The sequence below is a fragment of the Papio anubis genome, chromosome 5, assembly GCF_008728515.1.
Source record: "Papio anubis isolate 15944 chromosome 5, Panubis1.0, whole genome shotgun sequence".
NCBI lineage: Eukaryota > Metazoa > Chordata > Mammalia > Primates > Cercopithecidae > Papio > Papio anubis.
The window spans coordinates 142,461,875-142,737,148 of NC_044980.1; the positions used below are offsets into that span (position 1 = coordinate 142,461,875).

Below are 275,274 nucleotides of genomic sequence, written 5' to 3' on the forward strand. Positions count from 1 at the left end.
ACGTTTGAGGGTGTTTGTTGGATGCTGGGCTGTATGACTCTCTCCTTCATGGCCCACAAAGTCTTCAGTAAAATATACAGTGGCTGGCAGTGTTTTTGGAATTGCATGTGTGTTTTAGGGGGTGAAATGAAATACAGAAGACTGGCCTCAATTGGAGAATACCATGGGCATCCAGTCACATCTGAGTATGATAATGTAGAAGAAAGTTTAATGACGTGGAAAGATGCTCACAATATATTGTTAAAGAAAATAATTGGGTACAGAAGGGGATGTGTAATTGCATCCCATTTTGGTTAAAATAGAAAAACATCTGCTCATGTCTGGATGGTGAGATGAAGAAATATTTTTTCCTTTTTGTGTATTCGTGCTTTATACTTTTCTTTAATCAATATGTACCGCTTGTGAACTTGAAAATAATGTGAACTGTTGAATGAGCTTGAGCTGTCCTTATTGCATTTGACTGGTTGGTAAATAAATTGAGCTAGAGGTCAAGTGGCATTGTCAAGGTCAAGCCAAGACTGAGTGGCCCATCAATGTATGGCCAGTTCAGTGACCTTTCTACTTGATTAGAAGGAAACAAGTAGTGTTTTCAGTGCCTTGGACCCCCAGCATCTCAAAGATCTGAAAAACTGGACCATTCCTTCTTCCGCTGCCTCCCTTTTGCTAGATTCCAGAGGACGATCGTTGTCCAGGAGACTATCAATGGTTATAAGTATATTTCCTCTTCTCCATTTCAAAGGACACTCACTAGGTTTTCTTTTGTACGTCAGGTCAGTAACATGACCCTTGGGATCCTCTGGGCAGAGGATCATGTTAGCAGGATGGGCTGTGAAGCCTCCTGCAAATTAAACCAGTTATAATCTGTGACTCATATCTGCAGATAGTAATTTTCTTAAAGGTGTTTGTTGAGTGATGGGAACACACAGAGAGACAAGAGACAGAGGGGCAGCCCAAGTAACATACTGAAAAGCATAAATGTATAACGTGGATCTGAAAGAGACCTTTGACATCACCTAACTTGTGACTGGATGATTTGGGAAACAGGCTTGGGATGTACAGCCAGGGCCAGAATGAGATGGTTTTACTTCCTAAACATCTCTCCATTTCATCCTTTCCCACTCCTTCTCCCCACTCTGGCCTGCAGGGATGCCACAGCACTTCCCTAGCTGGTCTCCTTTCAATCCAGAGCTATGTCACTAAAGGTTCTTTCAGCTATGTTGAGGAATCTGGACTTAAATCTGGGGCAGTGAGACACCATGGAAGAATTTTTAGGCAGGAAGGCAATGGGGTCATATCTGGATTTCATGTGGCCACTGAAACCCTCTGGTTTCTGTGTATAGAATGCACCCAAGGCAGTTAAGTAGACTCAGGGAGAGCAGTGAGAAGGCTGCTGTAACTGTCCAGGTGAGAGGAGGCGACAGCCTGGACCAAGACTGTGGCAGTGGAAGTAAGTGGGTGGTCTCCCTGACTCCTCAAGCCTCTCATTGACCTCCTCTTTTGGTGCTTATAGTCAGTATCCCCCAATTTAATACCTAGTTCTGGGCTTGTATTGGTTAGGATTTTTTTAGATGTGATTGCACAGAAACCCATCTCGGCTGGGCGCGGTGGCTCAAGCCTGTAATCTCAGCACTTTGGGAGGCCAAGACGGGCGGATCACGAGGTCAGGAGATCGAGACCATCCTGGCTAACACAGTGAAACCCCTTCTCTACTAAAAAATACAAAAAAAAAAAAAAAAAAAAAACCAGCCAGGCAAGGTGGCAGGCGCCTGTAGTCCCAGCTACTTGGGAGGCTGAGGCAGGAGAATGGCGTGAACCCAGGAGGCAGAGCTTGCAGTGAGCCGAGATCGCGCCACTGCACTCCAGCCTGGGTGACAGAGCAAGACTCCGTCTCAAAAAAAAAAAAAAAAAAGAAAAGAAAAAAGAAACCCATCTCAAACCAACTTAACTCAACATCATTGAGCCATGTCAGGCACATGATAGGTGTTTAGTAAACAATGAACAAGTAAATGAATGAATAACCGTTGACTCCAGGACCATTGTTCTTTCTACTGTGCATAATACTGATTTTAAGCCTAAATTCCAAAACTCTAAATTCCATAACCTCTAAAGGCCATCTATTCTGGGCTTGTGCCCAACTCAGGAATGCCCTCTACAACATGCTTGACAGAAACCCGTTCAGCTTGTCTTCGGAATTCTCCAGGGACAGAATATTCACTACCTCAAAAAGTCATTTAAACAAAAGAGTAAACATATATTTTTAAAATCAGCTTTATTGAAGTATAACTTACATACACCCATTTAACTATAAAGTTCAATGAGTTTGACAAACATATACAGTCCTATAACTACCACCACTATGCCATTTTAGCGTATTTCCATCATAGAGCTGAGCATGATAGTTTGCACTGTAATCTCAGCTACTCAGGAAGCTGAGGACTGCTTGGACCCAGGAGTCAGAGGCTGCAGTGAGCTGTGATTGTGTCACTGCACTCCAGCCTGGGCAACAGAGCAAGACCCTGTCTAACATTTCCATTGTGCCACAAAGTTTGTTTGTATTCCCTTGCAGTTTGTCTCTTCTCCCCACTCCTGGTCTCTACTTTCCGTCCTTGTAATTTTGCATTTTCTAAAACTTCATTTGAATGGAATCATGTACTATGTGGTCTTGAATTGAGAATAGTTTACTTAGTATAATGTATTTGAGATTCATCTACACTGTTGTGTCAGTAGTTTGTTCCTTTTTATTGCTGAGCAGTATTCCAATAAATGGACATATCACAATTTGCTTATTCATTCACCAGTTGAAGGACATTTGTGTGGTTTCCAGTTTTGGCTATTGTTAACTGAGCTACTGTGAAAATTCACATATACATCCTTGAGTGGACATTTTTTTTTCATTTATCTTATATAAATACCTAGGATGAGATTTCTGGGTAATACGGAAGATACATGTTTAATTTTATTAGGAAAAAACTGTCAAACTATTTTCCAAAGTGGTTATACCAGTTTGCATTCCTGGCAATATGGTATGAGAGTTCCAGTTGTTCCACAACATCGCAAACACTTGGTATTGTCAGTTTTAACATTTTAGTCACCATAGGGAATGTGTAGTGCTTTCATATTGTGATTTTCTCATATATTCCCTCAACGACTAATGATATAGAGCATTTTCCATGTGCTTATTTGCTATTCCTATAAAATAGGTGTAACTTCAAGGCCGTACTCTCTGCTATTAGAAATCTCCAAACTCTGTCTATTGATTCAATTCAGTTTAACAAATATTTACAGATGACTTACTCTATGTTATTTACTATGAGGTCTGATGAGCCCAAGACGATTAAGATCCATCCTTGATCTTGATTTGTTTAGAGTCTCATGGGGGGAAACATACTTAAAAGAGAAACATTTCTCTTTAAAGGTTTTAGTGTATTCATAGAGGTAAGCCCAGGATACAGGGAAAAAATGAGGAAGAGTACTCTACCTAGCCAACGGTGCTGGCAGGTGGTAGGGTGTGAGGAATGTTTATGGGAACGTCCACCCTGGCTCTGAACTGTGGCATCACAGAGGTACGGACATGTTGTCATTCATTCATCACATACTCAGTGAGCACCTAACATGGACCAGATGCTGTGCTGGCCTGGGGAGGATGGCTATAAACCAGACAGACATTGTCCCTGTCTCAAGGATCTTACAAAGTGAGAACAAAAGTTCATTTCCTTTCCTTGTGGAAACTTATATTTAAAAAAAACTACTTATCTAACTCTCTCTCTCTCTTTCTCTCTCTCTCTCTCTCTATATATATATATACACACACACTACCTATCAAAGATTGCTAAGTGATTAGAAAACACAAAAACAGCCGGGCGCGGTGGCTCAAGCCTGTAATCCCAGCACTTTGGGAGGCCGAGACGGGCGGATCACGAGGTCAGGAGATCGAGACCATCCTGGCTAACACGGTGAAACTCCGTCTCTACTAAAAATACAAAAAACTAGCTGGGCGAGGTGGCGGGCGCCTGTAGTCCCAGCTACTCGGGAGGCTGAGGCAGGAGAATGGCATAAACCCAGGAGGCGGAGCTTGCAGTGAGCTGAGATCCGGCCACTGCACTCCAGCCTGGGCGACAGAGCGAGACTCCGTCTCAAAAAAAAAAAAAAAAAGAAAACACAAAAACAGATTTATGGTAATTGTATGTTGTATAATTTTACAGGGATGATTCATTATAATGTCTTTTATTTAAGACATAGGTATTTATTGGGTGCTCAGCTCCTTCACGTGGGTTATCTCACTGGGTCTACATGATCAGTGAGAGAGGTTAGGATTGCTACTGTCTGAAACTGAGAGTCAGAGAGCTAAAAATACTGGCCCAAAGTCACTCAAAAGTAGAACCCGTCTTTGAAGTGAAATCTTGGGACTTTAAGTTCAAATGCTACTTTGAATAATATCTGTACCGTTGGCATATTTTTAGTACAATTTGAGGACTCAAGTACTAACTGTAAAATTACTAATTAAAATTAAGGTCCAAGGGATTATGGTTTGTGTTATTTTCCAAATATCTATCCAAATCCCCCATTTAGCCTATGAGGATACGGGGGTCCAGTGGGAATAGCCACATAGAGAGTCACAATCCAAGTCCAGGCCTCCTGACTCCATGCTGTTGCCTTGTGAGAGTGCTACCTCTCAGTGCTAACTTGCATGATCACTCCTGTTTATTTAGTCCACAGGCATTTGGAGCAGATGTGCTGCTGTAGGCAAAAAAGTGAGGAACGGTGGGAAGAGAGACTACATAGACCCGGGTTCAAATCTCAGCTCTGCTGGTCTCAAGCTGAATGATTGGGCAAATAGCTTAACCTTTTTTTTCTTTTCTTTCTTTCTCTCTTTCTCTCTTTTCCTTCCTTCCTTCCTTCCTTCCTCTCTTTCTTTTTTTTTTCACCAGGTCTCTCTGCGTTGCCCAGGCTGGAGTGCAGTGGTGCAATCTCAGCTCACTGCAACCTCCACCTTCGAGGCTGAAGCAATCCTCCCATCTCAGCCTCCCAAATAGCTGGTACCACAGGCACATGCCACCACACCGGGCTAATTTTTGTATTTTTTTGTAGAGATGGGGTTTTGCCATATTGCCCAGGATGGTGGTCTCGAACTCCTGGGTTCAAGTATCTGTCCGCTTCAGCCTCCCAAAGTGCTAGGATTACAGGCATGAGCCACCACATCCAGCCTCAGCTTAACTTTTCTGAATCTCAGCTTCCTGGCCTGTGAAATGGGACTAATAACAGCACTGACATCTTAAAGCTGCTGGAAGGTATCAAAGAAGAAATGTGTAGGAAGCCCTCCCCTTGAGCTCTGGATTTTGAACAGGTAAAGGAATGCAAACACTTAGCTCCCTGCTGGGCCTATAATAGCACTTGATAAATTACACAATGACCAGCTTTTCTATTTAATAATTGCACTAAAATTATTTTTTATGAAGATCAAATTAAAGAAAATTTGAATAGAGAACATTTTTACTCAAATCTAAATTCAAAGACACTGTTTTTTTTTTGTTTTTTTTTTTTTTTTTTTTTTTTGTTTTTTTTTTTTGAGACGGAGTCTCGCTCTGTCGCCCAGGCTGGAGTGCAGTGGCCGGATCTCAGCTCACTGCAAGCTCCGCCTCCCAGGTTCATGCCATTCTCCTGCCTCAGCCTCCCGAGTAGCTGGGACTACAGGCGCCCGCCACCTCGCCCGGCTAGTTTTTTGTATTTTTTTTAGTAGAGACGGGGTTTCACCGTGTCAGCCAGGATGGTCTCGATCTCCTGACCTCGTGATCCGCCCGTCTCGGCCTCCCAAAGTGCTGGGATTACAGGCTTGAGCCACCGCGCCCGGCCAAAGACACTGTTTTTATCTCTCCAGATTTTTTCAAAACTTTATCCCCATTTGGGAATTGAACTAAAATGATTTATTATTAAGAATCTGACACCAACATTAAGGATAGCCCAAGAGCAAATTTTTATATTAAGTCCACCACTCAAATGTACTAACAGTTTTAATTGTCCACATTTCTTTCCAACATTTATCCAGAGATTTTTTTATATTGTTGGAATCAGAATGGTTCTCTTTGTGTCATTCTTTTAAAAAATTTTTTTCTTTATTTAATTTTATTTCAGATTATTTAATGAATTAAGTTCATATGTAAACCCTATGCTTAGGATTTCTTATGGTTCCTTAGAATTCTACTCAGTAGAATCTAGCCAGTAACATGGAAACTCAACTCCTGCAGGAAATTATGTTATATTATCATGTCATCTTATATATTCCACAAAATCACTAAATGTTTACTATGTAGCCTTTGAGCATCGTCACAATCCTGTAAGCACTAACCAATTCCATTGTATAGATTAGGAAACTGAGGCTCAGGTTATTTTAATAAGTTGCCAAAATTCAAGCAGCTAATGTCTAGTGTTCCTATAACAAATTGCCTCAAGATGTAGTGGCTTAAAGCAACAACATCCATTTATTTGTTCTTAATTCTGCAATTTGGGCAGGGCTTGGTGGGGCTGGTTCATCTTTGGTCCACGTGGTACTGACGAGATTGGTTTCAATGGAACTGGAGGATCCAAGATGAGTTCATTCAGGTGCCTGGTGTCTCAGCTGAGGAGGCTGAAATGGCTGGAGGCTGGTTGGGTTTCTCTCCCTTTGTGGTCTCTCATCTTCCAGGGGCTCTTTCTTTCTCTCCACGTGGTCTGTCCAGCAGATTAGTTGAGCTTCTTTCCATGATGGCTGGCTTCCTAGAGGGCAAAAACAGAAGCTCCCAGGTGTCTTAAGAACTAGCCCCAGAAATGGCACAGTGTCATTTCTGTTACATTCTCTTAGTCAAAATAAGTCACAAGGCCAGCCCAAAGTCAAGGAGAGGGAAACAGACCCTACCCTTCATGCTTGGAGGAATAGTGTGCATGGGGATGGGCTGGACTGTTAGCCATCATCTTTACAGTGACAGAGCAGGGCTTCAAACACAGGCCTGTCTTCCTCCAGGCTCCAAACTCAGCTCCCGCCCCCATACCCCTTCAGCGAATGTTTTTATCCGGCTAGCTTTTTCTCTTCCTTTCACTCATTTTTAGGGTAAATTCCCAAGGACAGGGAGATTTGGTCAAAGGGCAGACAATGTTGAGCTCTATGCTGAGATAAATCAACTTTTGCGTAACAAAGTCATCTCATGAGCTTCTCATTAAGTATGTGACTAAAAAGTTTTGTTCCCCCACCTCCTTTTTCTTCACAAAGGAGATCCAGGTTTAATTTTGTTCATTCTATTGTTTCACCTACTTTGACGGAGGAAATCTTGTTTCCTGCTATGGAGAAGCTCCTCAGGACTTCCAGGCAACAACAAAGTCAGCAAAGAGCCATGACATTCACCTGCTGCTGAGCCATGCAGGATGGTGTTCCCTGTGGATCAGGGCATGCGGGAAACTCACTGGCTGACCTTGACTTTTCACAGAACTTGGGATGTCATGAAAAGAACATGGCTTAGACTTGCCCGAGTTTAGCTCTCCTTCTGAAGAGTAACCGTGTGCGTCTTTGTTTACTGTCTCAGTTTATGCCTGTTTTCACGTGTCCTGTCCATTTCAGTATTTGTTCAGGGCAAAAGTTTTCCAATTTGGACAATAGATTATAGGATCACCCTACCTGCCGCAGGAGCTAGGGCAAGACATTGCTCCTCCCGGAGTCTCAGTTTCCTCATCTGTACAGTGGGCCTGGCTACCTATTTCATAGAAATGTGGACCACTTTTCACTTAATAGCATCCTTCCATGTGGCAGAAACTGTCTTGGACTCTGGAGGATCCAGGGGATAACAAAATGAGGTTCCTGCTCTCCTAGTAAATAAGCAAGATAATTTTAGAAATTTGATTTATATCAGGAAGTCAGGAAGGGCCTTTCTGAGGAGGTGGAATTTAAGATAAGGGATGAGGAATGAGAGCAGGCCACAAAGGGAGCTGAGGGAAGAACATGCCAGGTTAAGGGAAGAGCAGTGCAAAGGCCATGGGGAAAGAGATAACTGGCAAAGGGAACAGAATGGAGCTCAGGTGCAGGTCGTGTTCTATAAACTGCAAAGAGCCCCAGCAGTTATTTTCCTCCTAGAGGGTTTTAAAATACTCTCCCATCCTTTATCTGAAATGATCCTCAAAATAACTCCAAAAAGGCAGGGCAGAGTTTTTTTTTTTTTCTTTTAATTTTAATTTTTTTTTTTTTTTTTTTTAGACGGAGTCTTGCTTTGTCGCCCAGGCTGGAGTGCAGTGGCACAATCTCTGCTCACTGCAACCTCCGCCTCCCAGGTTCAAGCAATTCTTGAGCCTCAGCCTCCTGAGTTGCTGGCATCACAGGTGTGCGCCACCACACCCGACTAATTTTTTTGTTGTTGTTTGAGATGGAGCCTCACTCTGTCACCAGGCTGGAGTGCAGTGGCGCAATCTCAGCTCACTGCAACCTCTGCCTCCTGAGTTCAAGCGATTCTCCTGCCTCAGCCTCCCTAGTAGCTGGGATTACAGGCACCTGCCACCATGCCCAGCTAATTTTTTGTATTTTTAGTGGAGATGGGATTTCCCTATGTTGGCCAGGCTGGTCTTGAACTCCTGACCTCAGGTGATCCACCCACCTCAGCCTCCCAAAGTGCTGAGATTACAGGCTTGAGCCACGACACCCGGCCATGCCTGGCTAATTTTTGTATTCTTAGTAGAGACGGGGTTCCACCATGTTGGCCAGACTGGTCTAGAACTCCTGACCTCAGGTGATCCACCTGCCTCGGCCTCCCAAAGTGTTGGGATTACAGGTGTGAGCCACTGCACCCAGCCTAATTTGAATTTTAAAACTCTAATTAGAGATGAGGTTTTGCTGTGTTGCCCAGGCTAGTCTTGAATTCCCAAGCTCAAGCTATTGTCTTTCCTCAGCCTCCCTAAGTGCTGGAATTACATGCATGAGCCACAGTGCCTGACCCAAAGATGTATTATTATTATTATTGTTATTATTGTTTTTTGAGAATGAGTCTCACTCTGTCTCCCAGGCTGGAGTGCAGTGGCGAGATCTCACACTGCAACCTCCACCTCCCGGGTTCAAGCGATTCTCCTGCCTCAGCCTCCCGAGTAGCTGGGGTTACAGGTGCATGCCACCATGCCCAGCTAATTTTCATATTTTTAGTAGAGACAAGGATTCACCATGTTGGTTAGGCTGGTCTCGAACTCCTGACCTAGTGATCTGCCTGCCTCAGCCTCCCAAAGTGCTGGGATTACAGGCGTGAGCCACTGCGCCTGGCCAAAGATGTATTATTAATCCTGCTTTACAGAACAAAAAATCCTTATAAGTTATCTTTGCGTATTTTTCCAAAATGGACCCACTATATTTCTATGCTTAAATTTAATCTGATGTATCTCCATGATTTTTTATTGCTTTTGATGTTAGGAATCTTTCAGAAATCAGAGACATCTTTAGGCACATCTTCCCATTGTAATATTTAATTCGGTAGTTAAGAAATCATGTGTACTGCTTTTGCATCTATATTCATAAAAGATATTGATCTGTAGTTTTCTTGTGATGACTTTGTCTGGTTTTAGTATCAAAGTAGTGCTGGCCTCACAGACTGAGGTGGGAAGTGTTCCCTCCTCTTCTGTTTTTTTGGAAGATGTTGTAAGAATTGTGTTAGTCCTTCTTCAAATATTTGATAGAATTTGCCAGTGGAGACATCTGAGTCTGGTCTTTTCTTTGTGGATAATTTTTTATTTCTAATCGATCTCTTTACTTCTATTTCTTCTTGAATCAGTTTTAATAGTTTGCACCTTTCTAGGAGTTTGTTCGTTTTATTTGCGTTTTCTAATTTATTGCCGTTCAGTTGTTCATAGTTTCTCTCACAATCCCTTTTATTTCTGTAAGTGACCCCTCTTTTATTTATTTTTCTTTTTTTCTTTTTTGGAGGTGTAGTCTTGCTCTGTCACCCAGGCTGGAGTGCAGTGGCACAATCTCAGTTCACTGCAACCTCTGCCTCCTGGGTTCAAGCAATTCTCCTGCCCCAGCCTCCTGAGTAGCTGGGACTACAGGCGTCCACCACCACACCTAGCTAATTTTTGTATTTTTGGTAGAGACGGGGTTTCACCATGTTGGTCAGGCTGGTCTCAAACTCCTGACCTCAGGTGATCGGCCTGCATCAGCCTCCCAAAGTGTTAGGATTACAGGCATGAGCCACCACGCCCAGTGTTATTTCTTATTTTAGTAATATGAATCATCTCTCGTTTTTTCTTGGTCAATCTAACTAAAGTTCTCTTAATTTATTTTGTTGATCTTTCAAAGGACCGATTATTGGTTTTGTTGATTTTTCTCTATTGTTTTTCTAGTCTCTATTTTGTTGGTTTCTGTTCAAATTTTTATTATTTCTTCTTTTCTGCTTGCTTTTTCCAGTGTCTGGGTAGAGGGTTAGATTACTGATTCTAGATCTTTCTTCTTTTTTAATATAGGCATTTAACATTCTAAATTTCCCTCTGTCATGTATACCAATGTTTAACTTTTGGACTATAGGGTCTCATTGTACCCTCCCCACTCACCCTGAAGAGGCTGGAGTAAAATAATCAGGCCTAGAGTCAGAGAGCCTTGGCCTGGTCCTGACACTGCCACTCAGTAAGTGACCTCTGGTGAGTCCCTGCCGCTCCTGAGTCTTAGTTGTTGTCTGTCTGTAAAATGAAGAGGCTGACCACAGCATCTCCAGGGGTCTCCTAGTCAAACTAGTTTGGGGGACAGGCTCATGTCAGACTCATCTCTGTGTGCCTTTGGATTGGACATCTGTTGTTTCTGCCTGCTCAGCACTCTCCTTTCCCTTTGGTAAGGCACCTGCTTTCCCTTTGGGGAGACATCCATTCCTCACCTTCTATTCAAACTTTTTTTGTGCCAGGGACCCCTCTGGCAGCCCATAGAAGACCATGGATCCCTCCTCAGATTGATATCTTATTTTTATTTTATTTTATTTTATTTTTTTTGAGACAGGGTCTCACTCTGTCACCTAGGCTGGAGTGCAGTGGTGTGATCTTGGCTCACTGCAGTCTCCATCTCCCAGGTTCAAGTGATTCTCCTGCCTCAGCCTCCCAAGTAGCTGGGACTACAGGCATGTGCTACCATGCCCAGCTAAGTTTTGTATTTTTAGTAGAGACAGGGTTTCACCATGTTGCTCAGGCTGGTCTTGAGTTACTGACCTCAGGTGATCTGCCTGCCTCGGCCTCCCAAAGTGCTGGGATTACAGGTGTGAGCCACCATGCCCGGCTTCATTGATTTTTTTAAATGGTATGACATATACTACATATGGTCTAAAGGAAGCCAATTATATTGAAATAGTTATGAAATTATTAGGAAAACAGATTTTTCACATAGAGATATTTGTACTTCTTGATTAGCACAATAAAAAACAAGCACTACTTGGCCTAATAACTAGAATAATTTCTAACTAGTGCTGAACATAAGTGATATTTTAAGATACCTGTGACAATTGTGATGTGATATGAAATATCTGTGATCTCTATTGGTGACAAAGTTATAGGTAATTATTTTTACACAAACTATTGCTCTATTGCCCAGGCTGGAGTGCAGGTGTGATTGTGGCTCACTGGAGCCTCGACCTCCTGGGCTCAAGCCATTCTCCCACCACAGCCTCCTGAGTAGCTGGGACTTCTATGCCTGGCTAATTTATTTTTTCTGTAGAGATGAAGTCTTACTATGTTGCCAGGCTGGTAATTTTAATACTACCATGATTCGTTGGCTACATTTATAACAGGGGGGGAAAAAAAAAAGCTAAATTTCAGTTAGAGATTAGTGAAAAGAGAGATTTTTTTTTTTCTCTCACCCAAATTAATGGTTCCTTACTAAGAAGCCCTGGTTTGGGGGGTTGATATCAAACTGCTTGACTCCCGGATTCCGAGGCAGCCATATAACCCAATACTGGTCAATCAGAGCAGGAACTGGATAAGAGTTTTGAATCAAACGGATGAAATCAGAATTGGGCCTGGCATGGTAGCTCATGCCTGTAATCCCAGCACTTTGGGAGGCCCAGGCAGGCGAATCATGAGGTCAAGAGATTGAGACCATCCTGGCCAACATGGTAAAATCCTGTCTCTACTAAAAACACATAAATTAGCTGGGCATAGTAACATGCGCCTGTAGTCCCAGCTACTTTGTAGGCTGAGGCAGGAGAATCGCTTGAACACAGGAGGCAGAGGTTGCAGTGAGCCAAGATCGTGCCACTGCACTCCAGCCTGGCGACAGAGCAAGACTCCATCTCAAAAAAAAAAAAAAAAAAGAAAGAAAGAAAGAAAAAGAAAACAGAATTAATCCAGGACTTTTGCTGGACAACTGGGAGAATTTCTTCTGCGGGGCTTGCTAAGAGGTTTGGGTTTAGCCTGCAACATGTCACCTCGCTGTCACCAGGAAAGAACCTGACTCAGAATCAAGCCAACACAGAGGAAAGCAGAGCTGAGAAATGAACATCCACATCTTTCTGACAACATCCCTCCCTTTAGTGTGTTAATTATGTAAGCCCATATATTATCTGTTAAAGCCGGTTTGCGTAGGGTTTTCTGTTCATTGCAACCAAAGGAGTCACAACTAGTATAGTCCCAGGAAGCTTGGCAGAATGCCTGCCCCAAAGTAGGTTGCCCATGAAGGAATGATGAATGAATTTCAAACAATGTAGCAACATGATTAATGTTATTCACTGAACTCATGTAGGTAGATCTGGCTCAATTGTGTATTAAAAGATGAAGACTCAAAGTAAGCATTCCATAGGCTTTTATTGTTTAAATGAATGAAAGAACTCACCCATTGTCATCATTTTATTAACAAATTATCCCCAGCTTTGCATATTCTTTAGTGATCCAATCAGGACCACACAACCAAATGGAGAATGCAAGTCTAGAATCATGATGGACTAATAGTTACAAATGAAGTTTGTGGCACACTCACACGGGGAAAACCATGCAGCAATGTAAAGGAAGAAGGTAGATCTATATGTACTGATATGGGAAGACTTCCAAGACACTCTAAGAAGGAAATTACAAAATAGTAATCACATTAAGATGCCGTTCTCACTCATGAAACGCTCATAGTGGGTACCTCTAGCAAGGGAATGGTCACAGAGCCTTGTCCTTTCTCTGTTGTTTCCAATTTTTATACAAGGATAAAATAGTTGTGTTATTTGTGTAATTTAAAATAATTTCTAATTTTAAAATGAAATAATAAAACAACTCTGACAGAAGGGAGAACATTCTTTTTATGTTTTTCCCCCTCGGATGTCTGTCAGGATTCTTGGCGAAGCTGAGGAAACCAGGGCTGTGACTGTGATATTCTGCTATACCTAAGATCTGTGCCCATGATGCTCTGCTGCATCCATGATGCTGTGCCCATGATGCGATGTCATGCTCTCTGTACCTTTCCATGCCTGTGACACCATGCCCGCTCCCTGGGATTCTGCAGTCCTCCTGGCTGCTCTAGAAGCCAAGGAGATTCTACCCCATGTAAAATGCTCCTGGGGTGGCGTACTGACCTGGATTCTCCTCTCAACATCCTGACCCCAACCACCTCTGCTGCCAAACTACACATGGCCCAGGTGACTTCTCCCACAAATGGGAGAGGGAATCAGAGCATTTCATAGTCAGAGCAGAGGCCCTGGGGAGATGCCCATCTGCAACAGATTTGGGACAAATGATCCAGTTCAAGTCCATCACTGTGCAGAGTGGGATTGTGAGCCTCAGAGTGGACAGAAGATTCATCCAACTGTGGGTTCAGTGCCAGCCAGAGTGGAACTCCACCCTGACTCCCAGTTCAGAGCTCATTTTGGTGCGGAGTCCTGAAGTTCCACCATCGTAGTTACCCCTTGCTTGGGTCTCCAAAATGTCCCTGTTCCAATATATATCTGTTACTTAAATAACACATTTGCAACATAGCTATCAGAGGGGTTGGTTTTTATTTAGAAAGAAGCTAGTAAGTTATATTTTATTTATTATAAAGACAAAATTGTAACAGCACAAATGAAAATCTTATTAATAAAAGAAATTCTTTCTGCCACCCTAATCATGTCTCATTTGTTCACATTGCTTAATGTCATTCTAACATACACACTTTATGTGTACATTTATGCATACTGTTGTAACCTTTTTATATACATTTTATCATCTTTTTTCACTCAATGTTATTTTTTCTATTTTTAAGGAGCTGAATTCAGAAGACAATGTTACACATTTCTTTTATATAGCTTTCTACCTTCTGCAGAGTATTTCATCAAGTAAGTAAACCACTACACCTTCATAGTTTTTGTATCATGAAATATTTTAATCATACAGAAAATCTCAAGGAACAATATACCACACATATTTAACAAATATTGATATTTCTAAGCTTGGCATAGTGGTGTGTGCCTATAGTTTCAGCTACTCACTTGGGAGGCTGAGGCAGGAGGATCGCTTGAGCCCAGGAATTTTAGGCTGTGGTGTGCTATGCTGGTTAGGTATCTGCACTAAGTTTGGGATCAATATGATGACCTCCTGGGAGCAGGGGACCACCAGGTTGCCTAATGTGGGGTGAACCAGCCCAGGCTGGAAATGGAGCAGGTCAAAATTCCCGTGCTGATTAGTTGAGGAATGGCATCTGTGAATAGCTATGACTTTCCATTCTGGGCAACATAGCGAGACCCTGTCTCTTAAAAAAATAAAGATATATTTACAGGTACAGTTGGAGCTTTCTTCTGCATGATGTACTCAAGTCCACCCCAGGATGGACTATATAATTTTCAGGGCCCAGTGCAAAATGAAAATGCATTATTCAAAAATCATTATGAATTTAAAGACAGCAACAGCAGAGCATTAAACCAAGCATAGAGCCCTTCTGAGTACAGATCTCAATGCTACTGTACAGGTGACACACCCGGGCAGCCAGCCCTAGTTCCCTATCTCCTCTCACTTTCCTAACATTGATCTGTGTCTTCATTGTCCCATGTTTATGCTTTTACTTTGTATACACGCATTGACCAATATTATGGAGTATTGTTACATGTTTTAAAATATTGCATAAATGGCATCATGCTGTATGTATCCCTAGGCTGCTTGTTAGTCTTACTCACTCTTTTTGAGAGGTATCTGTGTGGAATCATGGAGATGTTATTTATTTTCACTATCATCTAATATTCCATTGTGAGATCTCACCGCAGTTCATTTTTCCGGTACCCTATATTTTTATCATAATTAACAGTACTGAGGTGAATGGTTCTCCGTGCATGTATGTGAGTTTCTGTCTGTCTGTCGCTAGGTGTGGAATTGAACTGTTCTGCCTTGCTGGATGTTGAAGTTATTTCCAAGTTTTTGGCACCAATGTGCTCCCCCGGAGTGTTTTCCTTTGGATGTTCCTAAGTCACCTGAAAAGCTTCCCTTGGGAGACTTTCCTCTGAGCTACCTTTCTTCTAAGATCACCATCCACACAGTCAGAAACTGTGTGTCCTGACCCTTTCCTTTTATTCCCTCACCACTTCTAACCTATTGCCAAAGCCAATGGATTCCCACTCTAAAATAAGGCTTTAACCCATCCTTCCTCCATTTCCTTCCTGCTACTTCTGTTATCTTGGTTCGGGAACCCCCGCTCCCCTAGACTCCTTTTCCAACTCCTAACTTGTCCCTCAACCCCTCCAGTCTCCAGTCCCCAACTTTCTTCACTGAAGGACTCATTACACACTACCAAGTTGCATGGTGACATGCAGTGCTCCCATGCAGATTGTAGAGATCAGAGCTGTGAGTTACATGACAGTAAGATTGCATCGTAGTCACCATTTGTGGACCTGTAGCATGGTACCTGGTACCCAATAGAATCTAAAAATATCTGTTGATCAAAGGATGAATAAACGTCATGCTGTCATTTTCCTATCTTTTGGATCACTCAGGATAAATTCGCCAAAGGAGCATTATTGATGACTTAGGATTGAATGTAAAGTTCACAGTCCTGTGTAAACTGAATTTGATCCACACAAAACTTTAGGTCAGTTGAGACCAGCCTGGGCAACAGAAGGAGACCCTGTCTCTACAAAAACATAAATAAGTTAGCTGGACAAGGTGGTATGTCTACTGTCCTTACTACTTGGGAGGCTAAGTAGGGAGGATCACTTAAGCACAGGAACTTGAAGCTGCGGTGAGCTATGATCACATCAGCACACTTCAGTCTGTGTGACAGAACGAAACCTTGTCTCTAAATAAAAATACATAAATAAAATATAAAATTTATATATAATATATATAATAAAAATATATAATTGAAAAAACTCTAGGTCAGGTACAACAGATAGGATGACCCTTACCAAGAAGTGGTTTTCCCAAGATCCCAAAGCCGGTAAGAGACAAAGTATAAAGAACAACAGGTACTCAGGTATTCTTTCCATCTGCTTGTCTTATTTCATAGGTGCCCTACATTTAGTTTAGAAATAACTTAATATAAACTATGTTGCCCTTTAATGTCAGGTGACTGTCTCTTTAAATGTTGCTGTTCTGACACAAATATACATCATTCTAATGTGTGTGTGTGTATATACGTAAAATGTATATATATATTTTTAAATAATAACCTGATAGAACTTGTATCTCTCTAGAAAAGAAAGAACTCTCATCTCTGGGCCTTTGTTTATCCGTCTATTAAATGGGCATAAGGAGGGTCCTGTCTAGGATCTTTTGCTCCGTGAGTAGATAAGGAAAAAGCACACTTTTCTATCCCTATCTAATTTTGTTGCTCCCATGCTCTGTGCAGTCATTTATGAGGCTGAGGAGGATGAAGGAGGAGGATTTTTGGGGCTCTTGCAAAACTGGGAAACAGTAATAACTGACATTATAGCTGCTAATGCCCCTTACCTGCTGATTTGAAAGCGCTTTAATCACTTGTAGCCTATGAAACAGAAAGTGATCTGCTAGCTATTTCCCCCAAATGCATTGGTGAGTTCATAGGTTAACCCTACAGGAAGAAGAGAGCATTGCTAAACACAAAGAAGAGCCTTGCTTCATGGGCTTTCAAGTGTCAAAGGCCCCAATCATTGACTCTGAGACCCTCAAATGCTACCATCTAGCTGATGTTGTTCTAAAGGATCAGCCCTGAGGAGAAGTTCATCCCATGGAAGCCACCTGAGCACTCCACACACCATCTGAAGCCCTGGCTTCCAGTTCTGGCTCTGCCACTAAAGGGCCGTGTGACCTCAGCCACATTCCTCTACCTATACAGTGAAGCTGGTGGAAAACACCTTTCCACTGCCCCTCCACAGTTCTAAAGTTCTATCATTCAATGGGAGGTGGAGATGGTTTTCAGCATCAACAATACAAAGCAGGCAGCTTTTTAGTTCCTCTTGGCCTGAGTCCCTGCCTCCCGGACAGAAGCTGGGAAATAGATGAGCATCTGGCTCCCTGGCCTGGGTCACAGAATCACAGAATCGTGGGTGGCTGGCAGGAAGCCTCTGCGTTTATCAAGACCCACGTTCTACCTCCCTCCCTCATTCAACACAAATTTACTAAGCAGTTGCGTTGAACAGAATGTGGGCAGAGATGGCGGCTGTTGTGTTCACCAATTTATCCATGGCATCTAGTGCAGTGGGTGGTACATAGTAGCTGCTCACTACATATCTGCTGAATAGTGTCTCATCTCCTACAGTAGAGTCACCTAAGGGAGCCTATTAAGCACAGATTCCTGGGCCCACCCCAGACCTCCTGATTTGGAATCTCTGGCGATAGAGCCCAAGTGACTGTCACGCCCTCCAGAGTTTGAGAACCACAGTTGTATGTAGTGTCTGAATAAAGCATTATCTTGCTATCGGAAAGGAGAAAATGCTGATGTTTCAACTTTTGAGCATTTGTCGGTAGTGACTAAAGTATTCAAGTCAAATAGGTTCATTTTGCTGTAGCCATTTCCATGGAACCTGGCGATCTCTGCGCTTTGCACTAGGTATGCACAAGGCTCACTTTCACTAATCTTGAGGGAGACGAGGCTGATGAAAAAAGGCAGAGAAGATAGGAGTCAAGCCACACAATGTCCAAGCTTGGCATTATTATTGCCCTTCACTTGGAAGTTACCAAACAGGAAATGTGCTGCCCTTCTAGCTTTCATGGGGAGGTTAGATGCTATGAGATTTTTCACCCTCCCTTTCCAGTGTCTGTAGCTTGGACTGTGTACACACCTGGGTTCATATCTGAGCTGTTGACTCTATGTAGTCCGGGGCCAATCACTTTAACCCCCTTTAAACTTTTGTTTCTTCAGTCATAAAATGGACACCATGATTTACCCTATGGAGGGTTGCTGGAAGGATGACAGATGCTATAAACTCAGGCGCTGGGCACATGCTCAGAACAGAAAAGCTCTAAGTTTTGGTTGATGTCTATAAACTGCCATAACATTGGGGATGCAGGACTCTGTAGAGGTTCATCTAGGCTAGCTCCTTCTTTTTTCTTTTTTTTGAGACAGAGTCTTGCTCTGTTGCCCAGGCTAGAGTGCAATGGCACAGTCTTAGCTCACTGCAACCTCTGCCTCCTGGGTTCAAGCAATTCTCCTGCCTCAGCCTCCCTAGTAGCTGGGATTATAGGCAGGTACCACCACACCCAGCTAATTTTTTTTAATTTTTAGTAGAGACGGGGTTTCACCCTGTTAGTCAGGATGGTCTAGATCTCCTGACTTCGTGATCAGCCTGCCTCAGCCTCCCAAAGTGCTGGGATTACAGCTGTGAGCCACTGTGCTTGGTCTGCTCCTTCTTTTTTTTTTTTTTTTCTTTTGAGAAGAAGGCTCGCTCTTGTCCCCAGGCTAGAGTGCACCCAACCGACCACTCCTTCATTTTTTTTTTTTTTTTTTTTGAGACGAAGTTTCGCTCTTGTCCTCAGGCTCACTGCAACCTCTGCCTCCCGGGTTCAAGCGATTCTCCTGCCTCAGCCTCCTGAGAAGCTGGGATTACAGGCACCTGCCACCATGCCTAGCTAATTTGTGTATTTTTAGTAGAGATGGGGTTTCACTATGTTGGCCAGGCTGCTCTCGAACTCCTGACCTCAGGTGATCCACCTGCCTCGGCCTCCCAAAGTGCTGGGATTACAGGCGTGAGCCACCAGGCCAGGCTGCTCCTTCAGTTTATAGATAAGAAAATAGCCTCAGAGAAGAGAAGCAAATGGCACAAGATCATCTAGCACCTCAGGCTTTTTGAGGGCTTTTTTTTTTTTTTTTTTTTTTTTTGAGATGGGGTCTCAGGCTGGAGGGCAGTGATGATCACAGCTCACTACAGCCTCAACCTCCTGGGCTCAAGTGATGCTCCCATCTTAGCCTCCAACGTAGCTGGGACCATGAGTGTGCACCATAACCCCTGGCTAATTTTTTTTTTTTTTTTTTTTTTGGTATTTTTTGTAAAGATGGGATCTCCCTATGTTGCCCAGGCTGTTCTCAAACTCCTAGACTCAAGTGATCCTCTGGCCTCAGCCTTCTACTGCTGGGATTACAGGCATGAGCCACCACACCCAGGCCAGGACTTTTAATCTCAGTTAAGAACTCACATTTTTCCACTGGCCAGAGGAACTTCAAATTCCTCCATGAGGCTGAGACTCTGTGAGTGACCTGTGATGAAGGAATTTCTGGGACAATATGCTTTTGAAAAGGAGGCTAGATATCTCAAGTGAGGCCCTTTCTCGCCTAAGTTTCTTGCCAGCCAGAAGACTGTTGTGAGGATACAGTGATTGGCGAGAAAGTCCTTGACATTGGGCAATGTGTGGCTTTTCTACCAACATGGGAGTTTTAAAAACAAAAAAGCCTCTGAGAAAGTGCTGTCGGGCCTTCCCTGGCAAGGCAATGAATGGCAGTTCTGCAAGGAGCAAGGCTAGAGATGGCTGGCTTTGGGAACACTTCAAAGTTTGGTTATCCAAAGTTTGGCCTCTGGGCTGTAAAGGACACACCACCAGTCAGGGGCCAGGCTGGGCCTGGAAGGGACATCTCCGGAAACCATCCCACAGGACTCTGACTCTGGTGCCCAGGAGAGTAGCAAAAAGATGGGGTCTTGGGAGAGTTCAAGTCCTTAGCGCTAATGGCGATGACATTGGTGATGTTGGTGATGACTATAGTGATGATGGGCATCTCCTGCCTGCAAGATTCAGGGCCAGGCAACTGACTTTACATAAATTGCATTGTTTCATTCAATCCATCCTCATAAGATCCCTATGTGGAGCAAGCAGTACCATTGCTATCCCCACTTTACAGATGAGGAAACTGAGGCTCAAAGAGGTTAAGTAAATGACCAAGGGCACATAGCTAGTTTGCACCAGGATTCAAATCTGAATGTATTGGAGTCCAAAGTAAGTCAGCAGCCTGTAAGTGCTGGAAAAAAGGCAAGTAACATTGGCTAGTGCCTTCAAGGGATATATATTTCTTATTCCCATTTTAACAGAAGGGAAACAGAACAGAGCGCTTAGCATATTCTCCATGAGGTCAGGCACTGGGCCAAGCACTTTACATATATTATCTCCTCAATCATCAAAACATCCCTATGAAGTAGGTGGTTTTTTGGTCCCCATTTGTGTAGATGAGGAAACCGAGGCCTGAGACTAAATGACTTGCTATGGTTCCAAATCAAGCAGTGTGACTCCAGGGCCCATGCTCTTCACCCCCTGAACAAACCAGATGTTCCAGTATCCAGATGCAGGGTTTAAACAGAACCCAGGACTCCTGACTCCTAGTCTAGGGCTCTGAGGCTAGAGGCAGGCTCTCTGTTGGAATGCATTGTTCCTTAAAAGCACACTGGCCTTAAGCCCAAAGAGTGAAATCACGCCCTGCGGTTCTGGGAACCTCAGACTGGAGAAGGAAGCTTTTGCCCTGGTGTTCAAGTCTCAGCAGGTGTGCTGGGGACTCTCCCTCTGTTTCCTTCTCCTGCTGGAAGGGAGCCCTTGCTAGGTGGGCAGGGTGGGGCAGCCCTTATGAGTGTAGGGTGGGAGGAGGGCAGGAGGCAGGTGTGCCCAATAAAACAGACCTAAAGCTTCCCGCCTTCTTGCCTTCATCCAGGCAGTGCCCTCATCTCCTGTCTGGCAAACAACAGGGCATGATGATGAGAGTTCAAGTTTGGAGTCAGGAGGTTTGAGTTCTGGTTCTGGCTCAGGCAGTCACTCCATGTACACACTGACAGTCAGTTTCCTTATCTGTATAATGCGTGGTGGTGGTGGCAGAGAATCAAAATTCTCCAGCCTTTTCAGTTAACACATCATCTATTAAGTGCCTACTATGTGCCAGGAACTGCGGATACAGCAAGTGCAAAAGCAGATTTAGGCCTTGCTTTCATGATGTTAGCATCTTGTAAGACAGATACAAAGATTAAGTCTTCACTGCAACAAATGTAAAATGGCAACTGTGACCAGCTTTTAGAGAAAAAAGGCCTGCTGATGGAGCTAAGGGAGCCCATGATGGTGGGGGTGGAAGGAGAGGAAATGGCTTGACAGTCCGAGGGGTAATAGGGAAAGATGCCCTGAAGAGATTACTAGGTGAATGGCTGCTGGGTGTACAAGCCCGTTGTGAGTGGGCCTGCGGAGGCTGGCAGGAGCCCAGCCCCTTCATGCATTGTGGGCATTGGTAAGAGAACTCATTGGAGTTTTTTGGGGGAAGGGTGTTGGGGGACGATGAGAGAGAGACATATATGATCAGGTTTAGCACAGAATGTAGGCAAACGCACCCTTCAAGTAAAAGATAAAAATGCCTCCTCCTCCAAGGAGACTTTCTTGATTTCTTTTCTTTTGATCTATGGTATTTCTCCCTCCTTCTCTGGCCTTGTAGCCTGGGTAGAGAAACTCAATCCTCCAGGGGAGTAAGACCTGAGCTTTCCCTTCCTGCAACTGATGTGCGCTGTAGCTTCAAACGAGGTCCTATGCCTTCTTGAGCCTCAGTTTCCCCAGCTGTGCAGAAGCAGGTTGTCTCGCAGGGTCCGCCCAGCGCTAACGCAACGTGATTCGTTCTGGCAGGAGCCGGGGCTGCCCGCATTGCTGCGCAGGCATCGGGCTGCTGGCTGGGGCACCGCCACCCGGCTGCCTGTGCTTTACCCCCTGCTGAGGGCTGCGGGAGCCGGTCGCGGCGCCAGACGCGGCGCAGGAAAGTGGGTGAGCGACCCCCGGCTCCCGCGGGCGCCGCGCGGCCCCGCCCCCGCAGCCAGCGGCCCTGCGGCAGCCGGGGGCTCGAGCTCCGCCCTCCGCCTCCCGCCGGCCTCACTCCCTCCTCCCTCCTCGCTTGCTCGCTCGCTGGCTCCCTCCCCTCGGGCCGGCTCGGCGTTGACTCCGCCGCACGCTGCAGCCGCGGCTGGAAGATGGCGGGGAACGACTGCGGCGCGCTGCTGGACGAAGAGCTCTCCTCCTTCTTCCTCAACTATCTCGCTGACACGCAGGTACGGCCGGCCGGGGCTGCGGGCCCAGGGCCAGGGGTGCTGAGCTGCGGGGGCCGCAGCCGCAGCCGCGGAGGCCGGGAGGCAGCGGTGGGCGCCCTGAGGTAACTGGGGGTTCCAGGCTGCAGAGCCCCCCTTCCAGGCGCCCTGCGATGCGCTTCGTTACCGGGGCAGGGAGCCGGAGGTTTCCCGGCGCGTGCTGGAGCGCTGGGGGCGCTGCTGCCGCTGGGGAGGGTCTAGCTTTGGCCGCTTGGAGTCTGCCCCCCCGCGGGCAGACCTGGGGGGTACCGCGCTTCCTTTGGGAGGTGTAGGCGCGCCACGGTGTGAGGTACCCTCAGGCTGGCGCTGGGTGCTGGAGGCGCGCCGTCAGCTCCCGGCACTTGCTGCCGTACTTTCACGTGGACTTGTGGCCCCGGCACGGGTGCTTGCTCCGGTCTCCGGAGTACCCTAGTCCTCCAGGCTCTAGTCACCCGAGTGCTGTTGCTGGCCCCCCTAGGTTTTCTACCCGCGCCCGCAGCGCGGAGTTTCCTGCCAGTTGCCGGCTAAAGGCATAGGGGTCTGCGGGGCACGTGGACACGCGGGCGGAGACAGCGTCTTCCTGGTTTCGCTATCGGGCGGAGCCCCCTGGGGGGAAAAGCCAGGCTGGATGGGGGCGGAAGGACTGTCTGGGGGCGCCTGGGTCCCCCTGCGGTGCGCGGCCCCGGTGCGCGCTCCACGATGCTGGGGGAAGGGAAGGCGAGGCGGAGTCCCAGGCTCTGGCTGAGCCCGGGAGCCCCACTGGCGACACGCGCGTGACAGGAGAGGGTGCTCTGGTGTGCCAGGGCGCGGGGGAGCGAGGAAGCTGGTGGCTTGGAGACTGGGAGAGGGGTGCTGCTGGGACAAGCAGCCACCAAAAATGTCAGCACGAGGCGTGCGCGCCCCCCACCGCTTCCCCCATTTTCCCCACCCAATGCCTGTTGCAAGCATAAAGTTTGGCTCCAGAGTTAGGGCTTTTTTTCTCTGGGCGCCCGGCTGCGGGTCATTGGGAAGCTGGAGATGCGGCGGAACCTCGGAGGAGTCCCCGGGTGCTGGCACACGCCTGGGCACGGAGAGGGGCAGCCGGGCGGAACCGGGCGCGGCTCGCGGGGGCTGATTTGATACCTGGAGTGGGAGCGCGGGTGCCGGCCCGTTTTGCATAACAGTGGAAGGGAGGGGGAAGGCGGAGATGGGGGGAGGGAGGTGGGAGGAGAGAGAGGGAAACTTTGCTTCTTGTTATAATCTGCCTGTCTTTGGGCGGCAGCAGCTGTCATGGGACCGGGTGGGCGGGGAGAGGCTTGCAAGCTGACTCCTTGCGGTGAAACGCGACTTGGAGGGGACGCCGCAGCCGAGACGTTCAGCTCCGGGCGGACTCCGGATGGCGACTTCGGGCTGGCGGCTGGGACGGCGTGGCGTGGCAGGGTGTCGCCAAGAGGAAGCCCGCCACGCGGGAGGCAGGCCGGCCCTGGCCCGCTGCAGACGCCGCTGCGTAGGGGAGCCGCTGGGCCGCGTGGTCGGTGGCGGGCGCGCTCGGGTGGGTTCGCGGCTGAGGCCGGAGGGGCTAGTGGCGTGTGATTGCGCTTCTCGAGGTCGGGGGTAATGTGTGCTGAGTAGGTTGCGCGCGCGTGTGCGTGTGTGTGTGTGTGTGTGTGCACACGCCGCGCGCGCCGGGCGCGTACCTTTACCTCTGACGAAACTGCGGTGGAGCTCCCGCCGTCGTCGCCGGGCTCCGTCACACGCCCCGCGCCGGTGTCTGCGCCGAAGGCGGGTCCCAGCCTCAGTACCCCCAGAGCCGACAGCTTGGGGCTAGCGGGCACTGAGTGCGGGAGGAGGGGCAGAGTCGCTCTTGGGAAGATTCTGTCCCCAGATCTCGAAATTGCCCGGGGTCGTCTCCGAATCTCTTGGCTGAAATGCGGATGAGGGAGGCCTGAAATAGCCGGAGACTTGTTCAGGGACCCATGTCAAGAACTGTCCGCTTTGGACCATACCCCGGATTTTAACTGGATCTTCAGTGTTTGGCTCAGCAATAATTAATTATTTTGCCCTTTAGCCGCCCAGCGAGCCTAGCTAGCAGAAATATTTCACCCAAGGAAACTAGAAAATTGAATAATCAGGTGTTAGCAGGAGCAGTGCAGTGAAAGTTAATCTGGGACGTTTGCCTTTTTTTTTATTTAACCACGTGACAGGCGGAGGATCTTCTGGTGATCTTTGCCGGCCCAACTTGGGAAATGTAATTGATAGGATGAGCTTTGAGCCGCCCCTAGAAGGCTCGGAGAGCCCAGCCGGAACAGGACCTGGGCGGGCCCAGTGTGCGCCTCCTCATTTTACAGTTGGAGAAAGAGGCTGCGAGGGGTGAGCGGCTTGTATGGGACCATGCAGCCAGAGGGTGACAGAGCCACCCAGGGCTCCTGACTCCAGGTCCTGTGTGTTACCTCGAAATAGCACTGGACTTGGAGTCAGAAGGCCTGAGTGGAGTCACCTTCCCCACTCTCTGGCTGGGTGACCCCGGAGCAAGCCATTTGAACTCTCCGAGCCTCATTTCCTCCATCTGTCAAATGGGGCTGGTGGTGCCGCAAGAGAATCCAATGGCCCAGTGGTGGGGGTGAGCATTGTTTTGCATGTGAGATGTTCTGGTTGTTCCTGCAACCCCCTCTCCTCCCCCAAACTTTCCCTGATCCTCCCCTCCTCCATCTCCCTTTGGGAGCTTTGGGGAAAGTGGATTAAATGGTAATTCATTGTCTTTGTCCCAAAAGATTGTTGTTGTCTTTGGTGGCTAATCCAGGGTTAGATTAGAGGGAGGACTTCTGTTTAGAAGACTTAACTTTTACCCATTGGGGCCAAAGTACGGAAATTTAGCAGAACAAGGATTGCGAAAGTTTCTTGGAAAGCTTTGAGGCATGAATCCCAAAGGACTGTGGGTGGCTTCACCTTTGTTCAGGCTGTGCCCCTGGCCCAGAGTGCCCTCACCCACCCGTCCTGCATGGCCTTCTCCTCTAGTAGGCTCTCCCAGCCCAGCTCGTCATGCTTTCTGTCCTCTGGTTTTTTGCATCTGTGTTATACAACCAAGCGCTTTGTGTAAGTCTGGTGTCCAGTAAGATTCTGGCACTAGGGTTGTGCCTTTTATCATTGTGCCCGCAAGGCACCTGTCAATATGCTGAGCCGTGTTCCTTTGCTTAGCTCTTGGCTAGGCACATGGATTACAGACAGGGTCGCAGCTGGGTCCTGCCAAGCAGAAGCTCCCAGGCTGGCAGGGGAGACAGCTGGGCAGTGAGTGTGGGAGAGAGGAATGCAGAGGGCTACAGCTGTGGGCAAAGGCTTTGGCCCCAAAGGCCACAGAGCAAGCCCACACTAAATATGGACTATTTGGAGTTGCTTAGGGCATCAGTCATAGATGCACAAAATGTCAGAGTTGGCGGCGGGAATTTTAGAAATCATCTGTTCTAACATCTTATTTAAAAATATTTAATTATAGAATTGTTAGAAAATACTGCCAAGCATAAAGAAAAAAATGAGAAATATGTAACATGACCCGAAGATAACCACTGTTAATTGTCATGTATATTTCCAGACTGTTTCTTTCCTGTTCAGATAGATCACATCTTATTTTTAAAAAATGGAGTCGCCGGGCACGGTGGCTCACGCCTGTAATCCTAGCACTTTGGGAGGCCAAGGCGGGTGAATCACCTGAGGTCAGGAGTTTGGGTCCAGCCTGGCCAACATGGTGAAATCCCGTGTCTAGTAAAAATACAAAAATTAGCTGGGCATGGTGGCACACGCCTGTAATCCCAGCTACTTGGGAGGCTGAGGCAGGAGAATCGCTTGAACCCGGGAGGCAGAGGTTGCAGTGAGCCGAGATCACGCCACTTCACTCCAGCCTGGGCAAAAGAGCGAAACTCAGTCTCAAAAAAAAAAAAAAAGGAGTTATCCTGAATATACTGATTTGTAACTTGGAATCGCACTGTTTTGTAACTTGTTTTTTTTCTCCTCCAAACAATATGCTGTGAACATCTTTCCACATCAGTAAATATTCTACTTAGTATCTTAATGATTATATAATGTTTCATTGAAGATTGAACTGAAATGTATTTAATTAATCCTTTATCGTTACTCATTTAAGTTGTTTAATTTTATTTTGCTATTGTAAGCAATGCTAAAACGAATATCTTTTTGTGTATGTCTTTGTTCCTTCCTTTACATTCCTAGAAGTGAAATTACTCCATCAAACCCATTCCTGGATTCTCTTCTAGAAAGATTGTACTTATTTGCGTACCAGCATAGTCTGGGAACACCTTGTTTCCTATACCCAGATAACTGTTGATATTTTCATTGTTTTTCATTTTTACCGGTCTGTTCATCAATAAATTCTGTTACCCTTATTGTTTGAATGTGCATTTATTTGATTACTTGTGATGCTGAACTTCTTCCGCATATGATCATGGGTGATTTGTGGTTCTGAGTTTCTGAACTTGGCCCATTTTGTAATTGGTATCTTGTCTCCTCGTTGTTCTAAAGCTGGGACTGAGCACCCAGAAGGGGCCCCTGCCACATGGAGAACTGGGAAAATGGCTCCACACACCCCTTGAAGCCAAGGCCAACTTCTTTTTCAAATCAGTTTGTGAGTTTGGACAAGTGTATAGTGTGTGGGAGAAGGTTGAAGCGTAGCCTTCACTGGGTGCATTTGCCCATTCTTCATCTGTATAAGACTTAGGGAGAGTAACTTCTTCACCTGAGCCAGAAGGGGTCATGTTCACCAGAGACCTGGGCTCCACTTTCGTTGGGATTCCCTGGCTGGTGCTAATGATCAGGATGCCTGTGAAACCCAGGAACGGCAACGGCCCAGCAGCTGGGCCATAGGGGCTCATATTTCCTCTTTACTTTGGGGCCCTGGTCTTAGCAGCTAGTGCAGGCCAGGCAGAAGTTCCACTATGCCACGTGAGTCACCCTCTTCCTTCTTCCTTTGAAATAGAAGAAAGACTGGCTCGAGTGAGAAGCAGCCTTGCAAAGGGGGCTCAGGCTTGAAATGCATTACAAGAACATTGCAGTGTTGATCCTTGCCTTCTCCTTCATCATTGTCATCATCAGTGATGTTTACTCAGTATCCCCTAGACCCCATGCAGTTTACTGAGCCTTCTGTTTGCACTACTACATTTCATGCTCATAGAGATTGTGCAAAATGTAGGTGCTGTTGCACAGTTGTACAGATCTTACAGTTTCAGAGAACTCACTGACTTGTGGAAGACTAATTACCTTTGAGTAAGTAGAAGAGCCAGCATTAGTGGGCAGTGTTCCCAGACTACTTGACTCCAAGCTCCTTGAAGACAGGGACTACTCTCGGTTTTTGTTCATCGTTGTTTTTCTAGCACCTTGAGCAAATGAAGCCACATTGATTGTATAGAGAGAATGCAGAGGCCGGGAGCGGTGGCTCATGCCTGTAATCCCAGCACTTTGAGAGGCTGAGGCGGGCTGATCATGAGGTCAGGAGTTTGAGACCAGCCTCAGCAACATGGTGAAACCCCGTCTCTACTAAAAATACAAAAATGAGCCGGGCGTGGTGGTGTGTGCCTGTAATCCCAGCTACTCAGGAGGCTGAGGCAGGAGAATCGCTTGAACCTGGGAGGCAGAGGTTGCAGTGAGCTGAGATTACGCCACTGCACTCCAGCTTAGGCGACAAAGTGAGACTCTTTCTCAAAAAAAAAAAAAAAAGAGAGAATGCAGAACAAGTCTCTCTGCTTCTCTAGGCCTGTTTCTCAATCCTTGAAATGGGGATAATAGGCCCTAACTCTCAGGGTTGGGAGTGAAATAATACAGTGTAACTAAAATGAGCATTCATCTGCTGCTCATAAAACTTGGAATAATTCTCTCTTTGAAACACTTTAGAAGGACAGGATAAAATATGGAGCTAATTTTCATACATGCAATCTTATTTTGCATAAAAAAGAGAAGCGTAATTCTTATTAGAGAGTCAAGGGTACCCAAATAAAGTCATTTGGAAGAAAATGATCAGGGTCAATTTCTATCTGTCTTCCTACAAGGTAGTCAGAGTGCCTCATATCCATCCCATTGATACTCAGCTGATGCAGAATTGATTGGATTGATCTTTCTGTTCTTCTCCCCTTCTGATCTAGGTTTTTGTCTGTAACTAGATTCCTGCAGTTACTACCAAACAGATCTTTGCCGCACCAGACTTTGTCTTCTTCCATTTGTCCTTAGCCCTGATGGCAGATCAATCCTCTTAGAGTGCATATCTGACATCACTCTCTTGCTCACACATCTCCCATGGCTCCCGAGTACATTTTTTTCTTTTAAGACTTTATTTTTTTAGAGCGATTTCAGGTTCACAGCAACATTGAAAAGAAGGTACGGAGATTTGCCATATACCCTTGCCCCCAACATGCATAGCCTCCTCCATTATTAACATTCCCTACCAGAGTTATAGATTTGTTCTAAATGATGAACCTACATTGACACATCGTTGTCACCCCAGAGTCTGTAGTTTACATAAGGGTTCACTCTGTGGGTTTGGACAAATGTATAGTGACAGGTATCCACCATGGTTACATAACATCACACAGAATAGTTTCACTGCCCTAGAAATCTGCTCTACCTTTTCATTTCTTCTGTCCCCCAACTCCTGACAACCACTGATCTTTTTACTGTTTCTACAGTTTTGCCTTTTCCAGAATGTCATATAGTTGGAATCATGCAGTATGCAGTGTTTTCAGATTGGCTTTTTTGTCACTTGCTGATGGGAATTTAAGGTTCCTCCATGACTTTCATAGCTTGATAGCTCAGCTCTCCAATATTTTAAAATTAAAGTCTAAACTTAAACCTGATTTCCAAGGGCCTTCAGGTACTTAAGTTGGAGAGTTAGGCCCTTGACTTTGTCTTGAGCTGTCTGCTTTTACTTTGGGATCCTGTACTTCCCCAGGAAAACCCTGAATTTTCCTCCTGGAGGCTTAGACTCGGGCTGCCCTTTTCTGTGTCCTCCGTCTCCATTTCCATGATTCATCCTGCGAGCCGCCGCTCACCAGCCATTGTTTTGGCAATGCCTTCTCCCTCACCTCCAAGCCAGCTGTTCCATCTTCTGTGTGGCAGTATGCAGGGCCAGCAGAGCACTGATCTTGGAATCCCCTTATTGGGTTTGAGTCTTGGTTCTGCGATTTGCCAGCTTTGAGGCCTTTGGCAGGTCACATAACCTCTCTGAGCTTCTGTTTCCTCAAGTGGGAAGATATGATGATTATGATTGTTGTGAAGAGGCCAGGCATGGTGGCTTACACCTGTAATCCCAGCACTTTGGGAGGCTGAGGTGGGTGGATCGCCTGAGGTCAGAAGTTCGAGACCAGCGTGGCCAACATGATGAAACCCCGTCTCTACTAAAAATACAAAAGTTAACTGGGCATGGTGGCGCATGCCTGTATTCTCATCTACTTGGGAGGCTGGGGCAGGAGAATCACTTGAACCGGGGAGGTGAAGATTAGGAAATCACTCCTGGACGTTAAGCTCCACAAAGGCAGGGATTTTCGTTCATTTCATCCACCTTTTTTTTCACCACAGTGAATAGATCAGTGCCTGGAACATAACAGATACTTAATCAGTCCTCATTGAGTGAATGAATATGCTAGACTATGAGCCTCTTCAGGGCAGACGCTGCTTCTTGTTTTGTATCTTCAGTCCGAGTGTTCCTGAGAAGGGATGGACTAATCCAAGTCTGGTGGAATGAACTAGAATGTCCTCTCCCCACCACCATCTCTGCCATTTTAATGTATTCATAGCCTACCTGAACTTTAAGCCCCTCTCGAAAGCCTGCACTCTCTGGAAAGCTTTTTTTTTTGAGATGGCATCTCACTTTGTCACCCAGGTTGGAGTGCAGTGGTGTGATCTCGGCTCACTGCAACCTCCATCTCCCAGGTTCAAGCAATTCTTCTGCCTCAGCCTCCCGAGTAGCTGGGACTACAGGCGTGTGCCACCACGCCCGGCTAATTTTTATATTTTTAATAGAGACGGGGTTTCACCATATTGGCCAAGCTGGTCTTGAACTCCTGACCTCGTGATCCGCTTGCCTTGGCCTCCCAAAATGCTGGGATTGCAGGCGTGAACCACCGCGTCCAGCCTCTGGAAAGCCTTTGAAGCTAACTTCTGCTTCCACCACCCACGTGGCTTGTGCCACTTACTATCCCATGGTATCTGTGTTTGCTTTTATTCCTACAACTGGATTGAAAGCTCTGGGAGGACAAGAAATTATTTTTATCCTGGACTAGCACTGTGGTTGCCTAGAAGAGTGTTTTATATGTTTCAATGTCAGGTTCTCTGAAAAGAACTTTGTATTTTAAATACTTGACTATGGAAAATGTCAACTCATACAGAAGTAGACAGTAGAGAGAACAGTATGGTGACTCCCCATTCCTCCATCACCCAGCGTCCACTGTTGAAGACTTGCAGCCACTCTTATGCCGTCTCTATGTACAAGCCGTCACTCCATCTGTGACTATTTCACTTTGTATCTGTGAAGAGACTTCTGAGTGCTATTGCATGGATTTCTCCCAATAACTGAGACTGGCTTTTCCCATTTTGTAGGTGATGAAACTGAGGTGCAGGGAGGTTACGTCAGTTGCTCAGGGTCTTGAAGCTAGTGAGCGGCTTACCTGGGATTTGAACCTTCACCGTGAGCAGCTCCCTCTCCTTCCAGGCTTGGGGCAGGGGGCCCTTGGAGATATCAGGTACACCTTGCCGTTTCCAGAAGAGAGGACACTGAGGCCCAGCTGCTTGGCTGGAGGAGGCCCAGGCCCCTGACTGCCTGGCAAGTTCATTTCCAGTGTCAGGTTTTGCGAGGTGCGGTGGGCCTTAGCTCTTGGGGAGGGCCAGGGTGGGTAGTCCTCTGAGAGACACCATTGCCCTGAGTGGCTGGACTTTGGGTGGCTGTGGTACTGTGGGGCAAGGTCTACCACCACCCTGGTCAGACTGCATTTTCTTCCTACTCTTGTCATTCCTAAATCCCAAAGGTCCCCCTTGCAGTTGACCACGAGTTCTCTCATGAGATGCTTAGGACTACCCAGTGAGGGAGCGGGAGCCAAGGGGTCAGCAGCTGGGATCACAGAGCTCAGAGAGGAGGGGCCTGGCCTGAGGTCACCCAGCTGGGCACAGGGTTGACAGGCTCTTGGTGGCATCTGGATCTGTGGGCTCCCACCCTGTTCTTTCCTCAGGACAGAGACCGAATTGCCACCCAGGTCTAGAGTAGGAGACCAGAGACGAGACCTGAGAGACTTTCACAAATGGTGGGATAAAGTCATTGATTAACTGTCTCCAAAGGCCTGTGATGACTGTTTGGTGTTTTAGGTAAGAAAACAAACATTTGCCCTAATTGTTTGTTTTAGTGGCTGTGAATGCTAGGATTGGGTTCTGCTTGGGGCAAAGCCCTGGGAGCTTGGCAGAGAATTTCTTTGGGCCTTCTTTTTCTATCTAGGAAATGGGACTGATAGTAGCATGTATACTCTGAAGGCTTTTAGTGAAGAATAGTTGAGGCAATGTCTATAAAGTGTTCAAAAATGCTCAATGAGTAGTAACCCTTGTTATTATGAAAAAGAGACACATATAATGCAGACTCTGCCATTTGTCTTCCCCCTGAGCTCCAGGTCCTTGATTTAGTCAAGGCCCTGAGGTTCCTCTTGTAGTGTTTTTTCCTGTCTACTTCTGGGGCAGGTGACGAGGGATCCCATCCAGCCCTAGCAAGTGTTGCAGTACTGACTTAGGAAACCCATCTAGTGAGATGCCACTTGAAGGGAGAAGAAATATCCAGTAGTGGTTAAGAGCTCTAGGCTTTGGAGTTTTAACTGCCTGTGGTTTAAATCAGTGCTCTACCACTTACTAGCTATGTGACCTTGGGCAAGTATCTTAACTTCTCTGACCTCAGTTTCTTCATATATGATCCCTCAAATTGGGGGTAATAATAGTGTGCTCTTTGTAGGATAACTTAAGATAGCTGCAGATAATTAAGGCTTGCAGCTTCACCTGACATATAGTAAGCGCTCAATAAATGGTAGTTGCTAGGATGATGACAACGATAATTATGTAAAAATAGGAAACACCCAGATGTCAATTTGAGCTTTCTGGGAGTTGGGAGTGCCTTAGAGATGATCTTGCTTAATGCCCTTACCTTGAAGGAAGGAAACAGACTAGAAACAGATCAGAGGATGCCTTCAGGTCACTCAGCAGAGGCAAGACAGGGCCCTCGGCTGCTGTCTGCTTGGTCAGGGCTGGCTCTGAGTAGCTGGGACTCAACTGTCTGGGACCCACTGTCTGGGAACTCAGCCGGGCGAGCCCTGCTTGGCTGAGAGATGGATGCTCCCCGACAGCTCTGCAGCCGTATTTTTTCCCTGTGATTGCCTGGCAGAACATAGTCATTTAGCAGAGGGAAAGTGAGGAGATGTTAGAAACCAACCAGGCTCTGAGCAGTTGCAGCAGCCGGCCCACGAGTCGCTCCCTGATGTTGCCATGGCAAACAGCCTTGGCAACGTGGCTGCTCACGCCTTTATTTCTGGTCTCAGGCTCTTTGCAAGGAAGTATGGTACCCAGAACACTGGGGAGGGCCCTGCCTTGGATCCTTGGCACTGAGGGCAACCCGGCCTTTATGCTGCTGGCAGTCCCAGGCCATAGCAGCCCCTGCTCAAAACACCTGCAGACCTACCCTGCATTTGCAGAAGCAGACTACTGGGTATGGGATTTGAAGCCTCAAATGCCCATTTATCTGACTATCCATCTATTTGTCAAATACTGCGTTTGGCAATGCCATACTGTTCCCACCACTGCAAGAGCACAGCCACATAATATTCTTTTTTTTTTTTTTTTTTTTTGTTTTGGTGAGACGGAGTCTTGCCCTGTTGCCCAGGCTGGAGTGCAGTGGTGTGATCTCGGCTCACTGCAACACCCTCCTGGGTTCAAGTGATTCTCCTGCCTCACCCTCACGAGTAGCTGGGATTACAGGCATCTGCCACCATGCCTGGCTAAATTTTTTGTATTTTTCGTAGAGATGGGATTTCACTATGTTGGCCAGGCTGGTCTTGAACTCCTGACCTCAGGTAATTCAACCCTCTCGGCCTGCCAAAGTGCTGGGATTATAAGCATGAGCCACCATGCCTGGCATAGCCACATAATATTCTTAACATGAACCCTGGTGTTAAGAGTTCCTAGGTAGGCATCATCTTCAACCATGTCCTTCAAGATGATGATGATGATGATGGTGGTGGTGATAACAGTTAACAGCTACTATATCCCCTTCAAGAGATCAGGTCCTATGTCACATCCTTCACACGTGTAATCACGTTTAATCTCAGAGGAACCCCATGAAGCAGTCCCACTGCTATCCCCATTTTACAGCTGGGTAGACCTAGGTCAACCCAGAGTTTGTGGTGCTGGTGCTGCTCTGCAGCTCCTCCCCTATACCAGGCAACCATGGGGGCCCCACCATGAAGTGTCTGTCCCCTCTCCGTGCCCCTCTCCCACCTGCACCTGCACACTGCAAGGCTCAGCTCAAGAGATGCCTCCTGTAATTCCCCCTGTCAGAACTGGCCGTTTTTGCTCTGTGATCCCCACAGTCTGCTACAAACACTTTGTGTTCCCTGCCTTCCCTTAATACTCTGCCACTCTGGTGAGTTTATTTCTGCCCTCCAGCCATCCCAAAACAAAACAGAAGGGCAAACTGCCTAAGGAGGAGAGCTTTGACTGTGCTGAGGAGTTTGGACTTGGCAGGCAGTGGGGAGTTGGCAAAGAGTTTTATTATTATTATTATTCATAACAGTAATAATATAAAAGAGCCAACACTTAGAGACTTGTTGATATGTGCCAGGTACTAAGCTAGGGCTGTTAGGTGCTTTATCTTGTTTAATCAACTACCGGTGAGGTTGGCAGTATGGCACATGAGAAAACTGAGACTTGGAGAAGGTCAGTGACTTTCCCCAAATCACCTAGCTAGCAAGTAGCAAGGCTGGGATTTGAATCTAGGTTTGTCTGACTTCGGAGCACATGGTCCTAACCATTGCAGTGTGGCTAATTTGGCTGAGCACATAGAAAGGACTGGAATGGGGTAACAGGAGGCATCTGTGGTATGGCTGGGGTGGGTGGTAGGGCCTGTACCCTGCCTCAGCTGTGGGGCTCAGTGGAAATCACTAGATATAGGTAAGAGGGCAGAGGGCTCAGAGTGGTGCCCTCATAGCCGAGATGGGGCTACAGAAGAGGATTTATATGGGGAGAACATCCATCTATTCAAGGCCCACTGTGTGCCAGGTGTGTTCCCTACTCTGGCCTTCCCTGGAGCCTGGTTAAATGTAAACTGTAGCCTCATCCCTTTATAACCTTTGTTTATGTGTTTCTTCTTTTTTTTTTTTTTTTTTTTTTTTGAGGCAGATTCTCGCTCTGTCGCCCAGGCTGGAATGTGCGGTGGTACAATCTCGGCTCACTGCAACCTCTGCCTCCCGGGTTCAAATGGTTCTCCTGCCTCAGCCTTCTGAGTAGCTGGGATTACAGGTGCCCACCACCACGCCGGGCTAATTTTTGTATTTTTAGTAGAGATGGGATTTCTCATGTTGGCCAGACTGGTCTCGAACTTGCGACCTCAGGTGATCTGCCTGCTTTGGCCTCCCAAAGTGCTGAGATTCCAGGGCTGAGCCACCGTGCCCGGCCATATTTATTCTTTACTGTTCCCTCTTCTCTATTCAGTTGGGACTGGAGCTCATCGAGCTGGTTTTCCATCAAATCCCCCAGTGACTTAACAGTCCCTGGCACACTGTAGGCCCCCAATAAATAGTTGTTGGATGACTGAATGATGAACAAATGCTGTTCGATCTTTCACGACATTTGCCTGACGTTTGCCTGACCCCAGAGGTCCTTCTTTGTGCCTGGAGACGTGCTAGGATATGTAGGTGAGGTGAATGTGGCAGCATTGTACCAGTCCCCACAAGGAGTCACCTGCCCTTGTCACCAAGATAAGCCTTGCACACAAAAGATCAAAGGCAAACACTTCGTGGAGCCTCCGGAATCCACTATCAGAATACACCTGCAGCGCACAGATCTTTGTGGAATGATAAACCACTGCTAGGAATCCAGTCTGTTCCAGGGCATGGCTCTGCCTCCACTGCGGAGGGGCTCAGAGTTTCAAGAGTCTTGGTATCTGCAGGGAGGTATCTGGTCAAATGTTCCCACATCTTCCCAGGGTATTGAAACCAGCACTTTACACTAGGCCTCATGCCCATGACCCACCTACTTACTCCAGAGTGACTAGGCAGGCTGCCTGCACTCATGAGGAAGGAAGAGAAATCCAGGGAGGTGAAGGGGCAAGAGAGGACTTGGGGACCAGTGACCATAGTGCCCAGCCCAAGAAGATGAACTCCATGCTGCGTGGATCTTCCCTTGCTTAGAATCTCCTCATATGTTGCACCCGGCACCTTTCCTGCTTAGGGCCAATTTGCTCTTAGTTTGCACACAGTTCTTACAAGCTTGGCAGTCATGTCGGGCAAGGCCTCATGACATGAGAAGCAGCACATTGGTTCTGTTAGCGTGTGCCTATGTAGGCATGGGGTGAGAGGTAAGGATCTACCAGAGGCAGACACGTGGACTGCAGCACCAAAGCCAACCTGGGGCCAATTAGTGAGGGGGCTCAGGGCTCCTGCACACCTGTCTTGTTCCTGAATACATTACTGTGTGAAAGCGCAAAGCTCATTGGTGATGAAGACAGTGTATCGTCTCTGAGAAAAGGTACATTCTGTTCAGTGTTCTCTGAGAAAGCAAGAAAGTGTGAAGTACATTTTGGTATTACCATCAAAAATAGGAAGTCTATCAAAAGCAGGCAAAAGTTTTGGCATTCCAAGTTATTTATAAACTTTGCATATTGTGAGCATACATAATTCCTTGATGATGCCAGATGAATGAGTTAGTCTAGCCTTAAAGCTTTCTTTGAAAGTTAATGCAATCTCTGAAAATAAGGTATTGTCTTTTATGTTTCTAAGGCTGCTTAGGGTAGTACAAAGAGTATATAGCTCGGCATTAGATAAATGCTGATTGGCCTCAAGAAACAGTGGCACTGCGCTTAGTGATTCGTCAGAGCTTGGGCTTTAGAGTCTGGTTCAAATTTTAGCTTTGTGACTTTTTTTTTTTTTTTTTGAGACAGAGTCTTGCTCTGTTGCCCAAGCTGGTGTGATCAAGGCTCACTGCAGTCTCGACCTCTTGGGCTCAAGGGATCCTCCTACCTCAGCCTCCCCAGTAGCTAGGAGTAAAGGCATGTGCCTCCACACCTGGGTAATTTTCTACTTTTTGTAGAGATAGAGTCTTGCTATATTGCCCAGGCTGGTCTTGAACTCCTAGGCTCAAGCGATTCTATTGCCTCAGCCTCCCAAAGTGCTAGGATTACAGGCGGGAGCCACTGTGCCTGGCCAGCTTTGTGATTTTTTAGTTGTGTGATCTAAGGAGTTAGATAGCTGCTCTGTGCTCTAGTTAGCCAGCTCCCAAATGGGAATGATAATAGGACTTACCTGCCAGGCTTGGTAGAACTAATCAGTGGTTCTCAGCCATGAGTGCACATCAGAATCAACTCTGTAGTTAAAAAAAATCATAATTACACATCTGGGGCTGTCCTAGAACTATTGAGTGAGAATCTTTGAGAGCAGACCCTTAAGCTTCTCTGTCTTTAAAAAGCTCCCTCTGATGACACCCCTGCTTTGGTACTAAAAATCAGGTACTATTCATAGAGTGTCATGAACTCTGCCAGTTCCCTCCCCTCCCTCTTTCCTGCCTCAGTGTGGGGCACAGGCTAGCATTTAGGATGTGAATGACCAGGGAACAGATCGAAAGCCGCTTTATAATAATGCCTGTGTAGATCAGGGCAACTTCTTTATCAGGCATTTCCATTTGATCTTCACATCAATCTTATATCATAGGCAAAAGGAGTATTCCCGTTTTACAGATGGGGAAATAGAGGTCCAGAGAGTGACTTGGTAGGATCTTGATGGTAATCAGTTTTCAAATATTTGTCTTGGTCCCTGTGTTTGTCCTCCTTGATCCTCAATCCCACACCCATGTATGGGACAGCTCATAGGAGGTAGGGGGATTAGGATTACTTTATGAGGTGAGTGGGTTGGAAGAGGGGAGGAAGAAGGCAGCCTGAGAGAACACAAGTCATCTGCACGCCCCCAGACCAGTGACAGTTTGATTTATCAGGCCCCTTAAAGATCAGAGGGGTGCTGGTCTTGGTCCCAGACCATGTAGTCGCTTAGGGGTAGCAGCAGGACTAGAATCTATTTCTGATGCCTGATTCACTGCCATCCCAGCTCTATGTGCGGCTTCCACAGTGTGGTCAGGGTATGGCTCCACTGATAGTAGAATTAGTCTTCTAACTAGTGTAGTGAGGCCTTTGCACTTGCTGTTCCCTCTGCCAGGAATGTTCTTCCCAGGCATTGCCATGGCTTGCCGCTTCCTCACCTCCTTCCAGTCCTGTCAGGTGTCATCTCCTCAAATGACCACCATTCTACTTTCTGTCTCTATGATTTTGGTTGTGACATGGTTTCTTATACAAGTGGAATCACAGTATTTGTCTTTTTATGGCTGGCTTATTTCACTTAGCATAAGCATAGTATCATCAAGGCTCATCCCTATTGAGGCAAATGTCAGAATTTCCTTTTTCAGGTAGAATAATATTTCACTGAATATGCCACATTTTGCTTATCCATTCATTTGTTGATGAACACCTGGATTGCTTTCCCATTTTAGCTGTTGTGAGTGATGGTGCTATGAACATGGGTGCACAAATATCTCTTGGAGACCTGGTTTCAACCCGTTTGGGTATGTGCCCAGAGGTGGAATTGCTGGATTATGTGGTAGTTCTACTGTGAATTCTTTTGAGGAACCACCATGCTGTTTTCCATGGTGGCTGTGCCATCTAACATTCCTGCCAATAGACCACAAGGGTCCCAGTTTCTCCATATTCTCTCTAACACTTCCTGTTTTCTGTTTGTTTTTTTAAATAGTAGCCATCCTAATGGGTGTGAGGTGGTTAGTTTAGATTTGCATTTCCCTAATGGTTGAGCATTTTTTAATGTGTTTATTGGCCATTTGCATATCTTCTTTAGATAAATGTCTTTTCAAGTCATTTGCCTGTATTTTAAAATCGGGTTGTTTATTTGTTGTTGTTGTTGTTGTTGACATTTAGTTCTTTTTATATTTGAGATACTAGTCTCATCAGATATGATTTGCAAATATTTTCTCCCATTCTATGAGTTGCCTTTTTATTCTATTGATAGTGTCTTTTATTTCACAAAATTAAATAATTTTCATGTAGTCTAATTTATCTATTTTTTTGTTGCCTCTGCCTTTGGTGTCATACCTAAGAAATCATTGCCAAATCCAATGTCAGGAAGCCTTTGCCTGCCTTGTTTTCTTCTAAGAGTTTTAGAGTTTGAGCTTTTTCATTTATATCTTTGATCCATTTGGAGTTAGTGTTTATATATGGTGTAAGGTAAGAGTCCAACTTTATTCCTTTGCATCACTGAATGTGTCTTGAATGAGTGAGTAATTGGCTAAGTCCTTAAGCTGTACAGGCTGCTGAGCTCACCTAACCCTCCCAACAGTGTCAGAAGAAAAATACTTTTAGTGCCATTCTTCACGTGAGCCTGATGCTCAGAGGGTGAGTGTGGGGCCTGGGGACATAGCTCCTTTGCTGACCAAGCCACACAGAGGTCCCCAGGGCCCAGCAGGCAGGCATGACTAGGGCCCCACCCCAAAATGTCATGCCCCAGTGCCCCAGTGACCTCATGCCACTTTCTCCTTGGGGTTGGGCAACAGCTCCTCCCTGCCCTGTGGGTGTGGACACCAGGTACCTGCCCAGCAGCGCCTGGGGCCTCCAGCCTACTGTAGCACTGCTCTTTGTCCCAGTGGCTGAAGGAGTGGCAGCCCGGCTTGTACTTTTTGGTCCAGCCCCAACAGGAATGTGGCAATCTCCTCCCTCTGTGCCTGCATCCACACCTCCCTGATGGGGTGGGGGTGGACCATGGGCAGGCACCATAGCCGGCAAAACCAGAGGACAGTGATGGTGTCTTGGGTGGAAGCTGCTTTGCCAGAGGCCCATCTCCTGAGAGGCTAGAGCAGGCCCAGGTTGGTGGATCAGGTCCCAGGGAGAGCAGGGTGGGGTTGAGGAGTGGGTGAGGAGCCAAGTGGGAGAGGGAGGTGGAGGTTTAGAATCCACCCTAGAAGGAGAAGAGAGCCCTCCTTTGCTCAGCTGGCCTGCCAGAAGATTTTCAATGATCTGGTTGCAAAACAACCAGAGGAGGGGCCATACCAGCCAGTTCCAGGTGATGAGCACAGCCCAGGGTCTGAGGGCCAGCGGGAGGCACCCGAGAACAGTGAAGAACAGAGTTCTGTGTCAGGGCCTGAGTCCAGAGTCTGTCAGTTGGCTGCTGACTTAGGGCATGCTACTTATTGTGCCTGGGCCTTAGTTTCCTCACCTGTGAAATGGGGTGAAGATATATATATATAAAATCTCAGTGGGTAGTTGAGTTGAAAAGATGAGAAGGTACAATGTCTGAAGAGCTTCGTGCAGGGTCTGGGTGTTATGATCAATAATAATGACAATTACCAGTGACCAGATGGTTTGGTGACAGCTTAGTGGAGGAAGGCATGCAGCAGTCACTCCCTGTGCACAGGAAACCGGTTGCAGATTTGAGCAAGCCTTGCTCCCTGCCCTGGATGAACAGATCTGCAGATGGCCATGGAGGGTGCCCAGGGCAGAGTGTCAAGACAACTTTTGTAGCAGAAAGGGTATTGAAGGATGAGCAGGAGCTGGCCAATTTGATGGGAGGGGCCTCCTAGCCAGCGACCAGGCTGTCATGAAGGCTGGCATATCATGTGGCTGATGACTGAGCAATGCGTGGCTAGGTGGGAGGCTTGTGGGGAGGCTCTGAGCTAACTGGAGGACACCCCGTGGAGGCAAGGAACAGACAGCATGAACGAAATGTCTGGAAGAATCAAAAGAAGGGACACCAAGATTCCTGTCCGAGAAACTAGCTGGAGGCTGCTCCGGAGAAGGGGAAAGGCCTTGGGAAGGTTTCAGAAGGAGAGTGACTTTGAGAGTGACGAATTCTTCCCCGGGCTTCACAGGCAGCATGAAATGAGTGGTATCACCCTGTGGCCTGCACCACTCATCCCCAGGCCCTAGGAGTGAGTGGGGGACATGCAGGGATTTGTGCAAGGATTGACACAAAGGCTGGAGCACAACTTCTCAACTGTAGTCCTGACTCAAGTCCCTGGCCCAATACAGCAGGAATCGGTGGGGCCAGGCACCGTAGAACCACCAGGTACAGCCCTCAATAAATGTAATGATGCAGATGATACTTAGTGCCATCATAATGATTATTACTCCTATTTACTGTTATACCTGTTAGCATGTCACTGCGAAATTCAACACAGCATTTTCACATCCACAGTTCACATCTTTGTAAGGATTTTCATTTCTGTTTTGCCGACGAAGAACCCAAAGCCCAGGGATGTGAAGTGACTTACCCACTGAGGTCACTGTTGTAGGAACTGGATGGGAATGTGAGACTTGTGGCCCTTCAGATCCGTCTGGTTGAGAAGAGAGATGTTTTTTGAAAGGAGCCCCTTAGCTACTCCTGTCTGAGTTTCCTGCCTTATCTTGAATTCTTTTTGGAGCAATGATCCCCAGTCTTTTCGGAGTTGCCACATCCCGCCATTGTATGATTTTGCAACAGTTGCAACTGTGAAACGCCCCCAGAAAACTGTAATCTCCATTGATCTCTATGTAATTTAGTTAGGGAAGAGAAAAATATTGTTTCTAGAATTTTGCATCTGTGCTGGAAAGAAGAGTGCCACGATGAGAATATTGTACCTGGAGTCTGGAGGGAGGCCTGGGTGTTCCTCTTTGCTGTGTGACCTTGCACAGGTCTTGCCCCCACTCTGGCCCTGAGTTTCTTAATCTCTGCCATCCTGTGACTCATTATCTTTCTAAACGTGAGCTGTTTTAAAGTGTCACAAGTCTGGGATTGTGAATCGTGGGGGCTGTTTTGCTTTGGTAAATTCTGCTTGGAGCTGAACCACCAGGTACTGGATAGAGAGGGAGACTAGTTCCTGGAGACAGATGGACAGATGGAGCTAGGAAACAGTCTCATCGCAGATGGATAATGTACTTTCCCTGCACCCAGTGGGTAATGTCAGTGTAGGTTCTTAACTCCCCAGGTTATGTGGCCCCTTTCCTGGTGACAGGTGCAATGCTGACTTCTCTTTGAACTGTAAGTTGGAAGAAATTTGTCATGGGATCATGTGCCTTAAACGAGTGGGTTTGGAAGGAGGAGAAGGCGGAGGAGGAACTCCAGGCAAGAGAATCCCTGATTTCCAACCTCCCCAGTGAATCACGGAACATTGGATAAGTCATTCATGGGGGTGGAAAGATTGGGCGAGAATTGGGAACTTCAGACCAGATTTTTTTTTTTTTAAAGGAGCAAGTCATTCAAAATCCTCTACTGACAGATGATATCTACAATAATTTCTTCCCCTTTCCTACAGCATTATTTTATCCACCTTAAATCATCTTTTAAAATCTGCAAAACAAACTTCCTTTTAGCTCTGTTCTCTGTTTTAGTGAAAAAAATATATATGTTAATAGGGGAAGGAAGGTGTCAGTGAATATCAGATACCCCAGGGGTCTGCAGACTTGGCTGTGGATGTTCTTTGAGGCTCAGAATGGCCATTCTTGGGCCCCAGCCCCTGGTGTCTTTCACACAGAGCTGCTTACAGAGCTGCTGCTGGTTCAACCATGAGGTCTGGAATTATTTAAAGAAAGCTCACATCAAGTGGAAAAAGAGTGAACCACACTTAATGTACCATGTGGCCAATGGGCAATTCAATACCAAAGCCATCCGATTACCTCTGGCCCACACCAGCTGCTGGATTTTGCAGCCGGGTGCATTAGGTAACCATGGGACTGACCAGCAGGTCCAAGTACGCACGATGGGTGCCCGTGCAGGCAGCCTGGCCAGGCTTCAGCCTGGAAGACAGGATCTGTGTACATCCAGGGAAAGCTGTGCTCTGAGCTTTACAGAACAAGTTAATGTAAAAGCAATTTTGTAGAGTAAAAAAGAAGCTAATAATTATGAAATTTAAAACTTAAATGTTTTATATTGCTATAACACAGACATTTGTTTAATTGCACTGTAATTTATCATTAATACTAAAGTGTTTTGAAGAAATAACCTTAGATTCCTTTTACTTTTATATTTTGGTTGTTTTGTTTAACAAATGTAATATGGATTTTTTGGAAATTAATATTTAAAAATTTTCAGTATTAAGGACTAATTTGTCAGAGAAAGTAAGGTTATCCCCACCCTGCCACTCTTAGCAGTTTAGCGGGTTTAAATGCCTTTCAACTGAATATGGTATTATCTCTTTTCTTTTATTTCTTATTTTTTTTTTTTACCTTTTCTATGGTGCTGATCTTTTATGTTTATATAAATTATATTTTTTTCTTGTTACAAAAATGATATGCATTAATTTATTGAAACAAGAGAGTACAAATAGGTAAAAGAAAGTAAAGAAAACTAATCCCGGCTGGGCGCGGTGGCTCACACCTGTAATCCTAGCACTTTGGGAGGCTGAGGCAGGTGGATCACCTGAGGTCAGGAGTTCAAGACCAGCCTGGCCGATATGGTGAAACCCCGTCTCTACCAAAAATACAAAAATTAGCCAGGCGTGGTGGCACATGCCTGTAATCCCAGCTACTTGGGAGGCTGAGGCAGGAGAATTGCCTGAACCTGGGAGGTGGAGGTTGCAGTGAGCCAAGATTGAGCCACTGCACTCCTGCCTGGGCGACAGAGCAAGACTCTGTCCAAAAAAAAAAAGTAAATAAAAGAAAACTAATCCCAGCACCCAGAAATAACCAGTCATAGGCAGTGCTTAAGAAAATAAAGGTAACATTTATTGAGAAAATAAAGGTAGGTTTCACTTCTCCCCAAGCTTCTCTCCTTGGCCACACTTTTCTCACCTCTCAGCCACCTTTTATGGGCAGATTCCTACCCATGACCTTGAGAGGGGAAGAACCTAGACGGTAGTCATAGTTTAACTATCTCCTCCTTTATAAAATGGGAACAGCAATCCCTGCATTGCTGTGAGAATGCATGTATAATGAATGTGAAAGCAAATTGCAAGTTGTAGAGTCATAAACAGATGTAAGGCTGTGTTGCTACTTCCCTGTGCCTGTGCCTACCACAGCTACTGATATTGCTGCCTGTTTTAAAACTCAGATAATACCAGGTTTGGACAATATCTGATCACCTCCAAGTACTTCTCAGGCTTTAATCACTCCCGAGGTTTGGCTTTTAGTCTACATACTATGTATCGCATCCCTCTATATGTCCGTTAATATGTATAGAACAAGATAAATACCCTTGCTGGTGGGGAAGGCATTTAAACTCAGGCTTCCTGATTTAGAATCTATTACTCAGTCGGGCTGTTTGAAGTGTTAACTGATCCACCTTGTGATTCAGACTGCAATTGGAGCAGAACCAAGGGGAAGAGATTGGTGGGGCTCACGCAGAGCAGGCCCCAGGAAGACCCAGCTGCCTGGCAAGCTCATTTTCCTACTAGTTTCAGCATACACCGTGGTTCAATGTGAAAGAGACAATGAACTTGCTTTAGTATTTATTTTGCAAATGTAACACAGACCCTGGTTTAAAAAATTATGTTACAGGCCGGGCGTGGCAGCTCACTCCTGTAATCCCAGCACTTTGGGAGGCCGAGGCAGGTGGGTCACCTGAAGTCAGGAGTTCGAGACTAGCCTGGCTAACATGGTGAAACCCTGTCTCCACTAAAAATACAAAAATTAGCCGGACGTGGTGGCAGGTGCCTGTAATCCCAGCTACTCGGGTGGCTGAGGCAGGAGAATCACTTGAACCCGGGAGGCGGAGGTTACAGTGAGCTGAGGTTGTACCATTGGACTCCAGCCTGGGTGACAGAGCGAGACTCCATCTTGATCACTTGAAGTCAGGAGTCAAGATGAAACATAAACAAACAAACAAAAACATTATGCATGTTATAAGTGGCAGTCATTCCCTACACTCACATTCGTGTGTTTCCATCCCCAGAGCAATGCTCTACTAATTTCTAATGTGTTCTTCCTGAGGTAAACTATACAAACATCGCATATATGGGGTCTAACTTGCTGCCTCCTGTGTTTTTATTTTTTATTTTATTTATTTTTTATTTTTGCACAAATAGTAGCAAACTAAGGACATTGTTGTGCAACTTTTTTTTTTTTCCCACTTAGTATTTCTTAAAGATCATTTCATATCAATATGCAGAGATCTACTTCACTGTTTGGATTGATCATAGTTTGTTTAACTAGTTGGGCATTTAGGTGATTGCTATTTTATTTTATTTCGTTGAGACAGAGTCTCGCTCTGTTGCCCAGGCTGGAGTGCAGTGGCGTGATCTCGGCTCACAGCAACCTCTGCCTCCCGGGTTCAAGCGATTCTCCTGCCTCAGCCTCCTGAGTAGCTGTGATTACAGGCATGTGCCACCACACCCAGCTAATTTTTTATGTTTTTGGTAGAGACAGGGTTTCACCACGTTGGCCAGGTTGGTCTCAAACTCCTGACCTCAAGTGATCCTCCCACATCGGCCTCCCAAAATGCTGGAATTAGAGGCGTAAGCCACTGTACCTGGCCTATTTATTTATTTTTAATTAAAAAAATATTTTTTTAACCTACCTCTTACACAGAAGTAGGTTATTTCTAATTGACTGCTACTGCTAGTCTGCAGTAAGTGTCATTTTGCACACATGTGACCATATGCATAGGATAAATACCTCAGAGGGGAATTGCTTAGTTAAAAGGTGTGTGTATTTATTTACTTTTTTTGTTTCTTTTTTTTTGAGACGGAGTCTTGCTCTGTTGCCCAGGCTGGAGTGCAGTGGTGTGATCTCGGCTCACTCCAACCTTTGCCTCCCAAAAACAAGCAATTCTTCTGCCTCAGCCTCCTGAGTAGCTGGGATTACAGGTGCCTGCCACCATGCCCAGGTAATTTTTGTATTTTTGGTAGAGACGGGATTTCGCCATGTTGGCCAGGCTGGTCTTGAACTCCTGACCTCAGGTGATCCACCCACCTTGGCCTCCCAAAGTGCTGGGATTACAGGCGTGAGCCACCACACTCGGCCGGTGTGTGTATTTAACATTTTGATGTATATTGTCACATTTCTCTCTATGTGTTTATGTTTCTGTAGAAATGAATAAGAAGTGTTTGTTTCTTCACACCTTCACCCACACAGCATGTTATTAGACTTCATTGATCTTTGCCAATCTGGAGTCTCTGAAGTTTTAATTCATAGTCCTTTTTGGATGGTAAGACTCACCTGTGTTTCCTTTCCTGTGAACTCCTATCAGTTGTCAGTTTTCTTCTTTCTGATTTGTGCGTTGAGCTTGTTTTATCCCCATTCCCTCACATGGCCCCGGGTCCTTTTTGCTTGCCCCCCTCCCCTGGCAGCTCGGTTTGGAGGAGGATCCCTCCTGGGCTCGGGTCGGGGTTCAGATCTGACTGCCTCCCCTCTGGGTGAGCTTGACTAAGTCACTTAAACTCTCTGAGCCTCTGGGTGAGCTTGACTAAGTCACCTAAACTCTCTGAGTCACTGTTTTCTGCTCTGTGAAGTGAGGATATTAGTTCAATAGCAGGGCTGTTGGATAGATCAGATAATAAGTAGAAAAGTGTTTTAAAAACTGTAGAAAGCTGTCAAAATATAATATCACATTAATATTTACTTGGTTTCAAATGAGTGATAAAATTTTACTTACCTAAAACTTTACAGTCAAGTCATCTGGTTAAACATGTAGGCAGAGTGAGGCTCTGAGAAGAATGGGCCTATCAGAGTCAGGTGTCAGAGGCTGGGTCTGACAGGTAACCAGGTCCTGATTTGTCTTGCTATATATAGTAGGAGCCATGGGCAATGTGCAGTTTCTTCCAGAGCATCCTGATTTTTTTTTTTTTTTTTAAGACAGAGTCTTGCTCTGTCACCCAGGCTAGAGTGCAGTGGTGCGATCTCAGCTCACTGAAACCTCTGTCTCCCGGGTTCAAGCAACTCTCCTGTTTCAGCCTCCAAAGTAACTGGGACTACAGGCACACGCCACCACACCTGACTAATTTTTGCGTATATATATACACACACACACTATATATGCACATATACACTACATATATATGCATATATACTACTATATATATATACATATATACTACATATATATATTTTTTCTTTTAGTAGAGAAACGGTTTCATTATGTTGGGCAGGCTGGTCTCAAGCTCCTAACCTGAAGTGGTCCGTCCACCTTGGCCTCCCAAAGCGCTGGGATTATAGGTGTGACCCACTGTGCCTGGCCTAGAGCATTCTGATTTTTTTTAAAAAGTTTTTTTTTAAGAGACAGAGCTTTACTTTGTTGCCCAGGATGGAGTGCAGTGGTGCAAACAGCTCACTGCAGCCTTGAACCCCTGGGCTCAATCATTTCTCTCACCTTCACCTCTGGTGTAGCTGGGATTACAGGCATGCACCATCACACCTGTCTTTGATTTTTTAAGTGCCAGCTCTTTCATGGGTGAACCCCTAAGAGCCAATACTTCAGAGCTGAAAGATGTCTGTGTTGGAATCTCAGTTTTACTAGCTGTTAGATGTAGACCCTAGACTGGGGTCTTAACCTTTTTGGGCCATGGTTGCAGAAGATGGCTGAAACAGTGCTGGAGTCCTGCTTGTCTGGTGGTGGTGGTGTTGTTATTATTATTATTTGAGATGGAATTTCGCTCTTCTTGCCCAGACTGGAGTGCAATGGCGTGATCTCGGCTCACTGCAACCTCTGCCTTCCGGGTTCAAGCGATTCTCCTGCCTCAGCCTCCAAAGTTGCTGGGATTATCGGTGCCCACCACCATGCCCGGCTAATTTTTGTATTTTTAGTAGAGACAGGGTTTCACCATGTTGGGCAGGCTGGTTTTGAACTGCTGACCTCAGGTGATCCACCTGCCTTGGCCTCCCGAAGTGCTGGGAATTACAGGCGTGAGCCTCCGCGCCTGGCCGCTGGCGTCATTGTTGCTGCTTGGCTTTGCAGGAGGCACAGCAGCAGCACTCAGGGTTCAAGACCTTGCTCTGCCCTCGTTTGCTGGTTGTGTGACCTTGGGCATATGACTTCACCCCTCTGAGGTAATGCACTCTAGCCTGGGCAATAGGGCAAGACTCTATCTCAAAAAGAAAAACAAAAAACAAAAAAAAAACAACAAGCAAACAAACAAAATTCTTACTGACGTGCCTGTTATGTCCCAGCACTGGTCCAGATGTTGGGGCTTTAGCAGAAAGGAAGCAACATCCTTGGCCTTGGGGACCAGCATCAGGTCCAAATGTCAATTCTGTTGTCCTCTTCTAGAAGCTATGGGACATAGAGCTTCCCTTAGGAAATGCGAGGGTTTTTCCTGCCCCTGTAGACTCTGCAGATCACTTTCAAAGTGAGATTCTCTTTTTGAGTAACCCTAGGACACTGGACTCCACATGTCTCTCCTCCCCCAACAAGGGGTAGGGCCTTACCTGACTGGCCCTCGAGCACCGATGATCTGACGTTCCTTGACTAGGAGTGTGGTATGTGTCTTGTTCACTGTCCCCCTGAGATGGAATCTGGTCCTGGACCCCTAGGACTGAATCTCCTTGGCTCATTAATTGTTTTTGCTAAGGGAAGTTTCCTTCTCATCCAAACCCTGTTCAATAACCACCGTGCTTGGTCCTGGGGATACAGCAGTGAGCCTCAACCCAGCATGGTCCTCCAGGAGCTCACACAGAGAGGCAGAAAATACACAAGAGGATTTCAGCTAGTGATAAGCCCTTTGAAGACGATAAAACAAGGACATGTGATGGGGGTAGGCGGGTTACACTAGAAAGTGTGGTCCAGACGCCTCTCTGAGATGGTATTCATGCTGAAGCTGGAGAATCAAAAAGGAAGCAACCTTCTGAGGAAAAAGTATTCCAGGCAGTGAGAAAAGCCAAGAGCAGAGGCCTTGAGCGGCTGAGCTTGTCATTCGTCATAAAATACACAAACGACTTGTGAAAATGGGATCCAACAGGAACTACATAAAGAAACCTGGTGTGTTTGAGCTTTTTTTTTTTTTTTTTCCAGAGCAGGTGATATGCTAGTTATAAATCAGTGTGCGCCCTGCCTGAGGGGATGGCCAAGTCAGCCTGGGTGAGGTGAGTGGATAAGTGCATTTGAGGCCATCACTTGAGCTACAGTATTTATTTGAAATGAGTAAAATCCACAAGGCCTCGATAAGTGGCAGAACCAAGGCCTTCCTGAATTCAGCCCTGCCAGGCTGTCCTGACGGATGAGGGCTTCCTCGTTGGCTCTCCAACTAATAGTGTCAGCGTCCGCAGCCACCATCGACACAAGTCAATTTCCACTCTTGGATCTGCGATTTAACACCCAGCTGCTCAGAGAGCTGCAGAGAGTGGAGATCAGTGGGGCTAACTGGTTTGCTTAATAAAAGGGGGAGGTTTCCAGAATTGGAAAGGCTGGGCCCCCGGCAGGGTCATGGTGCAGATAAACTAGGATGGCTAGCTCACGGGGCTCAGCTGGGAGGAGGAAGGGGGCCACTATCACAGGGCTGGAGCCACGCAGACCCATGTGGAGACCTTGGACTCCTGTGGACCCCATTCCCCTGGAGGCAGTTCTTGTAGCTCTAGGAGTTTGAGTTCTAGAAAAAGGCCAGGTGGGCAGCTTAGGGCATTCTTTGGCTTGGATTAATCTCTCCTAGTAACAGTGTGAGTAATGGCTACCTTTTCTCCCTCTCGCCCTTATTCCATAACCCCTGCCCCCCTCCAAACCCACACAAAGCACCGTCTGTGGTTAGCACCAGCTGGAACTGGGGCTGGGTCTGGCCATGTGAGGGCACAGCTCATGGTGGTAAGGCTAAATTAAAGGTCATTTGGCCAACTCGTCGGTGTACTCTGTCTGCTGGGTAACCCTGCCCTTTGGGCAAGTCCCACCACTCCCCTTGTTCTAGACAAGAAGTCATTCATTTATTCATTCACTCACTTGTTTTTTATTCACCTAATCAATCATACATCCTCTTGTCTGTTCATTTATTTAACAAATGCTTACTGAGTCGTCATCATGCTAGGCTCTGTTGGATGCTAGGAGCAGATCATCTCCATTCTCTTAGAGTCGACGGGGAAGAGAAGAGGCAGACCTGTGCATTGTACACTTGTTACTGTGATTGTGTGTTTCACTGGCGCTGTACATAGCAGTTCCTGTTTGAGACATACCTTAGTGAACAAGTACGGGACCTGGCTGGGGGATCAGAATCCACACAGAATCTCCTATGTGGTCACGTGCCCCAGCAGGTGCCATCTTTTGGGAGCAGGGTGTGGATAGTTACAACACATGCCCCCAGGAACTCATGACCATGGGGATTCCAAGAGGGCTGAGGCCAGCCCCGCCTGTGGTCTTCAGCCTTCCTTCCAGGCTCCATGGTGTCTTGTATCTCTACTGGGGGTTGTATTCTTTTTGTTTGTTTTTTGTTTTTAATTCAACAAACATTTAATAATTGTAAAATTTTAATATTTTGCTTCTAGTTGTAAAGAAGATGTAATTAAAGACTTGGCCATTAGTTTCATACATTCCCATTAACTGTGGTTCATATAATCATATCTTTTCCTGCTTTGTTTTTTAACTATAAAATGAAAGGCTAGTTTTAGAACTTTATTATAAAAGAATTCAGTCTTTGTTGAAGAAAATTAAAGATGCAGATATACCCTTTCAAAGGAAATAAAAACCACCCATAATTATTTAAAAGTGACTATTATTTCTTTTTTCACATATTTATTTTTCCTTTAAAAAAGTCAGATCATATTGTCTTTATGACTTTTTCATTTAGCATTATATTGAAGAATCTATCTTTATTAAGGCCTTCTAGGTCTTCATTAAGGTTTAAAGAGGTCTTTTCTGTGGCCTTAAATTTGTTTACCTCCTCATTTGTTGACAGTAGGACTTCTCATGGATGTAGCTTGAGATTCTGTTTTGTGGTTTGCACTTCTCTGTCTTCTTGAGAGCCAGTTATGTTTTACTCATGACCTCAGGCAAGTAATTGACTTGTTTGCCTCTTTATTTATTTGTACAGGAGGAAAATAACTGCACTTCTCTTAGAGTGGATGTGAGGGGTGAACAAGCAGAGGGGCCCAGCACTGGTGAAAGCTGTAGCAATAGTGGCCACCATGGAGCAGGAGGGGCAGGAGGGGTACTACGGTTTCCCATTTGGTGCCCAGAAGCCAGAGACTGAGGGTTAAGTCACCTGTCTTCAGCAGCTGTTGACTCAAGTTGGACTTGGACAGCATACAAATGAGAGTTAACCTGAGCCCTGGGCTGGGGTGGGTTGGTTCATTGCAAAGATGGAGCTCCTCCGGCTCCTTCCCTCATCCTCACAAACCAGAGGAAATGCATTTGGTTGAGAATGACCCACATCCTTCATTGGGCGTGCTGCCAGCAGCAGCATGGGGCAGCTGCAAGACTGCTGCTTGGGAGTTTGTGAGGGGCCTGGCTGCCAAGAGCCCCCTGGGCCAGGGGCCACCCACACCCGCCCTAGATATTGAGGCTCAGAGAGGCAGTGCTGTTTGCCTAAGTCAGGTAGCTTGTAAGTGGCAGAGCTGGGATTTGAACCCAAGGCTTTTCCACTGCATCTTCTGTGTTAGACTCATTCACCTGTGAGTTGGAATACCCATTATGTGCAAGGAACTCCAGAGCGCCCACAGGGTGCTCCAGACATGAAGAAGGTGTGGTCCCTGCTGAAATGGCACACACGTAATACAGGAGATGCTACAAGAGCCAAGGATGCCCTAGGGACACTTACCTGGTTCATTCCTTATGCATACACTGTGCTAGGCTGTGTGCTCAACACCGTGGACACAGCTGTGAACAAGCAGACCACAGAGGGCCAGCAGACAGCAAACTGCCAGCAGATCGAGGCAGGCAGAGAGCACTGTGGGCAGCAGAGGGCTCTGGGCAGCAGTTCCTGGGAAGAATTGTTGGCGGTGGGACTTAAGGTTGGGCTACCCTAGCTGCAGTGCTCCTGAAACCAGGGGCACAGTCTTGGCATTGAATGGTAGGTATGGGAAGGGCTTTTGACCAACTCGACTAGATCTGAGGATTCTGCTACGTAACATGCTGTGTGACCTTGGGCACATTGCTTGGTTTTTCTGAGCCTTTTCCTTGTTTAAAGGGGATACTATTTTTCTGCCTCACAGAATGAGTATGAGAATTAAATGAGAGTAAAGGGACTTGAATGTATTTCCAGCAGCCATGTGATTATTGTCATGAGGGGGTGGCAGCAAGTGTAGAGAAGCCAGGGACACGCTTGGGGTTGACATTGTACGTTATAGAATGAAACATAAGTGAAGCCCAAATGCTATGCTTATGTGACACACATTGTCCTAGTAATGATCTCATGTGCCTGCTGCACAAATAAGAAAGGAATTGTAGCCTGCTGTGCATGGCTGCCCCTTGAGAGAGGAGGAGAGGAGTTATTTCTGGAATTTGCCCCAAGGTGTAGCAGGTCCCTTTTGACTTAGTCCCACAGTGTACACCCAGTCCTGTTGGGCATTTAAGGAGAGCTTGCTTATCTTGAAAAAAGGCTCCTGATGCCCTGAACTGGGGGATGGGGATTAACGGGGAGATTTCTGGAATCTAGGCATATTTCCTGCTGCTCTAGTTATTAAAGCAGCGCAGGGCATCTGGGCGGATTTGTTCAGTGATGCTGGCAGGCGTCCGGCCCCTTCCCACACTCCACAGTGCAGGCTGCTTGGGGTCTAATCCTGCTGCTGTGGCTTTTTTCTTTTCTTTTTCTAGCTTTATTGAGGTATACTTGACGAATAAAAACTGTGTGTTATTTAACGTACATAATGTGATGATTTGATGTATGTATATATTGTGAAAAGATGACCACAATCAAGGTAATTAACATATCCAACACCTCACACAGTTATCTTTGTGTGTGTGTGTGTGTGTGTGTGCATATGCATGTGTGTGTGTGCATATGCATATGTGTGTGTGGTGAGAACATTTAGGATCTACTCTCTTAGTCAATTTCAAGTATACGATATAGTGTTTAGTCACATTGCTGTAGATCTCCAGAGTTTATTCATCCTGCATGACTGAAACTTTGTATTCTCTGACAAACACCTCCCCATTTCCTCTGTCCCTCAGCCCCTGGTCACCAGCATTCTACCTTCTGCTTTTCCCACTTCTGGGTATGTATCCAAAGGAAATGAAATCAGGATCTCAGAGAGATCTACACTCTCACGTTCATTGCAGCATTATTTACAACAGCCAAGATACGGAAACAACCTAAGTGTTTGTTGACAGATGAATGGATAAAGAAAATGTGGTATGTACATATAATAGAATATTATGCAACCTTAAAAAAGGAAGGGAATTCTGTCATTTGTGTAGCATGGATGAACCTGGAGGACATTATGCCAAGTGAAATGAGCCAGATGCAGAAAGACAAATGCTGCATGATGTTACTCCTGTAGAATGTAGAGAAGACCGGGACTTATTAACTTGACAGGTGATAGGTTCTGCTCTCATCAGCCTCCTCATCCATAGCAGGGGAGTGCTGTGTTATCCTGTGGATATGTGCATAACAGTATTGCCAACCTGACTGTGGTATTGTGAGGGTAAAATAAGATAATATGTGTTTAAAGAGCTGACACAGTGCCTGTCACCATGAGCGCTCAAGTTTTTGCTCTTGGGATTTGGATATCTGCCTATCCTTTGCTGTTCCCTCCTCAAGGAAACTGTCATCCTCTTCTCTGGCCAGATCCTGGTTCTTCTTGGGTTCTCCTGGGGACCTATGTGAGATGATGGGATAAATGCAAGGGCAGTGACAAGCAGGGGGGCAGGTGGGTAACTTGGGTCAGGAATCCCACAGAATTTTTTTTTTTTTTTTTTTTTTTGAGACGGAGTCTCTGTCACCCGTGCTGGAGTGCAGGGGTGCAATCTCACCACAACCTCCGCCTCCTGGGCTCAAGCGATCCTCCTCCCTCAGCCTCCCAAGTAGCTGGGATTACAGGCGCTACCATGCCCGGCTAAGTTTTTTGTATTTTTAGTAGAAATGAAGTTTTACCATGTAGGCTAGGCTGGTCTTGAACTGACCTCAAGTGATCCTCCTGACCTTGGTCTCCCAAAGTGCTGGGATTACAGGCATGAACCACTGTGCCAGGCCCCGCAGATCTTTTCCTGTCTGCCTGCAGAGCCCTCAGGTACCTCTCTGCTGATTCTGGCAGCCTGACCCACCCATGAGGCCTCTCAGTGAATCTATCTTGTCCTGAGGGAGAATTCCAAGGCTCTCAAGAATGGAAGGGATTTTAGAGGGCAAGTTATCTAAATAGCCCCCCGGGGTAGGGCTTGGACTGTTTCTGCCTAACGCTTGCATGTGTGGAAGGACAAGGTGTTCACTGTTCTGGAGGCAGCCTATTTCATTTGGGGACAGTCTTGGCAATTTGGGTATTGAGCTGAATCTCACTTCCATCCTCTAGATCTCCCTCATGGCGCCAAGGTTCTCCCTCACCCCTTTTTTTAAAGAGATGGGGTCTTGCTCTGTCGCCCAGTCTGTAGTGCAATGGTGCGATCAGGGCTCACTGCAGCCTCAACTTCCTGGGCTCAAGTGATTTTCCCACCTGAGCCTCCCAAGTAGCTGGAACTATAGATGTGCACCACTACACCTGGCACATTTTAAATTTTTTTGTAGAGATGGGGGTCTCACCATGTTGCCCAGACTGTTCTCTAACTCCTGGGCTCCAGCAATCCTCCTGCCTCAGCTTCCCAAAGTATTAGCATTACAGGCATGAGCCACTGTGCCTGGCTCACCAGGGCCCCTTGAGCACCTTCAGGTGCCTTGAGAGAGGTGACCTGCCATCCCCTGCAACTTCCCTCCCCACTCTAGCGCTGCAGCCTTGCTTGCTCCCTCTGGCCTTTGGCCCTGGTCCTGCAGGTCCCATTCTGGATTCCTCAGGGGAGCTTCACCGTGGCCCTTGGGTGACTTGTTCTTGGGTGACTCTTAAGGCTTTCTTTATTCTTCCTATTAAAGTTACAGCCAACGTTGGATATGAAGTGGAATGAAAGACGTTAAATGCTTGGTGTGTTTTTCTTTTCTTGTCGTCAGGGGCTGTTGGTCATGGTGGAGTTCAGGGGCAGGGGGAGGTGTTTGGAGTCTCTCTCGTTGAGGCCCCTGTGAGCTCTGTCCTGGCTGTGGCTGAGTGGAATGTGTAGGTCCTGAGGGTTCAGAGCATGAGAGCCAGAAGGACCTTCAGAGGCCATTGACTCCTGGGGCTTTTTTTTTTTTTTTTTTTTTTTTCCAGAGAAGTTCTCACTCTGTCACCCAGGCTAGAGTGCAGTGGTGTGATCACAGCTCACTGCAACCTCTGCCTTCCGGGCTCAAGCAATTCTCCCATCTCAGCCTCCTGAGTAGCTGGGGCTATAGGTGCGTGCCACTGCACTTGACTGACTTTTAAATTTGTCATTGAGATAAGGTCTCACTATGTTGCTTAGGCTGGTCTCAAACTCTTGGGCTCAAGCCATTTTTCTGCCTTTTTTTTTTTTTTTTTTTTTGAGACAGAGTCTCTGTCCCGGGCTGGAGTGCAGGGCTGCAATCTCAGCTGACCGCCACTTCTGCCTCCTGGGCTCAAGCGATCCTCCCACCTCAGCCTCCCAGGTAGCTGGAATTACAGGCGCAGCACTTCCAAAGTGCTGGGATTACAGGTGTGAGCCACCCGGCCCAGCCACTTCTGGAGCAGAACCATCTCTGGATCAGAACCATCCCTAACCTGAAGTCCAAAGATGTGAGATGGGTCAAATCTAGGTTTACTCCTAGTTGAGAAAATGGGAAGGACAATGTCATATCTCCTCTGGTCTGTGAGGTCGATGGCTGTAAAAGTTGCCCAGGGCCTATCAAGTAGTGCACTCAGTTAGGTCTCATCTGTTGCACATTATGTCACTCCACCCATCTGAGACTTCAGTTCCTTATTCTAAAAATGGAGATAATAAAGCCCCAATCTGTGGGATTGTTTTTTAGGATTAGATAGTGTATTTAAAGTACTCGACAATACCTGGCACATAGTAATTGCTCAGTTTTTTTAAGGCTGTTATTTTAATAAGGAGTTTTTTTTTTTTTTTAAATGAATGCCTATAGAAATGTTGTGATTACTGTCTGTGAAACAGTAGCAGAGCTATCACCTCTGAACCCTCAGGCAAAGCTTGGACCTTACAAATGATGTTGCCATCAAAAATCTGCCACCTTGTGGCAGCCTACTCAAATTGCAGGTTTAGTGTTTTTATTTTAAGTCTTGTTTTTAAATTTATGATTATGATTATGACTTTTTTTTTGCTAGATTGGGGTGGTCTGAAAGAAGGGTAACAATAAAAAAATCTAAAGTTATGTGGTTACAAGGTAATCAGGAAGAGCAGGCTAAAATAAAATATCTTCACTGGGTTAAAAACAGTACCAGACCCAGCAGAGCCTTAATAATTAATCTATATATTTAAAGTCATTGTTTATTAAGGTCTTTTTCTAGGGCAGACAGTTTGACTAGCGCTTTGCATCCATCTGTTGTAGTCCATCCTACTTAGCAAGATCAATATTACTGGTGTCATATATTTCAAAAAGGGAAACTGAGGCTCAGAAGTAACTGAGTAACTTGCCTGACAACAGAGCTTGCATGTGGCAGAGCTGGAATGTGAACCAGGCAAGATGATGATTAAACCTCCTAATAAGTAACCTCTCAACCAAAAAATCTGTCCTATTCCTGGATTCTAGAGGGTGTCACGGGCTGTGTTCTTGTTTTCTGCCATGGGGCCTGGGTTTATACTCTGCAGTCCTGCCCGTGTCCTTTACAGAACACAGTAGCACCCATCATTGGATTCTACTAAAGGCAAATATAGGGTGATTATTAAATTATCTGTCCCCTCATCCTCACTGCTCCCTGTCCCCCTACAAAGGCAGTTAGGTGGCCTCTTTGGGGAAAGTAGGTTTTCTCTGAATGGCTCTGAGAGAAGCAGGTTTCCTGCTTGCACTTTGAGAACCTGCATCTGGAACCAGCCCAGAGGGGTGGTAGCAGGGCTGTAAGGAGGAAACAGAACCAGCATGTTCCTTTCCAAGTTGGTTCAGCTGACGAGGCTGTCAGAGATGAGGACCAGGCCCCTGCATTGAATGGGTACAGAGCTGTCCAGGAAACTCCTTGGCCCATAGTAAGGATATCCCTCATGCCAGGGGAGGAAGTTTTCCCTGCACTAGAAAACAACAGTCCTCTTTCTGTAAAGTTGGGCATCTCAGCCCATTTCCCTTGCTGGCTTTGCTGGGAGAGGAAGGTGCGGGTTGGGGTGTCAGATTCACAGTGGTAAGCCTTGGGACCTATGTGGGTGTTCATGCAGGGAAGTCCTAGAACCCACACATACATGCTTGTGCCTCCAGCCTTTTTCCCCACTCTACGGGATATGGTCTGGGAGAGGCAGACTAGAAAGATTCCTTGATAATAAATAATTGTTTAGAACTGATGGCTTATTCAGGGCTCCCAGGGAAAGAGCCTTCTTCCTGATTTTTTCTTTGAGTTCATGGAGACATCAGGAAGCTTTGAAAGGCTGCGTGGAGAGATGGCATTAGGATGTGCTCACAGACATGGGGTCTCAGAGTAAGCAGAGGCAGATCTTAGAAGATGAGGCTGGAGCATCATTCCCAATGTAGGTAACAACTCTAGAAATCTAGAACCCTCTCAGTTCCTTCCCAAGTAAGAAAGCCTGTCTTAACATGCCTGGAAAATATAGTATCTATTCAACTCCAGGGACTGAACATTCTCACTGGGGTATCCCATTCCCTTTGGACATCTGGCAGGATCACTGAGCTGAACTCTGCTCCTCTGGAACTCTCCTGCATTTATCTACACCAGTGGACTCCAACCTTTTTGGCACCAGGGACCGGTTTCATGGAAGACAGTTTTTCCACAGATGGGGCTGGGGGTGGGGGCGGCGGGTGCAGGGAAGATGGTTTCAGGATGATTCAAGTGCATTACATTATTGTGCACTTTATTTCTGTTATTATTACATTGTGATGTGTAGTGAAATAATTAAACAACTCACCATGATGTAGAATCAGTGGGAGCCCTGAGCTTGTTTTCCTGCAACTAGATGGTCCCATCTGGGGTTGATGGGAGATAGTGACCCCCAAAGTGGGTTGCTTATGTCCAGTCTCCTCCGTAATCTTGTTTTGGTTGCTGTCGCTGCAGAAAACCCTGCTGCACAAGGATAGGATGTTGGAAATGGAAGCAGGCTTTTCAGTGTTTTGTGAAGGTCTCTGGATATTCTGCCTTGACTTTAATCCAGAACGTATGGAGATTTGAAGTTGTCCCAAACATATTTTTAGGGCCACCAGATGCAGCTTAATTGGCACTTGCCACTCAGCAATAGGGTTTTTCTTTAGACAAGGTCTGGCTCTGTCACCCAGGCTGGAGTGTCGTGGTGTGATCCTGGCTCACTGCAGCTTGCACCTCCCAGGCTCAAGCAATCATCCCATTTCAGCCTCCTGAGTAGCTGGAACTGCAGGCACGTGCCACCAGGCCTGGCTAATTTTTTTTTTTTTTTTTTTTTTTTTTAAATGAGATGGAGTCTTGCTCTTTCGCCCAGACTGGAGTGCAGTGGTGCCATCTCGGATCCCTGTAACCTCCGCCTCTCAGGTTCAGGTGATTCTGCCACCTCACCCTCCTGAGTAGCTGAGACTACAGGCACCCACCACCATGCCTGGCTAATTTTTATATTTTCAGTAGAGATGGGGTTTCACCACGTTGGCCAGGCTGGTCTCAAGCTCCTGACCTCAGGTTATCCACCCACCTTGGCCTCCCAAAGTGCTTGCTAGGATTACAGGCGTGAACCACCACGCCTGACATAATTTTCATAATTTTTTATAGAGATGGGATTTCACTTTGCTGCCCAGACTGGTCTTGAACTCCTGAGCTCAAGCAATCTGCCCACTTCAACCTCCCAAAGTGCTGGGATTACAGGCGTGAGCCACCGCTCCTGGCCGCTGATAGAGTTTTGATGAGTCTGCAAGCAATTGATTTATTACAGTCTCTGTGCAGTCAGACCTCTCTGCTAATGTTAATCTATATTTGCAGCCACTCCCCAGCACTAGCATCACTGCCTTAGCTCTACCTCAGATCATCAGGCATTAGATTCTCATAAGGAGTAAACAATCTAGATCTCTTGCATGTGCAGTTCACGATAGGGGTTGCACTCCTATGAGAATCTGATGCCACTGCTGATCTTACAGGAGGTGGAGCTCAAGCAGTAATGCGAGCAATGGGGAGCAGCTGTAAATACTGATGAAGCTTTGCTTGCTTGTCCACCACTCACCTCCTGCTGTAAGGCTGGGGACCCCGGTCTACACTGCATAACGTCTTATACTTTTCCCCCTTACAAATGACGATGGCGAAGTGATAAGCTGCCGGAGCCAGGCCTCAGGAGGCACGTTCCCACTGATTTGGGAAGCTCATCCAGGTGGGGAAGTGCTTCTCCTTTGGTCTTTCCCCAAGGTTGAGAGACCGCCACCCTGCCCCCCTCTCCACCCCACCATGCCCTCCTCCTCTCTGGGCTTCAGGTTTCTCACTTATACTTCGAACGGGGCTGCAGTGATTTCCTGTTGCTGCTGTAACCAACTACCATACACGTAGTGCCTTAACACAGATCTTGCCGTTTCAGAGGTCAGCAGCCAAACATGAGCCTTACAGGGCTGAAGTGAGGGTGTGACTGGGCTGCATTCCTTCCCAGGTGCTCCAGGAGAGAAGCCATTTTCTGGCCCTTTCTAGTTTCTGGAGACTGCCTGCATTCCTTGGCTTGTGGCCCCTTCACTTTGTGCTCATATCTCCTTCTCTGGCCCTGACCCTGACCCTTCTGCCTCCCTCTTATAAAGACCCTCTGATCACACCAGGCCCGCCCAGGACATCCGGGGTTATGTCCCATCTCCAGATTCTGAATCACATTGGCAGAGTCCTTTTTTGCCCTGTAAGGTAGTATCTTCTCAGGTTTGGGGGATCAGGACGTGGACATCTGTGGGAGACCTTATTCTGCCTGCTGTAGTGGTGCATTCATCATCTTCAGAGCCCCCTCACCTCTGCAGCAGCCCGGCACTCCCCACTCAGCTGCCCCTCAGCCTCTGTCCTCCCTCAGGGTTGTGGCAGCCCCTGCCTTCCTGCCAGATCTGGCCTTCTCAGGGGCAGAAGTGCAGGAGATGACCACTTCAGTCTGGAAGCCTTCCTCTCTGGCTGTCAAATTCTATTTAACTTCTTAGGATTCACGTTTAAAAAAATAAGAGAACACCCTAATTGTTTCCTTCCTAGAGTCATGTGTCTTTTGCCTCGTAGCCCCTCAAAGTATAAAGACATACAGGATATCATTGCTTCCTCCAAAAAGTTGAAGATCCAGATAGGGGAAGATGTGGGTGCCCACACAAAGTCAAGACTGTTTACTTCAAGGCAGTTATCAGCTGTGTCATCCTGGGCAAGTAACTTAACCTCTCAGGCTCAATTTCTTTACCTGTTAAGTGGAGATAGTAGGACCTTCCTTTTCTCTCAAGAGTTGTGTTAAGAATAAAAATCAGGAAGCCAAGGCATGAGGATTGCTTAAGGCCAGCCTGGGCTGCAGAGTGAGACCCTGTCTCTACCAAAAAAAAAAAAAAAATTAGCTGAGTGTGGTGGCACATGGCCTGTAGTGTAGTCTTAGCTACTTAAGACTTAAGGAGGCTGAGGTGGGAGATCTCTTGAGCCTAGGAGTTCGAGGCTTCAGTGAACTATGATCACTGCACTCCAGCCTAGGCAACAGAGCAAGACTCTTAAAAAAAAAAAAAAAAAAAAAAGGAATAAAAATTCGAGAATATAGTTGAAACACAAGGGTTGTCTGGAATAGCATGAGACACCTTGAGTAACACCAAAGCCATCATAGGACTTGATTAAATGTGACACAAAATTATTACAGGGTCAGGGCTTTCTGTCGTTTGTGTGGATGTGGCTACTCTGCAGTGAGGACCTCAGGCTTTGAAGGCCCCTCATCATTACTGTCTCCAAACTTCATTTCTAGAACTTTGAAGGAATTGAATGGCTGGTTTGTTGAGAGCAGGGTGAGAGTACAAGTGGAGGCTCCCCGCCTGCACGTGGGGGTCCTTGTGCACATGCATGCGGATGCTGCACCTGCATTTCTAAGCACCAGCCACCATTTTCTCTGCAGGCAACCACTGCCTGGTCATGCCTTGGGTCTAGGAATGTGTAACCCCCACTGCACAGTCATCCTGAGGATGATGGGCCCAAGAAGAGACCCGCAGAGGCCCCTGGAAGCGGGCTTAGGGCCAATCAGGTGGGGAAATTGGGGTCCCAAATGCATCTGCAGCCCAGGTAGGCAGGTTTCCTTACACAAGTGGACTCCCTGCTCTGTGGGGAGGGAACAGCTGGAGGAGGGCCAGAGCGTTGCCCCTAAAGTGCAAAGCCGAGGGCAGGGCCCTGATTGCCCAGGTCTGAAGGGCTATGGAGATATTCTAGTCAGGTGTGACAGCAGAGGTGGGCAGAGGATGGGGAACTAGCTGGGTGTCGTCTTGGACCTGTGAGGCCAGATGTAAGGCATAGAGTAACAGCAGCCATCTATTACTGTGTCCTACATAAATTATAGCAAGAGGAGCATTTTCTTTTCCTCTGCCAGTTTTCATAGAAAGACAGAGCAAGCCGTATTCCGTTTTCCTTGTTGTTTCTGTTTGCCTATCAAGCAGCACTCCACTTGCTCTGCCTTACATTCAGTGGTGTGCTGGTAAATGCATAACAACTGATTCTGGGGGCAGGAGCCTCTGAGGTGGGAGGCTCTGATTTGTAGCATTTTCAAGTGTCCAGGAAGTAAATATTCCCACCATGGCCAATTTCATCCTGTTTAAGTGATGTCACTGAACATTGTCCCCAAGCTTTAGCATTCTGCTTTACATTCTCATTTTAATCCTTAAGCAACTCTGAATTAGTTGCTGTTATTCCAGACTTACAGGCAGGAAACAGGCTCAGAGAAGTGAAGGTTTCCAACTCAGACATGCCAGGCTGGGCAAAGGTGGGGACCTCTGAGGGGCCTGCTCTTATCTGGGTTGGGGCTGCCCCAGGACCCTTGGAGGAGCCGCCACCAGAGCAATGCTAGGTGTTGGGCCAGAGGTTGTTTTGGTAGCTTTGAGGGTTGTGACGTGCTGCTGGAAGGGTGTTGGGCAGACACATGGTTGTGATGTGGCGATGGTGGGTTAGGGTACAGTAGTGTGTGTGATGTGCTGGCTGTCTCAGGACGCGGTGTTTGTGCTGGTGATGCAGCCAGTCTCCAGTCATGGTGCGTGGCACTATGGATTTATTTGGCTGAGGAGGCTGCACGGTGTTGCTGTGGTGTTTGCTGTTGTATTGCTTTGCTAGGGCTGCTGTAATAAAGTACCATAGACTGGGTGACTTACACCAGAGAAATGCGTTTTCTCACAATTCTGAAGGCCAGAAGTCCAAAAGCAAGGGGTGGGCAGAGTCAGCTTCTTCCGAGGCCTCTCTCCTTGGCTTGTGGACGGGCATCTTTCCCCTGTGAGTTCACGTGGTCTTCGGTTTGTGTGTGCCTGTGTCCTGATCTCCTCTTATAAGGACACCAGTCATATTGAATTAGGGCCCATTATAGTGACCTAATTTTAACTTAGTTACCTCTTTAAAGAGTCTGTCTCCAAATACAGTCACATTTTGAGGTAGTGGGGTTTAGGGCTTCACCATATGAATTGTAGGGCAATGCAACTCAGCCTCTAACAATTGTGTTTTCTGTAACTGCTGATTGGGTGGTGGTGGTGGTGAATCCGTGGGGGGGGGGGGGGGGTGGTGTGACAGTGTTTGTGACCTTGTGAAGATATTTGTGTGTGTGTTTAGTATGATGGTGGTTGTACTGTGAACATACCTGGTGCTTAAGGTAAAGGCGCTAGCTATGGTGGTGTTGCAGGAGGGTGTTTGGGGAAATGGTCTGTGTTGCAGATGTTTTCTAGTAGGGTATGATGGTTGGTGTTTGTGAGACATTGTTCTCCCATGTACCAGCTTTGCCCATACTTAGTGTTTTTGGTTAACAGTGTTGGCTGGGCTGGTGCTTTCAGTCTGTACTTTCTTGGTGTGTGGGGCAACCCCACAGGCTGTGATTCGGGTTGTGAGGCAAGGACTGTTGTGGTGGTGGTGTCTTGTGCAGCCAGATGAGAGCTGCATGTCTCTTATTAATCCAGCCTCCAGAGGAAACACAGCTGTGCCTCCCGAAGCTTGATGGAAGCTGCCACACGTCCCCGGCCTCCTGCTGGCCTGTCTGCCATGTTTTGTGCAGCTGGTGCATGGGGTGATCCTGGCAGCTGACCCTCCTCAGCCAGTGCTCCACCCCGTGGGCAGGAGTGGGGCAAGGCAGCCTCTACTCTTAGGTGTGTCTCAGCCTGGCCCCTGCCTGGCTGGCTGCTCTGTTCTGGCCTGGTCCCTCCTCACAAAAGGCAGCTCCACCTTCATAGACAGGGGTCAGGAGGAGGACAGGCAGATGGAAGTCACATATCCAAATCAGTGTGTAGTTACGCACTGAGAATGTGAGGAGGCTAATAGACACCATGATGGGAGGCAGAGCGGCCGCGGGAGGGACTGAGATGGGGCCGGCAGGGTAGCCACGTGCTGGAAATGGATGCGTGAGGTGAAGCACTTGGAGGCGTGGTGGAGGCTCAGCTCCCATCCCTCTCAAATGGGAACTGAGCCTGAGCTTCAGGAGGGACCTGGCTGCCCAGCGTGATGGTGACTCTCATGAGGACTGGGGACTGTGGGCGGGGCTCAGCCTGCCCCACCTCTGCTGCCAGGCACCCCACTGCCGTTTCTCTGGAATGTTGGTGCTCTGTCCCCAGGTGCATGGCAGATTGTATACCTGCCAGTCAGAAAGTAGGTGTCCAGCAGTGAGCCTCAGGGCTCCAGCCTGAGCCCTCCTGCTTTGGCCACTGTAGCACCGGTTAAGATAGCAAAGAAGGTGCTTGTCCTGGGTTCCCCTTTCAGCTCTGATCTGAATTCCGTTTGGGGAGAGGCCGTGGTGACAAGGGCATCGGAGCCCCAGCGGGAAGTTCAGGGGTGGCACCTTGCAGCAGCCATGAGGCAGAGAGCTTGTGGAGTCCCCTGTTCCCCCCTAGTAAGGGGACACCGCCATAGAGAAGTTCACAGAATGGATGTAGGGGCCTGAGTTAAAGTTAGTGTTGCTGCTACTGACTGTGTGCACTGGGCTCCGGTTTCCTCACCTGCATAGCAGGGCTAAAAATCTGGCATAGCCCTGGGTGCTGTGAGGTTGCCATGAGATGGTGCAGGTAAGGCACTTAGCAGTGAGCCGGGTACGTAGCGGCAGATCAGTAGAGGTCTGCCGCGCCGGTAATCCTTCTGGCTTCTGGTCCCATGATGACCTGACCACAGTAATCACATCCGAACATTGGCGGGGATTGGGATGATCTCTAAGACTCCCAGCTTTGACATTCATTCATTTGTTCATTCATTCATTTAGCATGCAGGCCACACCCCTTAGGAGTTTGTCTCTGTTTATGGTGCCAGGACTTTAGGGACCTGTAATGACTAGGTCCCTGCCCCATGTGTGACCTGGCAGCTGGGCAGACCCGAACCTCACCCCCTCTCCCTCCCGCCTCTGGCCCTGTACTGACTTGTAGAACTCCGTTTGTAGCTAGATCCTGTAGGCCTTCTCAGAAGATGACAGATTCTCCAGGACCCACTCATGGGAGTCATGGAGACCAGGCTGCTGCTTTGGGAGTTGAGAGCATTTTTGTCCAGTGGTTGGGTTCTATCCCTACTTACACTTCCCAGGGTCTAGATGTGCTCACTGGGACTCAGTGGAGCAGCATGTCCCCACAGCCAGAGAGCAGGGCGAGCTGCTGCCAGAGCAGGCGGGGAAACTGGTTCCACAGTTCCACCTAGAATTGCTCCCCACTTCTCCCTTTGGTGGGCTGTGTTCACTGGCAGCTGAGGGTTGTATAGGGGTGGAGTACGGCCACTCCCTACTGTGGAGGCCTCCTGCCAGCCCCACATGGCTGAACTATCACCCCCTACTCTGGGTGTTACTGTATAAGCCATAACTACAGCCTGTTGGGAGCAGAGGCAGTTGAGAATGCACTTTTTTTCTGTAGATCGGGAGGGGGCAGGGCGTAGTGGTAATAAGAGGTGAGATGGAGTCCTAGGTTCTTGTCCCCACTATCATCGTGGCCCTGTGTAACTCTGGACAGTTTTCATGGCCCTGCAGGTCTTCAACTTCTTTCCCTTCACAGAGGCTCAGTGATTCTTGCCCTGCCTGCTGCCCAGGTTGCTTGGAGGGTACAGTAGGGTGAGGCATGTGGCCACAGGGATAAAGGTCGTGACTGAGATGGCACAGGAGCTGAAATGTGCCTTTCAGCACCCATGGCAGACAGAACAAATTCAGTGTCCACACTCTTACTCCTGAACTCCAACAGGCCTCAGAATCCACTGCAAAACAAAGCTTCAGGTAGTCCTCCCAATTAATTGAAGCTGACACTTGAGATAAACATTTCCTGAAAGACCTAGAGAGGCATGCTGAGTCTGCAGCTAGGCATGCCTAGTGGTAAGGTCTTCCGCAAGTGATGCCCACACCTCTTCCCTGTCCTAGGATGGGAGCCAGGAAGCACTTGGATCTGAGCTCTGGATTTTCTGATCAGGTTCTGTCTTTGGATCTCCTTCTCCAATTCACCTGCTACCCCCTTCTCTTTCTCCACAGGCAACAATGAAGGGAGTTGTGGTATTAGGTGCACTGGACTGTCTATACAGAAAGTAAATCAGATTGGATAGAAATAAGTCGTTCCATTTTCCTCTCCCTGACCACTTAACAAATTCTTATGACACAGCCAAGCTGTCCAAAGCCAGCATTGCCCCCTAGTGGTTAGCATCAAGAATACATAGACTACCCAACCGTCTTCACCTCCACCTCCTTCTCTGCCATACCAAGATACTACCTCTTTTCCTCTGTCTTTGTTACTAACTTTCTCCTCATACAAGTATGTTTCTTTTTGAACCCTTCTACATTCTATTCTAACTCTAATAGGTATCATAGAAAAGGCAGCAGAGTGTAGGTGATGAAAGAACATTGGACTGGGAGTAGTAGGGGCTGAATCATAGCCTTATTTCTGTTGCTGGCTTGCAGTGAGACCATGGGCAAATTCCTTTCCCTCTCTGGACCTTGGTTTTCCTGTCTGCACTGCAAAAATTTTGCCTTGTGCAGCGTTTCCCAAAAGGGGTCCCAAAAGATTTTTAAAGTTTAATTTATGTTTATTTTTTTCAACTTCCAGCAGCACCCCAATGCTCTTTTTTTTTTTTTTTTTTTTTTTTGAGACGGAGTCTCACTCTGTCACCCAGGCTGGAGTGCAGTGGTGCAATCTCTGCTCACTGCAAGCTCCACTTCCCGGGTTCATGCCATTCTCCTGCCTCAGCCTCCCAAGTAGCTGGGACTACAGGCGCCCACCACCACGCCCGGCTAATTTTTTTGTATTTTTAGCAGAGACGTGGTTTCACCGTGTTAGCCAGGATGGTCTCTATCTCCTGATCTGGTGATCTGCTCGCCTCCCACAGTGCTGGGATTACAGGGGTGAGCCACCACGCCCGGCTGAGCACCCCAGAGCTTTTTGGGTGGGACAGTTTTGCATTGTGTAGGACTGCCGCAGGCACTCAGTTCAGTTTGCATCCCAGATCTCCAAGTCAAATCATTGTGCTAAGGTGGAACACCCAAATGCTCCCAGGCAGTGATGCTGCTGTGGTTGGCATTCATTGAATCGGGGGATCTTGAGAGCATGTGTAGGTGGGTGCTGGTTTGATGAGAGTTGGGTGGGTCGTTGGTGTCAGCTGCAGCTAGGATGCAATGAAGACATCTGGGGCCCTGGGAATGACCCACCCAGAGGCCACCATTGTAGTGTAATGGAGGCACTGTGGCCTCAGCAGTTAGCCCCACATTCAGATCCCCTCTCTGCCACTTGCTATCTCTGGAGCTTCAGACAAGTTTGAGCAGGATTGTGTGTGTTCTCAGTTGACAATGGAAATGGCCCTGTAACCTTTTCCCGTTGGCAGCGGACAGGGAGAGGCTCTCCTGGCTTCCTGCACTCTGCACGCACATGTGTGTACACACCCTTGCTCTTGCCCAGTTCCTGGTCCCGAGTCCTTCCCCACCCTCAGCCTAGCTCTTCCATGATGGTTGGCGATCATGGGCCTATGGGGAGCCCTTTCAATTTGCAAGGAGGTTATTCCCAATGTGCAGGTGCTGGGCCTGAGCCTCCGAAGGATGGTATGGCTTCCCTTAAGCAGCAAGGCCAGGGCTAGAATTCAGTCTGAATCTGTTCTTCTTCTTGTTTTTGCTGAGGCAGTTTTGTGGTTTTTTTTCATCTACAATTCACAGAAAGCACTTAGTATATGCCCTGGCTTTAGAGTCATTTTCTCAATTTTCCCAAACACACACAGACCCACACAGACCCCTGCTGCCCACACATGCTCTGCCCACTTTACAGATGTGGAAACTTTAGAGGGAAGTCCAGAAAACACATGCCACGGTTGCTGAGCTCTCTGTCTGCAGAACCTGTTCCCTTCCTCCTCCCGCCACCCAGACTCTCCTGCCTCCTTCCAAAAGCCACCACCCCCTGGGCCATTGGCAGCCCCTGCCCAGCCTGAGCGGTGCTGACAGTCAGGAGTGGGAGGGGGCCCGCCTGGCTCTGAGCTCAGGAGAATGTGTTGGGAAATTCCGCCACCCTCCTACGCAGGGAGGGAAGAGTTAAGTGGCTGCCTTGTCCCTCATGGGTCCCAGAGGCCTCTTCACTCCTTTTACAGACTGGGTCTCCTACGGAAACTGCCGGGCAGCTGGCCCCCTCCCCCAGCATCCTCACTTCTTGCCTTCTTTGGTCCTCTCTCCCCATGAGAACCACACCACCCAGAGCCTCTAGCTTCCCAAGATGGGGACGCTTAGAAGTAGGGATTTAAAAACTGTCTTTGTAACATACACACACACGCGCACACACACACGTTACCCAGCTGCTCATATCCATGTAGCAGCAACACGCACGCCCGCGCGCGCACACACACACACACACACACACACAGTGCCTGGCTGCTCATATCCATGTAGCAGCAACACACACACACACACACACACACACACACACACACACACACAGAGTACCCGGCTGCTTGTATCCATGTAGCAGCATCACACACACACACACAGAGTACCCGGCTGCTCGTATCCAGGTAGCAGCACCACATACACACAAACACACACACAGACACACACAGTACCCAGCTGCTCACATTCCATGGAGCAGCATCACACACACACACACATACACACACACACACACAGACACAAACACACACAGAGCACCTGGCTGCTCACATCCGTGGAGCAGCATCAGCTGTGTTTCAGCAGGTACTTTGTCTTAGAGGGGATGGCAGAAGGGAAGCAGCCCCTGACCCAGGAGTGGTGAGGAGTCCTGGATTCCTGGAAAGGCTTTAGTCTGTCTCTTACCCATCAGTCTGCAACTCCGTGATGGGAGAAGAGGTCTGTGAGCTTCCCTGACTTAGCTTAGCACTCCAGTGGCCAGGGAGACTCCAGAGGCAGGGAGAGGAGGCTCCAAGCAGAAGCGGGGCTCTTGAGCTCCCTGGGTCGAGGACCTTCAAGACCGCCTCATGGAGAGTACCAGCATCCCTGCCATCCCACCAGGTAGTGGCCATACAGTTCTCATGACCTCCCACAGCTGCTGGCAGCCGTCACTGGGCAGCTCTGGTCACAAGGGCATCCTTAGAATAAATGAGCTGCAGTCTCAGCTCCCACCATGGCCTGGGCTTGGTGTCGTGGGCCCTCATACAGCAAGGTTCACCCCTCCTGCAAGTCACAGCCCTTCACGCCCCCTCCTGCCCAAGCTCCCCCACCAGCACCCCAGGCCACAGGATCTATCACTGCTTGGCTGTGGCTGGGTGACCACAGATAAAACCTGGCACTCATGGCCTCAGTTTCATTGTTTGAAAAAAGGGAAGTTTGATGGAGTGTGTGGTCATAAAACCATCCTCTTTTTTCCAGGATTCCAGGAAAAGAGATTATCCAGAAACTTTTAGAACCATCTCACAGGGGAGATGACCCGTGCCCAGCATCTGTGTTTGAGAGGCAGTTTCGTCACAGACCAGTGTGGAGGAAGCCCTAGAAAGCTGTTACTCCCAGTAAGGCCTAGTTTTTGAATGTCACAAAAACTAGACTCCTCAGAAGGAGGAGATTCCTTGAGACAAAGTCCAGACTCCTTGGGACACCAAAGGCCCATTGTGATCTGACCCCAGCCAGGCTCCGAATCTGAGTGCAGCCCACGGAAAGGAGTCCTGAATTTGGAGTCTGGTCTCTGCTACAGCCTGGCTGCACTGTCTCAGATGGTCAGGCCTCTCTGGCTCTGTCTCCCCAATGATAAGATGGGGATGAGGCTTGCTAGAGTTCAGTGGGGTGAGTGCATACACCATGCCTGGCACGATCTCAGTGCTGCTCAGTAACAAAAACAACGGGCACTCCTGCATCTGGGGAAGGGGCTGTCTCTTCTGCCCTCAAGGCCAAGTTTTGAAACCCCCATCTTCACAAAGCGTTGCCGGACCACTTCAGGCACCACTGCAGCATCCATACCTTCAGGATTTTATTGAGCATCTACTGTATGCCACACACTGAGGATACAACAGTGAAAAGAACAACAGGCCACTGCATCCCCGGAGCTCTCTAGAGAGTCAGAAACAAGGAGACAAATCAGATAAAAATCAACATGCTCTAGGAAGTCCAGGGAGGGAGGAAATAATGGGGTTCAGTTGCAGGGGGCCAGGAGTGACTTTTGAGACTACCTCGCAAAAAAGAGAATTTGAAAAGGTCTGGAGGGGTTCCAAGAGGAGGCCACAGGTGTGCTGGGGAGGAAGATGTGAGAGGCTTCTGGAGGTGGCAAGGTTAGGGCATGCCTGTGCCTTCCCACGGTGCTGTGTGCTGGGCTTGGCCCAGGGTATATCTGGGATGCAGGGAGGGGCTCGGTGCTCCATGATTGATAAAGGAGTGGATGGAACCCCTTCCCAGCCCCTTCCCATGGCCTTGGTCTACACGAGATCTCTCCTGTTTCCTGGTGTCATTTTTATTTCCTAACACCCTCTGGCTGGCAGCAAGTGATTGACTCTCCTCAGCCCAAGAAGCTGAGAGGAGGTCTGAGTGAAAGGGCTTTCCATCCTAGGGGAGTGGGAGGAGAGAAAGCTGGGATGAATGCCTAGGCCCACAGGTGCAAAGCCTGTTTCTGCCGCAGGGTCTGGGAGCTGGGTGACAGAGGGGAGCAGAGCCGTGTGCGATTGGAACATCGAAAACCCACACACCCAGAGCACAGGTTCCAGCTCGGAATGAGCAGTCAGAGCCCAGTGTGGCTGCCTGGCCCCAAGTCTGGCCGGTTCAGATTCTCATCCTTACTGGTCACCAGCTCTCAGTGTGTGACCCACGTTGGCTCTCCCGACCTTGAATTGGGTGCAGGATTTCAAGTCAAGTCTTAACTGATGTTTAGTGGGCACAGTCCCAGGCTGGGAGGAAGATGTCCAGCCCTCCACTGTCTCAGCATTGAACCTGAGACAAGGTCCCTCTCCCTCTCCAGGCCTCCGATTCCCCATGTGTACAGTGAGAGGCTTGAACTAAGGGTCTCTAAGGCCCTTGTTGATTTGATGATCTGTTATTCCTGTTGTTCTAGTTTTGCAGATCCTTGGCAGCAGAGGGGTAGTCGTGTATCAGCGGTTAGATAATGTGAAGCATAGTTAATCTCAAAAAGTTATTGATAATTTTAAACATTAAGTGCATTAATAGAAAGCTGGGACCTAGAACTAGGGAGGAGATGGTTCTGTCACCAAAGTAGGCAAACAGATCGGCTCTCAGAGAAAACAGAATCAAAAGCAGGATGACTGTAAAGCAGGTGTTCTTCCACATGGGCGGAGGCAGTAGAGGTGTGCAGCTCAGAAGAAACAGGCCACCTGCAAACATCGGCATGGGAGAGGCGTGGCACTGGTAAGTGGAGACCAGAAGGGCAAGTTCTGGCTTGAGCTAAGAAAGGGCTTTCCGGCAGGGTGCAGTGGCTCATGCCTGTAATCCTAGCACTTTGGGAGGCTGAGGCGGGGGATTGCCTGTGGTCAGGAGTTTGAGACCAGCCTCGCCAACATGGTTAAACCCCATCTCTACTAAACATACAAAAATTAGCCAGGCATGGTGGCGGGCACCTGTCATCCCAGCTACTTGGGAGACTGAGGCAGGAGAATTGCTTGAACCCAGGAGGCGGAGGTTGCAGTGAGCCGAGATTGTGCCATTGCACTACAGCCTGAGTGACACAGTGAGACTTCATCTCAAAAAAAAAAAAAAAAAAAAAAAAAAAAGGAAGCGGCTTTCTGAATGAAAAATGGCATGAGCTGGCCTGCCTTGGGCAGTAGGGAGCTTCCTGTCATGGGAGATATGAGAGGGCAGGTGCATGGTCACCTCACAGGTTGGCTGTCCTTAGTCCTATGGTTCTGCATAGCTGCCATTCTGTGACCTGGGATCAGGCCCAGGCTTGCCAAATGACCTTGGTTTAGTCACTTAGCCTCCCCATGCCTCAGTTTCCTCCTGTGAAAAGGAGAGAGACTACCTGTCTGCCTCTCAGTCTTCTTGTCCAGATTAGTTGAGGTGCTGGCTATGGAGTTCTTTGTGTGAACACCACTGAAGTGCGTAAGGGACGTTTCTTGTTTTTCCCTCTAAGTTGTCTGCTTGCCATCATGCTGCCATTTGAGTGGTCGGCAAGGTGGGGGATCCCTTACAGCTCAAGCTGACTGATCTGCTGAGCTAAATTTCTGCTTCACGGAGTTTAGTCTTGGGAGCAACAGAATGATGGGGGTAAATTCTAAAGCAGGAAAACAAAATCTGGCACTAGTGCTGAGGGATGCGCTGGCCAAGGCAGACATCGCTAATCAATCACCATACTCTTTCCTGCTGATCTTGGATATATGGTCTCATAACCTATACCCATATAATGACAGCTACTAATAACCCTGATGGGACTTGTCCTGTGAGGTAAACTCTGTTTGCCATTCCTCAGTAAAGAAAAACAATCATTAATGCCATTCCTGGTCAGTGCCAAGCAAGTGACTCAGTAAATGCATTAAGGGGAATTTGTGTGTTGGTGGGAAGTGGGGGTTGGGACAGCTGTGAGCTAAATTAATTTAGATGGGGATGGCTTCTTGGTGGAGGTGGTAATGGGCTAAGCCAAGAAGAAGAGAGGGGAGATTAAGAGAAGAAAAGAGAAGTAAGAAGGGCACACTGGGCTGTTAGCCTGGCATAAGCAAAGGCCCAAGTGGTGGGCTGGGAGAAGGCTCCTGATCAGCTTGGGGTTGGGTGGGCGTGGCTTGGGAGTCTGATTCCTGTCATTCATTTACTGTGTGACCTTGGGTGTGGCCATTCCTCTTGTATAAGGTATAAAGAAGCTCTTAAAAATTTTTTTTCTTCAAAGACGAATATCTGCAGCATACACATGTACAACCTTCCTTCTCCCCAAGCAGTGGGTTCCTAATGAATGCCTTGTTGGTGGCAGCATATTAAAGTGAGATCCAAATGACTCAGAAATCTGGGGGCTGGAAGCAGTAGCTACACCAGGATTGTTATCAGGGAAGAAGCAAGGACGTGGGCCGAGTGGGCCTGGACAGCTGACAGATCCCTGGATTTCTAGAGAATGGAGTATTTTCCCTGAGGTCAGCAGAAGGTTTGGGCCCAGAGCAGCTGAGCTGGATATCTGGGCCTCTGTACCATTTCAAGGCGCCCTTTTATTTTCAGCCAAGAGGGAAGGGAGGCTGGGTAGGGGCAGGGGGGCTGAAGGGTTCTCATCTATTAATAGCTGGGATTTGGGGTCACGAGGCCCCGGGTGCTGGGATGGCCTGATGCCTGGCCTTGCCAGCCAATCACAGGGCCGCTGCCCTAGGGTCCTGCACATTAGCAGGTTCCCTATAGTGAACCCACAGGGCTGGCCTGGGCTCTGGTCAGATGCTTGACATTCACTCCTGACCCCCAGTGGGCCTCTGAGGGGCTGCCAAGTGTCTGCTGGGACAGAGGTAGGGAGCAGGAAGGAAGAAGGGAAAAAAGGGCTTATGTGAATACAGCCTGTGGGTCCAAGCTTGCAGATTAGATAGAAATGCAGGGTGCTTAAGGTAGAGGTTCCTGAAGTGGGCAGTGGAACTCCTGGGTCCTGGTATTGATGTCACACTGGAATGAGAGATAGAGACAGAGATAGAGATAGAGAGAGAGAGAGAGACTGTTGGCCCACTCAGGCCTTCCTCACCCCTGGGGCACATTTGTTCCCCTCCTGCCATACTCAACACCCCAGAGGCCAATTAGTTAATTTCCTCTAAGATGTGCAGCCATCAGTGGAATTATAGAACTCCATTTGCCCATTTTGCCCTGTTGGGAGCTCAGAATGGGCTGCACAGTTTTTCATAAAGAGAGTAGCATGTCAGAGTAAAGGGGATCAAGTGACCTTAACGATGACTGCATAGGACCTGAGAGACAAATCATGGACTGAAGTTGTGACCTTGGGGGATTCTTTTGACCTTTTTGGGTCCTTAGTTCCTCATCTGTGAAATGGGGGAAACACCAGCCTCACCGGGATGTTTTGAGTACCAGATAAGAGAGTGTGTGAAAGACAGAGTTTGCACCATCCAGTCAGATGGGGGAGACCCCAGGCCAGTGCCCAGGAGATTGTAACCCAAGGAGAAGGAATGGAGAGAAACTCAGTATGGTAGGAGAGCCCCAGGCTGGGAGGAAGATACCCAGATTCTGGTTCAGCTCTCCACTGTCTCATCACCGAACTTGAGACAGGGTCCCTCTCCCTCTCCAGGTCTCAAATTCCCCCTCTGTACATTGAGAGGTTCAAGATGAGTATCGCTAAGGCCTTTGTTGATTTGATGGTCTGTTATTCCTGTTGTTCTCGTTTTGCAGATCCTGGGCAGAAGAGGGGTAGTTGTGTGTGAGGCATTATATAAACAGGAGCATGGCAATAGCCATGTTTATACCCCCGCTACCCTTCACCCGTCTCCGCATGCACATGTGTGCAGGCATGGGTGTATATACATGCCTGCCCCAGCCTGGGCAAGGTGGGCGTGGGAGACCTCCTGACTTGCCTGCCTGGGGCTGACCGCACTGTTCCCTTGCTTGTAGGCACCTCACACTCAGCTTATTCAAAGCGGAGGTCTTTGTTGCATCACCCCAGACCCCAGCCCTGTTTCCCTTCTTTCTTCCACGTGGGTTGCTGTAGTCCTCAGTCAGGGAGGCTACCTTAATTTCTCCTTCTACCTTGCTGCATATAGCCAGGAGTCACTGAGTCTTGTCAGTCCTACCCGTGAATATAGATCACAAATAGGTCCAATCCCTCCTTTCCTTCATTTTACTTCCTCCCACTCAGAGGCCACCCTCTCACATCGGCCTGTGAAGCAGCCACCTCATTGGGCTTCCTGCTGCCATTTTTGGCTGCATCTCCATGTCAGCCAGAGTGCAAATCTATCATGTCACTGTCTTGTAGAAAGCCCCCTAGTGGCCTCCTCGTCTTGGGGCAGAGGCCACCCTTACTGTGGCCTAGAAGTCCTTTCAAGATCTGGCCCTGCATACCTCACCCTTGTCCTTCCCGGGTGTCCTGAGCCTCACTCCAGGCAACTGAGTTTCTCTCAGTTCCTTCTTGAGTCCTAATCTCCTGGGCACTGGCCTGAGGTCTCCCTCTGACTGGATGGTGGGGACTCTCTTTATCACTGCTGTCTCTCCAGCACAAGATAGGTGCCTGGTGCAGGTTAGCAGTTCAGGAAGGAGGAATCTGTTTATATACTCTCTCAGGGTGACCTTGACCCTTAATTACAAGGGGTTCTCTATACTAATAGAGTTCAGGAGATCTGGAGAGAACCCTCACCCAGGGTAACAGGAACGCGCGATCCCAGGGAGGCCCCTTCCCATGTGGCCAGCCCCTCCTGGGCCTCAGTCTCCAGTCCGCACAGCAAGAGATTGGACCAGATGCCCTCGTTTAAGGGCCCTTCTGGTTGTAAAGGTAGGATAGGAAAGAGGCTAGCAGCATGGCCTTTGCAGCCAGGCAGACCCAGGTTAGAATCTTGCTTTCATTCCCCCTTTGGCCGGGTGATTTTGGGCCTCTGTGAACCTTGGTTTTTGTCATCTGTAAAGAGGGATGCTTCTTGCAGGGCTGGGAGAATCAAATGAGAGAGCCTAGTGCCTGACATTTAGCAAGCACACAGTAAAAGACACCACCCTCCTTTCCAGTTTATGATCTTTTGGTGGAACTTGGCAGCTCGAATGTCTCATAAATCTTTATCATTCAGAAAGATTCTTTTTTCCCCTTTACCTTTTGGTGCCAGGTAATTATAGAGAGCCTGCTGCGCACTTGGCCTTGGCCTCTACTGTGCCTCTCCTGAGAGCCCAGTCGCGGCTCTTCATGAACAAAGACAAAGACCCTCTGTTTTGGTTCCTGACGGTGCCACACGAGTTGTTCAGGTGTGCCTGGAGCCTGCTGTGGGTTAGCGTTGTGACTGTCAGAGGCTGGTGGCACTCTAACCTAGGTTGGCACTAAATGAGGCCAGAGAACAGAATGGTTTGCTGAGCCTCCCCGACACCTATGAGGTAAGCTGCCCAAGGGTCCAGGACAAGGCTGGGCTCAGAGTGAAGGCAAGTTGAGGGCTGAACCCCTGACACTCATTCTTCTTTCTTTTTTTTTTTTCTTTTTTTTTGAGACAGGGTCTCCCTCTGTTGCCCAGGGTAGAGTACAGTGGTATGATTGCGCACTGTAGCCTTGACCTCCCGGGCTCAAGGGATATTCCTGCCTCTGCCCGCATCCCCAGTAGCTGAGATTACAGGCATTTGCTACCATGCCAGGCGGATTTTTGTTTTGTTTTGTTTTTGAGATGGAGTCTTGCTCTGTTTCCCAGGCTGGAGTGCAGTAGCTCAATCTTTGCTCACTGCAGCCTTCTTCTCCTGGGTTCAAGCGATTCTCCTGCCTCAGCCTCCTGAGTAGCTGGGATTACAAGTGTGTATCATCACTCCCGGCTAATTTTTGTATTTTTTTTAGTAGAGACAGTGTTTCGCCCTGTTGGCCAGACTGGTCTTGAACTCCGAACCTCAGGTGAGGTCTTGAACTCCGAACCTCTGCCTCCCTTGGCCTCCCAAAGTGCTGGGATTACAGATGTGAGCTACTGCGTCCAGCCAGATTTTTGTATTTTTTATAGAGACAGAGTTTTGTTTTGCCATGTTGCCCAGGCTGGTCTCAAACTTCTAAGCTCAAGTGAGCCTCCCATCTTGGCCTCCCAAAGTGCTGGGATTACAGGCATGAGCCACTGTGCCCAGCCCTGTGGCACTTATTTTTGATGGGAAGATGCCCCAGGAGCAGGAGCCAAGATCCAGAGACAGGCGTGTGTGTAGATGCCTTCCCAGAAACTCTTGTCACAGGGTGGGCTGTCTAACCCCCACTGCACATGTGCTGCAGATGGAGAAACTGAAAGTTGAGAAGATCAAGGGGAGGAATATCTTTGGTAGTAGAAAAGACAGAGACTTCAGAGGGTCCTAGTGGAGATCAGCAAACAGCAGGAAATGTGGGTAAAATGAGTAAGTGAATGAATAATAGTCTTCTCCTTCCAATAGAAGTAGAATCCTGTCCTAGGCCTCAGAAGTAGAATATTAATGCACTTGGCTCAGGCCTTATCAATTTTATTAGGTGCCCAGAGTCCATAGTTTAAAAAAAAAAAAAAGTCATCAAAAGAAAACCACAGAATCAAGCTTAGTGAGTCTCGAAACTTTTTTAACTGCCACAACATGCATGTTAGAGCACACAGGCTCACTCTCCTGTGCATGCCCAGATTACCACCAGCTGTGGCACGGATAAGAGAAGCTGCAGGTATCAGGTGCCTGCTGCATTTCTTTCCTCCAGCATCAGAATGTGAGTGTTTGACTCTTAGGGCTGTTTTGGCAGTGTTACAGAAAGCTGATTCAAAGTCACCCCCGCAAAAAGAAGTTGATTGGTTCCCTTAACTGAAAATGTGGGATTCAGGTTTAGTTAGATCCAGGAGTTCCATCTCTCAGCTCTGCTTTCCTCTGTGAGAGCTCCATTTCCACACAGGCTCTTTCCAGCCAATGGGAGAAACGGCCTTAGGGTTTCCCATGGATCAGCTTAGCAACCACAGCAAGAGAGCATTTCTTTTCCAGTAGCACCAGCCAGTGTCCTAAGGCAGACTCTCATTGTCTGGATTGGGGGCACATGTTCAGTCCTGAGCCAGTCATGATGGCTGCAACCACAGCAAGAGAGCATTTCTTTTCCAGTAGCACCAGCCAGTGTCCTAAGGCAGACTCTCATTGTCTGGATTGGGGGCACATGTTCAGTCCTGAGCCAGTCAGATGGCCCTCTGGTTGCCCAGGATTAGGTCACGGGCCCACCCCTGGGCAAGAGTGTGTATGTGAGCTTGGCTTCACTGACCCACGACAGCTGGGCCAGGAGGCATTGCTGTCCAGTGAGATGATGGGAAGGATAAAAGCCCCTTGTGCCCACTGAACCTCTCCACTTTTACATTAAACACCAAATTGGCCCCAGGTTGGCATTTTAAAATGTGATTAGTAACAAATTACCTACCATACCTTTTGCTGGTGTCTGTTGTCACACAGAGGTGACCTGCTGATGTAGAATTAGCTGAGAACATCTGCTCATAAAATTTGGTAGTCATAAAAGTGAGCTTGTGGGCCGGCTCTAAGCAGTGTGTCTGTTGAGCAGTTTCTTGGATGTAGGGAAAGATGGGTACCGCTTGATCACGTTCTATCTGCAGGGACACTATAATCTACCAGTGAGATCTGCAGGGAGGTTGACACATGTAGGGACATGGACTGGGCTATGAGCACCCTGTCGACCAATCATAACTAAATTTAGAAATAACTCAAGTTTGGATAGAAGATTTTGTCTATACAATGGAAGGGTTAGGTTTGGTCACCTACCATATGCGATCAATTGGTAATGACTGTCAAAACTGGATCCTTTCCTTACACCTTATACAAAAAGATGGCTTAAAGACTTAAATGTTAGACCTAAAACCATAAAAACCCTAGAAGAAAACCTAGGCAATACCATTCAGGACATAGACATGGGCAAGCACTTCATGACTAAAACATCAAAAGCAATGGCAACAAAAGCCAAAATTGAGAAATGGGATCTAATTAAACTAAAGAACTTCTGCACAGCAAAAGAAACTACCATCAGAGTGAACAGGTAACCTACAGAATGGGAGAAAATGTTCGCAATCTACTCATCTGACAAAGGGCTAATATCCAGAATCTACAAAGAACTTAAACAAATTTACAAGAAAAAAATCAAACAACCCCATCAAAAAGTGGGCGAAGGATATGAACAGACACTTCTCAAAATAAGACATTTATACAGCCAACAGACACATGAAAAAATGCTCATCATCACTGGCCATCAGAAAAATGCAAATCAAAACCACAATGAGATACCGTCTCACACCAGTTAGAATGGTGATCATTAAAAAGTCAGGCAACAACAGGTGCTAGAGAGGATGTGGAGAAATAGGAACACTTTTACACTGTTGGTGGAACTGTAAACTAGTTCAACCATTGTGAAAGACAGTGTGGCGATTCCTCAAGGATCTAGAACTAGAAATACCATTTGACCCAGCCATCCCATTACTGGGTATATACCCAAAGGATTATAAATTATGCTCCTGTAAAAACACATGCACATGTATGTTTATTGCGGCACTATTCACAATAGCAAAGACTTGGAACCAACCCAAATGTCCATCAGTGATAGACTGGATTAAGAAAATGTGGCATGGGGAGGGGGGAGGGATAGCATTAGGAGATATACCTAATGTAAATGACGAGTTAATGGGTGCAGCACACCAACATGGCACATGTATACATATGTAACAAACCTGCACATTATGCACATGTACCCTAGAACTTAAAGTATAATAATAATAATCATCATCATCATAAATCATCACTAATTAAACTGGTCAAGCCTTGACTATTGTGGCCCGGCAAGAAACTCAGATAAGAAATGCTGTCTATCAAAATAGATTGGTTCTTGACTACTTGCTAGCAGCTGAGAGGTCTATAAGAAATTTAACCTTACTCATTATTGTCTACACATAGATAATCAAAGGCAAGTAGTTAAAGACATAGTTAAAAATATGACAAAACTGACACATGTGCCTGTACAAGTGTAGCACAAATTCAACCCTGAAGCCATGTTTAAAAATTAGTTCCCAGCACTAGGAGGATTTAAAACTCTTATAATAAAAGTTATAATAGTAAAAAGAACCTGCTTACTGCTCCCTTGTTTGCTACCTGTACTTCTTCAAATGATAAAAAAGCTTCATTGCTACCTTAGTTTACCAAAATGCTTCAGCACAAGTGTACAATATGAATCACTATCAATCTATTGCACAAAAAGACATAAGTAGCAAAAATAAGAGAACTCCTACTAATAAAAAGTGAGAGTCTCAAAGGGGGGAAATGAGGAAAGAGAGAGACCCTTTCATATTGTTTTATACTCAGTACCTGTTTTAAGAAAAAACAAGGAAGCAAAACTAAAGACAGGCAGCCTGGCGCCAGGCCTGAAACCAGGCCTGGGCCTGCCTGGCCTAAACCCAGTAGTTAAAAATCAACTCATAACTTAGAAACCGATGTTATTCATAGATTCCAGACATTGTATAGAAGAACATTGTGAAACTCCCTGTCCTATTCTGTTTCTCTCTGACCACTGGTGCATGCAGCCCCTGTCACGTTCCACCTGCTTGCTCAAATCAATCACGACCCTTTCATGTAAAATCTTTAGTATTGTGAGCCCTTAAAAGGGACAGAAATTGTGCACTCAGGGAGCTCGGATTTTAAGGCAGTAGCTTGCCGATGCTCCCAGCTGAATAAAGCCCTTCGTTTTACAAAAGAAAAAAAAAAGAAAATGTGGCACATATGCACCATGGAATACTATGCATCCATAAAAAAGGATGAGTTCATGTCCTTTGTAGGGACATGGATGAAATGAAACCATCATTCTGAGCAAACTGTCTCAGGACGAAAACCAAACACCACATGTTCTCACTCATGGGGTGGGAATTGAACAATAAGAACACTTGGACACAGGGTGGGAACATCACCTGGGGCCTGTTGTGAGGTGGGGGCGGGGAGGGATAGCATCAGGAGATATGCCCAATGTAAATGACAAGTTGATGGAATTTACAGCACACCAACGGGAACATGTATACATATGTAACAAACCTGCACATTGTGCACGTAGCCCTAGAACTTAAAAGAGTATGCAAAAAAAAAAAAAATTATTCTGGGTTGGAGAGTCCAAAGTTATGCTCTGGCTGAGCAGGAAAGAGGCCTGTGATCGCCTAGTAATGTCTGCCATAGGCAGATATTAGGACATTGAAAGCAGGAGTGTGTTTGTCAGTGTAGTAGCCATTCCTGTACTTTTTTCAGCTCTCTTTAGACGTGAATCAGCTGAACAAATGGGGGCAATATCAGGGCTCAAAGGAAAGACAGATGCAAGGTGGGGGCTTGCCTGGGAAGTGATCTGAGAATGCAGACTTATGTACACAGGTTGTGTCCTTGTGGAAGTCATTTTCCTTGCTGAAGCTGACTTTCCTCATCTGCAGAGTAGGACAAATGATCCAGTACTGTGAACCAAGTGGAGTTGCTAGGAGGATCAAAAGAAGTAATAAATGTGAAATCATTTTGGCATACTTACAATAGCAGAAGCCATTAAATGACACTTTTTGTGTGTTAGGCACTGTTCTGAGTGCTTTGTTTATATCCTCATTTAATCCTCAAAACAATTCTATGAAGTAGTTACTATTGTTATCCTCATCTTATAGAAAACGACACTTGAACACAAATGTCAAGTCACATACCCAAGATCACACAGCTGCAGTAGAGCAGGCGGCCGGGCTCTGGGCTCACGGTTCTGAATCCCTTCTTGATGGTGCTTCTCACTGTAGACTGTAAAGTATCATGCACCTGAAAGGGATTCCCCGAAGCTGCACTTCTAGATCCATTGTTGTTCAGGAACTGCCTTATTATCCCAGTCCCTCATGAACATGGAGGTGAAATTGGTCTGCTGTGGTCTGTCAGTCTTTCAGGGCTTGATGACACATTTCCAAGAATTTGTGGGAAGGAGGGAAGGAGAAGCAGTGTGTAGACCTAAGGATCTGCCCTTGATCTCCAGTCAAACTGCCTGGGTTTGTTTCCTGCCTCTACCACTTCTAGCTGGGTGACCTTGGGCAAGTTGCCTAACCTCTCTGAACCTTAGTTTCCTTGTCTATAAATAGGGATGATAATCATGCCTACTGTGTAGGATTGTTGCGGGGAATAAGTGGGATAACCTAAGGGATATGCTTGGTAATGTACTAAATACTCAGTACGGGGGAGTGCTGGTGGTGATGATAGTGCAGAGGTCAAAAGGACCAGAATGATAGGCACAGTCTGCCCTTCCCAGGACCAGAGCCTTTTGGCAGCATCATTTATAATGATGCCCTGGTTAGTTCTGAGCACATTACCCCCTCCTAGCTGTGTGGAAGCCTAGTGGCTTCCTCTACGGAACATCAGGCTCACTTAATCTCTCTGGGGTGTGCCTCGGCTCTCACCCCTGCACACCCTCCCTGTGCAGACAGCTCTGCAGTCATTGGCTAGAGCTGCTTTCCCTGTCCAGGCTGCTGTAGCCCCAAACCAGTCCAATCCAGAGTGAGCTGGTCAGTAGCCTGCACTTCCTGGAGGCCTTTGAGGCTTAAAATGTAATACTAGGAGCACAATTGAGAGAGATTCTGATTCTAGGGTGAGGCATCTGGTAGTGTACAAGTGCCCTTGTTTTGGGACCTGATGAAATTAGCAAATAAATGAATGACAACAGTCATTGCTTATTTGCTTTCCTGTCACTCAGTGCTTTTCCTTCTGTTGGGTGGGTCCCAGTGACTCCACCTGTGAGATGAGACCAGGAAATCCATTCGGGAGTGTGTGAAACATGCAGATTCCTGGGCCTCAGGAATCTGGACATGGATAATAATGGTTACTTTGTTACTTGGGAACTTGGTTAAAATGTAGGTTCCTGGGTCCCTGCCAGAGATGGATTCAGGCTCTCTGGGGTAGGGCCCAGGACACTGCATTTTTACAAGCTTCCCTGGGAGATTCTGCAGCAGTTGGTAAGAGAACCAAACTGGGTGTCTTCTTATGAGTATTCTATGGGCCAGGTGTGGTGGCTCACTCCTGTAATCCCAGCACTTTGGGAGGCCAAGGCAGACAGATTACTTGAGGTCAGGAGTTCAAGACCAGCCTGGCCAACATCATGAAACCCTTTCTCTACTAAAAATATGAAAATTAGCTGGGCGTGGTGGTGCCTCCCTGTAATTCCAGCTACTCAGGAGACTGAGACACGAGAATTGCTTGGGGCAGGGGGCGGGGTGGGGGCTGACGTTAGTGAGCCGAGATCCCATTACTACACTCCAGCCTGGGTGACAGAGACTCCATTTCAACATTTCAAAAAAAAAAAATTCTATTAAAAAAAAAAAACCTGATTCTATTAGGTTTCTCCTTGTCTTCCCTCTGTAAAAAACCTCACTCCCAACTCTTGCGGCAGCCAAAAGACTGTACAGACTGAGTGCTCATTGGACGAATGAGCACCCAGAGCTCCTGCTTGAGTTTCTAGAGATGAGTTCCTGCCTCTTCATGAGCTCCCCATCCCTGCAGGTGTGCAAGGAGCTCCAGAGCATACCCACTCCAGATTGGGACTGGGAGAGCTGACCTATGGGAAAAGTGTTTGTGATGTGATCTTATGGTCTGGAGAGGCCGGTCTTTCACAGCAAATGTCAATTTCTGCAGAATGGGTAGTAGAGGATATTGGTGCTGGGAGGGATTTTTTTTTTTTTTGCTGTAGGACTCCTTGTCTTCCCTCTGCAAATAATCTTGCACAAAAGCTCCTTGAATAAAGGAGACAGTCGAGCTGCTCTGATTGGCCTGGTGTCCAGCAGTACCCTTCTCTCACTTTAACAACTTTTTTTTTTTTTTTTTTTTTTTTGAGACAGAGTCTTGCTCTGTCGCCCAGGCTGGAGTGCAGTAGCGCGATCTCAGCTCACTGCAAGCTCCACCTCCTGGGTTCACGCCATTTTCCTGCCTCAGCCTCCCAAAGTGCTGGGATTACAGGCGTGAGCAACCGCACCCAGCCACCTTTAACAACTTTTGACAGATTAAGATAATGAGGGCGGTATCTCAGTGCCTTGCAGTTTTCCGTTTAAATATAAAAGGATTCGTCTATAAAAGTTTCATTTATTCAACAAACATTGGATGAATGCGCACCTACTGGGCCCGGGGGACCCCAGGACACACATTCTAAGTCCTTGGCCTTGGCTTCCCTCTGGGTAAGTGATGCTGAGTCATGGGAGGGGTGTCAGTGGGACAGAGAGTATCCCCTAGGCAAGGTTTGAAAGGGCAGGGTGTTGAAGAGAACAGTGGCCTGGGAGGGAAGGTAGGGAGTGGTTGGAGTGGTAGAAAGGGGAACATGGTGTTCAGAGGTGCTGAGATGGGACTGGTCAGGATGTTTGGAATCAAGGGTGGGAGAAGCAGGACATGAGGCTGTAAAATGGAAATTGGCAAACAGAGCTTGCATTGATAGTCCCTCAGGAGCCAGCAGGGCTCCTCCAGTGTCCCAGGGGAGACTTCGGAATTTTCTAGTCAGCATGGAGCATGGCAGAAATTTTCCTCCTTGGAGCCTCTGAGATGTGGGGTGCCACTCCCTCATTCTTCACAGCAGCTCCCCAGAGGCAAGAAGGGTCATAGAAAGGCCAAGACCTTCTCCCAGAGTGAATCATCTCCACTTTTGGGAGTAGTGGGACAGGGTTGGGGATGAGAGGATTGGAATGGAATTGGAATGGAATTCTTGATTTCATTTAAGGAATGCGATTTTAGAGACGTCGGCACTAGACACTGGGATTCTAATTCTGGCTGGCTGCACACTTTTGCTTCTCTTTTAAATCTTTTTGTGCCCGAGTTTTCCCATCTGCAAAGTGGTATCATATTCATTTCTACCTTGAGGATTATTGTGACACTTAAAGAATGTGCTGATGAAGGATAAGAGCCTGAACAGGATGCAGCCTTGTTCCGTAGTTGCATTCATTCATTCAGTCAGTGTTCATGCTTGGATGCTTAAGACCCCCTTGCAGTTTGCACTGCTGGCCTTGGTATAAATCCCCACAAAGAAGAAATCACTGACTTCATTTTGACATATTCTTCCTTGTATGGAAAAAATGCAACTTCTACCCACTGGTGTCTTGTATCTGCCCTGGGGGTCCCACAAAAGAAGTTTGTGCCACTTCTGCTTGAAGACCTTCAGAGATATGTGGATAAAATGATGGCAGCCAAAGCCTTGTGGCCACATACCCTCAGCTACTTCATCCAGGTGGAGGAGAGGTGGGCGCGGTCTTTGGATGAGGTAGAGAGTGTGGTCTCCATCGTCTGGGCCTCCCTGTGGTTCCCTGCTTTCCTCACCCTCGGGTGGCTGGTCTGGTAGACTTTCCCTCACACAGTCTGTGGGGGCAGCTGCTCTTGCTTGCTCCTTCCTTTTTGCCTTCCTGAGAAGTGGGTGGAGGCCGTGGGGCAGCTCTTCTTGGTCAAAGGAGTGATTTCTGCTTACTGGGAGGAGCCCCTGACTCATAGGAGATGTTCTCCTGCAGGAAGGGAGAGGTGATTCTGTCATCAAGTCCCAGGAGAAAAACAGAAAGAAGTTGGTTCCCCAGGGCATCCTCTGTCTTCTGGAAAATCCCAGTGTGCTGTTTAAAAGAAGGCCCTTACACTGCCTCCCTTGGCACTCGTGCAGCAAATGTTTTTGGGGAGGGCATATCACACCCCAGTTTCCTCATGCCTTCAGACACATCTCCTCCAGCAGCCCCTGCCTTCTGGAATCCAGTGCAGAACCCCGCGGTAGCCAAAACCATCATCACAAAAACCAGGCACTGTGGTTCCACAAACCATTCTCCTTCAGACCCCAGTGCCACTTGTCTCAGATACAGCCTTACGCTTGGAGAGCTGTGTGACCAGTCCACTGCAGATCAGAAACAGGACCCAAGCAGAGGGGAATGGAACTTCCTGAAGACAGCAGACTTGTAGGAGGAAGATGTGTAAGCTGAGACCCTAAAAACCAAGGAGGAGAAAACAGAGGGAAAGACACTCAGACGGACCAGCCTGGCAGAGACAAGCAGCTCTGAGGATCCCTGTTCTCTGGGTGCAGCACTGTGTCAGGGCAAAGGATCCCAGGGATGTGTGTGTTACGATGATTCCAGGGTCAGCAAGCTACGTATGGTCCTGTGTGCCAAATCCAATCAGCTGCCGGTTTTTGTAAAGTTTTATTGGAACCTAGCCACGCCCATTTATTTATGTGTTGTCTGTGGCTGCTTTTGCACTACGGAGTTGAGAAGTTGTAGCAGAAATCTATCTTATGGCTCAAAAGTCTAAAATATTTACCAGTTGGCTCTTTACAGAAAAAGTTGCCAACTCCCAATGATTTGAGCTATCAAGGAAGGGTTAAAATTCAGCTTCTGTTAGAGAAAAACTGGGAGGTGTGAACCTCTTGGGGAAGGCCTTCCAAGCAGACCAGCTGATGATGTTGTCACCCCATGTGTTGGTGCTTTTAATGAATGGTAAGGTTTCAGATTGTCTGGATTTCATAAAATTAGCAAGTGTTAAGGCCAAGACAAATGTTAGATAGTGTCTAGTTTAACTCTTGAATATCCACATGAGAGGAAACTGAGGCCCATGTAGGCAGGGGGGCTGGCTTGGGAGCCTATGGCGGCACAGCACACTCTCAGAGAACCCAGGCCAGAGCACTTTGTTCTGATTTGCTGTTTATTGCACACACACATGTGCATACGTTCATGTATGTGAGCGTGCACACGCACACACGCACACACACACATACATTCAAGCAAAATTCTCTAAGCAGTAAAATGGCAAAGATGTGTTTGCCTCTAAAGGGCAGTTGCTTATTTTGTCTTTTCTGTGCCCGTTGCCTTTGAGGCAGGAGAAGGGTGGGCAAGGATTCCTGCTTTGCCCTATATAAGGAGGCTGTTGTCCCAGCCAGGCCCATCCCCTGGCAACAGGACTAAAATGGTAACAGGGAGTTCTGTTTAAGGCCAGCTCTGCACAGCAGCTGCCTCTCAGCCCGCTGCTGATGAAGCGTTGTCTGCCCAACACCTGCCCTTCCTGCTGTAACCAGATTGGAATGCAGTCACCAGGGTCTTCCTAACTCTCCACTGGGGCCTGCGATCCTGGGGTGGGTCCTGTGTGGGGGCCATTGCCCCACTGATGTGTGCCCTTAGTGCCACCCTGCCTTGGGTCCAAGGCCATGGGGACACATGAGACATCATGACGTCAAAGGGTCAGCTAGATTCTCCATAAGAGACTTCCCACTCTGGGCCTCAGTTTCCTTTCCTGTACAATAGAATTAGAGCCAGCTATGGCTAAGGCTCCCTTTCACTCTGCTGTTCTGTAATTCTGGCACCTATGCCTTCCTTGCAGCAGCTCTGAAACGGAAAGGTTTTTGTTCTGATTCTAGCATAGAAATTAGATGTCATAGCTTAGGGTGTGAGATTTCCTGAGTTCCAGTCTCTGGACAACTACCTACTTAGCTGGGTGTCTCCAAGGGCGTCAAGTTTCCTCACCTGTAAAATAGAGATAAAAAGGGGAAGTACCTCATGAGGTACCTGCACCTACTGTAGTTAAAGCATAAGGTGGGGCATTGGACTAAGTGGCTGTCAAGGTCTTTTTCCACCTGGGGCTGTATTGTTCTAAATCCCAGATGTCTAGCCTCAAGCTGGAGAATTACCTAAGAGAGGACATTTCACAGCTCTGGAAACCTGATCTGGAGATTAGAGGCCTGGAAAAGGCAACTGAGGAGAAAGAAGCAGTGAGGAGTTTCCAGGGCACTACATGCAAATCTGAGTACAGGTGTGGATGCCACGTCTCTGCCAGCCAGCTCCTCGGGGCGGAGGACGCAGGAAGGCGGCAGCTTCTGAGCGGGATGAAGTCACAGCGTCTTGAGACCTGGGATACCATCACCTCAGCCCCATTCATCTGCAGTTTTCTATAGAACCATCCTTCCCATGTCTCCTGTTTGGAGATGATTGTGGAGGCAGGGGGGATGATTTTTTTTCCCCCCACAGTATAACAGTGATTAAGAACCCTGTTTTGGAGTCAGACTTCCCTTAACCCAGCTGGGGAACCTCATTAGGCCTCCTCAGTTTCCTCCTCTGTAAATTGGGAATAATACCAGTCATGAGGATTGAATGATATGGTGCATGTCAAGAGCTCAGCCCATTTTCCCACATAAGAGAAGTCTCACTAAAATCTGAAGAGTGCCTACTGTGTGCCGAGGTGCAGCAGGAAGCATTGAGAGGCTTCCATTCTGGTGGGGGTGGACCAGTAACACACATCTGGACAGAACCAACAAGGCCATTTCAGACAGTGATGTAGATCTTGAAGAAAATAAAACACAGCCATGCGATGGAGAGTGTGATGGAGTCGGGAGGGTGGTGGCCACTTCAGAGTGAGCAGGCGGGGCGGTGGGGTGGGCTCTTGGAGGAAGTGACATTTGATTTAAACATCAGAAAGTAACCAGCCATGCAACAATGGCTTGTGGATAGACACTGGGGCAGTGACCAGCTATTGAGCTCCAATGTAAAGGATGCCAAGATGGCTGTGGCATGGTCAGTGAGGCAGAAAGTGGCAGAAGAGGATGCTGGCAAGGTAGGCAAGGGCCTTATAAGCCACAGGTGTTTGGATTTCATTGTGAGTGCAATAGGAACATCTTTGGAGAATTTTGAGCAGTGGGTGGGTAACATAACCCTAATTTACATATTTTAAAGATAATTTTGGCTACTGTGGGAGAGACCAACTTGGGGTGGGGTGAGGAAGTGTGGGAGTGGGAGGCCAGCTGAGCGTCTGCTGAAAGTCTAGTAAGAGATGATTGTATGCACCAGTGTGGTGGCAGCAGAGAGGGAGAGATGAGAATGGTATTTTGGAGAGAGTGCAGACAGGACTGGCTGATGGTCGGCATGTGAGGGTGAGGGAAGAGAGGAATACTTAAGTTTTGCACCTCAGCAGCTGGGTAAAGGGTTTGCCATTTACTGACCTGGGGAAGACTGAAGGAGAAACTAGTTTGGGTGGAAATAGAATTCCATTTGGATCTAAGGAGGAGATGCTGATAAACCACTCAGGTGGAGACATCAGGGAGGAAGGATTTGAAAGGGCTCCTTTGCAGACATAGCCGAGGACAGAGTTAATGCATGGAAGGACACGGTTTGTTTTGCTCTGAGACAGCCTGTGTGCATTTCTAACTGCAGCTTATCCCTCTTCCAGCCCTAAGCTTCTGGATTAGCTTGAAGGGCCTCCCTCCCTCGCCCAACAGCTTCGAGTGACCCACATCCCTCCTTGAGCCCTGGACGGGCTCAGGGCTGCTCAAAATGCTCCTCTACAGGACTCCTATTGGCGCATAGGCGGAGCCTCCAGCCCTGGTGTGTCTGAGATCAGAGCCTGGCATAACCTAGACCAGCCAGCCTTAAAGAACATTCACAGTGTGCCAGGCACTGTGTTACAATGCTTTAAACCTCACGTTTAAGGGGTCTGTGAACTTGGATGGAAAAATATTACATCTTTGTTTTCATGAATCTCTAGCTGAAATTTAGCATTTCCTTTATGAATGTAGGGGACGAAAAAAGTTTTAGTGGTAACGGTGACTTTGTTGTCAACGGAAATCACAGATATTTGTATATCACTTGTTCGAGATATCTACAAATATTTGGGCTCATTGCTACTTCCAAATTATAAGTAATTATTAGGCTCGCCACTAGCTCTTGTTATTTGTTAATAAGGAAACACTACTATAACAGATTGACTTTTTTATTATTTTATAAATATATTTTGATAATAAGTATTGATTTTCTTTATAATTCTATGTTTCATTTGGTGCATTTAAAAATATTTTGGCTGGGCGCGGTGGCTCACACCTGTAATCCCAGCACTTTGGGAAGCCAAGGTGGGTGAATCACTTGAGGTGAGGAGTTTGAGACCAGCCTGGCCAACATGGTGAAACCCTGTCTCTACTAAAATAAAAATTAGCTGGGCGTGGTGGCGTGTGCCTGTAATCCCAGCTATTAGGAAGGCTGAGGCAGGAGAATCGCTTGAACCCTTGAGGCAGAGGTTACAGTGAGCCGAGATGGCACCATTACACCTAGCCTGGGCGACAGAGCAAAACTCCATCCCTGCCCCCCACCAAAAAAAATTCATTTATTTTTTATTTTATGCATTCATAAACGTTGTGAGAAGTTTATAGGATTCACCAGATCTCAGAGGGACCCATGGTTCAAAAGAGGTTAAGGATCCTTACTTTACAAGTATGATCTTGTTATTCCCATTTTACAGATAAAAGAGCTAAGGCTCAGAGAGGTTGAGTATCTTGGCCAGGGCCACACAGCTGGTTAAGGGACCAAGCCCAAATTAATGCAACTCTTTCTCATTCCAAAGTCAGTGTTCAGAACAGTCCACCATTGCCTCCAAAGTAGCCCCATCAGCTAAACCTACAACTGATTTGAATAGTCCACACCACAAAAAAATCGTATTTTATCTGGAAAAATTAATCCAGCATTTGCATTCTAGTCCCTAACATGCCTTTGTTTTTTTGTTTTGTTTAGTTTTGTTTTTATAATAGAAGAATGTTCCCCTTTCCAGTTAAATGACTTGACTTTATTATGGCAAATCTTGGGGGTAAAATGGAGTTCTGAAAAGAGGCACCATACCTCCTGTGTGTGCCTCTGAGTATGTCTTGCCACTCCAGGTGTGTGATCAGAGATAGAGAAGCATGGCCTCAGGTTAGCTGATTCCGATGCTGCCTGTGCACAGCCAGTCCACTGAGCAAACGAGAAGGCTGAGGCCTAGGGCCGTGGGGTGCCCTGACTATAATCACATAGCTGCAGCCAATGGAGTTCTAGGTCATGTTCTTCCCCTGTTGCAACCTTGGTATGGCTCGGATGACCAGCAGACTTTGGTCCAATTCTGACAACCCCTAACTTAGCTGAGTGATTCTGAGCACATTGCTTACCATCCCTGGGACTCAGTTTCCTCATCTGTAGAGTGGGCTGGACAGTCTGTCTTCCTGCCTTTATGTGGTTGTTGGACAGTATAAACGAGATGTCCATAATGTGCTTGGCACAAACGAGAGGCTCAGCAAAGGGCAGTGATTATTACGGCCAAATATTACCAAGCTCTCAGAGGTCCCCAGCCCCCACGCAGGGGCTGGGTGCTGAGGAGGGCAGAGACCCTCTTGCTGCCTGAGAGGTGAGATAGGACATTTGCTAAGCTCCCACCAAGAGCCAAGTGTGACCTGGTGGTCCAACCTCAGCCACAGTGGAGAACTCACTAGATGGACTGTGAATGGTGGAGAATGGGGGACAGATTCCTCACCTCTCATCCCTGTCTGTCTGTTCCTTCCTCAGAATCCCAGAACGAGAAGTGGTGGCTTTATTTCACACACCTCTATATTTAATAAGCAGGACCATGACGAGGTTTGGTGACCTCAGGGCCCAAATGGACTGTCTGCTGGCATAAGTGGTGCTTGAGTCATTTCCCAGGGATGAGCACTGGGCAGGCTTCCAGGAGCTGAATTTACCCTCTGATTCTCTGCTCTCCTCTTCTCCTCCCCACCCCCAAGCTCCATTTTAGAGTTTCCAGCTTCTTTGGCTTCAGGAGGCATGGACCAAGATAGAAAGTAAAATAGTTATTCATTCACAAGGGCTCTCACGCCCCTCCCTGAGCAAAGGCTCAGGCTCAGATTGAAGGGAGACCCTGGAGGCCCGAGACTCTGACCTAGGCCTTGAGGCTTCTGCTGATATGTACGTGCACTGGGGACACAGTCTCAGTGACCTAAATGCCCAGAGAGAGACTGGAGGAAGGAGAAGCTGAGGCAATCAGGGCAGGCTCCATCAGGGAGGTAGCATATGAATGTTTTTTTGTTTGTTTGTTTGCTTTTTTTTTGTTTTTTGAGACAAAGTCTTGCTCTTTTGGTCCAGGCTGGAGTGCAGTAGCACGATCTCGGCTCACTGCAGCCTCCGCCTCCCGGGTTCAAGTGATTCTCCTGCCTCAGTCTCCTGAGTAGCTGGGACTACAGGTGTACACCACCACACCTGGCTAATTTTTGCATTTTTTAAAGTAGAGATGGTTTCACCATGTTGGCCAGGTTGGTCTCGAACTCCTGACCTTAGGTAATTCACCCATCTCAGCCTCCCAAAGTGCTGGGATTACAGGTTTGAGCCACTGCTCTTGGCCCGAATTGGGTTTTGAGGAATGAGTTGCAGCATGTGTATGATGAAAATAAAAACCTTCAAAGAGTAAAGAAGGATGTAAAATAGAAAGTAAATATTCTCTGACCTCCCCCATGCCCAACCAACTCCTTATTCCTATTCCCTCCAACTCCTACTATTCTTGTGTGTCCTTCTAGCACTAATCTATGGATATATGAAGTACCTCTCTATGTATCATAAAAAAAGTGTAAACAGGATCATATAACGTTAACATCCCCTTCCACCTAACAAGCCCATCTTGACAGTCTTCCATAGCAGTTCATGTGGGGAGGGGTGGCTTTTGGCCAGCGGTGCGAAAACATTGGTGGTCCTTGCAGGTGACCGGAAAGATATCACCGAGAACTCAGAGATGAGAAAACCCGCAGTGTGTATGGGGAGCTTTGACAGGAGTGAGGCAGGCAGTATTGCCAAGCGATTTCTTTTTTTTTTTTTTTTTGAGACGGAGTCTTTGCTCTGTCGCCCAGGCTGGAGTGCAGTGGCGCGAACTCGGCTCACTACAAGCTCCGCCTCCTGGGTTTACGCCATTCTCCTGCCTCAGCCTCCCGAGTAGCTGGGACTACAGGTGCCCGCCACCTCGCCCGGCTAGTTTTTTGTACTTTTAGTAGAGACGGGGTTTCACCGTGTTAGCCAGGATGGTCTCGATCTCCTGACCTTGTGATCCGCCCGTCTCGGCCTCCCAAAGTGCTGGGATTACAGGCGTGAGCCACCATGCCCGGCCTGCCAAGCGATTTCGAGCCTGGTCTTTGGATTCGGAAGATCTGGGGTTGAATCCGTTTCAGCACTCTCTAGCTGTGTGACCCTGGGCAAATTTCTTCGCTTATTTGAGTTTCAATTTCCCCATGTCTTAAATGGAGCTAACAATACCTCCCTTTGGGACCGTTAGGGACTTTTGGTGAGAGCACTTACAACTCACAGAGGCACCTGGTAAACAGCCTCTGCTGTTTTTGCTGCTGTTGTCATGTGACAGATGGGGCAGGGGGAGCTGAGTCCCAACAGATGGGGCCAGGTGAATGTTGGGTGTTTTAGGAGTGATATTTGGAGGGAAGAGGGCCAACCGATTGATCTGAAGCTCAAAATAGCCTGGAAGTGCAAGAACAACAATAAATAAATGGGTTCCGGATGCTTTTAAATCTTGGCATTTCCTGATCTCAGCTCAGCTGGTCCAGACAGCTTCATCAGCATTTACTGCTGAGGCGGCGGCACACGCCTCCCTTGGCCATGACCCAAAGCTGCTTTCAAGAAAATCAGATCTAGAAACGCTTGGATCTCTGGCGCCGGGCCTATGGGTCATGGACATATGGCGTGGATCAGGTAGTGTCGGGGTTTGTCCCGTGTGTATGGAGAATGAAGACATAGGGGATGAGGAGAGAGAGAGCAAGACCTTGTAGGACGAGTGGGTGATATGGGCGCAAGGGAATGGCGAGGCTCCTAATCCCCTTTCCAAGTGTTTATTGAACACTTACTATGTGCCAGGTGCCAGGGATAGAGTAGTGAGCATTAATAAACTACTCATGCAAATATATGTTGAATAATAAATGCTTAATTTCCCAGTGTGCTCAGCTCCAGAAGCCTCTGGAATCCAGAAGGCTGTGAGAAGGTGCAGTAAGGCTCCTTATATGATCTGCAAGCTCAGAAAAAGCTTCCTCAAGGAAGTGGAGTGAAGGGTGAATAGGAGATAAGTAGGCAAAGCCTTTATAGGTGGGAAGTGTGTTCCAGGGAGAGGGAACAGCATGTGCAGAGGCTCTGTTGGGGGACAGATCCTGTATAGTGCCAGGGGTGGAAAGAAGCCAGCAGGGCTCAGAGTGGCAGTAGCGAGTAAGTGCCAGTATGAAATGATGTGGGACAGGGAGGCAGGAGACGCACCGTGCAGGACCTTGCAGGCCACAGGAAGGGTTTCAGTCTTTACCTGGGAGGAATCAGAGGGAGTCAGTGGGTCAGGTCTGTGTCTTAAGAAGATAGCTGTGGCTGCTCTGTGTCCAATAGCCTGGTGGGGGCTGGAGTAGAGGCAGGAGGCTGTGGCTGCCATTGAAGTGTGAGTTGGTGGTGTGAACTGGGTCCATCTCAGAGCATGCAGGGTTAACTCAGTGACTGGGTGTGAGGAAGCTGCAGGGAGGTCTGGGCTGCAGCTGTAGTTGCTTAAGGACTCTTGTGTAGTAATCTCACTGATGGCCATTGTCTTTTGAGTATCTACTTTGCACTAGACACTATGTGAAGCCCTTCTCGTTAATCCTCGTAAGAACCCTAAGCAGGTGGGTGTCCCCTATTTTACTGAGGCCCGGAGAAGTTAAATCATTTGGCCAAGATTACACAGCTCAGCCCCGCCCCACCCCCGATCCCCAAGCTTGTTTGGTTGACGGTCCTCTGGATAAGTGTTCTCTAGTTCACTCGGATCCTTCTCAGGGCTTGGCCCAAGGCCCCAGCTTCTGTCTGGCTGCTCCAGTGACCCTCAGTGTAGCGTCTGCCCTGACCTCAGGAATCGGTTCAGAGCTGGTCTGGAAAAGCATTGTCCCACACGGTCTGAAAGGACACAGCCATGTGGCCCTCGCTGCTCCGTCCCTCCTGGCTTGCTGGCTTCTGGCAGCACTCAGTTTGCGACGTGAGCTGAACCGGCTGTGTCTCTGGGCTTTGCATGTTGCCTGCCTCCCGGGATTCAGATGGTCTCTGCTGCTTGTTTTTATTTTTCTTCTTGACTTCCTCTCCTCTCCTCCTTTCCCTCTGCTCCCACCCTGTCTCCATGTGTTGTGGCCCCATGGGGGTCTTTCCCTCGCCTCCCGGATGTGCAGGCAGGACTTGGGTTGGAGGCAGAAGCCTCCTGCCTTCTGACCTCTCGAGAAGGAAGGAAGCTAGCAGTTTGGACAGCTGTTACCTGCCGGGCTTTGGGCTAGGCTCTTGGCATACGTGATCACACAGAGCCCTCATAACGCTTCCGTGAGGCATACACAGCTTTATCTCTACAGATGGGGCAGCTGGGGCTAGGAGGACTCAGGTGCTGCATCCATGGTCACATGATAAGGATCTGACTCTTGATTTTAAAATGTTTGCTTCCCAAACTTAAATGTGCCTATGAATCACCTGAGTATTTTGTTAAAACGCAGATTCTGATTCAGGAGGTCTGGGATGAGTGTGAAGGGCTGCGGTATTTAATAAGCTCCAGGAGAGGCTGATGCTGCTAGTTCATGGACCACACCGTGAGTAGCATAGGGAGGAGCCAGCAGAGCTCCTGCTTGCCACTTCAAGGATTCTCCGAGTTGAGGATTCACCAGCCCTCAGTACACACCACCTCCACCCCCGCTGTCTCTCCTCCTTTTTAGGAATTGCTAATGGGGCACCTGACGCTTTCCCACCCTGCCCATGTGCTGACCCTGCCTGTCTCAGGGCCCTGGTTGACTGCTGTCTGAGGCTGACCAGTGCTGGAATACGGGGGACTGAGGCTCAGAGAAGTAGAGGGACTCGTCCCAAATCTCATACTATTAGCACAGAGGATTCAGCTTGTGACTTCCCATCCAGTGTTCTGTACTGTTGCGTCCACTAGGACTCAGAGATCTTGAGATTCTAGTCCTGGTCCTCTCTTTGACTTGCTCTGTGACTTTAGGCAGCTCACTTTCCCTCTCTGAACCTCAGCTTTCCTGTTGGAAAAATGGCTTAACCTCTGCCCTGTTGTGACTATCAGATGGGAGAATATCTAATTTACAGCATAAAGGATTTTTATGAGCCCCAAGACCCCGCAGTCCTAGTAGAGTGGGAGAAACTTAGTAGGGCAGGGAAGTGAGTTCTCATGGTACTTACATGTGTGTGTGGCAGGGGCTTCATTTGACAGGAGACCTCGTTGTTCTGTCATAGAGAGAGCTCCTCTCCTCCTGCCTGTTTCTCTTAGTCCTGGGTGGCAATCGAGCATCTGATTTTCCCCCTTTCCTAGTTCAGGTGCCTGTTCTGTCATGAGCACACAGTAAGGAGGCCCAGGAGTGGGGAGCCTGCTGCATTGCCACCCCCACCCCAGGACACATCCCTATTACTTGAGAAGAAGGGAGTGTGGAAACGTGTGATTCAGTTGACACAGATTCACTGTACCGCCCAATTCTTCGCTCTGGAACGCACTTCTACATAAGGCAGGCTCAGCTGTGGCTTAGAAGGCCAGCCAGGGCCTCGCGTCTGCAGGACTTGAGCGAGTGGGGGTCTGCTCAGCAGGCCTCCTTGGCTTCCCTTGGCCTCTGGCCCTCACTGGCCACATGACCAAGGAGAGCCTGCTGGGGCCAAAGAGAACCTCTTTCCCACCGGCTTTATCTGGGAGCCTGTGGGTCTGCGTTTCTCATCATCTGACCCACTGGAAAAGGAAAGGCAGGAGTTTCCATAAGGGAATAAATGGATGCGGAAGGAAACCACCCCCCAACCCCCAGTAAAGGGGGGTGAGTGTGAGAGAGACTGTAAGCTTCACAATAGTGTGAGGCAGAGATGCCAAAACTGACCTGGGAAATGGTGCCCCTGCCCCTCCACCCCACACCCTCCCATCCTGCAAAGGTTTAGTAAGCACCTACTCACTGCTTGGCACCTTTCCAGGTGCTGGGACTCAGCAAAGGACAAGGCCAGGTGCTTGGACAGTTTATATTCTGGAGAGGAGATGGATGGTCCCTGGGTCCATGCTGTGCTTAAAACACAGTGATGTGGCCCAGTGCAGTGGCTCACGCCTATAATCCCAGCACTTTGGGAGGCTGAGGTGGGTAGATCGCTTGAGGTCAGGAGCTTGAAACCAGCCTGGCCAACATGGCAAAACCTCATCTCTACCAAAAATACAAAAATGGTGGTGGAGCATGCCTGTAGTCCCAGCTACTCAGGAGGCTGAAGCGGGAGAATCGCTTGAACCCAGGAGACAGAGATTGCAGTGAGCTGATCTCATACCACTGCACTCTAGCCGGGCGGACAGAGTGAGATTCTGTCTCAAAAAACCAAAAACCCACAGTGATGTAATCCCCGTAAGTGGATGGATTGCAGTGTTGGGGAAGGCCTCTGTCACTGAGACTGAACAGTGGGAAGGTGGCCCCAGGACCTGGGGGAGGTGTCCCAGGTGGACAGCCCCAGACAGAGCGTTGTGTTCCAGGGGAAGGAAGAAGGCCACCATGCCTACTGTATGGGGAGGGTGGGAGAGTCCAGGAGGTGGTGAGAAAGCAGGCAGGCTGCAGCGGCATTCGGCCCCTGAGGATTCTGGGTTTTAGTCAAGGGCAGTGAGAAGTCAGGAGAGGGTTTTCAGCAGGAGAGTGAGTGACGAGCCCTGGTGTCCGCTCTGCCTGCAGCTCGCTGGGCATGGTGGGCAAGCCCTGCCCCTCTTCATGGGAGCTTCCTCCTTCATGATGTTGCCTGGGCTTCTGGAACCCAGGAAGACTGTCAAAGGTACTAACAGGCGTGGAGAACTTTCCCCTCCCCATTCTTTCAAAGTCAAATAGAGAAAATGGGGAATACCCACTTTGCTGGATTCTTACAGGCTGCTCAGACACCCTGAGTGGTAAATACCGTGGACTTGGGGAGTGGTTTCTTAGTTTGGGGTTTGGGTCAAATAAACTATCATAGAGTCCTTAAATAGACTACAAAGTAGTGTATATGGAAAATAGGTACGTGTGTATGAGTGTATGCAAATATAGAATTCATATGCAAGATACATCACCCTACTTCTAATGTGTAAGAAAGAAACAGAAATGTGGCTTTTTATTTATTTATTTATTTATTTTGAGACGGAGTCTCGCTCTGTCTCCCAGGCTGGAGTGCAGTGGCACGATCTCGGCTCACTGCAACCTCTGCTTCCTGGGTTCAAGAAATTCACCTGACTCTGCCTCCCAAATAGCTGGGATTACAGGTGTGCACCACCATGCCTTTTAGTAGAGATGGGGTTTTGCCATCTTGGCCAGGCTGGTCTTAAACTCCTGACCTCAGGTGATCTGACCCCCACTTGGTGCTGGGATTACAGGTGTGAGCCACCGCGCCTGGCCTATTTTTTTTTTGCCAATCACATAATGTTCAATTCACTCTGGTTAAATAGGAATATGATGGGTTGTCACTGTATGACTTTTGGTTAATAACCATGGAAAACCTAATTAACTCTTTCGTAATCCCTCCCATTTCAAAGCCCAGGGCCATGGTAGAGCTGTCGGGGTTCCCCAGGGAGCCTGGTGTGGGAACCACAGGACCAGATGGGCTGTGAGGCCCCTCCAGCTCCCACGCTGTGCAGCAGCAGGGGCAGCTGTGGGCCGAGCACTGCTGAGTCATTGCTCCCTCGGCCTGGTCATGTGTTGGCTGACAACCCAGGCTGGTGTGGAGTCCTGGCCTGGGTTATTGGGGAACTGACTTCAGCTCTGGCCTTCCAAGGCCCCCAGCCTACTGGGAAGTGGGAATCGCCAGCTACCTACTGCCTGTCCACGCACCTGAGGGTCCCCTGTCTGTTCATAAACCACAGGAGCTGGACACCTAAGAGGGCTGCATATCCTGGGTGTGAGTGCTGCCCGGGGGCTCTGGCATGACAGCAAAGCGGCAGTCAGCCCCAGGCAGCACTGGGCTGAAGGTGTGCGCTGGCATCTTGCTGCCCTGTTGAGCGTGACATTTCCTTAAATGCCATGAAGGGGCTGCCTGACCTTCACTCTCTTGCCAGGACCCCCTTTCTGCCTCTTTCTGGGTTATTTATAACAGTGTTTACAGGAAAAAGGGCTTCTCAGCCGAGCCTAGCCCTGCTCATGATTATAGCTGCCAGCCAGGGCAGGAGATGCAGAAATAGAACCAGAGCGTGAATGCCTGGGACCCCGAGAACATGCCAGATGGGTCGCCATGGGACCTTTGCTGGGTCTCTGGGACTTTTTTTTTTTTTTTTTTTTTTGAGACAGGTTTGGCTCTTGTTGCCCAGCCTGGAGTGCGTGGTGTGATCTCGGCTCACGCAGCCTCTGCCTCCTGGGTCCACATAAACTCCCAAGTAGCTGGGGATTACAGGTGCCTGCCTGCAGCCCAACTAATTTTTGTATTTTTTAGTAGAGGCGGGATTTTCCCACGCCTTGGTCAGGCTGCTCTCGAACTTCTGTCCTCAGGCCGTTTACCCACCTCAACCTCCCAAAGTGCTGGAATTATAGGCGTGAGCCACTGTGCCTGGCAGACTTTCTAAAAAAAATTGTGGTAAAGTGTACCTAACATAAAATTTACCTTTTTTTTTTCTTTTTGAGACAGGGTCTGACTCATCATCGGGCTAAGTGAATGCAGTGGCGGCACCATCACAGCTCACTGCAGCCTCAACTTCCTGGGATCAGGTGATCCTTCCACTTCAGACTGCAGAGTAGTTGGGATGACAGACACACGCTACCGTGCCTGGCCGATATTTTTGTATTTTTTTTTGTAGAGACAGGGTTTTGCCATGTTGCTCAGGCTAAAATTTGCCATTTATAAATGTACAAAACAGTGGCATTAAGTACATTCACCATGCCATAAAACTATCATCAGTCCAGCAATTTTCTATCCTCCCCAAAGTCAGGTACTTTGTCATCCTCCTGACACAGGAGGATGGCTGTCATGTCCCTAGGCACACCCGAATTTTGAGGAAATCCCACACAACATGGCAAGGAAAGGAAGCACCTGCCAGCTTCCTGAGCAGGGTGTCAGTGGTCATCCCTTCAGCTGTGTGTTGTGAGCTAGCAGTCACCCTTTGCTTTCCTTCCGACTCAGGACCAGGGTCAGAATTCCAGCAAGTGGACCGCCAGAGGACATCCTGATTGCAGGAAGAACCAGGAATCTACTCCAGTCTCTTTCTTTTCTTAAGCAAAATCGATGCATTTCACGAACTTCACCCCTGTCATTAGAAATAAGGCACGTGTTTTGTAACTCACCTCAAAGCTGAATGCCACCCCCCATCCTGGCAGGCCATTCACCATCTTTGAGAAGAATTTAATAACAAATAAATAATAACAAATTTAAGAAACCAGAGAGTTTCTTATAAGCCCTTTACAGTTTTCCTAAATCCCCTTCCAAAATACCTCATGAGGGCTCAACAATTCCACAGTAGCTAGGAGGTTATGGGCCCCATTGCAAAGATGTTGAAACTGAGGCCCCATTAAATGGTGTGACCTGAGACATGGTCCCATTTTAGTCACCTGCACGAACAGTAACTTTCCCCATCTAATCCCACCAAGATGAGGGCTAAGGTAAGGCAAAGGAGGCACTTGGCTCTGGCACAAAATTTAAGGAGATGCCAAAAAACTCAGTCATCAAGATCAATCCTATTTATATCAGTGTTTAAAAAATAATTGATGTGAAAATATCTATGCTGAACAAAATATCCAATTTTAAAACAAAGGCAGAAACAGTGATGTGGCCATGCGTAGCCCTACAGGAACCTGAGGCAAGAGGGAAAAACTCGGCACCACTGACCTCACCTTTACTTGGAATTTTGGTATTTTGTTAATCTTGGGTGGATATTTTGCATTAATTTTAAAATTGCATTAAAATATGATCTACCTTGATGACTGAGTATTTTGATGTCTAAGGCACCCTAATTCCAGCCCTGACTCCACCTTCTAATTTCTGTGAACTGCTGGAACAGCTGACCCCTGCCTTCAGGTCCCCAGGCCCTGGGGTCCTCGGATGCCAGGGCCTTTCACTCCTGAGAGTCAAGAGAGCAGCTGAGGATGGCATTTGATCCCTGCAGTCTATTTTTGTGCCTGCCCTTCAGCAACTGATAAAATGTTGCTCTCGGTAGAGCTGATGTGTTGAAATGGTGAGTGTTGATGTCAGGTGGTTTGTGTGATCATGTATCTTCATTCTTGACCTCGTAAAGGGGCCTGGAACCAGGAAAGAAATGGAGCTCTCAGCGGTTTTGCCCCCACAGACTTTGACAAAACCTGAAGTTGTTGTCTGGTGACTGAGGCTGCCAGGAAGCTTGGTCTTGTCTTGGGACTGTATGGAAAAAAAGGCACATGTTGCGCTCTCTTGTTTTTGTGCAGAGCCCCATACCCTCTACAAGACACTCATGTTGTTTTTTGAACACATGTTTGTTGAGTACCTACTATGTGCCAGGCATTGTGCTGGGCATTTGAGATACAGTGGGCAGGAAGACAGACCCAGACACAGCCCCTGCTCACATGGAGCTGCCAGTTGTGGGAGGCAGCAGTAAACAAGTAGACAAATTAGTAATGGGGTTAGTTCTGGAGATGGATGGTGGTGATGGCTGCATAGCAATGTGGGTGTACTTAATGCCACTGAACTGCACACTTAAAAATGTTTAAAATGGGCCAGGCATGTCAGCTCATACCCATAATCCTAGCACTTTGGGAGAACAAGGCAGGAGGACTGCTTGAGCCCAGGAGTTTGAGACCAACCTGGAGCAAGCTGGGAGTGGTTGTGTGCGCCTGCAGTCCTAGCTACTAAGGAGGCTGAGGCAGGAGGATTGCTTGAGCCCGGGGAAGACAAAGCTGCAATGAGCCATGATCATGTTACTGCATTCCAGCTTGGGCGACAGCGTGAGATCCTGTCTAGAAAAAAAAAAAAAAAAAAAAGTTACACTGATACATTTCGTGTTATTTATGTTTTACTGTAATATAAAAACATACTGATAAAAGGGGGCAGGGGATAGCAGAGAATGATAACTGCTAATTGAGAGAATTCCAGCAGGGTGCTGGGTAGGCCAGAGATGGAGGGGGGGCATTTAGGGTGCAGTGGTCAGGGAGGCCCATCTCGGGAGGGACGTTCAACCTGGGATGAGGATAGAAAGAAGGAAGCTGCTATGGGAGATGAAGGAGAGAGAAGGTGTTCCAGGCTGAGGAAGGCTCCAGCGCAGAGGCCCCGGGGTGGACACTTAAGCCGCACAACTGTTCCAGGAGGGAGGCTGGTCTCGAAAGATGCGGAGAAGGCAAGCAACTCCCTGTAACTAGCAAGTTATGAGCCAGGGCCAGCCCTGCCTCAGCAAAGCCTAACAACATGTACCTGTACATCATTTTACAGTTTAGCAAGTGCTTTCCTGCCACTCTCCTTTGAATTCAAGAGGCCCTTGAGTTCAAGTGCATAAAATTGGCTGTGAGTGCAGGCAGACACAATGTGTATATTACCCTGTCCTAAAACACCTTGTGCAGAATATACTTCAACCTTATTGTTTACAAACAAAATGAAACACTGCCTTCCTGGGCTGGGGCAGGCTTGTACCTGCTGATAGGCCACCTTCCTGACAGGTGCCAGGATCCATCCTGCCAAAGGTGGGGAGGGGGGCCTAGCTGACCTAGGTGCTGAAGGAGGGGAGTCTGGGCTCTGCACAGCCACATGCCAGGCCATCCAGGAGCTGCCCCACCCCAGGTCATCTCACCCCGACACAGCAACTAGAGACTTTGCAGATCTTCAGTGGATAAGGGGCTGCTTGCAGGCAATAGGAGTGGGTAAGGAGATGACTGTAAGATAGCACCTGCCCAGGAGACTGCCTGTTCTCTCTTTCCCTTGTCATTTAAAGAGAGATGAATCTAATGTGGAACTTTTGGTGGATGGGCCACAGATGTTGAGGAAGTGGCCTGTTATTCTGGAAACTGGTCTGGACAGGCCACACGGGAGATCCCGGTTTGTGTTCCGGCCCTGTCAGGAGCTGGCTGTGTGGATCTTGGGTGACTCCCTGTTCCCTCTTTCTCAGCCTCAATGCCCTCATTTGCAAATTGAGAGATTCATTCACAAAAAGTGTTACTCCAGACCCTTCCGGTGTACAAAACCCTGGTTCTGTATTACAGTAGTCCATCATAAGGCTTTATTTCCTGTGCTGTGTGGGCCAGAGCCTGTGTGCAATAGTCACCTTCTTATCAAATGAGAGTGGGAACTATACCTGGGAGGTGCCCGGAGGTTGCAGAGGGCAATTCCTAGGAAAAAGTCAGATAAAGCTCAAAATTGTGAAACACATGCCTACATTTTCTTTTAGCGAAGCCATATGACATGTACATTCATTTTTGCCAGTCTTTTGCTATAGGACTGTTTGTGGTGCCAGCACTGAAACTCTAAGTCATCTGATTCCCTCCATAGTCCACACCCACGGTGCCAGGGTTCCAATTTCCAGTTTCAGGACGCATTCAGGTGGATCAAGAACTTTGACTCTTGTCAAGCAGTCTGAGTGCTGAATCTTTCTTGATTCTTGCAAATTTCTCCTAATCTTTTACCATGATCTCATTCACATGAAATTTGATGACAGTGTTGTTTGTTTGCTTTTTTAGCAAGTCAACTTCCTTCAATCCTTCCACAGCCTTCAACTTAGTTTTCATTGAAATCTCTTCTTTTGTACTCATATTTTCTGTTTATGGACCAGTTACTGACATTTTGTAATTACACTATCCAGTGGGTTTGGGACGAAATAACCGAATCTTAGTAAATAAACAACTCAGCTGGTGGGAGCAGACCAGCTGAGGCTCTGGGGCGCCTTGGGCATTAGTAAAGGGTGTTATTACAGGAGAGGGTGGGGAGTGTTGGTTAACCTGGTTGGTTGGTCGAATAGAGGCTGGTTAGGAGAGCCCCTGTTATACCAAAGGCCTGAGATGGCCTGGATGGGATTAGCTTTGGCTGCAAGTAGCAGAAAACTGCCTCCAAATGACAGGAAGTTTGATGAGCTCTGAGTTGAGTCTTCTTTCAGATCCCGAGATAGGTGTCCCAGGGCAGTGTCAGGGATCCCAGCTTTCTCCATCCTGTTGCCCTGCCTACCAGGCAGAGCTGCCTTCCAAGGTCCCTGGAAACTGGGCTTCTTCCTGGTTGGCTGGGTCTGGCCCAGCCTTGGAGCTCACTTCTGAGCACTGGACCCCATCTTCTTCTCTGGGCTGGAAGATCCACTCTCGCCAGACCTGGTGACCTCCTGTCGGGTCGCCTTACGCCAAGCCCTGACCAGGCACCACCTACTTGGCTAAGGCTTAAAGCCCGGCTGTAAAAGGCTGAGAATCACCAAGGTTGAGCTCTGCCAGCCTGAACCTGGATGCTTCCGCACAGAAAGGGCCTTGGATGCTGGGTTGAGATCTTTTGCCTTAAATGTTTTGGTGGGAGGCCCTTCCAATGGTCTGGTTTATCTCTGAGTTTAAGATGTTCTGTTCTTCTAGGCTGGGCTCAGAGCCCCTCTCTTCTGTCCACTTATTTTGTCTGAAGTTTAACTTTGTGTTTGTGACTTTGAGTCTTATTTCAGATGATGCTATAGGTATTTCTGTGGGGACTAAGATAAACTACTCTCCCCACTGTTCTCCTGGAAGCTTCTTTAGGTGATTTGCATTAATTTGGAAGACATGGGAAGATTGGGTTTCTTTTTCCATAATGTAAGAGAAATGAATAACTTATCACTTTTTCATTGATGGGTAGTAGAAACTCCAACTGGCATATAATCTAGAGAGGGAATGTATTCACTCACGGAACTGTGGAGCACAGGGAATGCCTGCCTTCAGGCACAGCTGAATCCAAGTGCTTCAGTTATTTTATTGGGAATCTATCTCTGTCTGTTTCTTCACTCTGCCCTCCCTGCTCTGGCTTCTTTCCCAGGCAGGCCCTTTGCAGGTAGTGGCAAAGAGGGCTGCCAGCCTATTCAGAACAGAATCCAACCAGCGCAGCCCCCTTGTCCAAATGCTGTTGCAGTTTCCTGGTATTTGCTCTGACCCACCCAATGCAACCAGTTGTTGTGGCCATAGGATATTTTAATTGGCCTGGATGTGCTTCCCTGGATTGCTTGCTTGGGGGTAAGGGAAGGGCAGCTTCCCAGAGGAAACTCAGTGGGCTTCCACCCATTGGGAAGGGAATGGGTGAGAGGCAGGCCAAATAACAGAGGTGAGAGAAGGAACAAAACATTTATAAAGTGAAATAGCTATGTGGGACTTCATAGGTATTTCCCACACTTCCTTCCTAGAAGGTAAGTAGAGGCACAGGGTCATAATGTAGACTAGGCCCCTTCTAATCAATTAGTAACAGCTGCTGAGGCTCCGTGTTAAGAAGGCTTGGGGCTCAGCAGGATGTCAGGCTGGGATCAGTTAGTGGTATCGCCATGGAAAGAGGGAATGGTGAGCCCAGTGTCGTGTGCTTGCCACCCTAGCAGATCTCATTGCAGGTCTTCATTCCTGACAGCAGTTTAAGAAGAATAACTTATCTCAGATCATCAAATACAACTTCTTGTCAGTGAAGGAGGCACCAGGCTGGCAGTCGGGCAGGACTTAGGGTATCCAAGATGGCAGTCACAGGAGGTCAGTGCAGCTGGGTAGGGGCCGACTCCCCACCATCGCAGGCCGGCCTGAAGAGAGTCAGCATGGTCTGGCTGGCAGGGCAAGATCATTCCCCCAACAGAAACCACGAGCCATGATGACACTGGGATTAGGCGGCTGGTCAAAGTTGACAGAAAAGAATTGGGTGAGCCGGCAGGTTTAGAACTGAGGATGTGGATCAGGGGATGAGTTCACGAAGCATTGACCCTCCTGGAGCCCCAGTGTTCCCATCAGTCAGATGCAAACGCTAACCACTGGCCATCCCCTGCATCTTTGGAAGGTACTGATGAGAGCACAGCTGTGAATGTCACTTGGGAACTAGAAAGTGCCATATCTGTGTCTCAGTCTGTTTCTGCTTCTGTAACAACATACCATAAACTGGGTGGCTTATAAACAACAGAACTTTGTTTCTCACAGTTCTGGAGGCTGGGAAGCCTAAGATCGAGGCGCCGGCAGATTTCGTATCTGGTGAGGACCCATTTCCTGGTTTATAGATTGCAGCTTCTCGTATTCTTACAGGGTGGCAGGAGCAACCGAGCTTACTTGGGTCTGTTTTATAAGGGTATGCCTCCCATTCGTGACCTCATCACCTCCCAGAGGCCTCGCCTCCTCATGGCCTCACCATGGGGGTAAGGATTTTGACATAAATTTGGGGGATCACAAACATTCAGACCATAGTAATCCATGATCACCACTCATGGGTGTCTGATCCATGCCATGTTCCCAACCTGTGGTACTTTATCTTTATAAGAACTTGGGAGGCAGGATTGTTTTTATTATCCGCATTTTGTCAATAGAAACCGAGGTCGCAAAAAACATAAATGTCCTGATCTGAAAGGGTCAGTGTTAACCACAAAGCCAGGGCCTTTTTGCCCTCCTCATCTAGGCTACCTTCCATTTCAAGACAGTCCTTCTTCTGCATTTTGTCTCCCCTCTGGAAAGTCATTCACACATACATTCCTTTATTTGTTCATTAAATGCTGAGTTCTGCCTGTTTCCCCAAAGCCTATATGGATCTCAGAAATTTGATAAGTACAGAATTATATCAAATGCTTGAGCAGGGGGTGTCCAGAAGGCCTATCTGGTTTTATGTTCTCTTTTCCAGAGAGGGCAGTGAGGACCAGAGAGGGGGAGGTGACCCAATGAAGGATGCAGAGTGAGTCCTCACAGACCCAGAACCCAGGCTGTCACTGCAGCCACCCCTCCGCCCCACCTCCTCGAGCTTCCTTCCCACTCAGTAGTTCTGAAAATCTGCTCTGGACCAGGCACTGTGCTAGGCGATTTGCTGATTATAGCCAGGAACGTAGAACCACCAATTTTTCCTGAAGATGCATTCTTTCTTAAGCAGGGAATCAATTTCCGGCAAGATTCACAAGCTTCCAATGAAGCCACTTCTGTGAGTCTGGATGAAACCCCATTAATCCATGGCCAGGGTCATTTATCTCCGTGGCTCGGGGCAGCCACAGTCCTTTCAGATAAGCGGTGTGGTGTTGCTGGAGAAGGGGGGCCCATGGCAGGGGGTGAGCAGGCACAGAGAGGGGCCAGAGAGGCCGCACACACGAGCCTCCTGTTCAGTGTGTTCGGTCCCAGGTCTGTCCTGGCTCAGCCACAAACTTGCCGTATGACTTGGGCCATCCCCAACCCTTGCCTGAAGCTCCATTTCCCCATCTGTAGATGGGAATGAATGGTCTTGAATATTCCTTCTCACTTTCAGAAGCAGGGTGATGGATGAGGGTCCTGGCTTCATAGGGAGAGAAGAGACTTGGGTTTGAATCCCAGCTTCACCCCTTTGGGACCCTGGGAGTTGCGGTTGAATTGTTTCCTCCCAAAAAAGGTGTGCTGAAGCCCTAAACCCGCAGTGCCTCAGAATGTGACCTCCTTGGAGCTAGGGTCTTCACAGAGATAAGTTAAAATGAGGTCATTAGGGTGGGCCCCCATCCAGTATGGCTAGTGTCCTTATCAAAAGGGGGAATTTAGGCACAGAGACAGACACGCATAGAGGGAAGAAAGCATGGAAAAACAAGGAGAAAATGGTCATCTACAAGCCAAGGAGAAAGGCCTGGAACAGACTCTCAGAAGGAACCATTCCTGCAGACACCTGAATCTCAGACATCTGTTGTTTAAGCTACCACCCCGTTGTGGTCCTTTGTTATGGAAGCCCTAGCAACCTAATTTATTTATTTATTTATTTACTTAACTTACTTACAATTTATTTATTTATTTGAGACTGAGTCTTGCTCTGTCACCCAGGCTGGAGTGCAGTGGCTCGATCTCAGCTCACTGCATCCATTGCCATCCATGCCTCAGCCTCCTGAGTAGCTGGAATTATAGGCAGCTGCCGCCACACCTAGTTAATTTTTGTATTTTTAGTAGAAATCGGTTTTCACCATGTTGGCCAGGCTGATCTCAAACTGCTGACCTCAAGTGATCTGCCCACTTCGGCCTTCCAAAGTGCTGGGATTACAGGCGTGAACCACTGTGCCTGGCCCTAGTAACCTAATTTAAATGACTTGCTGACATGGGGACGGTAGCACCCACCCTGCTAGGTTGATTTAAGACTGGTGAGAGCATGTATAGAAGGCACTAGCGTGGGCCTTGGCATCTAGTAAGGACTCCATGATAGCAGTGGCTGTTAGTTTGTGCTTCGACCTCCCAGCTCCACTGGCAAGGCCTGTAGAAGGCTCCCGGGACAGGACAAGAAGGCCTTAATTCAGACCTTTCAAAAAGAACTGGGCCACTGGAAGCACTCCTTCAAAAGCCTCTCTAAATATGGAGATGGCCAGAGAAATCACTCTTAATGCGTTGCTTAATGGTTTTTAGCTAGAGAGTGGTCTTAGCCTAATTGACAAGGCCGCGAAGCTGAGGTTTCTTTGTTTTTATGTGCTGGGTACACTTTGAGTATGTTGAGCTGCTATGGGCAATCAATAAGTGCAGCCATCACAGCCATTTTGTGGACATTTTGTAAAGAAGGTGGTATGGTTTCGAGGGAAGGACACTCACCGGATGACCCCGAGCAAATCCATTATCCTCTTTGGGTCTCAGTTTCCATATTTGCAAAGTGAAGGAGATAGACCAGCTAGGTCAGGAGATCTTAAGCTAGTTCTATGAAGTTCTAAAAGTTAAGGTACATTTCGTGCGCATACCTGCATCTTGTGGGGAAAAATGTCCATAGCTTTTGTCTGGTTTTTGGAGGGACCTCTGCCTCCCAGGTTGTTCACCATGACTTACCTGGACAACCTCAGAGCTGCGGGTTCCTGGCTAGTCTGGGATTCTGGGACTCTGGTTCTAAAGCTGTTTCTGAGAAGCAAGTCCTACAAAGCTGTCTGCTCTGAGTTACTGGAGAGAGGGAGATCTGGAACATAGAGCTCACCCAAGAACTTATTGCTGCGGGCTTTGCTGGCCTGGGAGGCCCTAGCTGCCTAGCAACCTGTGTCTCTGCTTTTCGCCCTCCCTTCTGTCCCACAGTCCCTAGATGGTGTCTGAGACGTACCTCCCCGACCCACCACCTGTCCCCTCCTGGATAGCTACAACAGCTATTAAACCATCTCCCGGCTTCTATGCCGGTCCTACCCCCATCACACTTGGGGTAAAACCCAAATCCTTTTCCGATCCCTACCTGATCCAGCCTCCACCAGCCTTCCTAGTGTCATCTTTTCCCATTTTCTTCATCCCCCACCCCTAGTCACCAAGCTGTAGCCTCACTGACCTCAGCGCCTTATGCCTTGGGCTCAGTCCCCACTGGGGTCTTTGCCTCTGATGGTCCCTCTGCCTGCAGTCCTCTTCCCACCTCTTCCGCTGCCTGACTTCTCCTTCAATAAGTTTTTCCTAACATTCCATCTGGTTTAGATTCTGGGCTGGGCACAGTGGCTGACACTTGTAATCCCAGCACTTTGTGGGGCTGAGGCAGGATGAGACAAGCCTGGGCAACATAGACCCCTGTCTCTACAAAAAATTAAAAAAGAAAAATTAGCCGGGCGTGGTGGCTCAAGCCTGTAATCCCAGCACTTTGGGAGGCCGAGACGGGCGGATCACGAGGTCAGGAGATCGAGACCATCCTGGCGAACACGGTGAAACCCCGTCTCTACTAAAAAATACAAAAAAATAGCCGGGCGAGGTGGCGGGCCCCTGTAGTCCCAGCTACTCAGGAGGCTGAGGCAGGAGAATGGCGGGAACCCGGGAGGTGGAGCTTGCAGTGAGCTGAGATCCGGCCACTGCACTCCAGCCTGGGTGACAGAGCAAGACTCCGTCTCAAAAAAAAAAAAAAAAAAAAAAAAAGAAAAATTAGCCGGGTGTGGTGGTACACACCTGTGGTCCCAGCTACTTAGGAGGCTGAGGTGGAAGGATCGCTTGAACGTAGGAGGTTGAGGCTGCAGTGAGTCGTGATCAAGCCATGTTGTATTCCAGCTTGGGCAACAGAGCAGGAGCCTGTCTCTAAAAATAAAAAGGGTAAAATGATAGATTTTGCTTCCTGTTATCTTCCATCAGTGCACCTTGTTTGTTTCTCCTTCATAGCACTAACTCAGTCTAGAATGAAATATTTATGTGTTTTCTTCCCTCACTAAGATGTCAACTCAGGGAGGAAGGAGCTGAGTCTTATATAACATAGTGCCTGGCTCATAGTAACACTGGACATGCCCGCTAGAATGGCTAAATAAGTGACTGACAATACCAAGCGTTGGAGAGGGTGCAACACTCGTACAGCTGATGGGAATGTACAAAGTGAGTGTTCTCTCACTGTGGAAAACAATTTTCTGTTTTATAAACTTACACACACTTACCATATGGCCCAACAGTTTCACTCCTAGGTATTTACCCAAGAGAAGTAAAGACATATGTCCAAACAAGACTTGTACGCACGTATTGCGGACTTACTAGAAATGGCCCAAAACAGGAAACAAACCAATTATCTATGTAGAACAGGACCCCGGCTGCATCCCCACAGTCTGCTTGGGCACGAAGGAGAAAGAAGCTCTCAAGAGGCAGCGGAGAGAATCCACCTGAGTTCCCGCAGCAGGGGCAGCCATTGAGTGCTGGTGATTTGTAGTTGGGGGGCATGACAGTTGGGCTTGCGGGCAGGGGGGTACCTGGGGGACCCAGAGACTGAGGAAGAACCTGTGTCCCTCTCACCTTCAGATTCCCAGTCAGGTTCAGAAGCATTCTGCTCTTCTCTGGAGAGTCACGATTTAGAATCACATGTTTTGTTTGTGTGATTATTTGTTTAATGTCATCCTTCCCCACCCACCATCACAGTGCCTGGCTCAGAGTGACTGGGCTCTCAGTAATGAGGATTGTGGAATACATGTGGATTGGAGAAAGAATAGGCAGGGTGGGCAGGGTGGTGGAGCCGTGCTCTCAGAGACAGACTTGCTGGACACCTTGCTGCCTGCTTGAGGGCAGGGGACCGGCCGCTTGAGAGGACCTGGGCCTGGTGCCGCCTGTGTAGGCAGGATTTTTGCAAAACGCCAGTTAAGACATTTGACCCAAATTTGGATAAAAGCCTTTTTCCTGTGTCAAGTTGAGCTAATAATATACATTTATTCATAATTTATGAGGCCTAGTAAGTGGGAACAATTAAGGAAAAGGTCTGGGGAAAACCTGTTTCTCTTAAGTGTCACATATGCCTCTTTTTGTTCTCCGAGACAGTTTCTGCTCCTCTCAGCCTACCATGAAACACCATTGTTTCATCATTATTATTATCATTTTTTATATTACTCTTAGCTGACATTTATTGAGCAGTTACTAGGCCAGGCTATAATGACATTGCCTCTTTTAATCTTAACATAGAAGGCACATATTGTTGTTGTCCACGTTGTACAGATGAAGAGACTTGCCCAAAGTCCACAGCTGGTGAATGGAGATCTCGACTCAGTTCTGCCAGGCCCCAGGGCCAACAGAACATCACCAAGCCCTTCTGCTTCTGTGTCAGCCCCCCAACTCAGGCTCTTTCTGAATCTGTAGGGCAGCTTTTCTATTGATGACCGTTAAACTTGGGAGACCAGGGTGAGAAATTGATTGCCTTCTGATTCAGTAGCTCTGGGAGTAGGCCTGAGAATTTATATTATTTCCAACATACCTGGTTTCCAGGTGATTCTAGTGCTGCCCGTCTGAGACTACACTTTGAGAACCACTGATTCAGGCAATGCTGCTATCCGAGTCACCTGTGGCTCCCTTCTCCCCCACTCACTGCTGTTAGGTGGGTTTATGACCTTCTAGATCTTTTCCGGTGTGTTTGCATACATGCTATGCTACATAGAGAAATATACGGCTTGGTTTCTATTTTTTTTTACACATGTGGGGTTCTATTTTACATGCTGATATTCTACAACTTTGTTTTTTATTTAATGTGTCTTGGAGAACACACAGATCTTCCTCATTCTTTTCAACAGCTCTGTAGTATTTCATGATATGGGTGTTTTGTTTGTTTGTTTTTGTTTTTGTTTTGTTTTGTTTTGTTTGTTTTTGACTTTTTGAGACAGTTTCCATCTGTCACCCAGGCTGGAGTGCAGTGGCATGATCTCAGCTCACTGCAACCTCCACCTCCCGGACTTAAGCGATTCTCATGCCTCAGTCTCCCAAGTAACTGAGATTACAGGCATGCACCACCACACCTGGCTAATTTGTGTATTTTTAGTAAAGACGGGGTTTTGCCATGTTGGCCAGGCTGGTCTTGAACCCCTGGCCTCGAATGATCTGCCCACCTTGGTCTCTCAAAGTGTTGGGATTACAGGCATGAGCCACCATGCTCGGCCCATGATACGGGTGTTTTGTGACTTTATTTACATATTGTCTACTGATTAGTGTTCCATCATATTATATCATATATGTAATTTTATGTTCATCATATATGTTCCATGATATATTCCATCATATATGTAATTTTAGACATTACATATATTCCTATAAAATCCCTGGGAACATGGATGAGTGTTTCTTCAGAACCTAGTAGTCACACATTAGTGTCAGTCATTATCATTGCTGTTTTTGTTTCATTATTAATATAGAGGCATTGTTAGCTTCAAGAAGTCCACTTATAAGTGGGGACATATGTGTAAAGGATTAGCTCCTCATTTACAGTCTCTAATAAAGTTTTCAACAAAACAGTTCTGGTAAGAGGACAGAGATGTATGTGGGTAGGGCCTTGAGGGATGTATAGGAGTGCAGAGGGGAGAGCAGCAGGGGGGTTTGTACTGTTGGGGCCTAGCTTAGCTACCAGAAGATTCTACCAAGGGGTGGAGCTGATCTTCTCATTTCTTGGTCATTTGGCAAAATCGGGCCTTGGCCACGGATCCAGATTGGCTGCATCATTATTGAGAGGTCCCCTGCTTGGGTCTAGCCAGCCTCAGCTCTGATCCACCTCTTTCCTTCCTGTCTCCTCAGGGTGGAGGGTCCGGGGAGGAGCAACTCTATGCTGACTTTCCAGAACTCGACCTCTCCCAGCTGGATGCCAGCGACTTTGACTCGGCCACCTGCTTTGGGGAGCTGCAGTGGTGCCCAGAGAACTCAGAGACTGAACCCAACCAGTACAGCCCCGATGACTCCGAGCTCTTCCAGGTATGCCCTCTCCAGTCTCCCCTCCTCCCACCCTGTCAGGCCTTTCTGTCCTCAAAATCCCGGCTCTGCCTTGCTCTGCCCTCTCCTGCACTTGCTCATGCTGGGAAGTCCCCTCACCCACCAGAGCTGTTGGGCCCCAGTTTCTTGTGCTGGATCGGCCCCTGATCTGGCGCAGCTCACACGCCTCACCTGGCCCTTGCTGTATCACCTCCGGGAAGTAAGGGTGAGATGAACTGCTCTCTAGGCCTCCCAAGCAGAACTAAGCCCCTTTGTGTGCCACAGAGGTCCAGGTCCTCTGTTCCCTACATTATCTCATCCAATCCTCATCCCCACCCTGCAAGACAGGCTCCAGTATTTTCCCATTTTACAGATAAGGAAAATGAGGCTTGGAAAAGTTAAGTCCTGTGCCTAGGGCAATTAACCTAGTCAGTAGCTGAACTGGACTCAAACCTAGTCTTCTTGCCTCCAGAGCCAGGACTTTATGACCATGATGATACCATAATGAGATGACTGGCATTTATTGAGCAGCTGTTCTGTGGGGGGCTGTCCCTGTTTGTGTATATTAATTCATTTAAATTTCTTAACAACTCTCAGTTGTAAATACAATTATCTCCCTTTTTCAGCTGAAGCCTAGAGGTTCTTTAATAAGAGGCAGTGCCAAGAACCACTATGCATGTGCCTCTCCAGCCCTGGTGCTCCAGCGCCGAGCCTCAGGGGCATGTAATGGCTAGCATTTCCTGTAAGAAGGCCTCTTACGGAATAATATGATGTCTGGGGTTTGCTTCAGAAGAAAGCAAGCTCTGCATGGATTTGCATGTGTGGGTGGGAGTGTGCGGCCTAGAAGGTAATAGATGAAATTAGATTGGCCGTATTTAGCTGGGTGATGGACACATTCAGATTCATGATTCTTTTCTTGGAATTTTCTCCCTCGTAAAGATTAGGGGCAGAAGCCATAGCTCCCTGTGCCTATCTGGCAATATAATAACAATAACAACAATAACATCGCGCGTGCTGAACACCAAGGTGGTGTGCTGCAAGCGTCCTTTCCAAGCGTCCTCCTGATGGATTTTATCATCCTTCTAGAAATGTTTACCGAGCCCCCTATGTGTCAGGCACTGTGTTCATCAGAGGACTTTACAGTCTGTAAACATGTGAACAAACAGTAGTCACTTGTGATAAGGGCAAAAAGGAAATAGAGAAGGGACTGTGGACTGAGTGGTCGGGAAAGGCCTCTCTGAGGAAGGGGAGCTATCAGTTGTGTACTCCTAATAATTGGTTTTACAGACAAGGAAAGGGAAGCTCAGGAAGGTTGAGTAACTCGCCCAAGGTCAAACAGCTAGTAAGGATCCAGGCAAAGATTGCAATCTAGGAACCCACATCCCTCACCGCTACACTGAACCCCTTTGCCAACCCAGTGAGGAATTACCAGAACCAAACTGCAGTTTTGGCTCCAACCAGAGACCTCCATTTTCTTGCTTGAACAATGGGGACAACTCCTTTGCCATATTGCACCTTTCCTCTTAGGGGGCCAACTCCAGAAAATGCTTTTAGGTTGCAGAGAACTCATGAGTGAAAGGGGTTTGGATGCTCCCTGAAGACCATCCCCACCAAGACTATATAGGCCCCCCACCTACTCAGAGAATGGCCAGACCCACCGGCAAGCCTCTGATGAGGTCCTACTAGTGCTTTCAGGCACAAGTAAGCTTGGTGCGGCCCCAGCCCTGCAAGGAAAACAGTCCTCACAGCTGGCTGAGCTCTGCCCTTCCAGCCCCTCTCCCTTTCATGGGCTGCACACTCCACCAGCTCTCCTGAGATTAGGCTAGCTCTATCCATTGCTCACCGGTGCACCCTCTGTGCATGTGACTGGGGCCTGTCCCCACCCTCTGCTCCCTGCCCATCGGAAACTCTGAATGTGGGCTGTGTCTGCATTGTTCTTTGTTGTATTCCCAGGGCTCTGCACAGTGCCGGGCACTTTGTCAGGGCTTAACAGTCATGCACTGAATGAATCCTTCGACACCCAGCTCTCATGATGCCTCCTCCTAAGGCAGTTGGTCACTTAGTCCCGCTCATGGGCTCCCATCTCTTGCACGCATGTGTGTCCTTCAGACTGCAAGATCCTTGGGGACAAACAACACTTTATTCATCTCTGGGGCCCTTGCACATTGTAAGGACTCAATTCATAGGTGTTGAATGAAGGAACTGATTAAACTGACCCATTCCAAAAACCTGGAGCTGGGATCTAGGAGCCATAGGTTCTAGTCCCCTTTCTGGCACTAACTTGGACAGTTTCTTTATGGGAACAATGGGAATCATGGAGCCTTGCTGCCCAAGGCTGCCCATGGAGCTTGCTGCCAAGCTCTGTTAACAATTAAATGGCACCATTGTTATGGAAACAAACTGGGAGAGTGGAGAACAAGCTACAGTTGCAAGGGTTGACACCTCCTCCGGGATGGGAACGTTGCTTCCATTTCTCTGCATGTCCCAGAGTCCTTAGGGATGGGACATGACAGGCCCTTAGTAAATATTTCTAGAGTAAGGCAGGTGTTTGGTTGTTGTGCAACAATTTGCTGTGTGTCCGTGGATGAGTAGCTCCCTTTGTTTGGGCCTCCGTTTCCCCATGTGAGGAATGAGGAAGGAACACGGACAAATCAATCTGTTGAGGCTACAGGAAAAGAGTCACTGGGTCTGGACCTACTCCCAGAAAAATGGGAGGGAGGTGGCCAATTTCCTGGGTTTCTTGAACCTCAGTTTAAGCCCCCTGGATAGTAGCGATCTCTGAGTCTTCTTTCTGCCCTGGTGGCCTGCATTCTGTTCCGTGACGTTTCTTCAAGCCACTCTAGGTCCTCAAAATGAAGCCTTTTCCCTCAGATTTCTTGAAGGCTCCTTCTCCTCCTGCTTGAGATCAGCTCAGGAAGACTGGGGGTGGGGCTGAGTCTATTAATATCCCTTCCTCAGCTGATTAACTCTCCATTAATTTGCACTCTGTTTCTATGCTGAGCGGGGAGAGCCGAGCTAATGGGCCTGGGGAAGAGGAGAGGGGTGGCGCAGCTCCCTGGGATGGATGGCTGGAGAAAGCAGTGACCAGCGTGGGCAGGGTTGGCTGCTCCTCCTAGTCGGGCTCAGGGCCTCCAGCCCCACCTGGCTGTTTCAGTGGAGTGGGGTGGGGAGAGGTGGGGAGAAGGGGAGGACTTTTGCTTTTACCCAACTTGATGGGTACTTCTTGAGGTCTTTGCCATTTTGGACTCATTTCAGCACCATGACCGGCACTCACTAAGTCAGTGTTGGCTTTCTAAGTCCTGGGTTCTAGTCCATAGTCCTACCCCTGACTCACTGTGTGACCTTGAAGGATCTCTTTCCTGGGGCTTTCTTCCTCCCCTGCCACCACGCCCCCCAAAAAATAATGGCAGATAGGTTTCCTTGTGAGTGCCAACTGTGATTGATTGGCAGTTGTCACCTGAAGCCCTGCATCAGGAAAAATGCTGGCATGGAAGGAAGAGGCCGTTAGCAATACAGGGCAGCAGTAGCGTGTGTGCCATGCGTTTGAAATCTCTCTTCTCTACATGGTTCCTGAGAGCCCTTCCAGCTCTGACATTTGTAATAATTCACAATATCTCTGGCCGTTGGTACTGTCCCTGGGAAAGAGTGAGAATTCTCAGTTCATGCAGTGCTGATGATGTCATCTCTGAATGACTTCCCTCTAGAATCTGGTCTTTGAGACACTGAACTTAGCCTCCCACCATTGTTCATTGTTTGGTTCATTCATTCTTTCATTCAGTAAATCTGCCGTGGTGCCTCCCATGTCCCAGGCATTGAGCTTAGGGACCTAAGCACTCTACAAAGCACTCTCATTACTGCTTCCAGACTTGGCCTTCTGGGAGCCCAGGGAGGGAGGCTGGCCAGGGATCATGTCTTCCCATTTCACAGGGAAAGGAGCAAGGCATAGAGGAGGGAAACGACTTGCCTAAGATCACCGTTTTGATGGCAGAACCCCAAGAGTGGTCACTGAGCTCCAGGTTCTAGGATCTTAACTCCCCATCAAGCTGGACAGATGGTTCTGAGCTGGACAGGGTTGGGAGTCTGGCCTGAGGGTTGAAGGAGACTTGTGGATAGGGTGGGGAGCAGCCAGTGAGCCCCCCTGCATTCTAAAGCCAGAGTCCTCAGGCCCTGATATACCCTCGGGCCTCCGTCCCCAGGGCTTGGGTCAGGCCCAACCAAAATCTTCTTTTGACCTTTCTTTTATTCTTAGCTCTGTTCTAAAAATTACAAACGTGTTTGTTCTCTCCCCGTGTTCCCCCTTCGAACTTCTCAGCTGCTGCTCCGGCTGTAAGGCCTGGAACAGATTTAGTGCAGCCAAAAGGCCGTCACGAGATGTGTATTTCAGATGAACTTCCTGCAGAAAGGATAAACAGCCTGACCTGGGATGGGAAAGAGTGCCGGAGGAGGCGTCATGTGACAGAATGTGCCTGCTGCCAGAACAGCCCAGGGACCAGGCCTTACTAAATGAGGCACTCGGTGCCTCACCTAGAAACCACATGCTCTCGGCACCAGGCCTCTGGGCATGGGGGCCTGTGGGCTGGGGGTGTGCACGCTGACCCTCCTTATGGTTCATCTGTGCGTGGGGTACTCTTGCTGTCCAAGTCCTGGCTCTGGATGTTATTTGCTACGTGAGCCCTGACAAGTTGCTGAGCCTCCGGGAGCCTCTGTGTCTTCAACTGCAAAAAGGAGATCAGAATCGTGCGCCCCTGGGCGAGGTTGCTGTGAGGCCTCCCTGAGCTTGACAGAGCCTTTCTACTCTCTTCAGCCAAGTGCTGTGCCCCTGGCCTTTGATTGGGGTTTCCCTTTTCCTGGGTCTCCCCTCCTTAACACTTTACCTGGCTCGTGTCTTTCAAGCCTACTTTTAAGTATCAGCTGCTCAGAGAAGGCATCTGGGACCACCCTGAAGAGCCTGTAAGTCCTCGCCACATTCTTTTTCTCCGTCATGGCTTCCTTTTATTTTCTTCCTAGCCTTTCTCACGCTCTGGAATGATCTTGTTTGTTAGTTTCACCCCGTCCTCTACTGGAGGGTAAGCTCCATGGGAGCCGGGCATGTCGGTCTCTGCGTGCTGTTTATCACTATCGTCCAGCATGAAGCCAGTCACAGAGTAGCCACCGGGAAAGGGAGGGAAGGGAGAAAAGAGTGCAGGGGGCAGTTACTACCATCACCACCACCATCATCATCATCGTCCTGGCAGAAATCGTGTAACAGTAGCAGCACTAGCAGTGGTAGTGGTAGCAGTTACAGTCATCACAGTAGCAAGTGCTTATTTTGTGCCAGGCACCATTTTCTAAGCATCTTACCTAAGTTTACTCATCTAGTCCTCAGCTGTAACCTTAGGAAATGTGTGCTGTGTGTTATCCCACTTGATAGATCAGAAAACTAACTTGCCTAAGGGCCCAGAGTTGCTAACTATGGGACCTGGGGTCCAGTCCCAGCTCCAGAGCCTGAGTGTCTAATCACCATACTTACTACTTCCTCAGGAGTGAATGAGGAGAGTAAGCTCTGGGAACCTGCAGAGAAATGATAGCTGCCTCGTCACTGCTATGGTTATTATTGTCATAGTTGAACCCTGAAGCTTCTGGCCTTCACACTGCCTGGACCCCAGGGTCTGAGGGGCTGCAACAGGTTGCTGCTACCAGTGTGGTAGGCCAGCCTCTGTCCTTGGTCGGGGAGGCAGGTGTCGCTCAGGTGGACAACTTTGTGCCCAGGTCACATACTGATAAGCAGCAGAGCCAAAAGTGGGACTCCCAGGCAGGGCCCTTTCCATTATCACCTGCTGTCTGTTCATAAAATTCTGGGATTCTTGGAGTCAATAACACATTTATTGGGCATCTGCTATGCCAGGAATACTGAGCAGCTCTGCTGGGGGTGGGGGGCGGCTGAGGGGAAGGTATGGCAGGAGGGTGATGGTGGGCCAACCGGCTAGGCAGAGCTGGTGTCCACCGTGGAGAGTGAGTCTAAGGTGGTGACTAACCATCTCCCCATCTGCCTTTCTGGTCCTCCCGCCCTCCTCACTCCAGATTGACAGTGAGAACGAGGCCCTCCTGGCAGAGCTCACCAAGACCCTGGATGACATCCCTGAAGATGACGTGGGTCTGGCTGCCTTCCCAGCCCTGGATGGTGGAGACGCTCTATCATGCACCTCAGCTTCGCCTGCCCCCTCATCTGCGCCCCCTAGCCCTGTCCCGGAGAAGCCCTCGGCCCCAGCCCCTGAGGTGGATGAGCTCTCACTGGTGAGAACCTACTTATAGCAGAAGTGATGGTTGCAGCCTGGGATTAGGTTTCTGGTTCAGGGCATGGGTTGCAGAGCAATCCACTCCAGCCCTCTAGGGGACTCTATGCATCACTGGCAATATTGATCACCGCAGAGAGCCTGGGCTGAAGGTGTGAGGCCCCCTGGGCTTAACCTTTCCCACCTAGACAGAGGAACTAACGACAGAGGCGTCACCTGTATTCTCTACGCTCTTTGGTACTTTAGGGATTGACCTAGTTATGTGTTAAATCCTTGAAATTGCTGCAAAACATTTTCCTGAAGATTGCACACACACGGTAAAAATCCAGATAGTAGAAGTGGACAGTTAAAAGCAAAACCTCCTTAGGCCTCTCTCTGTTGCTTGTTCCTGTCCCAGAGGTAACCATGGTTACTGATCTGTTATGTGACTTTCCTCTTCTACCTTTTAAAAGATTTTACTACAAAAGGGAGTCTACATTAGACAGGGCTCTGCACCTTGCTTTCACGGTTAACTGTGTGTCTTGGAAGCTCTTCCAGATGAGCATGTAGAGCTCTGTTGCATTCTTTGTGTTGGCTGTGTTATGTTCCTTGGTAGGGATGGGCTGGTTCCCCTGTTGGGTATTTGTGTTGTTTCAACTTCTTCCTCATTACAAGCAGTGGCGCAGTAACTGTTCCTACACAGGCCTTTGTGACATGTAAGTGGACAGATTCTTAGAAATGAAATTCCTGGGTCTATGGATCTGTGATTTTCCAGTTTAAGCAGATACTTCCAGATTGCCCTCCAAAGAGGTTGGACTGGTTTACACTTCCACTAGCAGAAGTTAAATGCTGTGTGACTATGTGTATGGAATGTGGAAAGGTGCACATGGAATAGCAGCTTTCTAGGGAGAAGATCAGATTTTATCAGATTTTCAAAGGAGTCTGGAACTCAGAAGTTACTGGAAGCAGTTGCTCTTAATCCAGGCTGAGAGCGCCCAAAGCTGAGCTGTCCTAGAGTGTGAAGTCCAGCTTTGCTCAGCCTGTCTTGGTCCCCTCCCTTGATGCTGTAGCTCTTGGAGGCTGGCAGGACTCAGCTAGAAAATCAGAGCCTGTTTGAGCCGGGAGGGTTCTTAGGTTATGGAGAGTTTGAGCTAGAAAGGCCCTTGGTGACCCTCAAGCCCAATTCTGGGAAAATTGTGGCCCAGAGTGGGGAAGGTATCGCCACTGGTCACACAGCAAGTCAGTGTGCCAGCAAAGACTAGAACTCAGATATTCACTCCTAGTCTAGGACCCTTTCCGTTCCTTCCCACTGCCTTCAAGTTCCCCAAAGCAGTGTGAAGCGCCCACCATGCCAGGCACAGAATATGTTCAGTCCCACATTATGGCTCCTGCCGAGAGGGGGTTCTGCTTCCTTTCAGACTGGAATCAAAGTGCCTAGGTTTGAATCCCAGCCCTGCCATTTAGTACTTGTATGTTCCTTAGGCACTTATCCTGAACCTCTCTAAGCCTCAGCTGCCTGATCTATAAAGTGGGGTTAATAATAGTGCCTATGTCAAAGGCTATTAGGAGGATTACAGCAGATAATACACATAAAGCACTTAGAACAGTGCCTGGCACATAGAATTGCTCAGTAAATATGAACTAATACTTCTGGTGCAACCATGAGTGTTAACAAGCATTCTAGTGCCATTTCTGCATGGGGCCTTTGGAGAGGGACCAAACCTTAAAGAGGCAAAGTGCGACCCCTGCTGGTCAAAGGTTGTTTCCCACCCATGCCTTAGATTACCTTCATTCCCTACACGCTTATTGAGTGCCTCTTGTTTCAGCCATCGTGCGAGGCACACAGGAAACAGACTTGCTGTCTAGACTCCCTGCATACCGACAGAGACCTGGAAAGGCCCTGAGGGGTCAGGCACAGTGGCTCATACCTGTAATCCCAACACTTTGGGAGGCTGAGTGGGAGGATCCCTTGAAGCCAGGAGTTTGAGACCAGCCTTGGCAACATAGGAAGATCCAGCTCTATGATTTTTGGGTTTTTTTAATTTAATTAGCCCAGTATGGTGGCATGTGCCTGTAGTCCCAGCTACTCTGGAGGCTGCGGTAGGAGGATTGCCTAAACCCAGGAGTGTGAGGCCGCAGTGAGCTAGGATCATGATACTGCATTCGAGCCTGGGTGACAGAGCAAGACCCCATCTCTTTCAAAGACAAAAAGCAAACAAAACAAAAAGTCCCTGAGAAGTCATCTGGACCTTAGGTTGGGCCATGGATCCCAGAGAGTCCACCAATAGACTTGTAAGGACCCGTGGACCTCTGTGTGTCTGTGTGATTTTCTGAGGTCAGCAACTTCTGTCATATTCTTAGAGTCAAAAAAAGAGGTTTTAATCCAGCCATGTAGTCTCCCTGCCCCTGCTCATTATACCAATGGAGGAATCAAGGCTCTCACAGTGCACTGAGCCTGAGCCAGGCTAGAATGAGGTCTCTTTCCCCCAGTCCTAGGATCCTTTCCCATCGAAAAGTCACAAACATGTGGGTGCTGGTTTGGGGTGTAGGTGAGGTGACCAGGATCCTGTGGCTCCTCAAGAGTGTGCAGTGGCCTTTTCTCTGGCTCCTGGGCCTTTGGCATTCCTTGTTGGAGTGACTTGGGGTGGCATGTCCCTCAGGAAAACTCTCCGTGCGGTACTAAAATCTCATGATCTTTCTCAGTTTGTTCCCAAGCTTGGCTAGGATCTCCGGTGGAAAATCCAAATGTATTCAACTTTCTGCTCTCTCAGCTCAGGCACACTGTGTACCTGCCCTCAGGGTGCAGAAGCACAAGAGCTTTTACAATTTTTATAGAAAAAAAAAAGCCAAACAAGCTTAAGTGTAGTCTTCCACTTGTGTAAAAACAACAGGGTAGGGCCAGGCACAATGGCTCACTCCTGTAATCCCAGCACTTTGGGGGGCCGAGGCGATCGCTTAAAGTCACTAGTTTGAGACCAGCCTGGCCAACATGGTAAAACCCCATCTCTACTGAAAATACAAAAATTAGCTGGGTGTGGTGGCAGGCACCTGTAATCCCAGCTACTTGGGAGGCTGAGGCAGGAGAATCGCTTGAACCCGGGAGGTGGAGGTTGCAGTGAGCTGAGATCCTGCCACTGCACTCCAGCCTGGGTGACAGAGACTGCATCTCAAAAAAAACAAACAAAACAACAGGGTGGGTTGGAGGTAATGACTACATATATATTCTTATATAATGAAAGCCCGCCTCATGATAGGTTCACCGGAAAGTAGTTAGTGGAGTTGCCTCTAGGAGGGAAAAAGGGACTTTGGGCAAGAGAGACTTGCTTTTAATTGTCTGCCCTTTAGTATTTGCAATGTGTCTTTTTTTTTTTTTTTTTTTTTTACCATTTACAAGTATTACCTTACTTAATTTAAGAAATTAATTTTTACAGGTATACGAATAAACAAAAATAACAAAAGGGAAATCAGCTAGAATCCCACACCAGAGACTCATTTTGGTACCTAACCTTCCAGATTGTGTGTGTGCGTGTGTGCACTTAGAATGTCCCAATAAAACTGTATCATAATATTTTAACGGTAGAATAGACAGACATTACCCAAGACCTGCTTGAGTTTTTCAAAGTCATAGCTCTTCCCTGGGGTTATTAACTCTGAAAAGGAATATTAACTCTGAAAAGGAATTGTATGTTACTAGGATACTTATGTGTGTTCGGGATTGTTAGACAATCTGCCATCTGCACCTAGTATCTTGGGATCATCATCTCAGGTCATGGAATGCCCACCCCATGTTCTCCCTGTGGTCCTGTGATGCCCAAGGTCAGTCCTGAGGGGCTGGCCATGCAGTCCATGTCCTCTGGCTCAGCCCCGGCTCCTGTCCTCTCTGTTTTTCCCTCAGCTGCAGAAGCTCCTCCTGGCCACATCCTACCCAACGTCAAGCTCTGACACCCAGAAGGAAGGGAGCGCCTGGCGCCAGGCAGGCCTCAGATCTAAAAGTCAACGGCCTTGTGTCAAGGTATTTCTTCACATGCCCCCAAATCTGCCCCCGGCGTCTGTTGGGGCTGCAGCCTTCAGCTGTGGTGGAGGATAGTGAGTTCAATTAACTTCCAGTATCTCTTCCCGCTCCTCCCACAGCCTTTGTAGCTGGTGTCCTGGGCACTGCCTCTGGAGATCCAGCCTAGGTTAGGGTTCTAGAAGGAGCCCTGGACGTTCTCACACTTCAGTGTTCCGGACACTGGTAGATGTTAACTCAGGTTAGAGAAAGGATGAGGAAAGTGTGGCCAGCCTTCAGAGGACTAAGTGACAGACCAAAACACAAGATTGTGCTGGTTGTGGAGGCCACAGTAAATAGTTTGGATTTTTTTACCCCCCTCAGGGAGCCATTGGAGATTTTAAAGCTCTGTCATAGATATCCAGGGTCAAAGAACATCCCTTTTCCTCCTTGAGCCCCATCTTCCAAGCCTAACAAGGAGAGGTGTAACAGGTGGCTTTCAAGTGGTCCTGTCCTCAAAGGCTACACACAACCCCTCCTCTTCCTGGTCCTGGACCCTCCTTCTGGGAACTGTTGCATACAATCCTTGATCCTCAGAGGCAGAATCAGGTCCCTCTCAGACAGCAGCTCAGTGTAGGAGCCTCTCCCTTGCTGGGGCTTCTCTGGGGAATGAGTCCCTTTGCTCCCTCCCTACTTGTCCTGGCTGGCCCTCCTGAAACAAAGGTCTACCCTCTCTTGCCTCATTCTGTTGAGGGAGCAGTAGCCACACCCCATTGTGAGCCAGCTCTTTGCTCTCTGGGAGCCTAGGAACTTCCCCAGAGAGGTGAGATGCATCTGACAGCCATTGCTAGAAAGTTCCAGCACAACGATGAGTCACACTGGGGGGAATTAAGACTGGAGAGAGGTTGACTGGTGCGAGTGCAGAGGACCTCAGACATCCAGCCATGGAGCCTCCCCTTTATCCTGTGGGCACTAGGAGCTACCGAATTTTTTGTTTTTTTAAACTTTATTGAGGTGTAATTTACATACATAAAAGCCACCTATTATAAAAGTACAATTCTATGACTTTTAGTAAACTTACACCCATGCAGTTATGACCATTATCCAGTTTTAGAACATATCCATCATTCAGGCTGGGCGTGGTGGCTCACTCCTGTAATCCCAGCACTTTGGGAGGCTGAGGCGGGCGGATCACTTGAGCTCAGGAGTTTGAGACCAGCCTGGCCAACATGGTGAAACCTTGTCTCTACTAAAAAATACAAAAAATTACCCGGGTGTGGTGGTTCATGCCTGTAATCCCAGCTACTTGGGAGGCTGAGGCAGGAGAATGGCTTGAACCTGGGAAGCAGAGGTTGCAGTGAGCCAAGATCGATGAATCCCCCAGTGCTAATTTGCAGTGAGTGCTTCCTATACCCAGCCCCAGGCTACCATGAATCTACTGCCCGGCTCTTGGCCGAAGGGTTCGGAGCAGGGGGGTGGAGTGGTCAGTGTGGAGCTTTGTCAGTGAATCTGGAAGGGTCTGCAGGGGCGAAATTCCATGGCTGGGAGAGCTGTTAGGAGGCTGGTCATTCCTTCATTCCTCATCCACTGAGCACGGCCAGGTGCCCGAGTCTGTGTGGGAGGCTGGGGACGGAATGAAGGAAACCTGGCTGTTCCTATAATCCAGGTGAGACACAGTGGGCTGGCCAGTGGCCATGTGGATGAGACACACTGGAGGAGTGTTTGGGCCTCCTTCCTCACTCTGGCCTCTCTCCCTCTCTAGGTGGACAGCACCCAAGACAAGAAGGCTCCCATGACGCAGTCTCAGAGCCGGAGTTGTACAGAACTACATAAGCACCTCACCTCAGCACAGTCCTGCCTGCAGGATAGGGGTCTGCAGTCACCACGCCTCCAGAGCCCCCGGCTCCCTGCCAAGGAGGACGAGGAGCCGGGTGAGGACTGCCCGAGCCCCCAGCCAGCTCCAGCCTCTCCCCGGGACTCCCTAGCTCTGGGCAGGGCAGACCCCGGTGCCCCGGTTTCCCAGGAAGACATGCAGGCGATGGTGCAACTCATTCGCTACATGCACACCTACTGCCTCCCCCAGAGGAAGCTGCCCCCACAGGCCCCTGAGCCACTCCCCAAGGCCTGCAGCAACCCCTCCCAGCAGGTCAGATCCCGGCCCTGGTCCCGGCACCCCTCCAAAGCCTCCTGGGCTGAGTTCTCCATTTTGAGGGAACTTCTGGCTCAAGACGTGCTCTGTGATGTCAGCAAACCCTACCGTCTGGCCACGCCTGTCTATGCCTCCCTCACACCTCGGTCAAGGCCCAGGCCCCCGAAAGACAGCCAGGCCTCCCCTGGTCACCCATCCTCGGTGGAGGAGGTGAGGATCGCAGCTTCACCCAAGAGTACCGGGCCCAGACCAAGCCTGCGCCCACTGCGGCTGGAGGTGAAAGGGGAGGTCCACCAGCCTGCCAGGCTGCAGCAGGAGGAGGAGGAAGACGAGGAAGAAGAGGAGGAGGAAGAGGAAGAAGAAAAAGAGGAGGAGGAGGAGTGGGGCAGGAAAAGGCCAGGCCGAGGCCTGCCATGGACGAAGCTGGGGAGGAAGCTGGAGAGCTCTGTGTGCCCTGTGCGGCGTTCTCGGAGACTGAACCCTGAGCTGGGCCCCTGGCTGACATTTGCAGATGAGCCGCTGGTCCCCTCGGAGCCCCAAGGTGCTCTGCCCTCACTGTGCCTGGCTCCCAAGGCCTATGACATAGAGCGGGAGCTGGGCAGCCCCACGGACGAGGACAGTGGCCAAGACCAGCAGCTCCTACGGGGACCCCAGATCCCTGCCCTGGAGAGCCCCTGTGAGAGTGGGTGTGGGGACACGGATGAGGACCCCAGCTGCCCGCAGCTCCCTCCCAGAGGTAGTCTGAGTTGGTGGTCTGCGAAGAGGGGGCAGGGATGGGGTGCAGCATGCCCCTCTGCACTGGGAGCCAGGAGCCCTGTGTTCAAGTCCCTGTCCCCCAACAAAGTGTTATGTGGGGTTGGACAAGTCCCTTCCCGTCCCTGGCTTTCAGCTTTTCTTTGGGCTAGTTGGAGCAGATCTTCAGAAGAACACCCATGCATCTGAGTTTTTCATCTTGCATGGGCAAGGTGCCACTTAACGAATTAAGCAGGCAGTCAAAAAGTAAACAGAAAAGGAGGATAATTACAAATTGCAATAGGTACTATAAAGAAGACGCACTGGGGATGATGTGACAGAAGCATAAGGCTATACATTCAGCTCCACAATGCAGCTAGAGTCTTAAATGCTGCTAATAACTGTAATGATAACAACAGTTAGCCACTGTGTACTTACCGTGCTGGCACTGGCCTCGGACTAACAGATTGTCCCTGTTGAGTCCTCACAAGAAGCCTCTCTGGTAGGGACTGTCATTGTCTCCATTTTATGATACAGAAACTCAGGCACAGAGCTACTTAATGATGAGCACTGTGCAGGGCTGTCTGTCCAGAGCCCACAGCAGTGGGGCTTGGAGTCAAGTTCTTCCTCACTGTGCTACATGTTTAGCCAGAAGGGGTCACCCTTGCACCTGTTTGTACTTTCTGCAAAATCCAAGTAGATCCCCCAGCTGAGACCTGGGATGAAAGGTGGATTTGAGTTGTTCTGCCCTTCTCTAAAAGTGACAGAGGTATTTGGTCGCCTGCCCAAAGGGCAGCTCTGCTTGGCACCAGTGGAGGCCTGGGGTCTCCTCCAGAGGGGGAACATCTGCTAGCAATACCATGTTGGGGAATCTTATTTTTCTTTGTCTTCTTTTCAGACTCTCCCAGGTGCCTCATGCTGACCTTGTCACAAAGGTAGATTTTTAAAAATTATTGGTGTATTATTCCATGAGATTTTGTCTTGTTAGATATTTGTGTTGGTGGTGATGGGGGCGTTCATCAGCCCCCATGCCTGGTCCTGGCCCCACACCCTGTGCCCTGATTGTCATCTGGGACCCTCAGGAGCTGGGCTCCTTTAGAAGGGAGTTGGTTTTTACAAACTAACCTTTGCAGGCCAGAAGAAAGTCCTCAGGCCATTTCATAACCTGTCCTCTTGGGGACCCTGAAAAGAATTCTTTTCTGACAGTGCCCTGTGGCTTTCAGCAAGTCCCTTCCTCCTTCTGGGCCTCAGTTGCTCCCTCTATAAAATAAGGAGGCTGACAACACTTGTCCTCTATTTACCCTCCAGTGAACCTTGCCTGTGTCTCCTAAAAGAGCTGTGCAGCTTGAATTCCTCTAACAGCCGGGATGGGGGTTTCCCCAGAGCAAATGCACCTCAGGCTCCATTTCCATGGGCAGCAGAGCCAGGGCCTGTCACAGCACTCCCTGTGACCCTTTCGTGGGTGGGGAGGTGGATGCCTGATGCTGACTTGCTGCTTTCCTTTCTGTCCTCCCTGCCTCCACCAGCGACCCAACTTTTGGCAAGAAGAGCTTTGAGCAGACCTTGACAGTGGAGCTCTGTGGCACAGCAGGTGAGCCAGGGGGCTTCCACTGGCAGGTGCCTTCAGGAAAACACCCGTGCATCTCTGAGTTTTTCATCATGCATGGGCAAGGTGCCACTAATGAACAATGCACAAGATGCCTGCCTTCATGGGGCTTATGTTATAGGCAGTCAAAAAACAAACAGAAAAGGAAGATCGTTACAAATTGCAATAGATACCATAAAGAAGACTCACTGAGAATGAACCAGGATTACAGGCGTGAGCCACCGCGCCCAGCCCCGGTGGGCAGTTTTACCTGCGGTGCCTGCCCCCTGTCCGTCATGGGAAACGCCAGAGGCATATGAGAGGTATAGTTGGGAGGGTTTGTTGAATGATTGGATGTAGATCAGGAAGAGGTATTTGGAAGATTGGGAGGTTCCAGCTGCCATTAGTAGGTCACAGAAGGGATGGCAAATGGATTTCATCACATGCCAACTCCAAAGAATTGAAGGATTCTCAGGCTACCTCCAGGCTCAGCCAGCAGTGCAGTGATCAGTTAGTGATGCCTGCCATCCACTGGGTTGGGGGAGTAAGGGCACTTGGCCATTTTATTGCCATCCCAAACTAGGGTCTTTTTAAAATTTTATTTTATTTTATTTTATTTTTTCAAGACATAGTCTCACTATGTTGCCCAGGCTGGAGTGCAGTGGCACAGTCTTGGCTCACTGCAACCTCCTGCTCCTGGGTTCAAGCAATTCTCATGTCTCAGCCTCCAAAGTAGCTGGGATTATAGGCATGTACCAACAAGCCTGGTTAATTTTTTTGTATTTTTAGTAGAGACATGATTTTGCCATGTTGGCCAGGCTGGTCTTGAGCTCCTGGATTCAAGTGATCCACTCACCTCGCCCTCCCAAAATGTTGGGATTATAGGTGTGAGCTACCATGCTTGGCCCCAAACTTAGGGTCTCAGTGTCCCTTGGAGAAGTGATCTGTCTTTATCTTACCTTTCTCCTGTTGCTTGGGCAGGACTCACCCCACCCACGACACCACCGTACAAGCCCACAGAGGAGGATCCCTTCAAGCCGGACATCAAGCACAGCCTGGGCAAAGAAATAGTTCTCAACCTCCCCTCCCCTGAGGGCCTGTCACTCAAGGCCACCTCAGGGGCTGCCCATAAGCTGCCAAAGAAGCACCCGGAGCGGAGTGAGCTCCTGTCCCACCTGCGACATGCCACGGCCCAGCCAGCCTCCCAGGCTGGCCAGAAGCGTCCCTTCTCCTGTTCCTTTGGAGACCATGACTACTGCCAGGTGCTCCGACCAGAGGGCGTCCTGCAACGGAAGGTGCTGAGGTCCTGGGAGCCGTCTGGGGTTCACCTTGAGGACTGGCCCCAGCAGGGTGCCCCTCGGGCTGAGGCGCAGTCTCCTGGCAGGGAGGAAGACAGAAGCTGTGGTGCTGGCGCCCCACCCAAGGACAGCATGCTGCTGAGAGACCATGAGATCCGCGCCAGCCTCACCAAACACTTTGGGCTGCTGGAGACCGCCCTGGAGGAGGAAGAACTGGCCTCCTGCAAGAGCCCAGAGTATGACACTGTCTTTGAAGACAGCAGCAGCAGCAGTGGCGAGAGCAGCTTCCTCCCAGAGGAGGAAGAGGAAGAAGGGGAGGAGGAGGAGGAGGACAATGAAGAAGAGGACTCAGGGGTTAGCCCCACTTGCTCTGACCACTGCCCCTACCAGAGCCCACCAAGCAAGGCCAGCCGGCAGCTCTGTTCCCGCAGCCGCTCAAGCTCTGGCTCCTCATCCTGCCACTCCTGGTCACCAGCCACTCGGAGGAACTTCAGGTATGAACAGGGGGCCGCAGGAGAGGCAGCGGGCAGTGGAGGACCCCAGTTCCCAGGGAACCAGGAGCCCCAGGAGGGAGGATCCCCGGGAAACTTGCCCTGAAGCTGAGGCTGCATCTCCCTGTGTGGCCCATGTCCTGGTCAGAGGCCTTGAAGGTGGTCTTCTGGGGCAGTTGTGGGTGAGTCCTGGAGGCAGGCAAAGCCTGGTGTGTGAAATCGGGAGTGTCCCAAATATCCTGGCTTCCAGAAAGAAAGAAAACCCACTTCCTGGCTGGCTGTGGGCTTATGTCTAAAGGAACTTGTCCCTTACCCATCTGTGTTTTTTGCTTTTATATTTGTAAAATGGATAGGTTTTTGTGCAAACATACATGCCCCAACATTTGAATTCTAGGGATGTTTACATGTAAAAGAAAGATGAGTGTAATTCTAATCTGTGCTCCGGAAAATGCCTGGACATAAAGCATTGATAAGGTTTCTGGGTCCTGCTGAGGTGCGCCGTGGTTTTCACCAGTCGGCTGCCCCTTGAAGGGCTTTGACCTCAGTGGAGGGATGATGCCTCATGAGCCCGCTTGCTCGTATCATCCTCGCTCACTCAACCAGACTGGAGAAGAATCCAGTCCAAAAGTCAGCTGGGGAGCTGGCCAGAAAAAAAATGGAGGTTTGGCGGAGTCGGAGGGTACTGGTCGCTTCTCTCTAGATCGCAGTGGGTCCTGATTCTCCCTGGGGAAGGCTTGAGGAGGGTCAGTGTCGTCATCCCCAGCCCTGTGTTGAGGTGAGGCCAAGTGGCCACTAGATGCTGCTCTTGGGCTAGAGCCCAGCTGCAGAACCCGCTGCAGGATTTGTTGGGCCTCCACTGGCCAGCCCACACGGCCCACACCTGGGTGTCTGATCTGTAGGTCTGGGGTGGGGCAGGGGCAGGGATTGGCGGTTCCAACAAGTCCCCAGGTGATGCTGATTGACATTGCTAGAATATCATACTCTGAGACCAGAATTTAGGTCTTGTGAAGATACTTCTTCTTCCCTTCTAAAGGGACTAGCAAAAAAAAAATTTTTTTTTGTTAAATAAAAATGTAAAAACACTACAGCTTTATACACATCGACAACAAGGGCTTTTAACTGTTTGAAAATCTGATTAAAGCAAAGGCCCATCTTCCCATTAAAATGTGCATACACATCTAACTGGGCATTCAATTTTAGGGGGTTTGTGGGCTCCCCACAAACTATTGTTAAGAAGCCCTAAATTTTTTGTTCCTCAAAGTGAGGTCTGCAGCAATTTCTCCAGCGAGCCCTTACTATAGAAGCCAGGATTCGTCAGTCACAGCTGCCTTCTGCCGACCGCGCTGAGCCTCTCTTTCTGGCTCCGTTCTTTCCCCAGGGGGTAGCTTCTGCCCTACAGTGTTCCAGTGTCAAAGGTTTGGCTTCAACCTTGCTTTGCTGTGAGCTAAAGCACTCCATCTCCACATTAGGCAGTGTCCCAGGTTCTCTTCATGTTGAAATACATCTCCCAAGCTGGAGCTTCCCTGGCCTCCTTTCTCTCCTGCCCAGCTCACAGGTGTTTGGACTGGGCCTGCATTCATAGAATTGCCTGGGAAGAGTCGAGAACTTCTCTAGAAACCCCCATGGATTTTCCTTTTTCTCTTCTCACTTTTGGGCCAGGTTCAGGGCTGACTTTTTCTGCTCACCGCAGAAACTTAAATTGGGTAACCTGGCTCCTGCTCAGCTACCTGGCTGAGCTCAGTACCTGGTAAACCTGGTAAGATACTGATCAGCCTTCTCTAGACCCATACCAAACACACAGCAACAGAAAGCACGTTAAGCTGGGTTAACAACACAAATCTTGAACTCCACAATACCTTCCAGGCACGCTCAGCTCCTCGGGTGGGGAAAGTCTACCAATTCTGTTGCAAAAGGGACGATAATACTATAATTAGGTAACCCTTTAAAGTTGCAAGTCATTTCCCCTCCCATTATCCTACTTGAGCTTCACAGGGGCACCTGGAGGTATCTGCTGCTTATCCCCATTTTATAGATGAGGAAGCTGAGGCTCAAAGAAGTTACATAGAAAAATAGAGCAAATATTTACGGAGCAGTTCCTGGGCTAAGCATTGACATGCATTTTTAAATTTAATCCTCACAAATGGCCAAGGGATGGACACAACTGGTCATCCTTATTTTATAGATGAAGAACTGAAGTTGAGAGGGCTTCTGTAACTGGCCCAAGGTCACCCAACAGGGAGGCGGTGGGGCTAAGATTCAAACTCAAGCTGTCTGACTCACAAGCCTGTGTTCTTGTCCTCTGTGCTGTATTTCTCAGTGACTCAGGCTGGAGGAGTGAGGGCAGCGTGCAGGCAGGCAAGGAAGGCTGCAGGTGGGTGGCACCCGGGAGCCTGCTCGGGCTGTGGGACTAATGAGCCTGATAGCTAGCCTGGAAGCATGGAGCTGCGCTGGCCAGGGGCTGCTGCGTAGCTGAGGCATGAACCCACAGGGAGCAGTGGTTCTGGACTCAGAAGGACCTGCTGCTGGCTTCTCTGCTTTCTGACTTTAAGCAAATCCCATCTCAAACCTGAGCCTCAGATTTTTCATCTGGAAAATGGAGAAACATAAAATCTCATCGGGTTAAAAAAAAAAAAATCAGACCAAACAAGATAATAAAGCAAAAGGACTTTTCTACCCCTAATGGCATAGAGAGGCAAGGCTCAGAAGGGAGTAGGGTTATAATGAGCAACACAGTGGTTCTCAGTGATCCAGTCCGGAAGCTGGCAGTAGGCATGTGTCCAGATGTTCAGGCCCACGCACAGCCCTGGGCTGTCGTTACGGAAGGGGAAGCTGGGTTTCTGCAAGAGGCAGTTGCAGCTCGTGTGCCCTTGTGAACGAGTCCTAAGGAAGCATCCCTTGCCTCCTGGAGCAGATCCGCCCCCACCCCCATGGTCTCTCCTGAGAGTGAGTGCCTCTGCTTTGCTTGTTCACTGACAGATGTGAGAGCAGAGGGCCGTGTTCAGACAGAACGCCAAGCATCCGGCACGCCAGGAAGCGGCGGGAAAAGGCCATTGTAAGTGATCTGGGGGCCCAGAGCCTGGAGTGAATGGGAAGGAGCAGGAAGTGTGTGGGGGCTTCATGGACCAAAGCCTTTGAGGCTGGCTGGTGAGCCCCTCAGTCTTCGGCCTCTGCCTGGGGAAGAAGGGACTATGGCAGCAGAAGGCAATGATATTTCTCTCATTTGAAGAGCATGCGGGTCACTAAAGGGCATCAAAGGTGGCACCATGCAAAGTTCAGCCAAGAGACTGGCCGTGAGTGTGCTGTTGGTGGTGGTTTAGGGCTCAGTGTCAGGGGCCTTGAGAGAGCCAAGTGGGTAAGCTGTGGTAGTGGGGAGCAGAGCCAGGCTGGCCAGGTCACAAGCCAGCCCTGCCGCCACCTTCTGTGTGACTGTGGGCAGGTTCCCCAGCTTCCCCAAGCCTCACTTTCCTCATTTGTACCTAAGGGCCTGTGCTTCCCAAGGGTTCCCCCAACTTGATCAGTGCCAAGGGACCAAGAGAGCCTGCCCCTTCCTCCCCACCCACTTCCCTAATCCCCTCCCAGAGTTAGTCCACAGGCCCTGGCCTTCTGCGTTTGCCTGGTGACCCTACTGCAAAGCTCCCCACAGAGAAAACACATCAGGGGCCTGGAGTGGGGAGCTGGAGCTGGCCAGCTAGGCCATGTCACTAGAAAGGAAGGAGGAAAATAGGATGAAAACACAAGGCAGACTCCTGCTGGGTCTCCCATGTGATGTGGCACTTCAGGGAGGAGGGGCACACAGGAGGTGTGCATACCCTAGAGGTGCACAGCTGTCTGCATGCAGGTCCTTAAAACCATGGACTGTGCATGGAGAATCTTCTTGGAGTCTGTGTCTGGTCATTCAGCAGTTACAGGCCTATCACAGTTCTGGGCGTTGGAGGACAGCAATGAACAAGAGAGATGAGGCCCCCCTCCTGACTGAACAGAAGGGAGAGAGAGATAACAGACTCGTAACAAAGGAATAAGCAATGTAATTGCAGATTGGGATAAGCACTGTGAAATTAGTAATGTGCCATTAGTAACGATCTGGAGTAATCAGGACTGTTGAGGAGGATGTGTTTACGGGGTGGCCAGGGAGGGGCACCTTCAGGGAGCTGGGCCCTGATTGATGAAAAGGAGCGACCAAGCAAAGACTCAGGGGGACAAGTGTCTGGAGCAGTGGCAGAAAAGAGCTTTATGAATTCAAGAAGCTGCAAGGAGAGTGGGAGGAGGGGATTTCTCTGTTGAGCTGAGCTTGGACATCGTATGTTGTGGGATGCACAGTTCCCCTGACTGTTGACGACGGAGTCCTGTTTGTGGACCCGCCTCCTGGGTTTTCTTCCTTGGCACGTGTAGTACGGGGGTGGGATGGCTGGAGAATCACTGGCTGTAACGTGTTTCCAGAGCAAGCCTGTCCAGGACAAGAAACTGTGTTTTTCCTATGGGAACACAGGTGTCCAGGAACAAGGCTGAAGTTTCTCTAGCAGGTCACAGTGACTTTTCCAATAGCAGTGGCTTCAGCCAGATCAAGTCACAGATCTGAGAGGAGGGGAAGGGGAGTTCCAGTCTGGACTTTCTCCCACCTGGTCCCTCTGCTAGGCTGTTCTCGGCACCCACTGGCATAGCACAGAACTCTCCTGAGTGACGCCTTGGTGACAGTGTCTATACTGTGGCTTCAGCCACTTTGCCCAGGCAAAACCAATAGCCCTGATGCCCCCACCTCATTCCCCTTCCTTCCAGCCCACTCTCACACTCACAATCAACCTGCCTCCTGTGCTTGCCCTACCCCAGCACCTCCCCTGCTCAGACTTGAAAGGTAAGTCCAAAAGCTACTGAATATGCAGGCATATAAATGGTGATAAATCCCTCCCCTTTCACAGCCCCAGTCTCTGCTCATTTCCTTCATGTAAGCAGTGGCTTCCTTGGAGGCCCCTTCCCTTCCAACACCCTCCCCCAACAAGGGCAGGTCCTCTGGGGTAGAGATTGGCGTTGACCTCTCTCTGACTCCAGCTGGTATTGCTCACTCAGCCAGGCATCATGGACTAGGACAAGAACTCCACGGGAGTACACCCCCAGAGGGGCCCCAGGAAGCCAGGCAGTGACCGAGTCTCTATCCTCCTTCTTGGGCAGGGTGAAGGCCGTGTGGTGTACATTCGAAATCTCTCCAGCGACATGAGCTCCCGAGAGCTGAAGAGGCGTTTTGAAGTGTTTGGTGAGATTGTGGAGTGTGAGGTGCTGACGCGAAGTAAGAGGTGAGTTGAGCCAAGCCATGGCAGATGAAGGGAGCAGAGAGGGGCACCGGTCCTGATCCAGAGCTGGGTACAAGAAGATGTCCAAGGCTTGTGGAATGAATCTGACGAAATCCATAGCCTAGATGTAGAAAGCCAGGCCCAGGAGAAGGACCAGAAATGGTAATGCAGTCAGTAACAGCAGCAAACACGTGCTGATGCTTTACTAAGTGCCAGGCAGTCTCCGTTCATTCTTCTATCTTAACTTCCCAGCATGCCAGGGACATAAGCACTCCTAGTCTTTCAATTGCTCTCCTTTCTGCAGGAGTTCAGACAAGTTAACTGGGCAGCTAGTTGGTGGCAAAGCCAGAACCGGAGCCCATGTGTCTGCTTCAGAGCGTTTGGCCTGGAGATAGTGCGGGGCAGCAGCCCCTGGCAGCTTGAAGACTGGCACTGGGACCCCACTCTGCCTCAACCCTGTGCTGCTCACACCCCTCCCTTCCTCTGCAGCAGCAAGTCCCAGGCCTTGGTTGGGTATGGCGGCTCACACCTGCAATCCCAGCATTTGGGGAGGCCAAGGCGGGCAGATCACTTGAGGTCAAGAGTTCGAGACCAGCCTGGCCAAAATGGTGAAACCCCGTCTCTACTGAAAATTTAAAAATTAGCTGGATCTGGTGGTGCACTCCTGTATTCCCAGCTACTCAGGAGACGGAGGCAGGAGAATCCCTTGAACCCAGAAGGCAGAGGTTGCAGTGGGCCGAGATCGCGCCACTGCACTCCAGCCTGGGTGATAGAGCAAAAAATAAGACAAGGTCCCAGGCCTTCTGTTCTACTAGGCAGCCCTGGGTTTTCGTCACTCACCTGGAGAAGCAGTGTTTTACCTGTCAGGAGATCTGCAAAAAGAACAGGTTTTATATGAATGCACAATTTAGATGTCAAAACTCAGTTTTGAAATATTTCTAAATTATCTTCTATTATATTGGCAAACACTAAGGCAAACTAAGTTATTAGGGTTTTTACATTCTCATACAATAATAATAATAGAAAGCTTCAGCAAGAAAATAGTTTCTGGTGTAAGAGTTATCATATACTTCTTGCCCATTAGGATGGCTACGATGAAAAAACCAGAAAATAAATACTGGCAAGGATGTGGACAAAATGGAACTCTTGCATAGTGTTGGTGGGAATTTTAGATGATGCAGCTGCTGTGGAAAACAGTATGGCAATTCGTCAAAAAATTAAACCTAGAACCACCATCTGATCCAGCAATTCCACTTACGGGTATATATCCAAAAGAATTGAAAACAGGATCTCCAAGAGATATTTGTTCACCCAAGCTCATAGCGACACTATTTACAATAGCCAAGAGGAGTAAACAATCCAAATGTCCACCAACAGATGAGTAGATAAACAAAATATGGTTTCTATACATATAGTGAATATTATGAAGCCTTAAAAAGGAAGGAAATTCTGACTCATGCCGCCACATGGATGAACCTGACCGCATTGTGCTGAGTGAAATAAGCCAGGCACAGAAAGACAAATACTATATGATTTCACTTATATGCTATGTCTAAAGTAGTCAAATTCATCGAAACAGAAAGAGTGGTGGTTGCCAGGGGCTGCAGAGAGGGAGAATAAGGGAGGTGTTGTTTAATGGGCATAGAGTTTCAGTTTGGCAAGGTGGAAAATTTCTGGAGCTTCGTTACACAGCAGTATGAGTATACTTAATACTGCCAAACTGTATGCTTAAAAATGGCAAAGATGGTAGATGTCCTGTTAAGTGTTTTTACCAAATTTTTTTTAAAAGAACCATTATACAAATAGAACCATTTTAAGTTCTGTGCAGTTTTCAGGCTATCAAATGAAGATAATATGCAAAAATAAAGCAGGCACATTAATCTCTAAAGAGAAAGATCAATCTGTTAAGATTTTAAAAACACACAGAATCTTTAAAAAAGAGTCTTGGACGTACTACCAATATTAGACATTTAAAGAGGAAAAAGGGTCCGGGCATGGTGGCTCATGCCTGTAATCCCAACACTTTGGGAGGCTGAGGCAGACAGATTACTTGAGGACAGGAGTTTGAGACCAACCTGGCCAACATGGTGAAACCCTGTCTCTACTAAAACTACAAAAAAATTACCTGGGCTTGGTGGCACATGCATGTAATTTCAGCTACTCGGGCGGCTGAGGCATGAGAATCGCTTGAACCCAGGAGGCAGAGGTTACAGTGAGCTGGGATTGCGACCACTGCATTCTAGCCTGGGCGACAGAGTGAGACTGTCTCAAAAAACAAATAAATAGAGAAAGAGGCAGAGGGTTCAAACTTGGCGCTGGTTCAGAGAGGTGTCAGGAAACATGATTCACGTAAATGTTTATTAGGCACCTACTATTTGTAAGCCTGTGCTAATAGCTGGTGAATGCCATTTTGCCTCTGCCTTGAGGAGTTTACGTAGCAGATGATATGTCAGTCGGGACTCTTTCTGTTGTTCATGGAAGTGAAAAGTTGGAATAGAACTGACTTTTGGTCCTTCTCAGGCAGACTTTTCTCCTGGTTGCAAAGTGGCTGCCTGTAGCTTTAAGCTACCCCCCAGCAACTTAGAGACCCCTGGGGAGGTAGGAGTCACTACATGACTCCAGCAAAGACCTGAGATGGGTTCTTTGGGGTGCAGCCTTGAGTAAACAGGCTTATCCTTGAACAAACCATGGTATCCGGGAAGGGCCATTGTCATGTGGTTTGCCCTGGCACCCTGAGTCTGGTTGACCACACATGCTGTTGTCTGAGGAAGGGGAGTGGAAGCTGAACAGGCAGGCATCATAGATGTCTACCATGAAGGGCAAGATGTGTGCAGAAGGGGAGGTGAAGCCCAAGATGGCAGCCAAGGAATTGGTGACTGACGCTGGCTTTGAAGGAGGCAGAAAGAGGTGCAGTAGTATAGGGAGATGGGAATAACAGGAGAAACATACAGGGCTGTTACGAGCATCAGCTTTAATGTCAGAGGCCTGGGTTTGAATCCCTGCTCTGCCACTTGCTTTTGGGTACATTACTGAACTCCACAGAAGCTGTTTCCTCATCTGCAAGGTGGAGATAACAACAGTACCCACCTCATAGGCTCATCTGAGGAGCGTCCGAGGCAAGGTGTGGTGGCCAACATCTGGCAGACATTCAATGTATTAGCTACTTTCATTATTACCACATTGCAGAAGTCAGCCTGGTGGTCACGTCATCTCTATCTAGGGGGCCATGATGCCAGTGTCGAATCACTGTGGCAGTCTGTTCCTCATCTAGTCATGGCTGGTCTCACAGCGTCCACCCAGCCAGCCGAATAACAGACTCTCCTTCTCCTCTCCCCGCAGAGGCAAGAAGTACGGCTTCATTACCTACCGGTGTTCTGAGCACGCGGCCCTCTCTCTGAGGAACGGCGCTGCCCTGAGGAAGCGCAACGAGCCCTCCTTCCACCTGAGCTACGGAGGGCTCCGGCACTTCTGCTGGCCCAGATACACTGACTACGGTAAGCCCCCGAGACCCAGCCGTAGTCTAGTAAGACTCAAAGCTTGAGAGGAAGTGCCTTTCTTGAACAAAAGCCAGAGCTAAAGCCCCCTGTGGACATAGCTTCCATCCCCACACCCCAGTGTGCTGCTTGGTGTAACACTGCAGCCCCTTTGCCTGAAGGCTACCATCTTGTTTTTCTTCTGGCCTCTGGTCCACCTTGTCTTGTCCTGTGACTGCTACCAAAGAGAATCCAACCTCCCATGGCCTCTAAGAAGATTCAGTCGTGTGCACAGCCAGCTGGCAGAACCGTGGCTGCGGTCTCCTTGACTTCACAGGGCCAGCTGCTACCCTGTCCCCTTCAAGGGCATTCCGTGGTGACCCCAGACAAGGCAGCAGCCACCTGGGGACAAGATGATGAAGAAGGACAAGGAAGTACAATGTATGAAAGAATTACTTGGCCAGGCTCAGTGGCTCATGCCTGTAATCCCAGCACCTTGGGAGGCTGAGGCAAAAGGATCACTTGAGCCCAGGAGTTGGAGACCAGCTTGGGCAATATAGTGAAATCCCGTCTCTACAAAAAATACAAAAATTAGCCAGGCATGGTGGCTTGTGCCTATAGTCCCAGCTACTCAGGAGGCAGAGGTGGGAGGATCACCTGAACCCAAGAGGTCGAGGCTGTAGTGAGCCATGATGGCACTACTGCATTCCAGCCTGGGTGACAGAGCAAGACCCTATCTCAAAAGGAAAGAAAAAAAAAAAAACACTTATTGGAGAGAACCCAATGCAGCCTTGATGGTACAGGACTGAGTGTCAGTGGCCTGGCTGGGTGCTGGGCCAGGCGGCACTGCAATTGGCTACATATCCATTTATGGGAATTACTTTCCCAATCTATTAAAAAATTCTAGTGTTGGCCGGGCGTGGTCGCTCACGCCTGTAATCCCAGCACTTTGGGAGGCTGAGGCAGGCAGATCATGAGGTCAAGAGATGGAGACCATCATGGCCAACATGGTGAAACCCCATCTCTACTAAAAATACAAAAAGTAGCTGGATGTGGTGACGCGCCGTCTGTAGTCCCAGTGACTTGGGAGGCCGAGGCAGGAGAATTGCTTGAACCTGAGAGGCAGAGGTTGCAGTGAGCTGAGATCACACCCCTGCACTCCAGCCTCAGCAACAGAGCAAGACTGCGTCTCCAAAAAAAAAAAAAGTATTATAGTGTTGTCAGCTCTCCCTTATGTGGCACTGTAGCAGGTTACTAATGGATGAGAAGCTGTTGGGGGAAGTAGAGTTGTAGGGTGTTGGAGCTAGAAAGGCTCCGGAGTGCTCTAGTTTGGACCTCCAGGTCTCTAGATAGGACAGCCAAGGCCCTGAGACACTGATACCATGGCCAAGATGTCCCAGCAGGATGGTGGGCAGTGCCCACAGTCCAGTGCTCATCCCAGCTCCCCAAGGCCTTGGGCTGCAGCCACTCCACGGTGCCCACTCAAAGTGGCAGATTTTTCAACCATCCAGTCTTTGTAAGTTGCTCACTGCCTTCCCCTCTTCCCTGCCTCCTCACCCCCATGCCCAGATTCCAATTCAGAAGAGGCCCTTCCTCCGTCAGGGAAAAGCAAGTACGAAGCCATGGATTTTGACAGCTTACTGAAAGAGGCCCAGCAGAGCCTGCATTGATAACAGCCTTAACCCTCGAGGAATACCTCAATACCTCAGACAAGGCCCTTCCAATATGTTTACGTTTTCAAAGAAATCAAGTATATGAGGAGAGAGCGAGCGAGCGTGAGAGAACACCCGTGAGAGAGACTTGAAACTGCTGTCCTTTAAAAAAAAAAAAAAAAATCAATGTTTACATTGAACAAAGCTGCTTCTGTCCGTGAGTTTCCATGGTGTTGACGTTCCACTGCCACATTAGTGTCCTCACTTCCAATGGGTTGTCCTGGGTGCACCTCGAAATGCGGGTCAGTCACCCATCGCCCCTTCCTTCCCGACTGACTTCCTCTCGTAGACTTGCAGCTGTGTTCACCATAACATTTCTTGTCTGTAGTGTGTGATGATGAAATTGTTACTTGTGAATAGAATCAGGATTATAAACTTCATTTTTAATTGAAAAAAAAAGTATATCCTTAAAATAATGTATTTATGGCTCAGATGTACTGTGCCTGGGATTATTGTATTGCTTCCTTGATTTTTTAACTATGCACTGTCATGAGGTGTTTGCCACTGAGCTGCTCTGCTCCCCTTGCCAGATTGCCCTGGAGGTGCTGGGTGGCCGCTAGGCTGGTCTGCAGGAAAGTGCGGCCTGCCGTTTCCAGGCCGTATCTGCCAAGCCCTGCCTTGTCTCTTACTGAGCAAGTTTGGCTCAAATTATAAGAGCCCCCATCTTGTGCCCAGCTCATGCTTCAAGTGTGTGTCCATCTATTTGTACTCAGACCCTTGAGTATCTTGTAAGGAAGGCAGGGTGAGCTGCATCATTCCTGTTTTCCAGGGGAGGCTGGCAGCTCCCCAAGAGGCGAAATGACTGTGGGAGGTCTGGTTGCCAGTGAGGAGGCAGAGCCGTGACCCAGACCAGACTTTCTGATTCTTGGTCCCATGCGTCCGTAGTAGCTGGGGTGAAGACACAGTTTCAGGGACTGGTAGAGGTGAGTTTGGCTAAATTGGGCACCAGGCTGGAAGCCTAAGGGCTCATTTTAGGGGTTACGTTAGCTGTTGATTCACCAGCATCAGGTGAATTCAAGCTCCGGCATGTGTCTTGGGTGCACCATCAGCTTTGATCCTGAGTGGTCCTGCGGTTTGCCTGCGTCTGTGGACACAGTGTCAGAACTTTGGTGACACCCCTGGCAGCAGTACAGACAGGTGGTCTGGGAGCAATCATCTTTTTTGGGCCAGCCACCAGCCCATCCTACTCCCTCAGGTAGCCCTTCGTCTTTACCTTGTCCTTGTCTGTAAAGTTGTTTTGGTGGCTGGGGCAGGGGAGCCAGGAGGAGGGAGTGAAGGTTGGAAATAGATAGGACAATCTCCTAGCTTCCCTCCAACTGAGAAAACACTCCAGTGGGCTTTGCTTTAAACTTTGTGTTCTTAAGTGATGTCAAAGCCATTTCCAGCTTAATGTTCTGTGGGTACCTTGGGGGCCATTCATGCAGGGAGGATGGCCAGGCAGGGTGTGAGTATATTGTTTCTGATTTCTTTCATACATCAGGGTTCCTTGGGAAATCTTTGTAATTTTTTTTTAAAGTCCTGCTGCTTTAAAAGTTTGAAAGTGGCTCATTAAACTAAACAGGCTAATGTAATTTGTTGCTTATGCAAAGCCTAGTCTGTTGAGAATTTACTTTTTTAAAGATTATCAAATACCTCAGTAGGTAAAATGAGCCCATGATCTTCCACTGGGTGGTGAGCATACTCCCAGCCCATGGATAAGGCTGGAAGAGACAGGCTTTAGTAGGGATAGGGAATTTGAACTGTTGCGTGTCGCAGCAGTTGACCCCTCTGGACTCCAATTTCCTTTCCTGTGAAATGAACTGATTAGACACGTTTCAACATTGTTAGCTTCTGCTGAGGCAGTGTCTAGCCCAAGATGGCAAATACATAGCTCATGTGCCTCTACTCCCACCTCCTTGACTGATACAGACATAACTAATCAATTGCACCACTCAGGTTCCTTGAGCCTGGATGCGCTGTAAGAATCCTGAAATCAGTGCTCTGGTAAGTCATTACTAATTGATTAGGGTTCAGTCTGTTTGACATCTTGGGCTAATCTTTGGAAGGTTTTCAACGATCACACAGAACCATATGCTGGCTGGGTTTCATGCTGGCCTACCCTGTCTGTGATGTTCCGTTCCATGAGAGAAAACTCCCCTAATGCTATTCCGCGGCGCAAAACTCCCAATACTATTTTGACACACACATCCCCTTGCGGAAGGTGCAGGGGGCAGTAGACGAATAACAGACAGGAACATATTTGGGGAAGTCAGGGCTTAGGAAGATGGACCAAAAAAGGGACTTCCCACAGCACAGACCTGATCATTCTGATTTCCTTTTTAGCTATTCACTGCCTAGCACATAGTAGGCACACAATAAATGATTATGGAATGGGATAGAATTTAGATCTTTCTGCTGCCTTCACTAAGTAAGTCCTGATTTGCATCAAGGAGAGAACTGAGATAGGAAAGAACACTAGATTCCAAATCTGGAGAGTTGGGGAAGTGCAGATTCTACCGAGAATTTCCTTTGTAACTTTGATAAGTCCCTTCTGCTCCCTGGCACCCCAGTGTGCTGAAAGGAGTTGGGCTGTGGATGATCTCTAAGCCCCTCCTATTTGCTTCTTCCTTGATTGCATTTGGTCAAAGGGTGGGCCTTGGGCTGGTGATACTTTAGAGTAAAGAAATGGAGAGTTTTAGCAAAGGACGAGTCTGTCCCTCCCTGCTTTGGGGTCAGCTGAAGCTGTCCTTTCATGTCATATTAATCTAGGACACTTGAAGTTAGCTTAGACGTTGGCGCTTGAGCAGAGACCTGAGCGTGGCATTGGGACATGACATGCCTAAAGTCAGAGCTAGGGAACGCCAACTGCCAAGGGCATCAAGTAGTCTCTACTTGCCATCCTGTACATAAAACGCTACAAGTTCTAAAATTTACCAACCCTGCAGACAACCTCTATCCCGAAGGACTCATTCGGTGCTGTGTATTATTTAGGGCAACTCCAAGGTCTATTCAGAAAAACGAGTGAACCTTGGTCTCTTTCCCACCAAACTGAGGAGTAACCCAGAGGGAGCAGCTGCCATTGGCAACCATCTCGTTGTAGCTCTGTCCTAGTGTTTGCTCTTGATGATGTTTACATGTAATCGCCATAAAGCTTGCTGTAGACTGTGTCGATAGCCGCCCGCACAGGGCAGATTGTACTGTCTGTTTCTGTGCCGTGCTGGTGTTTTCCAAAAATGTCTGATCCAACCACTAAGTGGAATTCTTCCATCTCCTTCCTCAGTCTGTACAAGGCTGAATCAGAATCCCCGTTCTCGGGGGCTCTGGTTACCGAAGGAAAATGCATCAAAGAGGTAAAGAATATGAGTGGATGGAGTGCAGCTAAGGCCCTCACCCCCTGCTCCGTCACAACTTGCCCCCTCAACCAAAAAGCTGCTTTGACTCAAAAAGCACCCATAAGGTATCTGCATCTGCCTTGAAATCTTGCAGCATGGAGTGTCATATATACTCAGGAGAGAGGCAGGGCTTTGCGGGCAGGAGAAGGAAGGGAGGAATGCTCTGAGCTGCAAAGACCCAGTACTCAAGTTCTGACACAGGAAGAGATGCGGTGAGACGTCTTTTGTTGCCTAAAGCCTGTTCCTGTTGGTTTTTGAGAGTGATTTCTCCTAGACATGTGCAGTAGGCCCACTGGGGCTGCTGTGCGGTGGTGAGTAGAAGGGCAGGGAAGGCATGGACAGCCTGGGCCTTCTGCATGGACAGCTCAGTCCATGGCCCATCCTAGGTATAGAGTTCAGTTAATCCCAGTTGAGCCTGCAGCTTGAGAGATGGCTCATCCCAACTGTGAAGCACCAGCCCCACAGGATGTATTGATCTGACTCACTGATGTCGAAACTGCAGTATTTTTTTTAGCATTTGAGATTTAGCAGCTGCCTTCAGTTTGGGGTTACCCATATCCCAGCATCAGATATGATTAAGGAAAGAAATTGGATGTACAATAGTAAAGAAAGTGAATGTAATGGCTTCACTGGCCAAAGAAGAGGGACCCTGTCATCCCTTACCGGTGGGGCAGAAGAAAACTAGTGCATGTGCAATATGTCAAAGCTAGTCCCCCAGTCCCTGAGGTGTTTTTACATACAGATGGGCTCCAGGTCTGCTTGTCAAGTTTGGAGGTACAGGGTAAATGAAGGAAGAGCTTCAGAATTGGAAACCCACATGCATGGATGTGTCCTTGGCCCAGAACCACCATGGGATGGGTGAAACCCTGGGAGCCAGCTACAGGATGCCCAGGAAGTAGGCAAATGCTGACTTTGCATTAACCAAATAAAAGCACTTTGAGAAAACCCCAACACTTCAGCCTGGCTCTGTGTTTCTACCTGGAAAATATGAGTCTCCTTTGGCTGTATGAGGTGCTCTTCTAGAGACTGGGACAGGGAATTCAGGAATGGGGCTGCTGTCAGGTAGGAGAGAGCAGCAGGAGAGCCAGTGCTGTCAGCAGCAGGAGCTGTCAGCAGCAGGAGAGCCAGTGCTGGGGCCAACCCTTTGCTGGCCTTTTGTTGGAAGCCCTCGAAACAGGGAGCCATGGATTTAGATCTTGGTACCTACCTTTACAGAAAGATGAAAACAGCCCAGCTGAGTGAAATGGGTTTGTAGAGTAAGTCACTTAACTATAAGCCATCTCAGAATCAGAAACCCCAATGTTTCTTACTTGCTGTGTGACCTTGGGCCCCTGTGTCCTCATCTACCAAACGAGAATGTTGAATATGAGCATTAAAGTCCCTTTCACCTCTGAGAGGCTCAGATCCCCAGCCAGGAGCATTGGGAATCCATCACTCCTCCTTGAAACTGATTCCATTCTCTGACTTGACCCAGCTCCTGTTCAGGGTGAGGTTCTCTACAAGAACCAACCAGCGGTAGGTTCAGTCCCACTGTGTCCTGGCTGAGTTGCCTTATCCAAGGAGACCAGCTCCCCGGGACAGATCTAAGCCATAATTTCTAGTGGGGACAGTAAGGAATTAAACCCCCAACTTGGCTAGGTAATGATGTCAAATCTCATATTAACCTTGTCTTTGTCCCCACTGGACAGCTGTTAATCCGAATGTTGTGACCACTCGGCTGTTTCTGTCTTGTTCTCAGACAATACTAGCAATACACTTGTTTTTTTTTTTGTTTTGTTTTTTTTTTTTAAAGAAAAACAGCTTAGGCACTTTTCACACATTTCTTTCAAATGATTGTAAAACATATGGGGCAACAGGAGGCATTGATCACGCTGCATATGTTTAGGACAGCTTTTGTTTTTTGTTTCTGTAATGGTATAGCAGCAGTGACTGAGGCTTCGTGATTCGTGGGGACAGCTTTTCAGATGCTCCGTTTCATCAGTATGCTTTGCACATCCGAAAGGAGGACAAAAATCCAACTGCCCGAATTTGGGGCTTGGAAAATAGGTTTTATAGGTGGTCGGTCCCTGGGCTGTGCAACCACTCCTCAAAGAGGGGTTTATATAGCTGGAACCCCCCCGTGCTGTATTTTTGGTCAAAGGAGTCTCCAAGGCGGCTTATAAAAGCTTCCTTTTTCACTTGACCACCCTTGCTCATTGGTTCCTTGTGAAGGGGATTGGTCAGTTTCCACCTCAGCACTTTGCCTTATCTACATGTGGTCGCCATCTAGTGGCCAAAGGTTGTCTCCACCAGCTACCCAGATAGAAGGCAAATCCTTTCAGCTGCCCTGCTGTCCATCGTGAACTTTGGGAATGAAATATAATGGCATGAACGAACCACCTTTGTGTTCAGAGATCAGTGCAACACTAGGGTCAGAAGACTCCAGAAGCAGCAGCAGCCACTTAGCAGACTCTCACGCAGAACTGAGAAATGCACTAGCTGTCCTGTGGGCAGAAGAGACAGGAGTGGACCAGGAGAGGTCCAGGTGCCCGGGAGGGGTTTACTGTAACTGCAATACTGGCAGCCCAGCTGCCGACCTTGTTAAGTAAACCTTTGCTGGGTGGTCCGAATTACGCCCTCAAGGCAAGATAAGAAGTTGGGTGTAAGGATTCTTTGGGGGGCCTGGCCATGACCTTTGATATGGTCCACCGAATAGCCAAATAGGTTTTTTTGTTCAATTTTTTGTTTTTGTATTTTGTATTTTTAAAATCTTGTCAAATGTTTTTGTGTTAGGAATAAAAAGTCATAAACTATTCCCAACTTTGTTTCTTGAGGGATGTTCTGATTCTGACGGAAACAGGTTGGAAATCTCGAGGGGAGCTGGGCCAAGGTGGTATATGCAGCAGGGGAGTAGACTGCTTGGATTTCCAAATGGTTTCTGGGGAAGAGGACCATCCAGAAGTCCAGCTTAATGCAGTCTGCTCTGGAATTCACACCCACCCCCTCACCTCCTTGTGCCATGTTGTTAGCATTGGCTTGGAGCATCTGCCTCTTCCAGAGGCAGCTGCTAATGTTGAAACCAACATGAGCCCTCTCCCCAACCCCAGGTTTCTAAAGAAGGCATCTGTAGCCAGCCTTAATCAACTGGGTAAGGTGGTCCCTATGGTCCTTTCCAGCATTTCCAAATCTTGGACTCAAATTCTTTTCTCTTGGTGTGACCACGCAGCCTAGAGAATTCTAAGCAATAGGAGCCAGGGCTTTCCCTGACTCTGCGACAGGGTCAAACCAAGGAATGGCTAAACCTGTGAGGTTTTGTCATCCCCAGGGGTACTACTGTAGGGGGCATTATTTATTAGGAAGCTTAACAAGGTAACTACAGCCTGAGTGCGTGAGTGTGAGGCTGTGTCTGTGGTGGGTATGTGTGTGTATCTGCACACATACACACGTCTGTGCCTGTGTGTGTTTGTGTGTGTGTGTGTGTGTGTGTGTGTGTGTGTGTAATTACATTGATGCATTTATTGAGAAAGGTGCAAGAATTTCACCTACACAGAGGGACACATCTGCTTTGTTATTTATAATAGAAAGCTAAATTTTAATTTTTTAAAGGACACTGCTAATGATTGAGAATCAAGTTTTTAGTTTTGCTATTTTTTTTAATTGGTAGAGGATTTTTATATATTTTTTCCATTTTGTTGGGTTGTGTCCTTATTTATAGAAATCCTTTGTCCATGAGAGGCAAGGAGGAAACCTTCTTGGCTTTTAATTACTGTGGTTGTCATCGTCCCTACTTTCTTTCTGGTGTGATTTCTCTGTCTTACCTTCTAAATGAGAAAATGTTTTCCTGTATTTGTACATTGTCAGATTCTATAGTTTCCTAGATAATTTAACCAAATTGCTCTATGTATTATTATTCTGTGAGTATAAAGTTCTATTTTAATGTCTGTAAATACTTCAGAACTGGCTTCTTTTCTCAAACTCCCACTGTGGGGTTATTGTTTACATCACAGAAACTGTAGAATCTCTATGCTCATGTACTGTAAATAGTGAAGTGATCTGCTTATAAATAAACTTAACAAATACACTATGGAGATTAAAAACAAAATACCACCCACAGCTTTGCCCATGTGTGTCTTTCCTTATTGGTCCTGGGAGCTCATTGAGGGACACTCTGACCACTAAATGGGGAAGAGATTTCAGTTTTCAGCGTCACCTTCTCAGATAAGACCCCGGATGATGTCTGTCCCCCACTTCACCACACTTTTCCTTCACGGCATTTTTCACGGTTCATAATATCCATTCGTGCTGGGCACAGGGGCTGAGGTAGGGGATCACTTGAGCCCAGGAAGGCCAGCCCAGGCAACATAGTGAGACCCCCATCTCTGAAAAAGTAAAGTAAATAAAATATAATAAATAAATAAAATAACCATTCAGACTCATCTCACATAACAGCTGTTCCATGAATGACTTTTTGCCCTGACTTTTATAAAGCTATACCACTTTCTGAACAAAAACTTCCTTGTTTTGGTATATCAACTTTTTCACATAAGCACATTGAATAAATGCACTGTAGGAGATATTTTGGCATTATGGTTCCAGGCAAAACACTCATCAATTTGTAATTACAAAATGGTTTCTGGTCAGAGGATCTCATAGAGAGCAGGCCTGCATTGTGTGCGGTAATTGAGTGAACTCAGAACATTTTCCTTTGTGTACTTCCAGCAAGTAGGATGAGGAAGTGGCATCTTCCAAGACTCTCGGTCGCGTGCCTGTGTGTTACTTCCTCATGTCTCAAAGGGGTTAGCCTGTATTTTGCCATAAAGCTGTTTTTTGTGCTTTAACTTATTTTTAAATGCAAGATACCCATGAGCCCCAAAGGGTTGAAACATTGGCAAAGAGAATTATACATAAATAAGAACAGTCTGGGCGCGGTGGCTCACATCTGTAATCCTAGCACTTGGGAGGCCGAGGCGGGTGGATCACCTGAGGTCAGGAGGTCGAGACCAGCCTGGCCAACGTGGTGAAACCCCATCTCTACTAAAAATACAAAAATTAGCGGGACATGGTGGCGGGCGCCTGTAATCCCAGCTCCTTAGGAGGCTGAGGCAGGAGAATCACTTGAACCCGGGAGGCAGAGGGTGCAGTGAGCCAAGGTTGTGCCACTGCATTCCAGCCTGGGCAACAGCAAGACGCCGTTTCAAAATAAATAAATAAAATAAACAACAGGTGCAATGCATGATTACATTTTATGTTATGTGCAAACTATTTTCCGGTTGCTATTTATTACATAAACTCATACAAACTCATACATATATTCTCCTTGTTCAGGTGATTTATTTTCCCATGCCGTGGAAATTGTTTGGATTTCGTTGATTGCAAGGGAACACATCATGATTTTTTTCCCATTAAAATTAATAGGAATGTTTCCACTTAGGGGCAGAGCTCTCTGGTGTGATGAGAGTATGTGTGTGATTGAGGGCTCAGTACCTGTTGCCCATCTGTTGTAGATGGTAAGCTTCAGGAGAACAGGCCTGCTTTTCCATGCACTGCAGGGCAGCGGCCCCATCAATCAGGAATTCCTGAGTGGATCCTACCCATAGTACAAGGAATAGGATGGCAGATGCAGAGCCTCAAGACCTGCCTTTGGGACCCATCTCTGCCACTTCTGTATTGTGTGAATTGGGTAAACCACCTCTTTGGTCCCTGGTTTTCCCAAATATGAAACAATTTGCTTAGCTGAACTCAAAGGTCCTTTATTTTCTTACGTTCTTTAAAAACAACAATATAGTTGGCTGGGAGCTTGTTTATCCTAGCACTTTTGGGAGGTTTGATTTAGGAACAGATCGAGACCATTCTGGCTGCTAACACGATGGTGAGTCCCCCTGCCTTCTACTAAAAAAATACAAAAATCCAGTTACGCAGGGCGGCGCTGCGGTCCCAGTTACCGGGATATTTGGCGCGAGACGTGGCGAACCTCGAGTGGAGCAGCAATGAGCCGAGATTTCCGCCACTGCACTCCAGTCGGGCAGAGCTGCAGACTCCGCCCAAAAAAAACAAACAACAACAAACAAACAAGAAGAAACCTGATTTGCAGAAGCAAAGTATGGCGCAAGGAAAATGCTTATAAGCTGGGTTCTGTACACCCGGTATGGCACTTTTTTTTTTTTTTTGAGATGGAGTCTCGCTCTTGTTGCCCAGCTGGAAAGTAATGGTGAAATCTCGCTCACTGGAACTCTGCCTCCTGTTCAAGTGATTCTTCCGCCTAGCTCCTAAGTAGCTGGGATTAGGCACCCGCCACCACACTCAGCTAATTTTTGTATTTTGAGTAGAGACGGTTTCACCATGTTGGCCAGACTGGTCTCGAACTCCTGACCTTAGGTGATCCATCCACCTCGGCCTCCCAAAGTGCTGGTATTACAGGCGTGAGCCACCACGCCTGGCCTAAGCTGCTTAACTTTGAATCTTGGCTCCACCATTTACCAGCTGGGTGTCCTTGGGTAGGTTTTCTAACCTCTCTGTCTGCTCCTCACCATGTGATAAATGGAGCTAGTAACAGTTTCTCCCTTGGAGTATTGTTATTAGGATGAAATTAGATCGTGCACAGTACCTAGGACGTGGTAAGTACTTAATCAACGTCAACTGTGATCCTTATTGCGCTCAGTCTCATTTGGTGCTAACCATAGTCCTCTGAGAGGCACCGCAAGGATCTTGACCTTTTTTGACAGATTGGGAAGGCTGGAAGTGGAGCAGAAGGAACCTGCCGGAGGGACTCAGAAACGTGGCAGCAGAGTCAGGACCAGCAACATCAATGCCTACGTGTTCCTGAGTGACACTTATTTCTCCTTGCTACTCTGCCATGTAACCACATGTGACGTTCTTAGGACAGGCCTCTGCTTAAAGACCACTGCTCTCAGAGTGTGCATTGCAGCAGAGCAGAACATCTAGTTTGGGAATTTAAAGATGCAAGTTCCAGACCCAGCTCTCTATTGACATCATGACCTGCAAATAGGAGCAGGGCTTATGCGTCAGGGGCCCAGATTGATCTGCTCTGGAGGCCACCAGGATGTGGATGCCCTGTACACTGTGTTCTCTGTGACCTTGGGCATCTCCTGGAGGGAAGCCAGGGAACTGTACTAGGAACTTGGCCCAGCCCCATCTCTCACTGGCCTTCAATTTCCTTGTGTGTCTAAAAAGAGAGATTACAGTAGATCAGTGGTTTACAGTTTGGGAAAACCATGTGCCTCCCTCTCCTCAAAGCAATTGTTTTAATAGTTTCTGCATAACATTCCGTGTGGAAGGAAGAAAAGTTCTAGAGCTAATGTCCATTTATTAGAATGAGACAGGAATGTGTTACATGCAGCCACAAAGAAACAAACAGATAAATACAGGATGTGGGGAAACTGACTCAATTTCTGCAAGTTGGTGGCAATGGAAAAAAGGAAGGAGCACTTCACAGATTAAAAGAGACTTCAGAAACTTAACCATAGCTATGTGAGGTGATGGATCTATTAATTAGCTTAATTATGGCAGTCATTTCACAATGTACATCAAAACATCGCAGTGTGTACCTTAAATATGTATAAGTTTTATTTGCTAACTATACCTCCGTAAAGCTGATGGGGGAGAACAACAGAGAATTTAAAAAATGAGGATTTGGACAAGCATAACAGAAACTGACTTGCAAATTTTTAGCATGTTATTGTCATTTTCAAATTCTGGTTTATTTGTGCTGTTTTCAACATCAGTTACTATGGTGCGAATGCTGATTAGGCCAGTGGCATTCTGCTAGGTACTGCAGACTTGCCAGAACGTACTTAGATTTGGTTTAAAATAAATAAGTCCTGACCAGGTGCAGTGGCTCACGCCTATAATCCCAACACTTTGGGAGGCTGAGGCAAGAGGATTGCTTGAGGTCAGGAGTTTGAGGCCAACCTGGGCAACAGAATGAGACCCCATGTCGACAAAAATAGGTTTTAAAAAATTAGCAGGGCATGGTGGTACATGCCTGTGGTCGCCACTGCTTGGGAAGCTGAGATGGGAGGATTGCTTGAGCCCAGGCGGTTGGGGCTCCAGTGAGCTATGATCATACCACTGCACTCTAGCTTGGGCGATAGAGTGAGACCTCGTCATGAAAGAAAGAGAGAAAGAGAAATTTAGTTTAGTTTAGTTTAGTTTAGTTTGAGACAGAGTCTTGCTCTTGTCACCCAGGCTGGAGTGCAATGGCGTGATCTCAGCTCACTGCAACCTCTGCCTCCCGGGTGCAAGCGATTCTCCTGCCTCAGCCTCCTGAGTAGCTGGGATTACAGGCTCGCATCACCACACCTAGCTAATTTTTGTATTTTTAGCAGAGATGGGGTTTCACCATGTTGGCCAGGCTAGTCTTGAACTCCTGACTTCAGGTGATCCACCCACCTCGGCCTCCCAAAGTGCTGGAATTACAGGTGTGAGCCACCGCGCCCGGCCCACATATATTTTTTTAAACCAACAGAATGCCTGTTAACTTAAGAAATAGAAGTTCTGAAATTGAGAATAATTTGTCTTAATTTATACTCTGTGAAATCAATGAAAAATCCAAGAATAAAAAGTACATCTTTTTTCTAAAAACCAACAAAAAGAAACAACTAAATTCAATGTGTGAAATTGTTTGGATCAGATTCAGGCAAGCCAGCCACTAAAAACATTCATGAGAATGAAGGAAGGTTGATGAAGGGCTGGCATCACAAGTTGGGTGTCCCAGAAAGCAGACTCTAAAATGGACTTAGTCTGCAGGATGCTTATTAAGCAGTGCCCTGGGAACTGATGCTCAGGGAAGGGAAGGAGATAGGAGTGGGCAGAAGGAGAAGTTGAGTTGTGATGTGAGCCCAGCAACAGCCTTAGTGGACCCCACGAGGAGTCCTGGAGCTGGAACAGCCCTGCACAATTATCCCGTGCTCAGCCAAGATGGCCAGGCCTCTCCACCTGGCATGGGTCAGTCATTGGGTGTAGGCCACCCTGGCAAAGGCTGCAGTAACCCCGGATGGGGCTGATACTGAGGGTGGTCTGCCAACAGCACTCAAAGCTGGTGGGGTCCCAAGTCCTTTGCTGAAGCTTGGGGTCTGTGCAGCCCATCAAAGCATACATCACAGCTGGGTATTAGGCAGGCATCGGTTGCATGGGCCAGTGATGCGGCTATGTTAGAAAACTTCCTTATTTCTTTAAAGATGACTTAGTAGAGGTGTGAAATGATAAGTTTGGGATTTGCCTTTTTTTTTTTTTTTTTTGGGTCAGAGTCTCGCTCAGTCGCCCAAGCTGGAGTGCAGTAGCATGATCGCAGCTCACTGCAACCTCCGCCTTCTGGGCTCAAGGGATCTTCTCACCTCTGCCTCCTGAGTAGCTGAGACTACAAGTGGGCGCCACCACCCCTGGCTAATTTTTGTATTTTTTGTAGAGACAGGGTTTCGCCATTTTACCCAGGCTGGTCTCAAACTCCTGGGCTCACACAATCCGCCCGCCTCAGCCTCCTGAAGTGCTGGGATTACAGGTGCGAGCCACCACGCCTAGCCAGGACTTGCCTTTAAACACTTTAGGTAAGAAAAAAATTTGAAAAGGAAATGTAAAAAGGACAGATGAAATGCATGTAGCAAAATCTTGATACTGGAATCTGGGTGATGGGTATGTGGGGATTCAATGTACAATTCTCTACTTTTGAAAATGGTTGAGAATTTTTACAATACATTAAATGAAAGTATAAGAACAAAAATGATCCTAAGCAAGCCAGTGCTTCTGGCATTAATTAAATGTTTAATTAATGTCTATGAAAGCTGGAATACTGGTTTTAGCTCAATAAGCAGTTCTCAAGACTAAAAGAATGTTTAAAAACCACTGGATAAGGTATAAGCCAAGCTTGTTCAACCCACGGCCCGTGGGCCACATGCGGCCCAGGATGGCTTTCAATGCAGCCCAACACAAATTCATAAACTTTCTTCAAACACTATGAGATTTTTTGTGTGTGTGATTTTTTTTTTTTTAAATTTCAGCAGCTATCATTAGTGTTAGTGTATTTTATGTGCAACCCAAGACAATTCTTCTCCCAATGTGGCCCAGGGAAGCCAAAAGATTGAACACTCCTGGAAGCGAAATTCTCTATCAGTTTTGAAATCCTATGACTCTTTTACTTCTCAGGGTGAGTGGTCTTCCACTGGCTTGGGTCATGTCTTCCCAGGAAAGGGTGGTGCCGTCCGGCCAGCAGATCCTCGGTGGTGTTACTGGATGCAGCAGGACTTGGATGTAGTTGCACCCCCTGGGCCAGGGTTTCCCCCCGGCTGATTTCCTGCGGCTGCTGCAATGAAACAGGAAAAAGAACACACCAGGTGACAAGAGGCTGCCGTGGGCTTCCCCTTTGACCTAATTTGGACCAAGAGTTGCAAACTCAAAAGCTTTCAGCGACCAACAGATGCAGAAGGCAAACCAGGTGTGAGGAGAATCACAGAAACTGAGAACTTTTCTCTTAAGAAAAATAGCAGCACGAGGATGATGACAAGTGAGAACCAGTACTTGGCACGAGTGTCTGGGAGACCTGGGGAGTGGTGAACACTGACAAACTAGAGACAACCTCTGTCTCATCCAAAGGGGGCAGTTGTCACTCAGGTTCAGCCAATTGTTGTCATGTAAAAATGATAGACTGGTGTGGCCAGATCTTACCCTTTTACTCTTTTAGAAAGAAAAGCTGAGCCAGGCACAGTGGCTCATGCCTGTAATCCCAAGATTTCAGGAGGCTAAGGCAGGAGAATCACTTGAGCCCAGGAGTTGGAGGCCAACCTGGGCAACATAGCAAGACCTGGTTTCTACAAAAAAAAAAAAAAAATTGGCCGGGCATGGTTGCATACACCTGAAGTCCCAGCTGCTAGGGAAGCTGAGGTGGGAGGATCGCTTGAGGCCAGGAATTTGAGGCTGCAGTGAGCTATGATCACACCACTGCACTCCAGCCTGGGCAACAAAGCAAGACTCTATCTCCAAAAAGGAAAGAAAGAAAGGCTGTAAATCTGGATTTTTTTAATCTTAAATATTCCAATTTTAAAATGTGGCCAAAAAATTCACATTTAAAAAAATGTTGCTACTGATTCTCTAGCTATAAGAAAAAAAGGAGAAAAAAATGTAAGCCAAATCTGTATTTTTTTATCTGAAGACCACAAATTTGCACTGACCTACTACTTGCCCAAAAGACAATTTGTACAAATTAGAAAAATGCACTTATTTCCCAGGATATCTCACTGCCATTTTTCTGGAAAATCAAAATAGCTATACACATCTGTGATGTACAGGATGCTCCCTGGAGTTGTGCAAAGCATAAACTGCAAAACTCTAAGTGGCCCCTACGTTTGCAGCTGCCCATTTAGAATCAACCCACACTGCTCAGAGCAGAGCTGAGGCCCTGATATTTTCCATGTGTAAGAGCCATGGGTGAAGAGGGATGGGTGTGTGAAGGAGGGCAGTCAGGGTGAGGCAGGGACGAGAGGCCATGTCCTGTGAGGAAACAGATCACACAACCAGTAAAAGAAATGACTTGGGGGAGGGGCAGTGCTGTCAGTAGTAAAGAGTTAGAACAAACAAATCCCATTTGATTCTGAAGGCAGAACCATGACCGCTAAGTGGAAGCTTCAACAAGGAGAACAATTTGAGTTCAAGGTAGACCTTTCTAATAGTGGTACTGAATAAGGATATCATATAAGATAGTGAGGCCTCTGTCACTGGTGGTATGCAAGCATAAGCTCATGATGGTACAGATAGGACTCAAACATCAGACAGAAGGCTGGAAATAGGGCCTCAAATTCCTTCCAAGGCCGGACGCAGTGGCTCATGCCTGTAATCCCATCACTTTGGGAGGGCGAGGCAGGTGGATCACCTGAGGTCAGGAGTTTAAGACCAGCCTGGCCAATATGGTGAAACCCCATCTCTACTAAAAATACAGAAATTAGCCAGGCGTGGTGCTGGGTGCCTGTAATCCCAGCTACTCACGAAGCTGAGGCGGAAAAATTCCTTGAACCTGGGAGGTGGAGGTTGCAGTGAGTGGAGATTGTGCCACTGCTCTCTAGCCTGGGCGACAGAGTGAGACTCCGGCTCAAAAAATAAATAAATAAAAATAAAATTCCTTCCAACCAAGAATTATATATCTTCTCCTTTGCCCCAGGGTAGGGACATAAGTCCACAGCCCAAAAATCAGAGTCTGTGCTATGTTGCTTGAGGGGGCACTTGCTGGGAGGCCTGGAGCTTTCCTCAGCCTCAATCTTGGGGACCAGGCTCTGCCTCTTACTGTGTGACTTGGTCTTTTCCAGCCTCGGTGCTCTCACACACAGAATGGGGACAATACTGGCCATCAGGAGGCCTGAATGAGACTCCGTGTATGAGGCTCTGAGGCCAGAAGCAGACACCGAGTGCCCAGGGAGTGGGTGGTGGGAGTCCCTGCTTCCCGCTTCCACAAACCTGGCTTGGCTGACTGCTGTTTCTGCTTCTCCTCCTCCTGCACCTTCATCTTGGCGTCATACTCGTCAGCAAGCGCCTTCCACTCTTTGCGATTGTTGGTGATCCCGTCCAACATTGGGGTGATCTCCTTGTGGAAACGGGAGAATTCCTGGAAGACAGAGTATGTGCCTCTGGCACAAGAGCCAGGCCCCAGGGTCAGGGCTCAAGCAGGTGGCACAGCTGGAAATGTCCAACACTGGAATGAGCTGCTTCGGGGTAGCAGGCCTCCCGCCACCACGCTGATGCCGCGGGGCCTCCCGTCACTATGCTGATACTGCAGGACCTCCAGTCCATACCAGCCTGTGCTTCTGTGGCACCCCTGTCCTTCAGGATGAAGTGAAAACCCCTAACTCCATGACCCAGTGTCCTCCTGCCCCTGACCATCTTGCATTCTCCAAGCAATCCAAATCTCTTAGTTCCTAGAGTGTGTCCTCCATTCTGTGAGCCTCACACAAGCTGCTCTTTTTTTTTTTTTTCTTTCCAAGATAGGGCCTCACTGTTGTCCAGGCTGGAGTGCAATGACACAATCACAGGTCACTGCAGCCTCAAACTCCTGGGCTCAAGCCATCCTCCCACCCCAGCCTCCCAAGTAGCTGGGACTAGAGGCGCCTGCCACCACACACAGGTAATTTTTTATTTTTGTAGACACAGGGTCTCCTTATGTTGCCCAGGCTGGTCTCAAACTCCTGGCCTCAAGTGATCCTCCTGCCTTGGCTTCTCAAAGTGCTGGGATTACAGGCGTGAGCTACCATGCTCAACCCAAGCTGTTCACTTTGCTGGAACACTCTAACCTCCCCTTTTCTTCCTTGCGGCCTCCAATTACATATCACTTTCTCCAAGAAGCCTCTTCTGGCCCCCTAGGTAAATGGAGTCCCCCATTGGAAGCTCCCAAAGCCCTCTTTTACCACACCTTGCTTCCTTGTCATGACTCCCTTTGCTTGTCTCCCTGAAAGGCTGAGAACCTGGAGAGGGCAGGGACATTGGCTGCCTTGTTGCCTGGGGTGGCCCTGGCCTAGCACAAGGTATGGGACACAAGGGTACTCAGTAAATACTTTCTGAGTGAAATGGGATGTTGAGAAGATAATTCTTCTTTTTTTTTTTTTTTTTTTTTTGAGACTGAGTTTCACTCTGTTGATTAGGCTGTAGTTCAGTGGCGCAATCTTGGCTCACTGCACCCTCTGCCTCCTGGGTTCAAGTGATTCTCCTGCCTCAGCCTCCCAAGTAGCTGGGATTACAGGCATGCGCCACCACACCCAGCTAATTTTTTTTTTTTTTTTTTGTATTTAGTAGAGATGGGGTTTCACCATGTTGGTCAGGCTGGTCTTGAACTCCTGACCTCAAATGATCCCCCTGCCTTGGCCTCCCAAAGTGCTGGGATTATAGGCATGAGCCACCGAGAAGATGATTCTTAAAGGCTCTTACAGCTCTTTGAGCACGGCACATTACAGTTTATGAAGCAATTTATCTCCTCTGGTCCTCAAATTCCTGTGAGGTAGGAAAATAAGATTCATCACTTCTACATCTTCAGGTAAGGAAATTGAGATGCAGATTGATGGAGTGGATTTGCCCAATGTAAGAACAGCAAATCCAGGGCCCACTGCGAAATGCCAGCCAGAGCCAACTGTTCGGAGATGCCTGGGTTCTGGTCCAGGCTCTGCCACAAACTATGTGACCTTGGGTGGGTCACTACCAGAGCTCACCTTCAGCCATGAAATCAGGATAGTAATAATACCTACCCCACAGTGTGATTTTGATAACGTACATAAAGCACTTAGCTCCGTCTCCCTTATTTAATAATATTCGTGATGATTAAAACTCATTCCCTCAGCCGGGCACCATGGCTCACACCTGTAATCCCAGCACTTTGGGAGGCTGAGGTGGGTGGATTGCTTGAGGCCAGGAGTTTGAGACCAGCCTGGCCAACAAGGCAAAACCCCGTCTCTACTAAAAATACAAAAATTAGCCGGGTGTGGTGGCACGTGCCTGTAGTCCCAGCTGCTTGGGAGGCTGAGGCAGGAGAATTGCTTGAACCCAGGAGGTAGAGGTTGCAGTGAGGTAGAGATTGCAGTGAGTGAGACCACTGCACTCCAACCTGGGTGACAGAGTGAGACTCTGTCTCAAAAAAAAAAAAAAAAAAAAAAATTAGCTGGATGTGGTGGTGTGCACCTGTGGTCCCAGCTACTCAGAAGACTGAGGTGGGAGGATCATTTGGGCCTGGGAGGTCAAGGCTGCTGTAAGCCATGATGGTGCCACTGCACTCCAGCCTGGGTGACAGAGGGAGACCCTGTCTCAAAAAAACAAAACAAAACAAAACAAAACAAAACAAACAAAAAAAAAAGAAACACCAGCAAAAAACACATGTCCTCAATGAAAAAAAAGAAATATTACTGATGATGGTGGCAAGCACCAGCCACTGTGCCCTGTGGGTCAGAGCACCCCAGTTATTCTGAGTTATATCTCAGATGCTCTTGTTGCCTTTTAGAAAATTTGACTTCTTCCTAGCAGAAGGGCTGCACTCACACAGCATAAAGAGATCTGGACTAAATCCTGCCTTATGGCTGAGTCCAGTGACACTGGCACTGTCATTTTGCATCTCTGACTTCTGTCTTCTCATGTGTAACATGGCCAAAATAAAAATTAAAAGTGAGAGGTGGATGGTGGCACAGATAACAGAAAGTTGGGAGCAGTGGGTTTCTCAAGGAGACTAACATTGAACAAGAGCTCAAAGAGAAAATCCAGATTATCTTTTCACAATTACTTTTGGCCTATAATGTTTCCACCAGCTAGGGAAGTTAGAAGGACATATGTCTGCTGTGTTTCCCCTTCCTCTCTCTGAATCTATGCTTAGTCATTTGCCCCACAGCTATGTATTAAGCAACTAGGATGTGCCCCACGCTGGAGCCTAGAGCTGCAATCACATAAGATCCACAGAGCTGTCCTGAGAATCAAATGCCCCATTAGAGATGAGAAGCGCTTTGTAAAGTATCACCCACTGGTCACCTGCTAGGGCTTATTATTCCCGATGTTGTCTGGAAATCCCAGGTTTATCAAATACATGTTTTTGAGTGTGAGGAAGCCAAGGGCCTACCTTGTAGACGAAGGTGCAAACAAAGTCAATGAAGCCGACTTGAAGCTTAGGGAGTTCATCTGCTTTGTTTCTGTCCATCATGGGCTGTCATAGGGGAGAAAGAGTTAACTGCACTGGACAGTAAGAGAAACCCACCCTATCTATGAAGCATTCTTACTAAAATCAAACTGTAAACTCATCATGTTTCCCGACCTGATGAGCATTTTGCAGGAGATAGGAGAATAGAGAAACATGTTAAAGAACACCATGAGGGTGCAACCACCGAAATCCAGAATGTGGGAAACTGCACAAAAACAAGACCCACTGTCTTCAGCAAATAAACGGCATAGCAGAAAAAGGCCAGAGGGTGGAAGGGGTGGCAGGGCCTGCTACAGATTAAAAGAGACTTAAGAGACATTAAAACCAGAGGCAGTATGCTCCTTGATTAGATCCTGATCTGAACAAATCAACTGAACTCTGTTTCTTAATCAAGAAAAATGAACAGAAATTGGGGATTAGATGATACTGAGTATATGAATTTTGTGATTGTTAATGGTATTGTGGTTGTGTTTATGGTTTGTCCATATTACACTCCTGTCTCATAGAGATATGTGCCAAAGTATTTATGGAAGAGATTATAGAGCCTGAGATTTACTTTAAAATACTGCAACCGAAAGCAAAAAAATGCACTGGATGGAATAGATACAACAAGAATGGCAGACTGCTACAAATTGTTGGCTGTGGCTGATGGGCACTACAATTCACTGACTATTCTCATTATATTTGAAAATATTACAGAGAGAGAGAGAGAGAGAGAGAGAGAGAGAGAGAGAGAGAGAGAACGACAAAGCCCATGGGGCCCTTCACGTGTTCCTTCATGACAGGACCTGCTCCTCCCAGCCTTCCACTCTCCCTCGGCTCCTGCCTAAGCCTGCCGTGGTGGCCCCTGCATCCTTAGCACACTCTCACAGGTTTAGCCTAACCAGATGTCATTGGTTTGTCCCCAAAATGTCTCTCTCTTTAACCCATCCTTTGCAAACCCTGCTCTGCTTCCCAGCTTTGCCTTCAGGGACTTCAGGGAAACTTTGGTTGCTCTTCCCATCTCCCCATCTCTCCATCTCCATGGAAAGCTGGCTGACTGTCTCAGCCAAGTTAACTTTCAATGTTGATAGGTGCACAGCTTGCTCACTCTGTGCTGTTAGATTAGGGTCAGGGGAGGCGGATGGACTTCTAGACCTGTGGAATTGAAAGGGCAATCTAAGTGTTGGAGTCCGCTTGCCAAGCTCTGCAGTTGAGTGAGCTAAGGACACATTTCCCAAACTTTAGGAGGGCTTACTAGTTAGAGCACTCATTGCAGAGCCCCACCCGCAGAGCTTCTGGTTGGGTACACCTAGGGTGAGGCTTGTGAATATACATCCCTAACATGTTCTCAAGCAATGAGGTTGACAGTGGCCTGGAGACCACATTTTGAGAACCACTGCATTAGGAAAAGGTCATCTTTGTGGTAAAGTCACACATCTCTCCATCATGGCAAGGTCACATCTAGGTCAGGATGGAGCACACACGCCTAACATCAGGCTGACATCCGCTATCTACTCACAATGGGATTCTGTTGCAGTACCGTGCGCTCCAGGTCACCTTGTTCCCAGAATTCGGCAGCCACCAGCAGAGCTACCTGCAACAGACAGACCCTCACACACGCAGAGTCAAAGCCCCAGCCCAATCCCCTACCCCTGCTCCCACCCCACTTGCAATTCCAACTCAACCAAAAGGTTAAACCCTGCCACCCTTGCTTTGCTGTCATCACTGGAGAGACGTAAAGTGATTCCCATGTCTTGGTAAGGGAGGATGGAACACAGGTGAGCTGGTTCTGGAGCTGGGCTGAGAGAGCCCAAGCCTCATGACCTGCTGCTCCCAGTACTGGGATGCCCCTCCTCTCGGGTCAACAGGAGTTCATACCTGGCTCTGCACCTCCCAGGGTTTGGTGATGGCTGAGAGATCACAGGCGGTCATCATCATGGCCCTGGGCACACAAGACACCCTCTATCAGTCCAGGGCCATTTAAGACTTCATGTACTGGTTAATTCCATCTCTCTCACCTTTCTCCACCCCCACTAGTAAGTGACTTTGTCTCGTTGTGAGGAAAGGGCTCACACCCATTGCATCTAGGGATTGGGCTTTGAAATCAGACAGCGTTAGATCCTGCCCCTGTCAGTGATCAGAGATTGGACACTGGGCAACTACCCCCACCTCGCTGAGCCTCCATTTCCCTGTCTGTAATGATAATCGCACTTTACTCACAAAACAGGTGTAAGATTAAATGAGATGGTGGATGGAGAAATCTAAGTATTGTGTCTGAACATGGCATGTGCATAAGGAACATGTACTGGGTTTTCTTATGTATCAAGCACTGTTCCAGGGACTGTCCAAACATCAATTTCATTTAAATCTCATCACATCTTCAGAGTCCCTTCAGTCTTGTCTACTGTAGAGAAGTGTTTCTCAACCTTTTTTCTCATCATTGTTCCCTGCCCCAACTGCCAAAGAGCCTTTTTAGATACTTTTTCAGTAATTGCCCCACCACGAGCTTTTAATACCGCAGATATGCCGTCCATCTGTTTGGAGAACCACAGGCCACTGTAATAGCTAAGATTTGCTCTCCTCCCTCAAGAATCACTTTTTGCTCCATTGGAGGCAATATGCTCCTTTTTTCTATTAGTCAGTTAGCTTTTCTGATTTAGGAGTTTTGTTTAATACTAAGAGATTTCTTTCTCTTCTAGGCCATTTCCTCATCTGGCAGAAACTCTCACAGACAAAATTTAAAAGGTAAAAAAAGAAAAAAGAAAATGTATGGTGTAAAGAGAACTGTGAACAGCTGTAGCAAAGAGGCCTTGCATTAAGGAGTGGAAAGGGCCAGGTGCCATGGCTCACGCCAGTAATCCCAGCCCTTTAGGAGGCTGAGGTGGGCGGATCATTTGTGATCAGGAGTTCGAGACCAGCCTGGCCAACATGGTGAAACCATCTCTACTAAAAATACAAAAATTAGCTGGGCATGGTGGCATGCACCTGTGATCTCAGTTACTTGTGAGGCTGAGGCAGGAGAATCGCTTGAACTCGGGAGGCAGAGGTTGCAGTGAGCTGAGATCATGTCACTGCACTCTAGCCTGGGTGATAGATCGAGACTCAATCTAAAAAAAAAAAAAAAAAAGGAAGGGGTGTGGGTAGGTAGAAAGGGTTCAAAGGTAAACTCTTAAGGGAGTGTCCCACTCATAGAAAGGCAAGGCAGGTATTATTACAAAGGTGGGTACAACAGAAAACAGAAAGGAAGGGGACACAGACAAAGAATTGGAGCAAGAGGAAGGAGCAAGGGGGGTGGATTTGAGAAAACATTTTAGAGCAGGTAATCCTGGTAATCCAGGGCCATATGGCATGGGCCCTAAATTCCACGCCAGGGAGTGCAGACTGTATCCAGTAAGCAGTGGGGAGCAGTTGAAGGTCGAAGGCCCAATTGTGACCTCTTCAGTGCTGTGCTGCAGGAAGGCGGTTGGCAGGACTTGTAGGATGGAGAAGGAAGAAAAGAGCAGGATGGAGGGGGATGGGGTGCTGCAGTAATTCAATAGGAGGGCAGAAGAGCTGGCCTGCAGCAACGGCTGGCTGTGGCAAGGTGAGACCAACGGGCAGAAGCCAGGGAGAGTGAGGGGTGAGAGAAGGCTGGGGCTCTGAACCTAACTTGCTGCTTGGATAATTTTATAATTAATCAGCTGTATGGGGCATATTTTCTCTAAGCCGGTCTGTGAGGCTGTAAGAGTTACTCATGAAATATTAACAAGTTTAAATAAAATCTTTAGTTATGGGCCTGGCACAGTGGCTCACACTTGTAATCCTGGCACTTTCAGAGGCTGAGGAAGGAGGATCACTTGAGGCCAGAAGTTCAAGATTAACCTGTGCAAAATAGTGAGACCCTGTCCCTATGAAAAATACACAAATTAGCCAGGCGTGGTGGCATGTGCCCGTAGTCCCAGCACGTTGGGAGGCTGAGGTGAGGGGATCACTTGAGCCCAGGAGTTTGAGGCCACAGTGAGCTATGATCATGCCACTGCACATTTTTAAACTATGTAAACTCTCAAAAATTCAAATAAGTCTTTAAGTAAGCTTTCAGAAGTGCATACATTTCTTAGAGACACCTTTATGCTTTATAATAACCTCAGAATACATGCCCCATGCTTTAATAAGTGCTGTGGACATGTTACAATGTCAGATAGGTTGAGCAAATACATGCTCAGCTATGCATACAAGAGTCACTGGCTGCCTGGTGGCTTCAGGAGGGCACTGGATGCTTACTTCCCTTAGCTGGAGGGATCATGTGAAAAACACTCCCAGTGGTTGCAGAAACACACCTAAGAATTTTATAGACAGAGATTTGCTGTGTGCATGGGATGAAGGAAGGACACCGAGGTGCCAGAAAAGTCAATTCGAGCCCTGTGCCCTAAAGATGAGGCTTCACATTCACTTCAGCACCTCCCCCTTATATGCACTGGGGTCCCGGGTGCTGTGCTGGGCACGGGGGATCCAGAGGGGCCTTCAGGGAGCTCACAGTCACTCAAGGAACACAGGGCAAAAAAAAACCTGTCATCACAACATGCTAAGTAGAATGGCAGAAAAAGGTCCAAGGTGGGGGAAAAAAAAAAAAAGAAGAAAGGAAGGAAGGAAGGAAGGAAGGAGAAAGAAAGAGAGAAAGAAAGGAAGGAAGGAAGGAGAAAGAAAGAAAGAAAAGAGAATAAAGAAAGAAAAGAAGGAAAGAAGGAAGAAAGAAGAAAGAAAAAGAAAGAAAGAAAAGAAAGAAAGAAAGAAAGAAAGAAAGAAAGAAAGAAAGAAAGAAAGAAAGAAAGAAAGAAAGAAAGAAAGAAAGAAAAGAGAAACAAAAGCAAGCAGACTAGGCCCAGCCCAGGCTCATATAATAGGCAGACAATGGGAGCAGTTGGGTCTTGAGGGGGGTACATAGGAGCCCTCTGTAACGGACAGAATGTTTGTCTCTTCCCAGTCTTATATGTGGAAGCCCTAACCCCTAATATGATGCTATTAGATGACAGGGCCTTTGTGGGGTGATGAGGTTTAGATGAGTTCATAAGGGTGCAGCCCCCATCATGGGGTCATGGCCTTCATCACCATGGAAGAACACACAGGGAAAGTGGCCTCTGCAAGCCAGGAAGAGGCTGGGCTCACATGGTCTGTGCTCTCAGAGATCTTGCAGATGTGCTGGAGAATTGCACAGTTATCCCACACATGCAGGTTAACACGTAAACAAACGACTGCTCTGAAGGAAAGGACTTTCATTCTTGGAGATAATATGAGAAAGAGAAGCTCACCAAGGTCTGGGAGGTCAGGGAGGACTTCCCTGAGAGAGCGCCCCTCCAGCTGATAACTGTAGGATGTGTAACCATTTACTTGCTAAAGAAGGGAGTGGGAGAAACACATTCCAGGCAGAAGGACATCTAGTGTGCAGGCCCTGGTAGAAGGAAGCCTGGCACAAAGAGCTTAAAGGTAGGGGGAGCTCAGGGAGCAGGTGGGAGACCTGGTAAGAGAAGTTCCACAGAGCAGCAGGGGCAGCCCACGCAGAGCCCAGGCACCGTGGCAAGGGGATGGTCTTCATGCTATGAGCAACAGGAAAAGTCACGGGAGTTAGAACAGAAGGGTGACGTGGTCACATTTGTATTTCACAGAAATCACTGTGGCTTCAGTGTAGGAGGGACAGGAGCATACACAGGGAACCCAGTTAGGAAGCCACTGCAGGATCTGGGCAAGAGACGGAGATGGCAATAAAGAGAAGTGTCCAGACAGATATGGCACTTAGGAAGTCAACTCAGCAGCATTTGGGGACAGATTAGACATGCAAAGTGAGGAAGAGAGATGTGTCAGGATGGAATAGAATAAAGGGCAACATGATTATAATGCAGAAAGAAGCAAGAGTACGCCACAAAAATACTGTGTGCTCAGAAATGTGAACCTTATGCTCTCAGTAGACGAATTGTCAAGAGGAGGGGATAGAGTTCAATAGGACAACATTGAACAATTCCATGCAGGGCTTTGGAATCAGACAGAGCTGAATTAGACCTTCCATCTTCTCCTCACTTGCTGTGTCCAGGGCAAGCGACTTCATGTCTTTGAGTCCCGGTCTGTTCATTTGTAAAATGAGATATTCATATTAAGTTGGATCCTATGAAATTCTGATTTTGTTAGTCCAAATCAGTTAAAATTCAGCAGTTTCCTATGGGTCAATGTAATATATCCTTTCTAAGACTTACTGTGATGATCACCTAAGATGCCTTTGTAAATGCACCCAGTGTCGTCATCTTCATTATCAGCACCTGCATTCATCTCATTCCTGTTCTGGGTCACCCTCGTGTGTAGAGCTCTTAAAAGCAAGCTGAGCTCTTATCCACCTGGACCATCCCCAAGGCAAATGTTTCTTCCTGAAACATTTGGCTCCTTGGCTGTGAGTTTCAGTGGCTGTTCTTCCTGACTCCTGGACAACTTTCAGGAAACGCATTCCAGCCTTCCTCTTAGCCAGCCCTTTCAGGACACTTACTCAGACCCTCCCTGGAATTACATCTATCTGGAGGGTACGGCAGGAGATCCTGCCGGGGAAAGTCTTGGAGGAGCCTAAGAAAGTGGTAGGTGTGCAGGCAAGGGCTGGTGTGGCTGAGTCCAAGGCCTTGTTGCACCACAAATGCCCGCGTGACACCAGCTAAGTCGCGTTGTCTCTCTGGGCCTCACTTTCCTCATTGGTAAAACACTAGACCAGGAATTGGCAAACTCTTTCTGTAAAGAGCCAGACAGTAAATATTTGAGGTTTTACAGCCCACATAGTCCCTATTGCAAAGACTGAGCTCTACCACTGCGATGTGAGAGCAGCCGTAGATAATAGCACGGATAAGCAGAGTCAGCTCGTCCATTCAGCAGAGCACTGAGGGCCCATGATATTCTCCAGAGCCCATGAAAATATTTTAATTTCTTTCAAGATCATCAGGAAAAAAAGGACACAATAGGACTGAATATGTAAGAATGAATTCAGCCTGGATTATATTTGTCTTCATACCAACACAATCATAAAATATAATTTGTATTTACTTATTTACTTTTATGGAGGAAGGAGGCACAAAGACAAAAGTGCCTAGGATTCATGAAAGTCAGAATGTGGCCATCTGTAAAAGAATACAGTTTTATTTACAGAGACTGGAATTTGAATGTCTTATGATTTTCATTTGTCATGAGATACTCTTTTTTTTTTTTTCCTTTTTGAGACAAGAGTCTCACTCTGTTCCTCAGGCTGGAGTGCAGTGGCACGATTTAGGCTCACTACAACCTCTACCTCTGGAGTTCAAATGATTCTCCTGCCTCAGCCTCCTGAGTAGCTGAGATTACAGGTGTGTGTCACCACACCCAGCTAATTTTAGTATTTTCACTAGAGACAGGTTTCATCATATTGACTAGGTTGGTCTCAAACTCCTGGCCTCAAGTGATCCGCCTGCCTTGGCCTCCCGAAGTGCTGAGATTACAGATGTGAGCCACCACGCCTGACCATGAAATATTATTCTGTTGATTTTTTCCCCCAACCATTTATAAATATAATAGCCATTCTTAGCTCACAAGCCGTGCACAAACACCGCAGTACTAGAGGATCTGTGAGCCTTTCCAACTCATGGTTTGGTCAGACTGTCAGAAGCAAAATCTGGAGTTAAGCGGAAATGTCAAGAGTTTGATGAAGAAAAGGAAGTCACGCCCTCGCTCTAGAGTTTCTATAACATCTTGGCCCTAGAGTAAAATTACTGAAGTAGTCCTAGCTACTCAGGAGGCTGAGGCAGGAGAATCACTTGAGCCTGGGAGGTTGAGGCTACGGTGCGCTATGATCGTGCCACTGCACTCCAGTCTGAGCAACAGAGAAAGACCCTGTCTCAAAAAAAAAAAAAAAAAAAAAAAGTCAAAGTCAATTGGTGTGGGCCTCCAACCACAGGAAGCCCGTAGACATAAGCACTCCAAGATAATCAAATCACACAAAGGGAGTATTAGGATTTTCCTCACAACAACCAATCCTGACACCAATTGACTGTCTTACAATTCATTTCAACTCTGATACTAAATTCCTATAGTTAGCATCAGACCCGACAGGTTTAAGGGTTCAGCCCCACAAGACTGCCTCACTTCAGAGGCCAGCCACAAGTATGGGGTCCCCAAGTTACCTACCCTTCTGTCTGACCTGGCAACAAAGTTGAAATGTGTCCCTGCGTTGAGGTTCAGTAATTTGCTAGATGAGCTCACAAATCTCAGGGAAACACTTTACTGACTTTTTCTGGTTTATTGTCAAGGATGCATCTCAGAAATAGCCAAATGAATGTGATGGATAGAGGAAGTTATGGGAGGAGGAATGCATGCCAGCCCCCCACCACCTCGAAATATTTACCAAACCAGAAGCTCTCTAAACACTGCTGTTTAGAGGTTTTTATGGCGTTTTTTGTTTTGTTTTGTTTTTGTGTCTGTGTGTGTTTTTTGTTTTTTCTTTTTTTTAATCACAGAAGTATGATTGATTAAATCATTATCCACTGGCAATTAATCTCCAGCCTCTTCCCTTCCTGGAGGTTGGGGATGGGGCTGAAAGTTCCAAGCTTTAAATGAAGGCTTGATCTTTCTGGTGACCAGCCCCCAGCCTGAAGCTGTCTAGGGTCCTGCCAAGAGTCATCCCATCAGAACAAAAGACACTCTTATCACTCAGGAAATTCCAAGGGTTTTAGGATCTCTGTCAGGAACCAGGAACAAAGGCCAAATGTATATGTCTTCTTATACCACAGGAAGCACCGAACACCACTACCTACTGCACTACATTCCACATACTCCAGCTCAGCCCCCATCATGGTCCACAAAGCAGGCACTGCCATGATCCTCCTTAAGCAGATGAGGAAACTGAGGTGAGGGAGTAAGTCACCTGCTCAAGGCCACACCACCAATAAGTGAAAGAGCTGAAACTTGAACCCAGGCTGTCTGATACCAAAGCCCCAAGTGTGCAACAGCTACATGCTACTCAGGTGTAAAGAAGTTCTAATTATATACCTAAGCAATGGGCCCCGAGATGGCTTTATAGCAAACAGCTTGGGCCAATTTTTGCGCAGGGGATATTTGGCAATGTCTGGAGACATTTTTGATTGTCACACCTGGGGAGGGGTGGGGTGCTCCTGATGTCTAGTCCTGTGCATCCCACAAGGTGCAGGATAGTTCCAGAACAGGGTTGCCAGCCCCAAATGTCCACAGGGCTAAGATTGAGAAATGCTGCATTACAGGTCTCCCAACGTTTTTTGTTAAATCCCTACCTAAAGAATTTTGAAAAGTGCTACCTTCTTACACATTTTTAAGTTGACATCTTAAGCTATTACATCATAAGTTTGATATTTTCAAAGGATCTAATTTATGGTACATTACACATACTGACTTTATTTTTTTTTTTTGAGACAGGATCTCACTCTGTTGGCTAGGCTGGAGTACAGTGGCACCATCAGGACTCACCGCAGCCTCAACCTCTCGGGCTCCAGCAATCCTTCCATCTCAGCCTCCCAAGTAGTTGGGACCGCAGGTGCGTGCCATCATACTCAGGGAAATTTTTATTTTTTATAGAGACAAGGTCTCGCTATGTTGCCGAGGCTGGCCTCAAACCCCTGAGCTCAAGCCATCCTCCCGCCTCAGCTTTGCAAAGTGCTGGGATTACACATGTGGCCACTGTGCCCGGCCATATTGACTTTTAAAAATAAATTTGTTACGTCATTTTTTACCCATGATAAAAGCAAATAAGCAAGCTTTTCTTTTAAGAGTCTAGAGTTTTACATCTTTCCTTGTCTCTGTAAACCTCTATTTCCACTTGACTTCTCCATAGAATGTTATCCTAATATTGTGGGTATATGTGTACATGTATATGCATATGTGTTTCTGTATATATGTGTGTGTGTGTATACTACATATATGCTTGAAAGTCTTTCATTGATCAATTTTCATAATTACCTGCAACCAATTATATCCATTTATTTAAATTATATAATTAAAAATTTTTCTTTAATAATAAGCCTCTAAGTGTTGAAAAATTTTCTTTTGGATTAAGTTATTAGTACACAATTAAATAACAAAATATACTACTATTTTTACAAATAATGATTAAACACTCAAAGTATCTTTTTTTTTAATTCATCTATTAACAAGATAGGATGGGATTTTTAAAAAAGTGTTGGTTAATGAATGAATATTTCTTGTTACTAGACTGAAGTAGGATTCAGCATCTATTTTTTTGCACATTTTTCCTCTTTTTTTTTTTTTTTTTTTTTTTTAACCAGAGTCTCTCTCTGTTGCCCAGGCTGAAGGGCAGTGTAGTGGCATGATCATAGCTAGCTGTAGTCTGAAACTCCTGGGCTCAAGTGATCCTCCCACGTCAGCCTCCCAAGTAGCATGCACCACCATACCTGGATAATTTAAATTTTCCAAGACAGAGTCTTACTCTGTCGCCCAGGCTGGAGTGTGGTGGTTGCATATCGGCTCACTGCAACTTCCGCCTCCCAGGTTCAAGTGATTCTCATGCCTCAGCTTCCAGAGTAGCTGGGATTACAGGTGCAAGTCACCATGCCCGGCTAATTGTTTTTTGTAGTTTAATAGAGATGGGGTTTCACCATGTTCCCCAGGCTGGTCTTGAACTTCTGAGCTCAGGCAATCTGCCCGTCTCAGCCTCCCTAACATGCCCAGTTCCTATTTTTAAATTTAAATAAGCATGTTATAATACATCCAACTTATTTTTTATTTTTAATTCTAAGAAAGGTAAAGGTACATGGAGGGTATGTAGGTAGACTAGACAGACAGATAGATAGATGATGATAGATGATAGATAGATAGATAGATAGACAGATAGATAGATGATAGATAGATAGATAGATAGACAGATGATAGATAGATAGATCGATCATATGATTCTGTTGAGAGACTATGACCAAATAAAAAAGAAAGAAAAAAACTTGTAAAGACAGATGATAGAAAGAAGACAGTGGCGTGGATTAAATCAGTTGCTGCCATCTTCAGTACTTATTGCTGATGTGCCTTTGCCCTAGTGTCATGGTCCCTGAACAGTGATACATTCTCTGAAAGAAGTAAGATATTTAAATGAAAAATCCCTCACCTGCTGCCCCCCTGTACAATCCCACCCACTGGCTGGGAATGGGGGTGGGGTTCAGGGGGAGTGCCTGGCAATTAAAGTTGTAAAAACTCTTGAACAAATAGTCTGGGTCCAGTGGTTCATGCCTGTAATTCCAGCACTTTGGGAGGCCGAAGTGTAAGAATGGCTTGAACCTAGGAGTTTAAGATCAGCCTGGGCAACAGAGTGAGACCTTTATTCATCTCTACAAAAATTTACAAAAGAGTCTCGCTCTGTCACCCAGGCTGGAGTGCAGTGGTGCGATCTTAGCTCACTGCAACCTCTGCCTCCCAGGTTCAAGCAATTCTCCTGCCTCAGCCTCCTGAGTAGCTGGGATTACAGGCACACACCACGATGCCTGGCTAATTTTTGTATTTTTAGTAGAAATGGAGACTTGCCATGTTGACTAGGCTGGTCTCGAACTCCTGACCTCAAGTGATCCACCCGCCTTGCCCTCCCAAAGGGCTGGGATTACAGACATGGCCACTGGGCCCGGCCCCTTCCTTAGATTTATAATGCCTTAATTATAAGAGGCTGTGACAACACCAGTATGGGGGATTCTTGAACAACATGGGTTTGAACTACGCAGGTCCACTTACACATGAATTTTTTTCAGCTGAACATGGATTGCAGGATGCAAAACCCATGTATAGGGGGTTCCGACTCTTCACATCCAGGGAGTTTTCAGAGCTACTGCAGGACTTGAGTTTGTACCAATTTTGGTATACTAGGGGGTCCTGGAGCCGATCCCCTGAGTATACCCAGGCATGACTATATTTCAAATAGTCCCTCTGTTTGGCTGCCCAGAGGTTTTTGTCTCTAGGACAACACACTGCAGGAAGAGTCAAGAAAGAACGGAGTTTGCCTTTATTTTGTAAGGTGGGGAAGAATGAGAGAATGCTGTGCCTACTGGTCTGCTTCTTTCTCAGGAAGATTAATACTACGAAAGCAAACACTGATTCCCTTAAGGCTATCCATGCTGATATACATGTTGAAAGGACATGAGTTCCCAGAGGGGTATGTGTGTCGTCAGCTGAAGATACCTACATAAGGTCACCTTGACTTTGACAATGATTGAGATCCTGCTCCTGGCTTTTTTTTCTTTTAAAATTAAACATAATACCTTTCACTTGATGTCATTTCTTTGTAAATCTGTAAGACATTCCATTGTATGAAAGTGTTATCGTTTATTTAACCTGGTTCCCCATTGCTAGGTATTTCGATTGTTTTCAATCTTGTTTGTGTTACAAACAATTCTGCAACAAATAACTCTGTACATACGCTTTGTGCACATGTGGGAGAATATCCGGAGGGGAAATCCTGGAAGTGGGATTGCTGAGTCAAAGGGTACGAGCGCTTACAGCTTTGATAGGTGCCGCCAAATCGCCCTCCGCAAAGACTGAGCCTCTTTGCACTCCCACATGTGGAACGAGGTGGCCCTTTCCCTCACTCTGCCCAACACGGAATGGTAGCAAATGTTTTCATCTTTGACAACAGGAGTTAACAATTATATCTCATTGTAGTTTTATAATCACCGTCTTTTCATAGGTTTATATCGCACTGTAACTTTTCTGGGAACTGTCGGTTTGTGCCTTTTGCCCATTTGCTATTGGATTAGTCTTTTCCTGGAATCGATTTAACACCTTATTTACTGAGGAAATTAGCTCTTTTTCTCTTAGAAGTGATGCAAATATTCCCCCTAGCTTATCACTTACTTTCCTACTTAGACTACGTGTTTTTGTGTGTTGTACAGAAATCCTTAATTTTTCATAATCAGATTTCTCCATCTAATTGTATGACTTTTATGATTGTCATGTCATATTTTATTTATTTTTATTTTATTTTGTTTTATTTATTTATTTATTTATTTATTTATTTATCTTGAGATGGAGTCCCACTCCTCGCTTAGCTGATTTTTGTATTTTTAGTACAGATAACGTTTCACCATGTTGGCCAGGCTGGTCTCCAACTTCAGACCTCAGGTGATCTGCCTGCCTCGGCCTCTCAAAATGGGATTACAGGCATGAGCCACTGTGCCCGGCCTCATGTCACATTTTGAAAAGCTTGCTCTGAAATTATTCTCCTTAATTCTTTTTTTTTTTTTTTTTTTTTGAGACGGAGTCTTGCTCTGTCGCCCAGGCTGGAGTGTAGTGGCGCAATCACGGCTCACTACAAGCTCCGCCTCCTGGGGTCGCGCCATTCTCCTGCCTCAGCCTCCCAAGTAGCTGGGACTACAGGCGCCCGCCACTACGCCCAGCTAGTTTTTGTATTTTTTTTAGTAGAGATGGTGTTTCACCGTGTTAGCCAGAGTGGTCTCGATCTCCTGACCTCATGATGCACCCGCCTCGGCCTCCCAAAGTGCTGGGATTACAGGCGTGAGCCACCGCGCCCGGCCTCTTCTTAATTCTTCCAGGCTTTTTTCATGCTCTCTTTTCTTTCCCTGGTTATTTAAAAATTTTTATTACATCTAGAATTTATTTTGGTATAAGGAATAAGCTAGAGAGCTCACTTTGTGGCCATCCCATTATCCCAACACCGCTGATGAACTTGTACCTTTCTCCACTGGTACAAAACCTACTTTGGGCACAGACATAATCCTTAAGATCATCCCATTGATCTGAACGACTTCTGCCTAGGACAGAACTGCCTTTAGTTCTGCTGGTCACCATTATTACTTTCTATGTCAGAATTTTCTGACTATTCTTTTTTATCTTTTTTCTTTTTCTGTTTATTCTTGCATACTCATTTCTCGTAAGAATTTTTCAATCAGCTTCCTAATTCCCCCAGAATAAAGCAGGGTATTTTTGTTTATTTGTTTGTTTGTTTGTTTTGGAATCACCCATAAATGAATAATTAATTAAGGAGAATAGACAACTTTCTAATATCAAGTCCCCCTATCCAATAGCAGGGTGTTCTTTTCAACTATTTAGTCCTTCTGCTGAGCCATTTTGAAATGTCCAGCTATGGAAGTCAAAAACAGAAAAACGTTAGGAAAAAACAGAAGTCAGCTAGGCGCAGTGGCTCACGCCTCTAATCCCAGCACTTAGGGAGGCCGAGGCGGGCGAATCACGAGGTCAGGAGTTTGAGACCAGCCTGACCAACATGACGAAACCCTGTCTCTACTAAAAACACAAAAATTAGCCAGGCGTGGTGTCGCGTGCCTGTAATCCCAGCTACTCAGGAGGCTGAGGCAGGAGAAGCCCTTGAACTCGGGAAGTGGAAGTTGCAGTGAGCTGAGATTGTGCCATTGCACTCCAGCCTGGGCAACAGAGTGAGACTCCATCTCAAAAAAAGAAAAGAAAAAGCAGAAGTCAATAAACAGATAACCATAATGAGATACCATCTGGCACCAGTCAGAATGGCAATTATTAAAAAGTCAAAAGAAGTCTGAGTACTTTGGAAGGCTGAGGCAGGCAGATCACTTGAGGTCAGGAGTTTGAGACCAACCTAGTCAACATGGTAAAACCCCATTTCTACCAAAAAATACAAAAAATTTAGCTGGGCGTAGTGGCAGGTGTCTGTAGTCCCAACTACTTTGGAGGCTGAGGCACAAGAATAGGTTGAACCAAGGAGGTGGAGGTTGTAGTGAGCCAAGATCGTGCTGCTGTACTTCACCCTGAGTGACAGAGTGAGACGCCATCTCAGAAAAATAAAAGAAAAGAAAAAGTCAAAACATAACAGATGCTGGTAAGGCTGTGAAGAAAAAGGAATGCTTATGCACTGCTGGTGAGAATGTAAACTAGTTCAGCCACCGTGGAAACCAGTTTGGAGATTTCTCAAAGAACTTGAAGTAGAATTACCATTCTACCCATCATCTCATTACTGAGTATGTATCCAAAAGAAAACAAAGAGTTCTACCAAAAAGACACATGCCCTTACATGTTCATCACAGCACTATTCACAATAGCAAAACATGGAATCAATCTAGGTGCTATCAAAGGTGGATTGGATAAAGAAAATGTGTTACATATACACCATAGAATACTACACAGCCATAAAAAAGAACAAAATCATGGCCTTTGCAGCAACATGGATGACGTTGGAGGCCATTATCTTAAGCGAATTAACACAAGAATGGAAAACCAAATACTGCATATTCTTACTTATAGGTGTGAGATAAGCATTAAGTATACATGGACACAAAGATGGCAACAACAGATACTGGGGACTACCAGATGGGAGACAGAGGAGAGTGTGGGCTAAAAAAAAAAACACCTACTGAGTGCTATGCTCACTACCTGGGTGATGGGATCGCTTATACCCCAAACCTCAGTGTCACACAATATACCCATGTAACAAACCTGCCCATGCATCCTTCAATGTGTAATAAAAGTTGAAATTATAAATAAATAAATGTGGCTGGATGTGGTGGCTCACACTTGTAATCCCAGCACTTTGGGAGGCCAAGGTTGGTGGATCGCTTAAGCTCAGGAGTTCAAGACCAGCCTAGGCAACATGGCAAAACCTGTTTCTACCAAAAATACAAAAATCAGCTGGGTGTAGTGGGTGTGCCTATAGTCCCAACTACTAAGGACGTTGAGGTGGGGGGATTGCTTGAGCCTGGAAGGTTGAGGCTGCAGTGAGCCCTGACTGCCATTGCACTCCAGCCTGGGTAATAGAGCAAGACCCTATCCCAAAAATAAATAAATAAATAAATAAATAAATAAATAAATAAATAAATGAAATCTCCAGGGGGGGCAGTTCCTGGTCAGTCTATGAGTAACCGTGGGCTGAGCATGTCCCCTTGTTCAGCGAAAGCAGATTGCACTGCTCCCAGAATCAGGGGACCTTTGTAGGAGGCCTGGTTGGATAACTGCAGGGCTGAAGGAGTGGCAACGGCTGCCGCCCACCTCTTTCCGGAGCCTGTGTCAGTGGTCTCCTCTTCTCTGTTGCAGACACTTGCAATGCTTGTGACTTAATCAAGCCTCATTTCCACAGAAGCATTTGGGGATAAACAAATAACCCAATGCTTCCTAGGCAACTAGTCAGGCATTGTCTCCCCTGCAACTTTTCTTGACCATTGCCTTCAATGCCCAGGACCCATCACAGAGGAGCCAGGGGACCATTTGGCTTGGGCCACATATTCATAAAAGACCTCAAATTTACCCTTCTCACTCCATTGTCAATTGAGGTGAATCATGGAAGCACATTGAGAAAACTGAAAAAAGACGTTCACCAGACAACTTAAATTTGAGTCCCATTATCAACCATGCCAGACGATGCAATATGAATTTCATACCAACCATAACCAATTTGTGACTAGCACAGCTATATTGCAGGGTATTATCCTATGTAAAGGAATATGTTAAAAATTAAGCCTATATGTTTTGAATGACACATTAAGCATCACTCAAACTTTAATTGAGGCAGGGCGTGATGGCTCACACCTATAATCCCAGCACTTTGAGAGACACAGAGGTGGGTGGATCACTTGAGGTCAGGAGTTTGAAACCAGCCTGGGCAACATGGCAAAACCTGGTCTTGACTAAAAATACAAAAATTAGCTGGGCGTGGTGGTGGGTGCCTGTAATCCTAGCTACTAAGGAGGCTGAGGCAGGAGAATCGCTTGAACCTGGGAGGCGGAAGTTGCAGTGAGCTGAGATTGTACCACTACACTCCCGCCTGGGTAACAGAGTGAGACTCCATCTCAAAACAAAAAAACAAAACAAAACAAAAACCCCTTAATTGGTATAGTGCTTTCTGTTGTATCAAAAACTTGAAAGTTATATCAGTTTATCATCCAAATCTTAGATAGTATGATTGAGCTACTTCAAATAACATCTTTTTGTATTCAGATAAATAAAATAATAATATACTGTCTTGCATTTTTAGTGCTAAAATAAAGATTAAACATATAGCTTGTGCAGTTGGAATTTTAAAAACTTCATTTTTTCATATGTTGAAGGCCTCCAAAATGAAATAGTCCCAAGGCTTGTTGAGGGCAACAAGAGCTGTCAGTGTAACGTCTTGCCTCAGGATCCTAAGCCTAAGAGGATCAGGTTTTAACCCCATCCCAACTCACATAACGATTTCCTTCCGTGTCTGCTCCAGCATCATGTACTGCGTCCACTCCTGTTCACTCTCGTATGTCTTAGACTGATCCACGATCTTTTGGAACATCGTCCTCTTCCTATAAAACACATCAGTCTTAGTAAAGGGAGCAAATCTTAGAATAAGGCAACACCTGAGCTGCTAACATTGGCTGATTCAGATGGAGGCTTATTAAATCAACAAAATTCACAAAACAAGGTTGAAAGAACCAAGGCCTGGGAGTGAAGACCTAGGTTTAACCTAAGTCTCTGACACTGATTTGTTATCTAATCTTAGCAAATCTCTTGTCCTGAATCCCGGTGTTCCCATCTGTACAATGGGGGTAATAATATCTAACTCATAGAGTTGTAGCAAGAATCAATGTGTCCATAACACACGTGTTGTGCCTGACACATAGTATATGCTAAATTAATTAGAACTATGATGTTTGTTATTATTATAATCATTGTTGCTGGGTGCAGTGGCTCATGCCTGTAATCCCAATACTTTGGGAGGTTGAGGCAGAAGGATGGCTTGGGCCCAGGAGTTTGAGATCAGCCTGGGTAACATAGTGAGAACCCATCTTTACAGCAAATTAAAAAATTATCCAAGAGTGGTGGTATTCCTGTGGTCCCAGCCACTCAGAAGGCTGAGGTGGGAAGATCCCTTGAACCCAGGAGGCAGTGAGCTGTGATGGTGCCACTGCACTCTAGCCTGGGCAACAGAGTGAGATCCTGTCCCAAAAAAAAAAAAAATTTCTCTCTCTCGCTCTCTCTCTCTCTCTCTATATATATATATATATTCACACACACACACACACATATATATACACACATATAATATATATACACACATATATACACACACACATATAATCATTGTTACTTTTACTATTAGAATGAGAAGAAATACCAACTTGAAATACAGGGCGAGGTCTGTGGCAATGATTGCAATGTCCATCATATGGATGGCATGCTCATGCTGTCGGCGATTGAGGTTTTGAAAGATATTCAGGCTCTAAAGAAAAAAGCAGAGGCAAGATGGGAGAGGATTGATGCTGGCAGTAAAGTCACCCAACTACCAATGGCTATCCCAGATGATGGCAGAGGCACCCCAGGCCAATGGAAAGCATGCTCCTTGGGCACACGCAGGCTCCTTGTGAAATGGAGCCTCTGACCCAGGCCCTGTGGGCAGTGCATCCTTGGCCCTCATCCTACCTCGTCTCTGAGCAGTGTTTTGCCAAACTCCAAGTGGTGTCTTTCCAAGATGGAGGACCCATGGAGCTTGGCCAGTGGGTTCTGGGATCTGAATGAGAAAGAGAGAGAATCAATATGGAGTGGACAATAGAAAATTAGGACTAAACATCAAGTCTCCTGACTCAGTCTTTAGCCTTCTCCACAAGTGATTCCAAGTTCCTTTTGGGTCACGAACTCATTAGAGAATCTACTAAATAGCATGGACCCGTTCCCCCAGAAAAAACCACAAACGCACACAATGCCATAAGGGATTTTAGGGGCATTAGCATTGGGCCATGCTTCAAGATCATCTAGCCCTGATTCTTCAGATCCAAGTCTGAAGGAAACCACTGAATTTCCGCAAGCCATATGTTTATTCATTTCTGTATTCAATAAACACTTGTTGAGCACTTACTATGTGCCACACACTGCGCTAAGTATTTAGATTCTCAAAATGTAAAATGTAAACCCAATATCTGGCCCCAGAGCAGCATGGAAGTATTGAGAAGACTCAGAGCAGCATGAATTCAGAGCTTGTTAATGACTTACAGGCCATGGGCCCTGAACGGAGACTCAGTTTTCTCATCTGTAAGTAGGGATAACATTAGCCCCTGCTCTGCCTAGCCCAGTGAGTGGTTGTGAGGATCCAATGAGATCAGGTCCAAGAACTATGCTTCGTGGGCTGTCTGAAATATAAGCTCTGTGAGGACAGGAGCTGTTTTGCTCATCAGAGCACCTCCTTTGCCTAGCATAGAGCCTACCACATTATATTCAAAGCATTATAAATATGAGATGAGTGAATGAACCATTACTGGTTATTAACGTCTTGGCCCAAATTAGTGCAGCAGGTAGGACAGGGAAGGAGACGAATAAAGGAGTTTAATGCATTTGTTTTCTATAGCTGCTATAACAAACTGCCACAAACTTAATGGCTTAAAACAATAAAATTTATTATTTTACAGCTCTGTATGGAGTCTGAAATGGGTCCTTAGGGCTGCTTTCCTTCTGGAGGTTCCAGAGGACAATCCATTTCCTTGCTCTTTTGAGCTTCTAGAGGCCACATGCATTCCTTGTTTGCAGGCGATGCCTCCATCTTCAAAGCCAGCAGGGTAGCGTCCTCTCTCCTCTCTGACCTCCTGCTTCCCTCTTATAAGGACTCTTGGGACTACACGGGGCCCACTTGAATGAATAATCCCTATATCTCAAGATCCTCGACTTAATCACATCTGCACAGTCCCTTTTGAATGTAAGGCAACATACTCCCCAGCTCAGGGATTTGAGATCTGGACATCTTTGGGGGATCGTTATTCTGGCTGCTACAGGAGGAGACCCAGGTCCCAAGGGCAGAAGGCAATGGGAAGCTGTGGACCACAAGGCTTCCCTGTTGGCCAATGAGTCTGCCTGGGGGCCACACAGAGCTGGCTAATGAATCCAGAGGGCTGGGGGTGAGGAGGGAAGCTGACTCACTTCATCTGGTAGAGGTTGTTGGTGCCTCTGTGGTCAATGTCATGGCAGAAAGCAGCCGTGACCATGGCCAGGGCCTCCAGGTCCGTGAAGTAGCGCTTCAGCTTTCCTGTCTGGAAGGGCAATCAGAGTGCAAATCATTCCTTTTGTGTAGGGGCTGGAAGCAGGGCTGAAAAGGCAGGTGTGAGAAGAAGGGCCCAGAACTAAAAACTCATGGGTCTGATCTTGGCTGTATCCTGGCTCCAGAGGCTGACCGGAGGATTGCCCAGGGCTGAGGGGTTTTTTGGATATGGGACTTTCAGTGCTAGAATGGGGAAAGTTCCAGGTAAATGGGAACAACTGGTCACCCTATTTCTGAGTTGACTTTAGCTCGTCTCAGCTCCCTTTGAACCTCAGTAGCCCAATCTGCATACGGAGGGTCAAGGATTAGATGAGTTTTAAGAAACTTGTAGATGTCAGGTTTTAGGATTTGGAGAATTTCTGAACATGACCAGGCTGGTAAAGCAAATCTTCCAAACGTGGTCTACTGGTTTAAGCACAGCCCGGAGGAACTCTTCCCCGGGATTCTGCCAGACACTTAACTCCTTGTTGATGCTGGGTGTTGAAACAAAATGTGGGAAAGCACTCTGGAGAGCTGATGCTGACTCTAAGAAAGCAATCACTCTAAGTGATGTTCTTGTCACCCTCTATGGTAGCCTGGTCAGAATTCCTGCTTCTGGGCCCTAGCACCTACTCTGGCCTGAGCATTTCAGCCAAGGGAGAAGGGATGAGGATGAGGAAGGGCAGAGATTTGCATCATGATCTGGATGGTGAAATAATTTTAAATAAAACACAAAGGTCTCCAAACCCTCTGAGCCAAAAATATGAACACAAATACACACACACAAAAAAGTCCATCCAAGGATATTGTGACACTGTAATAGTGAAAGATTGAAAAGACTTCCAAGTCCAACAATAGAATACTATGCAGCCTTAAAATTGTATCATGGATAAGCCTTAAAAACATTATGCTAAGTGAAATACGCCAGACACAAAAGGACGAATACTGTATGATTTCACTTATATGAGGTGCATAGAATAGTCAAGATGAAAGAAACAAAAAATAAGATAGGGCCAGGCATGGCAGGTCACACATGGCAGCACTTTGGGAGGCTGAGGTAGGAGGACCATGTGAGCCTAAGAATTCAAGATCAGCCTAGACAGCATAGCCAGACCCTGTCTCTACAAAACTAAAAATTTAGCTGGGCATGGTGGCACGCACCTGTGGTCTCAGCTACTTGGTGTTAGGCCCAACTGCGTCATTTTGTAAGCTCCCCATTATTTTGCAGACCTTGGTCAAAGTGAAACATTTCACGGGGGTTTGGGTCGGGAGAAACATCCTTCCTAACCACCTGACCACAAGGCAGACAAAGGCTCAACTAAAGAAACATTCCTATCATATCTTGCTGGGCAAAAGTCCAAGAAACACCACAATGGCATCCCACCAGGCCAAGGGCAAAACCACCTCATCATGAGAACATCTTATCAATAGCCTGCCAGGCAACAAGCCAAACTGCCCAGACCCCTCCCGCCCATACCTATAAGTACCCCCAGCCTGTAAGCAGCGGTGGGCTCTGGCATTAGGCCGGTTCCCGCTTCTGTAGGTTTTATGCTGGGCGTAAAGCCTGCATTTGCTGTTGAGCCACCCTCTTTCTGTGTGTGTGTGTCTTTCTTTAACCCTCGCCTTCCCTTCAAAACCTAACATTTGGGAGGCTGAGGTGGGAGGATCGCTTGAGCCCAGGAGGCCGAGGCTGCAGTGAGTCGTGTGTTCTCAGCATTGCACTCCAGCCTGTGTGACAGAGCAAGACTATGTCTCAAAAGAAAAAAAATTCTAAGAGGATAGAGATTAAATGTAGACTCCTCTACAATTTCTTATTACCAAGAGACTAAAAATATTTGAGACTGTTACTAAACATGTTCTGTGCCACAGTGACAGATTGTACTATGGGAAAGTACATGCTCCCAGAAATTACTATTCACAGACTATTGATCTACAGATTGCTGGCATGACAGACAGTTCACAATTTTTGCTTGCTTCCTAGTGTTCACTAGAAATTAAGGTCACTAAGGGTTAAGAATTCTAATTAATATAAGGCTATATTAACATATATTAATATCTATTTCTTTATTATTTAGAATTCTTAACACAATATGTTCTTTATAATATAGTAATAACTAATAATATATTATTAATAAAACAATGGAAACAATTCTATAAGCAATTATATAAGAGGGCAAAAAGTACTTTTGGTAAGAAAAAGCTATAAGATATGAGGATGTTTTATTTTGTTAAAGGGAAAAAAATTTTTTTGTCCTAAAGTAGGATAACTGGTTGCTCCAAAATGAGAGGAGGAAAAACTACACGACAAAAGCTGAATGGAGAAGAAAGTTGTAGAAGGCTTGTGGAGGATAAATCTTGTGAAAGTAATTGTATGTGTGATTAAGCTAAGATTGGAAGAAAATTATTTGTAAGTTTTTCTAAAATTTTGAAATTAATGCTGTCTTGAACATTAATGTCAACAGTACACTGATGCAAAACTAGAACTTGGACCTCTCTTTTAAAACAACAAATTTTCTTTGAGTATTGGTCTGCTCTTAATAGGAAATTTATATTTTAGGTAATTGGCCTAGGAAACAAAGATTCTGTGCTTTGCCAAATTGATTTCCTGTACTCCAGGTTGTCGTTATTAGGTTTTTGATCACTTAAGAAAACTGAGTTTTCTTTATTAAAAGAGCTAAGATCTTTCTATAAGTATTTAACTTTCTATATTTTTATTTATTTATTACTTATTTATTTTTATTTTTATTTATTTTTTTTTTTTTGAGACAGAGTCTCGCTCTGTCACCCAGGCTAGAGTGCAGTGGTGCAATCACAACTCACTGCAGTTTGGACCTCCTGGGCTCAAGCGATCCTCCCACCTCAGCCTCCCGAGTAGCTGGGACTACTGGTGCATGCCACCACACTGGGCTAAATGATCTTATTTTGGGCTGGGTGCGGTGGCTGATGCCTGTAATCCCAGCACTCTGGAAGGTTGAGGCAGGTGGATCACTTCAGGTCAGGAGTTCGAGACCAGCCTGGGCAACATGGTGAAATATCGTCTCTATTAAAAGTACAAAAAGTTAGCTTGGCCTGGTGGCATGCACCACCACATCACAGTCACTTGGGAGGCAACCTTACAGGATGCTATGAAGGGACCACAAAAAAGTAAGTGTACCACTGGACCCTGTTCAGGAGCTATGCAGACTTATGAGTGGACAAACTTAACTGAACTCTGTTCAAGCACCACTAGGTGGCCTCTTTTCCAGTCCCCAAGGGCTTATATTGGGTTTGGTTTACTCTGTTCTGTCTCCCTGATGGTTCAGAACTTATTATTTGGCCAGGCTCACTCCTGCTCCCAAATAGCTTTCCCTGAAAGTTCCCATAATAACTCGCGCAATCAGAGGCCAAAGCAATCGATAACCAGAATTACTACCGACCTCAAAATAGATGAAGATAAGTTAGCGTCTATGAGGAAAGTTTCCAGTGGTGCTCCTGGGGGCTCACTCTTGCTGGTAGAGAGGTACCAGTAAGTACCAGTAATAGGGAATTTAAAGCTAATTATACATTAGAGGGAAATCTTCGATTTTATAGTCAATCAGGCCTCCCAGGGTTCAGACAGGTAGAAGCAACTCTCTAAAAAGTGGATGAGAAGATTCATGGAAATACCTAAAGGAACATGATGCAGCTTTAGACCTCCTCTTTGTCCTTGTTGGGGCTTGCATATGGGGCTGAACAAAACCGAATGTTGTACTTATCTTTTCTCTGATTTTAATACTACAGAAAGCTTAATTTAAAAGGTGGCTGATACTGCTGTTTCTCTAAACACTGCCACAATTTAAAGAAATTTCAGAAAATTTCTCTGGGGAAAAGAACACACGTTGTGTTTATGGGAGCAGCTAACAGGTGGTTTGCAGGCATCTTGAATGGTGAATGGCAAACTTTTCTATTCCAAGGTTTTCTAATCTTTATTTTTTTAAGTGGATTTCCAGATTACTATGACTTGCACTGCCAGGCTAACTACAGAAATGGATACCTCTTTATATGAGGCCATTGAAAAATGAAATATGTTCCTAATTGTCATTATGCCCCAAACAAAGACTATAACCAATGACCAATTGAACTGTTGATTTTTTTTTTTTTTTTTTTTTTTTTTTTTTTTTTTGAGACAGAGTCTCACTCTATTGCCAGGCTGGAGTGCAGTGACATGATCTTAGCTCACTGCAACCTCTGCCTCCCGGGTTCAAGTGATTCTCCTGCCTCAGCCTCCCAAGTAGCTGGGATTATAGGCGCCTGCCACCATGCCTGGCTAATTTTTGTATTTTTAGTAGAGATGGAGTTTCACCATCTTGGCCAGGCTGGTCTTGAACTCCTGACCTCGTGATCCACCAGCCTCGGCCTCCCAAAGTGCTGGGATTACAGGCGTGAGCCACCACACCCGGCCCTGTTGAACTATTTTTATACCTGTGACATGGTTACCCCCAAATAAACAGACTGAGGTTGGGGGTAGCTTGCAGCTTTCTTTCACTTTTTGTTTTATATGCATCTCTATTCTTGGAATCCTTTTACACTAAACTTGTACTGCTTTCATGTCATTCTTTTTTTTTTGAGACGGAGTCTCGCTCTGTCGCCTGGGCTGGAGTGCAGTGGCTGGATCTCAGCTCACTGCAAGCTCCGCCTCCCGGGTTCACGCCATTCTCCTGCCTCAGCCTCCCGAGTAGCTGGGACTACAGGTGCCCGCCACCTCGCCCGGCTAGTTTTTTGTATTTTTTAGTAGAGATGGGGTTTCACGGTGTTCGCCAGGATGGTCTCGATCTCCTGACCTCGTGATCCGCCCATCTCGGCCTCCCAAAGTGCTGGGATTACAGGCTTGAGCCACCGCGCCCGGCCTCATGTCATTCTTAAAAGACAACAAATAGAGAAAGAAGAACAATGCTATTGCTACCATGTAAAGTCTGCATGAGATTGTCTAGTGTGATGCAAGCCCACCCTACCAGCCCCACCAGCCCCACCATACCACCAGCAGGGAGAACATGGTCTGTCCCACGTTGAAACCGTGCCGCCAGTTGTGGTAGGTGATCTTGCGGTAGCCCTTACTCAGGGAATACATGAACCGCACCAGGGCCTGTGAACACATGCACATCAGTGAGGCAGGACACACCTGAAATGGTCTCATGAGGGTTGGAATAACAAAAACATGAAGAAAGCATAGCCCATGGCCCTCTCTTTTGAGGCTCAAGGTCCTCCAACCCCATCATTGGACCAGGAGGTGAGAACTTGTAATAAATGCAATTATGCTGTGAAAGTACTTTGCAAACTGCTCAACACTAAGAAGATGTTGTTGTTTTGTTGTTAGGAAACGAGCTGAGCATGCGTCATTCCTCTGACTGAGCTTCATCAGTGATTTCCAAACTGTGCCCTGGAGAGCAACTGTCCTTGGAGAAGCTAACAGGGGCTCTACAGGGGAAAAAAAACAAAAGGACTCTTTTATCCACTGATTCTCAAACTTGCGTGTGCATTAGACTCACTTGGAGGACTTGTTAACACAGCTTCTGATTTATCAGAGCTGGGAGTGTGTGTGTGTGTCTGTGTGTGTGTGAGAGAGAGAGAGAGAGGAGAGGGAAGAGACGGAGAGAGAGAGAAAGAAAGAGAAGACTGTGAATTTCTGGTAAGTTCTTAGGTGATGTGGACGTGGTCTGGGGCAACACTTTGAGAACCACTGCTTTAATCAAAATCATACGAGTTCAGGAAATTCTGCACACCATATCCCACTGCCTTCCATACACACCTTCTCTCTAGTCCCCCATGTCCCTAGACTCACAGCAAAGCTTAGTAAGGAATCCTGCAGGGAATGAGCCCTGTTTAAATTGGTTTAGCCCACATTTTCTGCCCTCATTTAACTATAGGACCCATTTTTTGCAGCACGTCTATTCTCAGCCTTCAGAGCTTAGTATCTCAGAACCCACTGCAAGAAACCAATGCACCCAAAACATCACACTTCACAGGACACAGAGAACAGCACGTCTCTTTTCTTATAAATGACTCATCTGTGCAACATGACTAATTCTATAAATCCTAAATGCTGAGGGTAGATTCTTTTTAAGGTAGTTTACAGATTGAGTTTGTTTTGTTTTGTTTTTTAAAGCAAGCAAGTAAGAAAATAAAAAAGGGAAATCGAAGATGTTTGTTTTGACCTCACCTCTTGTGGAATGTGAAATTTATCCACCACTTTGAGCTCATAATACATCTGTATTCCACATTTCACCAGCTCCAGTTCTGTTAGGGGCAAGTCACTGAAGTGAAATTTATTAATTTCATATTTCTCTGCATCTGGCAGTTCTGCTTGCTGTATAAGGAATAGAGTCAAGCGATGAGGAAACATGAAGTGTTTCTTGGTGCCCACCTCCTGTCCAGCCCTGTCCCTATCCTGGGTCTGCTGGAAGGATCAGAATAGAGTGATGGGGAACAGGCTTTGCAAAGAGACACCCCTGCATGCTCAGGAGCACCTTGCACTTGTTATGCATCAGGTCTTGTGCTGCCCCGGTTCAGCTCACCAGGATCTCAGCCAGCTCCTCTTCCTCACATTCCCATGGCTCCTTCCCATACACCTCTCTGGTTTTCTGCCAGGACCCAAAATCGCAGGGGAAAAAAAATAGGTTACAACATGCCTCCGCGTTTCCATTCCCATTTATCTCCTTCCTCCAAAGTCCTTGCAACAGAACCACCAGCGCAAAGAGGATTCCACTTAACATTCATTGATGCACAAGGTCCTGGACTTTAGAGCCATACAGACGTGCATTCAAATTCGAGCTCTACCTCTTACTAGCAGTGTTATTAATGCTTCTGATCTGCAGTTTCCTCATCTGTAAATTGAGGATAATAAACATACGTAACTGGTGAATTAAAATTCAATTGTGCAAAGTCATTCTTAAGTAACATATGTAAAATTAAATAATCCATATAAAACACTTAGCACAGTGCTTGGTGCATAGTAAGCACTAACATAAATTAATGTTGTTGTTGATAGTTTTATTGTTATTATTACTGACAGGGAGTAAGGAGGCCTTGGCCATAGTCCTGGTTCTTCCTCTCACTTACTGTGTAACTTGAGGCAAGTTCCTTCTCTCTCTGGGCCTATGTCCCCATGTGCCAGAGGAGGGGGAACTGGACCCCCGTTACTTGCTCCTGACTTCTTGACTCAGAGCAAAATCTGTCAATTTGTAACTGGTTCACTGAGGTTGTGCCCAATAGGTTGCACATACCCATTCTTTGGCTGAAACTGCGGACTGAGTCAAGCAAATCATGAGGCAATTTATTCAGACTGGATGTTTTCTCCTCTGAATTTACCAGTTATTGAAATGAAATGATCAAATTTGTTGTGGTATCTTCCCAGCTTAAGAAATGCCCTCTAAAAACATTAGCCTGTCTTTCTTTTTTCTTTTTGTCTTTTTTTTCTGATCTCACTCTGTCAGCCAGGCTGAAGTGCGGTGGGGCAATCACGGCTCACTGCAGCCTTCAACCTCCATGGGCTCAGGTGATCCTCCCACCTCAGCCTCCTGAGTAGCTGGGACTACAGGCACGCACCACCATGCCTGACTAATTTTTGTGGGTTTTTTTTTTTTTGGTAGAGACAGTGTCTCACCATGTTGCCCAGGCTGGTCTCAAACTCCTGGGCTCAAGCAATCTGACCACTTTGGCCTCCCAAAGTGCTGAGATTATAGGTGTAAGCCACTGCACCCAGCTTAATAGGATCTTTTAAGTGAGCTGACCCCACAGGAGGGAGGCTCTGAGAAACTGGTAATTGTCCACTGGTCTTCCAGATAAAGCTTCCTCTCAGAGTAGGGGCTATGGCTGGTTGACTCTGTCTCCAGTACCACCTCATTCCTGAGCACAGTAAAAAAATGGAGTTTCTAGAGCTGTCAAACCAACATCTGACCCCAAGAATGAGGTGTTTCTGCAAGGAATAGCTGTCCCCAGGTCACACAGTGCAGTCATTATGTACCACTCTCAGGCACTCATCTGCTCATGCACTCATCTGCTCATGCACTCATTCATCCATCCATTCATTCATTCATTCATTCATTCATTCATTCATTCATTCATGTATTCATTCATTAAATGTTGAGGGCTGCTGCATCCCTGTGCTAGGCAGGAAGGATACAACCGTGCACAAACCCACGCCCAGGCTATGCTCTGATGGAGTTGCAAGTTTTGCCTTAATCTGGCCACATCTCTGAGACGCAGTCTGTATTAGAGTAGAAACAAGTAAAGAACATTACACACCAAGATTTTCTGAATTTCTTCATTGTCACACTTCACATGGTATTTTACTATGTCCTGGAAAATATCCTTCCTATTTTCAAGTTTATTCATGGACTCATAGGTGTCAGGATTTAAGACAGACCAGCCCAGAAATTGAGCCAAAGACTGAAAAAGAAAGAAAGGAGGAATCAGAGACAGAACACCTAAGTTTAATCTCGCCTCTAAAACTCATAGCAAGAGTCTCTAGGCCTCTGTTTTCTCAGCTATAAAGTGGGTTTGATAAGCTGTGTGCTGCCCACCTTGCAGAGTTCTTATAAGGCTAAGATAAAGGAATGGATGTGACCACAATGTAAGCAAAGCACTAACATACATAAAGCACCATTCTTATGCGTAATAACTTCACAAAGAGAGAATGTGTTTTTGCATATGTGGGGATAGAGGATATACAGGAACTCTGTACTTTTTGCTCAATTTTGGTAAGAACCTAAAACTACTCTAAAAAGTAAAGTTTGTTAATTTTTTTTTTTTTTTTTTTTTTGAGACAGGGTCTTGCTCTGTCACCCAGGATGGAGTGCAATGGCACAATCACGGCTCACTGCAGCTTTAACCTCTTGGGCTCAAGTGATCCTCTTGCTTCAGTCTCCTGCGTAACTAGGACCACAGGTATGCACTACCATGCCTGGCTAATCTTTTTTTAACTTTTTGTAGAAATAGGATATTGCCCTGTTGGCCAGGCTGGTCTTGAATTCCTGGGCTCAAGTGATTCATCTGCCTCAACCTCCCAAAGTGCTGGGATTACAGGCATGAGCCACCATGCCCAGCTTGATTAAATTTTTTAAAAAGGAAATGTGGATTTCTCGGACAGCACATCAGTGCAGTACAGAAGTGAGAGTGAAGAAAGTGGGTGATGAGGCTGAATCAGGATTATAGCAACCATGCTGCCCCATGTGATAGACCAGTGACATCCAGCCCCCTCCAGCCTCCCCCAGCAAGCTGACTCTGAATCCCAGCAGCAAAAGGCCTCCTAGCAAGCCATACCTCCATGAGCGTCTCATCCATTTCATCAAAGGGCTTCCCATCTTTACGATTGTAAAATGTGGCCACTCCAACAATTTCTTCCTTCTTGTTCACAATCGGCATTGAAAGCACATTTTTAATCATCCATCCAGACTCATCCAGAGGCTCTTTCTACAAGAGAAGGGATAGATTAGATTTCCTCATGTTCCAGGCCACAGAGGCAATGATGATAGATTTCACACGACATCATGACCCTGATTGGCTGAGAGGAGGTGGCAAGACGATGGAGTTCGCTGGATTTTGCATGAGTTTAATTACCAACAACTACCACGAGAAATAACCCATCTGGTTGGAATTCCTTAAGTCAAGTAGCCATTTTGTGCTCACCCCTCAGATGTCAGGGCCAGTGTGTATCAGGCAGTATGTTACAGGGACGTACTGATGTGTTCACCCCTCGGATGTCAGGGCCTGTGTGTGTCAGGCAGTATGTTACGGGGACGTACTGATGTGTTCACCCCTCAGATGTCAGGGCCAGTGTGTGTCAGGCAGTATGTTATGGGGATGTACTGATGTGTTCACCCCTCGGATGTCAGGGCCAGTGTGTATCAGGCAGTATGTTACGGGGACGTACTGATGTGTTCACCCCTCAGATGTCAGGGCCAGTGTGTGTCAGGCAGTATGTTACGGGGATGTACTGATGTGTTCACCCCTCAGATGTCAGGGCCAGTGTGTGTCAGGCAGTATGTTACGGGGACGTACTGATGTGCAGAACAGCCCAGAGAGGTAGTGTTTCTCCTTCAGATATGGGAGGTAGTGGCAGGGGACTGGCATAAAAGGGCAATGCTATGATTCTTGTAACTTTGAATTAACAACCTAGATATAACCTGCACATTTTGCCTCTTGCCCTGACTTCCTATGTTACTTTTAGCACTTCATTTTCTCTCCTGGGGCCTCAATTTTCTCATCTATAGAATGGAAAGAATATGTGCCTCACTGAACAAATGAAGTTCTTGATCAATTATAAGATGCCTTTGGTGAGGCCAGGCATGGCGCTCACACCTATAATCCCAGCACTTTGGGAAGTCAAGGCAGGCAGATCACTTAATGTTAGGAGTTTGAGACCAGCCTGGAGAACATGGTAAAACCCTATCTCTACTAAAAATACAAAAATTAGCCAATTAGCCGGATATGGTGGCACGCTCCTCTAATCCCAGCTACTCGGGAGGCTGAGATGGGAGAATCACTTGAACCCAGGAGGCAGAGGTTGCAGTGAGCTGAGATCGTGCCACTGCACTCCGGCCTGGGCAATAAGAGTGAAACTCCGTCTCAAAAAAACAAAAACAAAAACAAGCAAACAAACAAAAGCAAAAAACAACATTATTCAGACTACTTTGTGGAGGATGAGTTGCAGGAGGAAAACCAGAATCTAAAAACAAGATTAAATTTGCTTCACTAGTGTAGTTAAACTGCAATCAAGTGGATGGCTTGAGTAAATACCATGTTCTGCTGTGGTTGTGGTCAGGTTAGCAACTCTCAGCAAGTCTTTGGCTTGTCGCATTGATGTGGTCAAAATCACAACACATGAAGTGCGATTTTAACTTTGGAACTATTTTCTCTCTAAGCTTTTTCATAATGTTCTTGAAGGAGAAAAAAATAATTCTGACTTTTCTGAGTCATTTTTATTTCCTTCTGAATTATTTCCTGATTGATAATGATTTGTTTTTCTTTTATTTGTTTAGCCTAGCATGCTAAACCAAATCAATATTGACAGGGCTCCTAGAGCTGAGGATATCAAGAATAATAAGACCCAATCTTGACTAAAGGAAGTCACATTTCACTAAGAGGAATTAGTCTAACACAGAGGCAAGGATAATAAAAGATGACATAAGGAAAATACATAAGAGACACAAGTTCCTTGGTGTGCCTTTCCAGGTCCTGTGGGATCTGGCCTCTGTCCACCTCTCTAGAATCTTCTCCTGCCAGTCTCCCCCTCAATTTCTCACTCAGATTTGTTGACTTATTCTAGTTCCTTCCAATAAGCCATCTCTTTCCTACAATCTTCTCTCCTCTCTCTACTGCCCAAACATAAGTTTTGGGGACATATGTCTTGATTCCTCCCAGATTAAGTCAGAATCTCCTGCAGTGCCCCTCCTCTCCCCACTGCCCTTCTCCTAATCACCGCTCGGTGTCTCTTTCCCCATGCAATCATGAGCTTCATGGAGACAAAGACTACCCCTGTCTGGCGCACCACTGTAGCAAGTGTTAATATTTTGCCAGTGCCTTCGCAGAAGATATCTTCCATGAAACATTTGTTTACAAAAAAAAAAAAAAAGACAAAATCAAATGGAAGTTCAGGTGCAGTAGCTCATGCCTGTAATCCCAGCACTTTGGGAGGCCGAGGTGGGTGGATCACCTGCGGTCAGGAGTTTGAGACCAATTTGGTCAACATGGTGAGACCCTGTCTCTACGAAAAATACAAAAAATTAGCCGGGCGTGCTGGTGGGCACCTGTAATCTCAGCTACTTGGGAGGCTGAAGCAGGAGAATTGCTTGAACCCAGGAGGTGGAGGTTGCAGTGAACCAAGATGGCGCCATTGAACTGCAGCCTGAGTAACAGAGCGAGACTCTGTCTCAAAAAAAAAACAAAAACAAAAGGAATATTAAACAATATTCCATAAAAATTTCAAGGAGAGAGAAATGATATTCAGCCAGAGGAATCATAATAAAACTTAATAGTTTGAGGTTGTCATTGAAGGGCAGAGAGGATTTCAACAGGAGATGGTAGAACAGGATTTGAGCAGGAGATGATAGGCAACAGCATAAGCAAAGGTGCTGAGGCCAGTCAGGCACAGTGGTGCACACCTGTAGTCTAGCTAATTGGCAGGCTGAGGCAGGAGCTTTGCTTGAGCCCACGAGGTTGAGGCTGCAATGAGCTATGGTTGCACCACTACACTCCAGCCTGGGCAACAGGGTGAGACCCTCTCTAAAAAAACAAAAGAAAACAACAACAACAACAAAACACCTGGCAAAGTAGCATTTTGATTATATTTATTGAAATACAATTTTAATGTCTGAATATGATCCTGAAACTTTGGAGCTTTTGTATATTATATATTGTATATCTTGTATATCTTGTGGGGGGGAAAATAGATCCTGAGGCCAGAAAGCAAAGGGTGCGAATGTTAAAACTGAATAGGACCTTGGAAATTACCCAGTTAACTCTGTCCCCATTTCCACTGGCACAGGACTTTTATCCTGTCATATTTTCACTTTTTTGAGGCTGCTTCCCAGCTGAGTAGGTGGATTCTAATGTATTCTAATGCTCTTTGGGGAGGAAAAAAAAAATCATATGACTAAGACAGCAAATAAAAAATGACTTACCTGAAATGCAAAAAAGTCCTCCGCAGGCGCATTCATGATGTTGCAAATCTGAGAGCCGTGAAGGGGAATAATGAAGGTGTGATTAGGCCTGAGACAGTACCCAGCGAAGCACTGTATACTACCTTCAGGAACACCATGTTCTTGCCCAAGGCATTCACATTCTTTTCATCAGGTAGACATAGTCGAGACGGTTTGGAATTATTAACTGAGGCTACTAGACAGAAAAGTCACCTTATAAACATTACTTTTTATGATTTGCTCCACTCTTGAATCATTTCTAAGCTTTGAAAAAGTTAAGGCTACAACTTGTCATTACTAGTAACTGGAGGGTATCCCATGTTGTTGTTCCCCTTTTCTTGTTTATTTGGGTTGTATCCAAGGTCTTTACGTTAATATAAATACCAGCCTAGCCAATGTGGTGAAACCCTGTCTCTACTAAAAATACAAAAATTAACCAGCAGTGGTGGCGCGCGCCTGTAGTCCCAGCTACTCTGGAGGTTGAGGTGGGAGAATCACTTGAACCTGGGAGGCGGAGGTTGCAGTGAGCCGAGATCATGCCACTGCACTCCAGCCTGGGCTACAGAGTGAGACCCAGTCTCAATAAAATAAAATAATAAAATAAAATATGCTACTCTAAATATATTTGACTCAGCTACATTTGGGTTCTGTTTTGTTTGGGCAGGTAGGGGTTTTTCCCTGGATTATAAATCCCAAAGTAGAATGATAAATGAAAGGTGTTGTAGCTCCGGTTCTATATTGCTAGATTCCTCTCCTGAAAGTCGGACCAGTTTATCCTACTGGTAAGGGATCAGATGACACTTACAGAGCACTGTGAGGCCACTGTGTACGGTTGTGTAATGTGTGAACTGCACACGGGCATCAGGCTGAGGGGCAACTGGGAGCTGAAATCCAGCCTGTGATCTGCTTGCAGCACCATGACCTTGACCTTCCTTTAATCATCCTTTGAGAAATGGTGCCTACTAATTCTCACAAACGTACCACCTTGGCTCGCAGAGACCCTTCCTGACAACACAGGAGTGGGCTGTCTGTGGTCTCAGAGAGCGAGCTGTACCTGCTCCTGTCCAAGGACTGCCCGCTCACTGCATCAGCCTTCTGACCTCTCCTTTGACCAACTCTATCAGTTGCCATCATTGTCTCCTGATGGCAGAGCTCTTGGAGGCCTCTTTCCTCTCCGTCTGTGAGCATGCTGGTGTCTTTCTCATGCTTGAAAATGAAATCCTTCCTGCATCCATCATGGTCCCCATAGCAACCACTCAGGCATTCTCCTCTTTTCTTTTGCATTCTTTACCTTCTCGTTACCCACCCACTACTCAGCAAACCACATGCTGGTTCTGCTTCCACCTCACCACCAAATCCATTTTCATTGGGGCCACCAATAACCTCTTCAGTGCCAAACCCAATGAGGGTTTTCAGTTCTTATCTTACCAGTTCACTCTGCTGCATGTCATCATCTCTCCCTGTTGAAACTTTCCACTTTCTTGGTTTCCATGACACTGCCCTCTCTTGGGTCTCCAAACACCTCTGAACCTTCCGTTTCTCTATCACACGCTCCTCTTTCTCCACCCACTCTGTAGATGCTGACACCCTCCATGATTGCACCCTGGGTCCACTGCCTGTCTCCCTCTCCCTAGGTGTCTTCCTCCACACTCATAATTTCAAACACCATCTGGTCCTGATATCTTCCAAATCTCTGCTTCCAACACTCCTCTCTCTCCACAGCATCAGAATTGTCTCTTCATCTACCTGCTGGACATCTGCTTCTAAAAAATGTCAGTTTTACCTTGTCTGAAACTGATTTCATCATTTTACATCCAGGCGTGATGACAGCACTATTCATCCAGTCTAGAAGCCTGAAATTAGCCTTGACTCCTCTCTTCCCCACTCTCTGCCTACAACCAATCACAAAGCCCTGCCAGCTTCACCCTCTCAATATTGGACCTGATCCCTTGTCCCCTTCTTGTGTTCTTGCCTCTGTCAGTTGTTGTGGGTATTAAATTTAGGTGGTGCCTGACTCACAGTAAGCACCCAGCGGCTGTTAGCAAGAATGATAGTGTTCTTTATTCCACCTGCCTTTGCTGAGATTCTCATCACCTCTTACTTGAATGTGCTCTGGTTACTTTGCCTGCGGTCCTAGTCCTTCAGATCCATTTTCCAGGAAGCTGCTAGAGTCATCTTTCTTTTCTTTCTTTCTTTTTATTTTTTTCTTTTAGAGACAGGGTCTCCCTCTATCGCCCAGGCTGGAATGCAGTGGTGTGATCTCACTGCAGCCTGGAACTCCTGGGATCAAGGGATACTCCTGTCTCAGCCTCTTGAGTAGCTGGGACTGGGGGCGTGCACCACCACGCCTGGCTAATCTTTAAATTTTTTGTAGAGACGGAGTCTTGGTATGTTCCCAAGCTGGTCTCAAACTCCTGGACTCAAGTGATCCTCCTGCCTCGGCCTCCCAAAGTGTTGGGATTACAGACATGAGTCACCATGCCCTGCCAGAGTTATCTTTCTAAAATGAAAATCGACTATGTGAATCTCCTGCTTGTCTACCTGTCGCCTGTAGATTAAAATCCCACCTTTTAAGGATGAGCATGGTGGTTCACTCCTATAATCCCAGCACTTTGGGAGGCTGAGGTGGGTGGATCACTTGAAACCAGGTGTTCAAAACCAGCCTGGCTAACATGGTAAAACCCCTTCTCTGCCAAAAATACAAAAATTAGCTGGGCATGGTGGTACACGCCTGTAATCACAGCTATTCAGGTGGCTGAGGCATGACAATCGCTTGAGCCCAGGAGGCGGAGGTTGCAGTGAACCACTGCATTCCAGCCTGGGCAACAGAGTGAGACACTGTCAAAAAAAAAAAAAACAAGTCCACCTTTTAGACAAGGCATCCAAGGCCTGCTGTAATTTAACCCCTTCCTCCCTCTTGAGCCTCATTTTTTGCTGTCTTCCTGTCTCAAATCTAATACTCCAGCCACACTTAACCACATACAGCACACTGCTCCAGGCCTCCATGCCCATGTTGTTTGCCCGTGTTCTTCCTTCCACCTGGAGCCTCCTTTTATGACCCCACCTGCCTAAGACATATTTATTTCATTTTATTTATTATTATTATTTTTTGAGATGGAGTCTTTCTCTGTTGCCCATAAGGAGTGTAATGGCGCGGGATTCTCGCTCACTGCAAGTCCTCTGCCTCCCCAGGTTCGAGTGATTCTCCTGCCTCAGCCTCCCCGAGGGATTACAGGCTCTCGGGCCACATGCCTCCCAGGCAGCAATTTATATATATATATATATATATGGTATATATATAAATATATATATAAATATATATAAATATATATATAAATATATAAATATATAAATAAATATAAATAAATATATAAATATATAAATAAATATATAAATATATATTTATAGGTAAATATATATAAATATATATATTTTTGACAGTCCGCTTAATGCCCAGGCTGAGAGTGTGGCAAGATCTCGCCCACTGCAAGCTCCCTCCCAGGCTCACGCTTCTATTCTCCTGCCTCAGCCTCTGCCAGCTGGGACTACAAAGCCTGCCACACCAGGCTAATTTTTTGCATTTTTAGTATAATGGGTTTCACCATATTAGCCAGGATGGTCTCACTCCTCCCTGACCTTGTGGTCCACCCAGCACTCGCCTCCCAAAGTGCTGGGATTACAGGCGCAGCACCACGCCTCGCCACTTTTGTTTTTAGTAGAGATGGAGTTTTGTCATGTTGGCCAGGCTGGTCTCGAGCTCCTGACCTCAGGTGATCCACCCGCCTTGGCCCCCCAAAGTTCTGGGATTATAGGCCTGAGTCACTGTGCCTGGCCAAGACTATGCACCTTTCTACCTAAGGATTATTTATCTATGTATTTGATATTTCCTCAAATGTCAATTATCTGTTCATTCATTTAGACCAATTGCCAACTGAATTGAGAGAAACAAGAGAATCAGGCTTTTAGAGATCCACACTTGCCATCATCTTTTCCACTCTCTTCTTGATCTAAAATCCTTCCACTCTTTCTTCCACCTGATCCCAAACTCTCCCCCTTCAAAGTTATATGACTTACCAGGCCATTCTGGGCAACATAAGTGGGAAGACCGCTTACTAAAGCCCAATGGTCAGGAGGTGGATTCCTGTGAAGGCCAAAGACAAATGGTGACTCTCAGTGCAGGGATTGCTGGACTGAAGACTAAAATCTGGGCCTTTGCCCTCCCCCTGCTCTCAGGTGGCTCTCAGCAACTGCTTACATTCACTATACCTGACCAAACCCAAAATGTTGGCCAACCATCTTAATGTCCAAATCTAGACATGGAGAAAAGGGTGGCGAATATAACATTTTACTGACTGCCCACCAAGTTTCACTATCCGAGAAAAGAGACAGCATTCATTCTACAGATTGTTATTTGCTGCTGAGCAGAAACAAATACCATCACTTCCCTCATAAAGTTAGAAGCTACTAAAACTATGTAGGGAATGAAAAAATTCATCTATGGAGAATTCCTACCATGTACTAAGCACTAAGCTAAGTGCTTTATATACTTATCCCTCACAATACTATAATTTTTTGTATTATTATTTTTGCTTGTTTGTTGTGAGAAAAAAACACACACATAAACACGCATTTAAAACCTCAGCAATTGGCCGGGCGCGGTGGCTCAAGCCTGTAATCCCAGCACTTTGGGAGGCCAAGACGGGCGGATCACGAGGTTAGGAGATCGAGACCAGCCTGGCTAACACGGTGAAACCCCGTCTCTACTAAAAAAAACACACACACAAAAAAACTAGCTGGGACCTGTAGTCCCAGCTACTCAGGAGGCTGAGGCAGGAGAATGGCGTAGACCCGGGAGGCGGAGCTTGCAGTGAGCTGAGATCCGGCCACTGCACTCCAGCCTGGGCGACAGAGCGAGACTCCGTCTCAAAAATAAAAAAAAAAAAAAAAAAAAAAACCTCAGCAATCATTAGAAAATGAACATTTATAAAACCACATGGACATCAAGAACAGCATTGTCAGCTCCTTGGAAGCCCTTGACTTTCCCCCACAATCATAACCTTCTCCCTAAACCCAGAGGTAACCATTATTCTGAAATTATGCTAAATTGCATTATTGTTTTTTTGTAGAGTTTTATCTCCTAAGCATGTTTTCCTGTACTTGTTAGTTTAATTTTGCCTGTTTTTCAACTTCATTTAGATGGAACCATACAATGTATATTATTTTGTCTGTCTTCTTTGTCACGTTGCTGTAATTCACTCATTTCATTGACTTACAGTGTTCCCTATACTACTGTAGTACAAGTTATCCATTCAACTGTTGGTGGACATCCCCTATCCTTCCAGTTAGGGGATAATATAAACAGTGCTGATGTCAACATTGGTGTATATGTGCTCTCAGTGCTACATGGTATATTCCTAGGAGTAGAAGTACTGGGTCATAAGATGTTTGTATCTTCAACTTTACTAGATGAGGCCAAACCGTTTTCTAAAATGATTGTACCAATTTATACTCCCATCAGTGGTCCATTAGAGTTTCCTTTGTTCTCCATCTCTGTTAATACTTAGTATTTTCAGACTTTTAAATGATAGTACTTCTGGTGAGGTCTAATGGTATCTCATCATAGTTTTCTTTCATATTTCTCTACAAAATTAATGTTCATGTCTTTTACTTATTTTAAAAAATTACTTTTACCCATTTTTCTATACTGTTTCCTTCTTATTGATTCATAGGAATTCTTTATGTGTTCTCTCTCTCTCTCTCTCTCTTTTTTTTTTTTTTTTTTTTTGAGACAGGGCCTTACTCTGTCACTCAGGCTGGAATGCAGGAGCATGATCCTAGCTCACTATAAACTTGAACTCCTGGGCTCAAGTAATCCTTCCACCTCAGCTGCTCACCTAGCTGGGACTTCAGGCATGAACCACCATGCTCAGCTGATTAAAAATTTGTTCAATAGATGGAACTGTCTGCAAAAATTATAACAGAGAAATCTAACCTCACAAGATTCCATCTTGCTTCTAACTTTACAAGCTAACTGCCCTTACTGATTCCTGGGCATAGACTAAGCCAACTATGGGGAGAATTTAGTTTATAATTTAACATTGAAGCAAAGATGATAATAGTCCCTTCCCAAAATCGACCCCCTCTGGGGACTAAAACTGCCTTTGTAAGGCTAATGAAAGGCCACAAGGTTAGGGTTATGGGAGGGGCCTGAATTCTGCTAAGATGTAAGTGTAGTTAAACAATAACCAGCCATTGTTCCCTAGCTGGTTTTCTATAATTCCTTACTGCTCAGGAGTTATGTGGCTGGGGATCACATGATTTATAACTTCCCCTCCTACAGATAACATCACTATTGTACAACCTAAGATTGGTCTTTGAGATATTTTTTAGACTTTCGCATTCTGGCTACTGACTGACTCTACCTGGACCCATAACTCAGTGGTACAAAGTTTCCTTTGTTCTCCATCTCTGTCAATACTTAGTATTTTCAGACTTTTGCATGATAGTCCTTGTGGTGAGGTCTAATGGTATCTCATCGTACTTTTCTTTCATATTTCTCTACAAAATTAATAAAATGGAGTACCTTCCATAAATGTATTTGTCATTTGCATTTTTTGTAAAGTTCCTCTGTTCATGTCTTTTACTTATTTTTTAAAGTTACTTTTAAATTTACTTTTGCTCATTTTTCAATAGTGTTTCCTTTTTATTGATTTGTAGGAGTTCTTTATATGTTCTTTTTTTTTTTTTTTTTTTTTTTTTTTAAGAGACAGGGCTCACTCTGTCACTCAGGTTGGAACGCAGTAGCCAGATTCAACTGGTCTTGTGACCTCACCTAGGAACTGACTCACTGCAAGAAGACAGTTTCAATCCCCTGTGATTTTATCCTCAGCCCAACCAACCAGTATTTCCCATTCCCTAGCCCCCTGCCCACCAAATTATCCTTGAAAAACCCTGGCCTCCAAATTCTCAGGGAGGTAGATTTGAGAAATATCTCTGGTTCTTTTGCTCAACTGCCTTAAAATAATTAAACTGTTTCTCTGCTGCAACTCTTGCTGTTCTCAGTGTATTGTCTTTTCTGGGCAGCGGGCAAGAAGAACCTGTCAGGCTGTACCATAGAGATGGGGAGTCTTACTATGTTGCCCAGGCTGGTCTCAAATTCCTGGCCTAAAGTGATCCTCCTACCTAGGTCTCCCAAAGCACTGGAATTACAGGCATGAGTCACTGTGCCTGGCCCTATATACATTTTTGATACGAGCCTTTGTCAGTTATTTGTGCTATAAATACATTTTCTTGTATCATGATTTGCCTTTTTACTCTTTATAGTAACCAGCCTCCTAGATGACCCTCAGTGATTCTCACTTCCTTGTATAGTCCCCTCCAACGATGAATCAAAGCTGGTCTCAGTGACCAAAAGAATATGGTGGAGATGAATGTGTTATTTTGAAACTAGATTATGAAAGGCATTGTAGCTTTCACCTGCTTGCTCTGGGGAAGTCAGCCACCATGCCATGAAGTAACTCAAGCAGCCCGTTATAGAGGCCTATGTGAAAAGGAACTGAGGCCTCCTGCCAAAGCCAGCATCAACTTGCCAGCCATCTGAGTAAGTTATTTAGTAAGCAGATCCTCCGATTCCGGGAAAGCCTTCAGATGACTGCAGCCCACACTCATATTTGACTTCAACCTCATGAGCTACCCCAAGCTAAAACTGCCCAGTCGGCCGGCGCAGTGGCTCACGCCTGAAATCCCAGCACTTTGGGGCCAAGGCAGGCAGATCACCTGAGGTCAGGAGTTCGAGACCAGCCTGACCAACATGGAGAAATCCCGTCTCTACTAAAAATACAAAATTAGCTGGGCATGGTGGCGCATGCTTGTAATCCCAGTTACTTGGGAGGCTGAGTCAGGAGAATCTCTTGAACCCAGGTGGCAGAGGTTGCCATGAGCCGAGATCATGCCATTGCACTCCAGCCTGGGTAACTAGAGTGAAACTCCATCTCCAAAAAAAACACAAAAAACAAAAAACTACCCCGTCAAGCCACCCTTGAATTTCTGACCCACAGAATAATAAATAATAAAGAGAAGCCGGGTATAGTGGCTCACAACTGTAATCCCAGCACTTTGGGAGGCTGAGGAAGGCAGGTAACCTAAGGTTGGGAGTTTGAGGCCAGCTTGGCCAACATGGTAAAATCCCATCTCTACTAAAAAAAATTACAAAAATTAACCGGGAATGATGGTGGGTTTCTATATTCCCAGCTACTGGGGAGGCTGAGGCAGGAGAATCACCTGAAACCAGGAGGCAGAGGTTGCAGTGAGCCAAGATCATGCCATTGCACTCCAGCCTGGATGACAAGAGCAAAACTCCATCTCAAAATAATAACAACAATAAAGAGATAATAAATTATTATTGATGTTTTAAGTCACTAACTTTTGGGACAATATGTTATGTAGAAATAGATAAACTAATACACTCCCAAATGGTATATTTTGATATAAATAGAAGTTTTTGTTCTTAATGTGGTCAAATATATCAATATTTTTATTTGTTTCTGAAGTCTTATTTATAAATTTTTTACCCAAAGATCATAAAGCTCTTTTATATTATCTTCTAAAAGTGTTACAGTTTGACCTTTTATATTTGGACCCCTAATTCACCTAGAATTTATATTTGTGTAATTTACTTCTTTGTTGTTTTGTTTTTGAGATAGAGTCTTGCTCTGTTACCCAGGATGGAGTGTAATGGCGCGATCTCATCTCACTGCATGCAACCTCTGCCTCCTGGGTTTAAGCAATTCTCCTGCCTCAGCCTCCCGAGTAGCTGGGATTACAGGTGCCTGCCACAATGCCTGGCTAATTTTTGTATTTTTAGTAGAGATGAAGTTTCACCATGTTGGCCAGGCTGGTCTCAAACTCCTGATCTCAGGTGATCCCCCCGCCTCGGCCTAGTGTTGGGATTATAGGCGTGAGCCACCGTGCCCGGCTGTGTAATTTACTTTTGAGGGAGAAATCACATTTCTTTTTTTCCCATGTTGGTACCCACTTATACAAGCATAATTTATTTGAAAGATCATTCGTTCTTCCATTGCTTTAAAATGGCACCTTTGTCACAAATGAAGTGGCTGTATATGTGTAAGTCTGTTTCCGCTCTTTGTTCTGTTCCATAGATATATTCCCAGGCTGGTCTCAAACTCCTGAGCTCAGGTGATCTACCTGCCTCAGCCTTCCAAAGTGTGAGGCTGGTGTAAGCTATCGCACCTGGCCTAAAATTCTCTTTAGAAGATTAAGAAAATTTTCCTCTATAATGATGATTATGTCATTTTTCTCTTAATGGCAAATTATATAGGTTGATTTTTCTAACATTAAACCAAGTCTGCATTCCTGGAATAAATCCATCTGGGTAACGATGTGCAATCTTTTATATATTGTTACTCATTATTTGCTAGAATTTTATTTAGAATATTTACATCTATGTCTATTATTTGCTAGAATTATATTTAGGATATTTACATCTGTATCCATAAGGGAGCATACTCAGAACTTTCCTTTCTGTTGGGTTTTGGCATATAGCTTATACTAGCCACTTCTTTGCCTGTTATCATACAATAATCGTATGAGATTTTCATTTCTTCCTTAAATATTAATTAGAACTCAGGCAGTGGTATGTGCCTGTAGCCCCAGCTAGTGGGGAGGCTGAAGTGGGAGGATCACTGGAAACCAGGAGTCCAAAGCCAGCCTGGGCAATATAGGGAGACTCCATCTCTAAAAAACATAAATAAATGAATAAAAACCACTAAGTAGAATTCACCTGTGAAAAAAATCTGGGCCTGGGGTATCTTTGCGAGAAGGTTTTTATTTATTTTATTGTAATAAATATTGTATTGTAATAAAACTGTTTTGGTGTTATATTTCTTCTTGATTTTCTAAGTTTCACTTTTAATTTTTTTCCTCTTATTCTTTTTTTCAAGACAGGGTCTTACTATGTTGTCCAGGCTGTTCTTGAATTCCTGGTCTTAAGCAATCCTCCCACTTCAGTCTCCCAAGTAGCTGGGATTACAGGCATGTGCCACCACCTGGCTAGGTTTTTTGTTTTGTTTGAGACAGGGTCTCACTCTGTCACCCAGGCTGAGTGCAGGGGGGCAAACCTGGCTCACTGCAACCTCAACCTCCTGGGCTCAAGCAATTCTCCCACCTCAGCCTCACATGTAGAACTGCAGGCATGTCCCATCACATCCAGCTAATTTTAAAAATATTTTTGTAGAGACAGGACAACCACTGAAAAGGCTGCTTTGAACTGGCTATGTTCCTTGACTGAAGGTCAATGCTTCTCTCAAGGTGGTTTGCTCTACAAGACTCTTTTTCATTCCAGATTATGGAAATTTCCTTTTGGGGCCAGAAGTGGTAGTAGCTCCGCAACTAATAGCACATTCTCTTATGGTTCCCTTCATTCCACCCCCACCTTTGCAATTTGTCCCTCTGTAAATAAACCCTCACTGAATTATCCTGATTTGAATGTGACACCTATTTTCAGTTGAGACCCTGACTGATACGGATGGATACATAGCTTGTTACTTTTTCAGCCTTTTAAAATTTAAATATGTGCATTTAAGGCTGTAAATTTTTACATTAAGCACAATTTCACTGCATCACACAGGTTTTTTATTTTTTATAGAGGCTTTAATATGTTATATTTTCATTATCTTTCAGCTCAGAATATTTTCTAGTTTCCATTAATTGATTCTTTTATCCATAGGTTGTTTGGAAGTATATTCCTTTTACTTTTTCAGAAGGATATTTCTTAGTTCCCAAGCATATGAGAATTTCCTAATTAGCTTATTGTTACTGGCTTAGAGCAGTGTTCTCTTTATATTTATTAGGTTAAATTCATTAATTGGATTATTCAAATATTCTATATTCTGTTTGTTGATTTTAGTTTGCTCCTTAAGTCAATTAGCAAACATAGATTCGTCTATATCTCCTTGTATTTCTGTTAGTTTTTGCTTTATATTTTTTAAGGTCATGTTATGATGTGCTTGCAAATTTAGAATAGTAATATCTTCCTGTAATACTGAGGTAGATCGACCCCTTTATCATTAAGTGACTCTTTATCTCTACTAATGTTCTTTGATATGTCTATTTCTATATGATGTTAACATGGTTATACAAGTTTTCTTTTGATTAGCATTTGCATGGTGTGTCTTTTTTCAATCTTTAATGTTCAACCTCTCTGTATTCTCTTTCAGATTAGTCCCCTGTAAACAGGATATAGGATTTTTCATCATATCTTGGAAGTAATCATTGTTGACTAACTTTTGTATGTGCAGAGAAAGATTAAATGCTGCCAATTAATCTATAATGTAGCCTATAATGCTTATCACTTGTAATTTTTACTTTATTCAGATCAACATTGTTCTTTCAGATACAGATTTTTTTAATCATCTCTCACATTTTTTTCTGTCATTTTGTGCTGGTTAAGACAATTTTTTATTTCAATGCTGAATCATAGCATAATCTCTCTTTAAAATTATTTTGCATGGCAATTGAATTCAATGTGAATAGCAACCAGCAATGGTTGCTCAGCATTAACTATACTTACAACAATATGAATGGTGTGAAATGAAAATTACAGGACACCATTGTTTTTGACTAAACTCCTGTAATAGGGGCCCTAACAGATCAGACTAAAAATTAAAATGAAGTCACCTACATCAAAGTTCCAAGTCACTAAACACACTAAATTATTATCTGACCTTCTGAGAAAACAGGAGAAACAAAAGCCAATTTTCCAAACAAGCCAGTTCAGCCAGTTTCTTTCTTTCTTTCTTTCTTTTTTTTTTTTTTTTTGAGACAGGGTCTCACTCTCTCCCCTGTGTGAAGTGATGCGATCATGGCTCACTGTAGCCTCCACCTCCCCGGCTCAAGTGATCCTCCTGCCTCAGCCTCCTGAGCAGTTGGGACCACAGGTGTGCACCACTATGCCTGACTAATTTTTGTACTTTTTTGTGGAGATGGGGTCTTGCCATATTACCCAGGCTGGTCTCAAAGTGCTGAGCTCAAGGGATCTGCCCACCTCAGCCTCCCAAATTGCTGGGATTATAGGTGTGAGCCACTGTGCCCAGCAACAAGCCAGTTTCAGTTGGCATGACAATGAAGTTTCCTCTGCTTTAGTCCTTACACACACACAAAGGTAGCCTGAAATAGCTTGATTTCTACTTCTCAGTTATTTTTCTATTGTCCCGTTTCCCTGTCCTGCCTTACAAGAAAACTAGCTTTAAAATGACCAATCTGCTTTTTGTTCTTTGTTCCTATGAAACCAACCAACCCCTTCTGCTCAACTCATTAGAACATTTACTCTATTTTATGCAATAAATCATCGCCCAATTCTAGAATCTCAAATAAAACTAATTGAGATTTTTAGACAAAATTGATTGTAACTTTGTCTTTTGACTATGGTTATGATCAAGTTCACACCTAGGCAATAACAACTACATCATGTCTGCCATGGCTAACAACAATTACACAATTCTATTTCAGAAATGTCAAAAAGTAGAAAACCGCATCTTAGAATCAATGAAAGGTAATGTATTTCTTTCTTATCCAGGCTGGCAATCTTTGTCATTTAACTGGAACATCTAGTTGATTTATATTTTTAAAAATTATTGGCCGGGCGCGGTGGCTCAAGCCTGTAATCCCAGCACTTTGGGAGGCCGAGACGGGTGGATCACGAGGTCAGGAGATCGAGACCATCCTGGCTAACCCAGTGAAACCCCATCTCTACTAAAAAATACAAAAAACTAGCCGGGCGAGGTGGTGGGCACCTGTAGTCCCAACTCGGGAGGCTGAGGCAGGAGAATGGCATAAACCCAGGAGGCGGAGCTTGCAGTGAGCTGAGATCCAGCCACCGCACTCCAGCCTGGGTGACAGAGCGAGACTCCGTCTCAAAAAAAAAAAAAAAAAAATTATTGGCCAGTGCATCAGCTCATGCCTATAATCCCAGCACTTTGGGAGGCTAAGGTAGAAGGACTGCTTGAGCTCAGGAGTTTGAAGAGGACAGCCTGGGCAACATGGTGAGACCCTATCTCTATTACGAAAAAAAAAAAAAAAAAAAAATTATTGGCTAGGCATGGTGGCTAATGCCTGTAATCCCAGCACTTTGGGAGGTAGAGGTGAGAGGATCACTTGAACCCAGAAGTTTGAGACCAACCTGGCAACATAGTGAGACCCTGTCTCTATAAAACACTAACACACTAAATTAATTAATTAATTAATTAATTAATTCAAGTAATTGATATATTTGAATTTGAATTTCACCTTGATATGTACATTTTATTTTCCTACCTGCTCTATGCTCTTCTCTCCTTCTTTCTCTCTCTCTTTTTTAGTGAAAGGGTCTCACTATGTTGCCCAGGCTGGAGTACAGTGGCTATTCACAGGTGCAGTCATAGCTCACTGCAGCCTCAAACTCCTAGGCTCAAATAATCCTCCTGCCTCAGCCTCCTGATTAGCTGGGGCTACAGACAGTGCATTCACATCCAGCACCTATGTTCTTCCTGAACTTTTATTTTGCCTTCCTTTGGTTTGATTAGTCATTTATTTACTATTCGATTTTCCCCTCTGTTAGTGTGGATGGCATATACTGTGACAGCCATTCTGGATGTTCACAGACATTCTGGCTGTCTATCCTGGGCACAAGGTCAGACTGCGTTTCCTAACCACTCAAGTAATGTGTGGCCATGTAACTAGCTTTGCCCATAAAATGTGAGTATAAGTGCTATGTGTCACCTCCAGATGGAGATTTTAAGAGCCAGTGTGTATTTTTCTTCTCTTCTTTGTGGCAAGGTTATTCTATCTTGCAAAGTTCAAAATGGCGGCTGCTTTATTAGCCTCGGCTCCTACCTGACTACAATCCACATACCATACCTCCAACCACACTCGCTAGCTGGCAATGCACACATAGTGGGATGGTGAAATAAATTTTAGTTGTTTATAACACTCAGGTCTCAAGGTCTTGTTACGAAAGCAGAGCCTGGCCTATCTTGGCTGAAACAAAGATTTGTGTTAGAAACAGGGTGCTGCCATAATAAAAACCCTAAAATGAGAGACATAGGTTAGGGACTGGGTGGTAGGCAGCAAGATGAGTGTTATCAGAGGCTAGTAGGATGTGATGCTGGTCAAGCAGAGACAAACAGAGAATTGCGACCTGTGACCATTTAAGAGACAGATAGTGAGTTAATAAGATTGCGGCTCTAGAAGCTAGAAAAGGGACTAGGAAACAGACTTGTTGAAGAGTATGTTTTTGATAAGGTGGAAAAAAAAAAGAGAGATGAGCTTTAGGAGAGAATAAGGGTATCAGGCTGGGTGCTGGGGCTCACGCCAGTAATTCCAGCACTTTGGGAGGCCAAGGTGGGTGAATCACTTGAGGTCAGGAGTTTGAGACCAGCCTGACCAGCATGGTGAAACCCCCATCTCTACTAAAAATACACAAATTAGCTGGGCATGGTGGCGCACACCTGTAATCCCAGCTACTTGGGAGGCTGAGGCAGGAGAATCGCTTGAACCCAGGAGGAGGAAGTTGTAGTGAGCCGAGATTGGGCTGCTGCACTCCAGCCTAGAAGACAGAGTGAGACTCCATCTTAAAAAAAAAAAAAAAGGAGAGAATAGAATAAGGTAATCAGTCCTTATGCAGGCAGGAATGAAAGAATAGAGATAATCTAGAAATTGAGGAACTTGAGGCAACTTCTGATCCTCACCAGTAACAAATAACCCTGAGAACTTGTTTATCTGAGTGATGGGATTATTACGGTTTGGTCTGATGACCAAACTGAATCAGCATGGCGTATCACACCCACTCTTTGAGGATTAAGTTGGCATGCAGTAAATCCCTTCGGTGGGACAAAATTGCTGTGGGGGATAAGACTAAAGGTGTGGCTCTCCCACTAACCAAATTACAGCCTCAAGGCCATTGCAATTAAGTTGAGAAAGAGGGCTATGTCTCAAGACAGAACCATGGATGTGGCTTTTAGCACATGGAGAGGATTCAAACAGAGAAGAAGGTAACCAGGTTTTTAAGAAAGGTCTACTAACCAAAAAAGTATAAGCCTATATTTAAAAAGTTTGCAACTGTTCAAATCTTCGAATGGTCATAGAGTCCCAGCTACCTAGACGCAGGACTGAGAGCATTCTTTCCTTTTCTTTTCATTGTCCTCCTCGGTCACACATGAGGGGACATTGAGAATAGGCTTTTCGTGAGGGCTGAGTCAGTTCCTTTGCAGCTTCCTGCTTTTGCTTTGCCTCCTTCATGTACCAGAAGAGTAGCACCGTTGAAAATCCCTGATTTCATCCCAGTCTTATTCTATACATCGGACTCTAAGGTCCAGACAAACCACTTACTGGCACTTGCTGTGAGACTGGGACTCAGAGCACCTGACTCACAATCTGGTCCACCGTAGCCCTCATCACCGCTCTGGTCAAGTCTTCCTCTTTCTTGGGCCTCACTGCTCACCCTCTGAGTCTCTCTACCGTCTTACACTGCCTCCTTCCCACTCTCCCTGCCTCTAATCAACTATGGGGTCTCGTTGGATTTGGTCAGTGTTGATCTTGGAATGAGTATCTTTTGGAAGCTGATAATGTACCTGCAGTTTTCCATGTTTTGAGATGTGTTAAAATAAAAACTATAGGAGGCCCTTGTTTTGGACGAAGCTCTGAACTAAGCTCCAACAAACCAAACTAAAAACCAGCGTGGAGTCACCCATGATAACGTTCCACCTCATCAAACCTAAACTAAGTTGTTTCTGATCCTCTTAGCGATTAGGAGAGAGGTAAAAGCCAATTTCCCAAAAAGACCTGTTCCAGTCTTTAACAGGCACGATAATGAAGTTCCTCTGCTTTAATCCTTACACACACACAAAAAGGCAGCAGTAACCTGATATTAATCAGTTATTTTTCTATTGTTCTATCTCCCTCTCCCACCTTATAAGAAAAGTATCTTAAAAATGGCTAACATGTTCTTTGATGTTTGCTTGGCTTTCTTCAGCCCTTCTCTGTCTATAAAGTCAACCTTATCAGAACACTTATGCATTTTATAGAATGAAGTGTTGCCCAATTCTAGAATCGCCAATAAAGCTAATTGAGATCTTTAAGCTAATTTATTGTAATTTTGTCTTTTGACAGGTGAAACTTACGGGATTACTTTGATGTCTTCTTTGCCATGCAGGATGTAGTCAATGACCTTGTAAAAGTTAATTTCCTGGCAAAAGAGAGAAAAATTATAGTTTTTGTTTGTTTGTTTGTTTTTTGAGACAGAGTTTTGCATTGTCGCCCAGGCTGGAGTGCAATGGCATGATCTCAGCTCACTGCAACCTCCACCTCCTGGGTTCAAGCAATTCTTCTGCCTCAGCCTCCTGAGTAAATAGGACTACAGGCATGCACCACCATGCCTGGATAATTTTTGTATTTTTAGCAGAGACAGGGTTTGAACTCCTGACCGCATGATCTGCCCACCTCAGCCTCCCAAAGTGCTGGGATTACGGGTGTGAGCCACCACGCCCAGCCAAAAAATTATACCTTTAAGAGTCAGTTAGAAGTTCAACAGGAGTATGTCCCTAAAACAGACTTCGTTCTTTACCGTCATATGCCCCGTGGTTTTTGTTGTTGTTTTAATAAATTAATATTTTTATTAATATATAGTAGTTGTACATATTTTTCCCCATGGTTTTCAGGAATCGCCAAGCCTGGCCATAAGCTCCCTCCAAGGATGTGCCTGGGCTGTCTTCTGGTGCTCCCTGTCCTCTGCTGACTCTCAGGATTCAGCATGCTCCACCTTGGAGCCAGCTCACAGTGGCCAGGCAGAGGGCTGGGATCTGAGGCTGGGAAGAGGGATAGGAAATTCTCTAAGAGGATCTGGAGGTTGAGTGGGTGCAAGTTGATCATACAAATTGGGACATTTTTGTCATACCCAATTAAAAGAGAGTTGAGAAGCCAGAGGGCAAAAAAGTACTCAGGACACACAGCATTGTTCCCAGAATGTACTTCTCTGCATGCCTGGCTGCTTACACTACCTGCTGTAACTCGAAAACCAGTTTTATCTGATAGTTGCTGAAACAACCTGCTGCAATCTAAGACTAATTTTACCCACTGCCATTACTCATCAGACAAAACTTGCCAGCTCCCTAGACCCTAACTGGTGTCAATGAACTTTCTCAGAGAGCAACATGTAATATTTCTCTTTTTTCTTTTAGACACAGGGTCTTGCTCTGTCACTCAGGTTGGAGTGCAGTGGTGCAGTCATGGGGGTGCTCACTGTAGCCGCGGATTCCTGGGCTCACGTGATCCTCCTGCCTTGGCTTCCCAAAGCACTGGGAATGACAGGCATGAGCCACCATGCCCGACCTCATTTCTCTTTTTTATAAAACCTTCACTTTCTCTCTGTTCTTTGGACATATCGAAGACTACTTAGTCTGCGTGTATGCCCTACATTGCAAGTCTTCCTTTGCCCGAAAACATTCAATTTAGAGATTCATCTCTGCGTTTTAATTTTGACTTTAATAAGTGCAAGAAGAAAGAGATAAAGACGGCTGCCAGAATCTAGGGAGATGGGAAAGTGGTCAGGAGGTTCCCATCCCATTTAAAATCACAGCCAATCAGCCATCCTTCCTGCAGGGTGCAACTCTATGGTCATGGCCCCATTTCTCCTTCATGCCTACCACTCAGCTGTTCTCTTGGCTGTGTCGTCACTTGAGACCTACCTTCTCAATCATGCTTCACACCTCCAAACTAACTCTCTGCCTCTTCCATTCCTCCTACCTCCTTGCATTGTTAAAATTCCTATTCCCTTAAAGTAGAGCTCTTCAATTGCATTACTCTCTAGCATACAATTGGATGTTGGCATGTGGCTCCATTCCCCTAGCTCTCCAGGGGAAATTCTATTACCTTTTTCTTAGGTCCTCTGTATGCCCAAGTGTGACGAGCAACTATTTCACAAATGAGAAAGCTGAGACACAGACAGAGGAAAGGACTCACTTGTAGCAAGACAGTGAACCAAAATCAGAACCTGGGTCCTTAATTCCCAGCTCAGTGCTTTTCCTCTACATCACCTAAGGTTAACAGCTTAGTGTTTTACTGTCTGCATCACTGTCACCTTGAACAGGGCTGCTCAGGGTGTAATCCGTGGACGGGTGCCAGTCTGCGAACTCTTTACTATTCCAGGAGAAGATAAAAACAGAGACTGAGAGTCATTTAGGAAGTTTTGTAACAATTTGACTGAGTTAGATGAGGTCTGTTTAATTGAACAAAAGGGGAAGGGGCATATATATGTGTGTATATATATATATATAGTGTGTGTGTGTGCGTGTGTGTGTGTGTGTGTGACGGAGTCTTGCTCTGTCACCTAGGCTGGAGCACAAGTGCAAGTGGCATGATCCAAGGTTTATATTTTGTCTGTCTTTACACAATTTTGTTTTTCTAGGAATACATTTTGTCATATTTTTAAAAGTAGCAATCAAAACATATTGGAGGCATGACTCACTCTCTTGAGTATGCCTGCACTCCCCTTTCTTGAGTGTGTTTTTCACACACACACACACACACACACAAAATTGGAAATTTTTTTAAAAAGGAAAACCAAACTGTTACTTTACTACAGGTATTTTGAGAAGTACCTCCGTAGAGATTTCAATGCAGATACCTGGGCTCCACCCCAAGCCTTCTGACTCAGAACCTCCACAAAGAGAAATTCCTGAATCAGTTAAAGATGTCTGAAGGTCTGTTTGGTTGACGGGCAATCGGCAATGGTCACCTTCCAACTCATAAGGGAGAGGCTCTGCTGCTCAAAGCCTAGCATTGGCGGCAGCTGCACTGACTGAATACTTCCAGGAGGCAAGCTCTGGTTAAACAAAAGACAGAAGCTGAAACCGCTCCAATGGCATAGGCTACCCCCGGGGTGGTGAGCTCCCTAAAATAGGAAGCATCCAAGGGGAGACTAGATGAACCCTGAAACACGATAAATAGAATGGAGCTGAGGCTAGACCTAGAGTGAGGATTCCTGTTCTAGTTTCGGTCCTACTATGTGTGTTCTCTGGGCCTCAGTTTCTCTGGCTGTAAAATTAGATAGGTGGTATGTGTTTGTTGCTGCTGTTAAGTAGCAGCTCTCTTTCCCCCAAGCAAAGGATGGAAACTAATCATATAAAACTGTCTTAATGGAATCAGGGCCAGGTATATAGATAGAGGCCCTGCAGCTTTGTTCTCTCTTACTCCCTTTCCTGCCCTCTTCCTTTTCCATTAACCCCTGGTCAAGGCAACTACTATGGAACTCTAAGGTTCTAAGGACAATGGGGGAAAAAGAAAATTGTATTAGATAATCCATACCCTCCCAGCTATGATTTTAAGGTTATGATTAGTTAGCAATATCTCTCAAAGATCAAAACAGACATATTCTTTGACCCACATGTGGTAATGAATCCTAGAGATATACTTCCAAATGTGGGTAAAAGCATTGTTTGCCCCATCCAGGGGTCTTAGCTAGACTGCTTTAAAAAGTCTGGAGATGATGTGAGGTCTCTTATTAGGAGAGTAGTTGTACAGTGGATACCACATGTTTCCAGAGTGAGATTGCTGTGTCTGTGCTGATAGGGAAGATGACAAAATATTCAGTTAAGTAAAAAGAGCAAGGCACAAAATCGAATCATAACTTTAGTGCAGAGTGGTGGTGGTAGAATATGTGTACTTCTCCGTGAATATCTGGATATACATAAACATTCCTGCCAAGAGAGTTTGCTAACAGCAGCTGCTTCACGGAGGCGGACCAGGAGGAAAGGGGTGTTTGATTTCTTACGAAGTGAACTTTTCACTGTGCTCATATATTGTTTTTTCAACATACAAGCAAATTTTCTTTTTTTATATTTTTTACTTTGCTTTATTTTATTTATTACTTTTTTTGAGACAGGATCTCATTCTGTCACCCAGGCTGCAGGGCAGTGGCACAATCTTGGCTCACTGGAGCCTCAGTTTCCCAGGCTTAAGCAATCCTCCTATCTCAGACTCCCAAGTAGCTGGTAATACAGGCACACGTCACCATGCCCGGCTACTTTTTTTTTTTTTTTTACTTAGAGACAAGGTCTCACTTTGTTGTCTAGGCTGGTCTTGGACTCCTGGCCTTAAGTGATCCTTCTGCCTCAGCCTCCCAAAGTTCTGGGATTATAGGCACCTGGCAAAACAAAGTTTCTTAAAAATATTTTTAGGCAGGGCGCGGTGGCTCAAGCCTGTAATCCCAGCACTTTGGGAGGCCGAGGCGGGTAGATCACAAGGTCAGGAGATCGAGACCATCCTGGCTAACATGATGAAACCCCGTCTCTACTAAAAAGTACAAAAAACTAGCCGGGTGAGGTGGCAGGGCGCCTGTAGTCACAGCTACTCGGGAGGCTGAGGCAGGAGAATGGCGTAAATCCGGGAGGCAGAGCTTTCAGTGATCTGAGATCCGGCCACTGCACTCCAGCCTGGGCGACAGAGTGAGACTCTGTCTCAAAAAAAAAAAAAAAAAAAAATATATATATATATATATATATATTTTTTTTTTAAATAGTCAAGTTGCACCTTATAAGCAGTTCTAGAAAGCAAAGGTGGCTGCATTATATCCTAGGAGATAAGTTTCTGCCTGGGAGGGGGAGAAGGCAGAGTTCCAGGACCTTATTGACATCTTTGTCTTCCCCTAGGGCCACCTGTCCTTGGGCCTGTGCTGCCCACTGTGCTCCCAGCAGGCTCAGGGCTTCCTGGGCCTGGCTGCTGTCCTACCCAGGGTTTCCCACGAAAGTCTTTAGAAAGGTTAGAAATGGACATTTTTTAGGCCGGGCACAGTGGCTCATGCCGGTAATCCCAGAACTTTGGGAGGCAGAGGCGGGCAGATCACTTGAGGTCAGGAGTCTGAGACCAGCCTGGCCAACATGGTGAAACCTCATCTCTACTAAAAGTACAAAAATTAGCCAGGCACGATGGTGGGGCGCCTGTAATCCCAGCTACTCGGGAATCTGAGGCAGGAGAGTTGCTTGAGCCCAGGAGGCGGAGGTTGCAGTGAGCTGAGATCATGCCACTGCATTGCAGCCTGGGCAACAGAGTGAGAGTCCATCTCAAAAAAAGAAATGGACATTTTTTTGGAATCCCACAGGAGAATCAATTTTCTTTCCCAAAAGTAACAAAAAGATCAGTGTACTTTGGGTAACTAGGCTTTTTCCACACACTGTAGCTCAGTCAAAGTCTTTAAAGCCATATTCATGTACAAATTCACCAGCCTCTGGAAAGTCAAAACTGAGCCATCAAAAGTACCTTTGTTTCCTTCTACCTGAGCAGCTGACACAAGGGGCTTTGAAAGAGCCACAAATACCCATGGAAATATACCACTTTTTAAAAGACTGCTATTTTTTTTTCCATGAAGTCTATTTAGCCCGTATAACTTTTAAATACTTAAAACATACACACACTATTTTATTTTTAAAAGGAGATGAAGCAAGATGTAGCTGACATTGTGAGGCTTTTGACCTAAGATTTGGGAACATTAATTGGTTGGAATTCAGACAAAAGCTGTATTTCCAAGTGAATGTGGCAGATGAAGTGTGAGAGGGATGTTAGAAGGAAGAGGGAATGTTAAAGGGCCTAATTTAGGCCGGGTGCGGTGGCTCGTGCTTGTAATCCCAGCACTTTGGGAGCCCAAGACAGGAGGATCACTTGAGGCCAGGAGTTCAAGACCAGCCTGGGCAATATAGCAAGACCTCATCTCTATAAAAAATAAAAATAAAAACAAAATAAAATGCTGCAATTGGATGAGACTAGAGATCATAATCTTAAATGCCTAGAGAGGTCTGATTAAAAGAAAAAATGAAAGCAGGGCACAGATGTACATAAAAGAGAGTGGTGGGGGCCGGGCGTGGTGGCTCACACCTATAATCTCAGCACTTTGGGAGGATGAAGTGGGTGATCACTTGAGGTCAGGAGTTCAAGACCAGCCTGGCCAACGGGCAAAACCGTGTCTCTACTAAAAATACAAAAATTAGCCAGGTATGGTGGCAGGTGCCTGTAATCCCAGCTACTCGGGAGGCTGAGGCAGGAGAATCACTTGAACCAGGAGGCGGAGGCTGCAGTGAGCCAAGATCATGCCATTGCACTCCAGCCTGGGTGACAAGAGCAAAACTCTGTCTCAAAAAGAGAGAGTGGTGGGGACTGTGGCAAACTAGAGAGCTCAGGCCACATCCCAAGGAGGTAGCTGCTACTAGCCCCAGTCAAATTTGCCCTATTGGATTGTGGGTCCAGTTTTGATTAGTCATCCACCTTTTCAAAAGAAACTGAGAATTCAGATATTTATGGGAAAGACTTTGATTTTTAAGGGTTAGCCGCCAATTTCCCAGCACTTTGGGGAGCCAAGAAAGGAGGATCACTTGAGCACTAGGAGGTCAAGACCAGACTAGGCAACATACCAAGACCCTATCTGAGAGAAAAAGAGAGAGAGAGAGATAGAGAGAGAGAGAGAGGAAGGAAGGAAGGAAGGAAGGAAGGAAGGAAGGAAGGAAAAAAGAAAGAAAATAGAAAAAATATGTAAAAAACCTATGTAGCCAAGCAAGTATATCTATCAGCTGGATTTGGCTTTCTGGCTACCAATTTGTACATTATAGACTAGAAATGAGGGTTTTCTAAGCTCATATTGTCTATAACTCTAAATTCCTGCAAGGTGAAGCCTTGAGTAGGTTGCTTGACCTTTCTGGGTTTCTTTCCACAGCTGTGGAATGAGTATGTTGGTCCCTGCTTGGTCTACCCCACAAGGTTACTGTGAAACTCCAATAAGATATTAAACACTTTGCTTCTTGTTAGTATAGTGCTTAGAAAGAAAGAAAGAAAAAGGAAGGAAGGAAGGAGGGAAGAAGGAAAGAAGGAGGAAGGAAGGAAGGAGGAAGGAAAGAGGAAGGAATGAAGGGAAGGAAGGAAGAAGGAAGGAAGGAGGAAGGAAGGAAGGAGGAAGGAAGGAGGAAGGAATGAAGGGAAGGAAGGAAGGAAGGAAGGAAGGCCACTTTGCACATGTTAGGGATGTTAGGGCATGACAATTAGGAGGAATTGTTGCTGTTTTTTACTTTTTTTCTCTCAGTTGTTTTATTTTACTTTTAGCACCTGTCTGCTATTGAACATGAGGGATTATTCTAACTTCAAGGGAGACAACCCAACACAAAGACAAATACCTATCTGCTAAAAAAAAATTCTTCAACAGGGTTTACTGTGCCTTGCATTGGAAATATATTAAACATCAGATCATACTGAAAAGGCCAGAGAGAACGTACTCTTCCATCTGGAGTCCTGGGACCAGAGTAAGGTGGAACTTCACCCATCAGAACCGGCCACACATCAAAAAATTCCTAGGAATGAAAAAAACAATAATTACATGTTTTAAAAAGAGATCAAGGAAAGGAGATTAAGAAGTCCCACCTATATGAGTCAGCTAACACTGAAATTTAGAAAGTGAGAAGAACTCAGTGAAACCTAAACTTGGAAAGGCAGTAAGACTCACTACAGTTGGAAAATAGTCACATTTGCCCTTCAAAATATTGATGAACTGGGCCTGCCTAGTCATTAGCCAAATACACAGGAGCTGAACTGGGGCACCGTTAGTGTTATTGGACATGAGAGGGAAAGTAGGGTCTTTATGGCTAAGAAATTTACCTTAAGACCATGCTAATATGTGCTGAAAGGTTTAGCTAAAACAATGTCCCAAGCAGTATCATTTATAGTGGTAAAAAATTAGAGACCATCTAAGTGCCCAACAAGATAAGACTTATTAAATCAATTATGGTACATCTATTAACAATGATGTTACAGATGTGTGTGTACTGATTGAAAAGATGATACATTGATGATGATACACTGATGACTGAAAAATGTGAGAGGCCAAAAAGAATATATAATGTGACCCTAATGTTCAGTTACATATAGAAAATGTTGTGAATACATTTACAACAAATTATTATTATTATTATTATTTTGGAGACAGGATCTCACTCTGTTGCCCAGGCTGGAGTGCAGTGGCTCCATCTCAGCTCACTGCAACCTCCACCTCCCGGGTTCAAGCGATTCTCCTGGTTCAGCCTCCCAAGTAGCTGGGATTACAGGTGTATGCCACCACATCTGGCTAATTTTTGTATTTTTAGTAGAGATGGGGTTTCACCATGTTGGCCAGGATGGTCTCGAACTCCTGACCTCAGGTGATCCGCCTGCCTCAGCCTCCCAAAGTGCTGGGATTACAGCCATCAGCCACCATGCCTGGCCCACAACAAAGTATTAACAAGTGATTTTTCTCTGAGTGATTGGAGTCAGACTATAATTTATTTAGAAATTTTTCATAATAAACTTTATTGCTTTTGTAATCAGGAAAAAATAATTTTTCACAAATAATAAAGAAAAAAATGATGCCAAATATGGGCAATAGACCTATATCTGGGATCCAGTAAGAAAGGCTGACACCTGTAAGATAAGTGGCTGCTAAAGCAAAATACACAGGTGCCTTAGCCTGAGGCTATCTCTGTTTTTCCAGTTTCTCTGTAATAATTTGAGTTCCTACAAAACAACCTGCAACCTCAGTAGACAAACAAACCAAAACCCAACTTAGGAGTATATTATTGTAACAAATGGTGGAGTTTCAACCAATCACAGGCAGCCCAAATGATCAGGCCATGCCTAAAACAGGCAAATGCCCTATTGTTACTGATCATGTTATTTCTATACTTTGCTTCCATGTTCAGCTATGAAAGCTCACTGGCCATGCCATGCAGCAGAGCTCTTTGAACCTCTTCTGGTTTTGAGGGTTGCCCAATTCATGAGTTGTTCTTTGCTCAAATAAACTCTGTTGAATTTTTTTGTCTAAAAGTGTCCAAGGCCAGGCTCGGTGGCTCACACCTATAATCCTAGCACTTTGCGAGGCCGAGGCGGGTGGATCACTTGAGCCCAGGAGCTTGACACCAGCCTGAGCAACACGGCAAAACCCTGTCTCTACCAAAAATACAAAAATTAGCCGGGCGTGGTGGTGTGTGCCTGTAATCCCAGCTTCTCAGGAGGCTGAGGCAGGAGAATCACTTGAACCCGGGACGGGGAGGTTGCAGTGAGCTGAGATTGCGCCACTGCACTCCAGCCTGAATGACAGAGTGAGACCCTGTCTCAAATAAATACATTACATAACGTAACGTAACGTAACGTAACGTAACATAACGTAACATAACATAACATAAATAAAAGTGGCCAAGACACGGGCAGAAGGAAGAGGAAAATGAGCCAGAAAAGGAGCTGCACGGTCATGCAGCCTCATGAGAGGCCAACTGAGAACCACACAGGCTCTTCCCCACTACTTCCTCATGGCTTCCTTTTCACATAGAGCAACAAAGCTTGTGCGGGGTCAAGTCTGGGCCTGACAGAGGAGCTTCTATCCTCCAGTGCCTTTTCTGTTCATTCATCTGTTACTATCCAGGGATAAACCTTGATCTGTTAGCACTGGGTTACTGTGGGTAGGATGCCAAGCCCTCCTCGTTTCTCTCATTTGAACATGTTTGCCATGGTTTGTTTATTCTAATATCATCCAGAGAAGCAGAAGGGAAGCCACATGAAATGCAGAGTCCATGTTTTTGTCCTTCTCCCCAGTTGAGCTCTTTTTCTAGACTACCAACAACAGGAAGAAATTTAATTCTAGGTGAAAATTTAGAAAACAACTTTAATTCTAGGCAAAAATATAACCAGGCCCTACCTGAGCCCCACAACCTGCTGACCGCTAGTTATACACAGGTGAATAAGGCAGAGTTTGTATCCTGGAAGAACTGATTGTCTCATGAAGAAGGTAATGAATAGTGAGGTAAATGAGGCAAGAACCAAAACAGTGCTGGAAGGAGAGGATAAATGCTAGAGGAGCCCAGAAGAAGAATAAATATTGGCCTGACACCTCATGTGGGCCAAACACTGAGTGGATCCAAGGAGAAGATTGTCCCAAGAAGTTGTCAAACAAGGGGTTATACGGCAAGCTGGACGTATCTATGACTTCTCCCTTCTTCCTTCCATCCCTTCCTCCCTCTGCACTTTCTTCCTTTCTTTCTTAACAGGTTAATTGATATATAGTTCCCACATCATCTGATAATTTGTCCATTAAAAGTGCACAAATCAACAGCTTTAATGACTTTTTTCACAATGCCAATAGCTCAAGTAAAATCTTAACTACCTGAGGGGCAGGTTCTTAGAGTGTAGGTGGCCTAGATCACTTATTTTTATTTTTATTCATTCTTGCTATCATCATCTCACACTTTTTCTTTTCTTTTCCTTTTTCTTTTCTTTTTTTTTTTTTTTTGGAGACAGGGTCTTGTTCTGTCCTGTCTGGAGAACAAGCTGGAGGGCAATGGTGCAAGCCTGGTTCACTGTAGCTTCAACCTTCTGGACTCAAGCAATCCTCCTTCCTCAGCCTCCCAAGTAACTACGACTACAGGCATGTGCCACTAGACCCAGCTAATTTTTGAAATTTTGTGTAGAGACAGGGTCTCACTACATTGCCCAGGCTGCTCTTGAATGCCTGGGCTCAATCAATCCTCCTGACTCAGGCTTTCAAAGTGTGGGGAGTACAGGTGTGAAGCACTGTGCCTAGCCTCATAGGCCACTTCTAATTACAAAATCGTTTAATATTTTGAGGATGATGCAGTTCGATACTCTCTTTTTTTTGTTTTGTTTTGAGATGAGATCTCACTACGTTGCCAGGCTGGTCTCGAACTCTTTTTTTTTGAGACGAGTCTCCCTTCTGTCGCCTAGGTTGAGTACAGTGGCGCCATCTCGGCTCACTGCAAGCTCCACCTCCCGGTTCACGCCACTTCTCCTACCAGCCTCCGAAGGGGACTACAGGCTCACACCACGCCTCCGCTAGTTTTTTGTATTAGTAGAGACGGGTTTCACCATGTTGCCAGGGATGGTCTCTCGGGATCTCTCCTGACCTCGTGATCCACCCGCTTCGGCCTCCCAAAGTGCTGGGATTACAGGCTTGAGCCACCGCGCCCGGCCTTGGTCTCGAACTCTTATGCTTAAACAACCTTCTTGCCTCAGACTCCCAAATAGCTGGGACTACAGGTATGTATCACCTCCCCCAGCTCAGAGTATTTTTGCTTAAAAGTAGTTTTCCCGTTTGACAGGCAGGCAGTTTAAAATAAACAGAGAACAGATCACTATAGCACACAGTGGCCTAAGCCTGAGACCAAATCCTGCTGCAAACTGTGAATGGTAACTTCAAAATGGAGTCTTTTGAATTCAATTACACAAAAATCTTTTTTTAAAAACATTTTTAAAATCTTCCTTTTTTTCTGTTTTTTATTTTTTAGGCTAGTCAAGTGAAGCAGTGGGAGTGGAGAAGGAACAAAAAAATCTGTAACGGGTTGTGATTAATTAGGTGCAAACACCACTCAGACCAGCCAGAAATTATTTTAATCAAAAGTAATCATTCATTTGTATGAGTCCATTCATTTGCCACTTCCTGAAGGAGAAACAAAGGGCATGTTGTTGGGCTTAGCAATATTTGGCAAGATATTTATGAATCAAGGGTATGCCAAAATCAGATGAGGCTGGCCATAGTGGCTTATGCCTATAATCCCAACATTTTGGGAGGCCAAGGTGGGAGGATGGCTTGAGCCCAGGAGTTTGAGACCAGTCTGGGCAACATAGTGAGACCCTGTCTCTAGAATTTTTTTTTTAATCAGATAAATGGTTTCACTAGAATCAGAGGTTCCCTAAAACCAATATGTGGCCCAACAGTACAGAATCACTTAAGGAGCTACAGGCTGGGTTTGGTGGCTCACACCTGTAATCTCAGCACTTTGGGAGGCCAAGCCCGGTGGACTACCTGAGATCTGGAGCTCAAGACCAGCCTGGCCAACATGGTGAAACCCTGTCTCTAGCAAAAGTACAAATATTAGCTGGGTGTGGTGGCACGTGCCTGTAGTCCCAGCTACTTGGGAGGCTGAGGCACGATAATGACTTGAACCCAGGAGGCAGAGGTTGCAGTGAGCCGAGATCGCGCCACTACACTCCAGCATGGGTGACAGAGCAAGACTCCATTTCAAAAAAAAAAAAAAAGATCAAGAAGCAAACAAACAAACAAAATCCAAGAAAAGTGGGACCCATGTATATGAACATCTGGTATCTGATGATGCGACTTATCAAAATGATGGTACTTTAAAATAGTATACTTCCTCGGCCAGGCACAGTGGCTCACGCCTGTAATCCCAGCACTTTGGGAGGCCAAGACGAGTGGATCGCTTGAGGTCAGGAGTTCAAGACCAGCCTGGCCAACAAGGTGATATCCTGTGTCTACTGAAAAATACAAAAATTAGTCAGGCATGGTGGCACGTGCCTGTAATCCCAGCTACTTGGGAGGCTGAGGCAGGAGAATCACTTGAACCTGGGAGGCAGAAGTTGCAGTGAGCCGAGATCTCGCCATTGCACTCCAGCCTTGGTGACAAAGCAAGATTCCGTTTTTTGTTTTTTTCTTAAAGTATATATTTTCTCACTCCTTTTTTTTTTTTTTTTTTTTTTAATAGATGGGATCTCACCCTGTCACCCAGCAGGTTGGAGTGCAATGGTATGATCATGGCTCATTGCAGCCTTGAACTCCTGGGCTCAAGCCATCCTCCCACTTCTGCCTCCTGAGTAGCTGGGACAGGTGCATGCCCCTGCACCCGGCCTCTCCCTATTCTTAAGAGCCTGTTTGAATGTTCTAGCAGAAAAGCATGGCTACTCATATACTCTTACTCAAGAACAACCCTCCTTTGTCGGGGAAGGTCACCATCTTTGAGTGCAAAGACAGGAACACGCACGGAGCAGTGAGAAAGGAAAGGGACACCCACCTAGCCAGCCAGATCAGCCAAATCAACACTGGCAATCAATGGTGTCACCGATGTCACAGCTGGATCTCCCTCACAGCCCACACTACTCTTTAAGTGGAAAAATACAGGGAAAAACACAAAAGTTACCCCATCTCACACCATATACATACCTAACTTAAAAATCAATGAAAGATTAAACTATATTAAAACTATAAAAATACTAAGAGTAATAGAGGAGATTATTTCAGATTATCTTTAATGTTGGGGGTAGGAAAATCTTTCCTAAATAAAACTCAAAACTCGAAGCTATAAAGAGAAAATTTAAATTTTCTGTCTGATGAAAGATGTTATAAGCAAAGTTAAAATATAATTCACAGACAGGGAAAAATGTTTGCAGTATATGTGACAGATACATAATCCCTATCATATATAAAGCACTCCTACAAATTAATAAGAAATAGATTATTAAATTTCTTTTCTTTTTTTTTTTTTTTTTTGAGATGGAGTTTCACTCTAGTTGCCCAGGCTGGAATGCAATGGTGCAACCTCAGCTCACCGCAGACTCTGCCTCCCAGGTTCAAGCGATTCTCCTGCCTCAGCCTCCTGAGTAGCTGGGATTACAAGCATGTGCCACCACGCCCAGCCTAATTTTGTATTTTTAGTGGAGACGGGGTTTCTCCATGTTGATCAGGCTGGTTTCGAACTCCCGATCTCAGGTGATCCCACCTGGTTACAAGAGTGAAACTCTGTCTCCAAAAAAAAAAAAAAAGAGAGAGAGAGAGAGAGAATGGAAGCACCGAGTGGGAGAATACAGCCATGCGTCACTTATGACCGGGATATGCTCTGGGAAATGTGTGTGTCGTTGGGCAATTTTGTCATTGTGTGAACATCATAGAGTGCACTTGCATTACCCCAGATTGTATAGCCTACTACACACCTAAACATAGCTAAACATAAAAGATACAGTAAAAATAAGCTATAAAAGTTTAAAAATCATACACCTATACAGGGCACTTAGCATGAATGGAACCTGTGGGACTGGAAGTTGCTCTGGGTGAGTCAGTGAGTGAGTGGTGAGTGAATATGAAGGCCTAGGACATTACTGTGCGCTACTATAGACTTTATAAACACTGTACACTTAGGCTACACTAAATGTGTTTTTAAAATTTCTTTCTTCAATAGTAAATTAACCTTAGCTTACTGTAATTTTTAATTAATTAAGTAATTATTTTAGAGATAAGATCTTGCTCATTATAGCTCACTGCAGATTCGGACTCCAGGCCTCAAGCGATTCTTCTACCTCAGCCTCTTGAGTAGCTGGGATTGCAGGTATGAGCCACCAAGCCTGGCTTGTAACTTTTTTACTTTATAAATTTTTAAATTTTTCTTTACAAAATTTTTTATTTTTAAAAACTTTTTTGACTCTTTTGTAATAACACTTAGCTTAATACACAAACACATTATACAGCTGTGCAAAAATATTTTCTTTTTAAAAAAATTATCTCAAATTCTATTATTCTTTTTTCTTTTTTTATGTCTTTGGTGCTTGAATCAGAACAAAAATATTTGCTTTATATCTTTATTCTACAAGCTTTTTTTCTCTTAAATTTTTTTTTCTTTTACTTTCTAAACTTTTTTGTTAAAAACTAAGACACAAACACACACATTAGCCTAGGCCTACACAGGGTCAGGATTATCAATATCATCATCTTCCACCTCCACACTTTGTCCCCCTGGAAGGTTTTCAGCGGCAAAAACAAGTATGGAGCTCTTATCTCCTGTGATAACAATGCTTTCTTCTGGAATATCTCCTGAAGGACCTGCCTGAGGCTGTTTTACAGTTAACTTTTTTCTTTTTTAATAAGTAGAAGGAGTCACCTCTAAAATAATGGAAAAAAAAGTGTAGTATAGTAAATATGTAATCCAGTAACATAGTTTTCTATTATCAAGCATTATGTACTACAACTTATAATTGTGTGATATATATATATATATATATATATATATATATTTGTGTGTGTGTGTGTGTGATGAAGTCTCACTCTGTCACCCAAACTGGTGTGCAGTGGCACGATCTTGGCTCACTGCAACCTCCGCCTCCCAGGTTCAGGCAATTCTCCTGCCTCAGCCTCCTGAGTAGCTGGGATTACAGGCACCTGCCACCACACCCAGCTAATTTTTGTATTTTTAGTAGAGGCAGGGATTTCTCCATGTTGGTCAGCTGGTCTCGAACTCCTGACCTCGTGATCCTCCCACCTCAGCCTCCCAAAGTGCTGGGTTTACAGGCGTGAGCCACCACGCCCGGCCTATATGTGCTATGCTTTTATGCAACTGGCAGTGCAGTAGGTTTTTTTTATACCAGCATCACCACAAATGTGAAGAATGCATTGCACTATCACTAGACGATAGGAATTTTTCAACTCCATTATAATTCTATGGACCATGGTATATGCCATCATTGATCAAAATGTCGTTATGTGGTGCGTGACTGTATTTGCAATGCATGTATTTGAAAGTGGACTTGTGCGCAGAATTTGCAAAGAACTACAAATCAGTGAGATAAAAAAGACAACGTGATTTTTTTAAATGGGGGAAAACCTTGAACTGTCACGTCACAAAATAATACATCCAAATGGCCAATAAACGTATTTAAAAATATTCATCCAGTCATTAGGGGAATTCATGTTGATAACAAAAGAGATAAAGCCACACGCTCACCAGAATGGCTAAAGTTACTAAGAATAACAATAGCAAGTATTGATGAAGAAACCCTTGATACATTGCTGCTGAGGGTATAAAATGGTACAATCATATCATTTTGAAAATCAGATCGGCAATATCTACTAAAGCTAGTACTCTGAAATTCTACTCCTTGGTAAATACTTAACAGAAAGGGCACAACTGTGTACTAGTAATGTACTAGAAGTTTCATAACAACAATATTCATAATAGACCAGATCTGAAAACTCAAATGTCCACCAACAGTGGAAATGAATAAATACACTGTGGATTATACCTATAATGAAAATTCCACAGGAATAAAAATGAATGAACTCATGCTAAATGAAGCAATAAGGATGAATCAAAAGAAGCCAAACACAAAGGCATGTGTATTGTAGGATTCCATGTATATGAACCTCAAAAAGGCAAAACCAATATGGTATGAAAGGTCAGATGGTGGTAACCTTTCAGGAGGAGGCTGTGGGAGGTACCAAAGAAGGTATGAAGGAGGCTGCTGAGGTGCTGTTTGTCGTGTTCGGTTCCTTAATTTTGGTGGTGGTTTCATGGGAACGTTCACTCATTGAACTATTATATCAGCAGTTATAATTAATGTTCCTTTTCTGTGTCTATGTTATCCTTCTTTTTTTATTTTTATTTTATTTTTTGTAGAGACAGGTCTCACTATGTTGCCCAAGCTGGACTCGAACTTCCTGGCCTCAAGCCATCCTCCCACCTCAACCTCCTAAGGTCCTGGGATTACAGGTGTGAGCCACTGTGCCAGGCCTATGTTTCAATATAAAGGCTTATTAAAAAGAATTCATATGTGCTGACATGGAAAGACGTTTGTAAAACATTAAGTAAAAAATGGCAGACTATCAGAAAATGTTGTCCAGCAATTTTTTTACTCAGCTCATCAGAAGATTCTGATGAATTGTCAAGTTTGGGAGCCTCCGGACTATATCCAAGGTTCTGTGATCCATGTATTCACTCGATCCAATATGTTTGGAGAGTCTGCATTGGCCTGGGCACCTCAGCATGACAAGGTGTACAAAGTAAAACTGACTGAAATCCTTGGGTTTTCAGGATAGGAGATAATAAGCATAGATAACTTGGAAACTCTGTTTCAAGGCAGAAAATGATTAGCCTCATAGGGCAGAAACAACTAAACAAAGAGGAATAAGGAAGTTGTTTGGGGAAATGTATCTAAAAAACATCTCTGGGAGCTGCATTGAACTCTGCCTCCTTAGCTGCTATCTCTGCCACAAATCTGGCCCCTGAGCATGTGAGGGATCAGATGTTGGCATCTGCCTCCACTTAATTGCCTGGATGAGCTCTGTAATAGATAAATTGCAGCAAAGTTTACACGCAACTTTCAGGACATTTTTTGAGAATCCCTGACGTTGGCAACTTTCTCCTTGACTCTCAACCCGCATAGAAACTTCTTTATCACTGACCTTCATCACCTCATCAGTTTCTTTTCATGTACACTTTTTTTTTCTTTCCAAATGACTAAGGAAAATACAGATTGTTTTCGCTCACCTGTGTCCTAGATTGACTTTTCCCCTTTAAAGGCTGACACTCCTCTCCTCAGTAGAGACCTATGTAAAACTTTCTACAACCATCCCAATTCACCCAGCCTCTTCCCTGTGCAATTGAATGTGTGCCAAGACTCTCGCCGTCAGTCAGTGCCTGTTTAATCTTTTCTTGGAAATGTCTGTTGCTGCAGTTTTCTCACCTTCTGCTTGGTCATGTCTAAGAGACCCACAGAGTATCTGTCACAGTTGAGGAAAGCACGGACTGTGTACAGGGCTTTGTGGAACTGTCGTTCGATGTCCGTAAGTTCTTCAAAGACTTTACTCCCAGACCACAGCAGTATCTGAAAAAATACGGAAATATATTCATAGATTTTGAGGTGCAAAGTAGTAGCTCACTTAGCTGGAGAATAACAAAAATTCTGTGAAGTTCTGTAGAGTTTATTTCACTTAATCTTCATAATAATTTGGAGAAATAGACAGGTTATCTTCCATTTTTACTTTTAGATTTTTTTAAAGTTTATTTATTTATTTATTTATTTTTTAGGGACAGTCTTACTCTGTCATCCAGGCTGGAGTATAGTAGTACAATCATAGCTCACTGTAACCTCCAGCTCTCAGGCTCAGGCTCACTGTAACCTCCAACTCTCCCATCTCAGTCTCCCTAGTAGCTGGGACTACAGGTGCACGCAGATAATCTTTAAATTTTTTGTAGAAATGAGTTTTCACTTCTGGCCTCAAGCAATCCTCCTACCTCAGCCTCCCAAAGTTCTGGGATTATAGGCATGAGCCACCTTACCCAGCCCATTATCATGCATTTTTTTAAATTTTTTATTTTAAAAATAGAGATGGGGGTCTCACTATGTTGCTCCAGCTGGTCTCGAACTTCTGGGCTCAAGCAATCTTCCTGCCTTGGCCTCCCAAAGTGCTGGAACTACGGGCATGAGCCACCATGCCCAGTCCAATTATCTTCCATTTGTAGATAAAGAAACTGAGGCTCAGAGAGGTGAAGTAACTGGCTGCTTTACATTGGGTCCAACTGTTTCCCTTTCATTTATCTCATAGGTTTTTAATAAAAATAATAAGGAACTTCAATTGAGCACTATTGTCCTATATGCATTATCTCATTTACTATTGATGGCAACCTTTGAAGGGTGGCACCATAATCATCCCTATTTTTCAAATGAGGAGACTGAAGCATAGAAAGATTAAGTGGGCTGGGCGCGGTGGCTCAAGCCTGTAATCCCAGCACTTTGGGAGGCCGAGACAGGCGGATCACGAGGTCAGGAGATCGAGACCATCCTGGCTAACACGGTGAAACCCCATCTCTACTAAAAATACGAAAAAAAAAAACTAGCCGGGCTCGGTGGTGGGCGCCTGTAGTCCCAGCTACTCAGGAGGCTGAGGCAGGAGAATGGCGTAAACCCGGGAGGCGGAGCTTGCAGTGAGCTGAAATCCAGCCACTGCACTCCAACCTGGGCGACAGAGGGAGACTCCGTCTCAAAAAAAAAAAAAAAAAAAAAAAAAAGAAAGATTAAGTGACTCGTTTAGGGTCTTAGAGCTAGTCAGTGGTTGAGCAGGGATTCAGATCAAAGCCATCTGACTTGAAGCTTGTGCATATAACCACTCTGGTATACAGCTTTACAGACAGCCATTACCTTGTAACACTCGTGATGCTGGCCAGAGATTGTATAATGCTTCCCAGGCACCTTCATTCCCATCTGCCTGCCAGTCCTGACCACATCAATGCTTCAGGGAAAGGATGTGTCAAGTCCATTCCTTTGGCCCAAGCCCCTTACCTGGCCACGTCGAGTTTCACAGTTGTGCAGGTAACTCAGGTGGTATACTTTCATGATTAGATTTGCAAAATTGAGGTACTTGAGAAGAATCTAAAAATCAAACAGCACGTGGGCAGGCAGATGAGAAGAAGAAATCCATCCTCTGGCTACTTTTACCATCAGCAAATATCTGAATATTTTCAAAGCTTCATCAGAGACAATTTGGGCAGATGGATCCTAGAATGCAGACTCATAAGATGTTGCACGAGTGTAAAACTCACCGAATGTAGAATGTTGATGTTGATGGGAGAGTATTCATGAAAAATAGCTACTATTTATTGATAAGTTCCCTATGAGGTTAATACTGAAAAATTATCCACATTTTACAAATAAGAAAACCAAAGTTCCAAGAAGTTAAATAACTTGCACAATGCAAACAGCTAGATATTGGCAGAGCCAGAACAAATACCCCTCTATTCCTGACTCCAAAGCCCAATGTATTAACTATTATTTTATCCTGCCTCCCTCAGAGAATATCAGGTGAATTCCCTGTCTTACAGATGGGAAAACTGAGGCCAGGCCAAACAGCAAATTTCAGGGGACGTCATAGGCTAGGAGAATGTGCTAGTATGGCTATCCTTAGTCTCTAAAGCATTCTTACCTCTTCATCTCTCTTGGTGAAGTGGGATCCATCCACTTTATTCACAGCCATGATTATGGCCACCACATCCTTCCCATTCATTATAGGGGAAGCCAAGATGTTCTTGGTCTTGTACTCTGTGAGGATGTCCACAAAATCACAGAAATGCTCATCCTAAAGGAAGGCAGAGATAAGCACAGACAGGCAAATGAAGAGCAAGAACAATGGAACAGCCCAAAGCCCCTGTTGACAAGGGAATGAAGGTGCTTCCATCTATTCCTCTTCAACAGGGGCAGGGCAATCAGAGATGATATCTGTCATGGAAGCTTCCAAAATCCAGTAGAAGAAGAAAGTCTGAGATGCAATCCACTGAGGGCTACGGAGGAGATGTGTGCAAAGTAGCGTTAGTGCCAGGGACAGGTGTGGGGGACCGACTTTGCCTGGAGAAGGAGGGTTAAAGAAGGCTTTCTTGAGGTGATTACAATTAAACCCAGAATAAAAACCCAGGGGAGAGCTAAGAGGAAGCTGGGGAAAGACTTCAGGAAGTACAATGACAGTTGCTAGCAGGCAGTGTGCATGGCATTTTACCTGCATCATCTTACTTTTATCTTCGCAATAAGCTATGAGATAAGTACCGTTAGTAGCCCATCTTACAGAAGGGGTATCTGTAACTCAAGAAGGTTAATGTCATGTGTGTAGAATGTGTGCGTGTGTGTATGTGTAACTCCAGAACCTGCCCTCAGCCCTGCTGCCTCTTAGAGAAGCCTGGATAGGGTTAGACTTGGGCCCAGGTCATTGAACAAAAGAATTTGTTGTTTTCAGCTTTTTAAACAATCCAGTTCTAGCACCACACAGCCAGTTCAGTGGATATCCCCATTCTACAAGTCTTGGTAGAAGCCCCACTATGTGTCAGGCCTTATGTCAAGCACTGGGGATATGGGTGACTAAGGTTCAGGCCAGCTCACAGAAAAATCAATAATAGTAATATAGGTCACAAGGGATTGGCTTGAAGCTCTGGGTGTATAGAGGAGCACACACCACCATAACCCTCCCCTAATGCAGCCCAGAGAAGCCAGTATACGCTGTGGTGGACCATGTGGTCAGGATGAAAAGACAGAGCTTGAATTGTTCTCTTAAATTTACAAGAATCCGCCTTTCTGTTTATTGGTAGCACTGTGAGGTCTTTGGACTGTCAGCATTGCTTGGGACACAGGCCAGCCCAAACCTGCACAGCTCATGCTGTTCTGAGTGGAAATGTATTTCATAGAGCCAATTCACAGAAGTTCTCTAAAACTAAGTCTGGGCCGGGTGTGGTGGTTTACACCATAATCTCACACTTTGGAAGGCCAAGGTGAGAGTATTGCTTGAGTTCAGTAGTCCAAGACCAGCCGGGCAACATAGCAATGTCTTGTATCTACTAAAACTCAAAAAAATTAGTCAGATGTGGTGACATGCGCCTGTAGTTCCAGCTACTCAGGAAGCTGTGGCAGGAGGATTGCTTGAGCCCAGGAGTTGGAGGCTGCAGTGAGCTATGATTGTACCATTGCACTTTACCCTGGGTGACAGAGCAAGACCCTGTCTCTAAAAAACGAAGGAAGGAAGGAAGGAAGGAAGGAAGGAAGGAAGGAAGGAAGGAATTCAGAGCATAATGCTCTGCATCTGTAGATTTCCTCTAGTTGGAATGGGATTAAATAAATAGTCAACAGCATTATTATTAGTGAAGCTGTTTCAAACCAGGTGAAGGGTAAAGGAATTAAGAGAAGCTTATAGTGCTGCACTTGAATTAACATTTGAGGATTAAGCAAAATCTCTAAAAAGGCATTAGTCAAGAAGTGATGAGTTCCTGAGCACATGTCTAGGTGGGGTATGCTCAGATTCATTTCATGAAGTCATTTTACTTTCCCAACGTTCACTTCTATCAGGAAAAGCAAATACTTGGGGCCTCACCTGCATCCAAGGCAGATGCTACTAAATCCACCAGAAAGCTCATTCCCACTGGGTCCTCAGTCCTGGAACTCCCCTCATGAGTACTTCAACTGCCAATTGACTGGCTTTTACATGATCATTGTCATCCTTATATATTTAGCATATAAGGTGTTCTAAACAACCGTGTCACAGAACCTCAGATTATCAAATGCAGAGGAGACTTAGAAGCCATTTAGCTCAAACTGTTAAAAGTTTGCACCGACCTGTATTTATTTTAAAGCCCAGAATCAGAGGCTGAGCTAGCGAAAGCCCAAAGTGATTCATCTATTCAGTTAGCATGATCAGAGTGCCTTCTATATGCTAGGCACTCTTCCAGACCCTGAAACTACAGCAATGAACAAGAAGAATGAGTTTCTTGCTCTGGTTAAGCTTACATTCAAATGGGGAGACAAAAAAAAAGCAAGTAAACAACTAGGCATTCTTCCTGCAGCTTGAGACAACTGCTTTGAAGGAAATGGACTGGATGGTGCTGTAGAGAGTGATGAAAGGAATAGCAGGCTGGTGGGCAGGGAGACTTCTCTGAAGATGTAATGCTGAGCTAAGAGCTGAAGGATCAAGGGACCCAGTTATATGAAGTGCATTCTAAGCACGGAGCATGCAAAGGCCAGGAGATGGGAATGAGGCCGGCCCTGGTGAGTAACAGAAAGAAAATCAGTGTAACTAAAGCTTAGAGAGGGAGAAGGAAAGCAGAGGGCAAGGAAGTTAGACAGGCAGGCAGGGACCAGATCCAGCAGGGCCTCGGCGGCCATGGGAAAGAGTTTAGATTTCATTTTTATGTATTCACTTATTTGAGACAGAGTCTTGCTCTGCCATCCAGGCTGGAGTGCAGTGGCGCCATCATGGCTCACTGCAGCCTCAACCTCCTGGGCTCAAGTCATCCTCCCACTTCAGCCTCCAGAGAAGCTGAAACTACAGGGGCATGCCACCATGCCCGACTAATTTTTGTAATTTTTGTAATGCTAGGATTTTGCTGTGTTGCCCAGGGTAGTCCTGAACACCTGGGCTCAAGTGATCCTCCCACCTTGGTCTCCCAAAGTGCTGGGGTTACAGGTGTGAGCCTGCACCTGGCTGAGTTTGGATTTTAAGTGCAATGCAACACTACTTCTCATTCTCAGATTCCTCATTTCCCCTTTGCAAACATTCACAGTGCCAAGCTCTGCTGCGTCTCATGAGGAGATCTACTATTTATTAAGTAATAATGATGAGGCTCAGAGCCAGACATCTTACATATATTATCTCATTAACTCTCACATCAGCCCTGCCAAATAGAACTGCCACCTTTCCCATTTTATAGACAACTCCCTTGCTGGTATGTGGCACAGCTGCTCCACTTATTTATTCATTTACTTATTCATTGACTCACTGATTGACAGATTGATTCATTCATATTCATTGAGCACTGACTATGCCAGGCATTGTATGTGCAAAGACCTGTAAGATGAGGTTGTTCTCACTGGGTTCTCATGGTATAGTGGAATGTCATGTAAAACATGAGCCCACGACTCAAAGCGTGTGAAGCAGACCACCCTGGAAGCCCAGATAAGGATAAAATTGTCCTATGAGTGGCTTCAAGGGCCACTCAGCACATTGTCAGTAGTTGAAAACCCTCTGAGCCTCAATTTCCCCTTTGGTGAAGTCAGAGTATTGAATAAGATCCTCTTTGAGGTTTTTTTTCTTTTTCCTGTTCTAGCATGCTGGGGTCCCAGGTCTCATGGGAAATGAAGGAAAGCAGGGGCAGACAACAAATGTGAGAAGGTCTACAAATGACGGTCATCTCAGGTACAGCCTTCAGAAATGGAATTTATCAGCCACAGGAAGTGCTGGCCAAGGGCTGACATTTAGTCATTCACTCACTCAATAAACTATTGTAAGTACGCATTCTGTCCGAGACACTGGACTAGGTGCCAGGGGCCAGTGGTGAATAAGATAGACAGGGACAGGCAGGCCTCATGGGTTTTCCTGCTAGGAGAAAGGGGAAAGGATTGATATACAAGTAAATATTGAATGGCAAGTGGGCCTTCCCAATGAAATTTGAATTTCAGATAAACTACAAATAATTTTTTAGTGTAACTGTGTCCAAAATATTGCACAGGACCTTCTTTAACTAAAATATTATTCTTTGTTTATCTAAAATTCAAACTTTACTGGGCATCTTATATTTTTTCTGGCAGTCCTCTGGCAAGTCTTTCTGAGGCAATTCCCAAGGTAAGTAGGAATTTGCAGGGGGTGGGGAAGTTCATTACAGCCCAAAAGAACTACCTTTGTGATTTCGCGTTTCAACAATGCAGCGATTGCAACCATTTCCCAGGTTTTTGGAGGGTGCTGACGGCTGAGAGTATCACTTTTTGGTGGTTCAGAAAGAATCTAGACCACTGTCTACACCACCTTCCTTTTCCTTCTTCACCCAGCCCCAATCACTGTTTGGTGCCCAAGGCTGCATTCTGCCACTGGGGCCCAAGGCTGCATTCTGCCCAAGGCCGTGAATTGAGTAAGATTTCCCGAAGTAAACACATGCAAATACCGTGTATGCAGGGATGACTGGCCTGGACAGACTTCACCCACAGGCTCAAGTCACTGGCCAGGGAGACTGACTCAGGCCCCAAAAGTTTCCAGGGAAGGTGAGGTGTGGTTTCCTGAGTAAACTCTGAGGGATGAACAGAAAGCAACAGGCCGTCCCTTAGCACAGAGGCTCCACAAACTGTTAAGTCAGGATCTTCTAGAATCAGAAAAACATCCTGAATCCTCAATCCTTTAACACCAGGGTATAGAGAAGCTCTCAGCATCTACGTTCTCTGTTTTCCCACAAACAGAATCTAAACTGAAAGCTCCAGAAGGGCAAGACTGGATTCTTCTCCAAATTCCACCCAAACCTGGTACAACATATCCATCACTTAGAATAGATCCTTAACAACAACAACAGCAGCAGCAAAATAGTCGTAATAGTAACAAGGAACAGGAGCTGCCGATAGGAGCCATTACGGTGTGCCAAGAACACTGCTAATGAGAAATAATCCATTCGTTTAATTTTTACAACAATGCTGTGGGGAAGCTAATATTTCCCCATTTTATAAAATAGGAAATAAACCCAGTCAAGCTAAACGATTTGCCAAGGCCACATTCTTAGAAAGTGACAGAGTCCTGGTTCACATCCAGATCTGACCTCAAAGCATAAGATCTTAACTCTCTGCTACATGATCCAATGACCTTGCTGAAATACCCAGTGCAATGCCCTCATTTTATAGAGGAGGAGGCAGTACAGAATAGCAGAGCAATTAAGAGGAATTAAGGCTCTACGACGACTCCCTGGCTGAACCAAGAGTGTGAGCTCAAGGTCAGAGTGCCTGGGTTCAAATCATTCCCAGTCTGCCACTTTTTTTTTCTTTCCTTTTTTCTTTTTTTAAGCTAGTGGTGTGAAGCAGTAGGAGTGGAGGGGGAACACAGAAATCTATAACTGGCTGTGATCAATTAGTTATAAACACCTGTGTACTTGGACTAGCCAGAGTCGGCCACTTTCTATCTGTATAATCCTGAGCAAGTTACCAAAACTTTCTGGGTTTCTGTTTCATCATCTGTGAAACAGGGATAATGACAGTGATGACATAGATCGTTATGAGGGGAAATGAGTGAGGCAATCCCTGTTGGCTACAATTACAGTCAGAAGAGTTGAAGGGAGAATAGACTCCAGTCCAGTTGGATGAGTCCTCCAGAAAATGTCCTGAGTGGAGAACCATTGCCTGGCCCCTGGATGCCCAAGAGGAGACGATGGGAGCCATGCACCCATTCGGGAGCCCACCGGGTGTTCTTTCCACAGAGGCACAAGTCTGGCCTCACCAAGGAGCCCAAGACCAAAAGATACCTCTTCGAATTCTTTTTTTTTTTTTTTTTTTTTTTGAGACGGAGTTTCACTCTTGTTGCCCTCGAATGCAATGGCGCAGTCTCGGCTCACTGCAACCTCCACCTCCCAGGTTCAAGTGATTCTCCTGCCTCAGCCTCCCAAGTAGCTGGGATTATAGGCATGCATCACCAGGCTCAGCTAATTTTTGTATTTTTAGTAGAGATGGGGTTTCACCATGTTGGCCAGGCTGGTCTCAAACTCCTGACCTCAAGTGATCTGCCTGCCTCGGCCTCCCAAAGCACTGGGATTATAGGTGTGAGCCACCGTGCCAGGCTGACCTGTTTGAATTCTTGCATTCATGCCATGTGGAGCGTCGGCAAGCCTCTGCCATGCTCTCCTGAGTTTAGTTTCTTTGTCTATTAAATAAGGCAGCTGGATAAGACAGTCCCTGAAGCCCCCTTCCTCTCCTATTTTTAACCTTAAGACACTTAATCTGAAGTAACGCCAGAGGTAAAATGAGCACAAAATCACACCATGTCCAAGGGCTGGATTTTGGACATGCTGGAACACAGTTCCTGGTTTGGCCAGTGCAGGGCTGAACGAGACTTGCATGGGCCCGGCCATAATGGGACAAACATTCTTTTGGGTGAGACAGTGTTAAAGAAATTATTGCATAATGACTTGATTGTGAATCTTTTACACCAAGTGCTTACCGAGCACATGCTTTGTGCCAGACACTGTGCTGGGTCCTGGAGTAAATGCCTGCTGGACAAGGCAGACCTGGTCCCTGACCTCCAGGGCTTATTATGAGAAATGGCTTAGGGAGGGGGCTATAACAGGGGGATTAGAAAGGGCCTCCCTGAGGAAATGACTTTTTCTGAAGGATGAGTAGGAGTTGGCCTGGGCAGAGAGCTATGTGGATAACTGCATTACTGCCTTTAAAAGCCAGCGTCCAGAGAGGGGGAGTGATTTGCCCAAGGTGATCACAGAAGTCTTTGCCAGAACTGCCAGTAGAACCTCAGGGAACAGTGGATCCTGGAAGAAAGAGCCAAGTGTTTAACCAAGTAATCAGTGTTTACATTTCCAGTAATGGGACAGACAGCCATTATGCCTCCGCATGTAAAGCACAAAGAAAAACACATCACCTCTGTGGTGCTCCTGCCAGAAATGCGTGACCTGCATCTAATCCCAAAGAAGTATCAGACAAGCCCAAATGAAAGAACAGTTCTGCAAAAGATTTGGTTTGTACCTGTATCCTTCAAAAATGTCAGCGCCGTGGAAACAAAGACAGACTGAGGAACTGTCTGAGATTCAAGGAGACTCAAAAGACAGTGCTACATGGGTGTCTGAGACAACTGACAGAAATTGAATATGAACTGTTTATTAGATCATGGTGTTGCATCTTTTTTCTTTACTTTTTAGCAATTGTTTTCTTTTTTCCTTTTCATCCAGCCGATTGGATGGTAGCTTTCCTTTCTTTGTCTTTCTTTGTCTTTCCTTGCCTTGCCTTTTGCCTTGCCTTGTCTTGCCCTGCCTTTCTTTTCCTTTCCTTTCCTTTTCTTGACAGGGTCACACTCTGTCACCCAGGCTGGAGTGCAGTGGCGCAATCATGGCTCACTGCAGCCTTAACCTCCTGGGATCAAGTGATGCTCCCATCTCAGCCTCCAGAGTAGATGGGACCACAGGTGTGCACCACCACACCCAGCTGGGTTTTTTATTTTTTGTAAAGACAGGGACCTCCCTATGTTGCCCAGGCTGGTCTCAAACTTCTGGGCTCAAGTGATCTTCCCACCTCAGTCTCCCAAAGCGCTGGGATTACAGGTGTGAACCACCACACCCAGCCTTTTTTCATGTTTTTTTCTTCTTTAAGACAGGTTCTTGCTATATTGCCCAGGCTGGAGTGCAGTGTCTATTCACAGGTGCAATCCCATTACTAACCAGCATGGGAGTTTGACCTGCTCCCTTTCTGACCTGGGCTGGTTCACCCCACCTTAGGCAGCCTGGTGGTCCCTCACTCCTGGGAAGTCACCATGTTGAGGCTGACCACAGGTGTGCACCACCACGCCCAGCTAATTTTTTCATTTTTTGTAGAGACAGGAGTCTCTCTATGTTGCACAAACTGGTCTCAAACTCCTGGGCTCAAGTGATTCTCCTGCCTCAGCCCTCCGAGTAGATGGGACTACAGGCACATGCTACTACTCCCAGCAGATAATGGTGTCATATCCACATTACATTTCTATGACTCCATCATTGTACTGTGGATAGGTAAGAAATGTCCTTGTTCTAAAAGTACTGTAGAAGTACTGTGAAAGTACTATGGAGGTACTATGGAAGTACTGTGGAAGTGCTGTGGAGGTACTGTGTGGAAGTACTGCGGGGGTACTGTGGAAGTACTGTGTGGAAGTACTGTGGAAGTACTGAGCAGAAGTACTGTGGAGGTATTGTGGAAGTACTGTGGAGGTACTGTGTGGAAGTACTGTGGAGGTACTGTGTGGAAGTACTGTGGAAGTACTGTGTGGAAGTACTGTGGACATACTGTGTATTTCCAGAACAGAGATATTTCTTACGTATCCACAGTGCAATGATGGGAGCATCGCCAGTACTTACAGACAAAAGGGCATGATGTCTGCAACTTTCCCCCAAATGGGTCAGAGAAAATGGAGAGAGAAAGCAAATGTGGTAAGATGTTAATGAATGATAAATTTGGATGAAAGACATACAGTTCTTTGTAGTATTTCAAATTTTTCTGTTAAGTTTGAAATTTTTTTTCAAAATAAAGAATTATGAGTAAATATGTAAATAAATAAAGAGAATCACCAGCCTTGTCTCGGTGGCCAATAGCCCCTCACCCCACTTGTACCCCAGAACTCCACGGAAATAATGCCCCATGCCCTCTGTCTCATGGGGAAGAGAGTACCTCTTCTGTGTTGGGGATGTTAGCAATCTTCTTAGAGTGTGCGACATGGCCCACGACGCCCATGTCCAAAGGGAAGACGATCTCCTGGTCGGGCATCACCAGGCAGTCTTCAAGGACAGCATCCTTGTGGACATTGAAAAGCCGGGTGGCCAGCTCCGCGATGCCGTTGCGGGTCCTGTACATGAACAGGCTCATGCGGTCTGCCTGCAGGAGGAAGCATAGCTTCTTCAAGACGTTGAAGATGCATTTTTCTGTCTGTAAATTCTCCTGAAAGTCCCGCAGGAGATCAAAGATGATTTCACTCTCCTCCACGCTGCTCGGGGAGTGGTAGTTGCTGAAGTCCACGGCGGCCTCCTTGGCCCCAAGGAGGTCGGAGATGACCTTGGCTCGGTAGTGGAGGTTGTAGTACTGTTTGGCAAAGCCGATATTCGAGTCCAGGAATTTCTCCACCTCCTCTGCTGTCACCTCGCCCATGACTGGGAATCCCACGGGCTACTCTGTAGAAGGACTGGGACGGAGGTCTTCCAAGGGCAGTTTGGCGGTCTACAACAAGTCCAATCTGGACTTCTCTGGGTCTTGTCTGCAAACCTACACAGAAGCGGGAGCAAGCTTGAGAGATTAAGTCATTAATATTTCTCAAGAACAAGGATTATGAGGATCAGTGTGTTCCAGATGCTGCGGGGCCGGATGGGAGAAGGTGAGAGTTTTCTTTCACCTTGGTCTAGTAAGAGCAAAGAAGAGATGTCTGCACAGAGCAGGAGGTGGGCTGGAGCACCGCCAAAGCAGAGGTTGCAAAAAGGCAGCACAGGGACAATCTACTTGCTATAGGTGTGTCTTCTCTGACCTTTGTTAATTTTCTTAAATATCTGACACAGAAGACTGACATTTACTGCTTAGGAGATTTGTTTGGCTTCTCTGTCCACATTTCCCCATGGCAGGAATGACTGAAGCTGAGAGATGACTGCCTATCAGCCTCCGCATCCCCTGACCCCTTGCCTCATCTTTCCACTCCCCTTCCCAAGGGCCTCTCCCATGTGGGCTTTCAATACGCAGGGCCCCTCTGCCTGCTGTCCTCATGTACATTATGGATCTGGTATGTGTAGTCTCCCATGTCACAATCTTTGCACTAAAGTTTTTATCAGCTTTAGATTTTAATGACTATAATTTTAGAGACCTAAGGGCCCTTATAAAACAACACACCTTTCAGTTTTTCCTTTATTCCAAAAGTAATACATATTACATTCACTGTTGAACATACACAAAGAAGATAATTAAAATCACCCATAATCCTGTTACTCAGAGGTAACCTTTAGTTAACATTTTGTTTTTAACCTCTAGTTAACTCTACCCATTTCACAGAGCCTTAACTTTAAAAATCTGTTTTCCTTCAACCCACTCCATCTTTCTCTTGGTGCTTTAATGTGTTTTTGTCTGGTTTCAGCCTGTAATTTCTTGGGTTGTCTGTCAGAAATACATACAATGGGCTGGGTGCAGTGGCTCACGCCGGTAATCCCAGCACTTTGGGAGGCCAAGGTGGGTGGATCACCTGAGGTCAGGAATTTGAGACCAGCCTGGGCAACCGGGTGAAACCCCATCTCTACTAAAAATACAAAAATTAGCAGGGCATGGTGGCACTGCCTGTAATCCCTGCTAAGCAGGAGCTTGAGGCAAGAGAATAGCTTGAACCCAGGAGGCAAATGTTGCAGTGAGCCAAAATCGTGCCGTTGTACTCCAGCCTGGGTGACAGAGCTAGACTCTGTCTCAAAAAGAAAAAAGAAAAAAAGAAAAGGAAGGAAAGAAATACACGCAATGGTCCATGTTCTGTCAACTCCAGCGAATCTTGAAATACCAGAATCCTCATTAATGCCCCTCCTGCCCACTAGGAAGGAGACAGAGCACTTTTCTCTCTGGATGAAACTTACTTTAGCTTCCATGACTATATCCGCTAGAGCCTGGCAGCTCTATGTTGTGAACCGTGTGGAATGCATAATTATAGACAGCTGCTAGCACTTTGAACTTCGTAAATGACCTTTACTGGAAAGCAGATTGCCTCCTTTATTGGAGAGTGTAAAAAATTCTCGGGGCACTGCACTCATCCAGCACTCTGCACAAGTGCCCACCCCCCAATCTGGCAGCCTGTGTAGCAGCCAAACTTTCCAGACACTCCCATAAGAAAGAACTGGAACTCTCTAACCCAATGCACTTTCTCAGCTCTCTGCATGCCTTCTCCTTCTTAACTTCCAGATTTCAGGTCATGCGGGTCATCTCTAGTTATCTTATCCCAAGTAGCCCCCAAATACCCTCTCCCCGGTTTCTGCCGGTCATATCAGCCTACTTATTTTTTCTATTACATTTATTACTATCAGCAATTATCATGTTTGTTTTTGTTTCCTTGTGCTATTGTCTGTCCTTCCATTATACTGTGAGCTTCATGAGGGCAGGGATCTGTCAGGGTTGATTCCCTAGGCCTTGCAAGGACGCCTGACACATCCTTGGTATTCAGTATTGTGATATTGTGATATGTGCATTTGGTCTTTGACACCATTTCCAGATAACACAATTTCTAAAATCCTTAGAATCTCCAAAGTGATGTATTTTTGTATACTAATGATTGACCAGTGCCTGGCAATCCCTAGGTAGCTTCAGGCTGAGGGGCTGGTCACCTGAAAGACTAGGCCCCAATTAGAGGGTGGGACTTTCAGCCCACCCTCCAACCTCTGGGAAGGGGAAAGGGGCCTGAAGCTTTAGTTGATCATCAGTGGCCAATGGTTTAATCAGTCTTGCCTGTGTAATGAAGCCTCCACAAAAACCCAAAAGGACAGGGTTCGGATGAGCTTCAGGAGAGCTCAACACATGGAGGTTCCTAGAGGGTGGCGAGCCCAGGGACCATGCAAGCCCAGAGTCCCTTCCCTGACACCTCGCCCTATGCCTGTCTTCATCTGTATCCTTTGTGATATCCTTTATAATAAGCCAGTAAAGATAAGTAAATTTCCTTGAGTTCTGTGAGCCACTCTGGTAATTAATTGAACCCATAGAGGGTGTCATGGGAACCCCAGCTTGAAACTGGCTGGTCAGAAGTTCTGCAGGCCCAAAGGCGAGGCACAGGGGAACAGTCTTGTGGGACTGAGCTCTCAACCTATGGAATCTGAGGCTATCTCCAGGTGGAAAATGTCAGGATTTAATTGAATTAGAAGATCCACGTGAGTTGGGCTATACCTATAGTATTCAAGAGGCTGAGGCGGGAGAATTACTTGAGCCCAGAAGTTGGAAGTTAGCTAGTGGTCTCCTATCAAATAATAACCAGCCCAATCCTGCTTAGCTACCAAGATTAGGAGACATCAGACACATTCAGGGTGACAGGGCTATGAACTCTATATCATGAAAATCTTTCAAAGGTATTTCCTTTTTTTTTTTTTTTTTTTTTTTAAGACAGGGTCTCACTCTGTCAGTCAGGCTAGAATGCAGTGGTGTGATCTCAGTTCACTGCAACATCCACCTCTGAGACGTAAGTGATCCTCCTACCTCAGCCTCCTGAGTAGCTGGGACTGAAGGTGTGCATTAGCATGCTCAGCTAATTTTTGTATTTTTCCTGGAGATAGGGGTCTCACTATGTTGCCCAAGCTGGTCTTGAACTCCTGGACTGGTCCACCTGCCTCAGACTCCCAAAGTGCTGGGATTACAGGCATGAGCCACTATGCCCAGTCTGTCCCATTCATTTTAATGATTGCAAAGCATTTCACTGCATGGAAGTACCAGAATACCATAGTACTACCCTCCACAGCCAGGTTTCTCAACCTTGACACTGTCAACATTTTGGGTCCAGTAATTCTTTGTTGTGAGAGGCTGTCCTGTATGTTGCAGGATGTTTACTCTCATTTCTATCACTAGATACCAATAATACCGCCTCAAGTTATAACAACCAAAAATATCTCCAGAAATTTCCAAATCACCTCAGTTGAGAACTATTATCCCATAGTTAGATATTTAGGTTGTTTCTAATTTCCTAATATTAGAAACAATGTTGTAATGAACATCCTTATATTTCTTAGTAGAAAATACCTAGAAGTGAAATTCCAGGTCCAAAGAGTATGCAGCTGTCTAAGGAATTTGATAAATTAAAAAAAAAAAAATTATCTCCAAGGCTTTACCAGCGTGAATGACAGTGCCTGTCCCAAACCATTAACCCACCCCTCAACAACATCCTGTTGCCTAGTAGATTAAACACTTTTTCTTAATCCTGGCATTAATAGCTCTCTAGAATTTGTCCCCAACACGTCTTACTTTGTTTTTCACAATTTCTCTACACATACTCCAAGTTTTACCCTAATGTTTTCATTCTTTTTTGCTTTTGCCTCTTCATTCTTGCTGTGCCCTCCACCTGTCCCTTACTACCCTGTCCGAATGTCATTACTTCTGTCAATTCTTCTTTGATGTACCAACCAGACTCTTTTTCTACTTACAACTCCCAAACTATTGGTTTCCTTCCATTCTAAGGGGATTTTCTACATTTCAGGTGGTGTTATTTCGGCACATCTGTACTTTCATCAAGGACAAACTCCTTGAATTATAGGGGTAAAACCTGACCCATTTTAAAATGTCTCCTAGAGCCGGGCATGATGGCTCATGCCGGTAATTCCAACTACTCAGAAAGCTAAGGCTGGAGGATCACTTGAAGCTAGGAGTTTTAGGCTGCAGTGAGCTATGATCATGCCACTGCCTTCCAGCTTGAGCGACAGAGAGACCCTGTCTCTAAAAAGAGATTTCCCAAAGAGCTCAGCACAGGTCCTTTTCCATAGCATGCCCACCAGAACCACCAAGTTCTGGTTAGAAATATAAGCAACAGTTTGCCAAAAAATCTACTTTTATCTCATTTTTCAACATGCCAGAATGAGGAAGGCAAGGCTGTTGAAAAACTTCAGTCTAATTCTTGGGTGGGTACAAATAAGTTGGTATTTGGAGTGAGTCACCTAACACCTAACACTAACCTATGAAATGGACCTGATTTCAGATGTCAGGGAAGAAACTGGAAATCTGAAGCTTCTTTTATTGGCAAAAGGGGATACAAGTAGAGTTAGGGGAGATGTTTTATGTAATCTAGTTTAAAATAGAGCACATACTACTAGAAAGAGGAATATGAGATTTTAGGTCCAGCAATGCCAATGACTCATTCTGTAACTTTGATAAAGTCCCATCCTCTCTCAAGGCTTTGATTTCCCTATCAACAAAACAAAGGAGTTGAACAATTTATCTTTAATACTCCCAGTTCCAGGACCCCATGTCAGTTTTGAGTGAGGGAGGCCACCATAATTGCTGTGTTGTACAGCCATCACCACTAATTCCAGAAAATTCGCATCAACCCCACAAGAAACCTCACACCTATTAGCAATCAGTCCAAGCTTTCTTCTTCCACTCTCCCCTGGTGACCCCTAATCCAGTTTCTCTCTCTATGGGTTTGCCTATTCTGGACATTCATATGAATGGATTTATATAATATGTAGCCTTTTGTGTGATTTATTTCACTTAGCGTAATGTTTTCAAGGTTCATACATGTTGCAGCATGTATCAGTATTTTATTCCTTTGTGTCACCATGCTCTGCTGAAATGTATCATTCCTTTTTGAATGAAAAGTATAATTCCTTTTTATGGCTGAATAATGTTGCATCGCATAGATATACCCTATTTTGTTTAGCCATTCATCACTTGATGGACATTTGGGTTGTTTCCACTTTTTGGCTATTATGAACATTCTTGTACAAGTCTTTGTGTGGACATATGTTTTCATTTCTCTTGGGTATATATCCAGGAGCAGAATTGCTGGGTCCACAGGTGATTTTAAGATTGCAAGTTAGGCCAGGCATGGTGGCTCATACCTGTAATCCCAGCATTTTGGGAGGATGGGGCAGGTGGATCACTTGAGGTCAGGAGTTGCAAACCAGCCTGGTCAACATGGCGAAACCCAGTCTTTATTAAAATTGCAAAAAATAGCCAGGCAAGATTGCGTGTGCCTGTAATCCCAGCTACCCAGGAGGCTGAGATGGGAGAATTGCTTGAACCCTGGAGGCAGAGGCTGCAGTGAGCCGAGATTGAGCCACTGCACTCCAGCCTGGGCGACAGAGCGAGATGTCATCTCAAAACAAACAAACAAACAAACAAAAGAAAAAAAAAAAAAGACTGCAAGTTTGGAGGTAAAGAGGAGGGAATAAAGAAAAGAAACAGGACCAAGTAAGGAATCAAATGGATCAAGGAGAGATGTTTTGCAAGTTCTCTTTTTGGAAAGAATAGCACTCTGAAATTCAGGACCTACTAGAATGTGAACAGGCTGGTCAGCATATGAGCGGCCACCACAAATTCTAGTGTGGAGTGTAAAGATCTCCACAGGCCATTCATCACTACTGCAAATAGCTATGGTAAAGGAACTGGGGGTATTCAATTGGGAGGAAGCTCTGAAAGGCTGTTGGAGGTGAGGGAGAGTGCCAGTTTGTTCAGGAAGGATTCAGAAAGCAGGACTAGCCAGCAGATGAGACATACAGGTTGTTATAAGAAGACAGTACCCAGAGTGCTTATGACGTAGAGCTTGAGAGTTAGACCTGGGGCTGAGTCTGGGCCTGTTATTTGCTATCTGTGTAAATTAGTTAATTTCTCCTGGACCTCACTCTGCTTGTCTGTAAAATTAGAATTATTTGACATGGTTGTTTGGAGATTAAATGAGATAATATAGTAAATATAATGCAAAGCTATGCACCTGATGAATATTAAGTTAAACCATATAAAACTGCCAATGATTATTTTTATTCTACACAAATGACAATTTCATACTGCTCAATTTAATCATAGGTATTCAATCATTACTAGTTATTGTCACTACCAAGGACTAACTGGATTACCTCATAGGTAGTGAGCTCCCTGTCATTGAAGGTATGAGAGCAGAGAACGTGGCAAAGAGGAATCAAATATCGATATTTATATAAGAAGATGAATCTGGGGCTAGCAAGTTAATAAGGAGGTTGTTGCAATATTCCAGGAGTAATGAGGACCTGGCCCAAGATAGGAGGCAAAAGAACGGAGAGAAGTGAGTGGGTTAGAAGCAAGAATTAGAATGTGGAAGCCACGCTGGCTGACTAGGAGAGGGGGCTTGAGAAAGAATGGTGCAAGCTTGTGTGATCTGTGTGTCCTAGAGCCTCTGTAGGACATCCCGGAGGCACTAAGTGTCCCCATTCTGGACATTTCGCTGGACTTAAATGTCAATTTAGCCTGCATTTCCTAATGGAAGCCTTTCTGCTTCTGGCTTTCCAAACCCTACCTTCTCTGGGAAGCCACAGAAGGGAAGACTGTTTCCCTTGTGAACCGGCCCTTAGAACTGCCTGAACAGCCTTGTCGGTCTCCACCCTCATTCTATACTTAACCTTAGCACACTCCCACATCTCATTTGTGCTTACCCTTGATCTAGAGTTGATGTCAATTCCGCATTTTCTGGTCGCCTGTTGATTAAGTGATTTTATTTGGCTACGTGGGACCCATTGGGTCTGTGTCCCTGAAGCTTGGCTAATCTTTGAAGTTCTCTTTGTTTTACCTTAAGGATCTAATCTGGGTCCGCAGATGAGCCATGAAAAAGTTCATCCTTATGTGCATTTTAACCTTATGCCCTTTTTTAAAAGCCAGATTACGAAAGGAATCTATACTCAAAAAGAGTTGGGAACTTTGGGCAGTCCTGAAAAGGTCAGGTAAAATTAGGTCCTGAAAACCTACTGTTTGGCAATAGTCACAGAAAGGCAACAGCTAGGCTGGGCATGATATGGCATGTCTGTAATCCCAGCTACTTAGGAGGCTGAGATGGGAGGATTTCTGGGGCCCAGGAGTTGAGGTTGAGGCCAGCCTTGGCAACACAGCAAGACCTTGTCTCAAAAAAAAAGAAAAGAAAAGAAAAAAAAGGCAACAGGCAGGAAGGTATGCTTAGGCATTGGAATCAGAGACAGCTTTTCCCACAATTTATAATTTTGACGTTAGACACATTATTTACTCTCTGGTCTTCATTTTCTCATTTGCAAATTGTGGGAAACAATGATACTTATTTTATAGAGCTGTTGTGGGAAGAAGAAGCAGTATGTATATTGAACCTGGTTGATGGCCGGCTCTCAATCAATTATGCTATTAATAATGATAATGTAAGCTAAGTATGAGGCAGTGATATTTGGTAAAAAGAAGAAGCGATATAGATATATATATTTGCCTATTATTTTTAAGCCACATCTTTTTATTTTTTGAGACGGCGTCTCGCTCTGTCGCCAGGCTGGAGTCCCGTGGCGCGATCTCGGCTCCCTGCAACCTCTGCCTCTTGGGTTCAAGCGATTCTCCTGCCTCAGCCTCCTGAGTAGCTAGGACTACAGGTGTGCACCACCACGCCCAACAAATTTGTGTACTTTTATTAGAGACGGGGTTTCACCATGTTGGCCAGGATGGTCTTGATCTCCTGACCTCGTGATCCACCCGCCTCGGCCTCCCAAAGTGCTGGGATTACAGGCGTGAGCCACCATGCCTGGCAAGCCAAAAATTTTTTTTAAATAAAGAAATATATCTTTGTGTTGCAGATAATTGAGAAAATACAAGTAAACAAAACAGGAATATAATGGTTACCACCAAGAGAAACATTTTAATATATATCCTTTTTTTCCAATCATGTAATTTAAAAAACACAACTGTGGTTTTGCAACACATATTTTGTTTGTTTAAAAAACACGTAAATAGGCCAGGTGCAGTGGCTCACCTATGTAATCCCAGCACTTTGGGAGGCCGAGGTGGGTGGATCACAAGGTCAGGAGTTTGAGACCAGGCTGATCAATATGGTGAAACCCCATCTCTACTAAAAATACAAAAATTAGCCAGGCATGGTGGTAGGCACCTGTAATCCCAGCAACTCAGGAGACTGAGGCAGGAGAATCGCTTGAACCCAGGAAGCTGAGTTGCAGTGAGTCGAGATTGCGCCACTGCACTTCAGCCTGGGCAACAAGAGCAAAACTTTGTCTCAAAAAAAAAAAAAAAAAAAAATAATAATAATAATAATAAAATATATGTAAACATCTGTGCTATTAAATATTATTTTATCAAGTGATTTTTTTATGGCCTCACAGACTTCCATAGGGAGGCTGTACTGTAATTTATTTAACATATTTTCAACTGTTGGTTATTTTGACTGTTCATTTTTTAAATGAACATTTGTGTAGTTAAATCTTTGCCCACTTGCTTGATTTTTTTTTTTTTTATCTTCTTAATCAAAAACTTGACCAGAAAGACAGAAAAAGGTAATCCTTTAAGATCTTGTCCTGGCTATCCAGAAATCTGAATTTAAATAAGGAAATAATAGGAAAGTCAATATTTTGACGCAAAGATCATGTTTCGTTTTGAATGACCATCTCCCACAGCTCTTAGCCCACGTATCTGAAAGAACAGATCTGAATGATGGGGCTTGTGGTTGCTGTGAAATGTCAAATAACAGATCGCTTTCTGTATCTAAATATTTATAACAAGAGTGATTTGTACTCCCTCACCCTGAGTGTAAGAGTCACATTACTTTTCTTTCTCCAAATCAAATTTTATTTCAATTTTTTATTTTAATTTTATCTTTTTTCAGTCAGGGTTCAACCAGACCAAATCAAATTTTATATGCTCTAAGCCCCTCCCCCACAGTGCTGGTAGGATATTCAATCTCAATTATTATTGTGACCGATGTCCCACTCCAGGGTCATGTGAAGGTTTATTGGCCTTACTCCAGCCTCATAAAAGCCAACTTACCTTTAGTCTGCTTTGCCACCACAAATACACCCCTCATCTAAGCTGACGTGGCCCTGGAAAGGCCAGCAGTTTTCCTGTTAGCCAGGCATTGGGGGTCCTTGCTATGGCTGGGACCTCCCACTTCCAGGCTCCAGCCTCCCGGGGCACTAACAGCCACCCTCATAGGAGGCTGTCCCCACTCTCCAGGGCAGAGAGTGGCCTGGGTTCTTTTCACTCAAGGCTCCTGCAAAGCCCAGACCCTGTCTGCATTTTGGGGAAGGCTCTCAAAAATCTTTCTTTTCGACTATCTGGCCTTCCATTCTCTCTCCCTCTGAAGCAATTCAGCCTAATTTCCCTCCAAAGTCAACAGCAGGAATAGATAGTTGCTTTCTTGAGCCTGGGCATGGTGGCTTTCTGCCCTGCCACAGTGGCTCTGACAGATAAATGGTCATGGAGGGCCAAGCCCCCTCTAGGGATTGGGTGAGAGAGGGCAGAGGAAAACTGTCAACATTCAGAGCACTGTTTGTAATATTAAAAGACTAAAAACAACATGTCTGTCAATGCTTAGATAATTGATGATACACGCAAACAATGGAATACCATGCGGCTGCTGTGGCCAATATTTCCCGTCCCATATCCCTTTCTTATCATGCAACTCGGACACTTTGCCCATTGAGACTTGAGGTCTATTCCCCTCCCCTTAAAATCAGGCAGGCTTTTATGACTTTTAACCAACAGACTGCAATGGAGGCGAAGCTTTGTGGCTTTTGTTTTTGTTGTCGTTTGGCAAGGTCTCCTTCTGTTGCCCAAGTTGGAATGCAATGGCATCTTTATAGCTCACTGCAGCCCCGAACTCTTGGGCTCAAGGGATTCTCCCACTTCAGCCTCCCCAGTAGCTGGAACCACAGATGCACACCAGCACGCCTGGCTAATTTTTTTTTTTTTTTTTTTTTTTAATCTTTTGTAGAGACCAGGTCTTGCTATGTTGTCCACGCTGGTCTTGAATTCCTGGTCTCAAGCTATCCTCCTGCCTCAGCCTCCTAAAGCGCTAGGATTACAAGCGTGAGCCACTGCACTCTCTCTCTCTGTGACTTTTGAGGCTAGATCCTAAAAGGTTATGCAGCATCCTTGTTACTGCTGGGACACTGGCTCTTGAAGCCTTCACCTAGCATTTAATCACAAACTGCCCTGAAACTGTGTGAGAAAGCCTAAACTAGCCCCTGCAGAGAGACATAAGGAGAAGCCCTGCAACTGTACGAAGGAGGAAAGAGCTGTCCAGATGGCAGTCAGCTGCTCTAGCCCTGATTCTGTCCCAACTCTAGCCACTATCTACAGTCACACTGCATCTCTCTGAGAGATCCCAAGCCAGAACCACCCTGCAAGTCTTTGCCAAATTCCTGACCCACAGAAACTGAGAAAAAAATAAAAAGATTATTGTTGCTTTAAGCTTCTACCTTTTGGAGTAATTTATTCAGCAATAGACAGAAAGCAGTTCTGTATGCACTGATATAAAGTAATCTTCAACACATAATTTTTAAAAAGGAACAGAATGGTATGAATTCTATGCCCCTCTTGTTTAAAAAATATATAGAGAGAGTCTTATATATGCATATAATCGTGGTTTGCCAACCCCAGGTGTGCTTAGAATCTCTAGTGGGGCTGGGAGCAGTGGCTCACACCTGTAATCCCAATACTTTGGGAGGACAAGGTGAGAGGATCGCTTGAGATCAGGAGTTCAAGGGCAATCTGGGCAACACAGCAAGACTCCATCTCTATAAAAAATACAAAAATTAGCCAGGTGTGGTGGCACGTGCTTGTAGTCCCAGTTACTTGGGAAGCTGAGGTGAAAAGGTCACCTGAGCCTGGGGCAGTTGAGGCTGCAGTGAGCCATGATTGTACCACTGTACTCCAGCGTGGGCAACAGAGTGAGACCTTGTTTCAAAAAAAAGGAAAAAGAAAAAAAGAATATCCTGGGGAGCTTTTTTAATTTTTTATTTCTAAAATTTATTTTTATTTTAGATTCAGGGTGTACATGTGCTTGTTTGTTACATGGGTATATACATACTGGAGGGAACTGGGTTTCTAGCATACCCAATACTCAAATACCCAAATGGTGAACATTGTATCCAACAGGCAATTTTTCTGTTTCTTTCTCTTTTTTTTGAGACAGAGTTTCGCTCTTTAGCCCAGACTGGCATGAAGTGGCACGATCTGGGCTCACTGTAACCTCCGCCCCTTGGGTTCAAGTGATTTTCCTGCCTCAGCCTCCTGAGTAGCTGGGATTACAGGTGGCTGTCACCATGCCTGGCTAATTTTTGTGTTTTTAGTAGAGTTGAGGTTTCACCATGTTGGCCAGGCTGGTCTCAAACTCTTGACATCAGGTGATCCACCCACCTTGGCCTCCCAAAGTGCTGGGATTACAGGCACGAGCCACTGCACCCGGCCCTGACAGGTAATTTTTCAACCCTCGTGCTCCTCTTTTGGAGTCTCCAGTGTCTGTAATTTCCATCTTTATGACCATGTGTACCCATTGTTTAGTTCCCACTTATAAGTGAGAACATGTGTGTTTTCTGTTTCTGAGTTATTTTGCTTAGGATAATTGCCTTCGGCTCCACCCATATTGCTGCAAAGGACATGATTTTGTTCTTTTTCATGGCTGCATGGCAGGCTTTTAAAAGCTATCAATGTCTGAGTCCATTCAGCACTAATAAAATTAGATCTGGTGGTGGGACCTACACATTACCATTTTTTTAAAAGTTCCCCAAGAGACTCTTTTTTTTTTTTTTGAGACGGAGTTTCACTCTTGTTGCCCAGGCTGAAGTACAATGGTACAGTCTCTGCTCACTGCAACCTCCACCTCCTGGGTTCAAGCGATTCTCCTGCCTCAGCCTCCCGAGTAGCTGAGATTACAGGTACCCACCGCCATGCCTGGCTAATTTTTTGTATTTTTAGTAGAGACAGGGTTTCACCATGTTGGCCAGGTTGGTCACGAACTCCTGACCTTGTACAGAACTGAGAACTGCTGGTATAGAATAAACCTGGAAAGCAACACAGGAAAACGGGTGCTGTGTTTGCCTCTAGAAAGGTACACCGGGGTAAGAATTGGCTATGAGGAAGATTTACTTTTTACTGTAAACCCTTGACCTTTTTAATTTGTTTACTTTGTGTTACCTATTTCCAAGAACAATCGGAGCTAACATTTTACAAAACGTTTTGTAAAAAAGTAAAATGGCCCAGGCATGGTGGCTCATGCCTGTAATCCCAATACTTTGGGAGGCCAAGGCAGGAGGATAACTTGAGGCCAGGAGTTTGAGACCAGGCTGGGCAACATAGGGAGACCCCCATTTCTACAAAAATTAAAAAATTAGCTGGGTGTGGTGGCGTTTGGCTGTGGTTCTAACTACTCAGGAGGCTAAGGTGGGAGGATCACTGAGCCCAGAAGTTCGAGGTTACAGGGATCTATAATTGCGCCACTGCACTCCAGCCTGGGTGACAGAGCAAGACCCTGTCTCAAAAAAAAAAAAAAAAAGACACTTATAGCAGTGAAAATGAAGCCTGAATAGCACACTAGGAATAGCTCATTGAATAGTGGGAGTCCAGTGGGAGTTCAAGGTCCAGTGGGGCCTCAGAGGAAGTGACTTGTCCCACCTGGGAAGAGTAGGTGGTCAGGAAATGCTGAGGAGGTAAATCCTGAAGTGGCCCCAACCTGAAATGACCTCTTTGCTGGCCCACCATGACCCCAGTGCATACCTCATTAGTTACACTTTGGAAAAGCTGTTTGGGAAGGGTAATGGCTATAAAATGTGGCCCTCCAGCTGCCAGTCACCTCTATGAACCATGAGACCAACAGGAGGGAAAAAATGCCCAGGCTAGGGGGAAAGAGATCCAAGTGCTACTGACGTGATGTCATCAAGGAGAAGCTAATTATTGGCCAGCTTTCCAGTAGCAGGGTTTTGGTTATTGCTCCCCCCACCCACCCCTCCACCCCCTGCCTTTGATTCCCGCTGTGGAGCGCTGGAACATCAGTGAAGGGAAGGTAGCATGGCAGACCAAAGTCTGGCTCCATGGAGCCCCTTGGGATGTGTGTGTGGAGGGCAGGGAGGGACCACAACAGTAAACAGCAGCCAGGGATGCTGAACTACGAGGCAGAGAGGCACCAATGGCCAACCTAAAGTTTCTTTACTAGCAGCTTCTCCAGGCCCCAGGCTACAGCTACATGTTCTTGGGTGCTGGCATGTCACAGCTCCCAGGTCAAAAATCCATCTCAAAATCCATCTCCATCGCATCTCAAAATCCACCGCTTGTTAGCTGAATAAACTTGGTAAGTAATAATATTCTGAGCCCCAGTTTCTTCATCTGTAATGCAGATGAATATGTATGAAATAAAATCAAAGAATGATAGGCAGTATTAAATTTGACAGGTCCTTTGTTTGTTTTTGAGATGGGATCTCACTCTGTCACCCAGGCTGGAGTGCAGTGGTACGATCTCGGCTCACTGCAACCTCTGCCTACAGGGCTCAAGCTCCCACCGCAGCCTCCTGAGCAGCTGGGACTACAGGCACATGCTACCACGCCTGGCTACTTTTTTCTATTTTTTGGTAGAAATGGGGTTTCCCCGTGTTGTCCAGGCTGGTCTCTAACTCCTGAGCTCAAGTGGCTTGCAGGCATGAGCCACCACGCCTGGTCAAATTTGGCCAATCTTTATTGGTGTCTGTTATATGCAGGATCCTGGCTTCCAAAAATAGACAAGAAAACAAATACATAAATGAATGAATGAATGAATGAATAAATAAATAAATAAATAAATAAATAAATAAATAAATAAATAAATTTTACCTGCAAGGATGGGAGTGGATTCTTGCATTTGCATAGCACAGGGAGTATAGTGGTTGAGAGTGGGCTTTGCAGTCAGATGTGACTGTGTTAAAATCATGCTACCGTCACTTATTAACTGTGGGACGTTGGGCAGGTCACCTAACATCTCTGAGTCTCATTTCCTCACCAAAAACAGAAGAATCATACTATGGTGCCTCCTCTAAAGCTGTTGTGAGGATTAACTTATATAATGAATGTGAAGAGTTCTGCACAGGCACATGATAAACATCTAGAAACTGTTATTCTGCTTGTTGTGCAATCTATAGGGCTTAAACAAAGGACTTTACACTGATTGCCTTACCTGACCCTCTCCAGGACTCTGGGTGCTAGGGCGTTAACTACCCTTTGAAAGGTGAAAACATCGATGTCCATTGAGGTGAAATGATTTGTCCTCAGCCACAAGGGGCAGCATCAGGAGTAGAACCCAGGTGTTCGTGTTCTGATTCCCGAGACAGCTGATGACTTTTTGGAAACCATGAATCTGATGGGTAACAGAAACCTGGGGATCATCTCTAGATAAGAAATGACTGTGAAGACATTCACCGGAAAGGGAAGAAAAGGAAGTTTATCATGCTTCCTTCACAGGCCCTCCTTCACCCTCATCTGGTGGGCCCGTGCAAGCTACAAACAAGGTGAGGAATAAACAAATTAATACATACTCAACAGTGGCCAGTTCGGGGCTGATCATTAAATCAAGACGACCTGAAAGGATGTGACTGACCGTCTAGTTTACACAGGGTGGTCAGGGACAGCCTCGCTGTGGAGAGGGCTGGTGTTTTGGGTGAGACCTGAGAGACCAGAAGAAATCAGGTAGCGAGAACCAATGTTTAGGTCCCTAAAGAGAACAAGCGTGGCGAGCAAAGGGGGCCAGTATGGGTGGAAATCAGCGAGGGAGGTGGGCACAGATGAGTGCCCGAAGCACACAGTAACTTGAGGGCATAGGGAGGGTTTGATTTTACCTACAAATGCCATGAAACCCACTAAGGATTTTAGCAAAAACTACAATTACATTTTAATTTACATTTTAATTTTTATAGAGACAAGGTTCCGCTATACTGCCCAGGTTGGTCTACCCCTGGGTTCAAGCGATCCTCCCTACTCGGCCCCCCAAAGTGCTGGGATTACAAGCGTGAGCCACTGCGCCTGGCCTTTTAATTTACATTTTAGTCTTCTGGTTACTGAAATCTTTGATGGGAAATGAGTTATAGCGGGACAAGAGCCTCTAACATTCTAGGAGACCTTTTCCCGTTCGGGGACTCAATTTCCCCTTCTACAAAGGCGGGTGGGAGGGAACAGGGTCCCAAGAAGTACTGGATAAAGACGTGGCCGATCGCAAACGCTGAGCCCTTCAAAACTATGGGCAGAGTGCTTCCGCACCTCGTCTGCTATTTCACCCTGGCCACAAGCTAGCCGCCGAGGCCGGTCATTTGCTCTCTCAGCGGAGGAGTCAACGCCACAAAGGCAGGGGCGGAACCTCCCTAAGAATCCGTGCAAGTGTGGGCTCTTCTGTCCAGGGCAGCAAATCGCGAGGAGGAGAGTAGTCAGAGGGCGGCACCCTCCCCGGTCTGGGCCGAGTTATTGGCTGGTGGTAGCGTCGCTCGTTCGGCATAACTACGTGACGGCCTCGGCCGCGGGCGTTTGCACTGGCTCCGCATCCGGCACCTCTTCGCCGGTGCGTCCCCGCCGCGCCCTTAGGTCCCGCCAGCCGGGCCCCGCCTCCTCAGGAGTCCGAACGATGGGCGGGGAAAGGGACGGGCAGGTCTAGCTCTGACGGCGCCGCGGTGTCCACCTCAGTCCTGCAACGGTGGAAGACGCGTGCCGCGGCGCCTGGTAGCGTGGGGCGGCCCGGCCCCGAGAGGTGAGAATAGGGAAGCGGACTAGGGAAGAGGGAGGGAGCGGTGGTGGCCGCCACGCGGTCAGCGGGCCCCTGCCAGAGTCATTCTGCCTGGGTCCCCGCGCGGTAGAATCCTAGATCAGGGGTCGCCGCCGTGGAGCGGGACGTGCGTCTGGTTATTTCCCGGGTGGTCCGGGGCCGGGCGAGTGGCGCTGCACCCCTGTGATCCGGGCCCGCCCCTCTGGCTGGCGGCTGCCCACCCACCCTCCATCCCGCATATCTCGCCGGGTGCCACGCACTCCGCTGCTTTTCCAGTCGTCGTTGATCGTCTCGAACCTAGATATCTGGAATCGGGATCCAGGAGATAGGAGCCACCACCACCTCGGACAGGTGGGGAAACAGGCCGGGACAGGCGAGACGGCTTGGTTATCTTGGTTATTAAAAATCACACACCCACCGGGCGTGGTGGCTCACGCCTGTAATCCCAGCACGTTGGGAGGCCGAGGCGGGCGGATCACCTGAGGTCGGGAGTTCGAGACCAGCCTGACCAACATGGAGAAACCCCCATCTCTACTAAAAATACAAAATTAACCGGACGTGGTGGTGCATGCCTGTAATCCCAGCTACTCAGGAAGCTGAGGCAGGAGAATCGCTTGAACCTGGGGGGCGGAGGTTGCGTTGTGCCATTGCACTACAGCCTAGGCAACAAGAGCGAAACTCCGTCTCAAGAAAAAAAAAAAAATCACACACCCGATTAAGTGCAAAATCAGGACTTGTTCTTTCAGATTCATACACTAAGTTGGAATTATTTCACTGGATGGATGGAAACACTGAGAAGACAGAGAGGGCCCAGAGCCTTGCCTAAAATTACACAGCAAGTCTTTTGCAGAGCTAGGACTTGTACTCAGCTCTCCAAACTCATAGACTATCAGGCTGGGCTCCTTCCCTGCACAGATTGGGGACCACAGTGAGTTAGAAACGTTCAGAACTTAAATTGCCTTCCGGCACCCATTCTAGTTAACCTGTTTTTTCTCCTTATCCCCAACAGTTCTTTATGTGAAATCTACAACTAATATGATATGCAATACTAAATTAAGCAGAACTTTTTGTTTTTGAAAATTGAATCAATAAGAAATGGAGGGCCAAAGCTGTTGGAAAGGAATGAACCCTTTAAAAACAAACAGGAATCTCAAGGCAGGAGATAGCAAGGGACAGAGACTAATAGCTATTGTTTATTGAGTAAATGCTATGTGCCAGGCACTGTGGTAGGTAGTTGTGTTAGCCTTACAAACCAGCAAGTTAGGTAATGTTACCCCATTTTACAGGTCAGAAATTGATGCTGAGTAAAGTGAAGTTTTACCCAGTGCCATATAACTGCTGAACAGTATAGCTGGGATCTGAACAGAGATCTGTTTGACTTCCAGAATATATCCAGTGATTGTCCAAGTGTGGTCCTAAGCTCACTGGTTCAGCATCATCTAGGGTGCGGAGCCCTGGATCTCATCCTGGATTTGCAGGGGTAGTCCTAAGAAGCTAACAGCTCTCTGTATTTGAAAATTATTGTACTGTAATGTGCTGCCTCCTAGGGGAAGATCTAGAGATGAACATACTATGGGCTAGAGGTAATTTTTGAGGGGAAAAAAACATTAATTACACTTTTTATATATTTCTGATTTGACTTTTGTTTTGGAGACCAGGTCTCACTTTGTCATCCAGGCTAAAAGTGCAGGGGCGCGATCTAGGCTCACTGCAGCATTGACTTTGTGGGTTCAAGCAATCCTTCCACCTCAGCCTCCCGAGTAGCTGGGACCACAGGTGCACGCTACCATACCTGGCTAGTTGTTGTAGTTTTTGTACAGATGGTGTTTCACCACATTGCCCAGTCAGGTTTCAAATTCCTAAGCTCAAGCAATCCTCCTGTCTTGGCCTCCTGAAGTGCTGGGATTACAGGCATGAGCCACTGTGCCCTGCCCACACTTTTATTTTTTTATTTTTTCCCCATGATTGACAGAAGGATAATCACGCTTTTAGAGAACATAAACCCCCAGGCAGATGCTTGACAAGCTGTAATTTCTTGACGTAAGTTTGGTTTTGGCATGTGGGGGCAGAAGAGTGGGGTTGGAGAGTTAAGTGAGAATGGGGAAAGTAACTCCTTTTTCCTTATCATGTAGCTGTTAAATTCTAATTCACTCAACAGATACTAGCTAAGCATTTATAAGGTGCAAGACATGTTCAAGACACTGAGAATACAGCTTTGAACAAAACAGAGCAAGTCACTGCCCTCATGAGAAAGACAATTAACAATGTGTAGTATGTAATGGTGAGAAGAGCTATGGAGAAAAATAAAGCAAAGGGCATAGGAGTGCAAGGCAGGGCTGGGCCCAGGAGGAAGACATGGAAATGGCAGTAATGGCAGTGGTGCATATATATATATATATTTATTTATTTATTTATTTATTTATTTATTTACTGAGACAGAGTTTCACTCTTGTTGCCCAGGCTGGAGTGCGGTGGCGCGATCTTGGCTCACTGCAACCTCTGCCTCCTGGGTTCAAGTGATTCTGCTGTGTCAGCCTCCCCAGTAGCTGGGATTACAGGCACACGACACCATGCCTGGCTCATTTTTTGTATTTCTTTTTTGTTGTTGTTGAGACGGAGTCTCGCTGTGTCTCCGGGTTGGAGTGCAGTGGCGCAATCTTGGCTCACTGGAACCTCTGCCTCCCGGGTTCAAGCGATTCTCCTGCCTCAGCCTCCCAAGTAGCTGGGACCACGGGCATGTGCCACCATGTGCAGCTAATTTTTCTATTTTTAGTAGAGATGAGGTTTCACCATGTTGGCCAGGATGATCTCAATCTCTTCACCTTGTGGTCCGCCCACCTCCACCTCTCAAAGTACTGGGATTACAAGCATGAGTCACCGCGCCTGGCCTAATTTTTTGTATTTTTTAGTAGAGACGGGGTTCCACCATGTTGGCCAGGCTGGTCTCTAACTCCTGGCCTCAGATGATCCACCTGCCTTGGCCCCCCAAAGTGCTGGGATTACAGGCATGAGCCCCTGCACCCGGCCTGCTATTTTATATCTTTGTTTAACTTTTTTTTTTCTGGTACAGATGAGGCCTTGCTATGTTGCCCAGGCTGGCCTCAAACTCCTGGCCTCAAAGTGATCTTCCTGCCTTGGCCTCCCAAAGCACTGGGATTACAGACATGAACCACTGTGCCTGGCCTCTCTTTGATATATTGTATCTAGGAAGGGACTAATTTATAAGGTGTCATTTGAGGCTGGGCAACCTGAGCAAAGTCCCTGAGGGCAAAGGCTGCTTAATATTTTCATGGACTGGTGATTGGAACATTAGGGCTGCATAGGAGGAAGCAAGACAGTGGCGGTTTCAGGCTCATTCATAGAAGCTTATACCAATGTTTTTAGACCATATTTGGTAGGAGATAGGGAGCCAGTGCAGGTTTTTGGGGAGCATATCGAAATGGTTGACGTCATCTTGCTAATGAATGCGTCTTTTGAAGAAGAGGCATAGTGCTTTAGAAATGTAGGTTCAGGCTGGGCACCGTGGCTCACGCCTGTAATGCTAGCAATTTGGGAGGCCATGGCAGGCAGATCACTTGAGCTCAGGAGTTCAAGTCAGCCTGGACAACATGGTGAAAACGTGTCTCTACAAAAAATACAAAAAAATAGCTGGGCAAGGTGGCATGCACTTGTGGTCCCTGCTACTCAGGAGGCTGAGGTGGGAGGATTGCTTGAACCTGGGAGATGGAGGTTGCAGTGAGCCAAGATCATGCCACTGCACTCCAGCCTGGGTGACAGAGTGAGATCCCATCTCAAAAAAATAAAAAATAAATGTAGGTTCAATATTAGAGGAAACTGAGTGACCATTATACAGGAACTGTGTACTATTTTTGCAACTTTTCTGTAAGTCTACAGTTATTTCAAAATAAAACTTTAAAAAAATAAAAAAAATGTAATAAAGTGTTTAAGGCTGAACTATGCCTGCAACTTTCAAATAGTTCAGAAACAACAACAAAACCCATGTAAGTATGGAGAGAGAGTGTGTTAACATCTTATGAATTATAAAATTGCTAAATAGGTGAATTGTTAGTGTGTAAGTGTTTCCTGTATCATTTTTTCAATTTTTCTGAAGATTTAAAAACAGCTTCAAAATAAGCAATCAAGTAACAGCATAGGTTCAAGTCATGATTCCCCTGCTTACAAGCTACGTGTGGCCAGGCGCGATGACTCATGCCTGTAGTCCCAGCACTTTGGGAGGCCAAGGTGGGCGGATCACTTGGGATCAGAGTTGAAGACCAGCCTGGCCAACATGGTGAAACCCCGCCTCTACTAAAAATACAAAAAATTAGCCAGGTGTGGTGGTGCGTGCCTGTATTCCCAGCTACTCGGGAGGCTGAGTCAGGAGACTCGCTTGAACCTGGGAGGTGGAGGTTGCAGTGAGCTGAGATCGTACCATGGCACTCCAGGCTGGGGAACAGAGTGGACTCCATCTCAAACAAAAAAAAAAAGAAAAGTTGTGTGAAGTACTGGAAAATTATTTCCAAACTACATATTCTAGTCTAGTTTGTTTATTTTTATTGAAATATATATATATGTGTATATATGTATATTTTTCTTACACTGTAGTTCTTACCAGCCTAGTTTGAGATTTTTCCATATAAGAGAGGAGACTTTGGTTGTTGACTTGTTCACGTTAATGTCAGGTCAATGTTAAGACTTCAGGTTTTCCAGAAACTTGAGATCTTTAAGTTGTTATTAGGTTGACTCTAGTTTTCCTGTAATTATCTGATGTATATACACTTATAGAGACTGGCATAGGCAATCCATTAGAGGAAAAAGGTTAGGAGTCAGGATACTTGGGTTCTGGATCCATCTCTGCCTTGAAGTAGCAAACGATTTCACTAATCTGAACCTTTATTTTATTTTATTTTATTTTTTGAGGCAGAGTCATGTCTGTCGCCTAGGCTAGAGTGCAGTGGCGCAATCTCACCTCACTGCACCTCACCCTCTGTCTCCTGGGTTCAAGTGATTCTCGTGCCTCAGCCTCCCAAGTAGGAGGGATTATAGGCATGTGCTACCATGCCTGGCTAATTTTTGGATGTTTAGTAAAGATGGAGTTTCACCATGTGGGCCAGGCTGGTCTTGGACTCCTGAACTCAAGTGATCCGCCTGCCTTGGCCTCCCTAAGTGCTGAGATTATAGTTGTAAACCGCTGGTACCCAGCTGAACCCTTATTTCTTACCAAAAAATCATGGCAGTTGGATTTCTTGATCTCTGTCTAGCTCTAAAGACCTGTAATTCAGGAAAACTGCCACTTAATGATTTGATCATTTAGTTTGAACTATCTCATGGTTGGGACAGAGGGTTATGACTGCCTGGAGTGGGCTCCTGACAACAGGTTAATTTTTCTATTGACTCTCACTGCCTGTGGTTTTAGGTTGTGTTATGTGTTAAAAGCAGTTACTTAAACACACATAAACAAACACGCATACCACACCATATTCACAACAGGTTGTGAAGTTCAGTTTTAAATGGCCTAGGTTTCTTAGGAAAATCCCAGTACAGGTTGAGTATCCCTTATCTGAAATGCTTGGCACTGGCAGTATTTCCGATTTCTGATTTTTTTATTTTTTTTTTTTGATATTTGCTTTATACTTACTAGTTGAGCATCTCTAATCTGGAAATCCAAATTGCTCCAGTGAGCATTTCTTTTGAGCATCATGTTGGTGCTCAAAAGTTTCGGATTTTGGTGCATTTCGGATTTTGGATTTTTGGATAAACTCAACCTGTATGTGATTAATATGTCATCAAATATATCCAATGAAGCTGTCATATTTTAAGACTAAATATAACTGTTTTTAGAAAAATATTACAAAAAGAAAGAAAACATTGCTTAGGTACTTCCTCCCAAAGTTAGTTGTATGTGTTTGGGGACGTAAGAAATACATTTCCCAAGGCTGCATCTCCAGAGTATTGGAATATTCAGTGATGATTTCTTAGGAATTAAAATAGAAACTGCAATTGAAAACGAAAGGACATAGTTGGGTACAGCGGTATGTGTCCGTAATACCAGCTAACCTGGAAGCTGAAGTGGGGAATCACTTGAGGCCAGGAGTTCAAGGTAGCAGTGAACTATGATCACGCCTATCAATGGCCACTGCACTGCAGTCTTAGCAACAGAGTGAGACTGTGTCTCTTAAAGAAAAGAAAAAGAAAATTATGTAACAGGTTATATTCAAGCTACTGTTTTCTCCTTCAGATAAAAATTCTTATTTTTTAAAAAGCTATTTTTATAGCTTTATTGTAGTGTAACTGACATACAACAAACTGTACATATTTAAAAGGTACTCTCTCTGTATATATAAAATACTGTCACCACAATCGAGATAGTGAACATATCCATCAATCCCCAGAATCTCCTCATGCCCCTTTGTAATCTCTCCCTCCTACCCTTCCTTACTTCCTATCCCAAAATAACCACTGATTTACTTTCTGTCACTAGAAATTAGTATAGACTTTTAAAATTTATTTCTTTTGGTGGAGGTGTCAGGAAATGAACTTGAGGACTGATTAGTTTGCATTTTGTAAAGTTTTTGTCCCTGAAATCTCCATCTAATATTAATACAGTGTACGATGCGGTGGCATGAAGTACGTGCATAATGGTGTGTAACCATTACTACTATTTATTTCCAAAACTTGAAATTGAAACTCTATAACCAGTAACTCACCACTTCCCCCAGTACCCAGTAAACTCTTATTTTCTGTCTTTATGAATATGCCTATTCATAATATGTGTTTGTATTGTTGTTGTTCTGTCACCTGGACTAGAGTGCAGTGGCATGATCATAGCTCACTTCAACCTTGACCTCCTTAACTCAAGCAATCCTCCTTCCCCAGCCTCCCAAAGTGCTGGGATTATAAGCATGAGCCACCCTGCCTGGCCCATTTTGCCTTTTCTAGATATTTTGTATAGGTAGAATCATTCAATACTTGTCCTTTTGTGTCTTTTTTTTTTTTTTTTTTTAAGATCCAGGTCTTTTTTCTTTTCTTTTCTTTTCTTTTTTTTTAGTTTGCATCATGTCTGTCTTTTGCTTAACATAATGGTGTTAAGGTTCATACGTGTTGTAGATGAAGAGTATCAGAACTTAATTCCTTTTTAATAGTCAAATAATATTCCATTTGATGGTTATACCATGCTTTATCTGTTCATCTGTTGATGGACACTTGGATTGTTTTCACCTTTTGACTATTGTAAATAGTGTTGTTATGAACATTAGTATATAACTATCTGTTTGAGTTGCAGTTTTTAGTCCTTTGAGTATAAGCGGAATTGCTAGGTCATATAGCAGTGCTGTGTTTAACTTTTTGAGGAACCACCAAACTGTGTTTCACAGTCTTAACACCATTTTACATTTCTACCAGCAATGTATCAACTGTCTTTTTTTTTTTTTTTTTTTTTTTTGAGACAGAATCTTGTTCTCTGTCACCCAGGCTGAGAGTGCAGTGGCTGGACTGGCTTATCAGTAAGCTCCGGCCCGGTTCACGCCCATCTCCTGCCTCAGCTCCAGCAGCTGGGACTACAGGCGCCCACCACTCACCAAGCACTTTTTTTTTTTTTTTTTTTGTATTTTTAGTAGAGACGGGTTTCATCGCGGTTAGCCAGGATGGTCTTGATCTCCTGGATCTCGATCCGCCTGCCTGCCTCCCAAAGTGCTGGGATTACAGGTGTGAGCCATCGTGCCTGGCCTTAATTGTCCTTTTTTGAGACGGACTCTCGCTCTGTTGCCCAGGCTGGAGTGCAGTGGCACAATCTTGGCTCACTGCAACCTCCACCTCCTGGGTTCAAGCAATTCTTTGTGCCTCAGCTTCCTGAGTAGCTGGGATTACAGGTGTGCATGTGCGCACCACCACACCCAGCTAATTTTTGCATTTTTGGTAGAGACAGGGTTTTGCCATGTTGCCCAGGCTGGTCTCGAACGCCTGACCTCAAGCAATTCACCCACCTTGGCCTCCCGAAGTGCTGGGATTACAGGTGTGAGCCACTGCGCCCAGCGTCAGTTGTCTTTTAAAGAAACAAAAATCAAAATTTTGTCCAACAAAAATCAAAGCTAATTCTTCTTGGAGAATTTTTCGTTAAAATAACTTTTTAAAATAAAAACCAATCTTTCCATCAAAAATGATTTATTAGATACTTCCTGTATGTGCCTAATTCTATGCTAGGTATTACGATAGTATACAAAAAGTGGAGAACATCTTGAATAATTTTAATCTAGTTAGGAAGATAAAGCACATATTCAACAAACATTTATTGAACATATAAATGGAATTCAGACGAGAATGAGATACTGTATACCTTTCCCTCCACCCTATTTATTTTTCCAATTTTGGCTTCTCTCCTGTACTTGAGAACCACATTTCTAATTGCCTGCTGGACACACCATCTGGACATATTACAGAAATCTCAAATCTAAAAAACCCAAAGTCAGATTTTTGCTGCTTCCTATCTTTCCATTTTCTTCTCCATCTTCCTATATATCATCCTTCCTTTTGTGTGGTCCCTCAGAATTCATCTTAGATTTGTCTGTGTATGTCGTTTAAGCACCACTTCTTATCTAATTGTACCACTGAAATGGCAAACCTCCTGCCCTATCCTGTCTTGGAGGTTAGGCCTTTGGTAACTGTAGCTTAAAGGATGAACTCGTGACTTCTTGGGATTATGTAAAAACTAATCTTTGACTCCAGCCTTATCTCCTACAACTTCGCCCCTGGAACCTGGTGTGACTTTTTCCTGGGTCTTGAACTATACTGTGATCTTTGACTTGACTGAGTTATCTTTTCCCTTTTTATTAACGTTGCAGCTGCCTACTTCACACTGGCCTGCAGCCTATTCTCTACTCTCAGAATACTCTAAACCTTTCTGTTATGGTACCTAGACTACGGTTTCAACTCTGTCTGAATCCACTGATTGTGGGTAGAAATTGGGTTCTTATTCATTTTAGCAAGGATTTACTGAACCTCTACTATATGTGCTAAGCATTGTTCTTGATAATGGAAACATAATAAGTACGAGAAAGACTGTAATAGTTTTGCTTGTAAATAATATAAATTCAGAAGTCTGAAGTGCTATGAAGAAAATAAAGCCAGGTAAGGATATAGAGGATGCTGGGAAGGAGGTGTTATTTTATCTGGTTGGGATGGTCAAGGAGGGTTTCTGTGAGGAGCTGACATATAAACTGAGGCCAGGCATGGTGGCTCACACCTGTCATCCCAGCACTTTGGGAGGCAGAAGTGGAAGAACTGATTGAGACCAGGAGTTCGAGACCAGCCTGGGAAACGTAGAAAGACCATGTCTCTACAAAGACATAAAATAAATTAGCCAGGTATCATGGTGTGTCCCTGTAGCCCTAGCTACTTGGGAGGCTGAGGTGGGAGGATTGCTTGGGCCTAGGAGTTCGAGGCTGTAGTGAGCTATGACCATGCCACCACGCTCTAGCCTGAGTGACAGAGTGAGATCCTGTCACTAAAAAAGAAAAATAAAAGCTGAGACCTGAAGGATGAGAACATACCTGTATAGATCTGGGAAATGATTATTCTAGGCAAAGACAACTTAAGCAAGTACAGTGACCCTAATAATGGAATCAACTTGGTATGTTCCAGCAGCTGCAAAAAAGCCAGTAGGAAATAAGGGCAAAAAGGGAGGCAGTGTTCAGATCTTGTAGGCTCTTAGAATATTCCACGTAAGAGAGGATGGTAGGACAGTAGTGAGATGTGATTGGATTACAAATAGTTTGGGCAGTGGGGAGAGGATAGATATATTATTCAAGGCACGGCAGGCAGGACTTACTGATGGATTATATATGAGAGTATGGCATAGGGGAAATAAAGATTGACACCTAGGTTTGGGGTCTAGGTTCTGATGCATTGTGTCTAGCACAGTGGTTAGCGTATAGTAGGAGCTTAAAATATGTTATAATTTAATGAAGACCAGTACCCAGCCTCTAGGAGCTTACATAGAAAAGTTAGCCAATCCAGCCGAAGAAGGCTTGTTGACACTTGAGAACATTCATGCAGTAAGTATGGGTTGCAGGCCCATTTAACACAGATGGATCTGAGTTTTCCTCTGATGAGTAGTCATCTTATCTTTTCCTCCCATGGATCCTTTTCCTCCAAAGGATCAGTCCTCTCACAGTATTAATTTCTTAGTCTAGGGCAAGGGCCTGGAAAGTAACCTGTGCCATCCTGGTTGTAGGCATCAGTGAATGAAATGGAGAGGAATACAGAAGGCTTTGCTCCTCCTTGGCCTCCCTGGGCCTTCATAGTGCTGTGATCTTCCCTGGACTTGTCTGACAACAGTGAGTTAGAGGATCAGATGGTACTATATACATGGAGAGTCTGTCTTAGTTATACCTGTTTATAGTTTAGTTTTCTTTTTCTTTTTTTTTTCTGAGACAGGGTCTCATTCTGTCACCCAGGCTGGAGTGTAGTGGCGTGATCTTAGCTCACTTCAGCCTCCACCTCCTAGGTTCAAGCGATTCTCCTGCCTCAGCCTCCTGAGTAGCTGGGATTACAGGCATGCGCCACCACGCCTGGCTGACTTTTCTATTTTCAGTAGAGACGGGTTTTCATCATGTTGCTCAGGCCGATCTCGAACTCCTGGCCTCAAGCAATCTACCTATCTCAGCCTCCTGAAGTGCTGGGATTACAGGTGTGAGCCACTGTGCCTGGCCTAGTTTTGTTTGTCTAAAACCACTTTCAACTATTTTTTATCCGTAAAAGACAAAAGGTAAAATACTAATTGCTTTAGTGCAAAGAGAATGAAATAATATAACATCAGACCAGAAGATATATAATTACTTGCCAAATGAGTGATAGAGTAAGTGACTTTCGGCTGGGCGCGGTGGCTCAAGCCTGTAATCCCAGCACTTTGGGAGGCCGAGATGGGCGGATCACGAGGTCAGGAGATCAAGACCATCCTGTGGCTGGGTGCAAAAATACAAAAAAACTAGCCGAGGCGGAGTGGGGCCGGATGCCTGTAGTCACAGCTACTCCAGGAGGCTGAGGCAGGAGAATGCGTGAACCAGGAGGCGGAGCTTACAGTAGGCGATTCCAGCCACTACACCAACCTGGGGGACAAGCGAGACTCCGTCTCAAAAAAAAAAAAAAAAAAAGTAAGTGACTTTCTCAAAAACTTTCAGGGCCTATGTATTTCATGCAGTTTAAGTCTAACGTAACCCGGCATGAAACCTCAGAATCCCCCTCAGATGCGTTTGGCCACTATTCCTTCTAATCCCCCATAACCGTTCTCTGTTTTTTTTTTTTTTGTTTATTTGTTTGTTTTTTAATTTAAGTTCTAGGGTACATGTGCACAATGTGCAGGTTTGTTACATATGTATTCATGTGCCATGTTGGTGTGCTGCACCCATTAACTCGTTTTACATTAGGTATATCTCCTAATGCTATCCCTCCCCCATCCCACCAGCCCATGACAGGCCCTGGTGTGTGATGTTCCCCTTCCTGTGTCCCAGTGTTCTCATTGTTCAATTCCCAACTGTGAGTGAGAACATACGGTGTTTGGTTTTCTGTCCTTGCAATAGTTTGCTAAGAATGATGGTTTCCAGTTTCATCCATGTCCCTACAAAGGACATGAACTCATCCTTTTTATGGCTGCATAGTATTCCATGGTGTATATGTGCCACATTTTCTTAATCCAGTCTATCATTGGTGGGCATTTGAATTGGTTCCAAGTCTTTGCTATTGTGAATAGTGCTGCAATAAACATACGTGAGCATGTGTCTTTATAGCAGCATGATTTATAATTCTTTGGGTATATACCCAGTAATGGGATGGTTGGGTCAAATGGTATTTCTAGTTCTAGATCCTTGAGAATTGCCACACTGTCTTCCACAATGGTTGAACTAGTTTACAGTCCCACCAACAGTGTAAAAGTGTTCCTATTTCTCCACATCCTCTCCAGCACCTGTTGTGTTGCCTGACTTTTTAATGATCGCCATTCTAACTGGTGTGAGATGGTATCTCATTGTGGTTTTGATTTGCATTTTTCTGATGCCAGTGATGATGAGCATTTTTTCATGTGTCTGTTGGCTGCATAAATGTCTTCTTTTGAGAAGTGTCTGTTCATATCCTTTGCCCACTTTTTGATGGGGTTGTTTGATTTTTTCTTGTAAATTTGTTTGCATTCTTTGTAGGTTCTGGGTATTAGCCCTTTGTCAGATGGGTAGATTGCAAAACTTTTCTCCCATTCTGTAGGTTGCCTGTTCACTCTGCTGGTAGTTTCTTTTGCTGTGCAGAAGCTCTTTAGTTTAATTAGATCCCATTTCTCAATTTTGGCTTTTGTTGCCATTGCTTTTGGTGTTTTAGTCATGAAGTCATTGCCCATGCCTGTGTTCTGAATGGTATTGCCTAGGTTTTCTTCTAGGGTTTTTATGGTTTTAGGTCTAACATTTAAGTCTTTAATCCATCTTGAATTAATTTTTGTATAAGGGTATAAGGAAGGGATTCAGTTTCAGCTTTCTACACATGGCTAGCCAGTTTTCCCAGCACCATTTATTAAATAGGGAATCCTTTCCCCATTTCTTGTTTTTGTCAGGTTTGTCAAAGATCAAATGGTTGTAGATGTGTGGTGTTATTTCTGAGGGCTCTGTTCAGTTCCATTGGTCTATATCTCTGTTTTGGTACCAGTATCATGCTGTTTTGGTTACTATAGCTTTGTAATATAGTTTGAAGTCAGGTAGCATGATGCCTCCAGCTTTGGTTCTTTTGGCTTAGGATTGTCTTGGCAGTGTGGGCTCTTTTTTGGTTCCATATGAACTTTAAAGTAGTTTTTTCCAATTCTTTGAAGAAAATCATTGATAGCTTGATGGGGATGGCATTGAATCTATAAATTACCTTGGGCAGTATGGGCATTTTCACGATATTGATTCTTCCTAGCCATGAGCATGGAATGTTCTTCCATTTGTTTGTGTCCTCTTTTATTTCGTTGAGCAGTGGTTTGTAGTTCTCCTTGAAGCGGTCCTTCACATCCCTTGTAAGTTGAATTCCTAGGTATTTTATTCTCTTTGAAGCAGTTGTGAATGGGAGTTCACTCATGATTGGCTCTCTGTTTGTCTGTTATTGGTGTATGGGAATGCTTGTGATTTTTGCACATTGATTTTGTATCCTGAGACTTTGCTGAGGTTGCTTATTAGCTTAAGGAGATTTTAAGCTGAGATGATGGGGTTTTCTAAATATACAATCATGTCATCTGCAAACAGGGACAATTTGACTTCTTCTTTTCCTAATTGAATACCCTTTATTTCTTTCTCCTGCCTGATTGCCCTGGCCAGAACTTCCAACACTGTGTTGAATAGGAGTAGTGAGAGAGGGCATCCCTGTCTTGTGCCAGTTTTCAAAGGGAATGCTTCCAGTTTTTGCCCATTCAGTATGATATTGGCTGTGGGTTTGTCATAAATAGCTCTTATTATTTTGAGATACGTCCCATCAATACCTAATTTATTGATAGTTTTTAGCGTGAAGGGCTGTTGAATTTTGTCAAAGGCCTTTTCTGCATCTATTGAGATAATCATGTGGGTTTTGTCTTTGGTTCTGTTTATATGATGGATTACGTTTATTGATTTGTGTATGTTGAACCAGCCTTGCATCCCAGGGCTGAAGCCCACTTGATCATGGTGGATAAGCTTTTTGATGTGCTGCTGGGTTCGGTTTGGCAGTATTTTATTGAGGATTTTTGTATCGATGTTCATCAGGGATATTCGTCTAAAATTCTCTTTTTTTGTTGTGTCTCTGCCAGGCTTTGGTATCAGGATGATGTTGGCCTCATAAAATGAGTTAGGGAGGATTCCGTCTTTTTCTATTGATTGGAATAGTTTCAGAAGGAATGGTACCAACTCCTTGTATCTCTGGTAGAATTCGGCTGTGAATCTTTCTGGTCCTGGAGTTTTTTGGTTGGTAGGCTATTAATTATTGCCTCAATTTCAGAGCCTGTTATTGGTCTATTTAGGGATTCAACCTCTTCCTGTTTTAGTCTTGGGAGGGTGTATGTGTCCAGGAATTTATCCATTTCTTCTAGATTTTCTAGTTTATTTGTGTAGTGGTGTTTATAGTATTCTCTGATGGTAGTTTGTATTTCTGTGGGATCAGTGGTGATAACCCCTTTATCGTTTTTTATTGCGTCTATTTGATTCTTCTCTCTTTTCTTCTTTATTAGTCTTGCTAGCAGTCTATCAATTTTGTTGATCTTTTCAAGAAACCAGCTCCTGGATTCATTGATTTTTTTGAAGGGTTTTTTGTGTCTCTATCTCCTTCAGTTCTGCTCTGATCTTAGTTATTTCTTGCCTTCTGCTGGCTTTTGAATGTGTTTGCTCTTGCTTCTTCAGTTCTTTTAATTGTGATGTTAGGGTGTCAGTTTTAGATCTTTCCTGCTTTCTATAGTGGGCATTTAGTGCTATAAATTTCCCTCTACACACTGCTTTAAATGTGTCCCAGAGATTCTGGTATGTTATGTCTTTGTTCTCATTGGTTTCAAAGAACATCTTTATTTCTGCCTTCATTTCGTTATGTACCCAGTAGTCATTCAGAAGCAGGTTGTTCAGTTTTCCATGTAGTTGAGCGGTTTTGAGTGAGTTTCTTAATCCTGAGTTCTAGTTTGATTGCACTGTGGTCTGAGAGACAGTTTGTTATAATTTCTGTTCTTTTACATTTGCTGAGGAGTGCTTTACTTCCAACTATGTGGTCAATTTTGGAATAAGTGCGATGTGGTGCTGAGAAGAATGTATATTCTGTTGCTTTGGGGTGGAGAGTTCTGTAGAGTCTATTAGGTCCGCCTGGTGCAGAGCTGAGTTGAATTCCTGGATATCCTTGTTAACTTTCTATCTCTTTGATCTGTCTAATGTTGACAGTGGGGTGTTAAGTTCTCCCATTATTATTGTGTGGGAATCTAAGTCTTTTTGTAGGTCTCTAAGGATTTGCTTTATGAATCTGGTTGCTCCTGTATTAGGTGCATATATATTTAGGATAGTTAGCTCTTCTTGTTGAATTGATCCCTTTACCATTATGTAATGGCCTTCTTTAACTCTTTTGATCTTTGTTGGTTTAAAGTCTGTTTTACCAGAGACTAGGATGGCAACCCCTGCCTTTTTTGTTTGTTTGTTTTCCACTTGCTTGGTAGATCTTCCTCCATCCTTTTGTTTTGAGCCTATGTGTGTCTCTGCATGTGAGATGGGTCTCCTGAATACAGCACGCTGATGGGTCTTGACTGTTTATCCAATTTGCCAGTCTGTGTCTTTTAATTGGAACATTTAGCCCATTTACATTTAAGGTTAATATTGTTATGTGTGAACTTGATCCTATCATTATGATGTTAGCTGGTTATTTTGCTCGTTAGTTGATGCAGTTTCTTCCTAGTATCGATGGTCTTTACAATTTGGCATGTTTTTGCAGTGGCTGGTACCGGTTGTTCCTTTCCATGTTTAGTGCTTCCTTCAGGAGCTCTTGTAAGGTAGGTCTGGTGGTGACACAATCTCTCAGCATTTGCTTGTCTGTAAAGGATTTTATTTCTCCTTCACTGATGAAGCTTAGTTTGGCTGGATATGAAATTCTGGGTTGAAAATTCTTTTCTTTAAGAATGTTGAATATTGCCCCCCACTGTCTTCTGGCTTGTAGCATTTCTGCCAAGAGATCCGCTGTTAGTCTGATGGGCTTCCCTTTGTGGGTAACCCGACCATTCTCTCTGGCTGCCCTTAACATTTTTTCCTTCATTTCAACTTTGGTGAATCTGACAATCAAGTGTCTTGGAATTGCTCTTCTTGAGGAGTATCTTTGTGGCGTTCTCTGTATTTCCTGAATTTGAATGTTGGTCTGCCTTGCTAGGTTGGGGAAGTTCTCCTGGATAATATCCTGCCAAGTGTTTTCCAACTTGGTTCCATTCTCCCCGTCACTTTCAGGTACACCAATCAGACGTAGATTTGGTCTTTTCACATATTTCTTGGAGGCTTTGTTCATTTCTTTTTACTCTTTTTTCTCTAAACTTCTCTTCTTGCTTCATTTCACTCATTTGATCTTCAGTCACTGATACCTTTTCTTCCAGTTGATCCAATTGGCTACTGAAGCTTGTGCATGCGTCACGTAGTTCTTGTGCCATGGTTTTCATCTCTATCAGGTCATTTAAGGACTTCTCTACACTGGTTATTCTAGTTAGCCATTCGTCTAATCTTTCTTCAAGGTTTTTAGCTTCTTTGCGATGGGTTTGAACATCCTCCTTTAGTTCGCAGAAGTTTGATCGTCTGAAGCTTTCTTCTCTCAACTCATCAAAGTCATTCTCCGTCCATCTTTGCTGTGTTGCTGGCGAGGAGCTGCATTCCTTTGGAGGAGAAGAGGTGCTCTGATTTTTAGAATTTTCAGCTTTTCTGCTCTAGTTTCTCCCCATCTTTGTGGTTTTATCTACCTTTGGTCTTTGATGATGGTGACGTACAGATGGGGTTTTGGTGTGGATGTCCTTTCTGTTTGTTAGTTTTCCTTCTAACATTCAGGACCCTCAGCTGCAGGTCTGTTGAAGTTTGCTGGAGGTCACTCAAGACCCTGTTTGCCTGGGTGTCACCAGCAGAGGCTGCAGAACAGCAAATATTGCAGAACAGCAAATGTTGCTGCCTAATCGTTCCTCTGGAAGCTTCGTCTCAAAGGGGCACCCGGCCATGTGAGGTGTCAGTCAGCCACTACTGTGAGGTGCCCCCCAGTTGGGCTACTTGGGGGTCAGAGACCCACTTGAGGAGGCAGTCTGTCTGTTCTCAGATCTCAGACTCCATGCTGGGAGAACCACTACCCTCTTCAAAGCTCAGTTGGAAATACAGAAATCACCCGTCTTCTGCGTCGCTCAAGCTGGGAGCTGTAGACTGGAGCTGTTCCTATTCGGCCATCTTGGACGCTTCCCCATTCTCCATTTTAAACATAACATTCTCATTTCTGATTCTATTCCTCCAACATTAGAACTATTGCTGTTTGTGTTTTCTTCTCCCTCACCCATATTCCAAGTCTTCTCTCATCCTTTCAAACCTGATCTAGACTTCAGAGCCCAGGTTAAGATACATTCCTCCCTTAAAAACTGTCTAAACAAACTATTCTTAAACTCTTTCAGATTTCTCCCCTGCTTAGATGCCATAATCATAGTAGTCAGCAGCTTCTAGTTTTATTTAGCAGTGAGTTTGTAGCATACATACAGAGGTAAAACAAAGCATGATTATGGAACTTTGTGGGTGCAGACTGGTGGCTGAATTAGTTCTACTTGTTGGACTGTTTCTGAGTGAATACGTAAGTTTCTAAGAGCTAGAGATGGGAAGGGACCATGGCCATGAATGTAGAGAGACAGAGTGTTGGGATCAAGATTGTCGATATTATTACTGGATCACATTGCTTAGCACCTAGGTGAAACCGGAATGTGTAGAGTAGCTGAATTTTAAGGTGTTCAGAAATATCTGAAATTAGAGAAGCTAATTAGATAGGTGGTAGGAATAGTACCATATTAAAAAAGGATCTATTCTTGGGATCCCAAAATATGCATATTTATTACCTTGCTCTGTCATTTATAAGCTGAATAAATTACTAAATTGAGCCAGTCCTTTCACTTTTAACCTATGTATGTCTTTATATTTAAAGTGGGTTTCAAGTAGACAGCATATACTTGGGTCTTATTTTTTAATCCTATCTGACAGTCTCCACTTTTAATTAGCATGTTTAGACCATTCGTATTTAATATGATATGTTTGGATTAAACTCTACCATCTTACTAGCTATTTTCCATTTGTTCCATCTGGTTTTTTTTGTTTTATCTTCCTTTTCTACTTTCTTTTGAGTTGAGAGTTTTTTATGATTCTATTTTATCTCCACTATTATTATTTATACCTTTTTAAAAAATGTAGTGGTTACTCTTAGGTTTAAATGTACATCTTTAATCAGAGCCTATGTTCAAATAAGATACCATTTCATATCTAGTGTAAGACTTTATAGTTTGCTGGGCATGGTGGCTCATGTCTGTAATCCCAGCAGTTTGGGAGACCAACGTAGGAGGATCACGTGAGCCCAGGAGTTTGAGACCAGCCTGGGCAATATAATGAGACCTCATCTCTATTTAAAAAATAATAATCAGAAAATTTTTTAAAAACTTTAAAATTCCCAATTCCCCCTCTCATTCTGTGTGATTGTTGTCACACATTTATTTTGCATATGTTGTAAAGTACATTCCCATTTTTTGGTTTAAATGGTTATCTTTTAGAGCCATTAAAAATTTTTTAATTGAAAAAATGAATTTTACCTTATCTTCATTTGTTCCATTTCCTGGACTTTGTTATGTAGAACTGAATTTCTGATTGGTGTATTCTTTTTGGCTGAAGAACTTTCCTGAAACTGTCTCTCTCTCTGTCTGTTTCTCTCTTTCTCCCTCTCTCCTCTTCTCTTTCCCACTCCCTCTCTGTCTCTCTCCCTGTCTCCCCTCCTTTCTCTCTCCCCTTCCGCCCACATATATATGGTGCTGGTCGGCTGGCCTTAAATCCTCTCAGTGTTTATCTGATAAAGTTTTTATTTCTTTTTCATATTTTATTTTATTTTATTTTATTTCATATGACAGAGTCTCTCTCTGTCACCCAGGCTAAAGTGCAGTGGTGTGACCATGGCTCATTGCAGCCTCAACCTCTTAGGCTCAAGCAGTCCTCCTATCTCAGCCTCTCAAGTAGCTGGGACCACAGGCACACACCATCAGCCTGGCCTCTTATCTTTTAAAATATTTTTTCTAGGTAAAGAATTCTGTGTTAAAAGTTGTATTTCTGGGGTCAGATGGGGTGGCTCACACCTGTAATCCTAGCACTTTGGGAGGTCAGGGTGGGAGGATCACTTGAGGCTAAGAGTTTGGGGACCAGCCTGGGGAGCTTAGTAGCAAGACCATGTCTCCACAAAAAAAGTTTAAAAATTAGCCAGGCGTGGTGGTGCACACCTGTAATCTTCACTACTCAGGAGGCTGAGGTGGGACAATCACTTGAGCCCAGGAGTTCGAGGCCACAGTGAGCCATAATTGCATGCCACTATACTTCAGCCTGGGCGACAGGGTAAGACCCTATTTCTAAAAAAGATACATATTTCTGTGATATAAAGATACCACTCCATCATGTTCTGGCCTCCATGATTTCCAATAAGAAGTCTGCTATAATTCTTATTTTTGTTTCTGTATAAGTAATGTATGTTTTTTCTTTGTCTTCAGGATTTTCTCTTTATCTTTGTTTTCAGCAGCTTGAATGTCATATGTGTAGGTGAGGGTTTTTGTTTTCTTTTTGTTTTTGTATTTACTTTTCTTGGAATTCTCTGAGATTCTTGGAGATAGATTATATATTCTATTTATTATATATTATATATATATACACATACATATATATATATATATATACTTTTTTTTTTTTTTTTTTGAGACGGAGTCTTGCTTTGTTGCCATGCTAGAGTGCAGTGGTGCGATCTTGGCTCACTGCAACCTCTGCCTCCCTGGTTCAAGCAATTCTCCGGCCTCAGCCTCCCGAGTAGCTGGGACTACAGGCACACGCCACCATGCCCAGCTCATTTTTGTATTTGTTTAGTAGAGACAGGGTTTCACAATGTTGGCCAGGAAGGTCTTGATCTCTTGACCTTGTGATCCGCCTGCCTCGGCCTCCAAAAGTGTTGGGATTACAGGCGTGAGCCACCACACCCGGCCTTTTTTTTTTCTTTTCTTTTCTTTTTTTTTTCTTAAGGAGTTTTCCTCTTGCTGCCCAGACTGGAGTGCAATGGCATGATCTTGGCTCACTGCAACCTCCAGTTCCTGGGTTCCAATGATTCTCCTGTTTCAGCCTCCCGAGTAGCTGGGATTACAGGCGTGTGCCACCACGGTGGACTAATTTTCTATTTTTAGTGGAGGCCGGGTTTCACCATGTTGGTCAGGCTGGTGTCGACTTCCTGACCTCAGACTTGGATCTATATTTTGATGTCTCTCATTAATTTTGGAAATTTCTTGGCCATTGTATCTTGAAATATTTCTTCTGCCCATTCTCTCTCTTTTGGTATTCTAATTATGCATAATGTTTGATACTTTGATGTGTCCCACAGCTCTTGGATGTTATGTTACATTGTTGATATTGGGGGTTTTTTGTTTTGTTTTGTTTTGTTATTTAAACTGTTTCTGCGTTTTAGTTTAGGTAATTTCTACTTACCTGTCTTTGAGTTCATTGATTCTTTCTTTGGCTTTCAGGTCTACTAATGATCCTATCAGAGGTATTCATCATCTCTGTTACTGTGTTTTTCACTTTTAGCATTCCTTGTTTGATTTTTTTCTTACAGTTTCCATTTCTTTGTTTCACTTTCTAGTAATAATTTTTATCTATATTCTTCCCAGATAGCAGCCATATAGGGCAAGGTTTGGATTCCATTAGTTTTTTCTTATGTGTCTTTTGCATATCTTAAGTTTGTAAAAACCTTTTGACCCAGAAATCACCAAGAGCTCTCCAAAACAGGACATTGGTGCACTCAAGCTAGCTCAAGAAAGCAGGAAATGACAGGAGAGTCACAGAGCAAAGTTGCATTGTGGAGCAAAGAGCTGCTGGGTGTGTCCATCAACCTGATTGATTTTCTCAGGGCCAGTGGTCACCTAAGTCTATTCTTTCTTTCCTTATCTACTTCAGAAGACCATTAAAATATTTACTCTTGTTAAACCTAAACAAAATGAATATGGGTTACTTTTACATATCTTGTGTTCTTGAATAAGTCATAGGTCCTGGATTTTGGCAGTTTGTGACATTAGGTTTATAGAACCTCACAAGGGCCCATTTTTCTGTCAGTTCCAAAACAAGAAACTTCCTGAGTCCTTCATCTAAAATATATTGTCTCGGCTGGGCACAGTGGCTCGTGCCTGTATTCCCAGCACTTTGGGAGGCTGAGGCGGTGGATCACCTGAGGTTAGGAGTTTGAGACTAGCCTGACCAATATGGTGAAACCCTGTCTCTACTAAAAATGCAAAAATTAGCCGGAGGTGGTGGCTTGTACCTGTAATCCCAGCTACTCAGGATGCTGAGATAGGAGAATTGCTTGAACCCAGGAGGCAGAGGTGGCAGTGAGCCAAGATAGCACCACTGCACTCCAGCCTGGGCGACAGAGTGAAACTCTATCTCAAAAAAAAAAGAATTGTCTCTACCTGGCCACAGTCACAAATGTTTGTTCATTTGTTCATTCATTCATTCAAATGTTTTGTAAGCCTGCTATCTCAGTGTTACTGCATTACATTCAGATTACACTGATGAACAACATGTCTTTCCTCCAGGAGCTAGAGAGATTCCTACTTCACTAATACAAGAGTGTGGTTAGTACTATGATGGAGGTGCAACATGCTATGGGACACAGAGGGTGTAGTATTTCATTTGGGCTAGGGGAGATGGGTTAGTGCTTTCGGAAAAGGTAGCATTGTAACTGGGTTTTAAAAAAATTATTAGGATCATGACAGGCAAAGAGGTAGATGGCCATTCTAAGCTAAGTAAACAGCGTATGTAAAGGCACTAATTCATGAAGTAGTTGGTAAACAATTTATGCTCTACTCCTTTGAGAGCCTGGTTCATTTTCTTCTCTTACTCTGGTTATTAGACTTATTATTTGTTGTTGTCCTTTCTCTCTTTTTGGCTATTCTTACCTCCCTTGTTTTCCTATAGTTCCTAGTGGTAGATCTTATGGCATTAGTTTTATAGTCTAGGACACAGAGATGGAGGATCACCTGTATTGCCTCCCAGTGGAAGTGCAGGGCAACATTATTTCTCTATTCAACCTGTGTCTCAGAGTGTGTACTTAGAATAGTAAAGTGAATCTTGCATGAATGTGGGCCCTGCCCACAGGGCAGATGACTCCGTACTAGAGCATAGTGGAATAGACCAAAACCTTCTACAGCATGTATGAGACACTTGGCCCATCGACCCTATTCATGCCCTTTACATTCAGCACCCTCATATCGACTTCTCTCCTCTTTCCTACCAAGCAAGGGAGTACTGTTCAAAGATGCAAATGCATTCTGCCTTAGTTTCTTTTTATTGCCAAAAACATTTATCTTTACCTTGCAAACTACTTTTTATTCTATTTATTTTCAACATTTAGCAGGTTGTTTAAAAAGGGACCAAAAGATAAAAAAGGACCATCTTCCTTGCTTCAGGGACTGGTAGGTCGGGGTTGGGGTTAAGGTTAAGGTAGGGGTTAAGACCAGATCCTATTTTGCAGCCTGCCTGAGAGGTGAAAAACCTGGGAAGAAGACCACTGGTAGCATATGTATGGAAAGGAGACAGGCTGCCGTTACATCTTTTGCGGAGGAAAAACTGTCAGGGGGAGTCAGGCATATATGGAGAAGAATCCTTAATGGTTTATACTCTTGGGAAGTCCTGTACCCAGCCAGTTATTTGCTTTGACTTGGCTATTTATGGTCTGGTTCTGGTCTTTTTTTTTTCCCCTAACCAAGACAAATGAGGCTCAATTAAAGAAAAGGGACATAAGATACCTATTCCAAAATGGAATTCCTCTTAACTCTCATGCAATGACAAGTAGAATTGTTAGTATATGTGAGCACTGAGAATTACTTTATTGATGAACACTGGTATTTACACTGGCATTTTCTCTGGTGTAGGAAGCTGAACCATCTATCTCCAGAAATGTCTTCGGAAAGTAAAGAGCAACATGACCTTTCACCCAGAGACTCAACTGAAGGAAATGACAGTTCTCCATCTGGCATCCATTTGGAGCTTCAAAGGGAATCAAGTACTGACTTCAAGCAATTTGAGACCAATGATCAATGCAGACCTTATCATAGGATCCTTATTGAGTGTCAAGAGAAATCAGATACAAACTTCAAGGAGTTTGTTATTAAAAAGCTGCAGAAGAATTGCCAGTGCAGTCCAGCCAAAGCCAAAAATACGATTTTAGGTTTCCTTCCTATTTTGCAGTGGCTCCCAAAATACGACCTAAAGAAAAACATTTTAGGGGATGTGATGTCGGGCTTGATTGTGGGCATATTATTGGTGCCCCAGTCCATTGCTTATTCCCTGCTGGCTGGCCAAGAACCTGTCTATGGTCTGTACACATCTTTTTTTGCCAGCATCATTTATTTCCTCTTGGGTACCTCCCGTCACATCTCTGTGGGCATTTTTGGAGTACTGTGCCTTATGATTGGTGAGACAGTTGACCGAGAGCTACAGAAAGCTGGCTATGACAATGCCCATAGTGCTCCTTCCTTAGGAATGGTTTCAAATGGGAGCATGTTATTAAATCACACATCAGACAGGATATGTGACAAAAGTTGCTATGCAATTATGGTTGGCAGCTCTGTAACATTTATGGCTGGAGTTTATCAGGTAAGGAGCAATGAAACAATTGGTTATTTCTAGAAAAGTAGTCTAGTACATGAAATCTCATATCTGTAAGGGATCGTAGGAATCACAATAATTAAAGCTACCATTTATTGAGAGTTCAGGATGTATGAAGGGTAGAGGCAAAATTCAAACCCTAACCTGACTCCACAGGTAACATAAGGCTGGTTCACTGGACCTCTACCACCCAGTACCACTCCTTAATTTTACATGTCAGAAAATCTTGGCTTTGCTTGAGATTATTTGTGGCTGGTTATTGGCAGAGTCAGCATTAGCAGTGAGGCAAGTAGGTAACAAAATGGGGGTTGAGAGTGCAGGAGTTTTTCACTTTTTTTTTTTTTTTCTGGAGACAGGGTCTCACTTTGTCACCCAGGCTGGAGTGCAGTGGCACTATCTTAGTTCACTGCAACCTCCGCCTCCCTGGCTCAAGCAATCCTTCTACCTCAACCTCCTGAGTAGCTAGGACTACAGGCACATGCTACCATGCCTGGCTAATTTTTTTTTTTTTTTTTTGGTAGAGATAGGGTTTTGCCATGTTGCCCAGGCTAGTTTCAAACTCCTGAGCTCAAGCAATCCTCCCGTCTTGGCCTCCCAAAGTGCTGGGATTATAGGTGTGAGCCACTACACCCAGCCTCAAATTCTAAATGTCTCTTACCTTCCATTAGAATTACTGATCTATTGAGTGACTCTTACTAAAGGTAGTGGTTGTCTTGGAATGTTGGGGAGGGAGGAAAAAAGTTGGGGACCACAGTTTCATATTATCAGCCAGGAGAAAGGATAAGAAATCAAATTCTTGAGTCTCCCATAGAATCCACTAATCTGTCAT

At 45.9% G+C, this 275,274-nt stretch overlaps 3 protein-coding genes across 9 annotated transcripts in view; 2 read left to right on the plus strand and 1 right to left on the minus strand.

Annotated features, from left to right (window-relative positions):
* The first annotated feature begins 22,215 nt into the window (after positions 1 to 22,215).
* On the plus strand, positions 22,216 to 160,553 carry PPARGC1B (PPARG coactivator 1 beta). 5 transcript variants are annotated; one of them, XM_003900348.4, is made up of 12 exons: positions 22,216 to 22,379; positions 111,546 to 111,719; positions 117,777 to 117,989; positions 121,863 to 121,979; positions 123,718 to 124,840; positions 125,735 to 125,771; positions 126,363 to 126,427; positions 127,403 to 128,213; positions 131,187 to 131,262; positions 133,374 to 133,495; positions 136,832 to 136,986; positions 138,535 to 146,140. In XM_003900348.4, exons 1-12 carry the CDS (start codon positions 22,302 to 22,304, stop codon positions 138,633 to 138,635), a joined length of 3,072 nt encoding a protein of 1,023 aa, XP_003900397.1. In that variant the 5' UTR covers positions 22,216 to 22,301; the 3' UTR covers positions 138,636 to 146,140. The 5 variants fall into 5 exon arrangements, 4 of the variants coding, with proteins under 4 accessions (XP_003900397.1, XP_003900398.1, XP_021795551.1 ...); XM_009209372.4 differs by lacking the exon at positions 138,535 to 146,140 and adding an exon at positions 160,370 to 160,553 and having other exon boundaries at positions 22,226 to 22,379; XM_003900349.4 differs by lacking the exon at positions 121,863 to 121,979.
* Positions 150,202 to 235,527, minus strand: PDE6A (phosphodiesterase 6A). Of its 2 annotated transcripts, XM_003900350.4 has the most exons (22): positions 234,543 to 235,527; positions 225,826 to 225,978; positions 225,186 to 225,275; positions 223,590 to 223,730; positions 213,584 to 213,658; positions 206,456 to 206,520; positions 194,358 to 194,424; positions 190,266 to 190,313; positions 186,907 to 187,056; positions 185,890 to 186,033; positions 184,161 to 184,226; positions 183,806 to 183,952; positions 182,624 to 182,731; positions 177,534 to 177,643; positions 176,049 to 176,136; positions 175,748 to 175,848; positions 174,824 to 174,931; positions 159,549 to 159,612; positions 159,190 to 159,264; positions 157,611 to 157,694; positions 154,484 to 154,631; positions 150,202 to 152,342 (listed from the first exon to the last, which is right to left on the minus strand). In XM_003900350.4, the coding sequence occupies exons 1-22, from the start codon at positions 235,014 to 235,016 to the stop codon at positions 152,266 to 152,268; spliced, it is 2,583 nt and encodes an 860-aa protein (XP_003900399.3). In that variant the 5' UTR covers positions 235,017 to 235,527; the 3' UTR covers positions 150,202 to 152,265. The 2 variants fall into 2 exon arrangements, 1 of the variants encoding a protein (XP_003900399.3); XR_004183856.1 differs by lacking the exons at positions 150,202 to 152,342; positions 154,484 to 154,631; positions 157,611 to 157,694; ... (15 more) ...; positions 225,826 to 225,978; positions 234,543 to 235,527 and adding an exon at positions 191,712 to 191,774.
* A 13,643-nt stretch (positions 235,528 to 249,170) lies between these two features.
* The window catches only part of SLC26A2 (solute carrier family 26 member 2), a 34,514-nt gene continuing 8,410 nt past the window's right edge, over positions 249,171 to 275,274 (plus strand). The window contains exons 1-2 of one of the 2 annotated variants that reach the window (XM_009209373.4): positions 249,171 to 249,814; positions 273,710 to 274,433. In XM_009209373.4, the coding sequence (XP_009207637.2) occupies positions 249,753 to 249,814; positions 273,710 to 274,433 (786 nt within the window). In that variant the 5' untranslated portion in view covers positions 249,171 to 249,752. Of the gene's footprint in view, positions 249,815 to 250,569; positions 251,041 to 273,709; positions 274,434 to 275,274 lie in introns of those variants that run through there. The other variant, XM_003900357.5, reaches the window with a different exon arrangement.

Excerpts from the sequence above, each read along its gene's own strand:
- PPARGC1B (XM_003900348.4), top strand. The coding sequence starts at position 22,302 with ATGGCGGGGAACGACTGCGGCGCGCTGCTGGACGAAGAGCTCTCCTCC. Across the intron at positions 117,990-121,862 it reads AGGTGGATGAGCTCTCACTG|CTGCAGAAGCTCCTCCTGGC; the intron begins GTGAGAACCTAC and ends TTTTTCCCTCAG. Across the intron at positions 131,263-133,373 it reads AGCGGCGGGAAAAGGCCATT|GGTGAAGGCCGTGTGGTGTA; the intron begins GTAAGTGATCTG and ends CTTCTTGGGCAG.
- PDE6A (XM_003900350.4), bottom strand. The coding sequence starts at position 235,016 with ATGGGCGAGGTGACAGCAGAGGAGGTGGAGAAATTCCTGGACTCGAAT. Across the intron at positions 159,613-174,823 it reads ACACGGAAGGAAATCGTTAT|GGCCATGATGATGACCGCCT; the intron begins GTGAGTTGGGAT and ends TTGTGTGCCCAG. Across the intron at positions 157,695-159,189 it reads TACTGCAACAGAATCCCATT|CCCATGATGGACAGAAACAA; the intron begins GTGAGTAGATAG and ends CCCCTATGACAG.